Source organism: Haliotis asinina, chromosome 5 (genome assembly GCF_037392515.1).
Source record: "Haliotis asinina isolate JCU_RB_2024 chromosome 5, JCU_Hal_asi_v2, whole genome shotgun sequence".
Taxonomy (NCBI): Eukaryota; Metazoa; Mollusca; class Gastropoda; order Lepetellida; family Haliotidae; genus Haliotis; species Haliotis asinina.
The window spans coordinates 69,598,963-69,864,580 of NC_090284.1; the positions used below are offsets into that span (position 1 = coordinate 69,598,963).

The following is a 265,618-nucleotide window of genomic DNA, read 5'->3' on the forward strand; positions in this document are numbered from 1 at the left end:
AGAACCAGTGAGCAAACAAAACCCCACAGAAAGGGGATCATTATATCTGACAACACATCATATTCCAAAACTCGTCAGCCTATTCTAGAAAGACGTATTTGAAGCCTGGTCCGAATTACAAGGTCAAAAATAAATATGGAAATGGCCATCTCAGCAGACAGTTCATATGAAGAGAAACGATAGAGAGAAATCCAGTTGTATAGGACCACTACCTATGATCAAATGTAAAATCTATGGTTTCTAAAATGATGACAATACATATCATGTATGACAATACATGTATGACAATACATGAAAATATATTCAAAACAGAGTCGTTCGATACTGATATTGAACAAGATTTACCTTTGAACCCTCCTAATTTGGAAATGCTGCTCAAAGCTAAGAGAGGATTTAACATATTTTACCTAAGAAAGGAATCGATTTAACATATTTTACAAGAGGTTTCTTCACAAGAAGGTTTTAAAGCAAAACCTGATTTATCAAAATAGGAAAAAGAAATGGAACACACATATTACACCTAAGCTACAGAAAACACAATACCATATTCTCCAAAGGATCCTCACAACAAATAATGATTTATACAAATACAATCTAATAGAATCAACACTGTGTACACTGTGTAGGAAGATCTACTGGAATGGATTGGAAAGGAAACAGACACCCTTTTGAAATCAAATGCAGAAACAATTATTCTCGGATTCAAAGAGAGAAGAAATGGTGACTGGATTTCATGTTCATATTAACTGAAGAAGACATATATTCTAGAAAGGTAGCAAACATTGTACCTTCTCTCGCTGGTCATAAACCAAAACGGAATTACAATTAGCAATTTCATAAATTTAATGCACACTCTCATTGCAAATGCGACACTTTTGTTATAATTTGGTCGTATTTCCACAATCTATTTACATAGAAAATGTCTTTATAATTTGACTTGCTATATAATACAACAAATATGCTCCATTGCTAAACGCGCATGAAATGCTGACCCAGATCAAAAAGTGTTTAGTGACAGTATGGCCCGCGACCTGTTACGGCTGACTCAATACACGGTCCAATCTGGGAGTTGGTATAAAGAGGTGGCCCAATCTGGGAGGTATAACATTAACTATTTAAGGAGAGCCAATGAAGCTCGACAAGCAATGACGAGATTAACTACGTTCACACTATCCATGCTTGTAAAATCATTTACTCCCGCTTCTGAAGAAGCAATGAGGATATTAAGTACTTCCCATGCTTATATAAACATTGAGTGGTGCTATTTCTTGTGGAGTAGTAATGATGAGATTAGCTATTTTCCGTGCTTTAACAAACATGTACTCCAGCCGGTTGATGAGATGAGATGCATTGTAAGGTTGTTTCAACAGATGGAAACTGTAGTGTAATAAACAGAACCGATGATGGTGTTCAGTCAGTATCCAAAATGGAGGTTAGAGGAGAGAACGTTCCAGGTAGAAAACAAGGACAAGACACCATACTTGATGGATTTAAGTATAAAAAGAAGAGTACTAATGAGGATGGCAGCGTAAATTGGCGGTGCTGAACACCTGATTGTTCAGCAACTATCACCACTTCTTCAGATGGTGTGGTTGGTACGAGAGCTCAGCAGCACAGTCATCAGGCCGACTTTGGAAAGGCTGCTGCTCATATCATCACCCAGAAGATGAGGAAGAGGGCCAGAGATGAGCTGACTCCAGTGCCGAAAATCTATGAAGAGGAACGCAAGAGTCTCTTATCAGGAACATCGGAGACAAGTCCTTTAGAAATACCATCGAACCTACAACTACTTGACAGCTTGTATAGAGAGAGGGTTAAGACGATGGTAAGATACTGCCAGTGATGTGATATTGGAGAGTGAGTGGACCAACACAGAGACCGGAGAAAAGTGTCTTCTAGTTGATGACAAGCTTTATTCAGGAAGTTACAGGACTTGGGACTGGTTGTGGTGTATCGTAAGTCATATGAATTGAAACGTTGGTTCGTATGTTCATTGGATTGGCCTTCCTACCTGTAAAACACGTTTTGATAGGATACGATGAGATCAGCAGTATGAAGCCTGAAACTCAAGGATGTGAGAAATTCTTGGAGTATTTCCGAAGTACATGGATTGATGGATTTGGAACCATTTCCAGAGTGAACAGCCCAGGACAAACAACAGCAGCGAAGGTTACAATAGTCAAGACAACTTGGAAGGAGAGCCCAAAGCCACATTTGAACATTTTTTTAGTTGATCTTGCTTCTTAGGAATTAACAGTCTAATAAGGAGGCTTATCTTTTGCAGTTGTCAGGTGGACATCAGCCTTCATAACGCAGAAGAGTAGAATCAGCTTATGCCTTTTTGTACCGGTTGGGACTAGAGTTCATGATGTGCAAGAGGAGCATTGCCGCATATGTCTCAGCTTGTGGTGCCGTTGTTGACCATGTTACTTCTTGATGTTGACAATAATTACAACGATCATGACATGTTCACTTATGTGACTGATGTGATTGATGACTCATGTTCACATGTAACATGAATTTCTAACCGTTCATGCTATTGTTTGTTCTCAGTAGTTTACTATGCTGTAATGGAGTCACGGTCCACAGCGTGAAGCCTTATACGGAGGTGGTTCATATTGTGCTTCGTTACCTGTGTGCTATTTGTTATATTTTGCTGTATTATTACATTACTGGCTCATTAGCTTATGTTGTTTTCGTAGCATTATTATATTTCTCACGTCATTACCCGTGTGTCGTTTGTTATTTTTACTGTATTATGTTTTTTCTGGCCTCATTATTTCTGTGCTGCATTATCTGTTTAACATTTGCGGTTATTACTATGTTTTTATATTTCTGACCTCATTACCTTTGTGTCATTTGTTATTTGAATTCTATTTATATTTTTGATCTCATTGCTTGTGTGTCGTTTGTTATTTTTACTGTATTATGTTTTTTCTGGCCTCATTATTTCTGTGCTGCATTATCTGTTTAACATTTGCGGTTATTACTATGTTTTTATATTTCTGACCTCATTACCTTTGTGTCATTTGTTATTTGAATTCTATTTATATTTTTGATCTCATTGCTTGTGTGTCGTTTGTTATTTTTACTGTATTATGTTTTTTCTGGCCTCATTATTTCTGTGCTGCATTATCTGTTTAACATTTGCGGTTATTACTATGTTTTTATATTTCTGACCTCATTACCTTTGTGTCATTTGTTATTTGAATTCTATTTATATTTTTGATCTCATTGCTTGTGTGTCGTTTGTTATTTTTACTGTATTATGTTTTTTCTGGCCTCATTATTTCTGTGCTGCATTATCTGTTTAACATTTGCGGTTATTACTATGTTTTTATATTTCTGACCTCATTACCTTTGTGTCATTTGTTATTTGAATTCTATTTATATTTTTGATCTCATTGCTTGTGTGTCATGTGTTATTTTTCCTGTATTATATTTCTCGCTTCATTCCTTGAATGCCTCATTGCTTGTGTGTTTCAGCGTGAAAAACACGGAACATGCACCATTAACGTTTGAGGACGTGTATATATCTCAAAAATGAAACTGCTCTGGCTCTTCTTTACTTTAATTAGTCATCATTCCAGCCTTTCAGTACTCGTGACTCGACTGTAGGTGCAAAAACAATTCCATGTAGAGACTGAGCCTAACTTTGACGATGTACTTTCCTTCAAGATCTGCTGAGAACTGCTTTTGTTGTTGCTACCGTCAGCAATTCTCCAGTTATCTGACAGCGGTCTGATATTAATCACGCCTGGACCAGACAAACCAGTGAATGTCACTATAAGCATCGATTTACCAAAAACGCCTCCTGATCATGGCAGTACGCTCTGACAACTACTCTAACCCGATTGTCACATGCTACCGACTACTACTCGTGAAGGGAATACATATTTCGTAGGAGAATATTACTTAAAACAACAATCTATAATTACGATGCCACTAGATCATCAACTGACACAAAAGAATGGGAATGTCATATATAACGTTCCCGTCTGTAAACATGTCATGGATTTGGAATTCTTCGATAGACACTTCTTAGAAGTTAACAATGGTAAAGGAAGCGCAGTGCATGAATATAGAGGTGTCGCTGAGGATACCTGAGAACAGTCCTGCTCCACAAGGTTGTAGGGATTATATTATTCTTACATTAAAGAGGTTGACGTACATATAATATGTCTAGTTAGTCATGAAATATCTTGTTTCTGTCAGACCTGTAGTGTTTGAGAGAACAGCTGGCATTTCAAAGGGTTTTTGTGTCGTTTGCAACTAAAATGAATGTTCAAAGCATGATATTAACAATACCAAACAAGTGATGTATTCATACTACAGTGAGTTCCACTAGGACAAAGTCTACAAATATACAAGCATAATATATTACACAAAGAATTCAGTCGACTGAAACGTATTGGGAAGACACTAATAATATGATCGATATATTTGCGTGAAAAACTGAAAATGATGCTAAACAACGAGCAAAGCAATATGTGGAAATGGCCTAACAAAATTAGGAATGCTTGAAACTTGGGCGCTTTTGAAAGAAATGTAGCAAATCGTTACACGTCAATTACTATACTCAAAATCTGTCTGTATTATCATAAACAAAAATGTAAACTGAACGTTAGAAAGGAAATCCTGTTGCCTCCCAGGACCAATGCGGCAAAATGTGGCATAATGAGTGCAATTGGCAGTGGCAACCGATATAAAACCAGGATTTCTTCAAGTATGACCTTAGTTGATTTCCGTGTCCATGACGTCACTGTGAACCTTGGTAACGCTCTCTCTCTCATCCCCGCTTCTTCCTCCCCACTCTCTCTCTCATCCCCACTTCTACCTCCCCTCTCACTCTCACATCCACACTTCTTCCTCCTCTGTCTCTCACTCTCTCATCCCCACTTCGTCCTCCTCTCTCTGTCATCACCACTTCTTCCCCTCTCTCTCATCCCCACTTCTTCCTCCTCTCTCACTCTCATCCCCGATTCTTCCTCCTCTCTCACTCCCATCCTCACTTCTTCCTCCTCTCTCACTCTCTCATCCTCACTTCTTCCTCCTCTGTCTCATCCCCACTTCTTCCTCCTCTGTCTCATCCCCACTTCTTCCCCGTCTCATCCCCACTTCTTCCTCCTCTCTCTCATCCCCACTTCTTCCTCCTCTCTCTCACTCTCTCATCCCCACTTCTCCCTCGTCTCTCTGTCATCTCCAATTCTTCCTCCTCTGTCTCATTCCCACTTCTTCCTCCTCTGTCGATCTCTCATCCCCACTTCTTCCTCCCCTCTGTCTCATCCCCACTTCTTCCTCTCTCTCCCTCATCCCCACTTCTTCTTCCCCTCTCTCTTTCATCCCCCACTTCTTCCTCCTCTCTCTCTCATCCCCACTTCCTCCCCTCTCTCATCCCCACCTCCTCCTCCCCTCTCTCTCTCATCCCCAATTCTTCCTCCTCTCTCTCTCTGTCATCCCCACTTCTTCCTACCCTCTCTCTCACTCTCATCCCCAATTCTTCCTCTTCTCTCTCACTCTCTCATCCTCACTTCTCCCTCCTCTCTCTCATCCCCACTTCTTCCCCTCTCTCATCCTCCCTTCTTCCTCCTAAATCTAAACGAGTCGAAACTCAACAACCTCAACTGACCAAAACAACAAAAGAAACAAAGGCGTATGTGAGATTTATGATACATATCTTACAAGGAGAAATCATTTGACTGGTGTTGCATTTGCCGCAATTCATTATGAATAAGTCAAGGGATCCAGATAAAAAAATACATGAATCAAAAAGTGCATAAAGGAGGCAGGAGTCAGGGGACATGCCATCAACAGCGAGTCTGACCACCCTGGGCATCCACACGCCGACGTACTTCTTCTCATTGACGTCGTCTGTCGGCGGATCACGTCAGCAGGAATCACCTTCCACAAGTCTGAAAGAATCTGTTCTTGTCGGTTCCCTGGAGGTGGTACACGTTCTCTTAGCTGACGATCAAGATGATCCCAGAGATGTTCAATGGGGTTCATTTACGGAGACCGCGTTGGTCAAGGCAATACACTGACGTTGACTCCTCTTGGCTGTTATCGAATATAGGACATCACATTCTTGGCATTCAGTTTCTCGCATATGATTTCCTTCTTTTTCCTTCCAAAGAACGGATGAACTTCTTGAACGGACTTTGGCGCCAGTCGGAAACCTCTACGCCGAACAACTCAGACAGAACCGACTTTTATCCATAAAGAAAACACTCTTCCAGTCACGTCGCTGGGACCGACGCACACTTCGTGCCCGTTGCAGCTGACGGTGCAACGTGTCAGTGTAGGTGTTAACACCGTTATCAAGCACCGAGACGTCGCAGTCATTGCAATAAAGAAGTTGTCTATCCAAAGTTGCCTTCATCTTTACAACTTCTAAATGCCTCTCAAAGAAGAAGATATCTTAGAACTGCGACTTCATCATAGAAACAATATGGGATCCGAATTGTAAGAGTATGTAAGGCCGCCCCGCATAAGGGACACAGGGAACACTGGAACACCTTTCCAGGATTACTATATGACTAATCTCATGTGGCACTGTGGTATTGCCATATTTAGACAGAATTCTCGAAGGATCTACGAAGTACTACATAGCTATGTTTTTCGGCCATATTTTGAACCAGACAGTTGTAGAATCTTCTGGGGTGTTTTAGAGACCGCACCGCTGTTACAATTCTGTGTGTAGCGTTCAACACCAAACATTGCTTGTTAGAGGGTTCATGTGGTTTTGGTATTGAGCCTCTCCAAATATATGTCTAGGTCATTAACAGTAGGGGTTAAATTACAGGGAAAGACCTTGGACTATGCTTCCTGCTAATACGACACCCTTTATAGAAGAAACTGACAGGGATCCAGTTTGCTTTGTATTTCTTTGATGAGGAAATCAAAAGGTGTAGCTACTGATAATGAATGGAGGGGTTTTCCCCACCTAGATAGCATTGATTTGTTGGTCCATAGTTGGCCCATGATAACCGGTTTGGTTATTAAACTGACCATGTCCCACTTGGATACGCACATCGGGTCCCCAGTAGCTCATCACGTTGGCCCCTTGTTGGGGAAATGAATGGAAATTCAATGGCCCACGCTAGGTCCAAGATAATGATTTTATTGGCCTTATGTTGGTACCACCGTGTTTCAACATTTATCTCTTTCTTGACAATTGTACTAAACCGTGGCCCATTCTTGGCGAAACGAAGTGACTGTGTTGGACGTATGTTAGTGCAACCCTATTTCAACATTTAGCTCTTTCCTGACCTCTGCAATGAGAAACATATATAAACAACAAAACAAGCGAACTATTTAATTGAAAATTGAAAAAAAATGCTTCTTTTAAGTCTTACGTCTGTCATTCAACCCCCTTGCCGATCCTTGGCATACCTGTCCTTCATGACAAGCTCTGTTTACGCGGACAGTTTTTTCACCAGAAGAGGCTACTCAGAGACTGAAGCCGAGTTATTTACTGGAATATGAATGTACGTACGCACATGTACACTGTTGGGTCATGTCAGTGGATAATACCAGCCACAGCTCGTTTCACCTATAATGTGTGTTTCAGCCCCAGTGGTGTGAGTGTGTAGAGGCAACAGTCACTTAACCTGCTGCCATCGCTGTCGGCTGACACAAGTAAAGAGAAAATCACTGCTGAATTGAAAGGCCAAGGGGTTACTGCCGTCAAGCAGTTTACAAAAGCACAGAACAAAATGACACTATCAGTAAAACAAACTTATATCTGTTCACGTTAACACTTTCAGTTCCACCTAATGATGTTTTTAGGAGAAACATGTACACACGACAGAAACACATACAGTGTGAATGTCCCCAAAATGGGGTGTACAAAGTGCCCCCCCCCCCTCTCCCAGCCACCACCACCACTCCCACCCTCCTACCCACCCCAGTCCTATACAAAATCAATGAACCTCGTCATAGTTTTTAAACATTATCATTTTGATACTGTTATATCTTTATGATTACCAGATGACAGCTCAGTTTTCACATTACAAAAGATTATCATATTAATAGCTTCTTAATGTACACATGGAAAAAGTATCGCAGTCCCTTCGATTTCTCAACCCCAAAGACCCATTCATATTGGAGAACATTGTATGATTTTTTTACCTTTCTGGCGGCCAATACATTGATTTTTGTACCCGCCATAAGGCAAATATCAAATTTCAGTATTTCCTGCACCTCGATAACTTGGAAAATCAATTGATTCCGTTGATGATAAGCAAATATAGTGCCTCCTTAACTGACAAAAGCTCAGTGATTGACAACCCGGCAGGTCATCGAGATCAATTGTAAAAGATCATGGGTTGTTGTTCATAGTAGGTCGACATCGGTCGATTGGCCCCCAAACATCTTTAAACTATTGCTGTTGGGGACTGTCTGCTTTCAAGTCGACCACATAGGGGGTGAGTCCTGGACTAAAGGAGAATGGACCAGTTCCCACATGATGCATATGGACGCATAAGAGTTGACAACCACGAGGAAGGGTGGCACAACAGGCTCCATGCATTTTCAACATGTCACTCCAACATATCTGACTTTGTGGAGCTGATCAAGCAGGAGTAGTCCAGGGAACCAAGAAGGAGACGTCGCTATGGAGCAGTCGACCAGGGCTTGCTGCGAGCCAAGACCAGGCTACTCACTGGCATCACCACTGTCCTGGAGTACACGCAGTCAGTATCACACATACTTGGTGTTTGGGGACAGTGAACAGCTGGATGAAGCCGAACAATGTGACCTTGATATGACACTGACACTGTGATATCATGATAAATAATACAGATGTGTATATATCATTTAGCATTGTAAATAGATATCTCAGTATGAATCTTTGAGCTTTGGTGTTTCTTATGATGTTTCTTATTGGATCCATCAGCCACAAAATCTCCACCCTCACCAAGAACCAAGCCAGCATTGACGTCACATTCTCTAGTGGCACGACCTTTAAAAATCTTCACAGAGCCAACGGTAGAGGATCCAGCACTGCTAACCCTAACCCAGATTCCGTGTAGTTGTAGACAAGCGTATATATCTGGGAAACGCGTGATGAAGAAGCAAACATACGCCCCGAAACGTTATGTTATCCATAATAAAGAACCTGACACCCATGAATCTGGCTTTTCTTTGTCTATGTGTATGCTTAAATATTTTTTTATAGATTTCCAGACTGTGGTTGTTTGTGCAAGTGCAAGGGATTAAAATACCCAATGTGTACCCAATGAGGAGTAGTAAGTCCATGTCATTCCGAAAATATTTTCTCTGCTACTGAAGTAGAATGTTTGCCATTTTGAGTTTGGGTAAATTGTTAACAATTTCCAACTGAGACATGAAACATCATCTGAACTTCTTCGTCGGACGTCCTTTTCATTTTTGAGTATTTTACTGCCTCTTCAGTAGATTAATAATGTAGTATGACCAAAAATTATTGAGAATTTTAGGAATATGTTTATTTGGATTTGGATTGACCTTGGCCAGCTATTAACTCCCTCAATCCCTTTTCATTAGGTAGTGAAGAGTTCTCCCCCTTTGTTTACTTCCTAGCAGATGACATTGTCAGTGATCCTCAGTAAGGATGATTTAGAGAAGAGGAAGTTGATTTTAGGGTATTATAACAAGGGCGTCAGATCAGCTCAAGCGATTTCAAGTAGAACATGCATCCCTTTGTCCACTGTTTATCGTGGTTTGAAAAATATTGCAAATGGATATGGCATTAAGCACCAGAGAGGTGCATGTAGGCCCAGAAAATTGAGGCGGCTTGGAATTCTAGTTTCTATAAACAAACGAAGGACTATAGAAAACCTAAGGCTGGACATGATTGATAGAGGAACTGTGGCTGTTTATAAGGAGACAATTAGAACCGAGTTGCATGCAATGGGTTGGCAGAAAAGTCGAGGAGATCCATCACTGATCAAGAAACCTGAACAAAAGGAGCGAGGGTTGCAGTGCTTACTGCATAGAAACTTTAACTGGGACAATGTGATTTTCTCAGGTGAAAGTTTTCTGTGGTTGTTTCCTAGAACGCTGAAATTCTGGACCAAACAAACTGATAAAACCTTTGTATCAACGCCCAAAGTACAGTCGTGGTGGGTGGCATACAAGTGCCGACAACGACCCAGAAGATTCTGACGATGAGCCCGAAACGACACCAGCTCCTACTGTCAGCCAAATGAGAGCCTATATGGACTCTATGATAAATTATTTCGAGTGTGTTGGAGATGACAAAAACTTGGAGACAATGCTCAGCATGCGTGCGTCTTTCAAGCCACTCTCCAAACAGACTGTTATTGGAGATTTCTTTCAACACAAGTGAGTGATTGGTATGTGTAATGCTATAAATAATCTATTCAGACATTGCATTGATTGATTGTTTTGTTAATATTCAAGTTGTTATGTCTACAAACTGTAATAAAGTAATTTGATACATGTATACATTCGTATGTTCTTGTCTCAGTATGTCAAAGGGAAGTAACTCTCCTGAAGTGGTGTTTGCTTCAGTTGTCCGTACGTTTCACTATCCGAACGTTTTTGATGAAAAACAGAAGTGTTCGGATTAACGCGGCCTGACTGTAGCTGTGTTAGGGCTACGCCCCACTGTGTATTGGAAGGGAATATGAGCAGTGAGCGGTACACAGATATTCCCGAGGGACATTTACTTCCATCTGTTCACGTCTTCTATGGATATTTTTTGGACTTTTCAGCAGGACAACGACCTCAAAGTATTCACAGGCCTGGTTACGGATCCGAAATATGACATTAGCTATAGCCTGACCTAAATCCAATAGAAGATGTTTCGGGGCTTATGAAGGAAAAGTGTTGGGACACCATGGACCACGAGTTTCTAACTTCTTTGATGAGTAGTATGCCCGCCACATTCCCGGCTGTATTACCGCCCATAGTGACTTGGCAAAATACTGATTGTTCACCCGCCATTGCAGTTGTATCTGGAGATATGTTCTGTCCCCGTGCTATACACTACAATTCCATCTCGTGCAATCCGATAAGCAACATTCCCACAGAAAGGTCAATAACTCGATAATAATTGTCAGCATACTTTTGAATTTGCAGCTACCCTTTCACTAATTATATAATGGTAGAGTCTGAGGGAATGTCTTTGTTCGGAATGTTTTTCTTAGGCACCAATACTGAATCCAAACCTCTGGTTTCTTGGGGGTTGGCATTATAAAACGTCCTTGTAACAAATACACACGTAGAGCAAGCTGTGAAGCGTCTCACCAATCCGCTAAGAGCGCCCGTGTTCCGCGATGTCCTGAAGTGCCAGCTTTTGTATTGTTAGTTTGCTCGTTGAATAATCCCACTCTCAGCAACTTTCCCTCTTTGACGGTGGTCTCTAAATGACCTGACATCGATCTATACAAAGTGCAAGCATCTGACAAGTCAGCGAATCTGACCACTCCATTCCGTTTGGTGCCATTTACGATAATCATGGCTTCCCCAAAACCATTTCTAATCCGGATATTCCGGATTAAAGTGACAGCAATTAAAGTACTGTCAGAAGAAGACAAAGTTTTTCACATTCACATCTACAATTTGTATTGTTAATATGTGAAAGTGTGACATTATATGTTAAGCAAAGTTCGGGCTAACTACAGTTTCGGCGTTCCAAAGCGACTTACCTAGAACAGGACATGGTTTTATGCAAATTAGTGCACGATGATATTGTTTTGGAAAGGACGCTTTTAAATACCTTGACGTGAAAGATAATAACTTTGGTACTGAAATTATTAAGGCGCCAGCTAGTTTGATGGGCTAGACGAGGTTTCGAAAAAGTTCTTTAAGCTTACAATTCTGACTCGTACAAAAGTAGAAACTTGGTATTAAATCTTTTAAATCATGATACCACCATTTTACATCAGGTCCTGGGGTAGAATAGGCCTTCAGCAACCCATGCTTGCCATAAAAGGCGACTCAGCTTGTCGTAAGAGGCGACTAACGGAATCGGGTGGTCACTGGTCAGGCTCGCTGACTTGGTTGACACATGTCATCGGTTCCCAATTGCGCAGATCGATGCTCATGTTGTTGATCACTGGATTGTCTGGTCCAGACTCGATTATTTACAGACCGCCGCCATATAGCTGTAATATTGCTGAGTGTGGCGTAAAACTAAACTCACTCACTCACTCCCATTTTACATCAGGACAGGTGTCGCAGACGGTGGTTTCCGTAGGCCCGAGGAATGACGATGTCAACTAAGATCAGGGGACTTGTGGAAATAAACGCCATGTCATAACAATTTACAAAAACTATCCAGTTCTGCCGATATTCAGGTGGTCGTGCCACTTACATATTTTGAGAGGCTATGAGTATTTACACCGAAATAGACGAATTTGGAACTAAGACAGTGTCCTACCCTTTAATAATTTTAACAGGCGCACGCACGTTGATGTGACATGCATGTGACATTGATTAACCAACTTTCAACATCTAACGTAATGCTTTCCTTAAAATAACCATTTAAAGACTAACTTGTCGTCTCTATATCAAGAGAAATATCCTCAAAAAGATACTCTTTGATACTGTCTTAGGTGACCAATATAGCTGATTATAACGTTGGCGGGACCCTCGGCAAGGACGCCATTTGACTGAACTGAAACCCCCAGGAGATATGGCTACGTGTCTTTCGCTGTTTCAAACCAGGAAAGGGATGTTAGTAGTGAACTTACTCCCACACACTGGGATATTCGTTCTTCAAGTCGGAAAAAGTTTTTGAAACGAAATTTTACATACGCAAAATAACTGTAACAATTTCACAACAGATATATGAACTACGTTTATTAGTGGGATAACCCAAGTCTAAATAACACGAGGCATCAAAATACAGTACTTCTCATATTTCAGTCACCTTACTGATTTGAAAACTGTTGCACTTACATCTTTTGGTAATCTTGTCCTGTCTACTTTAAGGAATTAGTCGATTTTTTCTATTTATATTTACCTTATCGTCAATAATGATTGCACACTATACAATACTCAAGGGCAATGCGTGGTGCCTGTTCAGCTTCAAGGTTAGTCGGGGCCAGATCGGTATTATGTAATGAAGTGTAATAGCAATACTCCACGCTCAATGACTGTTGAACACACGAGGCCTTGAAGCACTGGATAATGTGGTAACATACTGTGTCATGAAACACAAAGGTAATCAATTACATAACGCATGTGAATGTGAGGGTAGATTCAATGTGTAAGGGAGCTTTAACTGAAATAAACACGATCTCATGATGATGTTTAACACATATTATAATTCAACGGATGCTAGCTACAGTGGAGAAACAGGTGAAAACCCTACATTCACTAGCAAAGAACAAATCGTCGGATAAAGATGGAACATCCCACCTGAAATCCTCAAACAGTGAGGCAAGAGAAAGCCCCACTAGCTAAAATAAACTACGAGAGACTGTGTCTGACACTTTGCAATATAACGAACCAGCATGTACAAAAACAGTCAACTTGCGTCAGCAAATAGACACCGACTCCCATGACTACCCACAGAGTACACCCACAACATACTCCAACAGACCGACGTACAGCTCCCGTCTGAAGACAAACGCACAACCCCAATGTACGGGCACCATGGAAACATCTGCGAATGAAGAAATGAAATCAAACAAAGGTGTATATGAGGAGACAACGTCAAAGATAACAGTACATGTAGGATGAGACAAATGTGCCGTTACCCGTGACCTAACTCGTGAATTCTGTGCTGCCCAGCCACCCCCCACCCCCAAAAGTGCGAACTGCCAGGTTTTATGTTGGTGGTATTCATAGAAATAATTCCTTCGAGTCAATAAAACGCTTCCTGGAAAAACCAACGCTGTTGTTACCATCGTTAGGTTCTATATCAACCCATGGCTGTCACGGGAACAGTTTTGGCAAAACAAGAGCAAATCCCTAAAACACTTTGATGTCACACGCCACCCAACCCTTATCTCTTATGTCATGGAATGTCAGGGGGATAATGTCCAGTGTGCCTTACCTATACCAGTGTCAACAGGGCTACAAAGTGGATATATGCGCTATTGCTGACCACCAGCTTAGAGAATTCAACATGTGCTTCATGGATCTTGTTCACGAGGATTATTTCTGTATTGCCGGAAACCTGCAACAGGCTCCAAACTCCTCAAAGGGGACTTCCTGCAGTGGAACTGCTCTCCTGTGCAAAAATGACCTCCAAAACAACATTATGAAGCTAGATATCGACTGTGAAAGGATAACTGGTATTCAACTTCTGTGTAACCAACACCAGTCTCTATATGTCCTCTCTGTGTATCTCCCACCATCAAATCGTTCGGATGAACTCTTCGACTACTATGTTGATTATTTAACAGACATATGCCTTGGATACTTGCAGAATGGTAGTGTCATTGTCATGGGTGACCTAAACGCTTCCCTCAGTGGCCCAAGATTCCAGGCGTCGATTACAAGAAGAAATAGGAAGATAGAGAAGTTCACCAATGACCTAAGGCTAGTCCCTGTTTATGCCCAAGCCTATTGCATTGGACCAACTACCACATTTCAAGCTTATGCTGGAGGACCTTCATCAATAGTGGACTATATCCTCCTCCCCGATGACATAGCAACCGTTTCAAAGTCAGCATGTGTTCTTGACGGTAATCCTCTAAACGTTTCTGACCACCATCCAGTCATGTGCAGTGTCTCACTGAGTGCAAATCAAAACGTCAACGAGGATGACCCAGTTTCTGGGATGACTCCAAATTCTGCTGGGACAATGCTGTACAAGACAACAGTATAACCAATTACACATTTGCAGTCTCCCACCTGTTGTGGGAAATCAAGGTTCCTGAGGTTGGATGTCACGAGTCGGACATTGAATCCTTCTACATGCAGATTATTGATGCCCTTCTGACAGCAAGTAAGATGAATCTTCAGGTACGTAAATTCAGGAAATACATCAAGCCGTATTGGAAGGGAGCAGTGAAGGAAAGCCACAAACACATGCTAGACAAAAGATCGGATTGGATCATTGATGGACAACCAAGAGGCGCAGAACACCAATCCTACGGAGCATACAAAGAAGCCAAAGATGAGTTTAGGTACAAAGTCCGAGAGGCATCCTCGCAATATGAAGCAGATTATTTCAACCAAATCGACAGTACTGAGGAGATTGACCAGAAAATGTTTTGGTCACTCATTCGTCGTAACAACAAGAAGCAACAGATTGTATCCCTTGAAGAGGGGGGATGGGTGGAGGGGGGGACAGGAAAATACGGGATGATAAAGAGATTTGTGAAGCCATGTCACACCATATGCAACAAATCTTTGCCGACAATATTGACTCCCATTTTTATGCAGAATTTCGGCAGGATATCGAAAAACGTGTCAACGAGATTCGGCTCAGTCTGAAGCATTCCAGAAAATCTATCAGCTTCAATTTTACAAATCAAAAGGAGATAGACACTCTGTGCACGAACCTAAAAAACAACAAAGCACGTGGTCTTGACAATATCTTCTACGAGCACCTCAAACATGCTGGGAAGTATTTATACAGCATGTTCTCCAGCCTCTTCAATATCATACTGGACACCGGATACATCCCTTTACAATGGAAGAAAGGCGTGATTGTGCCAATATATAAAGGAGGAAAGAAACCCCGTACCTCTCCAGATTCATATCGCGGCGTAACTCTACTGCCAGTTATCTACAAAGTTTTTGAAATGGTCATCAGCAAAAGAATACCCCAAATCACTGACAGTAAAATGTTCCCAGCCAATCAACAGTGCGGCTTTATGAAAGCATTGTGCTCTTGTGACACATCCTTCATCGTGCAAGAAACTATAAACCACTACATGGAGAGATCAGACTCATTATATGTTGTCTTCTTAGATAGCTCAAAAGCTTTTGACACAGTTTGGCACGCTGGTCTTATGTACAAACTACACAATATAGAAGTTTCTGACAGATTGTGGACAATATTTGACAACATTTATAGTTCAATGGAAAGTTGTGTTTTGGTTAATAACAAAGTATCTTCATGGTTTCCACTGTCCAGAGGTGTTCGACAAGGCAGTGTACTCTCTGCGAAACTCTACATATTAGACATAAATCAACTCCTCGAGCAACTGTCCCCCAGTAACAAAGGTGCAATAGTCCTTGACCTACAGATCTCATCCCCAACTGAAGCAGACGATATAACTATCATGAGTCCGGTTTCAACGTGTGTGCAGCACATGCTATCAATATGTGAGAGTTATAGCAAACTGATAAGGTTCTCAAATAAGAAGAGGACTTGTAGGAAGTTCGACTCTATGGCAAAGTAATCACGGCCACTTCAGTGATCAAACACGTTGGGATCATCTTGGAATCGTCTACCACTACATGGGAGAGGACACTTGATGCAGTTTCCAAACTGAGGTCCTCCTCTACTGCACTCGTTAGCTCAGGTCTCCACGCTAAAGCACTGAATCCCCTAACTAGCTCTAAACTGATTCAGTCTGTTTGCATCCCGAAAGCCCTCTTTGACTGTGAGCTCAGGTCGAATATGTCCTCACGTGAACTTACTGCTCTTGAAAGAGCTCAACGTTTTGCTCTAAAACTAGCACAAGGCCTCCCTCGTCGCACGAGAACGGACATAGCTAATTCCCTACTTGGTTGGCTCCCAATAGAAGCCAGCATAAATACAAGAAAACTGTTTTTCCTGGGTCATCTTTGTCATTGTACAAACCACCTACTTCCAAAGAAGCTGTTTTTGACAAGACTGTCTCTTCACCGTTACAACTGTGCTGCATCCAGCTCAGGCTTTATCCACGATATATACAGATTACTGTCAAAGTATGTTATATCCGGTTCATTTATGGCCCAAAAGTCATGGAAAAGGGAAGTAAAGGACACAGTTAGGCTATATGAACTAGAAGCGTGGAAGCAACGGTTGGCAGCAGACCCAGACACACGTCACGTCCTGGACATTCACCCAGTCATCACCCCTCTCATGGCCTGGAAGGTTGCAAAGGTGTATCCGTCTTTGAAGCCTGCTGCCAGATTCGTGGTGAACCTTTGTGCTGCATGGAGACAGGGAGCTGCTTGTGGACAATGTGCAATTCGCGGCCAGACGTATGATGACCTCCTCATTCACCACATATGTCACTGCACCAGTTTAGAGGACTTCCGAGACGATTTATGGTGTAAAATCATATGTGTCTCACCAGTAGAGTGTAGTGCCAAACTACACGCCAAAGCAGACTATGACCTGACCACCAGTCTACTGTCATGTAAGCCTCCCATAGAGTTGAACTCTGAGATGTCCATGGACTACTCCTGAGTGATAGTCCGAGGACTGTATGATTTGAACTTACATCTACAGAGACATGCATCTTAATTTCGCGGATGTCGCATTGTCGCATTGACACATTTTTACTGTAATCATTATTTAATATGCTGACACTAATTTACTGTACCCTCTCCAAGAGGAATAAAAGTACATATATATATATATGAAAGGTACAAACTTTCGTATCTCAGAGGATTTCTCGGGGAGGGTGAGATGGCTTAGTTCACAATTTTTCCCTTTCATGGACAAAGGGTGTACTGCCTTCTTGACTTATGACAAACCTGTTATCAACGACAGTGTCTGTAGTTTTGATTAAATTAAGCACGACCTAAAGCTTGCGGAATCCCATTCCATTCCTCTACTAGAGCTACACGGAGTCCTGTGAGATCCACTGGTACTGAGTGACGTGTGTAAACACGTAGACCGAGATCATCCCAGGCATGCTCAATTGGTCTGGTGAGGATGCTGGTCTCCTCATCCGCTCTACACCCTTTTGCCCAATGAATCCCGTGAGAATCCTGGCGTGATGAGGCCTAGCGATGTCGTCTAACATCAACGAGCGTTGTCCATAACAGCCATGCATAGCTTGAAGGAGTGGCGCTGCTAAAGGGCCCAGAATCTCGTCCTGATAACGCTGTCGACCACGTGCAGTGGAGTAAGTCCAGTAGGAGATATCCCTGCTCAAACCACGACCGACCCTCACTAAATCGCTTCTGCATGGCCACAGCTGCACCTGTAATTCGCTCTCCACTGCGACGTTAAGTCGTGTGGCGACTATCATGGAAGGATAAATTGAATTTGTTTTCATATATGAAGCATATACGAGACCACTGGCGTTCATTTCAGAGGCCATAATGTCTGCTCCATCTGAAAAGCGACTGCCTGTGACGTGGTGTTAGTGGTGGATGAACTGCAGGTCGCCAGCAGCAGAGTCCAACTACCCTTAAACGTCGATGAACGGTGCTAAAGTATATGTTCGCATTGTTAACATGAAAGTGTTCTGTCTGAATATTTGCTACCGGAATTCTGTTACATAAACGCAGTGTTAATCATGTACATATCATCTGGAACTGTTGTGACTCTGGAGCGACCTGGACCCATTGGCTTCAAACTGACCCACAGGCAACCAAAGTATGCGGACAACACACTGCCGATAAATATGACCAAATTCCAAAAAGCCCATAGCCTGACTCCTTCCAGCAAACTGTCAAAAACGTCTCATTTTAAGCTGCGATATCAAAGAGGAATGCCAATGCATGTCTATTTTCCTCCACTTTCCATGGATAGGGCGACTTTCACGTGCAAACCATTGACATTAAGTAGTCCCCCATACTACTAGAAGGGGGCTTTCCATATTGACAATTTGAATACAATTTGTGCCATTTGCCCAAGTAAATCTGAATGTGTGACATGTGAAAGAACATCACTTCGACGACCTAACGTGTTTTCCATACTATTAAAGTCTGCTTATAAAACATTCAGTTGTATAAATTTCAACCAACAACAAAGATTTTAGTTTTCAGAAATAGCTTGATCCTTCATTAATGACCCCGAGTATGTGTATCATACCTAAGGACTATACAGTAATATATAGTAATCTGTATAGAAAAAAGCATAATGCGTACAGCATTATGTTATTTATAGCAAACAGCATGGACGGATACAAAAAGCAAGGGGCGGTTGGGTAGCCTAGTGGTTAATTCGTTCCCCCATCACGCCGAAAACCCGGGTTCGACTCCCCACATGGTTTCAAAGTGCAAAGCCCATCTCTGAGGCCGTGATATTGCTAGAATAATACTTTGCAGGGCAAACTTAAACTTACTCACTGCAAAATGCCATTCTCGTTCAGGTGCTTGGCTTTACCTGTAACATTATTCCCTCATTTTGAAGAGTGAAGGTCGGTAAGAAGATGATCCGAAAAGATAAGGAAGACTTCTTTATTCATTTGGACAAGTTTTATTGTCGTGTGATGTTCATCATGTATACAAATCGAAGTTTGGAAATGTGTTCAACGCCTAATCAGTCGTAACCTGCAATTACAAAAACACTCATGAAACTTCAAATATCCCTTTTCGCGAACATCATCGCAAATTTTCCATGATCCATTGTTACAATTTTAATAATTCTTTAGCTTATGAATAAAATTTGCTTTGTGAAATGATGAGACTGAATATTTTCACATTTCACATTTTGAACGCATCTCAACAATTTTTCAAGTAACTTCATTCAAAGCAGGCAGCACATACACTACAGCTATTTACATGGAATGGTATTTGTCAGTAGTTTTATAACTATTACTATGTCCGATCAAGAACACTTGTGTTTCTACCCGCAATACGTTATTACATAAATTTCACAGCACAATTCATGTTCAAGGTTTACATGATATGGCATTTCATCAGATCAAAGTTTCTCTTATTTTCATTCGTCTTGTTGATGTGTCTTGTGCGAAGATCTCTTTCTGGGAACCACTTCCAGGTAGGACTCGCTGGCCATTCCTAAGTTGTCCCACCAGGTCTTGTACCTGCGTATGACTATGTTGTTTGTCGTCAGCAATATTCAAGCTGTACGGCGACCTGTAAATAATCGAGTCTGTTACCAGACAATCCATTGATCAACATGATGAGCAGCGATCTACGCTACTGAGATCAATGGCTTGTGTCAACAGCGAGGCTGACCACCCTATCTCATTAGTTTCTTACGACAAGCACGGATTACTGTGGACCAGGGCCCTTATTCTCGATACGTTCGCAGCCCTAAGAATTCTTAACTTTGATCATATCCCATGTGTTAAGAATGGTCTGAAGAAGTTCGTAGGGCTACGAACGTTTCAAGAATAGCTAGCCAGTTCTAAACCGGACCTTAATTCACGGGTGTATCACACTATTTACGTTCTTTGCCTCCAGTTTGTAAAGCTGGGAAGCAACGTTCAAACTTGATAATTTCAATCAGATGCTCCATGACTAACAAAAGTAAACACTTTCATTATACGTTGTTTAGGCAGTCACGTGGTTTGTTGTCTTGAATATTAATATGAACGTTAACTATAACTGTAGTAATAGTAAAACATATATTCAGTGAATAGTATTGTAGAAGCAGAAAACTGGTATTCACCTCCCATACATATGGTAAGAGGCGATCAACAGGATCTGGCGATCGGACTCAATGATCCTTGTAGTTACTCGTATATCTCAATCGCGTAGATTGGTGTTCATGACGTCAATCACCGGGGTGACTGGTCCAGGCCACCTTTTTATGTACAGTCGTATAGTTATGCCTGTGTAATACCAAATCAACAGAAACACAATGTTATTACCTCTTCATTTTGTTGTTTTCCTTGTATATGGCTAGAGGGGTTGATAAGGATAATGTCCAATTCTGATTCATATAACAACTAATACATTTCATAAGTATCAATTTACTGGCCCTAGACACGATAGTGTCATTATGCCCTGTCCTTGGTCTGCAGTGGACCTCTTGTGAAAAAATGATTAGTAAGACGACAGGCACTCTGACAAGCCTGGGAATATAGCTCCTTCAGTGAGTAACCGGTGCTGGCACAGAAAAGTACCCTTCATCAACCACTGAGACATATCAATGACGTCATGGAGGTTCTTGGACGATTGGGCGACAAATGGATTGTGGGATTAAGCAACCATGCTTTATTTCCCGAGTGTGTTCAGAGATAAAGCTGAACGTCTGGTTTAAGTTGTATGTTTATGTCACGAAAAAGAAATTTGATAAGCATTAATTACATCTATTTTATGATTGAACCACCTGCTTTCATTTTTACATGTGTGCCTGAGACTTCGATTATTCTATTCCGACAACTGAAACTTGGCGGATCTGATTAAATTATGCTACGCAGTTGCTCGAATAATGTAATAAGCCATGGAAGGATCCCTCTGCCGTATTCGCTCAACCATATCTGTTATCCATCTGAAATAATTTCGTTAGTAAAGTGGAATAATATATTAAGTTATAAAATGCCCACCAAAAGAAAGTTTATGTCATTGTTAGATAGAGGCAGAGATTAATCAAATCAGAAAGTATTATTTCACGACGATGTACTTAGTACAAGTAATGTATATAGTTGCGTTTTGTACATTACGTTCGCAACGTTTTAGAGACTTCTTTAAATGTAGTCACGCTTTCATTATTTCAATAACACTGTTCTCATTGTTTTAATCAAGTCCAATTTGCAACTGTTGTCTTTTGCTGGTCCTGAAGATTGTGATAACGTTTTCTTAGATATGTTATTAGCAATGTCCTCTAAATGAACGAACAACAGCCATTGGCGTCATCAATTGTCAGTACCCCGCTATCAGTGACAGTAAATGCCAAATGCGTAATTGAATGAATGTTATCAACTTGGTTGTGGCTACCTTTGTAGACTGTGAAAAAATGCCATCCATTTGTTTCCCACAGGCATCTGTACGTTTTTGTGGGCCGAGTATCTGGCGAGCAGACGACAAAGCTGACAGGGACGTGACTTCTTCAAGATGAGCTGCAGTTATGTAAACAAAGTTTGATAGACATCCCTGAACTATGAACATGTTCCGTGTGATAAAGCCTGTCAAACCAACTTGCAATAATCGAATTGATTCCTACATAGGGAATATGAGAGATAGTCGATCGGGAGCAAAGCTTCCATTCCCGCCCACACTTCCGGTTGGGGAGTCTTCTTCGAGTATCTATCACTGGGACCGTCGTCTTGCTTTTCGGCCGACGGCAGCGAAGGGGTAATTTCTTAGGCAGAGCTATCTATTTTCGGTCACAGCTTACAGGGAAAATAGGAAAGTAATCCAGATTAAGACTAAAATAGCAACCGGTGTTTCTAAAAACAGAGCGTCAAATGGGTATTTCAGCAGTGCACACTATGTGCCATTTATACTTAATGTTTTGCGTTTCTTTGACCGGGAGACAGACAGATACAGTGACATGCGTTTATCTGTTTTCATTGAATCATGTATGAAATGTTTTGGTGCATTTTAAATCTTAACTGGCAGGTCAGAAACTAAAACCCGATTACGTCAATATCACGATAGGTTCTCAAGAAACTATCATCACCTGACATCTCGTGTAGGACTCTGACTGACGAGTAACAGGATGTCGCGTTATTTGTGTGGAATGTATAGAAATATGCTATTCTGTCCGTCCTACAAGACGAAGCTGGACAGTTTTGAAGGAAAGTCTCCAAAAACATTAATTTTTGTGTTTTAATACCAACCAAACAGCATATTCACCGATTTTCAAGAATAATGTGAAACCCTGTATTGTTCCATTGTTTTAACGAATAGTGCAAAGAGTGAATGAGTAAAAGGTATATATGGCCCCATCAATATTACGCCGAGAAAAGGCAAGGAAGTTTAAAGTAAAATCAGTCATAATATTGAAGCAAGAAGAACAAAAAAGAAGTCAAAATATACATAACACGGGTTATAGCCCTCGCCAAAGCTGGGCCCAGTGATTCAAATATTCGATTTATTATCCTCTTATCTACAACACTGAGTGCCAGGGTCGATGTTTAAAGGGTAATTATTCCAATTTATCCTCTTTCCTCATTACTTAATTAAACATTTATGTTCAGTTACCGTTTACTTTACCATTTATTTCTCTGTCAACTCACATGTCCCTGAAGAGTCGTATACGTTTCTTGAAGACAACAAACGAAGCCTCTTTAATGGCAAGAGGCGAAATGAACACCGTTGTCTGTAATGATAAACGTCGTGTGGAAGGCAAGACGTTCTTCTGTGATAAGACGTTAACTGACCTACGTACGGACATTAAGGTGGCCGTTATATATAGCGCCTCTAACACTCCGTTCCAAAGAGGCTCCGAATATGGAACCAGAAATACTCTTCCCCTAATACGATTTCATTGCAGCTTATTGTCTTCCAACAAACCTTTGTCCACAAATTAATAAATGGCTTCAGGCGAATGTGTGTGCGTGACTGAACCCGGCTGAAAATGTCATCACGTCGTTTTCTTACCGATTACCCGGGAAAATCAGAGAGTCGCGGTGTGTCCCTCAATTATCTGAAGTATGTCGTGGAAACATGCCGGAAACAATACTCCGTGGTCGGGACCAACCGCGGAACCTTTTTACGTGAAATTTTCTGACATTCACGTTGAGGACATTTGTTTACATGCATCTCATGAAGTTACAAAATTTGTAACATGGTTTTCTTGGACAAGGCGATGTTAACGGACCTGACATTCGGTGCATGTAGCCCTTGAGGCTGCATTCACTTCCCACAGTGGTTACTTGTCACATCTTCCTACGTAGCAGATATGAAAGGTAACCTCTGTGGGAAGAGAATGTTGAGGCTGTAGCCATAACCAGAAAGAACGCAGTTTTCCAAGCAGAATGAATAGCGATGCTTTGTCCATAGGTTAGAAGGGATGGTGTAAAAGGCGCCGATAAAACCACTGACGGACCGTCGTAACTCGCATGCAGAATTACAATACACTTAGGGCTACGATTGCGTTGTGTAAACAAGACCTGTTTCTATCATAAAAAGTAGCGACACCTTCATGTATTATGACGTCAACGTCAGAAATTCAATCTGTCTCAATTACTGGCCGACACGGACTATAATAAGGAAAAAAAACACAACAGGGAGACTGATCACCAAGAGACAGTGAAGATACCAGATGTCCCCAAAGGGGTTAAGCTGTTTTACCAATTGAACCTGCGAATGACGCAGTTTACAGGATTTGCAATAAAACTAAGTTTTTTGTTCAGGAATATCAAGATTGGTTGATGTAAATTGAAACAGTCAACAAACTACAAAAGATTTCCGCAAGAGCATTAAAGTGCTATGGTAACTAAACAGGTTTGCCTTAGTTAATATTATCATAACCTCACTCAATACCGTTTTCAAGACTCAAATCGTATTTTAACGTATTCTGGAGCGAAACATTTGCGACTACAAGACGTCCACAGGAAGGACAAGCTTGCTGAAGGTGACTCAAGATATGATATTATGCAGATTTATGATGTCGACATCCTCCAAAAACACGGCGTCACGCGCAGTTCCCCTTTTACAAGCGCAGACCTGTCCCAGGCTAGGTTAAATCCCGAGCGACTGGAAACTGGTTTCAAGCTTTGGGTTCAAAGTCAGTCATTAAGCTTTTGCTCAGAATTCAAGATCAGCATGATGTTATGGCATGAAAATATGGGTTTTGTTAGGGAATTAGATAGAAATTATAGAAGCAGTTTCTCACATTCAGTCAGGATATATGACAGCAACATCGTTACCGCTTTGACACCAGACGTTAGCAGCAACATCGCTCACACTTTCACACCAGACGTAGCACCAATGTATGTATGTATGTATGTATGTATGTATGTATGTATGTATGTATGTATGTATGTATGTGTGTGTGTGTGTGTGTGTGTGTGTCTGTGTCTGTGTGTGTGTGTGTGTGTATCTGTCTGTGTGTGTGTAGCAAAATCTGTACACATGAATCCACGAGTAGTGTTTCAAAGGCATAATTATAGTCCTCAGTGGAACATACTTTTTTGACAACCCTCTCCATAACCATAAGACATGGCTGTTAAAAAACCTGTTGCACTAAGGCCTTGAATGCAGCAACCTTGAGGCAATAAGCAAATAGATCCTATTTTAGGATATATATCTTTTTAGCGTGTGTAGTGTAGAGGCTGTTTACATGCAAGACGGGAGTTTTATAATTAGCTGAAACATCCAAACTATAAAAGCCCCCTAAATTTCATTTCAACATGAATCTCTAACGGTTGAGTTCGGGAGTAAATACTGCTTGAATCAAATGGTTCCCTGTGCGCTTCGTTTGACCTCTGATGTGGTGTTGCATACTGAGAAGGACTTTGGACAACCTTGCGTTTTTATCGGACTTATTCCAATTTTGTTTCGCACGCAATACGTGAGACATATGTTTTGTGTCGAAAAACGATGTCCTAATATATCATCCCGGCGCTGGTTGTTAGAAGCATGTTGATAATTACGGGACATGTATGGGTCAGTATCTATTAAGCAGTGAAATAAATATATTTTGGGTATTTAGTTTCTCTGTGGACTACCGCCTGCTACATTTGACCAGCGTTTACTCGCAGACCTTGTTTTATCCACTACCTAGGATAACAACGACCACCATTATATAGCGTCTGTTGGTCTGATGGGGCCAAGGGTCTACTGTTCCCCAGCCAGATGGTCTGTCCATCACTCTCTCACTTTGTCCAGTGCACAACGGTACTAGCTGTAAATATCGCAGATTCCACTAAAAACCTGTATGGATAGCCTGCGGATGGAAACTAATTTCCGGATTTGTTTTGTGGTTAATATTTCCGATAACCAAATTTATTCATTATTAAAGACCTCTTGACCAGGAATACATTGAAGGATGCTATTATGTGTGTACATATATGGACAGTTCTACAGATTGACAACCTGTCAGTAAGATAGTAATGCCTTCATGTTGGATTTATCGCACAATTATCGATGATCATATATGCTGGATTTTTTTTCGATGTCATATATTTCGTGTTTTTAGAGAATTTATATCTGCAACAATTCGTTTCACAGCGTCAAAGTAAGGACTAGGATGACAGGAATACCATTTATATAAGTCGACGTTTCATATCTTATACACGAGGGTCCTTTTCACAAGTACACGAGCCTTAGGTTGACACTGAAGAAGTGGCTTGTTTGAAGAGTATATCTGAAGAAAATAAGGAAGCTTCATTTAATAACACATTCGTTGGTTTCACATTGATTTTTCGACTCGCTGTGCGCAGGCGCATAACGGGTAAAAATACCCGCTCGCAAACTTATGCTGTGATCGTGTGTTGACCAATAGTGTAAATACACTCAAAATAAAATAATTAAATAATTATGTACGTGTTCATAGCTGACATACATCCATTTGCCTAATCTGTTTTCAATTATTGCTGTCCTAGTTTGGTTGCAGCTGCATCAGAAATGTGTTTTTGTTGGTTGTGAGAAGGGGATGTGCGGGAAGGATGGTGGTAGCGAGAACTAGTTGACATAAATTAAGCTATTTATTTCACTATTCCCGGTCTTTGCATGCGCACAGCGAGTCGACAATATTCATGTGAAAAAAACGAATGCCATGGGACAGGATATCCAGAAGTAACTTCCATCACTTTTTGACACAGCAATAATCGTAATTCAAACACAGTGGCGGCTACTTGGGTCTTCTTATGGCAGAGCTATTAGTACTCATTGGTGAATACAAAATTGCTATTTAAAACGTAAGCTTTAGACCTTATGTGATATTCTAGACCTCAATCCCATTTTTGATATTCCAGAATGGCTTCAGATACCAGATCTTCCAATATGCCTTCCTTCATCGTGATGTCTTCAATATGACGGTAAAACTGTTCCGAGATATTTACGAACAGAGAAATATTTACGGAAGCCCCCATGCGACCGTTGAACAAATATATCCTCTGTACTGGAATACATCTTTTACTGAAGATCAGTTGTTCCGTTGCCAACCACTGAAACATTGCCTGAAGATCACTTGTTCCGCTGCCAACCTCTGAAACATTGAATGAAGATCAGTTGCTCCACTGCCAACCACCGAAACATTGTCTAAAGATCAGTTGCTCCACTGCCAACCACTGAAACATTGAATGAAGATCAGTTGCTCCACTGCCAACCACTGAAACATTGACTGAAGATCAGTTACTCCGTTGCCAAGCACTGAAACATCATTGTTACACAACAACATCAAAATGTCATCTGAATATTCATTGACACACAAATATCCTTGGGGAAAAATGATAAATGATAAATGATAAGCATTCCTTATAATTCACGAGATATAGAAATCAGATTATACACTACCCATACAATCCCATTGATACCTAAAACGAAAACTCTCTGAAGAAATATGAGAACGCATCGGTCATCCCAGGTGAGTGAACCCTGAATTGTTGACCTCTCATCGCAATGAATGATGAATATACCCTTGAACTATAAGATGTCAGATTCAAAAACTAACAGGGTTGCTTTACAGCCCCATTGGCCTTTTTTTACCACAAAGCTACACATCAGACAGGTTTAGATGGTACGCAGGCGCTCAGATGTACTAAGTACCGTATTGTCCCCGTACTAAGAGTTACTAGTTTCTGTTACGCAAATCTCCTCACCGCTTTACAGTGCCACCGAGTGTCTCTCCATGTGGGGTTATTTCCACGTTCAAGAATATTTGGTTTCCCGACTGTTGCTATACTCCGCGGATGGCATGCAGTACCAATTAAGTATATCTCTCATCGGCGAGGTACGTATGTGTCAAAAACTGTACTCGTGGTTTAATGAAAAGTGTCCGAAGAGCGGAAGATCGGCGTCTCACCTGTCCAAGTTATACCATGGGACCGGAAACATGGTATCTCATGTTGTGAGGTCCAGTGCTCAAACAAGGACAGGTCGGTCCGGATAGGAGGCACTATACTGTGTATGAGTTTCGTATTTCGTATTCATTATATATCTCGGACATGGGAGGCTCATGTATTAACACTGATCACTGCCATTGACCCCACTGGTTTATACTCTCGGGTAAAAACGACTCTGCATGAAATTCGCCATAGCATCCAGAGCCTCATTCTCTTCCCACAGGGGTTACTCCTTCATATCTTCCTGAATACTGTCATATTTGTATGTTTATGTAAGTTCTCAGGTTTGAAATGCTTTGGACATTTACAACGAGAAATACGGTACTGGTGAAGCCTCAACTATCCGAGGCTAATCTCATTATCTGGCGTTCAGTTTATGGTTTCAGAACCTACCCTTGGGGTATCGACGCTGCCACCCCATAGACATGCATGACTGCGTCGATGTTATAAAGAATTCCGCATGTCCTCGGACGTGTGGTAAAGTAGACATTAATGTGAGTCTGAGGTGAACGAATTATTTAATCTATAAACTTGCTCAGTATGGATTCCTTGGAGATTTTTCCAGAATTATTTTGTTACAATGTGGAAATTGTCGAGTAATGTAACGGATATTATGATATATTTTTTATTTGTGTTATGGAGTAGCATCTCGTTCTCGATATTTGTATTTAAATACCTACGTGAATGCACGTGTGTGTACGTTAGTGTATGGGGATATGTGTATCTGTGTCTGTGAGTGTGTGTGTTAAGGTCAGTCTCTTTGTCTTTCGGTCTGTTTCTGTCTGCTTTCACATAAGCAAATGATTACTGTAACAAACCCACCATTCGAGGACACCGTTTCCAACTGATACCCTACTCACAAACAGTATGACAATAAAGATGATGGTGATGATGATGATGGTGATGATGGTGATGATGATGGTGATGCCGGTTTATGCCGATCGCCTGGGTAACCATCGCCAAATTTCAGAGTCTTCCAGTATGGCGCGTTTTGGGATTGAACCACCACCCTTGTCCACAGACTGCAGAGACGGTGCCTTACGTAAGTATGAACCTTGGGATATCCCTTGAAACAAAGAGTTGTAGGACTTAATCAGTATGTGCGTTGTGTTTACACACAGTGACACAAAGGCTGAGATTGTCAGCATGTTCCCTGTCCACACTGTGGCGGTATAAGCCCCCATCATAGCACGTGTCATTAAGGCGCCACGTACGGACACACGACCTGTGAGTGGTCTTATTCCATAATGGACAAATCTAAGCCCTGAGACTTATTCACAAACGGTCACAGATTTTAACCCTATGAATTTCGGAAGCTGGAAACCAATGAGAAACATCAGAAGCATTCAGTTGTCAAACATGAAGTATTTCATGCCAGGAATATTCTGTTGACCTCGCCGGTTGGTTTTATGCGTAGCTCTCTATAGTAAGTCGCTACTGGTGGTGTTAATGCTAAAGCCACTGAAGTTAAACACGTACTCTTAATTGGTACACGGTGCATGAATGGGTTAAAGAGACGCAAAGCTGATGCCTTAAGCGTGCGTAGTGACCTCCCTTTGTCAAACGTTATGAAACTGTCCATCATTTTAATTGCTAACCGCTGTCGTCAGTTCGTGTTTGCCACGTTGAAATAACCTACACTAAAATTAATTGGTTCGCTTGAGGCTGTTTGTAGAATAATTGGTCCTGACAGCTAGACAGAGTATTCGTGTGAAGCAATCAGGCGGCATAACGATTAATAGTTATATAGGGAGTGTGGCGACTCTCCCGCAGTCATATTTCCAACAGTCTTCACCTGTTCATTTCTCTTAAAGAACCACCAACGGTTGCATAGAAGTACTGTTTCTTTACATGGTCATAATAAGTAGATAAACATACTGTGTTGGATAATCAGAGGTATGTAACCAGATTATAATAGCTCTAAATTTTGAGCTAAGTTTGACAACGAATACTTCTGATTTTTCTCATACAATTCTAGCTTCCGAAATTCAGAGGGTTTATTCTGATCCTAACACAAATAAATTGGTATATTCCTGTAGGCAATTATTTTTTATTCACAAACATATAAAGAATCGTTCAAATAAAACAGAGATGATTAAAATACTAGTATGTCACAGATACAATGGATGGCAATAGATATCCTTGAAGTCCACATTTCTGCTGAGCTAATAATTAAAGGTACAAGGAATTTCATGACTGTTTCTTTGGCATTGTGCAGCTATACATCACCATTCAGTCAGTTGAATGGGAACAGCGTGTCAATTTGTCAGCCCCAAGAGCAACGATACAGATCTCCTCAAAGAACCACCATCTTTAATGCCAAATTATCTGTCAACATGCAGGTGAATCCAATTTGGTTTGTTCAAGTATACGAGCACCTGCGCCAATTGATAATTGACTTAATGAACAGCTGTTTCTCAGTCCACCCTTGTTACTAACAACAATAGGTAACTCAGATATATGGAGCTATTCACGGGTAGAACTGCATGATCAGGAACACTTTCAAGAATCTTATGATGAATCAAGTATTGTCGGATACAGATATTTGATGTAAGTCCAATCAGTCGACGGGCCGGTGGGGTAGTTGTGGTTAAAGTTGTCACGCCGAAGACCCAATTTCTATTCCTCACATAGGTACAATGTGTGAAGTCTATTCCTGGTGTCTGGCGCCGTCATGTTGCTGGAATATTGCTGAAAGGGGCGTAAAATTAGACTCACCAGAAGAGTAAGAAATGTCCACTAACCAGAAGAGTAAGACGTGTCCACTGATCCGAAAAGTAAGAAGGGTTCACCGGCCAGGATGGTAAGACGTGCCCACTGACAAGAGAAGTAATTAAGACGTGTCCACTGACAAGAGAAGTAATTAAGACGTGTCCACTGACAAGAGAAGTAATTAAGGCTTGTCCACTGACCAGAGGAGTAATTAAGACGTGTCCACTGACAAGAGGAGTAATTAAGACGTGTCCACTGACAAGAGAAGTAATTAAGGCTTGTCCACTGACCAGAGGAGTAATTAAGACGTGTCCACTGACAAGAGGAATAATTAAGACGTGTCCACTGACAAGAGAGGTAATTAAGGCTTGTCCACTGACCAGAGGAGTAATTAGGACGTGTCCACTGACAAGAGGAGTAATTAAGACGTGTCCACTGACCAGAAGATTAAGAAGTCTCGACTGGTCAGAAGTGTAAGAAGTGTTAGACGCTGTCTGACAATGCCTGACATGACAATCGATCTGCGCTGATTGCTATTAATATTAACATTGTAATACGTTGTACCTTTGCAACTTTGTTCCAATGTGTTGAACTGCTAGAAGACCGATGGAAAGACACATGTTGGTGTCACTGTGATGGGAATACCAGAAATGTGTACACACGAACACATTCGTTTGAAAAGGAACTCCGATCCAATATACTCTGCGTGAACACAACCCTGCATGACAATCTGTTTAAACTAATATTAACAAAGAAAATATATGCTCATTGTACAATGACAGTAGGACAGCATGGCAACAGCAATACTACGCCAATACAACAACAATACTGCAACATTTGGACCGCGGGAAAACAGCAATACTGCACCAATACAACAACACTGCAGCAACTACTACATCAGTACCACAGCAATATAGCGGCGCAGAACACTGCAACAGTTCAACAGCAATACGACATCTATACAACGACGTATACTACAATATACTACAGTAATGTCACATATAGACTTTTATACAACCTTACGCCGTCTATGTAACCATTCTGGTGTAGATGATTTCGTAATGTTTGTACGTAGGATGGAGGACCAACACTGGCGGGAAATGAAAGCACTTCAGGGTGTCCGGCGAGCGGAATATTGCCGGGCCGTTGCATCAGGTCCAGACAGCGGTCGATAGTCGATTACTGCGTACATAACGTTTTTATTTTTGTTTAAGATATGAGGTGTATTCGAAAGTGGGAGCAGTTGACTCGAACGAGCCACGTCCGGTGACGTCGTGGATGTCACTAGCTGTCTGTCCCCCAGATTGACTGGCACTGATAATGGGGATTTGATCATTATCAAAGTATGACACACTATCTGAAAGGTTCTCAACGTGTGATTTGTCTAATATACTGTCATGTAGGTTCGTGTTGAGTATAAAAGATATATCGGCATCCCCTTGTCAACCAGAGGCACGTGAGGCCCCCAACAGCCAATATAAGTCAATATAGTGTAACCATTATCTTGTTGGCAGGTATTTAAATGAATGGTTGTAACACATATGTGTACGTGAAACCATATAAATAACAGGCAGATTTGTATCGTTGTATCGATGCCGGAGTGCTGCTGTACGGATGGCCTCGAGCAGGATGTGACGCTCGGAGGCTGAACCTGAGCTCCATTCGCATAAGCGTGCGGGGGACATCGCTCACCTCTCATTTTTAGCTGCAAACTCTTCTCATCCTTCTTTCTGGCATCGAGCACGTATTACGCTGATACACATCCATATCCGCCCCAACCCTTGTCAGCACCACCACCAAAACCCTCGTCATCACCAGCACCCCACCCCTGTCATCACCACTACCCCCACCCCTATGGATCGGGTAGTCGGGCTTGGGGTCTTGGTTTCAATCCGTTTCATGGATCGGTGTTCTCGGTGCTCACTGGAACCTCCAGTCCATTATTTCCACACGTTATTCCGCCTGGAAGACATCGAGAGACAGGTCGGCGATAAACAACAAACAAACAAATCAGTGTGTCTGTTTGTCGAGCATTGAGTGGGTGTAACATGCAATCGACGACACGTCGCCATACAGCTACCTTTGAGGGACTGTTTTATCCTAGTGTATAATAATAAGACACGTCAAGCCCTTATACAACACTTTTTGGTACCCCAAATAGTCAGTGTTAACAAGAGATGTTGGTATAGAATATATATTCAGAGAATACTAATGCGTTACCTTTAACGCACATTCCTTATATCCAGGCAAATGAATGCAGACAGTTTCACGGTACCGGGAGTCTGGTGTCTGTGGGTTACTTAGGCGGTGGCAGAAATCATGTTTTTGATGTCGTGTTAAAGATTATTGCATAAATACAGCAACTGGTGTAGGGCCATGAGTGCGTAGGTAGGTGCGTCCGTACCTCTTTCGGTCCCGCCCAGCACCAGGGTTCATTTCGGTCTCTAGGGTTTAGAATATTCGTTCGTTACGCCGAAAACCAAGGTTCGATTCCCCACATGGGTACAATGTGTGAAATCCACTTCTGGTTCCCTCCGCCTTGATATAGCTGGATTATTGCTGAAAGTGGCGCAAAACCATACTTACTCACTGTAGTGCTAGCAGTGGTAGAGATTTAATGGCAATATTTTGAATGGTAAATAAGAGATTCATCAGCCGAACGTGCTATATCGAGTTAATGCAGAATACCAGTATTAGGGTGTAATGCCAGCCAGAGTCTGTGTGTGTTCAAACTGGGTATGTGTTTGACTTTAGCTGAATAACAACAAGAATATATTTCTGAAAACCGTGTTATTGTTCTTTCAATAGCGGTGTTTCAAACTGATTTATTTCGTAATCATGCCGATGTGATAGATAAACTGCGACGTCAATGAACAGATAGTAGACGCTGAAGCCCAGGTGTGGAGACATACCGTTATTGCCATAGCAACCACCGTGCCGGGACGACATATGCTGCGATGAAGGATTGTGGACAACATTAAAACTCTTGATGACATAATGTAAACGTTATATAGTGGCGGGACGTGCAGGACCAGCAGCCCGTTGATTGTTATAGCCAGAGAACATATACAGATATCGCTCTTTGCATTTGCTGTGCCTCTTGGCCAGTGATTGCCCTGGTGTGTTGCGTGTGTGGATTAGATTGGTTTTCAGATAAAGCCCCATGAAAGCAAAGTGACATTTACAAGGTGAATTAGACACAACTGATGGAATTGATTTACAGTTGTAATCATGCTCAGCTACTTCAAAGACCGAACGTCCTTGACATTTTTATGGTTTCAAACATTCAGTTTGACCGCTTTTGTGTCAATATTTTTTGGAAAATCTTTGACGAGGTATGTTTGTGATTTTTGTTGCGATGTAGATTGTAGAATACTAGTCTACTGTAGACGGTAACACACACGTTGGAATCGAACTCCGACCTTTGGTGAGACACGTGAACGCTTTAATCATTGAAATACGGGTTGTTACTGAATACGTCCCAAATGTCGTGAAATTGTACGATGTTGAGAATCGAACCCGGCCCCTCGGCGTGACAAGCGAGCGCTTTAACCACTAAACGTGACAAGCGAACGCTTTAACCACTAAACTACGCCACTCCCCGAAGTGTGACAGGACACATAGTAAGCCGAAAGGTAGTAACTCGAACTCCCCTTTTTCAAAACTTCTACCCTGGAACAAGAGCTAGGCTTCCTGCAGTATGCTCACTGGAACAGACAAGCTATGGGTGGCTTTGACACGAAAACGATACTGACTTAAACACGGGGCAGTTTGCCCACCCACCCAACTTTCATATGACTAATATGACCTGAACGTCGGTGGACGCATTGAACCATGTAATGACAGCCCTTCAGTGGAGACCTGCGACATTTACATACTCTTCTATGTGGAACTATCGTAGATGGGAATGGTGATGTGTAATTGGATTAAACAAGGCGTTCACAATTATTGCTTGGTTCTCCATGAACAGTTGGCATCTTCAGTTTGTTCAAAAATGAAAGCAAACGTCCAGAGCCTGTGTAAAATTTGGGGGCAAGGTTTAGTGGAAACCTGCCATGCTCCATTTGTGCACCTATACATTACACACACACACACACACACACACACACACGTGTGTGTGTGTAGGCATGCAGGACATTTGAAGAAAACACTCTGGGTGTTTTTCGTTGTCTGTGTAAAAAGTGAAATGTATACTAAATTAAACTTGATTTTCCCTCGGCGAAATGTAAAACAAATTAACAGGAACGCCAACCTAATATTACGTCAAGTATCCCATATGCTTGTCGGACACACTTTGCCGTCGTGATGTTTCCACACAAATACATGGCATTAAAGTGTGCATGGTCCCTTCAGGAAATCCTCAAAGGTGTTGGTGTTCGGTGATAAACAACAAACTATCTCACCCTTCTCCCTAGAGCACCCACATACACCGCAGCACAACCTTGCAAATCTACTCACAAGTAAAGGTCACCCTGCCTTGGGGCTCTTCCTTGATTCACAAACAACATGGTTCACTTCATGGTGCTAATCTCACGCTGATGCTGCTTTTATTCACAGTTGGCGACAAAACTCCATGGCTGAGTGTCATGTGATACATATGGACTCTTATTTCCAAAACCATTATTTTCCAAAACAGACTTGATGTTGTTATGTTTTGATTTCCAAGTTGAAGGTAAATAGTTCATCGAGAATCAGTCCATAAGAGAACTTGTTGTCACAATAGCAAACAAAGAAATGTGGTGTAATTAACAAATGTATTTCATTAATTAAGTTCGTAAATCAGCACAAAGGTTTCAGTACAGCACTGCGTGTCAGAATAAATTCAGGGGACAAGTAATGCAGTAGGAGTGATTATTGCCACAAAGACAAGGATGTTGATTTCGCCACGAAGCAACGGTAATCAAGCTGGAAAGAAAGGGCTTAGCAGAGAGCAGTGCGAAAGAGCCAGTGGCCCGCTGGTCCGTGGCTAGTAAAAATCAAGTCGGGACAGTATAGTTCTAGTCAGTCTCTAGAGAATTTTGTAAATACATGTAGATCACTCTCTCCAACTTGTTAAAATGGTGATACAAGTTAAATCATACAAGACTGTGGCCTGATAAAAATGTTCATCATAGTACTTTATCAGCAGCTTAAGTGATGAACCGATGAACCCCGTGTCTACATTCATGTTGGGACTGGTGAAATATGTTGTGGGCAAGTACCTTTCAAACATAGCTAGCCTGACTGGCTGGCAACATTTGGAAAGTATTCTGCACACTGGCAGAGAGATTAAAAGGGAATGATCACAGACAATTCCGGTCTTATTGTTGCTTGAGATCTAATCTGAGATGAGCAGCAAGAGTGAACTCCACTTACATACCTCAATCAGGCAGATGATTCGGAAAAAGGTCCTTGTAACCCTTTCCCGATTATTCTGTGAAACTATAGTAACTATGAATACAGCACACAGCTGCCTCTAGCTGAAACTTCAGATACAATGCATAACATGTGAAAGATTGCTGCACAACGCCCTGCATTGTCCCATAAAAATGTTTTTTCCCAATAACCATGTACAAAATACATTTATATAAGAATAACAAAATATGGTCACTAATGGAAAAACTGTGATGTTGTATTATCCACCCGCCCGTTGCTAATATAGAAATGTATTCATAAGCGCCATGAGTAGGAGAAATGTAAGATCCCGTACGCGAAAGTGAATTATATGTCCGGAGCACTGCTTCTTTGATAGATGTGGATTAGCTCCTAATAGTATTAGCAGTTTCACAAAATTGCCTAGCTCCGGAGACATATGTGCTATAAACATTGACAAACAATTCGAGATTCTCGAGAAGGGTTCTCGGTAATATCTGCCGTCTCTGAAGAAACCCAAGTTCAGTCATGTCACAATATTTGATCTTTCAACAGTGTACACAACCATCACTCAGAAAAAACCAATGCAGAAACGTCACTCCTTGGTCGGTGGAGTGTTAAACCTAAATTAGTGACCATAAATATATTTACATATCTATCGCTATTTGAACAGAATTTTGCCAAATTTATAAGAAAGAAGAAATTGTGTCTCCAAATTGTCATATAATCCATTCATGTCAAGCAATATTCCAGAATTCAGCATTAGTTTTTGCATGTCACAATCTGGGGTGTCAAACCGAGCTACTCTAGGTCAAAAGTACGTGTTTGATCAACGTTAAAGCATTCGTGGCGCCAGTAAAGTTTTCAAAATATTTCTGAAAAGATATAATGAAGACATTTAAACATTGTACGCTTCAATGACAAAAGTAATTTCCGATAAAATGATTCCCTACTTGGACATATTCCACATGAAAAACTTTCCGTGGGTGAGTGGCAGAAAGTCACCGCTGAGGGCGAAGTAGATTACATTTTCGTGTACCACTATTAAACAGTTTTTCATACACGTGATCGCAGAATCGCACCACAGACTGTTTTTGAAAGAGACGCAAAAGCCATCAGCATCTCATCACAGCTCCGAGTGTCTTCACCATTGCCTCATACCATCTCCTTCACAGCACGCGAGACAATGTGCCTCTCGTAGCAAAAAGAACTCCGTAAGTGGACCGTCGCGGTGAGGAGTTTGAGGCGGAAAAACATCAAAGGGAGATAATTCCAAAAGAGTTGTCACATCGAGTTGTATCCCTTTACCGTCCAAGTCCAGTCGGGAAGCTAACGAACAATGGCAAGCATCGTATTTCCGTTAATAAGCGCACGGGCGCTTATTTTTGCAACAGACGTCCAGACACGGCGCTTACTATAGTCTGTTTGCCGTGAAAACGTACCGATGAATTTCATTTAAAACAAAAAAGTAAATCAAATAAACTGAAATTAAGATAGCTTTTATAAGTTTGTAAGTTGATTCAATTTTTATTCAGTTCTTTAACAAACGACAATAGTTTCAAGTCGCTATTACCGGTTTGGATTACAAGGGGGTAATGGCAGTAATAGGAACAGTTAAACAAATGCTTGTGCTGTGCATGATGACCAACTAAACTTAGATCAACTCTATTTGTTCTCGGTGTTTCATTTACCGGTTTGTTTAAAGTGAAATTCATAATACGTTTTCACTGCAAACCGACTGCAGAGGCCCGGCGCTCTTTCCGCTTACTGTGTATAATTACCGTAATTATTAGTGTTCTACCTTAGGCGCCCATTAGAGGAAATCCGGTATGTTGTGTTTAAAATGTCCGCATGAACAGAAATCTCAGTAAACGAACGTGTAAGCAGGGTGGGTGTTGATTCCGCCTGAAAGAGACCAAATGAATAGTGTGAAAAATATCACTTGAACTGGCAGTGTATATTAACTTTGATCAGACAATTTGTTCAACACTGTTCACGCCTGCGAACTATTTATTGTTGATAAATCAAGTAACACGTTGTCATTCATACACTGGTGTGAAGCAGGGCCTTTTATTACCATTACACCTCAATCCCAGATGTAAAGCCTTTCACATAATACAAAACGGTTACCAACCGATCGTGAATGTTTTTAGACATTTTATCAGTTTTCTCCGAGACTGTGTAGTGACCTACATTTAGCTGAGTCAAGATTTTGCCTGAAATCTGAAGCTGTAATTTAAAACATTCTTTCGGTAAGGATATTAGATTAATATCATGTACTTGCTTGCAATTACATTTGTTGTGATCAGTAATACTGATGAGAGGATTTGTGTCTTAATGAATGGACGTAATCGGCCCTTTGAACTATGTTTATCCCCCGCCACTAGTTGAAGAAGGGTATAGTATTAGGCTCCGTCCACCCGTCCCGTACGTATGGATGAATTGGAATATCTTAAGAACCGTTGACTAGATTCTTTTCATATTTGGTACGTAGGCTCATCAAAGTACCGGAAAGGCCCGAGTCACGTTTGATGACCGTGACCTTCATTTCAAGGTCACAGGCTAACTAAACGTTTCACCTGTGTCAGCGAGATGTCTCCAGTTTCGGTCACTGGATTGTCTTCGTATTCATCACCAAGCCTTATCCAGGGAAGGCGCATGGCCCAGTCAGTTTTAGTGACCTTCAATTAATTTTCAAGGTCATCTTAACACTTTGAAGATTTCAGCATTTAATTGCATGCTACCAAGGCTTGTCAGCGAGATATCTCCATAACCATTCTCTGGACCTTCTTCATATTCCACACTTAATTTCATCTAGGAAGGTGCAAGTTGCACACAGTTTTGGTGACCTTCACGTAATTTTCAAGGTCACGGCGACAGCTTGATGATTTCAGCATGTTAACCAGCATGTTAAAGATTGTCAGTAAGATACCTCAAGAACAGTTCACTTGATTATCTTCATAGGCTTTCAAGACTTCCCTTGAATGTTTTTCAATAAACTGTTTCTTTCATATTATTTTTCCGTATGCCATACACTAAGACATTTATGTTAAGGTCAAAGTGAGTTTTGAAAATTCAGTTTGTAATAACATACATATGTTTTGTCATAGATATTCTATTCTGCTTTTCTAATCATTCTTTATGCGTGCACGTATTTCAATTTTATGTTTTCATTAATACGAGATTGCGTCCCAGTAGGCAGTGCGTTTCGCGACTGTGACTAAAATGTATCTAAACAGAGCTGTCTCTAGGCCGTGCCTATTCCCTCTATATGCCTGATGTTCTAATACTGTGACATTGTCCCTGTGTAAACCGGGCAACACTAATGGTCTGGTGTTTCAGTGACTTCATTTAGTGTTCTTGTCATACAGTCAGTCATATAATATCTCTCAAACCTAGTCGCCATTGAATTAGTGTCATTTATTTGCAAATTTTGACAACATCGAAACACATACCACTTCTAAATGAAAAGGTGAAGAGCGACTGAAAATGGCTAGTTGGGTCTGAGACATATTCGTAACTACTCGTGCCATTCCGGCAAGGTCAGAAGGCCTTGTAGGTCACGGAATTGGCGAGTATTTACAAATGTTACCGACCTTCTGATATTCTTGCAAGACACAGAATGGGGTCGAAACCATCCAGATGATTATACGATCGCCAGACATATATTCATGTCAAATCTTAATAATAAGATTTTGAATATTTCTTATGACTAAGGACAAGCTTGTCTAAGAAGCGTGTTTGTCGCGACTATTTACGATCGTAGCTAGGGAAGGCTGGTATTTTTCACAGATCAAAATTGATATAGGATGGGGACGTCTTCAAACGAGAACTTAGTATTTAGCACGGTATCGTTTTAAATAGAAACGGGGGAAAAGAAGCATACTGTTAATTGAAAACTCATTATGAATCTGCGTATCAATCGATTCAGTCCATGTTGCAGGGCATCTTTTGGAAATGCTTATATCTTTAGGCTCATACGGGCAATCGACGTTTTAGTCAAAAGATTGAATGAGTGAGTTCAGTTTTACGCTTCACTAGGCAACATTTCAGCTATATGGCGGCTATCTGTAAATAATCGTGCCTAGACCAGACAATCCAGTGATCAACAGCATGAGCATCGATGTGTGCAGTTAAGAACCGATGACGTGTGTCAACCAAGTCAGGAGCCCTATTTAGTGAAAGGAGTATCTGGTCAAGCAAGTCGCGAATCAGAATTCATGCCTATATATGATCAAATGCCATAAGCTAGTGCACAGTCAGCTCCTGCTAACGAAGCATTACGAGATACATTGATGGATTTTGTTATCTGTAGCCGAGGTTAATTTTAAATAAGAAGTATAGACAATGTCAGGCGAAAGTAAAATCGCTCTTATTGCATTTTTTCTTTCGAGCTCGCCAAGGCCATGATGCTTTATGTTGAAATGCCATGTGGCGACTTGTCCGAGCTCACAGCCACTGTGTCCACACCAGTTCAGCTTCGGTATCGGCAAGCTGAGAATGTCCATTGTCGACTAGTCAACAGTTGTGATGTGGAGAGTTTGTTTGTTTGTTTGTTTGTTTGTTTGTTTGTTTGTAGGGAAGAGTCTTTGCATGTGGTAGGTGTCGTCTAATCTTAACAGGCAGGGTTGCGTATCTATCTGCCGTCAGTATGCGGGAACTAACAGGACCGAGTGGTCATGTCGGCTCACGGACTAGGTAGGTTGTGGCCTCCCGTTTGCAGGGATCGATGCTCGTGATGTCATACCGGACTGTCATGTCGGCTCACGGACTAGGTAGGTTGTGGCCTCCCGTTTGCAGGGATCGATGCTCGTGATGTCATACCGGACTGTCATGTCGGCTCACGGACTAGGTAGGTTGTGGCCTCCCGTTTGCAGGGATCGATGCTCGTGATGTCATGCCGGACTGTCATGTCGGATCCGGACGGGACAAGACTACGTTAAATTTTACCCTTACGTTATGAATGTTGGGTCGGATATTTTGAGGAATCCGTTTGTAGTCTATGAACATGAACACGTTTATGACCAAACTGATATAATTAGAAAATGAAGAAAAGTACAAGACATATATATGGTACTAGTATTATCTTGTGTCATAGAAATACTACATACAAAAGAGGACACTTATCTTCCGTTAGTTTTGCCTGTTCGTCTTGCGTTAGAAGAAGATCTCTTTCAGAATACTGGCCTTCAAAAGCCATGTTTGTCGTAAGAGGCGACTAACGGATCCTGTGGTCAGACTCGCTGACTTGACTGATGCTTATGCTGTTGATCACTCCACTGTCTGGTCCAGGCTCGATTATTTACAGACCACCGCCATATAATTGGAAAATTGCTGGGTGCGGTGTAAAACAAAACTCACTCACTCCTCCCCTCATGTATCAATGCTGATAACTATATAATCTCTTACGCAACGACGGGTCACCAAAATGTATCACAGTCATTTGGAGGATATGGTACAATTACGCATTTCTTTGTTTTCAAAGAAAATAAGTGCTATAAATCTGATTGTTTTGTCACTGGCCATTTGTTATAGAGAGGTCGTGCTGGCATTGAAAAATGTCAACCTGTTATTTTTCTTTTGGTCGTTTTTTTTATTTCACAATTTCCTTAAACTTCAAGAAAGTCCTGTACTTCAAGAAATTTAACACACGACTGTTAGGATCATATTTCTTGTAATGAGACCCTTAAGGCGTTTATTGACGCCATCAAACCAAGGTCATTGGTACAATTACCGAAAAGTAATGATTTCTAGCAAACTATATATGAATTATTCATAGATGTCGATAGAAGACGCACAGGTGGACTTAATGTAAACATTTTTTTCTCATTTTCGTCCCACACGAGGATTTTTCCATCCGTCAAGCCACCTGAGGATACGTTAACAAGGTGTAGTGTTACGGGGGACTGGTATCCGCGAGGTGGAGACAACCGACTGGAGACACGTTGCCACAAATCAAGATTATACTGACACTCACAAGAAGGCGCGCTGCCACCTTTTCCACATATGTTTGTAAACCGTGGTTATCAGATATTGATGAATGCGGTTAATGGACAAAATAAATACTATGAACACATGGGAACTGTCAAAATCAAGGTAAAACTATCGATAGATGTTTATTGTTGAGTTATAAATGGTGGGGTAGCAAAGCCGCACAGAAACATCATGTTGCTTTCTTTGATGCTTTTTTCATCTGAAGTTGATCATCCATAACGTTTTGTGATCTGTGTTGTGTATTATCCCTTAAGTGTATGTAATATGCCATTATCCCAGAATATTTAGGTAATAGTGTGTTTTGCCCTAATGTCTGTTCAATGGTGTGCTATTTCCTAATGTTTAATCAATAGTGTATTGGGATTGTAGTCAAAATGGCCGAAGGACAAAAGGGGCGGTAAAAAATCAGAAGGATCGAGGCTAAAAGTCAAATGGGCCAAAATGAAACCAGGAAGGCCGAAAAATAAAAATTTATAATAAATTACATAGTAAAATAGTGTTTGGTTTGTTGTTGTGATTTTTAGTGGAATTTGAACATGAGACTCAAATGTGTTCATTGTGAAGTGTCTTGACTTAGTGTCATGACTAATCCGTATTGGATGTTTGTTTTTGTTGACCACACACCAGAGGCAGGCAAAATTGTTTCAATCCAAGTAAGAGCTCAGCTGAGTAATAGTTCCTTTTGGTTGATTCCTAATTAGAAGTAGTTAAATTGTTAATTGAACTTCCTTAATTGGCAATTGGAGATGTTAACGTATCGAATTGATTCTTTATTAGACCAATCACCCTTGTTGTTATAGGTGAAGAGGAATGCCGCACAAGACCTGTTTAAGTCTGCCAGGTCAATAGCTGAGGATGTCACCAGCGATATGGTGGACCCAGGCGATAAATAATATGTCATAATTAACAATTTTTTAAAATTTTAGGTTTGTATCGCCGGATGATTTGTGCGGACATGTGATCAACACCTGGGGCTGTACAAGCTAGCCTCCATATAAAGAAGTTAGTGTCCTGCCACTCCACACCCTGCTCCTCCATAATGGCAAGCTCACACGATGTGTGAATATCTTTGCTGCTTGGCGGCTTTACAAAGAGGGACAGCTTACCTCAACTGCGCTTCTTCACGCAGTGTTCCAGACTGTATACCCTAAGTGTGTTTGAATGAACTATAGTGTGAATTATGAACGAATGAACAATGTGTAAATCATGAACTTGTGTACTTTATGAACGGATAAAGTAATGTAAATTATGAACGAATAAACTGTGTAGATCAGGAACGAATTAAGTCGTGTAAATTATCATTATTCATTTTTGTTAATTATGGAGGCTTTTGTTAATTAAGTAGATGTATTGCCATTACGTGAAAAAAGTGGCTATATGCTTGCCTATTACCATGCCGTTACCATTTTATTCACGTTATGATGACATTAGATTTCAACGTTATATCTCTCAGTAAATAATGTAAAACCTTTATAACCTTTCCTTCTGTCCGGGCCATATTACTAGGAATACGACCCTTTTGACTTTTTCTCACGGCCCATTTCACTGTCACTTCGGGTTGACTTTTTTCCATCGTCACTTTTGGCTTGGCACATCTTGACCTTTTCGTGCTTCGGTCCATTTGACCTAGAATTACCTAGAATTCTCAAATTTGTCCATCCTTAAGAAGATCTTGTTTACTACTAGCATAAGTGACCTTGAAGGCCTTTCTAAAGTACTGAATAATATATTTAACGCATTTAAAATGAAATATTATTGCTATCTTACATCTAACTATCACGTAAGCAGCTGTGTTGTAAGTTATGTAACTGTATATACGTTTATCTCATGTACTGTCTTTGGCGGTTTCTAAAGAATAAAGAGTTCTGAGTTCTGAATTCTGACAAGTTAAGGTGTATTATCTCCTAATGTTTAGGTAATGGTGTATTGTTTCCTACTGATTAGGTACTAATATATTATCCTCCAAGGTTTATGGAATAATGCATTATCACTTAAAGTTTATGCAATAGTGTATCACCCCGAATATTTAGGAAACGGTATATTACTCACCAATGTTTAGACAATAGTGTATCATTATCCCATGTTTAGGTATTAGTGTGTTTTCTCCTGATGGTTGGGAAATAGTGTATCATCCAGTTTTCTTTAGGTAATAGTTTATCATCCCCTCATGTTTAGGAAATAGTGTCATTATCATCATCATCATCACCACCACTACCACCACACTTATGTTTCGGAATAGTGTATCATCGAAATACGATTTTACGTTTTTGATGTTCCAGTAACCTCCAGATATGAGTGAGTGAGTTTAGTTTTACGCCGCACTCGGCAATATTTCAGCTATATGGGTCCCTGGGTAGAATATGCCTTCAGCAACCCATGCTTGCCTCAAAAGGCGACTATGCTTGTCGTAAGAGGCGACTAACGGGATCGGGTGGTCAGGTTCGCTGACTAGGTTGACACATGTTATCGGTTCCCAGTTGCACAGATCAATGCTCATGTTGTTGATCACTGGATTGCCTGGTCCAGACTCGATTATACAGACCGCCGCCATATAGCTGGAATATTGCTGAGTGCGGCGTAAAACTAAACTCACTCACTCACTCCAGCTATATGGCGGCGGTCTGTTAATAATCCAGTCTGGACCAGACAATCCAGTGATCATCAACATGAGCATCGATCTGCGCAATTGGGAACCGATGACATGTGTCAACCAAGTCAGCGAGCCTGACCACCCGATCCCGTTAGTCGCCTTTTACCACAAGTATAGTTGCCTTTCATGGAAAGCATGGGTTGCTGAAGGCCTATTCTACCCAGGGACCTTCACGGGTCTCCAGATATGAGAGTAATATATATGGATATAAGGAGATACTTGGTAAAAGGTTCAAAACGACATCTTATTGGAAAGAGACTGAACACATTCTAACAAGATGGTTCAATCAAAATCTATTTAATATTTATACCTTGTTGTATAATTTAAAAAACACAAAAATGAAAGGCTTTTAGCGTTATTATTGTGTTATTCAGAAACATTGTTTAAAATGTAAATGTTGCCTTTTCCCACAAATTGCCCTCTGTATAAATTCCTAAAAACGATTCCTGCAAGTGTTCTGGAAAGTTCAGAAGAGACTGCGGAGTGGGCGTGTCTGACTGAATTACCCTTGACCTTTCCGAGGGTCAATCGCTTTGCGCAGGCGTCATTTACGTAAAAGAAAAACTTCCGGCACTGTGCTCGTGGTGAACCATGCTGTCTGTTGGTTTGACACTCACTATCAGAGACACCTTGAACAAGCTGACAGTCACGTACGGGCAGGTAAGTGCGTTTATATCCGCTTTGTGGTCACAGCCAATCGGGAAGTCGATTTTGAGAGACTTGTTGCCGATAAAGCTTCAGTAGCTGGTCCGAGGTGGGCTTCCCATGACAGTTGTGAAGGACTCACACTAGTCACAGTGAATAATCTGTTTTTCGTTTCACGGTTGTTGAATGACACTTGAACATTGATTTAAATCTCTGGTCTTGTGTGAATATATTCTGACAAGTTCCCCTCTCATGATTTGATGTAAATATCATCACTATACCTAATCAGACAAAACACCAGTGATGAATGTTAAGCGGACCGATCGGTAATCGATTGTACAAACTGGGATCAGATTAGGTGATGTTTGTGGTAGGGATGTAAATATTTAGAAGTTTTATCATGTATCATGAATGAAACCCCCAGTGTGCAATGCTCTCAATGTCAGTGCTTCCTAAATAGTTTGAGTTCAGGTGCTCTTTCTATAAGAAAACTGAATCCTGTATGCAGTTGTTGTCCTACTGTCAAATCTTAAGCTATACCAGAGGATGGTGGGAATTGGAACTCCTTCGTCCTCAGCCCACGCCAGATACAATGGAGTCATGTGACAAATCTCTTTGATAGTGTAGAATCTATAAGTGTATAATGTGTCTCCAGACATTCACACTGACATTTGTTGTGCCCAAGTTGATAATATAGCCACGATCAATGTTTGTTATTCATATTTGTGGTTATTATGCATAGTTACCAGCCAGTTTATAGTTTTAATAATCCAAACATAGTAAGATGTAAATAATAAGAATATTATCTTATTCCCAGAGTGATAAGTTTCTCAGATTAACTGTAATTTAAAAAAAAATGGAAATCATAATCTTTTCTGCTAAGAAAACAGATTCAGTAATGATGTGTATATTTGGTTTTGTTTCAGTACTTGGTTTGTCTTTATTATCAGCATTATATTCTAATTAAAGATGCATATGAACTTCCTTAAATATGAAGTCACAGATTCTGTGTTCCTTAACTGAATGTTGTTTAACACACTGGAGTACACTGACACTGTCAACTGAGTCAGTGAGTCTGATCATCCAATCCTTTTATTTATCTTTGTTCCCTTAAACATTCCAAACATGATCTCAGTTAATGATCACATGTGGAACTTTCAGACCTCTATGCAGATATGTGTGGTACTTTCAATCAAGATGAGTGTGGAAAATAGTTAATTTATTTGGTTATTTCTTTAGTATAAGTAAAATGTTTCAGACAATATATGAATTCAGCTTACAAAACGAGGCAGAAATTACCAAGTACATTTCTGTGGATTCTAGTAGAATTCAGAAGCTGTTATCAGTGAAGACATTTCTATTATGACATATTACTTCTGTAATCTTTCTATTAATTTTGTCAGTGTCATTAAACAGTCTATTGTAGTGTTCAATATAGTACTTTTAAAATACTTTAAAGAATGAAAGAGACAAATCAGTTGCATTTCACTATTCCTATGACCATGTTAGAAAGAAAATCGCTTTATTCATTTGAAGTACTCATCTCTATTTGCATGCATATTTGTGCCTAAAACAATGGTCTTCAATTCTATTTTGTAGAAAAAAACAATGATGTATGAAGAATAATGTGATAGTTCAACAGAGAATACCTACACAAATAGGGTATAGCACAGGAGCAATAATTTAGCAATGCCAAGTGTTCTACTAAGATTCATGTTGCTCCAGGGGAAACCATGTGCTAAGCTTGTTAAGAATGATTGTCTTAAATATTGTCTGTGGGCTATATGTTTTAAATTCCTCGTTTTGTTGGAATGGAATTGTCAATCTATTGCCAGTTTGTTGTGAGAGCCAGGTAGGCATGTTGCCATCATGTGTCCAGGAGTTACAACAGTATTTACATCTTGGTGCTGGTGCCAAATGCATATTTATGTCACAAGCTTGGTAACTTTTATTGGATGAATGAGACATGTATTTCCAAAATGAGATCATACACGGCTAATCCTTTTTGATAGGGTTGTATTGTGAAGTGTTTGTTTGGTGTACCGTGAGATGTTTGTTTGGTGTTTGTCGCGGTGCACACTGTTTACTTGAGGCCATCCACACATTTACTTCTTGTTGTCACGACATGAGTTTTGTCCTGTCTTGAAGTTGCACATTTGTTTAGTCTTTCAATATTCGGCTAGGAATTTTCACAGGGATTTGTGATTTGTATACCGTTTGGGCGAAAAAATAGTATACATTCTTATTTCTTTTGAACAAATTGATCTTCCCGCTATGTTTGGAAGAGTTTGGTCTTTGAAAACTGCTTTGTGACAATTTGTTTATGTGATAATAATACTGATGTGTTGATATATCAGTACTGTTTTCATATCAGAGTTGGGTAGTTGGTAGGTACAATAGGTACAGTGTTTGCTCACTCCTCTGACGTCCGGGATGTGGTACTCCACATGAATATAATATGCGAAGCCTCCTGCCAGGATATTGCTAGAATATTGCAAAAGGTATCATAAAATCCAGATCACTTGCTCACTCCTTTCAGAGTAATCATTACTTTATGTACTGAAATGAGATGTAATTTCTATTTTTAATGAAACAGCTTTCATTTAGCATGTTTATTTCAATACACTTACTGCAGATTAACGGTGATTAGTGATTAAGCTGTAAGGCTTCCTACGTGAAACAGCTGTGGATGTAGCCTAATGCAAACAGAATAGGTAACAGGCTACTTTGAATTGGCGAAATACCAGTATATGTCTTGAAGACTTTGTAGTGAAACTTATGGAAATTGATGTTTTGTGTGTTATTAACAGTAACTTCATTTCAGAAGTAAAGAACAAAATCTGTAGTCATAGATGGAAACTGGTGGTATAATTGCCTTCTTTATAGCAATATTGAGGAAGGTCGTTTCAGAGTTAAGCCCATTCTGGTGTCCCTTGCTGTGATATTGTTTGGATATTGCTAAAAGTAGCGTAAAACTGAACTCACTCACTTCAGATTTGATCACATCATGCACCCCATTCCCCACACACCAAGGTTAATAACTGCTGTGTTGATGTCAGGATAGTGTAAGTTTGGCATGCTCAGACATGAAATATGTCTTGAAGTTGTAAGTTTTCGAGACATATCTTACAATCTTTGTTGTCTTGTTAATTATATATTTAGTTGGATCCATATGATATGGGTTGTGATGTAATCATCAATAATTTAAGGCTAACATATGTTTTGGGGGGAATTACACTTTCTCAGTCAGGTACAGATTCTAGTATTTTATTTTAAATCTAGAATATTTACTTTTCTCAAGAAAGTGTCATCCCAAAAATAGCAACTGCTTTGTTTGACCATTTTCTATACAGCATTGTGTATTCTGAATCTAAATCTTGGTAGGAAACAACCAAATGTTTTCAAGTGTCACTACAAAATGTATTCTGTTAAAAAATAATTTTCCACATAAAGTGTCTATAGTTTCTGTCTTTGTTTTCTTATTTGGTCATTCACCCTTTCCTTTTTTCTATTTCAAATTAACATTGCCTTCTACCACAGTGTTTACTCTGTTGTGTGTTTGTCTTATGCCACACAAAACTTTCCCAGCTGAAGGCTGTCTGTTAACAACTGAGTCTGGAGCAGACAGTCAGGAACTGACATCATGAGCCTCAATCTAAGAAATAGGGATGCTTAACTTGCCGCATGCCTGCGTCATGGTTGTAAAATATGGATGGAGCCACAAGATGCTGTTGTCTACCTTTAATTATGAGAGATACTACAATAGCTGTGATTGTTCTTACAAAGTTTCATCTCAAGTAGCAATTTGAAGAAACACAGTGTTTTGTGAAAGTCAGAGGTATAAAGACCATCTGCCTTGACTGCAGAAATTGACTGGCCTATAGTAGACTTCACAAGTTTTAGAGGTCATTGTAAGTAGACGACCTGATGCATGATGCCACATCATGCCCTGTGGGGAAATGAAATGGAATTGCATAAAAGTCTATAAAATGGGAGTTTACTTTGTACTTTGTATTCTTTGGGACTGCAGTATGAAATATCTTGTAATGCACTCATCATTCCATTCATGTTTTACCACTACAGTTTGTACACTGTATCAAGTGAGACTATGTGTTCTGCACTTCAAGACACTTTTAAACAACATTTAATGCCATTTATGCATGTATGTGAAAAGATTGCATATTGAGCAAATAAGCTTTCGACTCTTCAGCTATTTTTTTTATTCATGGTGGAAAAGTGATTTGAAAGAGTATTCTTTTGTGACCTTTTGTTATGAAAAACACATCTCACAAAGTTTCAATCAAATTTGTATTTCATGTTTCTTTGTCATGCCTTCTACCATCCACGTCATCTAAGGTGACCTTGGACTACGCATTGAATAACATAACATCACGCATTACGAAATTGGATCATACCTTTCCCCTATATGAGCATAGTATTGAATATTTATTTATACCCTGGCAGATCAAATGAAGTTTAATCTCAGTGGCTCATAAAATGATCCATGACCATTGATATCTGTCAATATTTGCTTTTTTCAACCAAAGTAGGTTAAAGGACTATTTACCAGGCAACAAGGAATATATTTGACAGGTACTGTGTGGTATGCCAGCTTGCTGCCATAAGCCTGTCCACAAACACAAACAGGTTTAAATAGGGTCTCCAGAATGTCATCTGACATCAAGTATGCATCTACGGATTGTATTAAAAGGCTCGGTAAATTGTCCATAGGTTTTAGCCAATTTGTGTTCACAGATAGACCTTGCTCCGTGAAAACAAATCCAGAAGGTCATCTGTCGCTGTGGTAAACCTATAACTGAGGGCTGAAACAAATCCATTATCTGTTCAGCAGATTGAATTTCCACCAATTCCTTTTATGCAAGTTTCAATACATGTTTGTAGCTATTTTTTCTTTATTCCCTCAAATTCCTCCAGCTCCAGAGTTACCTCCAAGGGAAAAGGAGGTCCACACCAGCATGGCGTGTGCATGGCATTAAACACAAAAACAAACACGCTGATGTCTCTGTATCTTCACATGGTAAGATATGTCCAAAGCTGGTTTCAGCAGAATATTGTATGAGCTTTGTAAGGTCAGCCAATCTAATCCATTACGTAACACTAAATTCCAATGCTATTCTATAGCGGAGACCCTTATTCAGTAGTCTGTGGCTGCCTCAAAAGCAGACATTGTCTGTAACACACTCTTTAGTTCATAGACTGAGTCCTGTAGAGCTTTTCTGTCTGTTTTTCTATCTAATGAAAGTACGATTTCATATGTTTATAGTAATACATACTGGCACTGAAAATCAAAGGACAGAAATCATGGTGTCGGGTATGAGGCTCAGTTATTTTTAGCAGTGACAAGCAGTCAGTACATGTGTTTTTATTTAGATCAGCTAGTCCCATGAACAGAAATGACTTGTACACCTGCCTACGTAGATTACAGAAACTATGTGAGTGAGTTCAGTTTTACGCCGCTTTTAACAATATTCCAGCAATATCACCTCAGGGGATGCCAGAAAGGGGCTCCACACATTGTGCCCATGAGGGGAAATGAACCCAGGTTTTCAACGTGACTGCTGAACGCTGTAACAATTGGGCTAAACCACCCCCCAAAAGATATATCAAACAATTAAAATTGTGGGAATATTGGAAAGATATACTTTGTGGCAGTGACATTGGTGTTTCATCAAAAATGTTTTTAATAACATGAAGGTTGTGACTGTTCAGTTCATGTTAAATCAGTTATCAGTTCTAATTTCTTCAGATAAAAGAGAGAGAATGAAACAATATGCTGCCAAAGTGTTATGTCTTTTAGCCATCATTGTGTGAAGCAGTGTGACATGATGAAGGACAGTAATGTGTTGAAATGGATGGAACGGTTACTGTGTTTCAGTGAGAGGTTAAGGAAGGGGACGAACCCTGAATCGCTGACAGGGTGATTTCACATTAATGCCTCAACATAAAATAGCCACTGAATCTATTTCACAATGAAAAATAGTTTGAAAGCTTTGATTGATCTGTAGTCATTAGAATTAAGGTGCCAAGGGATTTGTGACAAGATTTGATTTGGAATTGTTGAACTGCCCCATTATTGTGAGGACCATTCTTAGGAATGTGTGAAATATCTGTAAGTTGAAGTATAAAATGTGCTTGATGTGCAAAGTTTCAGGACAACACTGATGAGTATTAGTGTCAGCAGCCCTTCACAGCTGACACCTCTCATGTGACACTTCCATACTGAAACTTTATTAAAACATTACATAATCCTCTTCATGACAGATATGTCAACAGCATTTTTCGTTGTACATTTAAATACAAACCTTTGAACTTGATGTCCTACAAACTTCTTTTACCATTGTGTGTGAGATCTATAGGTTATAGTTAAAGACAGTTTAAAAATTCTTGCCCGATCATCTGAAATGGTCTGCTTTCATGTCAGATGGTCAGATTTCAAAAAGTGGCCTGTCCGGTGGTCTGGTAGATATTTTTTACCCCTGACGGTAAGTATTTCATAATATCAGACAGGTTCTTTTGTCATGGCTTTGAGGTGTTTAAGGTTTTATGTTAATCACATTAAACTATTTAGGATTAGAAAGTTCATGTTATGATGACCAATCACAAGATGTGTACTTTCAGTTTACCTAAACCTGCATTGCCTGTTAATGCTATATAGTTCATTGCACTGCCTACAAACAGTAAAGTATTGATTTTGTTTTGTTTTTTATTGCTGTCTGGCTAGAAAGTTTGGGAGTTTTAAACACTGGAATGTGAGAGATGCTTCAACAGGGAATGCTAAAATGAAGGTATTGTTTAAATTTTAGGTAAATAATATGTTACAGTCTTTTAGTCAATATCTGCTGGGTATGTTACAATCAGTGGGTGCTAAATATTTCCCCACTGCTCCCTACTAAGGTGAGTGTGTGTGCATGCATGCATGCATCACATACTTGCTGTCTACTCAAGAACATAATTATGTACTCATTTGCAAGGTGCAAGTTTTGGTATTTAAGGTATTTGTGATCCAATCAAAACTCTCATTCCTTGTCCAAAACCCCATTTGATGGTTACCAATTGCAAACTGGCATTCAGTGATTGCATTAATTAAAATGGTGCTGGTTAGACAGCAAATTCAGAAAAGCAAATTCAGTTTCATTTGTGCAGCATATTACTGCTTTTACATGAATGAGTTGCCTCCCTTCATTTTGCGGAGTCCTTGACTTTGTCAGTAATCTGCGCTTGTTGACATCGTCTCATGTTGGAATATTGTTTGATGCAAGCTAAATACAGATATAAATGGTAAATTTATATTACATGACATTTAGATTAAATACTGAAGTCCATGTCAAGGGGTGATAGAAGCTGTTCATGCCTGTGCAGTCAGTGACAAACAGTGGCTTGAGTTATGTCTAACTGTCATAGACATTCTAAACTATTGTCTCTTGTAGGTTTTCTTGGAGACAATTTCTTCAGGTGTTCATTTCTTTATTTTGTTTACTGTCTCAATCTGTAGCATAGATATTGCATCACAAGCATTCAGTCAAACACACTGAAATTTCCAGTATATGCAAAAAGCCAGGTTAGTTCATGATTTTGATGCTACAATGGGTCTGTATTTCATTTGTGCTGGGAAATTCCCTGGGGCTTCCCATCATAGTGGGAGTAGTCTGTCAGTGTATGTCATTTCAACCGAACAGTCTCAGGAAAAACATAAATGTCAAATGAGTTGCTCATATGCATAAAAACGCCTTTGTGATCATGTGACTAGCCTCGTGTCCTGAAGAAAAGCAGTAGATCATGTAAATGTCACATTCAGAGAATGATCACCTCATCACTATTATTTTGTTGTTAAAATACTGTGTAATTAATCCTGTTGGGAAAAGAAAAATATGTTACAGAAAAATATTCTGCCATTAATGTATTATTTTTTGTTCAAACCTCAATTTGTGAACCATAACCTTCCTGGTATCTCCCCAACCCAAACATTAACAGCATCATTGGGAACACTGCCACCATCCTAACACTCTATTCAAGACTTGATTATTTACAGACTGACACCATATAGCTGGGATATTGCTAGCTTCGCTGTAAAACTAACTCGCTCATTTACGCAACCACACCTACAGACAAATTACCTCCACCCAGCACTAAAACAACACCTACCTCCGCCCAGCACTAAAACAACAAGCACCTCCACCCAGCACTAAAACAACAACTACCTCCGCCCAGCACTAAAACAACAAGCACCACAACCCAGCACTAAAACAACAAGCACCACAACCCAGCACTAAAACAACAAGCACCACAACCCAGCACTAAAACAACAAGCACCACAACCCGGCACTGAAACAACAACTACCTCCACCCGGAACTAAAACAACTATTACCTCCACCCAGCACTAAAACAACAACTACCTCCGCCCAGTACTAAAACAACAAGCACCACAACCCAGCACTAAAACAACAAGCACCACAACCCAGCACTAAAACAACAAGCACCACAACCCAGCACTAAAATAACAAGCACCACAACCCAGCACTGAAACAACAAGTACCAGAACCCGGAACTAAAACAACAAGCACCACAACCCGGCACTGAAACCACAAGCACCACAACCCAGCACTAAAACAACAAGCACCACAACCCAGCACTAAAACAACAAGCACCACAACCCAGCACTAAAACAACAAGCAGCTCAACCCAGCACTAAAACAACAACTACTTCCACCCAGCGATACTGTTTTCTACAAGTTCAAACATGAACTTTGGTATTAGTTCACTTGATTTTAGCTGTAGCATATGCCTGCAGCCAAGCACTTAGGACAGGGACCACTTTCTCAGCTCCTTCACGTAATATGATGAAAACTTGGCCTGCAACCGAGCACTTTACACTGCCCCTGTAGGCAATGATCATCTTTAGACTCAGCAAAGCTTAAGGTACTTTAAGTATGACCAAAATTCTGCTGTTCTGCACATTCTTTGAAGCTGGGATGAAGAATCTTTTAAAATGAACAAGGACTAAGGGAGGAAATACATGTGTCTGCTTCAGAAGCTTCACCTCCTTGCAGAAGGATCTAGTTAGAACTGATCTTCAGTAACTTGTTCGAGATGATGCTTGTCATAAAAAGCAACTAACAGGATGGAATGGTCAGGCGTTCTGTCTTGGTTGATACATTGGTTCCCAATTTGAGTAGATCAATGCTGATGCCGTTGATCACTGGTTTGTCTGGTCCAGACTTCATTATTTACATACTACCATATAGTTGGAATACTGAGATTTGCAAAAAATTTAACTTACTCACTCACTCACTCACTCACTCACCTTAGTGTGATTGTAGGAAAATCTATCTTAGTGATGACTCTGAAGTTGTTTGTTAAACTGGTGTGAATATATTTCAAAGGCACCCTGAACATCATTAAAGCTTACATCAAGAAGTGACCTTATTAAAAGGGGGCTTTGTGCAAGCCGAGAAGAAATCGTATTATACTTGAGCTTGGAACCAGTATACAGGATGCAGACTTGTCCACTTCAGTTCATTAGAAGACTTTTTAGTGCTGGAAAATAATCAGAAACGGATATCTGCTTGATTCTATAGTTGGAATCTGAAACCAACAGATAATGAATGGTCAGTAACACTTAGGAGGACCAGTGCCACTGTCACACCAAGGTTCTTTGTGTCCAGACATTGATAATATCTCCCACCTGCGTCACTTTGTGGTCACAAAGATCAGGCAGCCACGCCCTGATCCAACTGCAACCTTCTCTTAGGTCAACTAACTCATTCTAGACTTGAATGCGCGTGCCATGGCTGCAGGGTTAATTACTCATGTCGCATGTTGTGGTGCCTGTTAATTATGATGCCTGAAGCACATGCACTTCTTGTCCTCATGGAGTCCTGATGCTCATTCTTTGCTGTTAAAGTTGGATGGAATCAAATTAATCAAGATACGGCTTCTCCCACTTTGTGTATCAACTTCAGTTTACAAATGTGGGTGTCTTATTGTGTAAATTGCTAATATGTATCCTATTTTATCGTAATACTTAAAGTCCTTTTACCTGAAGGATTCTAACATAAGGCCTGACCGGTTTTATTTGTTGTTTTATGGATTTTTGTCCTCAGAAACCTAAAGGCAGGAGGGAAAAATAAAATGCAAACAAAATCACCAATCAAAGTGATATTCCTTCAGAATGATTTACTTTGGGCAATTTATTAAGTGTATATGGGGGAAAAAACAATCCCCAAAACATTTCTTGTACATTTACAGTTTTAGCCAATAAAAACATTAGAATTTTATATCTTGAATGGGGAAAATAAAGTGTGTTCTTTTTTAATTCTTTAGAAAAATATTTCTATAGATCCGTTAAGCAAGAAATAAAACTGGTTTGGCTTATGTTAGACTTTCTGAAATCATATGCTCACTAGTGTATTGTTTACAGCATCAGGACAGCCTTTTTCAAATTTCTTTTTAATATAAGGGTTGGAATGTCAGCTCAAAAAGAACAACATCATAGCAAAATAGTGTTGGTGATATTTGACAGTTGTTATCAGTGCATTTTTCCAAGGGAGTGCTCAAACAGATAAAGAAATAATGAGCATGTAACAGCTTTCACCACTCATATGTTGTTCATACTTATTTGAGGAAACCCATGTAATAATTCATGTATAACGCTCTTTTTGGGGGAGGAACAGTTTTGTCACTTGTTTCATAATATCAGGGCAATACCCATTCCTGTACAGTAATCAGTATCTATGATGTACAGTAATTCTCACATCTATGATGTACAATAATTCCCATCTATGATGTAAAGTAATTCCCATCTGTGGTGCACAAGAATTCCCATCTATGATGTACAATAATTCTCGTCTATGATGTACAATAATTCCCATCTATGATTGTTACGTTTAAGAATTTGCCGTGACAAACGATGTAAGAAACCCCCTGTGAATCAGCAAAACAGAACAAAGACAAGTCTGAAACATTCAGATACTGTATTATTAAGCAAGAGAGCAATCTATACGAAGTCACAAGTCAATTTCACAATACTGATTTCAAATACAACACAAGTGAGACAAAATCTAAGGCAGTGGGTCACAAAAATATAATACAGCACACTCACCAAATTCTTAGTGCAAGAAAGGAACAGTTATGCAGAATGTAACACTGCAAGCGGTCTGACAGCGGCTAATGTTGATTCAAGCGCTGACGGATTTGTTGATGATGTGAGCTCCAGTGAATGTCCCTGTCTCAACACGGCAACTAGCCTATATATATATACTCAGTCATTTCCCGACAGTTCGGGCACATATGACCATCGCCAACACTGGAGAAATCTCTAGCAGTCTCCTGGAAGTAACAAATAGAAAACCAAGGGCAGATAATTTCTGGACAGCCTGCTACCAAAATCTTAAAAACGCTGACCATTATTATGTGAAATGGGATCTATCATAATTATTATTCAAAACACTAAACATTGTGACCCAAAAATAATTATTACTTAATTAATAACAAAATATACAGAAAATACACACTCGTAACATGAAGTACAATAATCCCCATCTATGTTGTACCACAATCCCATTCTGTCAGTGACACTGAACTTCCAAAAGCTGCAAGAACCCAACTCACTGACTGTGATTGCCCCAGGGGGGTCTAGTATTTCCTCAAAGCTCCGGAGGTAAACGCCCATCTTGAAGTCCAAGTCTCTTGCTGGTACATTCTTCAAACAGCATGATACGTCACTCATTCCACAAGGACCAGCCACGAGAAAGTATTGATAGATAAAAAGCAAAATTGATTCACTGCTTACATCATTAGATTATCAAGCACCACTAGCTATCACATGAGAGGATAGAGAATGGCTATCAAAGTGATCAATCTCAATATGCATTTAAATCAGTATAAATTCATATGCGCTAAAGAAATTGGCTACTGCCATGAGCTCGATTATAATCTAATTGGCCAACATAAGGAATCGTTTCACTCTAAGACTTCTAAGGCATGGCCATATTTCTCTTCTAATATTATTGCAGTGTATGTATATGCATCATGTCCCATCATGAATTGTTTCCTCTGAACATTGCTGTCTGGAAGCATTTTTAGAAAGGGCTATGCAGTTGGATTGCTTTTAGCATTGTCTTCTGCGAACTCTGACTTTCATGAATTTATTCTCCAAATCTGCGTCCATTATGTGGTTGGTGGTGGGACAGTGATGAATAGGTGGAACCAAGATGCTGTATAATGGTGATGAACAAGCAGAGGAGTGGCACACAAATCAGCCTACAGTCACTATAGCCTGCAAATCCCTGCTGTCCTAATGTGACTTCAGTGGATTATACACATCACTGATGTAGATAGGTAGGCCTTGGCATATGAAGGCTAGAGGAAATGCAAACTCCATGACTTAAGGCTGGAAATCTGAAAACATAAAAGTTATCTATTGACACTTATTTTCATTTTATAGATGTTTGCTGCAATATTGTCTAACCAAATAAGTTGTTTGTTCATAGATTCATCAGTGTCACTTCAGTGGATAATTTGTAGGTCTTGCAGTTCAACATGGCAGAAGTAGATGAAGAGCAATGCATGTCAACACCTACATTCATCTTAAAATGTAAATCTTTATGAATCTGTAAAACTGTTTTTTCTGATTCAGTATTGGGCAGTTTTCTTGTTTTTAGACATGTAATGACGATAGCTGAAGGAAAACTGTAGCAAAACATGATTAAACCAGAAGTGTGAGTGTTAACTGCCCCAGGACCTGTCTATTGGGTAATTACCATATAAGTCACTGTTCGTGACCCTTTGTCCTCAGTAAATCTGTGTTATGTGTCATAGGGAAATAAGCACTAACTCAGGGTTCTGATAGTATCAAATAATAGTTATTTGTGGTATGTTGATGATGGAACAGCTGTCGTTGGGAAGTTAGGAATATATGTTTGGAGGTCAAAGCCTTTGGTACAAGGATGCTGTGTAGGGTTGTCAGTGCTCATACTGAGTATGGGGTGGTCCAGTGGTTTATGCCATTGCTATTTAATGCAAGTACTTGCTACCTGTTTTAAAAATTGGTAGCAAATCCCATTGCAGGTAGCAGCATTCTTTCATATTAAATCCTCTCTCCAAGTCCCATTACTGTCTTTAGCCATATATATATATATATAGAGAGAGAGAGAATGACAAATGTCCATTATCAACCATCGAAAACAGAAATGTAAAACGTATGCCATGCACACTGAGTTGACAGGTTCTCTGTCGCAGTTTTGGAGAGCAAAGAAATCTCCAGTGAGCATTTTAGGGGGGAGTGAAATACCAGTATGGGTATTAGGCAGCAAAATAAGTTTTTGAATAGCAAATCTGCTACCTCAAAGTGTTAATTTTGAACCCGGTAAACATGGATATTCCTTTGACTTGTCTCTCTTTGGGTAAACATGGATGTTCCCTTGACTTGTCTCTCTTTGGGTAAACATGGATGTTTCCATAAATTGTCTGGATTTGGATATACATGGATGTTTCCATAAATTGTCTTTCTTTGGGTAAACATGGATGTTTCCATAAATTGTCTTTATTTGGGTAAACATGGATGTTTCCTTGACTTGTCTCTCTTTGGGTAAAATGGATGTTTCCATAAATTGTCTTTCTTTGGATATACATGGATGCTTCTATAAATTGTCTTTCTTTGGGTAAACATGGATGTTTCCTTGACTTGTCTCTCTTTGGGTAAACATGGATGTTCCCTTGACTTGTCTCTCTTTGGGTAAACATGGATGTTTCCATAAATTGTTTGGATTTGGGTAAACATGGATGTTCCCTTGACTTGTCTCTCTTTGGGTAAACATGGATGTTTCCATGAATTGTCTGGATTTGGGTAAACATGGATGTTTCCTTGACTTGTCTCTCTTCAGGTAAACATGGATGTTTCCATAAATTGTCTGGATTTGGGTAAACATGGATGTTTCCTTGACTTGTCTCTCTTTGGGTAAACATGGATGTTTCCATAAATTGTCTTTCTTTGGGTAAACATGGATGTTTCCATAAATTGTCTTTTTTTTGGTAAACATGGATGTTTCCTTGACTTGTCTCTCTTTGGGTAAACATGGATGTTCCCTTGACTTGTCTCTCTTTTGGATATACATGGATATTTCCATAAATTGTCTGGATTTGGGTAAACATGGATGTTCCCTTGACTTGTCTCTCTTTGGGTAAACATGGATGTTTCCATGAATTGTCTGGATTTGGGTAAACATGGATGTTTCCTTGACTTGTCTCTCTTCAGGTAAACATGGATGTTTCCATAAATTGTCTTTCTTTGGGTAAACATGGATGTTTCCTTGACTTGTCTCTCTTTGGGTAAACATGGATGTTTCCATAAATTGTCTTTCTTTGGGTAAACATGGATGTTTCCATAAATTGTCTTTCTTTGGGTAAACATGGATGTTTCCCTGAATTGTCTTTCTTTGGGTAAACATGGATGTTCCCCTGAATTGTCTTTCTTTGGGTAAACATGGATGTTTCCATAAATTGTCTTTCTTTGGGTAAACATGGATGTTTCCATAAATTGTCTTTCTTTGGGTAAACATGGATGTTTCCATAAATTGTCTTTCTTTGGGTAAACATGGATGTTCCCCTGAATTGTCTCTCTTCAGGTAAACATGGATGTTCCCCTGAATTGTCTCTCTACAGGGAAACATGCAGCATGCAGTTGTAGTCATTCATGGACATGGTAGAATCAAAGTCCTATGATAATAACAACTAATTAATTTTCACTCATGTTCCATGTAAAGGTAGTGTACAATGAAGAAAAGAACTCATATGAGGACTGGAATCAATGAAGCCAACAGTTTTAGGGGGAAAAGAAATTATGAATGTCATACATTTGCATTCACTGGCATGTATTATTCAGAAGAGTGTGATGTTGTTAGTAGACTTGAAACTTTGCTGATTTTTTGTTTTCAAGTATACTTCAATATGTGAGTTAAATGTAGATCACGTCAGCATTCAGTACACACTTGTGCTGGGAAAAACCACCAATTGTTTTGGCAGAGATTAGGATGATGTAACAATGAATATATGTATGGTTGTATTGCAAAAACACTCAGAAACTTCTTTTCTTGGTGGATAAATTAGTAATTGTTTCAGAAAGTAATTCTGTTTACCTTCATTTTTCTAAAAATCCAAAAAGAAGGAGACAGCTTGAAAAAGCGGCTTCTGGTCCTTTTGTTGTCTTGAGAGTTTAGAATTTCCTTGTCAAATGCACTAACTTGTGACTCATGGAAAGAAAAGGCCGCTGTCCTTGTCAGCTAATCCAGCCATGCCCTCACTTTCGCAACAAAGTGCAGTCACTCACCGACCTCTTATGACTCACTAACACAGTCATGCCACCCTCTCACTCACCCATCTCTCATGACTCACCAACACAGTCATGCCACCCTCTCACTCACCCACCCCACCCCCTGAATCATTCCACCCAACTCCCTCTCTCACCAAACCACTTATACAGTCATTCCACCCAATGCACTCACCCAGCTCACTCACTAACCCACTATCTTACCCACTGACCTCCCCATTCACTCACTCACCCAACCACACACAGTCATTCCACCCAACTCGCTCATCCACCCACTCATTCTTCCTTCTTTTTCTCAACATGTCTTCACTTATTACATTCCAGCTCATATAAAGCCCATTCTTGGAAACCACTCAGTCAGTGTATGATACACAATTAAATGAACATGTCGTTATGAATTACTGCCAACTACTTCCTTCGAGCTGTCATTTGTTTTCCTAACTGCGTATAACATTGGTAAATTGCTCATTAAGTGTTTGGGTAATGTTTAGAATTATTCTTGTGGCGTGACTAGCCTCTTCCAGCCTGATGTTCATAGCCCTGAAAGGGCCATCTGTTAGGCCACTCTTCAATGAAGAAATGTGTCACTGTGGTCAGTAAATAGGTGGCTGGCTCACAGTGCCTAGAGTAGTCCTTTAATGGCTGCACAGTAGTACTGATTACCTGTTCCACTGTTGTGGTATTGATGGCCTGTCTCGTGATTGTGAGAAACAAGACACACGGGTAGTGTGTGTGCTTTCCTTTCATTGATGTGTTGACTGGCCTGTAAGTTGTAAATTGGTAATCATTTTTGGTAAAGATGAGAAAAACAAAGCATTGAAAATAGTTAGGTGTGTTTGTCCTGCTGCTGGCAATAGCCTAGTTTGGTTATGGTATGTATTGAGGGTGATAGGCAGTGAATGTGGTTTTATGGTGCTTTTAGCAATAATCTGGCAAGATGACACTGGGGACACAAGGGAATTGAATCCAAACTAGTCGTGACAAATGAAATGCTGTGTTATACTACCCCACCTCCTGGATAGACAAAGGGACATGAAAGGGTGAGTGAGAGGATCAAATATGGAGAACAGAGGATTAACCATACTTTGGTTGTCCAGAATGTTCTTTGGGATATGAACATGTTGACTTTGATTAAAGAAATTGTAGTTTTATCGAGAGTTCCAAATAACCCATGTCATGATTAAGTCATATGACCAGATATTGGCTTCTCTACAAGTAATTTTTCCTTAAAACATCAGATGACCTCCATCTAACAATTTCAGAGAAACATTACTTTGCCAATATGACAAGAGTCTTCTGAATCTGTCAATCCTCCACAAATGACTATTAAGCTACAAGACATTATTCCTTTCAACTCAAGTCCGCTTTTCTTCTGGAATGAGTGAGACAAATGGAATTGATACCAAACTGCATTATAACACTTGTCAGTTGGGGATGATTTGTTTAACATCTTTCGGGCATGAATAAAAGATAAACCTGCCCTTCTGACAGGATGGCCATCAGTAATCAGTAATATTCTTATCATAGCTGATATTTCTTTCAAAAGAGAATGTTTTCTATCAGCATGTCCAAAGTGTAATGAAATATCACTTTGTTCCTATATGTAATGGAAGGAGTAGGTCTAGATGAGTTGCACAGGTGGAAATCAACCTGGTCTTTGGCATGATGCCAACACTTTCATCATTTTTTCTAACACATAAGGTCTCCCATGTAATCGTTCAACCAAACAGGTAAATGTTTGAAGATAAAGGATCTTTATAGTTCTGTGGATTTTTTTTCTTAAGAATCTGAATTATAAACTGAATAGATGTGAAATAAAAATATCATAAATGTATGTCTTGTTTGCTTGGAAAAGAGTGCTTTTGATAAGATGGTTTGATGTATCATTAGATAAAATTAACATTTTTTTCAAAAATCAACGTTGACAAAGACAAATTTGAATTTCTTTTCATCACATCATCACAAATTGCTCGCAGCATTTGTAGGGTATATATTCAGGTTGGCTTTTGATATGTTGTGTAACCAGATGTCTCGATCACTGATAACTGTCATGAATTATTCTGTGATCTCTGTATAATTGGAGAAAGTTATTTATGTTCCTGTTCGGTTAATATCCTCACTTGATGGCTATTAGGTCAAGTGAATATGGCAACCAAATATAATCTGGGACTTGCGGGGTTTGGTATCAATTACAGGACAAATACTGCCAGTATCACAAGCCCACTGGGTGTCAGTACAGAGAGATATTGACCCCTTCATCAATGGTCATCACAGGTTGGCTTGGCAGCAGATTTAACGACTCATTTTGAGAATAAAAAACGAAGTGCAGTATTGAATTATACTATTGACAGATGTGATAAAGAATACAATAGAGAGCCAGTAAACTTTTTCTCTGTAGCTGTGTTTTATTGAACTGTGCATAACAGAATAGAACTCTAGTAATATGACTTCCTGAATGTATGTAAGTTGGTCACGAATCCGTCTTTGTCATATAACAGGTGCAGTTGATACATGGATGTCTGTTCATCTTCCACTTTTCTGTCTGTACACTATCAATATGGGATACAGAACCATATGAACACAGCATGAAATATGAAATTAAACATGAGCAATCTTATTAGAGGAATTTGTTTGGATTTTGCTATCTCGTTAAATATGTCTGAAGATTTTATGCTGTCTAACAGATTTGAGAAACAAATTTAGTCACATTTGCATTCGGGCCAGGGAAACTAATGACTATAACTTCAGTCTACATTTCACTAAGTGAGGATTTGGCAGGATTAGAATTCCTATCTAGTATTGAATGGTAGACAGAACGAGGCCAGGATAGTTTGATATCTGTGGTTATTTAGATGCCAATCACTGTATGTAATCATGTGCATCTTGGCAGTTAGACTGTGAATTTGATAGTCTGATGGAAGTGATAACAAGATACAGCCATGCCCTGTCAGATCTTCTTATGACGTCTGCTTCTATAGGGTCTTAGGTTAGTGATAAAATGGCTAAAGTGACACCGGGTCCCCAATGAGGCTTGTGTGAGGAACATCCACCAATGTGGCTGTAATGTCATCCTACTGATGCTTCAGCTATGAGATCAGCAATCTCTGGAGCATAATCTCCTAGGAATTCTCCCGCCACAACCACCAGATTGTTGTCTGATGCCTACAGTCATGGTCAACCACCGCTCAAGTCACAAATATCAAGTGTATTAAAGAATGTTGGCCGCTCTCCTCTCATGATGAAATAATGGCAGTTATGGGCCGCTGTTAAAGGGGTCACTGGTACACATGATACAGTCCTAATCTCATACTAAAAGAGTCCCTGACTAGAGAGGCTTTTCCTGGTTACCATGGTTACTTAGGATGTTTTATGGCTAGCTGTCAAGAGGTCATCATGTTTTCATGTGAGTTACAATACAGCATTTTGATTTTGCATTCTTGAAGTCTTTGGAACTATAGGTACTATGTGTACTTCAGAATTACATGCTTATATTGCTTGATGGTGTAGCTTAGTGGCTAAAACATCTGTTTGTCACGCCAAAGATCTGGGTTCGACTCCCCACATGGATACAATGTGTGAAGCCCAGCACAGATGTTCCCCGACGTGATATTGCTGGAATAGTGCTTAAAACAGCGTGAACTAACCTCACTTACATGCCTATAATATCACTCTGTCACGCATTTGTTTCGTTATCTAAGGATACCACATCAAAGTTTATGTTTTCAGTGGTTTAAGTGCCACCATGTGGTCACACTGAAGGTTGACCACATGGTGTCCCACACCGTGATATTGCTGAAATATTGCTGAAAGTGGCATAAAACTAAACTCACTCACTCACTTGCTGTAACTGCTTGAGAACAAATGCATAAACAGTGAGTGAGTGAGTTTGGTTTTACTCCGCTTTTAGCAATATATCACGGTGGGGACACCAGAAAATGGGCCTCACACATTGTACCCATGTGGGGAATCGAACCCAGGTCTTCGGCGTGACGAGCGAACGCTTTAACAACTAGATTACCCCACCACCCCCTTAAACCATGGTAGGGTGACATGATTACCTCAATCAAAAAGTCAGAGTGCTCTCGGTGCATTCAGTCTCAGCTCCATGGGGAATTGCTCTTCAGAATCTCAGCCCCAACAGTCACATTACCTTACCTTTTGTACTAGCAGGCTCTCATTCAGTGCTTTTGAATAAGCGCGTATTTAGAGTAAAGTCACTTGCTTGAGGAGACATCTTGTGTGGTACTGTGCTTCATTATGGGGCAAGATGCGGAGGATTGAAGATGAGTGAAGCTGCAGTTGTTGTATGTTATTTTTTATTTCTGGGAATGATGGGTTAGGCCAGTTGTTAAAGTGTTCTTGGATATGCCAAAGACCTGGGTTTGATTTTCCATATTTGTTCAGTGTGTGAAGTCCTGGTATCCCCTGCTGTGATATTGCTGAAATTGATGTTGAACTATACTCACTCACTCACTCACTCACTCACTCACTCACTCACTCACTCACTCACTCACTCACTCACTCACTCACTCACTCACTCACTCACTCACTCACTCACTCACTCACTGTGATAGTGAACAGGACCACATGTCACCATAGGAACATGTCAGCTGGGCATGTGCATAATGTATTAGTTGAGAGAAGACAAAGCCTTCTGAGGTAATTTCAGACAGAGACTACTTGAAGAGACAAACAAGTTTGTGACTATAAAATGATCCATTAGCTGTCAAAGTGGAATGGATTCTATTAGTAGATGGCCTATCAGCATTATCTGCCAAGGTTTTTGTGTGAAAATTTACAGCCTTTTAATGTGGATGAACAGGATAGACTATTTTTGTAAGAGCAAAGATCCGTCTGTCATCCTGGTGAAAACTGTCGGGGTATCAGATTGTGGAAACATCTGCTGTTTTGCTAACCATTGTTATTTTGTTTTTTAACGGGACATAATTGTGAAATAGAAATAAAAACTGCACTCTGAATACATCCTGACTGGAATGAACAATCAGACCAATGGTGGAATATCTTGACTGGATTATATTTATGGGGAAGCCCCTGGAACTTTCACTTTTAATGACAGTTTAATGGATTCATTATCAGTGTTGGTCTTGGTCAATTCAGTGTGAACAGTAAATTACAGAATAAGGAGAATTTTATGAGGGTCATTTGCTAATGACTGTCCAGGCTTCCATCCCCTCATCTATGTGGCCTGGTTGGAATGTCATCGAAGACTGGGTCCCCTCCCACTACTACTCACTCACTCACTCACTCACTAATGCGTTGTAGTGTTAGGTGCTCTGATACATTGTGATAAGTTGCCTCCCTTGGACATGACAAAATCCAACGTAGCATCATACCAGTAAAATGGTAAGCATCTGAATGTCACATTCCTCAAATATCAAGCCAACGTGCCTTGACATAAATAGAATACTGTTAAACCCATCACACTCCTTTGTTTCATCACTTCCTCACTCACCACACACTCATCAATCTCTTCTGCCACTAACCACACATTCATCAATCTCTCAATTCACTTCTCTCAGTCACACACTCATCAATTTCTTGTCACACACCACACACTCACCACACTCATCACTCACTCACTCACTCATTCTTACACACTCATCAATCTCGTCACACACCACACACTCATCAGTCTCTCCTGTCACTCACTGACTCATCAATCTCTTGTCACACACCACACACTCATCAATCTCTTCTGTCAATAACCACACACTCATCAATCTCTCCTGTCACTCACTCACTCACACATCAATCTCTTCTGTCACTCACACACTCATCAATCTCTTCTGTCACTCACACACACACACACTCATCAATCTCTTCTGTCACTAACCACACACTCATCAATCTCTCCTGCCATTCACTCACTCACTCACACATCAATCTCTTCTGTCACCACACACTCATCAATCTCTTCTGTCACTCACTCACTCACTCAATTTGAAGCCCCATCCTTTCCAAATGAAGACTTGATGTACTATTGCTGCAAAGTAAAGACCTACTGTTTATCAGTCCCTGACTGTGTCCGTCTATTGTTCAGGTACATGAGTTATATTTCCAAGATCAATAATGAGTGAAATACTTCATGTGGTCATTGGTAGCGGCTCATTTGTCTATCTCTGTCATCGCACCTTGTAATTAGTTCTAGTATCTAGTTTCATCTATAGATTTATTCAAATTGGTCTTAATTTGATGAACAGTGGAACTGAAGATTCTTTCTCCTTGCAACTAATTACTTTGGTTTGAATTGTCACTCTATCTGACAAAATGTCAGCTCACCTGAATGTGAGGTGGCCCATTGACTCTAGCAGTCAGATAGGTAGTTTAATAGATAACGTGTACACATACAGACAGATCTTGAATCTTCCCTAGATTCTAATGGAACTCACATTCTGCAGCTTCTTGGGAACCAGTGGAATTATGTAGTTGTTGTTTGTATGGCTGAAACGATTCAGTTCAATTCATCGAAAATCGAATCTGACTCCTAGTTTCGATTTTCACTAACCATTATCACAATTTCAATTTGATATTTGAGTGCTGTTCTGTCCTTAAAAATCATATTTTTGGTTTTTATTGACAAGGTTACATGATTTACATTCTTGATTTCCTAGTCAAATCTTGGAAAAGTTTTCAGTGTGATGTGTGTTTTGTTAAATAAACTCTGAGAGTTCAGTTTAATGGATAGTTTTACTTGTATGAGGGATTGAATTGAAAATGATCGAATGGAGGACAGTATAAACAATCAAATCAAACTGAGGTCAGAATGAATCGTCGCTGCCCTAGTAGTTGTGCCCATGATCCTCCAGTGGTGTCATTAAATATTCTAAGACAATGCCAATCCAGTTTTAAGCATGGTACACAAAGTAACCACAAATTGAAAATATCATGTTGGCAAATAGTAAACCCAATTTAAGTTAATCAATGCTTAATTTCAAGCCATCTAATCCGTTTTCATCATGGTGTGAACAAAGAATTTTTTAATAAGATTTTCATATGTGGATTAGCAAATGTTACAAAATGTAGGTGATATGCCCGATTGATGAATCATTTTATGATGATTTCCAAATGCAGCATCCGCTTCAGGTGAGAGACATCATTAGTGATGCACCAGGTGGTCAGTGCTAGTGATGATTTTGGGTGATAAACAGGTGAGAACAGACTGACAGTTTGGCTTTGAAAAGGTTGTAAATTTGAATCTCTCTTGAAAAGTCCAGAAAGTCAATAAAATGCCCATAAAGGGCCTGTATCTAAAAATCTTCAAAGTTTAATTGACTATGTTGTTGTTATATTTAGTGATTGACTAATCCATATCTAGATCCATACACAATATTGAAACACAAATGTCCTTCCCTCTAGTGAATATTCTTTTTCGACGCGCTTAGCAGTATTCCAGCTGTGTGGCGGCAGTCTGTTAATAATTGAGTCTGGACCAGACAACACAGTGATCAACAACATAAACTCGATCTGCACAGCTTGGAACAATGACATGTCAATTCAGCGAGCATAACCTCCAAAAACCTGTTAGTTGTACAAGCATGGGTTTAACATCATTGTCATTATTTCTGTGTAATGACTTGCCTTGCATTATAAAATCAAAGATTTTCAACATAGTTCCTCTTTCATGTCAGCTGTCAGCCAATCCAAATGCAGACAATATGCTCCCAATGAAATATATTCTGCATGTGCGCTAGGTGGGGCCATACATCACTCTTTTCACTCCTTTCCAGCTTCACTAAAACACTTTTTAACAGTATGGTTGGATGTAGAAACAAATGAATTCTTACTCTTATGTAAAAGGTAGAGTGTCCCAGTAAATATTAGAACTGGATTGCTGTGGGATAGCATAGTGGTTAAAGCATGTTCTTGTCAAGCTGAAGTACTGGATTCGATGTCCCAAATTGTACAATGTCACTGCCATGCTATTGCTCTAATATTACCAAAAGTTGAGTAAAACTCACTCACTGAGGCACTTTTGTCTTGTTTTTTTTAAATTGATGTTTTCAAGTTCTTCTTTCAGAGGGATTTTGTATATGTCACTACAATTACATTCAATGAAGTCTTTGTCTCCTTTTTATCCCCCGCAATGCGTGTTGCAGGTGGTATTTAAATGTACTCCGTCAATGCATTCATCCATCAGTCGTTCCATCCGTGTCTCCATGTATATTTGTGTTTTCCAGGGATGAAGTTCACAACCATTTACTATTTCACCACCAAAACTGGGCATTTAGGTAAATCTGGTGGTGGTCTGGTGATAGTTTTGGAATTCTGAATGCAAGATCTTTTGCATTTCCATTGCAATCAGTTTTTTGCTTTGAATTTTGTGGGTGTGCTCTTTTGCAGATCAGAACTTCAAAACTATTGACTATTTTTTTCACCAAACTTGGCACACATAGATCTGGTGGTGTACTGGTACTTTTGTAGTATGGATTTTTTAATAAGATTTATTTCTTCATTTCCATGGCAACAAGTTTGACTTTGAATTTGGTGGTAGTGCTCTTTTCTTGAGCAGAACTGTAAAACCTTATGTCTTCTTCAGGCATAAGGCATAGATTGGTCTGGTGGTGTACTTGGGCCATTCGGTGGTTTGGGAATTCTGAATAAAGTATTTTTTTGTGTTTCCATGTCAACAAGTTCGACTTTGAAGTTGGTGGGTGTGCTCTTTTCCTGAGAAGAACTTTACAACTGTTCACTATTTCTAAACCAAACTTGGCACATAGATAGGTCTTGTGCCTTTTGGTAGTTTTTGGTTTTTGAATAAAATATATTTCTACATTTCCATGGCAACAAGCTTGACTTCGGAGGGATTGAAAATATTAGTGCCATCATTTTGTTGGCATGATTTAGATTTAAAAGACACAGTTAAACTCTTACCTGCAAGCCCTTATGGCACAGTTGATTTTCTTGATTTGTTAATGTTCAGCTTAATGGACCATGAATTTAAGGCACTCCTGAAATCAAAGTGGCACACTAAAACTGTCATGACAGTGCCCATGAGGCACACTTGAAAACAACTTCATTTCAATCATAGCTTTGACTGTATTAGGTGGTAGTGCTCATTTCTGGAGCAGAACTGTAAAACTTCCACTTTGCCGAAACATTTGACATCATCATAAATAGAAAACATGTTCATGAAGAGTATTTTGCCACTGCGGGTGATATTGATGACTTGGTCTTCTTGTTGGTCCTGTTTTCAGTGTTATGCCATTACACTACATATCAGAAGTTAATTGACTCCCCATTCGGCCATATTGCTGTGAATATTATTATTACTGTCACGATAGTTTTATTAAAGTCACATGGAAGAATCAGGCTCTACTAATTCATTTAAATACTATCTTTTCATGAAAAAGGAACTTTTTAATTCTCGTTCATTAATTCTTTTGGCAGTTGCACACTTTGGGTGGAATTATTGGACTGTGTGCAGCTTTAGATAAGTGCCTGGTTGAATAATCTGCCGTAGAATGTGTAATTATTACCTTGAAAAAGAATTAAGCTGAATAATAGATTTTTTTGTGCCAATAGCGAAGGTGATTTTATTGAAAATCAGGAGAGGAATACCATGTAACCATTCAAATAAGCGGCTCAGTAAATATTAGCATTGAGTTTTATTTAGAAGATTGATGGTGTTGCAATACGTGGCAAGTAGGACTTCTGGGAAAAAACAAATGTTTCACTGGAAATTGACAAGCCGTGTATCAAGTTTAATGATTAGAGATTGATTGTTGTGTTGTTTTGGGGAGGGAAAATAATGATTCTGTATTTGAACTGTCCATGTATGACTAATTGCAGGATCTGGCATTACATGCAGTTGTGTCAAAAGCAGTAGCTCACCTGTACAGGGGAAACGTGTAGCATGTGTCAGTGAATATCTGCCTGAAACCGCAGGGTTACAGACAACCAGGCCTTGAGGGTAGCTAAGCAAAATTGGTACATCCTGGCAACTGGAATGAAGGAAAGTGTAGCATTGTGTCTGTCTCCCTCAAAACAACAGGGTTAATAAAGGTAGTGTACCACTATTATAAATTATAGTAGTTGTATGGATTGTTACTGAGTATGGAAGTATGGACTGTAGTATGGAAGCATGGACTGTAGTATGGACTGTAGTAGGGAAGTGTGGACTGTAGTAGGGAAGTGTGGTCTGTAGTATGGAAGTGTGGACTGTAGTATTGAAGCATGGACTGTAGTAGGGAAGCATGGACTGTAGTATGGAAGTGTGGACTGTAGTATGGAAGCTTGGACTGTAGTAGGGAAGTATGGACTGTAGTATGGAAGTATGGACTGTAGTATGGAAGTGTGGACTGTAGTATGGAAGTGTGGACTGTAGTATGAAAGTATGGACTGTAGTATGGAAGTGTGGACTGTAGTATGGAAGTATGGACTGTAGTATGGAAGTGTGGACTGTAGTATGGAAGTGTGGACTGTAGTATGAAAGTATGGACTGTAGTATGGAAGTGTGGACTGTAGTAGTATGGAAGTGTGGACTGTAGTGTGGAAGTGTGGACTGTAGTATGGAAGTGTGGACTGTAGTATGAAAGTATGGACTGTAGTATGGAAGTGTGGACTGTAGTAGGGAAGTGTGGACTATAGTAGGGAAGTGTGGACTGTAGTAGGGAAGTATGGACTGTAGTATGGAAGTGTGGACTGTAGTATGGAAGTGTGGACTGTAGTATGGAAGCATGGACTGCAGTAGGGAAGTGGGGACTGTAGTATGGAAGTGTGGACTGTAGTGAGGAAGCATGGACTGTAGTATAGAAGTGTGGACTGTAGTATTGAAGTATGGACTGTAGTATGGAAGTATGGACTGTAGTATGGAAGTGTGGACTGTAGTACTGAAGCGTGGACTGTAGTATGGAAGTGTGGACTGTAGTATGGAAGTATGGACTGTAGTATGGATGTGTAGACTGTAATATAGAAGTGTGGACTGTAGTATGAACGTGTAGATTGTAGTATTGAAGCATGGACTGTAGTATGGAAGTGTGGAAGCATGGACTGTAGTAAGGAAGCATGGACTGTAGTATGGAAGTATGGACTGTAGTATGGACATGTGGACTGTAGTATGAACGTGTGGATTGTAGTATTGAAGCATGGACTGAAGTATGGAAGTGTGGACTGTAGTATTGAAGTATGGACTGTAGTATGGAAGTATGGACTAGTATGGAAGCATGGACTGTAGTATTGAAGCATGGACTGTAGTATGGAAGTATGGACTGTAGTGTGGAAGTATGGAAGCATGGACTGTAGTATGGAAGTGTGGACTGTAGTGTGGAAGTGTTGACTGTAGTGTGGAAGTGTGGACTGTAGTATGGAAGCATGGACTGTAGTATGGACTGTAGTAGGGAAGTGTGGACTGTAGTATGAAAGTATGGACTGTAGTATGGAAGTGTGGACTGTAGTATGGAAGTGTGGACTGTAGTGTGGGCTGTAGTATGGAAGTGTGGACTGTGGTATGGAAGTGTGGACTGTAGTATGGAAGTGTGGACTGTAGTATGGAAGTATGGACTGTAGTATGGAAGTATGGACTGTAGTGTGGACTGTAGTATGGAAGTGTGGACTGTAGTATGGAAGTGTGGCCTGTAGTATGGAAGTATGGACTGTAGTGTGGACTGTAGTATGGAAGTGTGGACTGTAGTAGGGAAGTGTGGACTGTAGTAGGAAAGTATGGACTGTAGTAGGGAAGTGTGGACTGTAGTAGGGAAGTATGGACTGTAGTATGGAAGTGTGGACTGTAGTATGGAAGTGTGGACTGTAGTATGGAAGCATGGACTGCAGTAGGGAAGTGGGGACTGTAGTATGGAAGCATGGACTGCAGTAGGGAAGCGTGGACTGTAGTATGGAAGTGTGGACTGTAGTGAGGAAGCATGGACTGTAGTATGGAAGCATGGACTGTAGTATAGAAGTGTGGACTGTAGTATTGAAGTATGGACTGTAGTATGGAAGTGTGGACTGTAGTATGGAAGCATGGACTGTAGTAGGGAAGCGTGGACTGTAGTAGGGAAGTGTGGACTGTAGTATGGAAGCATGGACTGTAGTATAGAAGTGTGGACTGTAGTATTGAAGTATGGACTGTAGTATGGAAGTATGGACTGTAGTATGGAAGTGTGGACTGTAGTACTGAAGCGTGGACTGTAGTATGGAAGTGTGGACTGTAGTATGGAAGTATGGACTGTAGTATGGACATGTAGACTGTAATATAGAAGTGTGGACTGTAGTATGAACGTGTAGATTGTAGTATTGAAGCATGGACTGTAGTATGGAAGTGTGGATTGTAGTATTGAAGTATAGACTGTAGTATGGAAGTATGGAAGCATGGACTGTAGTAAGGAAGCATGGACTGTAGTATGGAAGTATGGACTGTAGTATGGACATGTGGACTGTAGTATGAACGTGTGGATTGTAGTATTGAAGCATGGACTGAAGTATGGAAGTGTGGACTGTAGTATTGAAGTATGGACTGTAGTATGGAAGTATGGACTAGTATGGAAGCATGGACTGTAGTATTGAAGCATGGACTTTAGTATGGAAGTATGGACTGTAGTGTGGAAGTATGGAAGCATGGACTGTAGTATTGAAGCATGGACTGTAGTATGGAAGTGTGGACTGTAGTATGGAAGTGTGGACTGTAGTGTGGAAGTGTGGACTGTAGTGTGGAAGTGTGGACTGTAGTATGGAAGCATGGACTGTAGTATGGAAGTGTGGACTGTAGTGTGGAAGTGTGGACTGTAGTATGGAAGCATGGACTGTAGTGTGGAAGTGTGGACTGTAGTGTGGAAGTGTGGACTGTAGTGTGGAAGCATGGACTGTAGTGTGGAAGTGTGGACTGTAGTATGGAAGCATGGACTGTAGTATGGAAGTGTGGACTGTAGTGTGGAAGTGTGGACTGTAGTGTGGAAGTGTGGACTGTAGTATGGAAGTATGGACTGTAGAATGGAAGTGTGGACTGTAGTATGGAAGTATGGACTGTGCTGCGGAAGTCTATATTTTCAAACAAGTGATCATTCCATCTCCTGGAAGTTTTGGATGTTGTGAAACCTAATGCAGTCATTCATATTTTTCATTGTTGGAGAGATTTGTTAAGCATGACAGAGAATTACTGAAACGTCAGTGAAAGCAACCAGGTGGTAGTATAGAGGTTAAGGGGCTTGCTCATCACGCTTATGTCCATGTTTTACTAAATAATTTGTGACAAACATGAATTTAACCTTGATATCTAATACCAGTCTTCAAAGAAATCATAGTTGTCTGACAAATTAGTTTCCATTCTATTTTACCCTAAACACATTCACTTCCTTTCAAGTCTGATGTGAATACTACAGTTAAATACTGTTATATATGTCTATTATTTGGAAGAAAAAATACTCCTTGTATTCTATGGTTTATATTATCATGTAAAGTTCATTTTAGTGGGTACACAATGCATACAGTTCAGCAAATATTCTGAAAATGGAAGAAATCTTTACAGAATATATGTTTCAAGATCATGTTCCCATCATCTACCGATGACGGACATGTAGAGGACATGTAGACCATCTGCCCTGATGGTGATGTGTCCCACGAGAGGCAGCTCATATTACATCAAACACTGGCAGAACACACAGCGTGGTGAACTGGTGCCAGTGTCATTCCACTTGACAGTGGTCGTCCCACTGTGGACATAGCACTGCTAATGGACTATAAGTAAAATTTCTATGAAGATCCAATCACTTGCAAACCCTGAAGACCTACATCTCGTTGATTGATTATCATACATGAACAGAAGACATTTCCTTGTATAGATACAACATAGACGTTTTAAAAAAACATCAGTAAATTTGTAATTTACAATTGAAAATATTTGGAGATATATCACAGTCTTTTATTTGTATAGTAATCGTTCTTGAAAGAGGATTGGTGTTTGATGTCAAATTTGCATGTACACAATTTTCACTTTTAACCCCCCAAAAGCAATAGCTTGAAACAAACACTAACATCTGTGTGATAAAATTAATGGTTTGCTGTGATTTATCAACCTTTTTGAAAGAAGAAGAATGATTGCTCATGCACATGTTTACGGTTACTGTGTTGTGCCTGTGCATCACATGTTGCGTTGTGTTTAGGGGTGGTGATCAAGAGAAATGGTGGTCTGTCTTTTTGTTAACGTTTCCTATGCAAAGAATTTCAGGTACCCCTACTTTTTTTTAAGAGTAGACATTATATGGTCTGTTTGGATTAGAATGATTTAATTATGGAGCAGCAGAATTTATTTCATGTATTATTAAACAATGCAATTTGCAAATTTGTTTATCCTGATTGACAAGAGTTTGCTGAGGGAACAGGGACAATAGACTGCAAGGCACCTCCAGTGGATACAGCAACTCTGCCCTGTACAGGTCTTGTTCTGCAGTAAAAGATGGCATGGTAATATTAGATTGTACTTGATACAGGCTCAGATGGGCAGGATCATTAGAAGGTGGACTAAATTACCCAGTCTACTTGGATGGGGGAACTTCAGCTGAGAACAACTAATTGTACAGGCAAATCAATGAAATCCGAGGACCTCCTGAATCAGATACCACTCTTTTTTGAGGAATACTTTTTTGCAGTTGTTTAATCATGTAAATGGTAAAATCTGAATGTGACATTTTCCCTTGTGGAAAATTAAATATAGTCAGTGTTACATGTTTCACAGCATCTGTGTTTACTGTTATGGGTATCACATTTGAATCACAGATTCAAGGCCAAAGCTATGAAGGCTTATGTAAAGGTAATCTGACTTCCAGCATGTTTGGTACATACTTTGTGCTTTGCTTCATTTCCAGCAATATTTTGTGGCTTATAACATAACAAACTAAACCTGATTTGGTGTCTGTTGTGAAGTGTCATTCCAGGTAGGTCAAGTAGGGTGAGTTGGGAATTGTTTGGGACTACCTGCAGTGACACTTTGTGCCTCGGTGCTGAAGACTTCCGGAAGCAAGCTACTCCTGTGAAAGGATGATCAGCACCATCAGTGGACTAATGGTGTCACATAGACAGGAAGGTGGACCCGATGAGCAGTTACCTTCAATATTTAGTGTCATTGTTCAACCTGATTTGTGCTGTTTGGAGGAGGGCATTTGATTAAGCAAGATAAAAGCCAGGAAGTTTGCAGGAGTACACCAGGGACCCATTCTGTTTGCAATTGGATACACTGTTACCAATTCCTGCTTGTTTCAATGAATCACTTCCGCTTGCAGCAATTTGTTGAACTGAAATCAATTACTGGTGGAAGTCCCTATTGATTACGACAAAGATGGGATTTCCAGCATGTCTCAGTTCATGTGATTTGGAGTTCTTTTGCAAGAAATGGCATCATAAATAGTCCGAATGAGATGTTATTAAATATTTTGACTACTCAGGTTGTGATGTTTATCAGTATGAGCTGTGTTCCTGTTAAACACACCTGACTGTATTACACGCAGGGGATCCATTCGATCCAGACGGTTTGATGATTGCGTTTGATAGCAGCCATCTGGACCGTGTGGACCCGGATATAGGAGAACTTTAACACTTGTAGGAAACCATAACAGCAGAGGATTGGTGATGAAACAGCTTCATGGATTTCCATTGGCCAATCATATATGCTGCCGAATATCACTTGATATGTTACACTTGATAAGGAAAGCAATCCGCTTGTTTTCTCTGAAGCTTCTGTTTGTATCCTCATTTATTTTCAACACATAAATATGTGTTTTGGTCTGTTTGTCATCCATCACTACAACCACTGTTTATTATCATTTCATGTCCAGAGTATTATGCAACATCTGTTCAGTTATTGTTTTGCCCTTATCTCGGGACCAAGGTTAAACTTTGGCTCTTAAAAGTCGGCTGAAATGTCACCCTAGCAGACCTGTTCGTGCTGCTTACCTTTTAAGAATACATTGTTTTTTTAAGGAAAACCAAGTTCCATGGATAGTCAACTTCTACTATTGCAATGAGTGAGATGTTTTGGTGTAGGTACTAACACCATTATCAAGCAAGTGATGACATTGTGACAGTCAACTTCTAAATTATAAATAATCTATTGATTCTTCATTGTAATCCATTACTTTATATGCATCATTGTGTCATTTTATATTTCAGAAGTGTCTTATTCTAAAGAAGGAATATTTTTTAACGTATTCAAGCTTAACTTTTTATTTGATTCTAAAGCAGAACCCTTACTATGATTAAATATTTAGTCTTAATCGTTGCAGATGTCACTCTTTCTGGAAGTATATTCTATTTGTTATGGGTCCTTTCAAAATTGAATTTTTATCATTTCCATGGAACAAGTCCTGAAATTTATCTTGAAACATTAAAAAATGTCATGAAACCTATCCTTTTGTCTATGATTTCAGGCAAAGTAATATTTTCAATATTGTCGTGTTGGAATTGGTTTGTAATTTTATCAGGTAGTGTGATACCAAATTTTATCAGGTAGTGTGATACCAGCCATTCAATTATGAGCAATTATCTGTTTCTACTACAGTTTGTAGTTCCTAAGAATTAACATGACAAACTGGCAGGTAGTTTTTTTCTGTTATGAAGGTTTTGTGAAATTCTTTTTTTCATCATATAATATTCCCTACATGTAGTGTGTGCTCATGAAGCATTCATGCATTTAATGAGTAGTGGAACATTTGATATCAGTGGTTTGTTTCAGTATGAAACATTAGAACAATTGATTATTGATTTGTGAGATTAATCCATGCTTTTCTGCATGATAACTGAGGGATCGCTTGAGTGGGTGGACTTTATAAGCCTCAGCTTGAACATTAAATATGTTAACTTATCCCTCAGTTACTGATGGATTAAAGTCACAGTGTTTTATTATTCATGATTATGATGTATAGATACAGTCAAGAGAACAAAGAGCTAGGTGATGCCAGTCCCGATTGTGCTTTGATATTTATCCTGATACTATATGAAGTCCAATCCCAGCCTTTGAGCACAGCCAAATAATTGAGTTCTGAGAACAAAACAACACAACAGCATGATGAAGTGACCATTACAAACCAGGCCCACACCCACAATGCTGGTGTTTGTTAACCTGAGCAACAGTCTGTTGCAGCTCAACTTGCACGCTTGTATGTAGTGTAATCAGGCTTAACAAGGAGAGTGCATTATCAATATCATGTATATATAGCCCAGATAACAGAAACCCATTGGATTAATGAAACGTTGTAAAGGCCAGCAGTTTTCTACCCAAATAGACATATGTTTTATTCAGATTGAAACCATCATGTCTTCTTGTACAGTGTGACGTGTTTGTGTTCAAGGTAGAATGAGGATGATTCCCGTCATTAGAGGTGATACGATGATCAAAAATGTTAGAAAATCAATCGAAAGAAGGATTAAGAATAATTATTGATTGATTAACTGGAGTTGTGTTGTTTTAGTATAACGCACTTGAATGAAGTGAACTAACCATTAAATTTGATGAATATTCCCAAACATGCCCTCAACAGTGTAAAGCTATGCTTGTTTGAAAATTTAAACCCCTTTAAATTGTTTGATTACCATTCCAGTATCTTTCTGTGGATTTCATTGCATGACACTAATAGTTATAAAAACCCTTAATTAAAAAAAACTGGGTAAAAAACTTAAGATTGGTGATGACATTATGAATTATATATTTCGATTATTACTTATAATCGATAGCGGATTTGGTTTCCGATTCCCAATACTAACTGTCATGAAAGAGTCACTGTGAATAAGATCTCGGTTTTTTGAAAGCCGCCGCCCCACCACCACCACCACCACCCAAAAAAAAAATAAAAAAAAACCATGTCAGTTTATTATTCCTAATTATAACTTTGCTACAGCAGAGTTCACGAAGGTGTTTAGGACAGAGTAATAGGACATTGGGTCGTGTAAGTTTTAGATTTCTGTCTGACCCACTGGAAATTCACAGGACCCACAGAATAAGGTTAAACAAACATTTCAGATTTAACATTTGTTATAACTGGCATTGAAATTATTAACATTATATGATAACAAACATAAGATTTATAAACAGCAAACAAGTGTTGCATGCTGCAAATAACAAGTTCACACAAAGTCATTGTGAAATATTCAGTCAGAGACTGGGGGTGGCGGGTTGGTGATTTCTATCTGACCACTGGTGAATCTGCCAGATTTGTCAGAGGGTCAGATGCTACTCGTGAACTCTGTACAGAAGTACTCGAATGATTAAATTTTTTTTTAACACAAGTGTCACATAAGATGATGAATGACCATCATGATCCAGCTGTCAAATATTTCTAAGGAAAGGTGAGCTACAGAGCTTTGTTGGTCTATTTTTTTCATGTGTATACCTTTGCCACAGGGGTATAGAACAATTATAGCATGTCCGTTTATGTTAATTATTAGATTATGGATGGACCACCTTTTAAGCCAGGCTCTGGTAAATGCATATTCTTTTTATACCTTAGTTTTAGAGGTGTATTGTAGGAATGGAACTGGTTGTATATCGAATTAGATTTCTAGTTCCACTGAAGTAGAGTTTATTGTGCGTCTGTTGCCATGCAGGGGTTACTAACTCAGAAGCGTTGGCGTGAGTAGATAGGCATATCAGGATGCTGCATTGTTCAACTAGTACCTGAGCAAGTCCAGATCATTGAAATCGAATTGCCAAACTTGCATTTGACTTTCCAATGTCTCCGCTGAAAGAAGGCAAAATTAGATAATGAAAAACAGGTCTTGTTTCTAGAGATGCATTGTTCAATACATTGTTGAGTCTGAAAACAAATCAGATGAACCATCAATCATTAATAGAAATCACTTGGGTTTCTTTCCTGAATAAGCTAAATGCACCTTCAATGTGAACCTCAGTCACACCATTAATTCCTGTCTCCTTCTGTATCATGGCCCTGTCCCATTTGTCCAGTGTGTTCTTCCTGTCCACTGGTGTCATGTCCATTGTGCTCTTCCTGTCCACTGGTGTCATGTCCAGTGTGTTCTTCCTGTGCATTGGTGTCATGTCCAGTGTGCTCTTCCTGTCCACTGGTGTCATGTCCAATGTGTTCTTCCTATCCACTGGTGTCATGTCCAGCGTGCTCTTTCTGTCCACTGGTGTCATGTCCAATGTGTTCTTCCTATCCACTGGTGTCATGTTCCATGTGCTCTTTCTGTCCACTGGTGTCATGTCCAATGTGTTCTTCCTATCCACTGGTGTCATGTCCAGCGTGCTCTTTCTGTCCACTGGTTTCATGTTCAATGTGTTCATCCTGTCCACTAGTAATGTGTCCTATGTGTTCTTCGTGTCCACTAGTAATGTGTCCTATGTGTTCTTCCTGTCCACTGGTGATGTGTCCTATATGTTCTTCCTGTCCATTAGTAATGTGTCCTATGTGTTCTTCCTGTCCACTGGTAATGTGTCCTATGTGTTCTTCCTGTCCACTGGTAATGTGTCTTTATGTTTCTACCCGATAAACTAGCTTGATCTGTTCACTCTGGGTTATTTTGAATGTCCATGTGTTGAAGTTACCACACAGACTAGTTTCCAAACAACAGACTCACCTGTAACTTTATATGTTGCTTCACGTGGTCTGGTGTTTTGTTTGGTTGTTGATGACTGCTACACTCAGCAATATTACAGTTTTTTGCTTCAGTTACTAAATAATCAATTCAGGACCAGATAGTCAAGTGATCAACACCATGAATATTGCTTTACACAATTGACATTTAATGACATGTGAAAACCAAGTCAGCAAGTCTGACCACCCAATCCCTTAAGTTGCCTCTTACAAAAAGCCTGGCTTGCTGAAGACCAATTCTAACCCAGGTCTTCATTGTTTGAAATGTTTAGGGTCATGTTAACAAAGAAGGTGTGTATCATTTTTATGTTGTAGAGAAAGTGAGATCTGCAGTGAACAGAATCTAGTTGAAACTCTCAGGATGGAGTTGCCGTCTGTATAATGTTTATGAAGGACCTAGTGATCAGAAGATGGACATCTTGTGGACATGGCTGAGGAGATTAACAAAGCTAAAGACGTGCTAAGACATGGAACACTGTTGATCTGAACACACTAACCGAACATAGGACATAAACACTGTTATCAGTGCAAGCTGATTCCTGCTCCATATTCTAGCCACCAATTTCCCTTTCCATATGATGTGTCTCCAAACAATTCTTTTGATATGATTACACAATGCCATTTAGAAAGTGGTCAAATGCAACATATGTCATATTTGGGACTTCACTTTCCTAGTAAAGTACAAATTCTAGTTCTTTTTTTGGTTGAGTCCCATCTGGGATTTGAACCCACACCCTCAGAGTCAGGCACCTAATCGCTAGCACACAAAGTCAGACACCTAGCCCACTCTGCCACCGCAGGAATCGCGTTGGGACTCAACCGAAAAAAGTACTAGAATTTGTACTTTACTAAGAAAGTGAAAGCCCAAATGTGACATATGTTGAATTCTTTTGATAGATATTTGTGTAATCTAAGACTTGACCTAATCAGAAGCCTGCTACTTAATTAGTTCATTTTTATGTAGAGAAGACAGACATATTGTGTATGTGACGCTGCTGCACTAGGAGCGGGTTTTTTATGATACATAGCATGTTTCACAAGGACCTGTATCCATGGTGGGTAGTCATTGTGGTAATCTCTTTAGAAGTTGACTAATGGTGTGTCTCCGGATGAAACAATGAAACTTATTTACACTGATATGTGACCTTCAGTACAAAACACAAACCAGTATCTTGGTACCTGATGATACAAGGTTTGTTGTACCTTCTTGTCACAAAATATACACCATCTTTTTATTAATGCCCTCCACCCATTAGACTATATATATAGTAAGATAAGTTTGATAGTAAGAAACAAACCCATATAAACTGATAAAAGGACCCAGGGAGACCAGAGATTCAGACTTAAACCTGAGTAAATCTAGACTTGCTTTATTTGGGGCTGTAGCATTGCTGAGAGGGCTTGTCAGTAGGGAAAATAATGCGGTTCAGGGACTGTCAGACAGACTATCCTACCCTTCAACTTTACATATATCGTTGATATTGTTTAACTTTGACTCAACAGCTAATCGCAAGGCTTAAGGGTGGGTTCTTCAAGCTGAGCATGGCAAGAAGGGGGCTGGAAAGACCGACACCGACAGCAGAGATGACTGTTGATATAACAGGCCAAGCTCATTATACAAAACAGCCCTTCAGTGTAATTTTGCTACTGGTTTTGTTATAAAGGAATAAGGAGTGTGGACCAATAGGGTGCATTTTCCTACTTAACTGAAATACACAATGTGCACCACCAATATGATAGCATGTCATTGACATTTAAAATCTTTCTTTAGAATGAAAGAAACAACCTCAGTGCATGGCCTTTGTGTAGTGTGTAAAACAAGTCTTGTTTTAATGTATAGGTGAATGTATAGAATCTTTAATATTTGCAGATCATTGATTGCCAAAGACTCATCATTTCATGGTGTTTTGGGATTCTTTTGGTTAGAAACTTTTGGTAATAAACTTTTGGTGAGAAACTTTTGGTAAGAAAATGTCTATGTCTACAGTATTCACCAGCTTCATCCAAGCTGTATTTTCTGTGAAATGTGCAGTATGGACTAGAAATTATAGACTGTACAGTTGTACAGTAGAGAACCGTAGTACTCATTACTTGCAAGTTGGTTATCAGAGTGTATTGGGGTGCGTAATACCCGGAATGTAATTATCAGTTGTGTTTGACATATCTCTACTGTGTTCTTTAAGTTTAATTAAACATATATCGTTAGTGCAGTATAAAATAGATCATTTGTTCCGTGTAAAATAGATCATTTGTTCTGTATAGAATAGATCATTTGTTCTGTATAAAAAAGATCATTTGTTCTGTGTAAAATAAATCATGAATTAAGAATCAATCAGATCATGATTTGAGTATTGAATAGATCATGAGAACAGTATAGAATTGATCATAAGTGCAGTGTGAGTGAGTGTGTAAGTTTAGTTTTACGCTGCACTCAGCAATATTCTAGCTGTATGGCAGCGGTCTGTAAATAATCGAGTCTTGACCAGACAATCCAGTGATCAACAACATGAGCATCGATCTGTGCAATTGGGAACTGATGACATGTGTCAACCAAATCAGCGAGCCTGACCACCCGATTTCGTTAGTCGCCTTTTACGACAAGCATTGTCACCTTTTATGGCAAGCATGGGTTGCCGAAGGCCTATTCTACCCCGGGACCTTCACGGGTCAAGTGCAGTATGAAAAAGGTGATGCGTTCAGTATAGAATAGATCATGACTTCAGTATAAAATAGATAGTGAGTTCTGTATGACAAGGGCTCATTTCACAATGCACTGGTAGACATACAGCTACAACTGATGTAAGTCAGTGTTTAAGTATAAGATTTATCATTATTGTGGAGCTTCTAACATAAGGTGCTTATTCAAGTTAGGTGTATATTCAATAAGTTAGGTTTTGTTTTAGGCAGGTGTTGTTTCAAATTGGTATTCATGCCAACATTTGTGGTATCTTATTGTATGTCTACTCACAGAAGTATTTAAATTCAGTTCTGAGTTGTGTCTATTTTCACAACAGTAAGGTTTCTTCAGATGGTTTCCTGTTATGAAGCAACCCATGTTGCTCTTCTGTCAAACCATGTTATTTTGAACCTATATATTTTTACTATAAAAGGATGTATATTTCTGGGGTTTGTTTTAAGGTTCTGCTATTTGTTTGGATATATTCCTAAAGTTAACTGTCACATGTCAGCCAAATTTGAAACACTATAGGAATGGTTATATAAGCAATAGTGGTTCATGAGTATTTACAAAAAAATACTCATATCAAAAAGACTTTTATGAAATATGCATGTGTTTCCACTGTGTTCATTTGCATAACTATGTCTGTTTACTTATATAACTACAGTCCGTTTGATTCCATTTGAGACCAATGAATTGCTCACTTACACAAAATCTAATAATTGCAACAACACCAAATTTGCACAGCCACATGAAATCGACAGACCAATTCTGATGATGTGTCTCCTAATTTGGGACACCCGAATAGGAAAGTTGTTTAACAAACGATCATCATTTTCTTGTCACCTTTCGCTATTTTGTGTGAGGGGGGCCTCTTGGTCCACGTGTGAAATTGACATGTGTGATTTGCTCGGCAAACTAGACATTCGTGATTGCAGTACCTGAAACAATGAGATTATCACATGACGCTAAGTCAATGATTTGCAAAGTATTTAACTTTTTTAAAAACGAAGGTGAAAGGAGTAGGCCTCAGTATGCTTTGGCTGAGTATCGTTGCACTTGCTGTTGGGATGACGGAAGGGAAGTTAAAAACTATCTTGAAAAACTGTACCGATTCAGCCTGCACAGACACAACTGAGGGGAGCGTCTCAAAAGCCACACGATGTGAGAAAGTCAATTCATTTCAACAACAGCTGGTTAGAAACGCCATTAAGTCTCTATATAAACAAAATACCTTTGTCTCTCTGCATATTCTGGAAAAGCATATGGAGACAAATTATTCTTTGATCATTTCAAAATATCAGTTATGGAAGTTGCTTCACAAATTTGGTTTCCGTTAGAAAAAAGTAGGCTCTGTGCGAGAGGTCTGACATTGTTTGAGAAACAATCTAAACATCTAAGAAACCAGTACTTAGGCACAATTCGTAAGAAACGTATCAAGGGTTACGAGCCTGTATATTTGGAGAAAACATGGGTAAATGCTTCCCATACCACAGGGACACGATGGTTCACTAGTTCCTCTTCAGAGTCCTGTGCCAGAAAATTACCACTTGGCAAGGGAGAGCGACTGATTGTGCTCCATGCTGTTTGCAAGAGTCTGGGATTCCTACCTGGCTGCTCCCTAGGCTTCAAGGCAAAATCTAAAGACAACCGAGACTATCATACCGAAATGAACGGGATGGTTTTCTTAGAATTGGTACAAAAACAATTGGTACCAGCACTGCCCCCCCAAAAGTCTGATTGTCATGGATAACGCTCCATGTCATGGCGTTCAAGTACCTAATAAAAAGGCTCCAACATCTAACAGTGAGAAGGGTGGGACATGATAGAATGGTTGCAAAACAAAGCTATATCGTATCCAGAAGAAGCAACCAAACCTGTTCTGTAGGACATCATAAAGTCAAATAAAATCACACCTGTCTTTAAGGTCGATGAGTACCCTACAGAACATGGTCATTCAGTTTTGCGATTGCCACCCTATCATTGCGATTTAAACCCAGTAGAACTCATTTGGGGTATCATGAAATCGGATGTTGGCAGGCAAAATGTAACATTCAAACTTCGGGATGTACAGACAACTGTTCAACAGTCGAAAGACACCATCACGCAGGAAACATGGCAAAAGTGCGTTGAGAAAGTTTAGATTTAAATAGAAAGACATTATTGGGAACAAAGTGGACTGGACCATGCCAGCATCAAGCCAGTCGTCATCAGGGTAGACTCTGACGACAGCGACAGTGACACACTGACTCCCATTGAACATCTCAAGTGGTAACCAGATAACGGCTTTTCACAACACCCGCTTGTTGATTACCTGGCTGTTCTACCAGCAAGTGCCCCCCCCCTCGTACAAAATAGCGAAAGGTGACAAGAAAATTATGATCGTTTGTTAAAGAACTTTTTAATTTGGGTGTCCCAAAATATGAGACACATCATCAGAGTTGGTCTGTCGATTTCATGTGGCTGGGCAATATTTGGTGGTGTTGAAATTATTAGAATTTGTGTTAGTGAGCAATTCATCGGTCTCAAATGGAATCAAATGGACTGTAAGGATAGTGGTGTCCATGAACAAATTTACAATTTTGATACTGGTCTTCTACACTTGGCACCTCCATCTTTGCATGGTACCCCAAGGATGCCTCCCTCCTGATTGCGTAAGCTTGTGTTTTAAATGACTTAAGCATGTCATTGACAAGAAGAAGCATTTGCATAGGTAATTAAATTCATCATTGATTTTTCTGTCAGGATTATTGAGTTAGTTTGTATCTCACAGCAAAAGAAAGGTCAAAACAAAGTCATGCATTGTAGTATGGCTAGTGAATGTTAAATATAGCTCTGTAAGTGGCTCTTTTACCAGCGTCGAGACAAATTGGCCCCAAATTATTCAAGTAATTCCAATATTCATCAGTTATTGTTTCAATTCTGTCACAGTTTTGTGACATCCAGAATTGAAAAAAAGTTGCAGCCGGAATCAATTTAATTCCTGATGGGGAAAACTTGTAGAATTTGAAAGATACCATTTCTTTAATTGAAAGTAAAGAAATGAAATAACAACTTTGAAATTTCATCAGAGGCTAAAGACAGTTTGATTTGTTCAGAGTTTCATACTATTGATTTGTCTACTGGATGGTTAAGTCTAAAGAAGAAAGATATTCATTAAGAAACAAAAACTAGTGAAATGAATTAATCAAATTCAAACAGCTGGTAATCTTTTTTATAAACTATCAACTATGAGACTGTCTGTAGTTTGATTAAAAGAAAAAGGAAATTCACTTTTCAAATGTTGAGACTAACATTTTTAGTGAATATTGTCAATGAAAGAAGGAAGCTTTTGAAATCAGGATCATGTTATATATGTTAATTGTCATAAATACATTATAGAGGCTAGATCATCTGTCATTTGGTAAAATTAAAACCTTGACACTTTGATCATCCCAACTTTAATCTAAAGAGCATTTAAGTTTTAGAGGTTGGGAGAAAAGGTATTATTATTTTGCTTCGTTTTGATTGATCACCTGCGAATTACAAAAGTGGAACTCGTGAAAGGAAGAAATACATTTAATGACATTAATTTGCTATATCTATCTCCCAAGGTCTCATGTTCCAGAATCTGCCTGAATTTATATTCATGACATCTCCATATAACCAAACGTGTTTTTTTTCTTCTTGACAAAAAGTGTGCACGGAAACCCAGATGGTGGATTGGGGACCAGTTAATTTATATACCTTGTTAGCTGTTTTGTCCAGGCTTCATTATGATATGACACGGGCTCTCGGGGCAATTACGTAAATCTGTTGTGGAAACAGAGACAGCATATTCGTATCAGCGTCGGCAATGGGCATCAGGTGAAGGAGAACTTGCCCTCAGTTCAAGATTTGCTCCGTGTTTTCTACAACCTCCTTCTGGTTTTTCTTCTCTCCGGTGCTTGAACCTGGACTCTTAAAGGTACTCCTCATCCTCCCGCCACCTGCCCCCGTCAATGGATGTACTTGTTTCTGAGCATCATACACAGAAACTGTTGATTCCATTCGTGTTCGACACCGCCAGTTGTTCAATGTGTGAAGAGGGCATATTATAATATCTGTTTCCACTTATATGTATATGTAGTGCTGTAACAATACATCGAACTATTGCTGAATTGCTATTTTTGGGTCTCCAGTAGCAATTAATTAGATGGTAGAAACGTAAAACTATCGATGCATCAATATTATCTGTGACTGTCGAGAGTTTAGTAATTGACTTCCCAGCTGAAATGGCACCATGGTTGACCATGGTCAACCACGGCTTACCACAGTAAACCATGGTATTACCATGGTTTACCGTGCTAAACCGTGGTCACCAACATTTCTAGACCATGGTAGACCATGGTCTACCATGGTCATCATGGCAGACCATGGTCATTATAGACCATGGTCACCAGTAACCATGGTAGACCATGGTCTTTTCCATTTTACCATGGTAGACCATGGTCATCACAACTCATGATCACCAGAAACCATGGTAGACCATGGTCATTGTCCTTTTGCCATGGCAGACCATGGTCATCCTAGACAAAACCATGGTAAAACATGGTGTTTTCGTTCAAAGCAGTGGTTGACCATGGTCATTTCATGAAAGTCCATGGTAGACCATGGTCATCACAGAAAAATTTTACATTTTAAACTGTGATAAATAAAAAATTTAAAAGGGGAAACCTGATGGTTTCATGACTCTGTGTTTCATTTATGAATAACAAATCTTGTAGGTCCTTGTTCTTACATTTGTGTGCATTAAACAACTAAATCTTAACACCTCAGTGAGTGTTAAAATGTAGTGTGATATAATAAAAAAAATAGAACACGATGTCATAAAAATAATCATAAGCGGAACTATTCACTGATTTTACTAATATTTGCTGCAGAGATACACAAACAAACAACTGACGTCTTATACTCTGGAAAAGCAAAACAAAAATAACCCTGTGTTCATCTGAAAATATAATAGGCATGGTTTATTTCTCCCAATCCCTTTGTTAAAGTTGTCCATTAAACTGTGTAAATCTCGTCTCTCTCTAATACTAGTTTTTGTGTGTGGGTGCCTTTTTCTTCTTGTTTTAAAATAAACACAACAAACATTGTACGACAGAAAAGCTAAACAATGTCTCAGCAATATAGACAGTTCAAAGAAAAACTCACCTTTTGTTAATAGCTACGCAACTAGTTGATACTGTAGAGGTTTTCTAATTGCCCTGAATAGTGATATTTAATCCATAAAGTACAGGCCCTGACGCAAATATATCCAAGAATACCCATGTAAGTCTAGAAAATATGGATTGTAGATTCCCTTAACTTCAGGCTGCAAATGAAGAAAGTCCGTTAAAAACCGTTATGACTTAAAAAATTGTGTAGCACAAGGTGTCAAAGTTCACGGTGCCTGTAAGGAAAGATTCAGTTTGTTCTCAGATTGTAGATTCCCTTAGCTTCTGCAAATGAAGAAAGTCTCAGCGCTCTATTTCATTATATTATTATAGTATTATACTATAGTATTTTCAATATGAACTTTTTTAAGTAAAATATGTTCATTTCAGAGACTAGTTGTTAGTCTATCCATAAAGTAAAACTTTGAAGTACGCTGTCAAATTCGTCTCTTTTCATTGAATTTCTCCCGTGATTTTCTCGATCGCAAGTGAGCAGATACTTATAAGTACGTCTTTCGCATTGTTTATGGTGAAGCAAAAACATAAAACAGTAAAAACAACAAACAATGCACTTGGTACTATAAACAGAAAGAAATGTTGAAAAGAATTTTGATATCGATGTTTTTTTACAGCTTTCCAAACACGTACGTCGATCTACCCGTTGAAAAAAAAATCAGTGCTCTCCACTTTTGAACACATTTCACTGTCACATTCTGTTCACCACGTGCAAATACGACCATTAAGAAATTAGGTCAATTTTGACTAATGAAATTAAATTTATGGGCGGGGATATGTACATAAACTGTCCTTCCACAGATCGATCAAATCGGTCAAGGGACGTGTGCACACAGAACATCAAGTTTTCGCAATTCCCACCGTTGAAAATAATACGACATAAATATTTATTCAAATTTCGAAGTTTATGCCGAAATACTGTAATTCTAGCCATTATTACATCGTAAGATTAGAAATTATCCACTGTTGTGAAGTAACACGAACGCGCGGTACATGGCTCCGATTTTCGCGCCAAACACGGCCACGCCCTTCGTTCTTCCGTAATCTATTGCGACTTCATGTGCGCTAACCGTACAGCTTATTTATTACATATGCAGTTTCGATTATATTCCTGGTCGTAGTAGATATATGTGTATATATCTATGAAAACGTGTTGGCTTTAATTTTTTTCTTAAAAAATACGTTTCCACTTCCAACTCGCACCATTCCGGGACAAGCCGAATGGGGACGATCTCTTCGCGGCACGATGCCATTGCTGCTAGTGCTATGTGTCACGTAGACCTGTGTGAGCGCGCAAAGCGAGCGAGAGGCGCCAAACACAACTTTTGCCAACAGACAACGATCTAAGCGAAGAATAACCTAACGTATTAGCGATTCACGGATTTGGAGGATAATCCAATGTTGGATATGTGAAGAAGGAATAGACTAGATTTATGCCGATGGATACGTCTCAGGTTGATTTCCAATGGAGATGAGCACGAGCGGTAAGTAAACAACAGCAATATTGAAATCGTTTTGAGTGCCCCGATGTTTAAATTGTTTTGAGTACCTTAAGGTTCGCATACGAACATAGGTAAAGGGGTAAGCAACACTCTTTGATTAGAATGACGTAAGACAATGTAACAATAACATATATAGCAATGTATGAAGTGTTTATGTCGTACATTCTCAGTGAATATCTCTCAAACGGAAGGAATAATGTGTGATGAACGTTAATTTGAGGTTTTATGTAATATGTTCCGTTCATTTATGTTAAGACACGATCAGTATCTAACGGTACTTTAAAAACCGTTATGACTTAAAAAATTGTGTAGCACAAGGTGTCAAAGTTCACGGTGCCTGTAAGGTCAGCCTGAAAGATTCCGTTTGTTCTCAGATTACACACACAATAAAATACACTCAAATGATCATAAAAGGGAGGTAATTGCTATAGGCACGTTTATGGACATTCCATTTTCTTTCTATCGTATATATTTGTATTCAGCTTTGTGATAACTGCTGTTTGTAAACCAATACTGAATGTGTCAGTACATTTTGCCATTCATTTAACGTGGAAATAGGTTCAAATACTTTGAGATACGTTTTTATCAATATTATGATAGTGCTGATTATTATAAGTATTATGAAATCTTATGCATCATTTCAGAATATTGTATTTGGTTATGAATGTAGACAAGTGATTTGGAAGCCAGTTTTGTGTTTTGACTTCTATTGCATGTTTTGCTACTGATATACACTCTTCACATTAAAAGAAAGTGATTCAAAGTCATTAATGTATAGAAATGTTTTTAAATAACATGATTTAGTATAATACTCAGGTGAAAAAATATCCGAAGTATGGGAAAATACTTAACATTTTTTCAGCAGTTATAAATATACAATTAAACAACACAATTTCAATATTTGCTTAAGAACCTTTGAAATGGGGAAACACTGTTATTAAATGTTGTTTGTGTGTTTTTCAGATTTCCACTGGACAGTTCTGAAGAAATGGTACTAATGTTGAAACACTGAAGATTAAGTTATGTTCCAGAGCCATTTGCTCTTCAAACTGAAGACTTAGATTCGATTCCTCTCCTGGGTACAGTGTGTGTAGCCCCTTTCTGGTGTCTGTCGCCGTGCTATTGCTGGAGCATTGCTAAAAGTGGAGCAAAACTAAACTCAGTCAGTCACTCACTCACGCACTATCCCTGAAGCAATGTGGGTATCTTCTGTGATGTCCCCACAGCTCTTCGTGAAGGTTCTTCCAACATGTGTGTATAATCCTGTCTCGTCTGAGAGAAATTGTGATGCCCCCTGTACAACTTCCAGGTAGATGATTTGGGGCACGCCTGTAAATTCTGTGTTGGTCGTGACTCTCATTGTGTCTACTTTTAAATCAAATAGTCTAATGGGATTTCTGAAATTGTATATTACTGCATGAAATGTTGTCCCGAAAGAGTTCATTTTCCTGGATACAGACTGAAGGACATCCCATTTCTGTTTTAAAATAATAAATAATAATGTCTTCTGAAAAAAGATGAACATGTCCACATACCATTTTTCCTCAGCAGTGTAACTGGATTTATAATTCTAGCTGCACAGGATATCCCACAATCCCTGTGAGCTTTCCAACAGCTATCGTCAAATTGTCTTTCATTTAAATCTGAGGCAATGTTCGTAATAAACTTTGTCTTCGTAATGTAAACAGTTTGTTTTCAGTGCATGGGTCTTTTTTATGTTAATTCTTTAATATTTGATATTCTAATTGATTTCTATGCCATGGTGTTTGTGCTATATCAATTTTCTATGTAGGTTGTGGTGTGATATGGTTGGTTTTCAACATGGTCTCAATAGCCAAAGGTTATTCTGATGGTAAACTGTTGTGCAATCTAACGAACATGCTGTACTTACTATGGTCTCATTTTTTTCAGTAGTAATAAATGGTACACCGTGGTCTCCTTTTACCATGGCAAACCATGGTACACCATGGTCTCTTTCTGCAATGGTAGACCATGGTTTTACTTAACCATGGTAAACTGTGGTGCCATTTACTACCACCATGATGTTTTGTTACCATGGTAGACCATGGTTAACCATGGTCTTTTTTTGCCATGGATGACCATGGTCCACCATGGTCTTATTTTATTCTGGTTTACCATGGTAGACCATGGTATGCCATGGTTTTTCTTTTACCATGGTTTACCATAATACACCATAGTCACTTTTTACCATGGTAGACCACGGTTTTATTTCACCATGGTAAACTGTGGTGCCATTTACCGCCACCATGGTCTTGCTACCATGGTAGACCATGGCTTACCATGGTCTAATCCTGCCATGGTTGACCATGGTAGACCATGGTCTTATTTTACCATGGTAAACTGTGGTGCCATTTACCGCCACCATGGTCTTGCTACCATGGTAGACCATGGCTTACCATGGTCTAATTCTGCCATGGTTGACCATGGTAGACCATGGTCTTATTTTACCATGGTAAACTGTGGTGCCATTTACCGGATGTGGTAAGCCGTGCTAGACCATGGAAACCATGGTCTGTGAACCATGGTCTACCATGGTATACCATGGTATACCATGGTTTTTTCATGCTTATTTCAGCTGGGTTCTGATGATAAATGTTTTGTGCAAAATACAGGAGGTAGCAGATCCATTTAGCATCATTTAGAGTAACCTGCCCGTATTTGAAATTGTGAATACCAGTAAGTTTATGTTTGAATTATTTACTTCATGTGGGTTTCAAGTTTCCCATCAGACTTAAACTACTTCAACTAATTTTTATTTCATATACACTTAACATTCGTTTGGGAAATGACCTCAATTCAGATGAAACAATTCAAGGAAAAAAATAACAATTGCAAAGGTTCATGCTTCAAACCAATACCAGACTGATAACCTGTCAGCCCAAGTGTAAAGCTTGTTAAACTCTAGAAGAACTAAATGTTTGTCCAAAAGTGGTGTGATCAGTTCCCTTGGCTGGAACAAAACCCTGAAACCAAACCTTGCTTGTTCAGATCAGTCCTGTAATAGACTGGTGCCTTTTGATGATCAAGAATTATTATATTATTAAGAATTATTATTATTTCAAGAGATGACAGGTTAGATTTACAGAGAAAATTGTGGTAGTGCTCGTTTCTGGAGCAGAGCTCAAGATCTGTTGGCTGTATTTAGTAACTTGCTTCTCAGACAAGTCTAGTGGTAACTGATGCATTTTTATGATATGGGGTTTTTATGGGTTTTCTGTATTTTCATCTGACAAGTGGGAGCTTAGGCTGGAAATAAGGGAAGTGCTCATGTAGGGAGTAGAATAAGAGTTGTTTTTCTAATCAGTCTAGTGGTTAACCGGTTCCTGTGATGATTTAAGACATTCTTTTTACTTTTTATAGCTTCCTGATCACAGCTTGTTTCAATACTGAAAATTCAGAGTAGTACTGTAAAACTGAACTGTTGAATACAATTTGATAAATCTCACTATACTGATCAGGCAAGATGTGAACAGGTGCGTTTTGATATTGTGTGTACAGTTTTTAACCTTGGTGTTCTGGTCGAGTAGTAGTTAAAGCATTTAATTTTCATGTCCAAGACCTAGCTTATATTCCCTGTCTCCTGAAATGATGTCGCTAGAATATTGGTAAAAGCAATGTACAACTATATTCCCAACACACAGGTTTTATCAAGTCTGTGTAAGAGAACAACTATGCCCAACCATGCGACTTAGCAAGGTTGTGTGTGGTTGGTTCTGTACAACAAAGGTATTGCAAGGTTGCATGTGATTGTGATGGCTGGATGCAGTCTGATAGGATAAAACCTGCTTGAAGGTAATTACTGCGCATAACCAGGAGAAGCAGAATTCAGGTGATGAGAGTAGTTCCAATCTCTCTTTATTGATGGATCCTTGGATGTCTCTGTGTGATGCCTTCCTGAATATGTGTGAATAGTAAACAGATTTTACCTGTGATGGCTATAACTTGGTCTAGTTTATAAGGCTCTGCAGAAAAAATCCTCTTTGTTGATGAAGGATCTCTTGTAGAAAAATATGAATATGTAAGCAAGAAAGTTCAAGTCATGTGTTCAGAATCAAATCCTAAAGAATTCATTTAGTAACATTAGAGACTGACGATTTGTAATAGTTCGGGAAAGGATTTTTTTTCCAAACAGGATAATTTTCTTTTACACCACAGTGGTTTTAAGAATATCTCACGTCATGTGTACAAATGTTTTTGCAATATATGAATTGCAGCTATTGAAATTAGGGGCGATTGGGTAGTCTAGTGGTTAAGCGGGTCGCTCCTCAAGCTGAAGACATGTGTTCGAATCCGTTCATAGGTACATAGTGTGATGCCCATTTTTGGTGTCCACCACCATGATAGTGCTGGAATATTGCTAAAAGCAGTGTAAAACCATACTCACTCACTCTGGAGATTTAAAACACCAGAAACAGACTTCACATATTGTACTCTGTTCATCAGCATGAAGAGAGAACACCTTTACCACTAGGCTACCCCTCCACCCCACACTAATAATAAGTAGGGACATCCAGGTCCACTGTGCTTCAGTTGTTAACAATTATTTGACTTCATTCGGGTTCAATTATGCAAGCACAGTGGGGCCAGTCCATTGATCCCCTTGTCAGACTTTTACTTTAATCGACCTGTTTACTCAAAATACCTCATTAATTCAATGTAAACTCTCAAACAGTCTCTAGCTGTGGTTACTTTAGTACAAACTCATAAACAAAGCTATGGAAAAACATTTCCAGTGTAATTGTCTGATATGGTTTTCTCATATATGAGTTACCAGGGATGAGCTTAGCTGAGATCTCTGGGTTTTGATTACAGCCATAGTTGTCCTTATCTACATAACAGTCACGTCATGAAGAAAGACATTCAACATTAGATATCTCCTGACACAGAATGGGGTGGGAGGTTGCAAGATCAGTGTTCATCCATCCATCCATCCATCCATCCATCCATCCATCCATCCATCCATCCATCCAAAAGACTGTCTACTTTTCAAATGGATGTATTTTCTAATACAAACCTAATTATGTCACAGAAAGGAATGTTTCTGGAGGATGTACAAAGGCTTGGCAATGAATATGATGAATGTTTATGTGGAATAATTGTGTAGGTTCATCAACATAAGACCTGTGAAGGGCCGGGGTAGAAAAGACTTTCAGCTTGCCATAACAGGCGACTATGCTTCTTGTAAGAGGCAACTAACGGGATCTGATGGTCAGACTCGCTGAGTTGGTTGACGCATGTCATCTGTTGTGAATTGCACAGATCGATTTTCATGCTGTTGATCACTGGATTTTCTGGTCCAGACTCGATTATTTACAGATTGCTGTCGTATAGCTGGAATATTACTGAGTGTTGTGTATAACTAAACTTACTCTGTCATTAATCAACATAATCATCTGCTTTGTCCTGTAAAACACAACTAAACCTGAGGTTACAGACAAGGCAAAGTTATTTACTTGTCTTTACAGAAAATTAGCTAGAAAATGCCTCAGTGAGCGAGCAACTCAGGGTGCATTTAGCAGCAGTATCACCGCTGGGTCATCAGATCAGGAACCCAGACAAACAATCTGACAGGAGAACACACTGACTACTGGGCTACCGCACAACCCGAAACATTAGAGTGAAACAATATGATATCTTCTGCTAACATGTAATTTAATATATTTTTTCCATATGACTTTGAAGTTTGATGCGAATGAGGGTTTTTTTTTTGTGTGATATATTTGTTGCGTCATCATATCAGGAACCCAGACAAACAATCTGACAGGAGAACACACTGACTACTGAACTACCTCACAACCCGAAACATTAGAGAGAAACAATATGATATCTTCTGCTAACATGTAATTTAATATATTTTTTCCATCTGACTTTGAAGTTTTGATGTGAATGAGGGGTTTTTTTTGTGATATATTTGTTGCGACTTATGAAAGGCCAATGCATTTGTATCATTTGAACAACCCATTAGTATATTGGTTTTGTCATGATCTGTTCACTTTCTACACTTGAAGGTAATCTTGATTCATGTAAATGATTGTCATATAGATTAAAAGAACATGTATCTTTCATATTGCTGACTTTCAAATGGATATGGTAGCTTTAATAAGGAATTTCATAGAGAATTTAATTCCGCTGACTTTGCTGACAACAAAGGATTATCTTAAAACTGGATATAAACAAACAAGAAGGTTTTAATCAATGATAGATAGTGTTTTTTGATTAAGTATACAGCATTATTATTTTTGTACAGAAATACTGCAAAGGAGAGGTATGGAACAACTACCAAGCAACAGACTTTTTATCAATGTCCAACATGAAAGACTTATCCAATATGTTAGTTCAGTAATGAAATCCATGATCTAACCCAGAGCAAGAAGTATGTAATATTGGTAGTTGATGGGAAGACAGCACATGACAGTCTTACATCCCCTTGGGGTGGGGAGACAGCAATATGGCAAGGTCAGTCTTCATTACAGACATCGCTACCACTGTAGGCGTCCTGCTTGGCTCATCTACCTCACATCTTGTTTGAACTGGCGGACAGAAAGAATCATGTTAAATGTAGTTTTCTTAGCCAGTTATTTGCTGAGCTGTGGAGTGGGATTTACACAAAGGATTAAGACAGTGAGATGTTGGTACTTACAGGAAGAGCCTGTGTTCATAATGCTATTTTCTTCCTGATTAATTGAGTTAGGGGACGGATGTTCCTTGGTGTGCAATTCAAATTTTCAACCTGTCTTGTGAATCCTTTCAGTGGGCTTGCATTGATTATTCTGAATTTATATTGCTTAAGAAGAGAGAATGTATGTCTAACATTTCTCACATAAAGGAAAGGTCATGTTTCATGAGCCAAAGGGTGAGTTTTGTATAGACCATGAGTAAAGTGTCAGTGCTAGATGACTGGTAGCATGAAGATACACTATGCAAAAAGCCATTGAAATGTAATACACTGTATATATTTTGTGTGAGAATGTTCAGTTGGGATACCTGGGGATGAAACAGGTTATGGCCGATTCTCCATTATATAGGCACACAGCGCTGTACATGGACTGTTAGTTGGTATGCATGTATGAACCCTGTAATTGGTAATGGATTTAGAGAACCATCAGCACACTGCATGTTAGAATTGGCAACTGGCCCTAGTGCTGGAGGTAAGAGGGGATCAACGAATTAGTTGTCAGTAGTAATAGCATCATTCATCGACGTACTGATGACAAGCTTGGCAGGATGTGAAACAACTGTTTCAAATATCGATTACTATTTTGATGCTGCAGCTATATGTCTGATTTGGACATTTACCATCTATTTGGCCAGATATCCGGAAATATTCATCTTGACAAGAAACACTAGCCACTCTTTTAGTAGCTTGTGATGTCAAACGCTAATACCATTAGATGATATCCATTCATCTGAAAGATTAAATCTGAATAGGAACAAGTTCATGAAGTAACAACAATAATAACTGGTATATTTATAAAGCACCGGTGTCCACCCATGAATACATACTCATGGCGCTGAGAAACTAATATAAAAGGAGAGTGAAGAGTCATTGGAATGCTTTAATTAAAAAAAAAAGAGTCTGAAGATTTTTCTTGAATAAATCGGTTGTTTCAGAGAGTTTTATATGGAGTGGCAAACTGTTCCATAGAGGTGATGCAACATGTCGAAAACTTTTCCTTCCATAAGAAAGTATTTGTTTAAAGGATCTCTGAATATATACTATTAAAAAAGGTATGGAATGTTCAATAAAAGGGTGTCAGTCTATTTGTTCAACAGGGACATCTGGCTGAGATATGCAAAATAGTTGTCGAACACATAATTTGTTAGATGATAAACAAATGGCAGAACATGTGCCTCCAAGGTGTAGTACTGCTCAGCGACAGTTCGATGAATACCAAGAAAAGTGCACTGCCAATCATTGTGACACCACCCTCAGCATTACGAATCCACCAACAAAAAATAATCTTATTGTCTTACATTAACTGCTCTTTCTGTCACTGTCATTATGTCTTACCTGTATTCAGTAAACTGAATAATTCTGAAAACCTAATGTTTGCCTAATGACAATTGGTCCTGCCATGGCGCCGTTGACACCACCGGTCTTGCAGTAATTGGGTGGTCCATAATCGTGGGATAGCACATCAAGGTCAGGCATGCAGGTTCTTTCTGTGTGGCCCATTACAAACAGTCTGTTGACAACTGGTCCCGCCATGGCGCCGTTGACACCACCGGTCTTGCAGTAATTGGGTGGTCCATAATTGTGGGATAGCACATCAAGGTCAGGCATGCAGGTTCTTTCTGTGTGGCCCATTACAAACAGTCTGTTGACAACTGGTCCCGCCATGGCGCCGTTGACACCACCGGTCTTGCAGTAATTGGGTGGTCCATAATTGTGGGATAGCACATCAAGGTCAGGCATGCAGGTTCTTTCTGTGTGGCCCATTACAAACAGTCTGTCCATTCACTCTCTGTAAAGCTTGTCTCTAATTTGATAGGCACTTTGACCTGGTGGTTTCATAACAGTCCTTCTGAAGACACCGTCTTGTCTCCAGTGCCTTAGCCGGAAAGATCTGTGTCATCATCTTTATATGTCTGGTCATATTATGGTTGTAATGTGCCAAATTAATGACTGTGACACTTTAAGAATTCATGCCATAATGCTCTTTCTTTTCACAACTTCCAACACTCATAGCTGTTCCTCAGTGCCAGATTCCTCTCCTCGAAAAAGCATTTTATTGAGTTATACCAAGAGCAGAGCAGTTTTCAGTTTGTCTCTCTGAAATATACAGCAGCGCAATGACATTTTTCACTCTAAATGTCAAATTTTATCCTGACCGTGTTTATTTGATCATGAAAAGGAAAACAGCATGGTTGCCTGAAGTTATTGTGCTTGCATGGCATTTTGTATCCCATTTGATGGGAATAACCATTTTCTTAATATTTATACAATCATACCAAATAAATCCAAATGGGATATTCCTACTATTTTTGATGGTATACGATGAATATACCGATAATTAAATGCAGTTAAACATCAATGGTATTGAATGCAGGGATAGGAACAAACATTTTAGTTAACTAATCTGGTCACTGGTCACTTTTTACAGCAGACTTAAGGTTTCAAATGTCTACTCATCCCAATGATACTTTATGTATTTGTCAGTTTGAAAGGCAGCATTCCGGATAAGGACTGTATTGGTGTATATGCGGCTAAAAAATTGCAAGATATGGTAGGAAATAATTTAGAAAACATATGAGATCCGCACCACAGCAATGTCATATGGCCTTATAATCATTTAAAGGTGTATTTATATAGAACATAACAATCTGATTTCAAGCTGTCTCCCATATTTGAATTTAGGTGATGGCGACTAATTGGGGCTTCCCTTCATGTGTTTTGGGAATCCCAGTTGCTAAGGAAACAATGTACCACAGTGAATCATCTCGTTCAAATTTGATTGGTCAAAATTGTGTGCCGGTGTGAACATGACAGTGTGAACAGCTTTCTGTCTCTCCTTTTCTCTCACTTTTACTCACTCACTCTCTCTAAACAAATGTTCATGCATGTATGAATTAAAAATGAATACCTGACTACAGCTGTATTGGTCAGGTTCTGGGAAATGTGGTTGAAAGAGTTTGGAAATGAGAGTAGACTTAGAGTCCTGTCCATCTCAGGTTGGGATTAGAATTTGTAGTGTTTGGAATATGGTCATGTAATAGTTGGTCTCTTTACCTGTTGATTGCCATTTTTTCATGGACATTCAGATGATCATGGCAATTTGTGTCTACTTCTGGTCAGAGCAGACGACACCACAATTACCTAATGGACACGGATCTAATGTATCCTGCCTTCTGATGGCATGTGTGATTTGATCAGAAATAGATCCAATGACATATTTAGTGCCAAATTAGAAGGATTGCTTCTGTATGCAGTGATTGTAATTACAGAACAAATGCTAAATCTGCGTGTCTTCAAGTAGCCATCAGTCATCTAACACTACTGGAATACAATGAAGATTCTTTGTCATCTGTCACACAATTTTAGCAACAGTTAAATTCCTGCTGCTTCTGCAGTTGTCTAACATCACCTTACGCTGTCGTTGAAAATCATGTCAAAGGAAGTGTTTTTCTCAAAGAAATGTTTTCTGAAGGCAATAATGCCATTGAACGCATGTTTGGAATTCATAGTGACAGAACGCCTGCTATAGAAATGAAGTAGGTAGCTGTGTTGTGAACATGAGGCAGACTCTCCTCCGACGTGCGTGCTGTACTTGTTGCGAGGTAACGTTGCTGGCAGATATGTGGGGGTGGGATATCAATAGAGAACTGCATCCACTACCATCGCATGCTCACCACAAACCAAGACAAACCACTCCCAATCATTAGACCCTTCGTGTAATTGAGGGATTTAAAGCTTCGTGTCATTTTCAAGGGCTGCAGGGCTATAACAAGTCATCATTGTGGCGCGCCATAATCAATGATGATGCTGGGACTTGGGAGAGCAGTTTTGTTGTTGCTTCGTTACAACAATGATGCTTAATCACAACTGTAAGTTACTTTTCGTCTATATAATGATTACTAAAGACTAATGTCCTGACAGCTAATTTCAAGACTGTTAGTTTTCATTGAATGTTGTTTAGCTCAGGATTAATGTGAATGGACCCTTGTCCGGCAATTACTGGCTGGTATTTGACAGTACTAATTTAGCATACTGCAAGGTGTGGCCTGATTAATGACGCATTGCTGAAAGAGTTGTGTCAACACTTCTCACTGCAAAGTGAGACTCATACGAATGATTGTACTCTGTTGTTAGCATGTAACATTCAAAAGCATGTGATAGTGCTTGGATAATAGAATTGCAGTTGTTAAGTATAAAAATAAAGGTAAAATATAGCTTTTTGTATCATGGTAGGTTTAAACAGGAAGTTTTGTGATTTCACACAGTATGTATTATAATACCTGTTGGTGTATTATGTAAGATAAGTAATACTTGTGTGTGGTATATCTACGGTCAATGAAGCTGTCATGATCAATTTGGTATTGTGATGAAAAGGGCCATATTTCTCCATCTCTTGTACATGATAGTATCGAGTCAGAACCATCAGATACAAATCACTTGGCATCTATACTTAAGGCATCTTATAAATAAGTTGCAGTGTGTGTAGGAGGGCTGATCCTGAAACAGAACAGTCACTTGATCACTCTCTACTGATGTAGTTACGCTGTCAGTCTTCCCCCTCACAGGGCAGCAGTTGCTTATCCTGGATAGCAAACAGCGTCACGTGGAATATGAACATTATCCAATATATACCATGGTCACTGCCACTATCACATGTTTTTGAACTGTGATGTATCGAAGTCTTTAACATCATTTGAAATCTTAGTTACATTGTTGTACATCCTAAAGAAGTATAAATATGTATATTGCATTCTGATACACATTGGAAATGAACAACCAGCCATTACTTGAGAACAGAAAAGATAGTTTTACCCCAAAATCACTATAACAGTGTTTTATTTGATTATCTCATCTCAAAATGACTTGACTCTCTGTTGCCATTTTGACACATATTAGGAAAAGTTTAAAATATTTTTTTTTTTTTTTTTTTTTTTTTGGGGGGGGGTTTTGTTTTTAATTATTTTTTTTTTTTTTTGGGGGGGGGGGGGGAGGTAAAATTAAAGAATGTTTGCTACAGTAGGTACATATTCTCTGCCAGGGTATGTGTAGTTTTCATTCTTACGCATCACATCCTCTATCTGGAGGTATAAATGAGTATTATTTATGGCACATGTCCCCTTGCCAGAATATATCAACTTTTTGCTATGTGGTGCATGTTCTCTGCCAGGATGTAAAAATGTGTATTTCGTGGAGTAGAGGATGTGTCTGTTTCCCCTATATAAAACATTTTTAAGACCAGGAAATAAAACTACAGATATCAATTTCATTATGTTAGATATATTTTTACTATTTTATAGCTCAGATGAAGGAATAACCTAAGTAGTGTATGTAAACCAGCCAGTTTTAATAGACCATGTACTGTACACAATGTCATGACATTTCATGTAAGGTCAGGGATCAGTCACTGTGTAATACGTCGTTTGTAATATTTGGTCAAGCTGATTTTGCCCATTACAGTTAAGCAAAAAGGAGTAACCGATGATGGGAAATGTTGGTTAAAAAACAGTCCTCTGTCAAAATATGCCTCCAAGCTATTGTGAACAGTTCTGGAGAAAGTAATGAATGATGAAGGTACTGGGGTGATTGTTTATATTGGGATGAAGCAAACATTTTGATATTGCTGCCTCATTAATTCATCTGGTTCCACCAGATGCAGTTAGTAAGATTAATGATGAAATGGTGCCCTGTAATGTATCCTATATATATCCCGTGTCATCACCATGATACACCAATGCTTATGCAGATCATTGTAACAGTATCAATCATGTGATGGTTTGGTCGTGACCTTAATATTGGCAGAAGAGTGTCATAGAGCTTGAATACAGCTCAGATTTCCTTCCATCTCTGACTTTTGTGACACGTTCTCCTCTGCCACATTGCTGCTGCTGATGTTCAGGACTATCAGATTTTGTGCAATTACTTTACTGCTATGAACACTTTACAGTATTATCCTGCACTGATACATTTAACTGTTAAGTTCTGAAGTAATCAAATGTGTAGAAGCTGTTAGCCTGACAACAGATAGTACACCTGACAGAATCAACACAGGGGATGCCCGTCTGTGCTATTCCCACACCAGGAGAAATGAATTTCTTTGAATGAGATTATTTCAACAGCCGTTACCTGTTTTCAGCCACTCCCATGCAGAAGGGATTATCCTGTATACTTGCACTCACATTAGTGTAGGTTTAGTGATAGCAGCACAACATTTATAAAAGCATTCTTCCTTTAATGGGAGAAAAACAGTGGGCAAATAATCTGCTTCAGTGTTTAACGGACAGAGGATTGGTGAGGAGACTGGCTGTGACTCTGACTCAAACCCCTCCTGACATTGATTTGTGCTTCTGCAAGTCAAGGTGTTTCATCACAGCATCATGTGTCTGTTAGCTTTATCATTACTTACAGCAGCAAGTATAGACTCTGCATGTAAATACACATCCACCAAGGAAAAAAATTACAAGCAATGTTTTGGTGTATGTTCAAACTCAGCACATGTGCAGCATTCTAAAGTGTGATACAGAAGTCTTTGAATGTCATTTAGAAGTGAAAATACATAAGAATGAAGATTTTTATGGATATCAACTTCTTTATGAGAGAACACAACGTTTCGGAGTTAATGCTTACTCCTTCATCAGGTGATTGAGAAAGGGATACAGAGGTGTATTTATATGTACAGGTAAAACAATAACAAAGTAACAAGTGGAATGAGTTAACGAAAGCTAGTATAAACAAGCACTGATAGGAAGCCGATAGTTAAGATAACAATGATGGAAGCCAATGGTAATGCATTACAGTTGATTGGATATGTTTACATAACATGATTGGGGATAAGGGTGGAAGCCAATGGTGATACATTACGCATGATAGGATGATGTACATAACACACGATAGGGGGTGAGCATGTTTACATGAGGATTGGTGATGTACAAACACAAGTATGTACTCGGGTAGATAGGCTATACATGGATTACATAGATAGAATGTACACAGGTAGATGAGATTAATTTATCAATAAGTCCCAGGCACTTGGTAGGTACACTCCTTGGTCGCGGTTGATGGCTGGTTTCTGTCTCCGGATCTCGATGGCCTCTTACAGTTTCCTTTGGCGCCAGTTGTTGTTGTTGGTAGATAGTATCCTAGTGTCCTCCCATCGAATTGAGTGTTCAGGGTTCTTGAGTATGTGTTCAGAGATGGCCGATTTCTGGTCGAGTTTCCTGACTGAGGTCTGATGTTCCTTCATTCTGGTGTTGATTGGTCTCAGCGTTTCTCCAATGTATAGGTCGCCACAGTTGCAAGGGATCTGGTAGATGCATCCTCTCGGGTTAGGGTGTTCACAGCTGGGTCCTTTACCGTTGGCTTTTAGGTAGGTCTTGATGGTCTTGCCACTGGAGAAGGTGACATCGATGCTGGCTTTGGTCTTGATGAGGCGTGATATTTGATGACTGATGGGGCCAAGGTAGGGTATGGTTACTCTGATGGGTGATGGAGAAGGTTTGGGGCGGGGTTCTCGGTCCTTAAGGGTCTTGTTGATGGTGGCTGTGACGAGCTGGGGAGGGTAACCGTTGAGTGTGGTGAATGTCTTTCTGAGGTGGTCCAGTTCATTGTTTAGGGCATCGGGGTGGCAGAGGGCTTTGGCACGTCTGGTAAGGGTGGCGATGATAGCTTGCTTGATCTGAGGGTGGTGGCAGGAGTTGTAGTGGATGTACTGGTCGGTGTGCGTCGGCTTGCGGTAAACTGAGGTTCTAAGTCCATCGTCTGTGGTGTGGAGGGATACATCAAGGAAGGGCAGGTGTTGGTTGGTCTCAGTCTCCATGGTGAACTTGATTCTTGGATGTTGGTCGTTGAGGTGGTTGAGGAGCTCATTGGGGTCGTTGTCATAGGCGATGGTGGTGAAGGTGTCGTCGACTTTGCGGTACCAACAGAGGGGCTGGAACGGAGCTGTGGAGAGGGCTGCTTCCTCGAAGGAGGTCATGAAGATTTCTGTAATGAGAGGAGAAAGAGGTGAGCCCATGGGGAGACCGTGGATCTGCTTGTATATCTTACCATTGAATGTGAAGTAGGAGGTGTCAAAGCAGCTGCGGGCGAGGTTGATGATGCTGTCTATGGTGAGCTGGGTGTCCAAGTCATCTATCCGGTTGGCTAACTTGCTGCGAAGGATGTCCAGGGCTTCTTCTAGTGGGATGTTGGTGAAGAGGTCCACGACGTCGTAGCTGACCATGGTGCCTGTGGGGTTGGATTCTTTCAGCTGGTTGACAAAGGATGAAGAGTCGCTGATGTAGGACTTGCCATCTTTGCCAAGTGGAGGGAGGAGACGTGTGAGGAACTGGGCGGTGTTGTAGAAAACTGAACCTCTTGAGCAGACTAGGATCCGGGCTTTGGGCGGGTTCTTGTGGATCTTGATGGTGGCTCTTCCGTATGGGGCTTGGGAGTTGATAGGGTTCAGCTGGTTGAAGATGATGTCGTTGATTTCTCTCTTCTCATGGAGGTCCTTCAGGGTTTTCTTGTGTTGTCTTTCTCAATCACCTGATGAAGGAGTAAGCATTAACTCCGAAACGTTGTGTTCTCTCATAAAGAAGTTGATATCCATAAAAATCTTCATTCTTATGTGATACAGAAGCTGGTCATCCATATATCTCATCCCTACTTACTGCGCTTTAACACCTGTTAACGACAGGTGTTTGATGTGAATAGGATCACGTTTTGTTACTTTCCAGAGAAAGTGAAGGCTAGATATGGCCTTGTTGCAAGCACATGTATTACAATCTGTTCCATTCAGTATTTAATTAGATCAGTGGGTTGATGTAATGTATATAATTTTCTAGATAACAGAGGTTTAAGAAGTTTTTCATTGATATGTAACAGTAGATTGAAAGAGTTTTTCTGTTAGATTTTTTGTTGCAAGGTGAAAAAAGGTATACCAATGATGACAGACCCGTGCTATTCGTCCAAGACCATCTTTAATACTGGCCTCTTTCTTACTGATGGAACAATGTACACGATACAGTAACGTACTCGTGACACACAGTCTGGGCATCTACTTTTAAGCCATCTTGTCTCTGTACATGGGAAGGTGAAGACTAACATCTTGTCTCTGTACATTTGAAGGTGAAGACTAACATCTTGTCTCTGTACAAGGGCATATGGGGACTGCCATATTTTGACTGTACTCATCCTATTTGTAGGATATAAACTGACCTGTCATGTTGTCCATTTATCTCAAAACTAACCTTTATTTCACAGCTTGTGTGGCACTGGTGACATCACAATATAGAAAGGCACAACCTACAGTATCATGTTGTCCCTTTTGACAGTTCATGAGTACTTGTTCTGCTGGGTAAGGCAATGTGGTAGCCTAGTGGTTAAAGTGTTTGCTTGTCAAGTCAAGGATCCAGGTTTGATTCCCCACATAGATACATCTCTCTCTCTGTCTCTTTCTCTTTATCTCTCTCTCTCTCACCACTTTGACATTGCTTGGATATTGTTAAAAGTTTCATAAAACAGTGCTCGCTCACACACTCAGTCATTTACCATACTGTCTATATCTCAGCAGAACTAACCCACATTTCACAGCATGTGTGGTACTGATGATATCTATCCGTAGTAACGATTTAGACTGGTAAATAGTGTTCTCAATGACAAACAGTACTGGCTGTCACTGACTGCTGTGGTCTGCAGTCTTTTCCTCAACTAGTGATGCTGTGATAGGGGTTTAACAATGCCTTCAACATTTTTATATGATTTCATCACAAAAACGTTTCAAAGCACATGATCAAGGCACGCTTAATGTGCTTAAGTGTTCAGCTATGCATACTAATGCATTTTTGTAATTCAAGAGACAAATGAAATACCTTGAGGCAAGCTCTGTCTTAAGTGCTTGATACCTTCCATGCATAGAACGAACAAGGTGTCCCTGTTTCTCAGCTACAACACTGTAACACCACACACATTTCCTTCAGTGAGTTCCTGTCATGGGCACCTGTTTCACTGATTGATAATACGAACATTGAATATACTGCAATGCTAATTCTTTTGTCTATTCAGATTATAATTCAATACATATACATATACATACTTACTGGATAAGCTGGATATGTAGTTTCCACACGCTGAATACAATTCAGTGTTTTTTGCAGGAGACACTAATTTACGATAGCATCAGCTGTCCATAGGACGTTCTTCTTAAGCGTCACTGAAAAATTTCTTTTGACATGGTAGTTGACTATCATTGAATGTATTGGAAAAAGGTCTGAAGTGAAGTCACCATGGAGATGTTTATTTTCCATGCAGAAAAATGTCTGGTCCTCGGAAAACACATTTTCTTGCAGAATCCGTGCAGAATTTGCCACTTTTCTGCCACGGAATTTGCTTATTTTAAAAATTGAGTGAAAACTGACTGACAGTCAAAATGAAAAGTAGAGTTAATGTCAAAAGTTGGATTGGTTATACATAAAACGAACTGACATATGTATAGAGTATAGACTAACAGCTAGTCTCTGAACTGAACATATCTTACTGACAAAAATGTTCATGGTGAAAAAAAATGTAATAAAATGGAGCCCTGAGACTTTCTTCATTTTCAGCTAAGGAAATCTAGACTTGCCACATTTTCTAGACTTGCATGGGCTTTCCTGGAACAAACAAACAAACAACTGTGCATTTGTTCATGACAGGTGCCACTGATGGGTCAATATATGCATGTTGAAGCCATGAGGGTAGCCTAGTGGTTGAAATGTTGGCTCGTCACACCAAAGACTCGGGTTTGATTCTCTGCGTGGGTACAATGAGTGAAGTCCATTTCTTGTGTCGTGATGTTGCCGAAACATTGCTAAAGGTGATGTTAACCAAACTCACTCACTGACCTGGTATATGCCCATGTTTTCAATAACGTCTGTCATCATGATCATTTGGCAGTGATTCGAGATCACATACAAATGGTAGACGTGTAATTGTACAATAGATTCTGCAGCCAGTAGGTGTTTCTTATGATTTGGGGAATGTTTTTCCAGTTGTACTTTTATCATAAAACTGAGTTGCTATGACAATATATGTTGGTAAAAAAACCTATGAAACTGGTTTGGGAAACAATTTCAAGGATGTATTGCAAGCCGAAATTGGTATGTGCTTTTAGTCTGAGTTGCTGCTGATAAATTGTATAGTATATAAGTGCTGTCATTTAGTAGCAAATTATAATCCTCAAATATTGTGGAGCTAAAAAAGTTGAGACCAAAAAACATGTGGCAAACAAAAAATATTGATGCAGGTACAGAATAGCATGTGACATGTGTAAAATGTTTTTTGTTCATCAGAATCAGATTTTTCCCTTTGATGTAACAATTGCCGCACGAAAAAAACATGCTTACAGAAATACCCAACATTTTTGTGTGTAATCTTTTTATATAACACAGGAAACTTGGGGTTTTTTTTATTGAAATTCTGAATGTCAGTTTTACTACTTTTGACACTTGGTAATGGATGCTTGAGAACTCTTGTCATCTCTAGTTTTATGTTAGTGTTAAGTCTTTGTTTAATGACTACCTCCAGTGGTGGGAGATCCTCTGCACAGGACCTTCATGACCCTACTTTGATTGTCATCAGAACTTTGATAGCAGCAGCTTCATGACATGGGTGTTAAAATGTTTATACTGTATGTATCTTTTGTTGTCATTGTAGCTATAAGTGTAAGGGGGCGGTGGGGTAGCCTAGTGGTCAATGTGTTTGCTCACCGTGCCTAAGGCGGGGTTTGATTTCCCTCATGGCTACAATCTGGTGTCATGATGTTGCTGAATTGTAGCTGAAAGAGTCATAAAGATTCACTATAGCTTGAAGTGTTCTGTGATGAAATGAAGGTTTCTATTTCAAATAAGTATATCATATGTACCTTTATGTTTGTAGACATTTATCAAAGTACATAGCAAAGTCTTTGTATAATCAAATTGCTCTTGACAGTAGTGGCACTAACTGGAAGTCTAATGGAAGGTAATTGATAGCAGTTAAAGTAAAATATTCCTTTTCATAATCATAAACTTGACTTAGCTGATGAACAATATGGCGACAAGATGTGAGGTCTGTGTTATCAGGAACATTAATGGTGGAGGTTGATTTGCTAAGGTTGGTTGAGGTAATTCACATACTTAATAAGATGGACCAACATTGCGTGCTAAGTTTGTTCCCAGTAGTCGGTATATTTAGCAAGATGGACCAACATTGCTTGCTACATTTGTTCCCAGTAGTCGGTATATTTAGCAAGATGGACCAACACTGCTTGCTAAGTTTGTTCCCAGTAGTCAGTATATTTAGCAAGATGGACCAACACTGCTTGCTATGTTTGTTCTCAGTTCTTCAGAAACCAAATTTGTCTGCCATATTTAGTCCACTTGCTCTAAAGTACTTACTCGGTTTCATACCTCCTTTATTGGTTGTAAAACAGCCTACCTGATATCACAGGATGTAATATGAACCTGCTTATAATGTGACCCCTATCTCCACCCCGTCCTTCCTGTAGAAATATTCAAAGCATCAGCAAAGTATAGGGAGTTGTAAATGTTCCAGTATCATTTGTCTATGATGTTTTGTTGCAAGAATAACTCCAGCACATGGCAACATCTTGCTGACGCATTGCAACCTCAGATGAAGTATGGTGAATAGAGGCTTTTTCCTATAATCAAATCAACGACTATCTGTTTTAATTTACAAACTTTTGCTTTGTTTGCATATCAGCAATTTTGCTGAACATGTCAGGTTTGGATTGGTGTTTGGCTTGTCTGAGTCACCTGCAACATTCAAGTTATTGAATTGTTCTAGTGAGAGGGTACATCATTGTCACGTTTAGTGTGTCATTACCTGGCCTCTCAACTTTCGACATGGCAAATACAGAGTCAATTATCTCCAGGAACAACCTTGTGTCGTAGGAGAAGTGCTGGGACAAGTGTTCTCCAACAACAGACAGAATGCTTCTTTTCTTTTAGAGGATGGACAGTAGAGTGTGAAAATTGATGAGCTGATGTGTACATTCCATTAGAAAGAACAGCTGATTGGAAGCCAGCAAAAATGGGCTTCTCACTACAGCACATTTACGTATTTCATAATCAACTTTCTCTTCAGACAGACTTCTCATGTACTGATCTTAATGGACAAAGTGTGTAATGCTCTCTAAAAGGGTAAAATTAAAGGTGTTTGTGTTTGCAAAAGGGCTTTTTCAGAATAATTATCCACGCCTTTTCTAACAAATGTCAACTCAAATTCAAATGCGTTTAGCCGATGCTGACGGGACAGCATTTATACAATTGATTTTGTGAAGCCACCCAATCAAGCTAATTTCATTGGATGGACCTGGAAAGCGGACTGAAACAACTGGTTGGTATGACTTATGAAGCATGCAACTAGTTCCTGTTTATAGGCTAGATCACATGAAGGGAAAGTGTGACAGAACAAGGGGACAGTCCACAGCTGTCTCTCCCTGCACAACCACTGTGGTCTTATGCTAGCTGTAGTGCTCAGGCAGTTTATGCTATTGAGTTTCAGGACATCTGGACTACTGAGCCTCTCTCAGGTAAGTAAACTGAGTTCAGGAGCGACCACTGCAAACTTCTCCAAAGTTTTAATTGTATAAGCAATATTTTGTTGTCTTGACATCAACATGTTCTGTTGCCTTGTTGAACTTGCTCTGACTTTGTGTCTGCCAGTATGGCTACCGGATGTTTTGTGGTCATTGTGGAGTGTTTATGTAATTGATCAACATTGTTCCTGACTGACTTTAAGTTGTCAACTGGGATTTAACATTCTGGTTAGGATAGTTCTGTTGTTGAACAAAATATGTTGTTAAGGAAATGTATTGCCATATTGGAACAATTTTTGTGGTAACTGGTGCTAATGTTTATGTGGATATATTTTATGTATGTTTATATAGGTAAAACTTGATGTGTAGTCTGGTACCTCTCATTATGTGTAGGTAATATGATTTTTTTCAAAACAAAGAAGTGTTTTGAAAGATTGGTTCCCACATCATGTATGATAGACTGATGACATTTGGTTTGTGGCAGGAAATATTTGTTTTAAAGGGACTCAGAGCATAATTTGAAGAATTTGTGCCTGTCATAATGTTTCCTGTGATTGAAGTGTATTGCCATACGGAATTAAGAGTTGTATTAACTTGTATGTGTATGTATATTTTGAAAATTAGTGTGGTAATCTGACAGCTGTTTGTGAAGAAATTATTTGTTTTCAAGGGAGGGGAAAATTGTATCGTTTGATTCTGTTCTTGTCTTCTGCAACTTTCAAATGAAATGTTTCACTTCAGCACACTGGTTTGTTTGTGTGTGTATGTTGAGAGAGATTGTTTGTGGTTTTGTTACTGCTGCTAAAAACTCCTATGGGAAAGTATTATCTTTCTGTTCTGAGTTTGCCTTTTTTTTCCAACATGACTATTTGATGAGCATACGGCAAAGGTGAATTGTAAATGGTCGGTTTCAGATACAATGTACCATCTTTGCTTACTTAGTTTAATTGTTATTGATTAATTGGAAAAGATACAATTCATTAGCCCTACTGTTTGAAATACCAAGTGAATTGTGGTGACAACCATGTCCGTTAATGCGTTCATCTGTTTGTCCGTCTGCTATCAATAACCAATGCCTAACCAATCTTTCTTCTTCAGACTTTCTGTACTGGTAATTCTTAAGATGAAGTTGTGCATTTTAGACATTTAAGATTTACTTTTTCAGTTTTCAAGATCAGACTTGCTGTAAAGATCAAGTCAAGTGGTGACAAGGAACCTCTTGATGAATTGGGATTGATATTTTTATATTTTTGGTTTGTTTTCATGATTGCATGGTTGTCCTTATTGTAAATATTTTTGAGCATAGGTCAAAACCCATGCAAATTGTTAGTCTGAGACAAGAGATAAACACGGCCACTTGTCTGTTGTTTTGAGGTTCACAGGTCCTGTCTACCAATAGCCATGGCCACTTGCCTGTTATTCTAAGGCTAGTGATACACATACATGTCCATTATTCCAAGACATTGATGGCCTCATGTGTTTTAGTTGGAGACTAATTGTAGAAACAGCTACTTCACCGTTAGTTTAGGACTGTCATTTGTTTTCTCACCAAATCTATGTTTTGCGTACTGAGTAGTCAAAAATGAGCTGCAGAGTAACTGGTTGTGACTAGGTAGGAGACTTTCCCTGTGTTCAGCTGTGGCACTATTTGTTTGGGAGATAGTCTTTGTTGATTTCTCTCGGTCTTGTAGCATCTGGTTACTTCACACAAATCGCTTGTCCATAATAAGCTGCAGACACAAGAAGTTGTAATTTGTGACCAAATGTGTCTATTTCAGTTACTGCATGTCATCATATCGATGCTGATGATGTCAGTCAGTTTGTTGTCCAGCCCAGACTACATCTTTTACACAGATTCTCATCATGTAGCCAGAATGTTCACTGGGACAGCTGAGCACAGCTTTATAAATGAAACCCCAAATAAAACCAATAAGTTTTCACATCACCCTGAAGGGAGGTTCCCGTATACGCACTCATCACCCAGTACACCTTGTATATATGTATATCATCTCATCAGTAATATCGATTGTATTCAGTTATGAAACCTCAAATTTTTACTTTTATCTTTACTTTATACTGTTAGAATATGTATTGACTCAACATCCCCCATGAATGATAATGTACTCATAATATTTGATTACCAACAGGAAATATTCATTTCTTCTCCAAGGGATTGTACTTGCAAACCAGATGCCTCATTTCAAATAGCTTCTTATGGAATACTGTATTGTTTTCAGGCTACATGATCACATTGCTCTTGTTCTGCCTTTCTTGCTGTTCCTATAAAAATATGTATAAATTCTCCAAGATCTGTTTTTGCAAGAGAGTTTTCCAGTATATTCCACATCAAAGCACGTTATCTGATTCTCTGAAGGCTAGTACATTCTTCACAACAAAGTAATATAAATGGAGGGTTTTTAGCCTGAGAGATGGTGGTTGTATAATATGCAGAGTTGGCCACTGTAGATGAGAGAAGGCAGAATGGATGGGTGTGCAGCATGAAGCCTGGCAGGGCTCTTTGTGTGTTAGAGAAGATTACAGGGCTATGTGACACAGGGATTAGCACCTGTCTACTACATGAACCCTGGATGTCAATACACTTAGACATCCGCCACGGTAAGTGAGAGACTAAACACTGTATAATAAGCAGCACAAACACGCACAGGGCTAAAAGCTGGTCCGGCTGCCATTACGAGGAGGCGACCAAATTTAGAGACCATTGCTAAGTATTGTGGAGAACCATGGTGGTCAGAGATGTACTGTCAGTGAGGGGACGGGGTAGTTAGAGACTTGTGCTAAGTATTGAGGAGAACCATGGTGGTCAGAGATGTACCGTCAGTGTGGGGACGGGGTAGTTAGAGACTGGTGGTGAGTATTGTGGAGAACCATGGTGGTCAGAGATGTACCGTCAGTGTGGGGACGGGGTAGTTAGAGACTGGTGGTGAGTATTGTGGAGAACCATGGTGGTCAGAGATGTACTGTCAGTGAGGGGACGGGGTAGTTAGAGACTGGTGGTGAGTATTGTGGAGAACCATGGTGGTCAGAGATGTACTGTCAGTGAGGGGACGGGGTAGTTAGAGACTTGTGCTAAGTATTGAGGAGAACCATGGTGGTCAGAGATGTACCGTCAGTGTGGGGACGGGGTAGTTAGAGACTGGTGGTGAGTATTGTGGAGAACCATGGTGGTCAGAGATGTACCGTCAGTGTGGGGACGGGGTAGTTAGAGACTGGTGGTGAGTATTGAGGAGAACCATGGTGGTCAGAGATGTACTGTCAGTGAGGGGACGGGGTAGTTAGAGACTGGTGCTGAGTATTGAGGATGACCAAGGTGGTCAGAGACTTGTGCTAAGTATTGAGGAGAACCAAGGTGGTCAGAGATGTACTGTCAGTGAGGGGACGGGGTAGTTAGAGACTTGTGCTGAGTATTGAGGATGACCAAGGTGGTCAGAGACTGGTGCAGAGTATTGAGGACTACCAAGGTGGTCAGAGATGTACCGTCAGTGTGGGGACGGGGTAGTTAGAGACTGGTGCTAAGTATTGAGGAGAACCATGGTGGTCAGAGATGTACCGTCAGTGAGGGGACGGGGTAGTTAGAGACTGGTGCTGAGTATTGAGGAGAACCATGGTGGTCAGAGATGTACTGTCAGTGAGGGGACGGGGTAGTTAGAGACTGGTGCTGAGTATTGAGGATGACCAAGGTGGTCAGAGATGTACTGTCAGTGTGGGGACGGGGTAGTTAGAGACTGGTGCTAAGTATTGAGGAGAACCATGGTGGTCAGAGATGTACTGTCAGTGAGGGGACGGGGTAGTTAGAGACTGGTGCTGAGTATTGAGGATGACCAAGGTGGTCAGAGATGTACCGTCAGTGTGGGGACGGGGTAGTTAGAGACTGGTGGTGAGTATTGTGGAGAACCATGGTGGTCAGAGATGTACTGTCAGTGAGGGGACGGGGTAGTTAGAGACTGGTGCTAAGTATTGAGGAGAACCATGGTGGTCAGAGATGTACTGTCAGTGAGGGGACGGAGTAGTTAGAGACTTGTGCTAAGTATTGAGGAGAACCATGGTGGTCAGAGATGTACTGTCAGTGAGGGGACGGGGTAGTTAGAGACTGGTGCTGAGTATTGAGGATGACCATGGTGGTCAGAGATGTACCGTCAGTGTGGGGACGGGGTAGTTAGAGACTGGTGCTGAGTATTGAGGATGACCAAGGTGGTCAGAGATGTACTGTCAGTGTGGGGACGGGGTAGTTAGAGACTGGTGCTAAGTATTGAGGAGAACCATGGTGGTCAGAGATGTACTGTCAGTGAGGGGACGGAGTAGTTAGAGACTTGTGCTAAGTATTGAGGAGAACCATGGTGGTCAGAGATGTACTGTCAGTGAGGGGACGGGGTAGTTAGAGACTGGTGCTGAGTATTGAGGACTACCAAGGTGGTCAGAGATGTACCGTCAGTGTGGGGACGGGGTAGTTAGAGACTGGTGGTGAGTATTGTGGAGAACCATGGTGGTCAGAGATGTACTGTCAGTGAGGGGACGGGGTAGTTAGAGACTGGTGCTGAGTATTGAGGATGACCAAGGTGGTCAGAGATGTACTGTCAGTGTGGGGACGGGGTAGTTAGAGACTTGTGCTAAGTATTGAGGAGAACCATGGTGGTCAGAGATGTACTGTCAGTGAGGGGACGGAGTAGTTAGAGACTTGTGCTAAGTATTGAGGAGAACCATGGTGGTCAGAGATGTACTGTCAGTGAGGGGACGGGGTAGTTAGAGACTGGTGCTGAGTATTGAGGATGACCAAGGTGGTCAGAGACTTGTGCTAAGTATTAAGGAGAACCAAGGTGGTCAGAGATGTACTGTCAGTGAGGGGACGGGGTAGTTAGAGACTTGTGCTGAGTATTGAGGATGACCAAGGTGGTCAGAGACTTGTGCTAAGTATTGAGGAGAACCATGGTGGTCAGAGATGTACTGTCAGTGTGGGGACGGGGTAGTTAGAGACTGGTGCTGAGTATTGAGGATGACCAAGGTGGTCAGAGACTTGTGCTAAGTATTGAGGAGAACCAAGGTGGTCAGAGATGTACTGTCAGTGAGGGGACGGGGTAGTTAGAGACTTGTGCTGAGTATTGAGGATGACCAAGGTGGTCAGAGACTGGTGCAGAGTATTGAGGACTACCAAGGTGGTCAGAGATGTACCGTCAGTGTGGGGACGGGGTAGTTAGAGACTGGTGCTAAGTATTGAGGAGAACCATGGTGGTCAGAGATGTACCGTCAGTGTGGGGACGGGGTAGTTAGAGACTGGTGCTGAGTATTGAGGACTACCAAGGTGGTCAGAGATGTACCGTCAGTGTGGGGACGGGGTAGTTAGAGACTGGTGCTAAGTATTGAGGAGAACCATGGTGGTCAGAGATGTACCGTCAGTGTGGGGACGGGGTAGTTAGAGACTGGTGCTGAGTATTGAGGAGAACCATGGTGGTCAGAGATGTACTGTCAGTGAGGGGACGGAGTAGTTAGAGACTTGTGCTAAGTATTGAGGAGAACCATGGTGGTCAGAGATGTACTGTCAGTGAGGGGACGGGGTAGTTAGAGACTGGTGCTGAGTATTGAGGATGACCAAGGTGGTCAGAGACTTGTGCTAAGTATTAAGGAGAACCAAGGTGGTCAGAGATGTACTGTCAGTGAGGGGACGGGGTAGTTAGAGACTTGTGCTGAGTATTGAGGATGACCAAGGTGGTCAGAGACTTGTGCTAAGTATTGAGGAGAACCATGGTGGTCAGAGATGTACTGTCAGTGTGGGGACGGGGTAGTTAGAGACTGGTGCTGAGTATTGAGGATGACCAAGGTGGTCAGAGACTTGTGCTAAGTATTGAGGAGAACCAAGGTGGTCAGAGATGTACTGTCAGTGAGGGGACGGGGTAGTTAGAGACTTGTGCTGAGTATTGAGGATGACCAAGGTGGTCAGAGACTGGTGCAGAGTATTGAGGACTACCAAGGTGGTCAGAGATGTACCGTCAGTGTGGGGACGGGGTAGTTAGAGACTGGTGCTAAGTATTGAGGAGAACCATGGTGGTCAGAGATGTACCGTCAGTGTGGGGACGGGGTAGTTAGAGACTGGTGCTGAGTATTGAGGACTACCAAGGTGGTCAGAGATGTACCGTCAGTGTGGGGACGGGGTAGTTAGAGACTGGTGCTAAGTATTGAGGAGAACCATGGTGGTCAGAGATGTACTGTCAGTGAGGGGACGGAGTAGTTAGAGACTTGTGCTAAGTATTGAGGAGAACCATGGTGGTCAGAGATGTACTGTCAGTGAGGGGACGGGGTAGTTAGAGACTGGTGCTGAGTATTGAGGACTACCAAGGTGGTCAGAGATGTACCGTCAGTGTGGGGACGGGGTAGTTAGAGACTGGTGGTGAGTATTGTGGAGAACCATGGTGGTCAGAGATGTACTGTCAGTGAGGGGACGGGGTAGTTAGAGACTGGTGCTGAGTATTGAGGATGACCAAGGTGGTCAGAGATGTACTGTCAGTGTGGGGACGGGGTAGTTAGAGACTTGTGCTAAGTATTGAGGAGAACCATGGTGGTCAGAGATGTACTGTCAGTGAGGGGACGGAGTAGTTAGAGACTTGTGCTAAGTATTGAGGAGAACCATGGTGGTCAGAGATGTACTGTCAGTGAGGGGACGGGGTAGTTAGAGACTGGTGCTGAGTATTGAGGATGACCAAGGTGGTCAGAGACTTGTGCTAAGTATTAAGGAGAACCAAGGTGGTCAGAGATGTACTGTCAGTGAGGGGACGGGGTAGTTAGAGACTTGTGCTGAGTATTGAGGATGACCAAGGTGGTCAGAGACTTGTGCTAAGTATTGAGGAGAACCATGGTGGTCAGAGATGTACTGTCAGTGTGGGGACGGGGTAGTTAGAGACTGGTGCTGAGTATTGAGGATGACCAAGGTGGTCAGAGACTTGTGCTAAGTATTGAGGAGAACCAAGGTGGTCAGAGATGTACTGTCAGTGAGGGGACGGGGTAGTTAGAGACTTGTGCTGAGTATTGAGGATGACCAAGGTGGTCAGAGACTGGTGCAGAGTATTGAGGACTACCAAGGTGGTCAGAGATGTACCGTCAGTGTGGGGACGGGGTAGTTAGAGACTGGTGCTAAGTATTGAGGAGAACCATGGTGGTCAGAGATGTACCGTCAGTGTGGGGACGGGGTAGTTAGAGACTGGTGCTGAGTATTGAGGACTACCAAGGTGGTCAGAGATGTACCGTCAGTGTGGGGACGGGGTAGTTAGAGACTGGTGCTAAGTATTGAGGAGAACCATGGTGGTCAGAGATGTACCGTCAGTGTGGGGACGGGGTAGTTAGAGACTGGTGCTGAGTATTGAGGAGAACCATGGTGGTCAGAGATGTACTGTCAGTGAGGGGACGGAGTAGTTAGAGACTTGTGCTAAGTATTGAGGAGAACCATGGTGGTCAGAGATGTACTGTCAGTGAGGGGACGGGGTAGTTAGAGACTGGTGCTGAGTATTGAGGATGACCAAGGTGGTCAGAGACTTGTGCTAAGTATTAAGGAGAACCAAGGTGGTCAGAGATGTACTGTCAGTGAGGGGACGGGGTAGTTAGAGACTTGTGCTGAGTATTGAGGATGACCAAGGTGGTCAGAGACTTGTGCTAAGTATTGAGGAGAACCATGGTGGTCAGAGATGTACTGTCAGTGTGGGGACGGGGTAGTTAGAGACTGGTGCTGAGTATTGAGGATGACCAAGGTGGTCAGAGACTTGTGCTAAGTATTGAGGAGAACCAAGGTGGTCAGAGATGTACTGTCAGTGAGGGGACGGGGTAGTTAGAGACTTGTGCTGAGTATTGAGGATGACCAAGGTGGTCAGAGACTGGTGCAGAGTATTGAGGACTACCAAGGTGGTCAGAGATGTACCGTCAGTGTGGGGACGGGGTAGTTAGAGACTGGTGCTAAGTATTGAGGAGAACCATGGTGGTCAGAGATGTACCGTCAGTGTGGGGACGGGGTAGTTAGAGACTGGTGCTGAGTATTGAGGACTACCAAGGTGGTCAGAGATGTACCGTCAGTGTGGGGACGGGGTAGTTAGAGACTGGTGCTAAGTATTGAGGAGAACCATGGTGGTCAGAGATGTACTGTCAGTGAGGGGACGGGGTAGTTAGAGACTTGTGCTAAGTATTGAGGAGAACCATGGTGGTCAGAGATGTACTGTCAGTGAGGGGACGGGGTAGTTAGAGACTGGTGCTAAGTATTGAGGATGACCAAGGTGGTCAGAGACTGGTGCAGAGTATTGAGGACTACCAAGGTGGTCAGAGATGTACCGTCAGTGAGGGGACGGGGTAGTTAGAGACTGGTGGTGAGTATTGAGGATGACCAAGGTGGTCAGAGACTGGTGGTGAGTATTGAGGACTATCAAGGTGGTCAGAGATGTACCGTCAGTGAGGGGACGGGGTAGTTAGAGACTGGTGCTGAGTATTGAGGACTACCAAGGTGGTCAGAGATGTACCGTCAGTGTGGGGACGGGGTAGTTAGAGACTGGTGCTAAGTATTGAGGAGAACCATGGTGGTCAGAGATGTACTGTCAGTGAGGGGATGGGGTAGTTAGAGACTTGAGCTAAGTATTGAGGAGAACCATGGTGGTCAGAGATGTACTGTCAGTGAGGGGACGGGGCAGTTAGAGACTTGTGCTAAGTATTGTGGAGAACCATGGTGGTCAGAGATGTACTGTCATTGAGGGGACGGGGTAGTTAGAGACTTGTGCTAAGTATTGAGGAGAACCATGGTGGTCAGAGATGTACTGTCAGTGAGGGGACGGGGTAGTTAGAGACTGGTGCTAAGTATTGAGGAAAACCATGGTGGTCAGAGATGTACTGTCAGTGAGGGGACGGGGTAGTTAGAGACTGGTGCAGAGTATTGAGGACTACCAAGGTGGTCAGAGATGTACTGTCAGTGAGGGGACGGGGTAGTTAGAGACTGGTGCAGAGTATTGAGGACTACCAAGGTGGTCAGAGATGTACTGTCAGTGAGGGGACGGGGTAGTTAGAGACTTGTGCTAAGTATTGAGGAGAACCATGGTGGTCAGAGATGTACTGTCAGTGAGGGGACGGGGTAGTTAGAGACTGGTGCTAAGTATTGAGGATGACCAAGGTGGTCAGAGATGTACTGTCAGTGAGGGGACGGGGTAGTTAGAGACTGGTGCTGAGTATTGAGGATGACCAAGGTGGTCAGAGACTGGTGCTATGTATTGAGGAGGACCAAGGTGGTCAGAGATGTACTGTCAAGGAGAGGCCATTTTAGTTACAGACAGGTGCTAAGTAAACTTGATTACTGTAATTGTTTACTGGCCGGTGCATCAAAGACCCAGATAGCCAGGCTGCAGAGAGTTCAAAACGTTGACGCCCACATCGTGACTTGATTTGGAAAATATATACTGTACACTCTCCACTCAAGTTCTGGATCCAGTTTAAACTCTTATGCCTTGTTTTCCACTGTCTCACTGGAACAGCACCTTTATATCTATCCAATCTTCTAACAGTGTACATGCCCTCCGGATTTCTCCACTCACAAAATAAGAACTTGCTTGTTGTTCCCAAAGTAAAGACAGTGATGTACAGAATATAGGTCCTATGTCCGGTCAGGATCAATAGCCTGGAACAGTCTCCCACAGAGCCTCAGAGACTGTTGTGACCTTCATATCTTCAAATCCAACTTAAAAACACACCTGTTCGAGATAGCCTTTGAACTATAGCTCTTTCCTGTAATCTCATCTCTATTTGTGCGCTCTGAGCATGCTTAAGCATGCGGATATGCACGTTACAAATATAGTATTATTGTTATTATCAAGTATGATAGAGGAGGACCATGGTGGTGGGAGATTTAGTGTCAGTGAGAGGCCATGGTACTAAGACACTGGAAAGGAGTCATGTGTCATTTTAGTTACGTGAGGATGGCACACTCTGGTTGATGAGGTTGGGTCACATGATCTTTTGTTGAGGTCATTGCAGCTGTACAACCTACAGTGACAGCTGGAGAAATCTACATCCAGCATGGGCCACTTCATCACTGGGAATCTGCACGTCATTCACGCCCTTCCCCATCGCAGGCAATAGGGGCAGTGCTTAGACACAGGACAAGAAACTTGAGGAAGCAGTGTAATGAATTTATCACATTTACAACATTTTGTTATGATTCAGCTGTCATGTAATGTCATCCATAAAGATATCATCCATACCAATGATAATCTCACAGCAATATTTCTGATACGAAATCTCACCAGTCTCAATCCCGCTGACAAGGATACAAGCGAAATACATAACCATCTGAGCTGTATTCAATTCCAAGCCATCATTCACGTAGTAATTGTCAGGAGGGGCTAATGCCTGGGAGTCTAGATGTTTCTCAGGGACCATATATAGCCACCAATAGAATCTGCATTCTATCAGTCCCTTTATCATGGAGCATTTATAGATGTCCTCGCAAATTAAGTTGACGCAAATTGTTTTTTTCAGTCTCCCTATTGGCTTCTCTGACCTTTGGCCACACAAGATGCTTTGTCTTCCGGAGATGATCTAACATGGAGACATGAATCTCCTTCCTTCAACTGTGTGGCTAGTGGGCTATTAGATATAATAGTCTATAGTTTTTGATGGCTAAGTTGAGGCCACCAATGCAATTAGTTTCTATTGAGGACAGGGTGATGCATAGTCTCCAGTAGACAGCTGAAGTGGCCAGGCTGTTGATATGTCGCCAGGTAGGGTGCCTTGGAAAGGATAAGTAATGATTACAGTTGAGATTGTCATCATTATAAAGTGAAGTAAAGCTATTTTGCTTCATTGTATATGTTGATAGTGTATCAGTACCACTTTCTGAATTTTGATACCCAGTTACTAATTCACTGCTTCAGAAACACCTACCTTGATCACAATTTCCACAGGTATGATGGAACTTGAGAAACAATTTTAAACATCAGCCTAATTCTTACTTACCATTAAACTGATCATTTGGCACATCTTTAATCCGTTGAAACACTGTACGGCATTGTATCTGTCTCTGTCCAACTGATACTGGTCATTTGTGTGACCCGGGTGGCATCTGCGAGAAAAGGTGCTAACAAACCAACAATATTTTAATCTTAGCTCAGCCAAAATGATTCTTGGATTACTAACAGATTAGATTGCCTGATAGATAATCGCTCAGATTATCTACCCCTATCTGGCCAAGGTCAGGGTCACCTCTTGAGCTTCCACTGTCATTAATTATTGGCAGGGAAAAGATCTGAGGGATTTAGGACTGAATCAGTGACTAGGACCAGCTGTTGGTTACAAGATTGGTGTGAAGTTTTTTTATGTAAAATGTTTTTCATGTCATGTTTATTAACTCTTCATGACCCTTCACAGATTCACAGATTCCCTCTGACCGTTTCAGCCAATAATGACAGCTCCCTTATGTAATATAACATCCGTAACTAGGGTCCCTGAAAGTACAGCTAGTTGTGAGTGGAGATGAATGTCATCTTCCATAGACTTTCATGTACTTCTGTCCAAGCCAGGCACTTTTTCCATATCTCTTTAAGTTGTCTTGTGTCAGTGGGTGTTTCAACCAATAAGAGTGATGGTGTATTAGTCACAGTAGCAAGAATATTGTTTCGCCTATCTGTGACACACTGCAGTAAATCTTTATTGACTATCAATCATCATTATTATCTGCACCCTTTCATATGAAGGAGTTCCCCACTTAGAGTCTGTTTTGGTCCAATGTAATTATTTGCATCATACTTCCTCTGCTGTTTGTCAACTTTGTAATGTCAGATGTGGTTAGGATCTTGTGAAGATAATAATGTCTCTCCATTCCTGGTTCACTGAACCCTTTTGTAAACATGCAGACATAGTTCAACGCTGCAGGGATAAAGACAATGGATTCTTCAGATGTGTAGAGCTATAGCTTAAGTAACTTACAATTTTATTTTGTTCACTTGCTGTGATGTGTTTGCTTGAGAGGACATTTTTACTTTTTTTTTCCTGACAAACTGGTGGACCAAGTTTCTTACTCCATGCTCCATCATTGGTCTTGTTCAATCAGCATCTCCTTCCACTAAACCAGACAATCAAGTGACTGATACGCATGATGAAATGATACTGTGTAACTTCGTTCGTTATGTGTCATTATCCCACGTTCCAGCGTAGACATCATTGGTCTTGTTTAATCTGTGGCTGCCTTGCTACAAGTGGTTATGTAAAGTAACCAGATTTGGGGAGGGAGAACACAACTTGTGTGTCTGGACATTTACTAGACTAACTAGCTAGGCCAGTCTTCACCTGCTCCAGTAGGCTGTCTGATTTGTGACAATCTACTTAACAGGCTCCCTGATGTATGTAATACTCCTGACAGTGCAGTAAAACAACAGTGCTTATGCTATTCTAGGACGTGACTGAGATTACTGAAGTTACTAATCCAGTTATTATTATATCCATAATATCCCAGTCAGTTTGAAATGTAAACTGCACCAGTATTGTTTAGATTGAAAATATTGAGTATTATTGCCCCAAGTGACATTTGTTTATTATTTTTCAATATTGCTCTGGGTAATAAAATGGAATGGAGTTTGTTTCTGAGCAGGAATATATCACCTGTTGGTTGTCCATGTAGAAACTAGTTGAAAACATCTGGCTGAACTACCAGCCTTCATCACCAGATCTCAGCAAGGAACATGAGTGAATCAGGGTAGTGGTGGATTCTGTTGTTTCCAGGGCAACTGAGTTGCCTTAAAGCTCTCATAAATTGACATTATTTCTCCCATATTATACTTATCACATTCCGAGGAGATCAAACATATCTGTGATCAAGTTCACCTCATGGTTAATTAAATTATAAGAGCAGTTTATGGTAACATCGTGGACAGAGTACCCACACGCTGCGTTCTTATGTCCTTTGGGGTTATAGGAAGAAGAACTGCTCTCCTTCAGTATTAATGAAAGAAAGATTCAGACGAAAATATGATAGGGTAGCAGTCTTGACAATGATTTGATATTTGAAGAAAACAAGCTTAAAATAGACCCTTGAAAAGTCCTTTGTTGTATGCATCAAAGAATTAGACATGCCACAAGAGGGCAAAAAGGATGACTTTAATTGATTAAAAGTCTGGAAATAACTTCTCCATTGAGCCAACCCTCCTCAGCTTTTGACTAAACATGTGTTTTTAGTATCCGTTTGAGACAAGTATGAAGACAGCAGGCAAGAAGCTGTTCTGTCACGTCCCATGTTTCTTCTCAGGGAACCACCGACTGGCTGACTGGCTGCTTAATGAGCAGTATTTCAAGACAACAAAGATGGTTTGACTATATGATCAGCCTGTTACATATTCATTGAGTGTTTGAAGATGAGCAATGAGCTTCAAAGTTCTAGTTACATGAATAAAAAAATTGTTTTGCTTGGAGACAACATATTTTTTAATGTGTTTTTAAAAAAAACAACCTGGAAACAGGATAATGATTGGAATATATAGATAGATTGTAGTCCTTTTACAATTCACATGCATATTCGAGGAATTGAACGGTATCCTTTCATGAATTCAAATTGTTATTTATGGTCATCAGAATCTAATATTTACGAATGTGTTTTTACTCAGAACTAATTTCTTATTCATCTGATTGAATTGATTCTAAATGGGAGCTAAGCTAAGCCATACGTAACCCATGTTATTTTGTTAATATTAAAATGGCTTCTATTGAATTCAAACTCTGGATCATGTATTTTTGGCATACCTCTTGTGTAACCCAGGGCCTAGAGTTTCAAAGGTCTTAGCGCAAAGAGTCAATGTATGGCACTTTCGACTATCTTTGCACTAAGAGAGCCTTGAAAATCAAGGCCCTGATCCCAGTATCCACAGGCAGGTTGTTGTAATCTGCCACTTTTGATGTCCTTTTAATGACCAATAACACCCTTCCTTAGTGTATGAATATAATCTGGCCTTCATTCCATTAAATACATCCAGTTGCAGTCATTACTTCTCTGTTATTAAACGCTACTTCAAAACATGTGTTAACAAAATTGAAGGAAGAAGATGCCTATTTAGTTGGCAAACATCCAGCATTTCTTTCATGTGTACCATCCTTGATGATGAAATGTTTACTTTGTTTTTCCCAGGTGATCAGTGCATTGTAGTTCCAACATTGCTTTAGACACAACTGAGGTAAAATTGATAGAAGAAGACATTTACATAATTGAGAATGGGTTTAATAGATGTATTTACAGAGGAATATATTGTGTACCTGGAGGTTATTTCCCCCATCTCCAGTAGCAGACATCAGCCGCGTGTGCGTCATAAGAAACAGTCATGTTGACTTCCATCAATATAGATTGACTGGATTTAGGGACGCAGAGATTGTGTGTCAATATGATGTGGGTGGAACTACACATACTCAGAACGTGGGATACAATCACATGCCACATCAACTCACAAAACTACTTCCAGTCCGTTTTTTATGAGTTTTCATGTTATTTTATGTGCAATGAGTTTTAATGTCATCATATGTGTGGCGGCAAGGCTTCAGAGTTTTAGAGGTCAATGGCATCAAATTTATGGTCAGAATGACACATAAAATTGATCATAAAAGTAATAAATGCCTTTCCATATTCATAAGAAATCTCTGAGGACCTACTAGTTCATCATACGAATGTATTGTGAGCATGTGTTTATGTATCAGTGTCAGATAGTGGTATCAAGTGTCCCTTGATAACATCTTGTGATGAACTCATGCAAAGGTATATATTCTTCTGAAAAATATACAGGAACATGTGCATGTATGGAAACTCATATGAGTGAGTAAGTTTAGTTTTACACCACATTTATCAATATTCCAACAATATCACAGCGTGGAACACCAGAAATGTGCTTCACACATAGTACGTAGCGGTGTGGGGAATCAAAACCCTTCGTCTTCAGCGTGACAAGAGAATGCTTAAGCCACTTGGCTAGTAACCCCTACCACCCCAATAAATCATATAAAAATAGAATTTGCTTTTCTTTTTTTCAGGTTTTTGTTTTTTTATGTATTTGTCCCATACTTTTTTATGTTTCAATAATCCTGATTGGTTGATTTAGGAGTGTTAGTCCATGCTGGTGGGATAAGGTGCTACCTGCCTGTTAACTAAGTCTGACCATATAATCATTTTAGTAGCCTGTTTTTCATGAGGAGTTATATACAGTACAGTGATATGTTGGTGGTTGACTCTGTGATCACATGTCAGTGTAGTGGAATGGTGAATTTAATTTCTGTGGGAGATACAGAATGACAGAAAATATGGATATCTCTTACAATTACTTTATCTTTCTAATAATTGCTGAATGCAAAGATATCTCCTTTTCCATAGGCAGTGCATTGTGTTTGTCCAGTGCATCAAGTGTTTTTTTGAGATAAAACAGTTCTAACACTGGATTTAGCTGAGATTATAAACCAAGAGCCCTAACAAAAAGCAAACTGTAGTTAAAAGCGTGATATTGTTCAAAATATTTTCATAATTCTTAATTGCTGTGGAATTAGGAATTGCTTTCATATCAAATTATCTTTGTCGTGTCATTAGCTGCTGCTTTTGGTCTTCATATCGGCCAGTAAGCAGATGTAGAAAAGATTTCCAGTATGCAAGATTGGCAGTGGATTTAGTCAGCATTGCTTGAATCTCTTTTCAGATATTGCTGTTTAAATGTGTGCAAATATTCGTGTTCTTAGTTTATGTGTTTTGATTTCTTCCACATCCCAATTGCAAACAATTTCCTGTAACAGTCAGATAAATAAAAAGTTACTATCTGATACCATCTCAAATTAATCTGAATTAACTTTCTTCACTCTTCACGAGGAATTATTACAAAATCAGGAAATTGATCACACAATAAACATAGTTGGTGCTTGGCATGTTCCTCACAAGACATTTTGTCATGTGACAAGCCTCAGTCATCTTGTTGAGCATAGAAACAGGCCGCTTGATGCCTCACCATTAAACAAACAGTATGTTGGAAGGGGAAAGTGTGTACATATTCTAGTGGGAGGTCATCCTTACTTGACCTAAACTTGCATGCGCAACTGGTGTGTAACTGCTGGCTTGAGAATGCAGCCAATGGCAAATAGAGACACACATTTTAGTGTTGAGATGTGTAAGATTGCTCCTCAGAAAGACCTCGCTTGAGGCCTCATTCAGTGTTGTATCAGTGCATTGTAGGAATCCAGTCTCTGTTACATCAGGCTTGCTAAAATTTAAACTGTAATTATACAATTAACTCAGTGTCTAGAATGTGAGGCAAAAAAATGTAATGTTAGCAAAGGTGTTATTGAGGATACATTAATACTCAGATTCACAAACATGAGACTCGGAACTGTGTCTCCTTAGTAATGTTGAGAAAATGTTTAGAAAAAAACAATGAGGCTGCTCTACGTTTCTGCCATTATATGAACTTGTGTTGTCTGTCTCTTAGTTTGTGAACCACATTTTTTAACCAACTGCAAAGCTGTCTCTGCAATGCTAAAGTCCAAAGTGAAGCAAGTCTACATTTCCTCAGGTTCTGAATGTCTGGCCTCCCAGGGCTCCTTTTCAATTTATATGGGCTAGTTTGTTACTATCAAAATTATATATATTCAGAGACTGAATATAATTCTAGAACTTCCAGATATCCATGGCAACAATAACTGTATTATGCAGTACTGTCATGAAGAGGACCGGTTTCCTTATGATCAAATTTGTAAAAATTAATATCTTTAAAATGTTTTCGATCGAAACACATGTTCATGGTCATCATAAAACATTTTTTTCAATTGATATAACTGTTAAATTTGTCACATGCTTTGATGGAGATGTTTTTCTATGCCCCCAAATTGAGAGATGTCACTCCCCTAGAGTAACCTCACCTTAGAATATAGTAAACCTCTGTAACATAATTTACAGGATACTACACCAACATAAAACATTCATTTACCCATTGAGATTGAAATGGACAGGGCCAGGGTATCCTCGTTCAAAAACACCCCTTTGTCACACGAGTACAGTGTTTAAAGCCTTCTCTTGTGTCCAGCCATAATTTTGAAGTATTGTAATTAAACATTCTGACTCACTGAAATGGAAAACATTAACATTGGAATGTTCATATTATACCATACAGATAAAGACCTACATGTAAAAATAAGAACATTTCCATTCCTGTAATAAGGTGACTGTAATTGGCAAGGAAGTATTGATATATACGTTGCTGTCAGGATTTGTTGCTTTTTTATGCGAAAGAAATTGATGTAAGACATTTAACCTTGGTTTCTATCTTGGCTTGCAGATAAGTATGAGTAGGCATCATGATTTCTGTCTGACATTTTTAAAGCAAGTCATTTTCACATTTACAAGCAGCTTGTAAACAAGATCATGGCTTAATGCCATGTTCTGAAACACTGATCATGTTATTCTTAAAAAGTGTATTGATATCTTCCCGTCAACATGAAAGGCCTGTATTGTATATTGGTTCAAACATAATATTATTGTTTTGCAAATGGACAGACCAGTCATGTGAAGTCAAGCTTTCCCAACCGGGAATTCACAAGTGTTGGAGGGACCGCCCACAAAGCATGCTACAGCTGTGTCTAGATTCTGTTAGTAGCCCCTGCATGACATCTGCTCTCTGAACTGAAAGGGAAACAAGAGTAATCTTGCGTAAATTTGTATGATGGCTATTTCAATTTACCATGGCAGGGCTTATGGTCCATTTTCATCCTAGCCTCCCTCTGCCCACTCTCATCTTACCCCCAAGCATTGATTGAACAAAAAATATTTATCCAGTCCATGTGCTCCTCAAATATTTCATGCAAATGTAGGTGTTTGTTTGACAGTTATTACACAGGGCCATAAAGTAGAAGCCTCTGAAAGTGCATCGCCTTGCTACAGATATGCTAAGACCAGGGCCTTGGCACGACCTGTGAGTATGTACACTTGTCAATTGAGTTTCTTTCTTTTATCATTGCTAGAGGAGTTAATGTAGCACATGTTTCTTGCGGACAGACACACAGAGCTGTTGCTGCAAGACTTTGGCCTTGTTCTGGTGGGAGACTGTGTTTGACATTTCACACCTGAATTGCAGTCCCTAGTAAACACACCTGCACAGTCTTAATATAAGAGATTTGACAGTATATGTTTTTGCAGTGTTGTGATGTAATGTGAAATATGATCCTTCATGAACAAATCCATATGGGAGTGAATGTTTTTTCTTCAAATATGACTTGTAACAGATAGTGTCCCAGGGTTTTGCTTGCCTGGAGAACTGAAGTCAGCTTACATAACCCAGGTGACACTATTGAAGGCTTTCCAAGAAAGCCTTTTACATCAGGAGCACTTCATTTGTGAACAATTTTATTACAGTGTCAGATTATCAACGAATGTTTTAGAAGCTGTGTACAGCCGTGCAAGCCATTTTTTTACTTATTTGTTTAAAGGCAATTTACCTTTATTTCAATTTATTTCAAGTAAGAGCTCAACATTATAGCTGTGGGGTTGGGACATTTTGCTTATTGAGATATGTAAATGAAAAAGTGAAAGTGTTGCTTATATTTACATGATAATTTGAGATAGTACATTTGTACATGCTCTGTCACTCTAGGGCGGCTCAGTGCTAGAAGGCTGACAACTCCATAGACTCAATGACATGAGCTCATTGAAGATGTCCAATGTTTGTGTTTGGGAAAAAGCTGTGGAAACTTACTTGATTTGTGACTGGTAGATAATGAGTTTGTAATTCAAATCTGCTTGTATTGGAATAATTGGACAAAATATATTGTATCTGTCTACAGATACACTTCACTTACATGGCATTAAGGCTAACAGGTAACTCTAGATGTCGGACAAAGCCTACATGATGAATGCAGGGCTGTCACTTTAGTTGTTATCTTTTACCAGTTTTCATGATTGAAAGGCGAGTGTGTAATGTATCATCAATGTAATGAACACTTATGGTCATCAACTATGGAAATCTGAAATAGAAGCCACATACGTGACTGATTCCTCACTTTCTTCAAGACCTAGACATGTCTTACCGTATTCACTGTATGAAGCACCCTGTTGCATCAAGTCCCTGCTGACTGCAGTTTAGAAATATGAACAACTTCATAAGTGCTATGTAAGTCTTTGAAAGTCAGTCGGTACTGTCATTAATATTTATTTCAGGTTATATTTTACAGAAGACAACAGCAAAGAAGGGAATATCATTTTGCTGAAGCTGTTATATAATATTTCTGATTACAATTGAGTTCACTTACTAATTTTCCTTATAGTGTTTATAAGGCTGTCTAACTCAAAATTCTAAGCACCAATTGCATTTATTACAGTAAATACAGTAAATGGAAGTGCCAGCATGTCCAGATTATATGTTGATATGGCTTATATTCATAAGGTTGGTCGGAGTATGGTCTACCTAGTGCGCACCCAAGGTATAGCACGGCATGGAAATGTGTTATTGATGGAATCAGAAACAACATAAAGTGTATGCCGAGGGTTGCTCAATAATTTTAATCTGTACTAAATTTTTTACAAGAATTTTAAGGACCCAATGATTAAGTCGGTTATGAACCCTTACAGTACACTTCTCCTTTTTATTACTTATAAGACTTTGATATGGACTGTTTGCATGCTTAGTGCCCTTGTATATTGTTGTTGAGAATCCACAGGAGACCTAGTTTGATATGTCAGGATAGGACACTTGTAAAATTATTGTTGAGAAACTACAGGAGTCCCAATATGTTAGACAGGCTAGGACACTCCAAAATCGTTGTTGAGAATCCATTGATACACTGTTTTATTAGTCAGAATACAACATTTGAAAATCATTCTTGAGAATCCATTGGAGCTGTAGTTTTGTTAAAACAGAATAGGTTGTTTAAACTGTGATAAGACCATGTCTTTATTGCTGTTTTATGCATTGTTTATTTTCATGGTTTTGTGAGAGGTAAGGTCAGTGTGGTCTCGCTCTCTCTGTGTCATCGTATCCCATCGACAGATGTTCATGATACCAGTCATTGGATTGTCTGGTCCAGTTTGTATTACTTACAATTAGCTGCCATGTAACCAGAATATTGCTGAGTGTCAAAGTAAACAAGGCACAAAATAAGATAACGTTACGTAAGATGGAGTTCTACAAAACAATGTTTACCCATTATGGATTCTTGAATAACGTAACCATGACTTTGCAGGAAACAACTCTGGTTTACAGTGACTTTGTAGACCATCAGGAAATACATTGGTCAGTCTGACTGCAGCTGAAAACTTCTGCCATGAGCAAGGTCCAATACAAACCAGTCATTTAAACTTGTCACTAATTTGTTTACAGCAACACCTTGTTTGCCAGGTCAAAGAATGTGGAAAAGACAACTCAAAGCATCATGTATGTAATGCAGTAATTATAATATTGTGTAATATAAGTATCATTGCATCAAAGCTGAGGGCTCTGAATCCAAACAAGGATTTCAATCCTTACCAATATTTTATATATCCGAGTAACTAAAGAAATCATGAGTTATGAGTGAGTGTGTGAGTTTTAAGTTATATGCCGCACTCTACAATATTCCAGGGATATGGTGGTGGTGAATATATAAGACAAGTATATGGATGGCAAATTTTCATTCATTGTATAATGCAATGTTTCTTGGCCACTTCTTGCCCCTTCGGGGACTTTACAATCACGCGAAGAAGGGACAAGAACTGGCCCAGAAATGTGTTATGGAATAAATAGGAAGTTGCCATTCTTATACTTGTCTTTAGAGAATAACAGGATCAAAATGAAATGGAAATATTTGTGTTTGTAAATGAGCAACTGAGCTGTTACTAGGTTAGGTATTAATGCAGTTTGTGAGTAAAAGCTTGTGCACAGGCCCGTGGTCTTTTGATGAGTAGAGATTACGAAACAGCCTCTGTAAGTAAATAGCAGTATGTTGTTCTCAAACAAGCCAGAAACTCTACAGCTGATGATTTTCCTCATAACCCATGAATACCCTATACTTGTTGTTCAACCCATCTGTGAAGACATGAATAACTAATAGTCAGTGAGGCCTCTGTTAAATGAGCTGTAGCCAGACTTACTGGTACAACATTTTATAAGATATGGCTTCTCTAGTTCTTTGTAATGATTTTCATAGCATTCAGCACACTTTGTGAATTAGGGATTAGGCTATGAACACGAACAAGCCCCTCTGTACTTAAGAATGTGTGTATTGGCAAGATCTAATTGATCTAGGTAAACAATACTTCCACGCTCTGCTCGTTCAGTATGTTAACATTGGTTACAGTGAACACCTATACATTAGGGGCCGAAGGGGAACGTTCTGTAGTCTGTCACGCTGACCTGCTCTAAACTAGGAGGATATACTGTCTTCTGTCATGAGCCTCAACTGAATACTTGCCTTCACTGAACCATAATGTGATCCACGTGAGATACATCCATTATATGATCCAAGTCACTCTCACACTTCACCATTTACAGAACCAGCGAGTTACGTTTCGGACACTTGCGGTAGGTTTGTTCTTATCCTTGCACTTGGACTGGGTTCCTTGGCAGTGATTTGTTCACCTGTCTGCAATTCTTTTTTTATTTCTTATTTCACACTGTCTAATCCACAAGTTAAGGTACTAATGACCTATAAGGAGACATGCTTGTAGCATGTGCAGAGAAATAGCTGTTGACATGGTTCAGGGATGTCCTGGGCAGTGATTGTTATCTCAGTCAGGATAGAGCCATGGGGTCACTTCAGTAGATAGGGACTCGAATTACAGTAGTATGCTCGATACAGGATACACATACAGGATACACGTCCAAGTCAGGATGGCAGGTCGCTAGATTTTGACGATGTGTCAGCTTACCTGAAGAAAAGCTTTTATGCAAGGTACACATCAGGACATCCCCCTGTTATTGATGACTCTGTTTTTGTGTCCCACAGCTTGTGATACTGTTTTACATTACTTGTGTGTCAACTTTACAGCGTAACGAAGGATAATCAACAGAAGTTTTTGAAACTCCTATTCTGTATTCTGGGAAAAGGGTAAGACATTGTCATGGAGAATCTTGACCTTAATGTCACAGACTGATTCATTGTATGCAGGTAACTATCCTAGTATAATCAGAGAATGTGTTTAGTATGTGACACATACTGTACATATATGTACTTCATTCAGAATGCTGTCAACAAGGGCTGTGTGTACACACGTTACCTTGGCCTAGTGCAACACAGATTTCACAGGTGCACAGACACAAAGTTCTTCCTGGTTGCAAAATGTCGATATTTCGTGTCGTGGCTTTGTACACTGATGTGTAGATAACATCCAAAACGGTTTTGCTCAGTTTGTCTAAGTGTCCAAATGTATACTATCAGGGAAGGTCAAGAGTCTGCACTGAATGGCACTGTGTATTGCCTGTTGTTGTCAATGGCCAGTCTTTCACTGAGAGAAATAAAAACTGTAATAAATATCAGGTGAAGCAATTAAAGAGGCCACATGTTTTCAGTGTGGAATGTACCTGGCTGTTTAGTTTAAGATTTACTGGCCGGTTTTAGTAATCCAAAAGGTAATAAAATGATGGCTCAATGCAAGTAAATTGTTAAATAAGATGAACTGCAATTTGTCACTCACTCGCTCACCACACCAATCAATCAATCAATCAGTCAATCAATCAGTCACATTTCCTTATACTAAATCGATATCTCAAGAAGAGGAAGTATATATCTCTTCTTCCTTCTGTATAGTGAAATTCAACATCTAACTGAAACACACTATTTTATGACTACTAATAAAGTCTTTAAGAAATAGCTTTGTCATTAAACAGAAGTTGATTGGCAATGTTACTGTACTGATATATGCATATATTTATATATATGTAATGTAACAAATTGGTGTAACAAATGTGCTGATGTGCAGCTGAAAACGGGATATATGTTTGAAATAGACTGGAATCCAGACAAGGATTTCAGTCCTCCCCAATGTTATATATATCCAAGTAATTGCAGAAATCATGAGTTTTACACTGCAGTCATCAATATTTCAGTTATATGGCAGCTCATAAGTTACGATAATATATGAGTTATATGAAATTTGAGTTATTAGTGCTCAACCAAAGCTAGTGTCATATCAAGAATGTTAGTGGAAGCATTTCTCTGCCATAAGCTGACAGTGATACAACCTGGCACCAATTCTAAACCAGATAGGGGTGGTGAGATAGAGTTATCGTTAAAGTGTTCGTTCATCACCTGGGTTTGATTCCCCACATGAGTTTAATGTGCAGATCTATGATTTCTGGTTTTCCCTGCCATGAAAATTTGCTGGAATATTGCTAAAAGCAGCTTGGAACCATATTCACTCACGAAACCAGATAGCCCCTGTTGTATGAGTGCAGTGGAGCATTCACTGAGAAATCACTACATGCTGACAGACCACATTACTCCTATATGCTGGTGGCGAGCATATTAAAGTTAATTAGATCCAGTTAGCCAGCTCAGTTTATGCTTCAGATGCCAGAAGGGATGAATTTGGTTATTTGTGTCTGTGTACAAGGAGATCCAGATTTCATTTGCATGATTCTGTGTCTCCAGAAATATGTATCTAGTGTTTGGATCTTACAGAACACAGGCATCAGTTACTTATGGAGTACTAATCACATCAGTTATCCCTGATCACATCTTTTTTTGTTGAGTTATTATTAACATAAGTTATTCCTTGGTTATTAATCACCTCAGTTATCCCTGGGTCATTGATCACATCTTTTATTATTGGGTTATTAATCACCTCAGTTATCCCTGGGTCATTGATCACATCTTTTATTGTTGGGTTATAAATAACATCAGTTATTCATGAGGTATTAATCACATCAGTTATACTTGGTTTTTAATAACGTCAGTTATTTGTGGATTATTAATCACATCAGTTATCCCTGGGTCATTGATGACATCTTTTATTTTACCCGTGAAAGTCCAGGGTAGAATAGGCCTTCAGCAACCCATGCTTGCCATAAAATTCAACTGTGCTTGTCATAAGGGGTGACTAACGCAATCGGGTGTTCAGGCTCCCTGACTTGGTTGACATGTCGTCAGTTCCCAATTGTCCAGATCAATGCTTATGCTGTTGATCACTGAGATCCAGACTCAATTATTTACAGACCACCACCATATAGCTGGAATATTGCAGAGAGTGGCGTAAAACTAAACTCACTCACTCACTCTATCACACATCTTTTATTGTTGGGTTATTAATCACATCGGTTATCCCTGGGTTATTGAACACATCTTTTGTTGTTGGGTAATAAATAACATGAGTTATTCCTGGGTTATTTATCACATCAGTTTTTAGTGGGTTTATTATCACATCAGCTATCCATGAACCTAAGGTCTAAAGCAAATGTCGGTCAGATTGTCCAGTTACATATCCTGTTCATTTTTGAATGAGAGCAGTTTTAGGTTTGCAAAAGCAATAGAAAAAAAGATGCCTGAATGTGGAAATATAAATGTATAAACATGTGCAGGACATTGCACTTCAAAAACACATTCATGATTGATTAAATGAAAAATGGTTCATATAATGTCCATTAAAGTGAAAATTCACACAAATTATATTTTTTAAAGAGGACTACTTTTTGCCATGTTTACGAAGTCTATCACAGATACTGGAATTTAAAAAGTGAGATTAATCACTGTAATACAAGTTTTTTGGGAAAACTGAAATTACGTTTTCATTGGTAGACACTCCCTTTATACGTTCTATTTTGATCTTGTGCTTTATACAAAATAACAAAGTAAAGCCTATGAATCTCTTTAAGCTCTCCGTGTGATGAAGCTAAAGGACATAGTCCTTTCATATTGCACATTGAAGATACATGCATGCCACTCTCTGTCACACACAAGAAGATATTAATGTTGATAGTGTTACTTTCATGTTTATATGAATCCCATGCACACTGCATTATGTCAAAAGAAAGCCATTTTGAATTCTTCCTCTCTTTGATGTCCATATTGAAGTGACAGTGACCAACGTTGCTGTAGATGTAGATGGTGGTGTCCCTCTCTGAGACGCAGTTGGATCATGATGGCACTGTTTGTGAGGATGCTCTGTTTAACGCCTCACAATTATATTACCTGTTAGGAAGGAATTCTTTGCAAAGGTGGGCTTTGTTCATTTACACAAGTTTATTGATTCCTGTATTGATCACTTGTGATGGTTTTTAGGACAATTGAGGTGTGTTGTTAGTAGGCTTGTTATCGTACTTCTCAATCCATATGGTCACATGCTGTAACAATGCACTGATAGTGGAACAATGGAACTAGAACAATGGGGTTCCAGTGATTAGTCAGGTAGATGGTGCATCCCAGGAAACATAATATCACTAAAGACTACACAGATCTTTAACACAAGGTCTTGATGTGTTGAGGCCACCGTGAACGTTTTAGTGGATTTTGTTGCACATATATTGAGAAGGCTTATATATTTTACTGGTATAAATTTAGAATAAGTCTGGTTATGAATATAGAACTAGTGATCAATATGATCAATAATTGGTAACTATTGATTATCAATAGATATTTGAGAAGTAAGTTTGAATACAGTAGTATAGGGAATGATAGTTCTGGCTCACTTTCAAGAAATGTCTCTACAAAGCCTTATTTACTAAATAAGGCTTTGGTTGGGCCATTAGCTCTTGCTACTATTACCCCTACTACAAAAAAGTTGGCGGTAATTACTGTGCCTTGGTAGGAGGTAATACTGTGCCGTACGGTACGATCAATAATTCTTCTCTTACAAACCCCCTACCCGGCCCATCCCTCAAGTAGTATAAGTTGGGTTCGTCGGCTTTCATATCCACTTTATCTATGTTGTAAGTTTTGACTGACCATATAGGATCGGTGGCTCGCTTACGGCTATCGCCCTCGTGTTCCCCCGGCTGGTATAGATACCTCACTAGGGCCCTATCTGGTATCTGTTTCTCCTTCCCACGCAATGGAGCGGCCGACTCTGCAACTATTGATTTTAGTTTGATAGCGTCTGCCGGTTTCTTACCGGTGAGACGGGTGACTTCATGGTTGATTGCCGACACCACCTTGGGTAACCTCGTGACCCATTCAGTCGATCGTTTTCCAGGGGTGGTCATCTCCCTAGCATACTGATAGCCGAACAAGCGCTCAGCCAAAGTCCTATTAAATCTCTCAACTATGGCTTGGCTGCGATGGGCTCCGGCCGTGCCACGCCTGACCTTTGTATCGTGTTTGGCTAGCAGTTGTGACACGGCACCCATGAACTCCCGTCCGGGGTCAACTTGCAGCTCTGTTGGCCACGTCAGCGGACTGCGTTTGTATATGCGTTCGAATCCTCTGGCTACCTGGGCCGAATCTTTCGTGGTCAAGGGTTCGGCTTCCTTGTAACGACTGGCTACGTCCACTACGGTTAAGGCATATTTGTACCTCTTGTCGTGGGGTAGGAACAGTAGGTCTGCCTGGTGAACGCTATTAGGTATGTTAATACCGAACCTCCTTCTTGGCACGTAGCGTGGTGCCGGTAAATAGATCTGCCACAGGGCTTGTTTTTCAAGCCACGCTTTGGCTTCCTCCGGGGGTACTCGCGCTAGTTTAGCTAGCTTATCTACTGCGCTAGCTCCTTTCCAGTACCCACGCGGGCTGTAGTAAATAGCCTCAAATTTTTTCATGTCCATACGCGTATGTGTTTATACCATCAATAGCTATCCAACGTTTCGTGTCCATAGGCGATAGGGACGTCTTGTTTATAGTCAGTCCGTATATCTTATGCCCATCACTTCTAAGTGTGTTCATTTTATGTCTAAAGGTACGGGTCTTGAACAGGGCTTCCTTGAATCTGGCGTGTTTGATGTGTTGTTTCACCACATACTTCTTAACCCCCTTAGCCTTCCAGATCTCACTATTGTCGGCTTTCAGTATGGAGTACATCTTAGGTCTCAAACCTATGTACTCGGCTATGGGCGTGCCAGCACACTCGTCCTTCATCTTACCTAGGACCTTTTTATTTACCGTGCTGTGTAGGGTATGGGTCTTAGGGTAGTCGCTGGTGTCGTATAAATCGAGGTGTTTTTTCATGTCCTCGTACACGTCCTCGGTTCGAATCTCCATCAGCAGGGAATCCGTGTCAGTGTACAGCACTTCACACCTGTCGCCGTACTGTTTCTTGAGCTCGTTGTAGTAAAAGTCGTACATCAGGTGTTTGGATAAATCGAGGATGCTCATCCCCACGTAAACAGGCCGGTTGAATTTTATGTGGCTTTTCTTCATGTGTATGGCAACCAGGTTGTCTGTAAATATTTTATTACGGTTGAATGCCGGACTGGCTATCAATTTCCTGAGCTTGTCTTCCTCACTAGATCTAACCAGCTTCACGGTTACGCGTTTCCTCAGGTTTTCCATAGTCTTACCAAACACCGAGTTATTCATGAGCTTGTAGAGATTTTTCTCAAAATCACTGGTGGCTTTTTTTCGTAGGTCTGTGTTCATTCTGATGTAGGGCTCCATCCATGGGCTCTGGTCGAACATGAGCACCCTGTGTATTTTGGTCAGCCTCATACCCAACGACAGGTACAGCTGTAGGTTGCGATAGTGAACGATGTACTTGGTCTTATTCATTAAGTTAGGCACGAGTTTTTCAACGTCTGTCACACGACCACCTGACAAGTTATGTTGGTACTCAGACATCCAGTCTGTGTTAACCCTCATACGTTCGGGGGCCAGGGGGTAGCTGTTGTGCGATGTGTGTAATTCCTTGGGATACTCTAAGTCAACTTCGAGGATATACCCTTTGTTCGAATCTGGTGCGACCCCCATAACATCAACGTGGGGTACCCATTCGAATCCCCCTGTAGGTAGATACTGGCTCATGGCCCAGCCGTACAGGTTGTTTGCGTCGAGGTATAGAATGTGATTGGTTGGTTTGTTAGGATCGTAACCTTTCACGTATTGATTATTTGCTTTCGCGTATCGTTTGGATGCCATGGAAATCCCACCTCGCAAGCCTTTCTCAATGAATAGGTGCATGTCGTAATCTGTGAGCAATTCCAAATTAACTCCGGTCTTTTTAAGCAAGGCGTCCCACGACAGACCTGGGCTGGTGTAATACCATGCGGGGTCGAGTTTATACTGCTTGAAACATGTCCGCCTAAACGTTTCAAACACGTCGGCTAACAGCAGTACATCTGTCCTCAAGTACAGGTCGTGATAATCACCCAGGTTCTTACAACCCAGTTTATTCCATACGTTAGTCGCGTGCGAGTAATCATCTCGTGAGACGGACGCCTCATTCAGCTTGCTATAAAAGCAGTCAATAGGGGGTAGTCTGGTCTCGGTGAACTTAGCCCAACTATCCATGTACTCATAGGGGTACACACCCTTCCTCATAAGCAGGGGTCTAGTCTCGGCGTCTGTGTATCGATTGGTGATAGGGAAGGTATTGTTGGCCTTGACCAGACTGTCGAGTGACGACAGGAGGAACTGAAACGAGTCAATGAACCTAAGTCCGTTTAAGCTGAAGGAGATGTATCTCTCCATGTTGTTGGGGATGCACGTTATATTACCATCGATTTTCGCGATGGCCTGCATGATCAAGTGTGAGTCGTACCCTCTCAAGTTGTGAAAGACAACGGGGATGTTTATTGTCCTAGGGTTGATTTTAAGCTTGAGGTTGCACGCGCTGTGAGCGGCGCCTCTATACTTACCAGTTATGTGGCAGTGATCTCTCACCGAATCACCGTTAAGTGGTGAGTCGCACACGTGACAGTTAGTGCTACTAGCGTGAGCTAGCCTATCGACTCGGGTCATACGCATGGGAGCGATTCTATACAATGCATTCCTAATAATTTTTTCTTCCTCCTGCAAACACTTTAGAAACCTTTCAGCCGCGTCAGGCCCCCTATACACTACCGGAGCTTTCGTTTCCCCGTCACAACGGACGACAATGTATCCAAACGAACAGGCTTTATGCTCTTGTGTCTTGTGGGTGAAGCTACCACTGGGAGCCTCGCCGGCGGCACCACTGGTGGGTGTGGGGGAATCCCCCACAACTAAGGCTTCGAAGTCGGCGTATATAATATAAGATACAGACATTTGGTTCTTGTGGTTACTGAATTTTAGGATATTTTCACCTTCCTTAGGCATGTCGACTCGTATGGCCGTCTGCCCCACACCTTGACAATCATCCCGGTGGGATTCTAATAAATCAGCTCGACTGAAACCGTGTAGGCATTGTACACAAAAGTGTTTTTCCCCAACGTGTTTCGACTGGTCGTGCAACAACCGGCTGAGATGTTTTATCCACGTGTAGTGATACTTTTCACCTCGCTGGATCATGAATATATTGATAACTTGGCGATCCTTCACCGGGCTGACCCTGTGTACTATTGTTGTGTTACCTTCGTGCCCAAAGACATTTATAGCCAGATTATTCTGTTTTTCTACTTTAGTGATCTGGGATATTGGGGTGGGTTCATCTATACCATCCCAATTAAGCCCATCGTCTTGGGGATAGCTAGAAAGCCTATCTGAATTCTTGCCAGCTGGAAATAAGGCTGACCTGATAGCTAACCTCAGGCAATCGTTTCCTCTATTCTTAACGTTTACTATGGCATGTTTGTTCCTATAGTAGGGAGGCAAGGCTAGGTATGACCCGCCTCTGAACGGCACGTAGTTAGCTATGTCTAGATAGACATTATCGATTTTATCTACAGCCCACCCGGACCCTAAGTGTGTGTAGCGTTCTAGGTATTCTCGTATCTGCTGAAAACTTGTATCGATTGATGCGTCAATGGTCTCTGCATGTGTGACGACCTCTTGTTTACCTCGGAAGTAAGGCTGAACATACTCAGTGGTACTCCCAACCTGCTTATCGAGCGACATTTTCACTGTGATCTGAAACTTGATACTTCCTAGGTTATTTAGTTCCTGGTTGACCTTATCAGCTATCAGAGGCTTGATATCTGTAATGTCTATGTTTCTATCAACGCGCATGCGCCAACCTCTCAAATAATTGCCTACGGCGTGCTCAGTGCGCACGAACTGTAGGTCAATAGCTCTATTCTGTCGTAATAATTCTAAAAGCTGTGGTTTTCTCATACGGGAATACCCGCCTAAACCCAAATCGTGTGCCTCGGCTTTCAGTTGTTTTACAGTGGGACGTGCTACGGGGGCATGTGATAACAATGCGGTTAACCCGGCTCTCCCCAGGTTTGAATAACCCGTGTATCCAAGCTGTTTTGCTTGAGCTTTTAATTGTTTTACTGTAGGAGGGGCTTCTAAACCTAGTAATCTCAACAATGCTGACTTCCGCATTCGAGAATACCCGATGACACCTCTCTGTTTTGCGACCCGCTTGAGCTCGCTTACAGTAGACATCGTGTTTACACCTAAGAGAACCAATGTCTAATTGGTTCACAGTAAGGGGAGGTAACCCTTAAGTGGCTATCTTGAGCAGTCGCCTACGTTCTTTTATGTAGCCTTTTTTATTCTCGTAGATGAGTTGATGTCTGACTACGTTCGCTCCGTGAGCTTTACATAGACAGTAGTGCCCTTTAACCCCGATACCACACACAGAACACGTGTAGTTAGGACTTCCCATATGGAAACAACAGAACCCCTGATTCCTGCATTTCCTACCACAGGCCTCGGTCTTCCCCATAAGTATATATTCGCATCGGTATGGAGCGGGTCTCATGTTTACTTATATAGGTATTTTAATTTAATTGCTTCGCAACCAACGCAGTAGCTGCTATACCCAACACTATGAAGCCCAGTTCACGATTCATTTGTCCCTTGGATGGTGTGTAGTACTGAGCGAGTGTGGGTTTATTGAGCGGTTCCAATTGTTTACCAGTTAGTAGATAGTATTCTTTCATTGCTTCATCGGCATCGTAGAATGTTTTAATGGCATGGTTTTCACGCTTGAGTTGTTCGTTAATAAAATCGATCCTCTGGAGGCGTTTTTTAGCGTACTCAGCCTGTGCTCTTTGTAATTTCTCAGTAGCGAGATCGTGCCGCTTCCTTTCTTCCTGTATTTCAGCCGCGTGATCATCTCGTAGTTTCGAGAAGAGGAAATTACTCCCGGAAAATGCCAGGGCATTCACTAACGCCCCACCGACCATCATAGCTATCGTGGCCATCCCTATATTTATTTCATTATATTATCAGGTATTATTCCTTGTTTTACTAGGATGTCTTTTGTAGCCATCGCCATACCAAGGTTCATTATAAGCATACCCATATCCTGCAGGTTGAAATCTAGCTTGATAGTTGGTTGTTTAAGCACCATTTTAGTCAACCGAGCGTACCCTACGGCTAGACTGGCTACCACTGTGGCGTGGTATGCGTCGTTGACGAACGTTTTCCCCTCAGACATTATGTATATGATATAAAATATTAAAATTATAACATGATATGCGGGTCAATAGTGGGGCCTGCCGGCGGCGTGGGGGTACCCCCCACACCCCCAGAGTTTCCCTCAGTTCCCTCACGTGTATATAACCATGTTATAACCACGGCAGCAGTTACACCTACAGCCAACAACAGTCGGGGGTTGGTCACTTTATGTTGGTTACACCACCGTTTTTTACCGGCAGCTACTCTCTTAGGATTCTTCTGCCTGGTTACTGTTGAAGTGGTCTCCACCGTCACCTCGGGACTCACTGGTTCCTGTGAACTCACTGTTGGGGGCACCCCCACTGGGGTTTCCTGTGCAGCATCCATCTATACTATTATTATTATTCTTTCTCTCAAATTGACAATGTTTTGCCGTGATAATCGCCGCCGTCACTGGAGCCAACAACATACCATATTTGTGGTACAACCCGCAGCTGATAGAGCTCACGGCGTGTTCGATAAAAGGGTCTTTCTCGAGGTCCTCCCACAGGTAAAGTCGGCGCTCTGGTGGAATGGGAAGGAAGTGTGATACAATACCGGTGTATATCTGGGTCATAGCCGATCCTATTGTCTTTGTCATTTCTGCTCCGAGCCGGGACTCGTATCTAGCGTACAGCTTATCGATTTCTTCGGCTGACATTTTGTGAATTTTATCCGGGGTGTAGTCTCCAAAGTAATGTTTGGCTTTGCCGCCAACAGCCAACGCCACCAGTTTCTCTCGCTTGGGGGAATCCCCCCCAGTGGGGCCTGCCGGCGGCGTTGGGGAGACCCCCAACTGTTCGAGCAATTCCTCACACTCCATCTTATAATATAACAAGTAAGATTTAGTTTTAACTATATAATACCCGATGCAGACAAAACACAGTGAAATGAAGGTTAAGTTGCACACGACAAACACTTCAAATATCATAGCTATGCTTAGCTTTGCTTAGCTTTGCTTAGCTTTGCTTAGCTTTAGCATACTATATATGCTACTGGTTGGTCGGTCTTTAGCACGAGCTTAGCGTGTTTAGTTTCAGCGAGCTGTTTCTTCACCCGTTCCCGTTCTAATTTACTCATCACATCGTTCTCTCTCAAACACTCCTCGAACGAATCCCTGTCCTTGCAGTGAAATAAGGCCACCCATCGCGTCTGCTCCCTGAGGTCTTTCAACACCGAGTTGAACTTCTGCGTTAGCACCCAGACGCTGTGATTTGCATGCCGGCCGGAGAAGGCCAGGTACGATAGCATGTCTCTCTTTTTTGTTATCTCGCGATTAGCGCTGCAGTCGTCCAGTATGAACAGCGTCGGTTCCCCTTTAAATTTCTCGTGAAGAGCTTTCAACCAGTCCTGCAGGCGTGTTCCAGGGTCGATTTTGTGTACGTCCGGGTCCGTCATCACCCAAGGTCGCGCGTACGTTTTATTCATGCTCAGAGTAGGGCACATGATAACGATGTTATCGAACACATCCTTGTAGTAACCCTCCAACATATCCAACACGAAAACGGTCTTCCCACAGCCAGTCTGCCCGCACACTATGGCGCAGTGTGGGTCAGTGGGCAGTTGTGGGTACCCCTGGGGGTCTCCCCCACTAGTAGATGGCTTGCACGAATCTCCCATTGTCTATATTAAGTTGCGCGTCCATAATAACGTACAGATATAATTTCAACTTACCAGCGGTTTGAGCCTTCTTAGTAATCTGGATGGTTATCCCTTCGCTACCGTTATCTATACGGCGCCCGCTACCGTGCAGTTTATCATCATCCGTGGATCGCATGTCCAACCATAGTGCGTACTTGGTGGTCAGGTATTCACCGATCTGCACGGAGCCGAGGTCCAGGTCCTTTGTTATATAATCCCCCACTGGTAGCTTTTTTATCTCATCCCACTGCTGGTGTGGTCTCATACCATGACTGAACAGCTGGTTGGGCACGCCCTCGATGGTAACTTCCACCTTTTCAATCTCGGGGTTGAAAAACTTCTCGCTGTCCCTCCGGAATGGATCGTAATCCTCCACGGGGACGACCAGGATACCTTTCATCGATCGCGCCGGCACGTTCAGGTTGATATTCCACACAGTGTCGCTCTTATCTCGCACGACTGATCTATGCCTCAGTACGCGATCGTACAGGATAGCCATCTTCCCAGAGTACTGGCTTCGAACCTGCCTGGCCAGCTCCGGGCTAGTGACCATGTCGAACTCCAGAGAGATGTTGTCTATGGTATAACTGGCCTCATCACCGTTCGGCGTACGCACTACTTTGCTATAGTCGTTAAACGTGAGCTCGTATTCGAGCCTATCACCCAGCGCGGCCTGGTAAAACGGCGCGTGTCCCGTGAGCAACTCGAAGTCGAGCGGCACGCAGAATCGATTCCCGTATGCTAGAGCGATGGCCTTTTCACCGTCCGATAGCTTGTCTTGCTGGTCTTGCGTGAAGACATACCCTATGCGCGCCCGGGTTGATTTGCTGATTCCCTGGTACACATCATTGACTCGTTCTCTCTCGCTTTTCCAGAGATCCTTGTAGCAGTGAAACACGTCGCTGTCGTCGATACTCAACACCTCGTTACCGCTGATCTTGACGGTCGTTTTCTTGATGATAGCTCGCCCCACGTTCCGCACTAGCTCGCGTTTGTCGTTGTCGGAGGTCAACGTGATATTGAACGCCAGTCGAACAGTGCCTGGTACAATGAGGTCATTCTCACCAAGGTTTGGAAATCTAACCAGCAGAGTTTGATTCTGGTCTATCTTGCTGGGATTGTTGGTGATGGTCACCGACTGGCGCACGGCTCTGGCTCCTAATGGCTCTCTCAATCTTCTGAAAGGATCTAATTTTCTGCCGTACATTGTTATATAAAAGAAATATATTTTTAATACTAATGGATGAAGACATAGATATGACGGAGATGCCGGGCGCTAGTGCCCAGGCATTCGATGATGAGCAGGAGACCTCATTTACTAGTTCACCATTGAACCAAGAACTCTTGGAAACAACGGTAAATGATTATTACGAAAGTTTAAGAAGAGATAAAAACTACGTTGAACCACAGGGTCGATACCATAAGAATTTTTTTATTGATACAAAGGGTGTTCTACGCCTTAAGTCTGACCCAGGGGTTGACCTCTTTAACAAGAGCAATAAAAAACCACTGGCCTTGTCAACTCTAGCCAGCCGCCATGGTGTCGAATTTATCCGTAAAAATCTAAACATGAATGATTACGGTGGTGCAATACCTAAGGCCGTTAAAGAAGATCTGCAAGCTACCAGATCCCACCTCACCATTAGAGATGAAATGACACCACAGCGTGCTACAGAAGCCTCGGACAGCATAGAAAAACTGTTGAGCACCTACTGGGACAAACCGTTACCGGGGTTTGACTTTCCGGTAAGGGAACTGCACGGCTTAGACGAAGCCGTGAAACGCGTGCGTGGAGAACTCGTGAACAACATGGGGAAACTGAACGAAATCGACGAGCACATCGCTAGGGAAAAAACCAAACTCAACGAAACTGAAAACGATGATATGAAGCGTCGCATCAATGAACGACTACACGATTTAGAAGACGAGAGACGTACACGATTGGAAGCCGCTTCCTCGAATCGTGAACAGCTTCGATCCCAGATCAGTCGTATTCGGGAAACAATCGATAGAATACTGAATGAGGATACAACTTTAGCCAACAGGATTCGGATATTGTTCCGGGAGCAAGGGATCACCATCGCCAGCATTCTAACTGCATTGGGTTTCATCATATCAACCCTGGTGGTGTCACTGACAGGGGGAACCCCCACACCTGCCGGCGGGGGAACTCCCACAGGCGGTGGTGTTAAAGACTGGATAAAAAAACTCGGGGAAGGCCTAGCTAAACTGGCTGGTAAAGCCGCCGAAGCCCTTCCCGGCATCCTGGGTAGCATCGTCTCGTGGTTGTTGAGCGCTCTGTCTAAAACTGCCATGTGGCTCAGTCAAAACCTGTGGGCAGCCATCGTCGCCGTGGCGGGTCTGGTGTACGTAGCGGCTAAGAAATCTTTAACCAAATAAGTCCCAAAGTTACCCCACCAACCACTAGGGCTGTTTTATTATCAATATGCTGCTGATAGGGGGGTACACCCTCATGTGCATGAGGGTGTGTGGGGGACACATGAACTTTAGGCTCCGGGGGCGGCGCCACTATACCTTTTTCACGTGGTGGGATGTGTGGGATATAGGGGGTGTTAATATCGGGGTTGATACCCAACTTTTGATCCTTCGTGGCTATGACTATTTTGTTGTTATAACCCACCACTTTTTTTACTCTCAGTTGCATATCACTCGGAGCCATGTACAACCCCACGCCGAACACGTAGTTGACTTTCGATCTGGCGTATTCTAACACGTTTTGGTAACGGTTGATGGCCCGCGGGAGATCAACTGGAGAATTGATAGCATCCTCAACGTTGGCAACGAACTGTTTCTGAGCGTCGAAAGCAGTTCCCTTACCAATGATGTTGGAACGAGTCATCGACTGAGCACCCAACAGCGCCCACACGTACGTTCGAATCGAGTCGTTCAACCTGACTACCCCGGCACGAGTGAATCCTTTCGACGTGTCCAGCATGAACATTTTCCACCCGTCTGCGGTTGACTGCTCCACTTTCTGGACTGTGAAAGCAACACCACCTTTAAAGTTCATACGATCATCCCTCCATTCATTACTCGACAAAGCAAAGTCCTGGCGTAGTATATCTCGTTTCAGTAAATCATCACTGACTTCTTTCACTGATCGCGCGCCATCATAAGGAATACCCAACCCGTGGTTCGGCCCCTGCAAACGCCAATCCGTCTTCGGGTTTATTTCGAATTCATTGCAAATACGTTCGTAGGCCCGTCTATCGTACGGGTTGTTTGTTGCGCCCCACGCTTTGTCCTGTGGGAGGGGGGCGCTGATCTCTTTAAGGATACGTCTGACCTGGTAGTACACGTGGAACTTGAACACAGACTGACTCAGCGGTCCACGCCGAGTGTCGGTCAATGTCACACCACACCCCGTTGTAGCGCACCACACGGCAAAGTTGAATTGATTCTGCCAGAACTGCATAGGGTTGTTGAACCAAGCGTGGACTGCCTCAATGTTAGTCACCGAAAGCTTATACTTATCGAACACATCTAAAAGCTGGGCATTGAAATACAACTCAGGAGCAACCACGATCTTCATGGGGGAGAAATCTACATCCAGTTTAGGGTAAAACACACCAGGGGAATACATTTTAAAACTATTATATAATGAGCATATATACGCTAACATGTACATAACACTTCCAGGAATAACGAGCGGTGAGGCCGTTCAGCTGACGCACGCGATCGATAACACGTCAGGTCAACTCGAAGTCGCACTCTGCGATATCACCTACCTACCGCAATGGACTAACATTAATATCAGCAACAATAAGCTGTTCGTCAGTGGAACTCGCAGTCAGATAACTGACGGCTACTACAGCGTGTGCTCTCTAAACGACGAGGTCTTCAAACCCCTGGGAGCCGAACTCAAGATGAACGACTCAAACGGTACAGTGGTGTTAATCAACAACGGAAGAAACCCTTTGAGGCTCGGCCGACCATTAGCAAGGATGCTCGGTATGTCTCCTGACGAGATAAAACCAACAACAACCGTCACAGGCACGAAGTTACCCGACCTAGTACCGTACCGAGAGCTGTACATTCATCTCGATCAGGTGAGCACAACGTACAACATTCAAGGAGGTCACCCTTCCACTTTACTGAGAGCAGTGCCGGTGAAAACTGAGAAATACAACGACGGTAGAACCGAGTCGTTTTCACCACGGCAGTATAAGAAATTAACCCAGGGCAACATACCTGAGCTGACAATATCGGTGTTAGATATAAATCATAATCCTGTAAATATAGGATACCTCAGCTTAACGCTTCATGTAAAATGACCAGCGCACAAGGGCCCGGAGTGAAAAAATGCGTCAATATCGGGATCTCCGACCTTGGAGACACGCGCGGTTTCGACGCTCCCGGAGTAGATGGTAAATCGTACGCCTTGCAACTGAAAAACAACATTTACAAACGCGTTGAAATCCCCTCCGGTGGAACCCTAAGTGATATGATAGATACCACAAGAGCAACAGTCAACACTAAGTACGCCCTTGTCAACACCGGTGATAATAATTGGGTAATATACCCATCGTTCGGAGGTAAACTGTTCGACTTAGACGATGTTGAGAGCACTACCGTCGCCCGAAACAAGCCATATATGCTCGTCTTCACCGAAGATGACAAGTGGGTGTTGTTACCCGATAACAACTGGTTTCTCAATATTAAACTCGTCTCCCCCTACGTGTTCACTGATAACAAAGACAACCACCTAAACAAAGTCGTGAACAATGGAACCCTGCTCGTGGCTTACGTCCCAACTCAGAGACGTAGCATAGTCGTCAGCCCAGTCAACACTATAGCAGCCCACATGCTATCGAGTAAACCAGCCATACAAAACGTGAAATTGCAGTTGGTGTCTGAATTCGAAGGTGTGGTCACTATACTAGAGGATCTACCGGCAAACTCAACACTGATCATCAAAGTCTACCTAGGGGAACCATCGGGGAATGATGTCGAGATCGTGAAGGGGATCAAACTCGGGTGGGTGAAACGACACCAGTATCAAGTTTGCAACGTTTACGTGCGGGTGGGTGTCGACTCCAAGACCAGTCTGCAGGGGGTCAACGTGATCGTGGAAAACAAGATATCACTAATCAATATCTTCCTGCCTGACAACATACACTTCATGGGTATGAAGTTAACCCCTGAATTATTATCAGAAAACCAGTTGGAAATTATATCGTAATAGTATAATAATGACCAGTCATCATCCCAACACTACACTTAACGACCTGGGAGATACGGAGGGATTCGATCAGCCTGGTGAGGAAGATGAATTATACATCCTGCACTTCAAAGACAACGTGTACAGACGGGTGCCATTACCAGATTTAAAAGAGCCCAAATGGCTGATCAACTTAACACTCGCCTCACCTTATATCACATTAAACGAACATGGGACTGTCACTAAGATTAGGAACAACGGCATCTGGGCCGGGGATTTCATTCCGGATAGTGTAGCCATAGGAACTACTAATACCGAAAAAAATAGGTTAAGGAGTGAAGTAAAAAATAAATTAACATTTAGCAATTATCCTGCTAACTTAAGGCCTGATATATACACCCCTTTCACACTCATCATAGAAGTCTTATTTACGTTTTTACAACATGAAAACATCTCAAGAGTACACCAAATTTTACCCGGGGTGTCAATACACTGGTTTGACGAACACACAAGAAAATATTGTCGTATTGTTATACAACAGGATACCGGGGGGGTCCTATAAACCGCTTAATAAACCTCAGTGGGGTTTTTATTACAACAGGAAATTCTATTAGCCTCTCACCTATTACCCTGACTAGTAATCTAGACCTTATAGACTTCAAATTAATTGATAGAATATTAACTGAACCCCAATTAAAATATCTTTCAAAATATATATTATAGAATGGGTCTGTACCCAGTCGTAGAGGAAGTAGCGAAGACGCTGGAAACCGTAGATGGGTTCCGCTTGAGGCAGTTATGTGATGTGAAACGTCAACTAGAACAAGACCGTGACACGCGGAAAGCACTATGTAAAAAGTACAATAGAGCTTTCAATATCGTAGACGGGGCTGACACTACCCTTATGGCAACCAGCATGGGACTAGGGGCGGCAGGCGTTGGGTTGTTAGCTACCATCGTGGCTGCACCTATAGTGCTAGGTATTGAAATAACGGCTGGGGTGACAGGGTTGGTAGGGTTGGCGCTTAAGTTAGTATCACGCAGACTTAATCGTAAGGCATTGAAACACGACGAGATCAGGGTTCTGGCCGAAGCAAAGCTGAACACAGTGAGTGAGCGAATTTCCACGGCACTCTCTGACAGTAAGATCTCAGAAGAGGAGTTTCGTTCAATCCTCTCTGAACTCAAAAAATATAACGGAATGAAACAAGATATTCGATCCAAGTCTCGTAAGTCTGCTATCAGCGAGGACGAGAAAAAAGTACATAGAACAGCGGATACAAAAAGCCCAGCAAGCCTTTATTATGAACACCAAAGAGATCGTAGGCGGTTCACGTTAAACTGTTTCATCGATATAAACATAACATAGGGGAACACGAGGGCGATAGCCGTAAGCGGGCCACCGATCCTATATGGTCAGTCAAAACTTACAACATAGATAAAGTGGATATGAACTACTTGAGGGATGGGCTGGGTAGGGGTTTTGTAAGAGAAGAATTATTGATCGTACCGTACGGCACAGTGTTACCTCCTACCAAGGCACAGTAATTACCGCCAACTTTTTTGTAGTAGGGGTAATAGTAGCAAGAGCTAAGGGGCCCACCAACGTCTTATTTAGTAAATAAGGCGTTGTAGAGACATTTCTTGAAAGTGAGCCAGAACTATCATTCCCTATACTACTAATACATTTGTTAAAATGTAGAAAGAAATCAGGATACACAACACAGGTGATTGGTAATACATTTGTGCATGGATTACCAACAAAACCACATTCTGAACATAATTTTGAAGTGTCCCATAAGTAGAGACTTATGTATGTTTATTTGTGTGTAAGTTGTAACTCTTATTTCATCACAATCATTTATGAAAGATATTTGACACAAATTTTTCATCATACTTATTACATTCACTTTCCATGAAATTATTGGCAGCAATTAATTCAACATATACGGTACTTTTTCTATTCAAGGCGATTCATGGCTTGCTTGGAAATTTGACAAGTGTGGATTGTAAAGCGCATTCGTAGTAGAGGTGATATGAAAACGTTGCAGTTTCTTGGTCTTTTTTGATAATTTCATAGTGAGGTAACATGTTTATGTAGCTCTTTCCATGATTAATGTGGGCTTTACTGCGTTTTTCTGCACAGTGGCCTGTTGAGACAAGTGAGATTGTTCAAAATTGCCACTGGTGACCCAGCAGTAAATGGGTACCCAGTAGGATAGGTGGGATAACTTACTTTCCTATCACGTGACAGGCAGCTAGAGCTTACAAGGATGAGAGTGTCAATAATGTTGTATGCACTTACAGCATGCTCAAGTGGCATGGAGTTAAACACGATATAAGTGGCCACATTATTTATCTGTAGGCTTAGGATACGACATGATGAATCCAGAATGAATCCAAGAGTTGTATGTACTGTGTGGTTTGAACATAAGACTATGCACAGCATCTGATGAAGATGAGCCTCAATGTTAAATAGACAGTATAGTGTGAAGCGTCATTAGAGACAACTCACGCACGCACGCACGCACGCACGCACGCACGCACTCACTCACTCACTCACTCACTCACTCACTGAGGCGACTGCCACAAGGTGAGCTACAGTACATGTAAATAAGTGTAGCTCTGCATCAGTATGTCTGGAATTGTCATTTGGTGCCTCCATCAGTAATATTAATTCAGTAACATGTATCATGTTGTTTCTTCACATATCATTTATGTAAAATGGGTTTTTTTATATATATTTGTATGACTTTTACGAAGTTTTTGAAGAGTTCATAAGCAGGCGGACAAAACAAGAGCAGGTGACTAAGTTCAAATCGCCGTATCTGTGGTTAGTTAACATGTTTGTGTCACAGGAGTCCAACTTGCCTCTGGCATCAGACGCCCATTATGTCAGTGCATGACAATTTGTATCATTTCAAAGAGAGTTCTTTGCTTGTTGGCGATCTGGCAATTCTCTTTGTATGATATCGATTTTGTGAATGACTTTTATCAAAGTGTTCATGTGCCTTGAATATAGATTGTTCCCCATGGGTTCAATGATTATTAGTTTATCTCTACTCTTTTGCCTTTATTTGCTCTCTCGATTGGCTACTGTGTAAGTGATGCCTTTGATGTCTCATAAATTATTAGTGTGTCCATCATCCTTGACTGTAGGTGGCAGGCACTGTCTATATCCATCTCCGGAGTTGAACCTGTGTTCAATAAACGACTATCTCGAGTATTGATAGTCTCCTGGTGTACATTGAAACTGCTCAGTCTTAGAGATGTGTTGTGGTGTCCATTTATTTTTACAAGTTGTATGGTAGTTCAACCCATCCACCCACTGCCGCTTACATTACATGGGTTACACAGCTGACTTTATGTGCTGCCGAATATGTGCCTCATTCTGAAATTGTGGGTTTCCCAAATGAGATACAACCCATCAAAGTATGAGAATACGTACTTTACTGAGAAAGTACAATCCCAAATATAGCGTATGTCACATATGGCCACTTTCTTAATGACACTGAGTCAGATAAATCCCTATTTAATACTGTAGAACTTACCCAATGAAAGTAGTTAAGAATCAACCGAACGTCAGGCTTGATATTCTTTTCAGGTTTGAAATTTGCAAGTTCTCATAATCTGTATGGTATATTGGAAAACTGCAACATGTTTACGAGTGTTGTTCCAGAGATGCTCAGTCAAGAATAAATATATGTATAGTGTCACCATATTATATATATATAATGACAACAATAACCCTTTTTATGTGTGACCCAAGCAGTCAGTATGCTATATGACAATTTTTATGAAATCATTCATGCAGAACGATTGTGGTAAAGTGTTCTAGTACGTACATGAAAAATGCATAGATCCTCTTTTCAGTTGGTAAGACGACATGTCTCACTGATCATGGGGCGTACATTGAACCGTGATCTCTTGTGTCAGGGGAACATCATGGTCAATTAAACCACTGATTTCCTTTTAAAGTTGAAGGTTGTGGATATTTCTGGCAGAAGTTAGGGAGACCGATGTGATGGATGGTAGGTGTTAGTAAGTCTTCCTGATCTACACAGATATGACAGCAGATGATATCTCCTTCACATTGAGCAGACTGTTAGCCAGACAACTCTGGTAGTGGGTTTCAAGTTGTGAACATTCTGATATTGTCCTTGCCCATGAGAGTTTTTGTCTGTCACAATTTTGTTACGACAGTGTTCAAAGATGCATATACTGTATCACACTGCGGTCCCACTAATGTTAATCACTATTAACTGCAGTGAATATGTATACATTCATGGTAGACTTGGGCTACCATTTGTCCAAGGTGATTTTGTTTCTTAAAATGTTGTAATGAATAGATGCTTATATTTCCCCAACCGTGTGTTTCCACTTCATAGGTCCAGGTTTTTCTGGTGACACCTGGTGGTTTACAGAAGTCCTTGACTAGTCACACTAGTTTGGTGACACCTGGTGGTCTGGCTATACTAGGTCTAGTCACTGTTTTGTCTGATGACACGTGGTGCTTTATAAATGTCCTCTGGCTGTAGTAACTCAGTGCACATATAATCACATTGCGACATCTGCTGCTCAGATTTGACTGGCATTGAGACCATTGTTGGTCCTACATTCAGATCTACATAAAAGATTGGTATCTGAAACCAATAAAGAGTTGAAAATTATGTATGAATGTCATTGTGCCTTTCACATTACTCCAGTGGAAAGTGAGACCTCAAATTCTGTCACTTGGAGCAACCCCAATGGTTTCTAGTATCACTGTATTCATGTTTGTTTTAGTTTTTAGGCCATCGCCCATGTACAGTTGTACTGCCATTGAGAGGCAGGACAGATACACGGGAAGCAAATACTGTTGGATGTGAACTTTGTTTACATTTGGTAGCTCCCTTTGTATATTCAACACACCTTTTACGTAAACAGTAATAGATCTAATTTAAACAATATATCCTTATATATTCTTTTATCAAGGTGTGAATTAAGTTTATCTTGAATCTATATGTTTGCACATTTTGTACCTATTCACATACTGACTGGAGTGTCAATTTATGTCATCTAAACAAGAAAACAGGGACGGCTCCAAATGTTCCGGCCTTTGAGTATTATCTCTAAATTCAACATTATTCTAGGTGCTTATTGACATTTTTTTCATATATTAGTATTTAAACTCTACTGAGTGAACTGGTAAAACATTTCTGCCAACATGTGCTGTTTCAAGGCAATATCTGATTGATATGATGTTGCAAGTCAGTCACAAATCACATGAGCTTACAGAAACACAATCTAAGATACATGGAACAAGACATAGCACTTCTTTGCGTTATTGACTACTTTGTGCATATGGTACCTCGATTTACTCAATAGACAAAGGTGTGTAAAGACACTTAGAGACAAGAAAAGAAGACATTGTGTAATTATGCTCTGTGTTGCATTGTAGTGCAGAATATTTATATGTAAGCATTTCAAAATCAATTGGGTAAAGGTGGTTTATTGTCGGTTTTATCGAAGTGCACAGCATATCGGAACATACATGTATTTACAGGCATCGACTGCTTACATACACAGATGTTTACTAAATAATATTCAATGGTTACCAATCACACAATTTGCTTCCCCTAGGTGTCTTCGACAGGAAGCACGAATATAACAGGCTTGTAAGCTCCATATGAGTTCATGGGATAACACTAAAACATAATCAAATTGATGCTGAGAGCTGTGCTTAGGCAGTAGGTTGAACAGATTTTATAATAAGATGTTCCATCTGATCCTGCTGTAATAGCAGTTCGCTCCTAATGGCTGACTGAGCATCATAAATAATAACATGAAGTTTGAGATATGGTGCCACTTTCCTGATTCACCTCGGCGGAATTAAAAGCACGAACATTTATCAAATGATATAAAACATATCCGAATTCTTGCAGTGGGTGAGTGCAGTTTTATGCTGCACTCAGCTAAATTCCAGCTATGTATATGGCAGCGGTCTCTAAATAATCATGTCTGGATCATAAAATCCAGTGATCAACAGCATGAGCATCGATCAGCACAATTGACATATGCCAAGCGTGCGTTGCTGAAGGCTTATTCTACCCAGGACCTTCATGCATCCCATAAATGTATCATAGCTATCTCAGTCTCTGTCTACAGTGATAGTGATAGAATGTTAAAAAGGGTATAAAACCATACTCCTTTCAAGTCACAATCTTTTCTAAGTTAATAAACAGCCAGTACAATGGTGTGTTTAAAATTCTGTTTGAGCTGCTGAAATCTTATCAAAGAGATTTTGCAAAACCTTTATTGCCCATTAAGCATGCTGGATGTTTTAACACATGCTAGTGCCTGCCAACGTATATTTTAAAAACTGAATATTTCTATCTTGTTTTGACTTCAACAGCTGCGATATGTAAATTTAGATAATATTCTATGCTTTCTATGCTATTTAAGTAGAGGAAGAATCAATTCACTTACTTTTAGCAGATTATCAGAAATTTGAACATATTTTGCAGTAAAGAATAAAATGAGCTACCAAAATATTCCTTCCAAATGGCAATAACATTTCTCAGGAGAAATTGTGTTTTTATATATAAAATATAGCATTCAACATTGGATAAATGTGTTGTTGAATCATTTGAATATGGAAATTCACCAAATGATATGTCATACGGATGTATGTCCAACCACTGAGAATTAGAGTAAAGCTTTACATATACACTGAGATGAAATTGATTTCAATTTGCATACTGTATTTCTGCATATCCTCTATCTTGCAAGCATGTGCCGCTTCTTTACTGGGTGCTTATGCTGGGATTAATCTCAACTGATCATTGCTTAAAGTGTCAGGTGTTAGGACAACAAGGACACCAGGGAACACTGCTTCAGAAACCTGGTGAGTAGCAGTAATTGATGCGACCAGTACCACTTGTTCTCATGCAGTAATCATGAAACTAGAATATATTGAAACATTCTGATAATATTTTTTATATGCATATATTGACAGTCATATTAAAAACGTGTTAAATGTTTCTTTTTGATATAATTCCAGTAATCTTAGAACAGTGTGTAACACTTTTTTTTAAAACCAATGATATGATGGTATTACAGATACCATTTTTTGTTGCAGTACAGTGTAATGACACAGGTCATTGCTAGCCCTAATATTCACTAGAAATATATACATTGTACTTTGAATCGGAGTTACAGATGGTATGTGCCTGCAAAATGATGGAATTTTGTAGTTAGTCAGTTTACACATTAACTATGTTGATTGGTCCATCACAGTTAGTCTGTTGCGTTGTTTTTGAGCTTTTTGAATTCCTAACAGTATTTCGTAAGTCTGTGTATTGACTGTATTTATTTTGACTTTAATTATTATTCAAATCCTCATCACGATATAGATGCAATATTGCTGATGTGGCGCTAAGTTATATAACTCAATCACTTGCTTGTAAGTCTGTGAAATAAATGTACACATTTTCAGTCAATTTGTAGTTAGCTCTTGCACATCCTTCTCAAAGAGATATAAAATGTGAAGATATTTTATCAATCTATTATATTTTTCCTTTGTAGAAATGAAAGAATTTACATGTTAACAGAAGAAGTTTTACAAACCAATAAAACATTCTACTTGTTATTTTCAGTTCTCGTCAATCCTAAGTCTTACTAATATTTACATTTAAATTGGTTGAATTTGTTAGCAGTTGTTGGTGAATGATAGCTAAACATTTCCAGAAGAACTTACCCTTATGTGTAGATTCTGAAACTGTTTGTGTTAGATGAGATTTTAATTCTGTCTTCTGACAGATTAATTGAATATTTCAGCATCTGTAATTGTATCAGTGGAATAAAATGTTTTTTAAAGAAAATTTAAATATTTGAATAATGAATATTGCTGGGCAGTTTCTTTGCTCTAAATTGTTACTCTTCACCACTGGGCAATATTTGGCTCTTGGCAAATCAATTATATTTTATATTAATAAACATGGGTTTATTACAAAGCAAATCATTGATAGTTAGATGGCTCTAGAGAGCATATAGGTTGTGTGAGTTATAGCTTAAGTAGAGAGAAGAGATTTATTTTGTATAAAAAAATGAAAAAGATCACCAATGACTGGTTGAACTGCTTTCTGGGGAAGTAATAATGTCTGAACACCAACAATCAGGGCCAAATGTAAGTGTGATCGTCATCCCATGCTTGGAGTTGATAGCAGTGGCATAAAACTGAATGATTATAATGGAATCACTACTTCAGTTTGCTGTTTCACTTTCGCTTATTTGAACAAAACAAATGGTAATGATTCCTTCATTCATTGTGACTTTTGCAGCATCGGGGTTTGTACTTGAAATGTGGCTTTAGCAGCAATAGGTATTTTTCAAATGTGGCTTTCCCAGGCAGATGCCTTTCAGTTAAACAAAACTACTGTCATTATCCCACATGTCAACATATTGTCATTTGTCACTCTCACCTGGACGTCTCCCAAACAATTGAAAAATGCACATACAGTTTAATGAAGCAGTTTGGGGGAAAATAGTATGTGCATTGATGGTTGATTAACAGTAAACTGATTTTATGCGAACGAAATACATTTATGCATGTGTTCTTTGTAATAAGTGAATGGGTATGACATTCAAATGGATGTGAGTTTGCAGTTAAGTATCATATTGATTTAATGTGATGGCATGTTTAGCACAACTGCCTTTGATGGCAGACACTTAGTGATTGTGTACAGTCACACCTGGGGGCTCTGTGTTGCACAACAAGCTATTCACAGGGGCATATCTCCTCAGCTTTTACTTTGATCTCACATCCCAAACACAGGGCTGCTATTGCCCTGATAACTGCACATGTCTAACAGAATGAATGGAAAAGTGTCCGGAAGTGCCATTGGAAAAGTACAATTACAAATGGTTTTAGCACAGATGTAGTTTAAGACTATAATTAAGTCATTTTACATTGCGTTCAACCCATTATGTTTAATGCACCTTCATGAATTCTGTTGCATTTGCTTCAGTCTGATTTGTCAGTGTGAGTCAGTAAGGATTGGGAAACATGTTTTCTGACAGTTTGGTTATTTATTGGTGATAGTTTCTGGTCACTGGAATAATGGCTATTGAAATCTTCCAATAACCATGACAACTGGGGGTGAACCAAAATAGATAGATGGTGCCATGATGGTGTGTCGTTACGGCAATGGAAGTTAGATTGTTTCATATCATCATTATAATGTACCATTTCGTAATAAATAACAAACATTGTCATCTTGAGTAATATTCATGTATGTATGTGCAACGTACTGCAGTGTTGCCTCCTTTAATGAGTCAGTGTGCATTCAGTTTGTATTCTTAGCTCCCTGAGGATTACTGAAGCATGTCTGGCTGCGAGGCATGAGAAGGTTATCAGTCATGTTATACCTCATCCTACCAGGTCCCCATTCACAGCTTGCTGAGCAATTGTGTGTCATGATTGTATTTCAGCTTTTGATGGTTAAACCAGACCACATAATTGCTCAAAATGTTGCAGTCAAGATGATGAATGTGTTTCATAGATAAATGTGTCTGGATGGATGGGTTTCACAGGATAGTGTCTGGAGTCATGTACAAATAGAAATGAAAATGTGAAAGGTCAAACAGTTACTACATGTAATTTCAAGTATTACTTACAAACATGACATTGTCCTTTCACCTAGATGCCTTCATTTGCATATTTATTAGATGGTTGTACCATATTTTTGTTTGCATCATTAATATAAACCTAAAGTGTGCTTATCACTATATATTAGGTCATGTCTTGTTTTCCCAGAATAACCACATTTGAGGTTTTTGTTTTGGAGGGACAGGTTTTACTTTTCGTTAGTGAGACCGCTTCCCAGGTTTTACTTTTCCAAACTTTATATGGACGTCAACATTCAAATGATACATGAGTGTTTGACATCAATTGAAAAATATCAATCAAGTACAATACAAATATTTTCCCACACAAGATTGGAACCGTAAGTCTCAGACTCGTAGGCAGACACTCTACCACAGGGCCACCGGGCGGACGAAGGTGGCGGGGTTAAATTATCTACTTTCAATTAGTGTCATTATTATTGATTTTATGTGCGCTTCAGTTATTATTATGTAGCTTCATTAAAGGATCATCTGCATTGTAATTACCCATCGTTGATGGTATATATGTTAGAGAAAACACATCTCCTCAGTTTTGGCAGACACTGTAAAACCATCGGGGTCGGGAAATCCCTCCCCCGGTTTTACATTGTCTACCAAAACCTTGGAGGCATGTTTTCTCCAATACCTATCAACTACAGGAGAGACTAAAATATTGACAGTGACGGTAATTGTCTTGTGCATGTGTATAATATGTATAATATGTAGGAAGTGGATAAGTCCACAAGATGTACAACCTGATATTCCTAATTCTACACTACGTTCCCATTCATGTAATCAGTGACCTCTGAAAGGTCATATTTTACCCTTACAGTAATTTGACTCTTTGTTGTTTGATAATTGCTAATGGAGCATTGTGTGGGTAATGACTTAGATGTCAAATATGGACTCGTTCATTTGATAGATATAATGAATATTGCTTTTGTGTAAACAATCATATTTCACTGGCAAGCATAGATTTCCTGAATTTCATTCAAAATACTTTAACTACCTTTTTCATAGTGTTGGCTCTCAAGGTTTTCCATTTTTTAGACTGGTTAGACCACTCTGATTAATTCTTGAAATAGTGTAATCCTGTGCTACACGATTAAAGTGACTATTTCAATGATCATACATCAGATCCTTTTTGTCTAGCCTCTACATTCATCCTGGAATACAATGTTTTACAACCTGTTCTCATGTCCTTCTCAAACATTACCACAGTGGCCACTAACATGTAATATTTATTGTTGCAGATAAAGACCAGGTGACGCAATGATTGGTCCCGACCTCACCGCAAGTGCCCTGTCCCGTGTCTTCCATTCCTTGCTGCTGATTGGCTGCCTGCTCCTCTTTGCTCCGTCACATGCCTCCTCCTCCTCATCATCATCGTCCTTACATAGGCATGACTACTGCATCATTGGTGGTGGTCCAGGGGGCCTTCAGCTTGGCTACTTCATGGAACAAAAGGGCAGAGATTATGTTATTTTTGAAAAAGCAAATGTTTCTGGTGAGTTTATTCAATAAAACTACTGTATTATTCAGTTGTTTTACTCGATATTTTTTAAAAAGATCGCTCTTGATTACTACTACCTGTTGCTTTTTGTCAAGGACCATAAACCTTACAAAGGTTTGCATAATGCACCTTGGATATCTGTCATGGTGGTGAAAATAAGAGAAGTACTGAATTTCTGTGTAGTTGTGTTGCCTATGTACTAATGCATTCCTGGCAATGCATGTTCACCACTTTGGTAATACGATGACCTGCCATTTACGAAACTGACCAACAAAATGCTAGACTGAAGACTTTAGTCCCCAAAAACTGGCCATTATAGCAGTATATACATATATAACATTACACCGACTTGTAAATAACATGCAGCCATTTCTGTTGGTGTAGAAACTCACAGATTAAGAATGCATCCATCTACAGGTACACGAGTAAGATCCTTATTACCGTCTGCTTCACAAACAAACTTTATATGTTGCATCTCATCTACAACTGCTGTGATTGGTTGATCACATTGGTATAATTGTGTTCATTATTATCCCCCGGCAGTACATGCTGGGGGATATAGTCGATGCCTCGTCTGTCTGTCCGTCCGTCCGTAATCATCTTGTTTCCGGAGCATAACTCAGAAACTGTTCAATATTTTTAGACCAAACTTGATAGATATAGTAATCTCAACCTATGGTTGTGCCTTTTGCTATTTACAGATTTTTGGCATTTCTATTTTCTCTGTTTTTCCATGGAACATTTTGGTGTTAGTCTTATGGTGGGGTGAGCTTCGTTTCTGGAGCAGAACTCAAAAACTGTTCAATTTTTTTCTGCAAAACTTGGTAGATATATCAATCAGAATCTAAAGTGGTGCCTTTTGCTATGTACAGGTTTTTGTGATTTATTATTTTCTCGGTTTCCATGGAAACGTTTCGGACATAGTCTCAAAAGTGAGAGGTGTGTTTCGTTTCCGGAGCAGAACTCAAAAGCCGTTCAATATTTTTCTGCAAAACTTGGCAGATATATCAGTTAGAAGCTGAAGTGGTGCCTTTTGCTATGTACAGGTTTTTGTGATTTATTATTTTCTCGGTTTCCATGGAAATGTTTCGGACATAGTCTGAAAAGTGAGAGGTGTGTTTCATTTCCGGAGCAGAACTCAAAAACTTCTTAATATCTGTTAGTAAAACTTTCTAGATATGTGTGGCAGACCCCAAAGTGGTGCCTTTTGGTTTTTAAAGGTTTTTGTGATGCATTTTTTTTTTTATTTCGATGGAAACGTTTCGGACTTAGTCTCAAAATGGAGGGGTGGGCTTCGTTCCCAAAGCACAACTAGATAACCATTTCATATCTTTCAACAGATCTTGGCAGACATGAGACAGATCTTGAAATTGTGACTTTGCTGGTTACAGATATATGGCATTTATAATTTTCATGAATTCCATGGAAACAATTCAAACTTAGTCTGAAAAAACAATGAGTAACTCTCAGATTATTTGTCCTTTCAAACATGTAGGGGCCGGGGGATATGTCATCTTCTGATGACTCTTGTTTAACATGGGCATCACTTCATCAACATGGCCTCTGTCAGTGTCGCCCTATACATTTTTCATTTGCACTGTTTCAGGAGACTTTTTTACAGTGTATCCACGCCACAGAAAATTGATCAGTATAAACAAACGCTATACCGGCCAGACAAACAAGGAATTCAACATGCGTCATGACTGGAACTCGCTGCTGAGTCATGATGAAAGTCTGCTGTTGAAACATTACTCTAAGGTAAGCCAGCATTGGCTTCCAGTAGTATGTAGCCCTATTGGCACACTGTCATCACAAGGGAGTCCTGCTGTAGTGCCTCTGTTGTGACACTGTAGTCCTACTGTAGTCACTCTGTCTGTGCACTATAGTCACATGCACACTGTCTGCACTCTAATCACACCATAGTCCCACTGTCTGCACACTATAGTCACTCTGTCATCACACTAGTCACACTCCACTGTCTGAACACTGTCATCAAACTATAGTCAACTAGCTGTCTTCATACTGTAGTTACACTGTCTTCATGCAGTAGTCACCCTATTGTAACACTGTAATCACACTGTAATCACTGCATACTGTCGTCACACTGTCTGCACTCTTTTGTCCCTCTGTGGTCACATGGTCTTCACACTGTAGTCACACACTAGTCACTCTGTCATCACACTACACTCACATTGTCTGCACACCACAGTCACACTGTAGTAGAGCTGTGATGATAGTCTTTATGATTGGGTGGACAATAAATATAATGATACTTTTTTTGTATGGTGATACGTATCATTGATCTTAAAGTTGTTAATTGTCACTAGAAATTGAAGGTTATGTCAAAATATACACAGGTACTTTATATAAAAACATGCATTTTTGAAGAAAAAAACTAAAGATAACTTATTGTGATGTACATCCAGTCGAAGCCAAGATATGACAATGCGTTTCATATCGTGAATTTTCTGTATCGTCACACCTCTACACTTTAGTCACACCTTTGTCATTGTCCAAGTGCATTCCTACTAAAGTCTGTTGGTTTGGAAAAGGAGTTGGCTACATGATGAAACTTACTGTTGAAATTTGTCATCCACACTGACATACCTCCATATATCCAAGATAATTTTGTCTGTGTTTTTGAAAATCATGATTGAAACAGTGCCTTAAGCAGGTTTACAGTATTTTAATGACTTATCATGATTGTTAACATTTGCATGTGATGTGAAATGAATTAATAATAACCAGTTGATTGATGTAACACAGTAGTATTGTGAAACAAACCATGAATTGTGTTCCCTAGGACATGTTCCCCCATGCGGATGTGCTGCTGCACTACCTGCGAGACTACGAGAAGAAGCTTGGGATAAACGTGCAGCACAACACAGAGATTATGGCTATAAATACTGTCAAGGACGACACCATGCCAGATGGGCAGTACTTCTCTCTTGATGACCAGAACAAGAACAATTACCAGTGCAGGTAAACAATGCTCACTCACTCCTGCCTCCCCAAATACTGACCTGAAAATATTTGATAATAAGCAGCATGAACAGAGAGAAATACTTTGAATATTTTGGCCAAAAGTTACAATTTTAATTCTTGAATTAGGTTCTTAATGCTTTGTCATTTTTCTGAAGAATTATTTAAACTGTTGTAAAATCATGGAATGAAAACTGTTGATACCAGTGGCAGGAAGCAAACCTGTTCTGACCAGTGACAGCCAGTTGGTCAGTGCAATAGCAGCACAATTATATTGATTACAGTATATGGTAATCTGATTGCATAGATTTATGCTCATGCTGTTGATCACTGGATTAATTGGTTACGACTAGATTATTTACAGACCAACACTATGGCTGAAATAGTGCTGAGTGCAACATGGCACCAAGTTAGCAGTATGATGGCATTACTGATGGAACTTGCAATGTTTTTGAATGGGGATTTCCATGCTTGCAACATACTTATTTCTCTTTGAATTTAGCACTAATTAAATGTTTATAAAGTCTTCAATGATGTTGAGATCTTGTATTGTGATTGGTACAGTCCCAGGCTGTTATAGACCATAATTTTGTTGATAATCCTACAAGGCTAGATATGTCTTACAAAGCATCTGACACTTACTTGGGACTTGGAGTCAAATACTTGATTTGACTAAATGTGTCTCTGTCCTGTTTCAGGTCTGTGATAGTTGCCACTGGTCTGTGGAAGCCCAACATCCCGAACTTCCTGGGGATTGAATACTGACTTGACTTGACTTGACTTGACTAAATGTCATCTCTGTGTCCTGTTTCAGGTCTGTGATAGTTGCCACCGGTCTGTGGAAGCCCAACATCCTGAACGTCCGGGGAATTGAATACTGACTTGACTTGACTTGACTTGACTAAATGTGTCTCTCTGTCCTGTTTTAGGTCTGTGATAGTTGCCACCGGTCTGTGGAAGCCCAACATCCTGAACATCCCAGGGATTGAATACTGACTTGACTTGACTTGACATGACTAAATGTGTCTCTGTGTCCTGTTTCAGGTCTGTGATAGTTGCCACTGGTCTGTGGAAGCCCAACATCCTGAACGTCCGGGGGATTGAATACTGACTTGACTTGACTTGACTTGACTAAATGTGTCTCTGTGTCCTGTTTCAGGTCTGTGATAGTTGCCACCGGTCTGTGGAAGCCCAACATCCCGAACGTCCCAGGGATTGAATATGCCGACGGTTATGAAGATGTATCCATCAATCCTGATGACTTTGAAGGAAAGACAGTGCTGATACTCGGTAAGAAGGAGATACGCTGACTGTAGTCACTACAGAAATATATGCTATATTCACTTGGTACCACTGTACATCCAGCTCTCTTACTGCTCACTTTATGGTATAAAGTGTATATTTACCTAGAGTTTGAAGGTATCTAGATGTGATACTCATATAGGAGAGAATATGTACACATCAACTTTTGTATTATGAGAAACAGAGCCTTTCAGAGTGTATGCATAATCTGTCATAAATTGAATTGCTCCCAATCATTGTACTCCTCATAAAAAAGAAGTTGACCTCAGTCAAATATTAACATTAATCAAGAAATCTGTCATGGCTCACTGAAATTGTACCATTTGTTTACAGACCCTGTTAAAGTTGGTATATTTAAGAATCGTTTCTATTTATTTGCATTCATGGAAGTTTAAATTTAGAATGTGTGTTTATAGTTTAAACCTCGTATCCATTTAAAACATGAAGTATGCAAAAATGATTTTGTGATGTACTACTCCATAAACACTAGACATGATGAATTTGAGTGAATAAGAGTGTCAACAGTAACAACAACTGGAACTGGTAACATTGTTTGGGTACTGTGTATAGAAGTCTTGTCCCACAGCAATCTATCTGCCTGGCGTAAGTGACAAATTGAAACTAGCCGGCCAGACAAGGTCCAGATATCCAAGGTCCAGGAGAATAGTCCTATTGTGTTATCAGAATGTGACCTTTAGGAACAACCTTGTTGAATGGTCAGAGTGGATAGACTAAGGGCTATGGATATTATGTTTATGTTCCCCATTTTTCTATGTTAAAGTGATATCTGTCCAAATTACACTCAACAAGTTCTGGTCTTTACAAATATCCGTGTAATTACTGTTCTCAGGTCGAGGTAATGCAGCATTTGAAACAGGTGATGCCATCTATGGATCTACGAACCTTATACATATGGTTGGAAGGTCACGTGTCCGGTTGTCATGGGCAACACACTATGTTGGTGACCTCAGGTGAGCAACAAGTTGAGACTGTTGTCATGACTCTTGTATTCTATAAACCTAGCTGGGATCCCTGGCTGGAGTTGGCCTAACCTATTCTGAACATCAGATGATGGATACTTGGTGATGGAGGAGGTCAGGTGTAATGAGTTGCTGTAGGCCTAATGTACGCTGATCATCAGATGATGGATACTTGGTGATGTAGGAGGTCAGGTGTAATGAGTTGCTGTTGTTCATGATGTCAGTCACTAGTCTGGTCGGTTCATGTTTGGTTGTTCACATGCAAGCATCACATACTCCCCATCAAAAGTTTAGACACACTAGTGTACATGTAGCCTCTTGTTTCAGTCAGCTGTTCAAAACTAGATTTTGCAAAATGGTCAGTAGTGTTTAAGGTACTGTTTTCACATGTACTGATATAGTGTGAAACAAATTTGTAGCAAGACAAAAGAGTATTGTCATGAGTTCGATAAGTGATGAAACTTGGTGAAAAGTGACGAATTCTTAATAAAACTTTACACCAGCTGTTCATGCACAACATTTACATATGCTACGTGTTGATACGTGATCCTCCTGCAGTTCATCTGTATAAGGTTTACAGTTGGTTCCCTCAAGTTAGTGGAGAAATCAATCTTCAAAGTAGCCATACATAAACATATAACATACAGTGAGTTCTTTAAATGTGTCTATACTTTAGATGGATAGTTTATGTCTGCAGTACTACAGAGATTAGCAAACCAACAAAATACAAAAACATGTTGATAGACATGTGGATGTCGATGGCAAAGAACCATGACACAATTTGTGCTAAAAGTGATTGGGTTTATTGTTTTTTTCCCTTTTTTATGTTCTCAGTGTTGTAATACATCATCTCAGGCATAATTTAATTACACTCACTCACTCATCCATCACTCACGACATTTTGTAATCAGTCAAATTTATAATCAATTATCTTTCTGACATTTGCTTTTTGTGGATGATACTTTCTTATAGATATGCATCTGTACATTATATAGCCACATGTGTCAAAGTGAATGTCCTGCTTTCTGTTCAGGGCTGTCAACAATGGCCTGTTGGACACGTACCAGCTCAAGTCACTCGATGGGGTTCTGGAGGCATCTCTCAGTGAGGTGAAGTTTGTCAAGACCAAGGACAATAAATATGTTGTGGCTCTCAATACGGATGATGAACAAGATATGGAGTTGTCTTATCTTGATAACTTCGCCATGAGGGAGCCTTACGACAAGATCATTCGCTGCCTGGGATTTGATTTTGATGATTCTTTTTTCACCAAGTAAGAGGATTGTTCATCACAAGTATACCTTTAATTTTCAAAATGCAGTCCATCCATTATTCTGTTATAAGTGTCATGCACAGATTCAGATTTAGACTTATATATAATGTCCATTTATATAGCACTAAACTCTTCTGGGGCATACTCATAGCGCATACATGAGTCAAGGTAAATGAAAAACTTGGTGGCGGCACAAGGTTAAAACGACTGGGCTGTTTTGAGAGGTCTGTCAGTGAGTTCCATTTTGTTGCTGCTTCAACACTGAAGGATTTCTTCCAGATTAACCTTTCATTGTCATAAAATGTCATTAAAAAGATCAAAAGGTCCGATTTGGTAACATGGTTAATTTTGTGTTTGAAACTGTGGCTATTTAAGCTTTTATTCACAGTATCATTCACTCTGTGATCCAGACTTGAATACATAGCTGGCACTTGATCTGAATAATTCCTTCATCTGCAGTGCAATTTGGACATGTGGGCAATCTCCAAGTGACGATCTTTGTAACAGACACAGTTTATTATTTGTGACAAGATTTTGTTATTTTTCGGTTGTAAATACCAGTCACATTGAAAGATTGTCAGTAAAACAAATATGAAGAAACTTGATTATCGTCATCTTTCGGAACTTATTTCTGTTAACAAGTCCTAAAGACTGGTATCTCACTGGATTATCTTGCATCTCACAGGAATATCTGGTATCTTACTGGAATATCTGGTATCTCACTGGAATATCTGGTATCTCACTGGAATGTCTGGTATCTCACTGGAATATGAACTAATCTGATTTTATTATTCATTTTTCTTCATTTTCGTGTGAAGCTACATCACTGATGCGCAGTAAGTGGTATCAGAAAGAAATTGGTAATGATTATACCATAAGGAGAGAATTGCAGGGAGTCATTTAGTATCTATCATGGTAGTACTGTATGACTTTGTACCAGAGTCTCTTTGAACACCTTTGAGTCCAATAAGTGGTTCTCCGTTCAGCTTACTGAAGCTCATTTATATCATGTCAAGATGTGAGATGACTGCAGCTTGTAGAAGAAGGTTACATTTCATACTATGACATTTAGTAATATACCTCATCACTCACATGAAACAATCTGACTGCTGCTGCACAGATCCAGAGATGTCAGATGGGCCCAGCTGGGAAGAAATTCTCTTAAATATTGTTAGAGTTGTCTCCCTTTAATCATATTTATCACTTCATGTAAGGACTACAGTGTAGATATATTTTTCAGCTAAGATGCTGTTGTTAAAGTTAAAATACTCTTATTTTGGTTTTTTTTGTTTAAGCTGTTGAATTAAATTACTGTTTTATCATTTGAGATGTAGCTTTTTCAACTGATATACAATTTTATCACTTTACAGTTTTATTACTTCACATTAAGTTTTATCTGTAGGGTTTGTTTGTGTTCATGTTCACAGAGTACAGAGCATGTCTCTTTATCTTATAGCTCTACAAAAATAAGTCGAGGTAAGGGAAGGTCCAAGAAGTACCCGTTGATCAAGCACAACTATGAGTCTGTGGATAATCCTGGCATGTTCTTTGCTGGCACCAACACCCACTCTCTGGACCACAGGAAGTCAGCAGGGGGATTCATCCATGGTTTCCGCTACACAGGTACGTACACTGGGAGACCTACAACCTACCCTGTGTCGGCACGGGAAGGTTATTGATGGGGCTTCACAATCGTATATGTTTGAATCTGAAACTAGAGAATCCAATACAAATAATATTGAAATACATTTGTTTCATAAAAGCCTAGACTACTTTGACTGACTTTGACTTGACGATCTACTTTTGAACATGGACATGTCATTCCAGAAAATGTTAGAAATGCCAATTGTTGTGTCCTTGCCTAGTGTTTACTATTCAGGGGATGAATCAAGTGATTGAGTGAGTAAGGTTTTACATCGCTTTTCTCACACGCTTGTATGCTCATCAGTATGGAAGTGGAATTATCCCCAACAACGTGTCCGTTAATATTTCATCACCAAACTTTGCACATAGATAGATCTGGTGGTCTACGGGTGCATTTTGGTAGTTTTGGATTTCTGATTGAAATATTTTGTTGCATTTCCATGGCAACAAGTTTGACAGACTGAAATTAATGGTAGTGCTCTTTTCCAAGAGCAGAACTTTGAAAACATGCAATATTTCTTCACTTAACTTGGTACATAGATAGATCAGATGGTCTAGACATTGTGCTTTACCTGATTACAGCACGTGCTCTCCACATGCTGCTAGAGTGGCGTTATGAGGGAGTACAATGGCCGTCGAAGAAGCTCCCCATCACAGACCTGATGAGCTACCTCCTGAAGAGAATGAATGAAGCATCTGGCATCTACCAGATGTTCAGTGTACTAGGAGACATCATTCTTCTCAATGAGTAAGATCCCTGCTTAAATTAGTTTACCCAGCGTTTCTACATCGATCAGTCCATACGAACAAAACATATTGAATAAAAAATGACATTACTTTCAAAGCATTTACAGAATTCTTGCAAAGTCTTGTTTTCATGTTGTTATAGTTACTTTATTGTGCCATAACAGACTAAGACTTTGCAGTTGGAAAAAACCATGTAACCTCTGTCAGCAGCATTCTGACACTGCTTAATTAATCATCATAACACATAAAATTGCACAACATGCAATATCAGAAGTCATTCAAAGCAGCACAAAACCTGGCCAGTCCAGTATAAGCCAGTCATGAAATACTTGATTGTTAGTTGCCATAGGTATTGGTTGTATTTATGCCAGGGATCATAAATCTGTTTGGGAAGCAGATCAAATACTTGCAAGGATTTTATTTGGTAATCGGAAAAATGCAAAGTTTTTGCCTGCACTTGAAGTGATCTTCATTTCTTCAAATCCAGTAAATTGTGACACGTACACAAATGTATACTGATGACCCTCCTCCTGTTTTCAGGGATGGCTCCATGTTTGAATACTTTGAGGAATTCCCCATCAACTTACTCCATCAGTTTCCCTCTGTGACTGGACACTCTGCTAACAGAGTTATTGCCCTTGTCATGCAATATGGGGCCAACTTTTCAGGCCCAGGAAATGATATATTCCGTGCGGACCGGGCAACTGGAGAGCCTTCCGAAGCGCACCGCTCTAACTTCCTCCATCCGGTGTTGTACTACTATGACCAGCTTCCTACAGGTACATCTCCCACACAAACCCCCTCCTCCTCTGCCTGTATATCTGCGTTGTTGTTCTAATACCATTTTGCTATGGACCCATGAAGATCTGGAGTAGAATAGATCTTTAGCAACCAATGCTTGCCACCAAGACCACTTTGCATGTCGTAAGAGGTGACTAACAGGATTGGCTGGTCAGGCTTGCAGACTCAGTTGACACATGTCCTCGTTTCCCAGTTGCACAGATAAATGCTCTTGTTGTTGATCACTAGATAGTCTGGTTCAGACTCGATTATTTACCGACAGCTGGAATGTTGCTGTGTGTGGTGTAAAACTAAAGTCAGTCACTCATTCGCTCATACATATTGACCATTGTGGTACCGTATTCACTCACTCATTCCATTCAGTCAAATAAGATATTATCTGTGATGTAATGACAACCTATATTATGGTGCAACTCTTTTTCACATATTTTCAAAAGTATGGTTTTGTGTGTGTTTTTTTTCCCCCTGGCATGTAATGTGGGGGGGATGTAGTTGAGGCCTTGTCTGTCTGTCCGTCCTTCCATAATCATTTTGTTACCGGTGCATAACTCTAAAATTGTTCAATATTTTTAGACCAAAATTGGTAGACGTAATAAACTGAACCTAAGGTTGCGTCTATTTATTTTTATTTTTGTTTTCCATGGAAACGTTTTGGTCTTAGTCTAAAGGGCAGGGTGGGCTTCTGTTTCTGGAGCATAACTCAAAAAGCGTTCTAAACATGGTAAATATATCAGTCAGAACCTAAAGTGGGTTTCCAGTGAAACGATTCTGACTTAGTCTCAAAAGAGAAGGATCGGCTCGGTTTCTGAAACACAAATTGAAAACTTCTTAATATCTTTCTGCAAAACTTAGCAGATATGTGAGTGGCCAAAGTGGCGCCTTTTGCTATTTCCAGATTTCGATTTGTCCCAGTTTGCATGGAAATGATTCGGACTTAGTCTCAAGAGGGAGGGTGGGCCTGGTTTCCATAGCACATCTCAAAAACCATTTGATATCTTTCAACTGATTTTGGCATATATATGAGACACATCTTGAAGTGGTGCCTTTTGCTGTTTACAGGTTTTGGCATTAATATTTTTCATGATTTCTGTGGAAACGATTCATCCTAAGTCTAAAAATACATCAAAAATACATCAAGTCAGATGATATGCTCTCTCAAATATTTTGGGGGCCAGTGGATATGTCATCTCCTGTTGACTCTTGTTTCAGATAGTGATTCTGGAATTTGAGATCTTCATGCAGATCACAGTAAGAATGTGATTTTCTTACTCATGGTCTCTAAGGTATTCGTGTTTTTGTTTATATTTCAGAGAAAGAAATGAGATGGCGTGGCAAGCAAGAAATACTACCACGACCCAAGTTGATCCATCATATTGTGGAAGACTTCCTCACGCTATGGGATGCCCCCCTCAGTCACGTGCTCCCACTCAGACGATACCTCGATCAGATCCTTGGTACTGATACCCGACACTTCTTCACAGAAACCTGTTTCAAGATGGCCATGACCCATGCAAGTGTTCCCTTGACCTGTCAGAAACATTTCCTAGAAGGTCAAGGCCTGACAGGAACAAGTGCTCTACGTCGTAAAGCATTTGAGATCGGACTGATGGCATAACCATGAGAGAAATATATGTCTGTTTCCCTGTGATATGCAAAATCTGCCCTAATATTCTTGTTAAACTTTTTCTTTTTCCCAAATCAAATGTATTTTTTATGTGTAGATCTGAGATGTTTTTGCCAGAAGGTATGGTATACTGAGATCAGTTGCTGAGCACATACATGTGCAATAAACTTGTCGCAAAATAATACATCTTCTTGCCAAATAATGTACAAATATGCCAGACGACAAACCCATTGCCTTCTATATGTAAGTAAACAGAATCCTGCTACAGTGTCTCCCATGCATCTAAGATAGACATGCCGGTATCAGTCTTTGTTTTTAGTTATTATCGGACCCCGTTGACCACCATGATGGCCAAAGGTCATCTCATTGTGTAGGGATTATAAATCTGTAACTGATCTGGTAGTCAAGTGTACAGTAGATATCAGGGATGTCATGACTTTGATCAAGGGTGCATCATAATAAGTAATCATGGGACTCTTCATTGGGCATGAACAATATTGAAAAGGCTTGTGACTTCTTCAGTATATGGTCTTCAGTTTGGACATAGGTAGGTTTCATTTTGATTAGTACCTGAATCCTATTTCAGCTAAAACTGGATTGTCAACAACTGTTAATAGTTGCCCAGAACAGAATTAGGTCTTAAGTACCACATACATTAGTACAATGAAGATACATAATGAGTTTATAATGATCAAGTTGTTTATTTTAATGAAGGCAAGGCCCATTTTGCCAACAAAGTCATCCCGTTATTAGATGGCCCTTAAACGAAATGATACAGACTTAGAGAATAATTGATGCAGGAATGTAATTCAAATCAATACAGATATGTGTGTGATGCATATTGCATCATATGAGAATGTTATCAATGCATCATTGAATCATGACATCCCTGTTTGATATGCTGAGTTATGTGTTCAGAGTTATTGAAAGGGTCATAAGTCTACAGCATTTTACTTTATCATTTATTCATAACCTTGTTTATTCAGTAAGTTGTGCCATATTTGGATGCTGTTTTAATTGCTGTTGATGAAGACACTTTCTCAGTGAACAGTGCTTTATAAAAATATAGGTTTTGAATGTTTATGCTGATATTTTAACTAGATGCTGATGTTTTAGATTTGTAATTGAATTGAAGGACAACTTTCATGGGTGAGTTGCCGTATGAAATGAGTTTTTAGGCTGAGTGAATTAAGTTACACCTTCCTCTCTGCCTACACTTTTTACCCACATGCTCGCCACTGTTTCTGCAGATTCTGTATTCCTTGCCATGTGTTTAGTAAGCAAAGTCAAGGTCAGATGTAAATTTCCTTTAGAAAGATGCAAGGTAAATTTTGAGGCTTAATAGTGACACTATGTCAGTTGGCAAAGTAGCATAACCTTTTGTTCTTTGAATTTCATCCAAGGTCAAGGGATCAAGGTCAGATAATTAAAACATGGCATGAGATAATCAGTTAATTTTTCATTTTGGGCACCAGTGTAGCATTGTGCAATACACATGATTGAAATATCCAGGTACACTACCTGTGAGAAATAAAGTTCTACCTGTAGAATTCATATGAAGCTCACAGCCTGACAATGTCAGGTATGGGGCAGATGATACATGTAATGTTTATAGTCAGTCCTGTCAGTGTTGTTCTTTAGGTGATTGAAAGAAATTTGCATTACTGAATTAGTGAAAGTGCAGTTATTTATAGAAATGGGGAAATGACATGATTATGGTGCTAATTATAGAGCATATCCTAAATTGGTGCGTGGATATTTGTCAAATATTGGGTAATTGTGTATGTTGCGGTGTTTCAAGACTTAATGAAAATGATTTACATTTGTGATGTTACTTCACAATTTTAGAGGTATTTTATGTATGATTTTACTGGACCTTTATCAAAGCACTTCTTGTCTTTATCAAAGCCCTGCTTGTATGTAACAAATTCACAGTCTTGTACACAGATGAGTAATTACCCATAGCACCGGTAACTTCCTTCTCCTTGCTTAAAGCACCACATGCACCCATCTCCTTACTTTTAGGAGCTCCCTATACTAATCTTCACAGTGCAACCCGACACTCATTTCCTAGCATCAGCGCCCCAGCAACACCCGTCTCCTTACTTTTAGGAGCTCCCTATACTAATCTTCACAGTGCAACCCTACAGTCATTTATACCATCAGCGCCCCAGCAACACCCATCTCCTAACCCCTTGAGCACTGTAAACACCCTTTTGTTTTTTACTTTAGAGCACCAACAACAACCCATATGGTGGCAATACTTGTCTCATGATTATGTGCTCCGTAGATGCTTGTCTCCTTACTCAAAGTATGCAGTACCAGTCTCCTTACTTCAAGCACCTTCAGTATCCTATCCATACTCTAAGCACTATCAATATCCTCTCCTTACACTAATCTCCACCAATACCAGTCTCCTTACTACATGTAAGCACTATCAATATCCTCTCCTTACTCTAAGCACTATCAGTATCCTTTCCTTACACTTAGCACTATCAGTCTACTCTCCTTATTCTAAGCACCATGAAACTTATCTCCTGCATCCTGGTTTTGTTGCTCCCTGTTTCAGAATCCATATCCCAACCCCTCCCCTCTACAGTATTACACCCCTTTTTGCTCACAGTAGTGGCAAGATTTCTGTTGTTTTGTCAAGTCTTATCTTAGTTTGCTGGGATCTTGCTTTTATAGTTGTGTTTGTCTTTTGAAGCAGAGTTTATATTTTGCTTATATGTGTCCTAATTATCTGTTAACTAACATCTGTTCCTGCTCACCTCCATGTTATCTTGTTTGTGGGCAGAATAATATGAAATTTGTTATGTATGGTACTAACAAATGACATACTCAGACACTGACACGATCAATATTTGTTGCCTTACTTACTGAAACCGCTGCATGGGCCAAGGAGCATGGACTCTCCCATCGTTTGTCCTAATACCTTCAACTGTGCACACCTTGAAATAGGCCCGTCATGCTAGTGCTGTCAACAGGTTCTGTTGACTCTCAGGTATAATATCATTTAGGAAAACAATAGAGAATATTTTCATGTAACAATTCCTATTCATTTGGCCCCTTTCTCCCAGGATCCTGCTCCTCAGAGTGATTGTGGCACTACAAGTGTCTGTCATGTTCTTTAAAGTATCCTTAGGAGTCAGTCATTTCATGTTCAGGGGAGGGAGAATCTTAAAAGTACTTGGATTCTTCACAGAATAAATCATTCATTGAAATGTTGGATGGTCTGGAAAGTAATGTGTTGTCAGTAAAAGTGAATCGTTTGGCACTCATCATTTGGGAAATTTACACATGGGTGATAAAAACTCCCGTACCTCCTGCAGCAGTGGTACAAAGAGGGAATCAATGGATAATCCTACAATCACTCTGTGGAACAAGCCCTGCATAGTTCCTAGCTGTTGATTCAGGGTATGGCAAGCTTGGGTGTGGAATGACATGTCTTATTCCATTGACACATCTCTCTTCATGTAGAAAACAGCTGCAATGCCATGAAGCTTCTCACCCCGTTGGTTATTTCAGGAGATGACTGTTGTGTTATATATATTCCATATCCTGAAAATGCTTCCTGTCCCCTTCTCAGTGTCATGTGTTTGTGTTTTGGTTGTGGCATGCTAACCTAAAGGAAGTATATTAATCCCATATCATTAGTGTTGTTATACAGTTGGATTCCAGTTATTACTAACAATGTTTTAATGACTGTTCACTGTTGTGGGACCTGTCTGGATCTACCTTGTACTGGTCACCTACCTAAAGAAAGCAATATTACTGAGCAGAACAACATTGTCCTGTATAGAACTACATCTGTATCCTTGTGGGCCAGACAGTTGTCTGTGAGAGGCTCAGTCACATTGTGAAATCATTACATTCATAGATTCTTGTTGTCTCTTCATACATGAAGAAGTTTGTTTTAAATGCCAAGAGCATTTTTGCAGCACAGGAAGTCATACATTGATGATTTGATAAATACATTGTATCTCAAAGGAAAGGTCTTTCTGGTTATATTTTTCGATAACAGTATATTTTTTATTTTCAAAATCAATTGATAACTGCTAAGTGATTAATTATTACAGAATTTTCTTTGTGAAAATATGACACTTGGTAGTTCAAAGCATATATCAAAGCTCTGCTCTTACAGTGAAATTAAATTCTGAAGTCCGGCATGACATGAATAGATAGAGTGAGCAGGGCGTTAGGTGTGGTGATGTCTCCCTGTACCTACTACATTGACTGGGATGGAACACACAAACAAACTGCTCTGATATCTTTTTACAGGAGTCATTTGTTTGAGAGGTATTCAAGAGGTAGGATGCAGTCAGTGGATGTTATTATGACTGAATATTGCACATGTTAAGTAAACACTTCATGGTGGTCATCTCTTTTGGGTTCCCATAGGTTATTGTGAATGTCAAGTTTGAGGAATTGAAAGTACCATGAGCATTGTCTGTACATCCTTCAAAGATGTCAGATCTCACTGACTGGGTCAGCTTGTCTTTTGCCAGGTCATGCTGACCTATTGTTGCATCTTCTTGAAGTACCAGTATGTGTGATGGTCTGAGATTGGTAGGTTAGAATGACCTCTCCTTCTGAAGGTGTTGGGGAACCTATCTGTAAATACTACTACCAATAAAGTATTTTTCTAAACAGATAATGTTTGGTTGTTTTGTTTCAGTGGTCTGTTTGAACAGAAGCATGATGATAACAAGTTTGGTGAAATGTATGTAGGTGAACCGGTGAAGTTCAAAGAGTGAGAATATCTTAGACTTAACATTAATATCAACATGGCTCACTTATACAATATCACATATGCCTGTACATGGAGCATTCATGATTTGACCTTTGAACTGACCCCAAATGAAAAAGAGTGTCTTGATTAGCTGTCCGAAAATGAAAGACACCTATGATGATGGTGTAGTCTATGAAATGGATTAGCGTTGAAATGATATGTGAAACATGATCATATCATTTTGTTATGGCTGGTAGTGTAGTTAACTTTGTGAACATTATTTTGTATGAATGAAATTGGAGGAATGATCAAATACAGAATCCAAATAGAACAGTATAGACGTAGCGGCCATAAAATGTTTGATTATGTGGCAGAACAAGTTGATGGAAGAGTCATGTTAACTTACATTGTAATGAAAGTTTGACCCACTATGTAAGGGTGCTTGCATTCGGTACAGGCAGAGAAATGATGTCGCAAAAAAACGCCCATATTGCAGAACAGACTTGATAGAAAAGCGAGTAACGTTTCATCACAAAACTGTTGAGGAAACATCAGACACTTGTTCCAGTTTATAACAACTTGGCAAGGAAAAAGTATCTGTAACTTAATATTACTAAGTGTATTTATGGAGTGCTGTAATCCATGCATCAGCATCCTCTAAGCCCTCAACTTCAGGGTTCATATAATAATTATGATAATTCACATATATAGCGCATAGTATCGATCTGACTTGTTGCTCACTGGACAATCAGAATCTGATTATTATTACCCCTGGTAACAAAAACTGCCTCTTAGGCGATAGAAAGTTACAGTCACGTGCACATGACTTTATCTCAGCGGGTACCCATTTTCTATTGGGTGAGCAGAGGCAATTTTTAACAAACTCACTTGCCTAAGGTGAAACCACTTGTGCTTCTTTGTTGGGCAGGACATAAGTCCTAGAAACTGTGTGCTCCAGGGTGTGTAACTGCATATGGATCAACAATGTACAGACTTACCTCTAAATAACCTGAAGTGAAGCCCACTGACACTGATGCAGTTTCCATTTAGAAAAGTACCTGCAGTGTGCATCAACGATATCCAGTGGGATACTTTTGGTGTGCAATGAGATCACATTATGTGCTTCTTCAGAGGAGACCCGAGTAATACCACCCCCGATCCAGAATATCCACAGAAACCTGAGAAACCAATGATTAAGGGTTCGAATCGCTGTTTCAACATATACTACTCAAAAAAGAAACGCATAGCTGAAAATTGTTATCAGTTTATGCACTTAAGGTTCAGTAATACTGGGCAGTCATGAGGAAAACCTGAATGAACATTAAAGACCCAATGCGGCAAGAAACTGTACGTCACTAATGACAAGTGTTCCAAGGTCAAGGTCGCAGAGCAGTCAGTATCTGGTGTGGCCACCATTTGCATCAATGGTTGCTTGGCATCGGCGTCCCATAGACTGGACCAGATTCCGGATGAAGTGCCTGAGAATGAGTTCTCTTCCCTCAAGGCCACAAACAGAGCAGGTAACGTCTGTGGCTGAGGGTCACACTGTCGCACACGACGATCTCACAAATGTTCAATAGGGTTAAGATCCGGTGATCGTGAGGGCCAGTCAAGAACCTGAACGTTGTTCTGGACAAGGAAATCCCACGTTATTCTTGCTGTATGTGGCCGAGCGTTATCATGCAGAAAGATGACGTTCTGGCGGTTCATGAAAGGAAGGACATGAGACCCGATGATTTCATCAGGGTAACGTCGATCTGTCACCTGAATGAGATCTGTCCTGCCACTGTATAAGATTCTAGCCCAGACCATGACACTCCCACCGCCAAATCTGTCCACTTCCTGTACACAATTTGCAGCTTAGCGTTCGTTTCGACGTCGATATACACGTGCTCTTCCGTCTGGACGTCGCAGCATGTAACTTGACTCATCACTGAAGATAACAGTTCTCCACTTTTGCAATGGCCTTGAGAGATGTTGGCGACACCACTGTCTGCTGTGTTGCCAGTGTTGACGTGTAAGGACAGGTCCTCACAAAGGTCTTCTGGAACGAATACCCGCCTCACGTTAGCGATTCCTCACAGTCTGCTGACAAATTGTTCCGAGTCGATGTTGTGGAAGATGCTTTAGTGAACCTGTTCGGCAAATGTCGAAGGCGAATAAACCTGTCCTGAGCGTGCGTGGTCACACGTGGTCAACGTGACCTGGGGCGATCACGTGTTGACCTATGTCTTGCTATGGTACCCTGTGACACATTCAGTTGCCTTGCAATCGCAGGCTGTGACTCCCCAGCCTGCAAATGACCAATCGCATTGCTGCGCTGAGCCACAGTTAGTCTAGGCATGACTTTCATACCCAATTTAAGGTTACATGGAAAAATACTACCTATTCGTTTCATTTTTTGAGTAGTTTATTTGTGATGGTCTAAAACCTGCACCACTTCGGTCTTGCCTCTAAAATTAAACTTAACGACCTGATATAGCTGGAGCACGTCTGTGAAAGGTGCTGAACACAACTCACTCACTCACCGATCCCTTTGCCCAACAATTAATCTTTCCCAGGGGCTTAGCTACCATTATCATTACTGTTGTTAAAATGTCAATACTGCCTAAATATGAAGCTTTGCAACCAGTCGTTCTTGCAAGAAGCAAGAGGCTTGCTATGCACATGGTTTCCAAGGAATAATAATTGTTATTATTTACCATTTTCAGAGCTTCCACTATTGCAGTTGGTGAAACACTGATTGGAAATCATGAAGGGGAAAGAAGTGATATTCTGATATGTTGATTCCGGTTCTAGGTTTCTTGAAACGTGTTGTCCCCATTTGTGCATTTTATTTTCCTGACGACCACTGAGAGAGGATGTTTCACTTATATAACATTTGTACACATGTACAGGGTGTAGGGGTAGGTTATGGGGTTTGCAGTTTCGTACTTAGAACTGTTTAAAAATTATACTTAAAAATTGTGGGAGGGGGTGTGATTTTGTAGTTGACATGCTACTTACTTTCTAAAAAAAGATAGGGTGTCTTATTCACGTGATACCCTGGGTTCATCGCAGTGATATTGCAGGAATATTGCTAAACGTGGAATAAACTACACACTTCTCACAAATGATCACAAATTTAAACCAGCCGATCTGCGTGATTTTACTGTCCCTTCAAGAACCTGGCGCTCCAGTCAACAACAGCTCCTTGAGATGCCTGGGTTCCGAAAGTAAAGCTTTGGCTCCAGATCCTTCTCAGTTTCAGCCGCTACTTTACGGAACTCTCTACCTGAATCACGGAGGTTTATTCCGTCTCTAGAATCTAGTCTTTAAAACCACCATTTCAAGGATTATACCAATATAAAAAAAACCTAAAACTCATGTGAAGAAATCAAATGCCTCTGCTGCAATCCGCTTTGAACATATCTTCATGGCGTGGATATAGCGCAATATAAGTGCCATTATTATTTATTGCAGCTAAACGTTATGGGGGGCCCTTCACATCCGTCGAGAGAGAAGTTATCTTACAGGGCACCTGCACTGTCTATTGTCGCGTATACCAGAACCCTTTAAAACGAACTAGATGATAAAACCAAACATTTTCAGCTTTACCTTATACGAATAGATATATTTGTGATATCCATTCAAAGCTTCATAAATACTTGACATATACATTTATTACTGAACATACGTACTCACACATACACATTCGCTGACGTAAACATTTATACGTTTATTTACAGGTGATGGATATCTCATTGTATATTAAACATATACCTGACTGTTGTCCCCGGCCGCAACGCGGAACTGGGAACAATGTATTCAACGGCGTCTGTACGTCCGTCCGTTCGTACGTACGTACGTACGTACATACGTTCCGATTCTTGTTCCGATATTTCATGAACTATAGTACCTAATATCTTCAAATTTCGTGACAGCCTACTTTGGGGGTTTACGCAGACACCAGTCAATTTGAGCTTATTTTCAAGGTCACCACGACACTTTGGCTACTTTTCAGATTCTTGTTAACGCATTTCGTCCCGATTCTTGTTAACGCGATATTTCATGAACTATTGTACCTAATATCTTCAAATTTTGGTGACAGCCTACATTGGGGAATTACGCAGACGCCAGTCACTTTTGGTGACCCTGACCTTATTTTCAAGGTCACCACGATTCAGATTCTTGTCAACGCAATATCTCATGAACTATTGAACCTAATATCTTGAAATTTGGTGACAGTCTCCATTGGGGGATTACGCAGATGCCAGTCAGTTTTGGTGACCTTGATATTATTTTCACTATGGCACTTTGAACACTCTTTAACATATCTCATGAACTCTTATATTTGATGTCTTCAAATTTGGTGACAGTCTACATTTGGTGAGCCTACATTAGGGGATTGTTCAAACAACATGACCACAACACTTAGTCCACTTTTCGAACTTATGTCCACACAATATTCCATACAACATTGCAAGCAATGTCCTCAGTTATGTTGACAACCTACACTGGGTGATAATCATGATACCAGTCATTTCACGCATCGTGTGTGTGAGAAAAAGTAAAGAGTAAGGATGTGTCATAAATATTTCATTCTTCATAAGTGGCGGGGGACATTGCCACCCTTTTCATAGTCCATGCAGCCTAATGGTTATAGCGTTCGCTCGTTTCGCCGAAGGCCCAGGTTCGATTCCCCACATAGATACATTTCTGGTGTCCCTGTCCTGATAATGCTGGAATGTTGCTACAAGCGGCGTAGAACCAAACTCACTCACTCAGTCAAATGTCTCACACTCAACCAAATGTCTGCATTGTCCGTGTGTTCTACTTCTCTCCATCACCTACATGTACAACCACTTAATCAAATTTATCTATTAATGTACGTGTCGGAACAACAAGCGTTGTTGGAGATACCGAGAGTGAAAATCCTCGTCACTCCACCTTCCCCGTCCCCTCCCCCTCCCCCGTGTCCACCCTCAGATACACTTCCTCGTCTCCCCACCCTTACCCGTTTCCCCATCCTTCACGTCTCCCCACCCTCAGACACATTTCCCCGTCTCCCCACCCTTTCCCGTTTCCCACCCTCCCCGTCTCCCCACCCTCCTCCGTGTCCACCTTCAAACACAATTCCCCGTCTCCCCACCCCAGACACACTTCACCGTCTCCCCACCTTCCCACCCTAAGACACATTTCCCCATCGCAACACTCTCAGACACATTTCCCCGACTCCCCACCCCAGACACATGTCCCCATCTCCCCACCCTCCCCCGCCTCCCCACCCTCTGACACACTTCCCTGTCTCCCAACCCTCAGACACCCTTCCTCGTCTCCTGCACATAGACGCGCACAGCTGCACACAGGCTTTATGCAGTTATATCTATTCGACTTGGTTCGTATAATGACTATTGACAATGCCTCATTATAATGTCACCTTGCCCTACGACTGTTATGTTATGTACTCGCCATCAGGGGATTGTCAGGTCACAGTAACACGTCTTCACCACATGAAGGCAAACAACAATCCCTTGCACGCCTGGTCTACATGCGCTCTCGTCCTTGTCTGTTTCCGTCCTGAAGGATGTAGACTATGATCTGCACATGATTTCACATGCATGTGTATGTGTATAATTGTCCAAACTTATTGTTCACTATACAACCAGTTTATGCAACGCACCTTTATGGGATGCTAAACGATACCAACTAAATTTTGCATCCTTTATTTCACACACACGCACGCACACACACACATACGAACGCACGCACGCACACACGCACAGAGAGTTACTGCAGTTACTTAGCAACTTACATGTAGGTGTAAGAGTGTGTGACTGCGTGGTTCGAACTGATACCGCTTCCCCGCGGACACACCACACCGACCGCACTGTAACACGGATACCCCACTCAGCAGCAGGATACTAGCTCCGAGCCAATCAGAAGTTGTTGTCTCCCTTTAATACCGGGTACCAGGCAGGGTGACAACAAGCAGCATTTATAAAATTAAGGTATTTTGGTTTACCGCGCCCGGGATCGACCCATCAAGGGGGTGCTTTATCCACTAGACCATGGAAGCCGTCTGCTGACCAGTAACACTGACTATGATGGTCTACTGGCCTGATTCACCTCACATATGTTGTCCTCCCTACTACAGTAAGCGGAAGGTCCATCATTCGTTCTGTAGTATATACTCCTAAAAAAAGTATGGGATAGTGAACTTTCAATTTGGATAGGAAGTGTAAACGTTAACAAAGATAGATAATTTAAGTTTTGATTGGTGTTCGGGCAACTAGGCCCATTTACACCTTGCCCATCACAACGGTTTGCTAATTTCCTAAACGCTTATGAAGTATTAAAACTGCCACAAGCTTTAATATAAGCAAGAAAAACATTCTGAACACATTCTGTGAACACAACAGTCCAGTCAAGGAGATATCAATATTGAGTGATGTAAGTGATTCAGTCATCGCCTTACGTTGAGTGACATACTTTTGGCAGTGCAATAAATAATGGGCAATGTTACCTAGCTGATGACACACAGTGCAATTTGGAGAAATATCTTTATCAATAACGTTTAGATAGGCACCAAGACCACAGTGCCCAAGACAAAGTCTGGCTCATATCACCTCTTCTCTACGGTTGCCTCTGGATAATTTTGACTTCGTTAGAAAAGGCTCAATGCCATAGAGATGGCGTCCTTATAAGGATGAGGACCATCTCTGTTGCCATTTCGTCTGAACACAGAACATACTTATGGTCCATAATTCAGCAGGAGAGGGCTAAATGGACTCATCCTGTTCCGATCCATCAAAATCTAATGCAGCTTTTGCCAATCTGTCAGCTTTTTCATTGCCAAAAATCCCAACATGAGCCGGTATCCATGAAAATTCAACGTCTAAAAGATCTTTACTTAATTCATTAAAGAGATCAAGAATAATATTAATCAAATCTTGCCTTGCTGAGGATTAAAAAATGAACCCAACGCAAAGCTTCAAAGATGGCCGCAAGTTCAACAGAAAATACTGACAAGTGATCAGCTAATCGGAGAGAAATCTCTCTTTGATTAGTAGCTATGAAGATACCTGCACCAACATTACCGGACACTGGGCACATCGATCCATCAGTGTAAATCGGCATTCCATTAGTCCACTGTAGACTTCGGTTATGTTCCTCAGCAAGAGCTCTTTCACAAGGAGCTGGCTCAGATTTAGATGCTTGTTCCAGGACATCAAGATAAACGGATGGATGTTCAAGCAACCAAGGTGCCTTCTCAGGGAGCACACTGACCACCTGTGGCAACATCGCGTTCTTCCTGATGAAAAGCAGTTCTCTGACAACGCATGCCATAAGGTCCCATACCGTCTTTCCAAGGATCGAGAAAATACTCAACACAATCTCCCAATACAGCTGACGTCGGGTGTTTCAACCCAAAAGATTTCAACTTCAGCATGTATCTAACTTCTAAGAGTTCGCATCTGAGATCTAAAGGCATTTCACCCGATTAAACATGTAGAGCCTCAACAGAGGTAGTTCTAAATGTTCCAAGACAGATTTCGGAGGGCGTTTGACTGAAAAACGCCTAGTCTTGCCTTTTGTGTAACACACGCAGATCCATAAGCTTGGCAGCAGAAATCAATGAGGGTACGATATAACAGCAAACAACACTTGCTGCCTGAACTTCATTTGGCACTGGAAAATCTTCTCAGAATGTGCAAGACTTTAGTGCACTTCTAAATCAAATAATCTATATGAAGTTTCCAGGTAAGCCTCCCATCAAGCCAGAGTCCCCAAAACTTCACCTTATCCACAAACTCCAAAGGAGAAACGCACAAAACCAATTTTGAATTTTGAGGAATCTTCTTCCTAGTAAAAATTATTGCAGACGGTTTAGAAGCTGAAATCTAAAAACCCACTGTATACACGAAGCTTGTACAACATCGAGAGATTGTTGAAGGCCATTGAAAACAACGCTCCGTCATCAGCAAACTGTGAAGTTTCGACCAGGACATTAATATTCTCAAACAGGTCATTAATCATGACATTAAATAATGTTGGACTGATTACTGCGAACTTGTATACTTCTATCCCTCAAACAATCCCTTATCCAATCAAGCATGCGTCCACAAACTCCAAGCTTACACAGTTTTATTACCAAACAGTCCCTCCATAACATGTCATAGGAAATTCCTTTAAATCAGACGTTAAAGCAGACTTTTCAACCCTTTTCTTGGCTCTTTTCCTATCATCATGAGCCGATTGACATGCATCTGTCCACCAACAAACTGGCGGTTTAAGAGGACGTTTACATGTGAGAAACAAAGCAGCTATAAAACTGTTCAATATCAATCGAATTTATAGCTGGGGTGATAGTGTCGGAGCACAAATCGGTATATGCAGACCAGTCAGCTTTAGAGAAAGTCCACCACTGAGCTGTTTTCTTTTAATTCAGTTATTGGGTCAAGTTGGAGGCGGGTAAACACAGGATAGTGAACACTGCCAAACGAATCCTGAAAATACACTTCCCGATCACAGTGTGGAGCTAGTTGTGGACTGACAATGGTCAAATCCAGGGCAGAACATGAAGCAGCTCCCCACAACGGATTATGGCTATTACAATCACCACATAAGACTTTAAGATTATCAGGCACATTCAAACGAGAACCATAATCATCGCTTGAAACAACAGCATGAATGTAGATAGTAAAAATCGAGACCGATCTCGTATTTTTCAAATGGATAGTGACTGCATTTGCTTAAATTTCGGACTGTGGCAATCTAATTTCACTAAAGGACAACGAATCCTTTATGAGTATAGCACAACGTCCTCTAGACCCAAACGGACGGTTTTTACGTAAACAGACATACCCTTCCCAACGGAATCGATGCGTGGGATTCAAAAACGTCTCTTGAAAACATATAACACCTGGCTTGGGATCAAGACTGTTAACAAAAACTTTAAAGCCTGCACCATTCGCATTAACAGATGTAACATTCCACTGAAGTATCAAGAGAGCCATAAAATGAATTATGACTTCCACTGTTGATCCTTAAGCATGCTCGTCAGATCATCAGATGACCACTTTAGACCCATTAGAGAAAGTGTAGCTGATGCTATCGTCTGTCAGATTTGAATGCACGATTGGATCCAAGGTTGGCAACTATGCATATAACAAAACTGAGAAAACCAACTGGAGAGATATTGTTGAATAGAGACGTACAAGAGGTTTCATGCATAAGGTCAGTAAGAGAATCAGTCTGACATTCAACCCCTTGGGTGTCAGTCTGTGTACTTGCAGTCACCATGACAGGACGAGATGCCACAACAGGAATGGGAACAACTGGAGACTGTGATTGAGCAGCCGGCGGTGTGGCATGAACGTGTGGGTCCTTCACAACATGAGAATCTCCACGCACCTGTCGGACAGCCTGAGAATAGGAAAGTTTCCCCTCAACTCTAACTTTCTGGATTTGAACCGCTTCTTGATACTTAATACAACCTCTGTAGGCAGCAGAGTGAGCTTCACCACATTTAAGGGAACTTTCAGTGCATACTTGTGCTTCACTCCACATTTAGCACAAATATGATGAGTGCTCCTACACATAGCAGAGGCATGTCCAGAGGACTGACATTTGAAACACCTCAGTGCAGAGGGAACATATAATCTGATAGGAAATCGCCAAGGGCCCGCTGGGTCATCAGTTGACAAAGAGTTGTAGAAACGCCATCATCAACATCTGCTTTAATGATGGCAGTGATCGACTTCACCTAAACTGGCTCATCATAAGTAAAAGAAAGATCAGGCCATGCAGGAGTAGCAGCAGGTGGTTGCTTCACAACACAAGCTTTCCTAGAAGTACCATCTGGAATGCGACCGATTCGTTTCCTCCCAAAGGACACCACCTTGAAGTCACCTTCACAGTCCATGCTAACTTCAGCCATTGCCGAGGAAAACCCCAACAACTGACTGATTAATCCACGAAAAGGAATACAAGTAAAGTTTCAATACACAACAAGCGTGGAGAAAATGTAAACAACAAAAAAGGAAAACCATAAACAACCAAGTATGCTAGTATACTGTTCACTTCCACACGTCCACACTCAACGGCAGTCAAGACCGAACTCCCAACGTTAACAAACGTTTCAAGGACAGAACCATCATTTGCCTCTATTACCACCCCTAAACACAACACTTGATATGCACGAGCAAACGCAGTAGCCCCATACTCGTGCATGGGGTCCAATTCTTAATTATGACGTTTTTTCGAGAAGGTCGAGAAACCACTTAGCACATTCATTTTGACACTCATTTTGCATCACACATTTGTTAGTGTTTGTTTCTAGCCGTTTGTTTCTAAATGGAAATCGTATACATACAAATACACCAATCATCTTTCAAAAGCGACTACATTCCAAATATCTATGGTTGTAAGGAAGTGCAAATGGTGATGCACTCTCAAAACATTCAATACTATCATATCAACATTGACTGACTACGATAAATCTCCTAAATATTTTTGATCGTAAATGAAAAAAGATGAAGATCACCAACTTTTTAAAGAGTATATAAGAATATATCTGCCTCGTGAATCTATTTTTCCTGCCTCAAGGTATCTGTCAGGACTACCAAGGTCCATTAAACAAATATGTGTAATTCTTATGTGTGTGTAAGAACGGAACGGGGTTAAACAGAATAGCTGACGGCAACAGAGGACAGAAAGTGTTATCTGACGACCATCATGTTACAGAAGGAGGCTGCCCTAAAGCATGTAAATTATGCAGTTTCCAAGTCTCCACCAGAACAAATCAAGTAACGGTTTCCATATTCTGGTGCAAGGCGTGTTCAGTGAGGAGTGTTTAGGTCTACGCCTCGTTTGGCAGTATTCCAGCAGTATCACGGCGGGGGACACCACAAATGGGCTTCACACATTGTACCCATGTAGGGAATCGAACCAGGGTCTTCGGCGTCACGATCGAACATTTTAAACACTAGGCTAGTCCAACACGGACTATGAAAAGAGTAACAGTTAAAACGGTGAGCAATGATGTCAGCAATGAATGAGTTACGAGTGCAAGGCTTGTCTAGAGACTGATCTCGATCATTCTTATGTACTTATGTAGGTTGTATCCATCCATCCATCCATCCATCCATCCATCTACTAGTTCATAGAATACACGTTGATTTATTGGATTTAATGGATTTATTTACTGCGTATGTGAACGTACATAAGTATCTAGGTATCTTTGCAAGTGGACGAGCCTGCGGGTTTACATACCTGCATGCATACATAAACACACATCTATCATGCACACGCGAGCGCACAGACTACACAAGCATTCATATGTGTCTGTATCCCCTGTAGAATCGTATACAACGCTCCATGAATTTGAACACGCGAGGCACGACAGCTCATCCTTGTCATATATAAACGGCAATAAAAGGCCTCTACTTTAGCAACCCAAGACATACAATTCAACCGAGTCGTTGGATTTGAACTCCAACATAACAGCCGCCGTCTGCTGTCAGTAAACACATTATGGACACAAGAGACAAACGGTAGAATTTGTATACGTATTGTGTACACTTCACAGGAAACTAAAACGTCTTTTGACGTAAGCATATTATATTCCCAGTTGGCGTGACATGTACACCGACTAATATCCAGCCACAGAAAATACACGTTTGGTCCAAACAAGCCACCAAGGAGAAACACGCTGAATACCATCAACACACCTGAGCTTGGCTTATCAATACCATGCTGTGATTGAGCTGATTATAACATCTTGAAAGTCAGTGAATTACCCTTGTAATTCCATTCCATATTGAATGCTATGGATATTGAAATCTGTGTTTGGCTATATGCCTGCTGTCGGGAGATATTAAAGTTGTTCCCTGGTCACAAGGGGACATGTCGTTTTCTGATTGGCTGAGGGTTTAGGGACTAGTGAACAATGAATTCATCTTTCCGAGCACCTCGTTGTTAATTTTGACTTGTTTGAAGCACGGGTACAAATCTTTTTGCCGCCATTACTAGATTTTGCAGAGAAGAACCACAGGTTTAGAGTTATCTCCCGTCCATCGCTTTGCAATCGCAAACCGTCGGCAATTTCCGTACATCATACATGATTCACTGTTAGTAGAGATAAAGAATTACTAACAAGAAGTATTAAATGAGTTTGGCATTCCCAGCGGGGAACGTAGAAAATGTTCCTCGCTTGTAACGGGGGTGCTTTGATAATAATACTTTGATAACATTTATGTGGGACTTAACAAAATATAGCTGTTCTTAGTACATAATTTAACATAGGTACTCCAATGAGATACAATATTCTGACTTCGTTAAGACCTTTTATACACGCACCAGGTAGGGCAGCAAACAATCTTTTAACGGGTATTACTCAGCAGGGGATCATTGTCCTTCCGCTCGCCGAGCCATCAGTCGATCTACAAGGCTACAGAATGTGGTTGGTATCAGTGAGCGGCCAGATGTAAATGACACTTCTGATTAAATGTTAGTTTCCAATAGTTGTCAGTGTCAACACAGGCATGGGGGCGGTGGGGTAGCCTAGTGGTTAAAGCGTTTGCTCGTCACGCCGAAGACACGGATTCGATTCCCCACATGGGTACAATGTGTGAAGCCCATTTCTGGTTACCCCCAGCCATGATATTGCTGGAATATTGCTCAAGAGCATCGTAAAACCTAAAGTGACTCACTGAACACAGTTGGGTAGTAGTATGTCTAGCAAAAATGAAAATTTACGGTTAAACCAACGAAACGCACTCTTATCATGATTATTTTATCGACACTTTACACCACCTGACCGATTCTACAGACAATATATATTCAACAGACTATGCACAGTACTGCAATGCAACAACCATATAATCCAGTTGGATGATATACCAAAAATATTATTTATTTAAAGTGGTCGAAAATTACAAATTGGATGATTCTAACAGAGATATATAGCATCTAAAAATTATGGAGAGATGGACAGACGTGATGACGCAACACAGCTCTGCAAAGACTTAAAGTGCTATCACATTTGTCTGCTGAACGTCAACATAGCATCACGTCCAAACCTAGCAGTGTTTGGTGTCTTGTTCAGTACGACTGTGAACAGATCGAACATCACATCCGGAATCCAAGCACAAGAATAACAGATCCCACTGGGCGTGCATCTGTGCACAACGATCCGCAGCTTTCTACACTGCCCATTGTCTAACGTGCACGTGTTCACAGCATCCGAGTGTCGGGGAGTGCAATGAGTCATGACGGTTTAAATGTTAACAGAATTGCGCAACATGGCAGCGACTCGTGAAACAACCACAGTTAAGATACGTATCAAAGAACACACAAAATAAAGTAAACAACAAAAAACATACACTGTTATTTTATGAAATGAATCCAAGCATTAGAGAATTAGGCCTTAAATGTATGGGAGATTGTAACATTAATCGTTATATTTGTACTTGCATACATGGACATAGTCTCTTACATTCATGTGTAAACAGTTTCATTTTGCAATTATTTATTTAAATTTACCCCCAAACGTTTCCCCCAATAGCCTGCTTGAACGTCAACGCCATTTATATTTAAACACTTTGAAATCTCTGTTTGGTTACACAAATATTCCGACTAGGAGTATAGACATACATCTTCAAACACAACATACACAATACTGTGACAAAGATAAAAAGGCTGGCAAGATGGCAATATGGCAAGATGGCAAAATGGCAAGAAATGGGAAAACGACTCCAAGTCTGGCAAGATATGATAAGACTCATCTTACCGTCAAACTGTGACAATACATTGATATGCATACAACAATTCATATAGTGTCTAAACCCATCAGTGTGTAAGCCGCATACACGATGACATGAAGGTATTGTAGTGATCAATATAGAGCTTCACCACGATGACCTTTCAGCACCGAAGCGTTAGCGGAATAATAAAACAAAGCTTCATACACGATGGTCTGTAGGTATTGAATTCGGAAGTGATCAATATAGTGCTTCATCGCGATGACCTTTCAGCACTGAAGAGTTAGCGGAATAATAAAAAAGCTTCATGCACGATGGTCTGTAGGTATTGAAGTCGGAAGTGATCAATATAGAAGCTTCGTGACGAAGACAGGTACCTCAATATAGAGCTTCATCGCGATGACCTTACAGCGGTGAAACGTTAAGTAAATAACAAAGAAGCTTTACACACCATGGTCTGTAGGTATTGAAGTCGGAAGTGATCAGGTTAGAAGCTTCATAACGAAGACAGGTACCGCCATTTGTTCCAGACAACACATTGATGCGGGGCCTCTACATGCAACAGAAGGAACCACAACCCGGCATTGCTCTAACCAAAATCTTATCATAACAAAGACAGTACTTTTAAGCTGTGACGATTTCAACCTCGCTGACAGATAGAGAAGGGGGGTTTAGATGCAAAGATTTCTCCTCCTGAACCTGCTCCGCGATCTTTTCGAACAAGTTACACCTGTCAGCATCAATAAACTTCTTTAGCCTTAGAAATGCGTTCAGGTAGCCATTACTGGCTGTGGTGATGTTGTCGAGTCTGGCGACAATTAGGCGACCCTGCTGCTGTCGGACCATGATGTTGTAGGTCTCCGTGAACTCGAACATCTTAGAGGGATTTTCCACGTAGCTGCGAGACAGGACAATGACAGCCGCACAGCTTCTCTTGAGCGTCTTGATGACTTCGTCAGTGATCACGGTTCCTGGGTCCATGTCTCGCAGTGGGAAGTACAGTCTGAGGTTGTGATTCTGTTCCAATTCGTTAAGCAATTTCTTAGACCAGACTCGGTCAGATTCGCACTCCCCATCCACTGACACAAACAAATCGTACTCTAAAACATCTTCTCTGGATCGTTTTAGCTTCTTGGCACCTGTGTGGAGAAGATGCATCAGCTCGAAGCGAAACAGCACAGTCAAAATCAACAATAGAATAAATATGACAGCAAATGTCCCTAACAAGGCGCTGAATATCTTAGGAAAGGGACTGCCGCCTCGACAGTTGAGTAATTCCTTGTCTGCTCGCACAAGTTGTATTGTGTGGTCGGTTGGGGTGGAGCAAGTGATGTCGGTGACGTTATAGTTCCCAGGCTGGTTACTGAGCCAAAGAGACATCCATGTGGAGGAACAGCTGCACACAAATTTGTTTCTTTTGATTTCCAGTTTAGAATAAGGAATGTTCTGGATCTTTTTCGGTAAAGACTCCAAGAGATTGTCAGATAATCCCAGAAATTCAACGCTATTTTGCAACATGTCAATTGCTGTAGGGGTTATCATTTTAATATTATTTCTGGATAAGTCCAGATATTTTGTTCTCTGCAAATAACTAACTGCTTCCAATGAGGTTATGGAGTTTTCACCAAAGAGCAGTTTTAAATTTCCGTCCGGAAGTGTAGCCGGCAAATGTGTTAAGTTTCTATCCCGACAGTCAACCAACATTTGCTTTTTCTCCGGCTGATCTTGACATAAACACTCTCGCGGACATTTGTCAGTTACGTTGCATACAAATGCATCCAGTGGCACATCTAACACTGCCATTCCTTTGAGATGATCTGGGCTGTCGCATAGCACATCGAAGTATCCCCTCCATATCACAACAGGTAAATTTGACGCCAGGTGGAGAAATTCATGAAAATTGCAATCACAGATCCACTTGTTATGTCTAAAGTCAAATCCCCAAGCCATGAATATGCCAATCATTTTCAAATCATGAATTCCAAATATCTTCAATTCCACTGACACCCATGTCGTGTACACATTATGAGAAAAGTCTACCATGCCAGGTCCATAGTTCTTGGATACGTCTATGAACCAGTTTTCTTTATTTGAGAAATGGCTTATGTTATTGTAACTGAGGTCGAAATAACAGAATTGGTGCGTGATCCTCATTGGCCAGGCTTCCGAGGCTGTCAGCTCGTTATGGCTTAGGTGCACTCTCATAAGGCCACTTAAATCTTCAGTGAACACTCCTGGCTCAATAGTATGTATTTTATTGTGAGCAAGGTTGATGTATCTCAGCCTTGTTAAACCATGGAACACGCCAGTCTCAACACTTGTTAATTCGTTGTAGTAAAGTTCCAGAGCTATCAAATTTTTCAGGCAGCTAAGATTGGGAACAGTTGCGATATGGCCGTGTACAGCACGTATACTTGCAATATTGGGGTAATCACACAGGTCTCTAGGGAGACGTGTGAGGCACGAGATTGAGACGAACAGTCGAAAAGGTGATGTTTTGTTGGTTCCAGGTGGTAGAGCAATGGTGGCGTTGTCAGGCTGACTGCAGTCGTATTTCACGATGAGGTTGGGCAACCTGTCCTCTCTCATGGTAGCACAACATTTCATGTTATCTGGGGAACATTGTAGCACGTCCTCCAAGGTGATAGTGGTGCCGACACATTCACTGGTGAGGACAGTGGCGACTGCTACAACCAAACGTAAAAATACAAAACACAGCATTATGTGGTCCTTCCGAAACTGTCCACTTGTGGACGGTAACACGTTTGTGTGTCTTTCAAATCTCTCGCTAGAATATGGACACAAGCTGGTGTTTCTTTCAAAACTGCCGTCTGCTTCAAGAAACTAACCTTTGTGAAGACAACTGCTGGGGCGCAGACATCATCAACGTGCCTTCAAAACTCCTGCCTTCTGCTAAACGTTACAGATCACTCAAACGTTCTTTCCACAAGAGTGTCATAGCGCTTAGTGCATGTGCGACAGGCATGGTTGTTGACAGTGCTGTTACAGTGCCCTATATTCCAACAGTCTCTGACATGAACATGTGCAGATCGTTCCCACAACAAATGTCTCCCATGCGCGATCACGACAAATGCAACACCGATTAGACCCGAGTTAATCCTACTCAGGAAAGAACCAAGTGCGAGAGCTGCCTCGTTTGGTCTGGTGGCGTAGAATTAACATTCGACTCACCTCCCAAAACAAACACTCTGAATCGCCCACTTCGTGTTATTTAGATTTCCACTCTGCAAGTCGATGTAAGAGCGTTTCAGTGGTATACCGAACATGGATTGGCTGTTCGCTGTATTATACAAGTTCAAAGGTCACAAGTCGCACCTCACTAGCTGCGCCCTTCAGCAGACGACATTATTTTTACATCGCGGCGGAGGGTAAGTTTTCAGCGCTCAGGTTCGTGATTACATGTCGATAATGTCATTGTATCAATGAATTCCAACAACAGGTTCATATTTCGCAACTCGTAGGATGTGAGGTCAGTGGGTTTTACATTACAGAAGTAATTTACATTTTAATAAGATCATACAAAAGCCAGTCATTTGCTGTGGAGAAAGGGTTGACGGCGATTATGAAATTTGTCTAGAGACGTGTTTTGCAACCCCACCCCGACCAACATTGAATACAAACGTTTCCTCAATAAAACACCGAGGACTGAGTCTCCAATGCCTATAACCTGGTACAAAATGAGTTTTGCCTTGTGTGAGTTTGCGAAAAATCAATGGCATGTATTGCAAACATATCCTGTTCCAGTATTAGCAAGATAAGTTATGGGCGTCAACTTCAGCATTCTTTTGAAATTATGATGTATACATCTTCTCACAGTTGGAGATTGCCACATAAAGAGAGATATCCCACCCACGTCCCTTAAATGTCCCATCTGTAATCTGTCAATGTCCCATCCATACCACATCTATATCCCATCTGCAGTACATCCATATCACACCACACCTAAGTCCCATCTACATTTATATCACACCCACACCACATCTATATCAAACACACACATCATCCCATCCAGACCATATTTATATCTCATACACACCACATCTATGTTCCATCCAAAACACATTTTTGTCCCATCCACACCACATCTATATCTCACCCACACGACATTTACATGTGATGTATACATGCCTGTGAAGTATGAACGGTGTGTTTGATGTCTGGGGAAAATGTGATGTGCAACTACCATTTGGTAACGGTGAGAGACTGATCCTTCTGCGTGCAGGCTGTAAAAGCGTAGGATTTCTTCCTGTATATGCTTCGGTATTTCGAGCCAAATCGAAAGATAACCAAGATTATCATAACGAACAAACAAGTTTTTCTGGAACAGATGGAAGAACACCTACTTCTGGTTCTAATTTTATGGACAATGCTTCCTATGACAATGCCCCAGGCCAAAACAGAAGCGTACCAACATCAAGTTGCAGAAAAGACACCATGATATTTTACGTGTTATTCATTTGGTGTATGAGTACACCAAGTATGACATTGTGATGGCCATCAAGACTAAGCATGTGCACAAGATGCGCGTTGCCCTTTTATCACATGGACGAAACCCAGAGACAACCACCTTACCATTGAGACCGTAACATCACAGAACGTGTATGGAGCATTGTAAAGGACGATGTTGGCGGGAGCAATGCAACTTACAAATTATCCGATGTAGAGAAGCGGAACAGAAATAAGTTTAGACAAGACCGAAATCGAAGCGTGATGTTGGGAAAAATATTGGTCAAATTGATATTTCAGCTGACAGTGACAGAGAAAATATTTTACACAAGAAGTTTTGAGTTTGTCCCTGTGTTCCGCGATACCCAGTTGCAGTTCTGTTTATTATGCATACTCCCTTGTTACAACAATTTTCAATTACATGATAGTTTGTTAAGCACGTTTCCCTTTCTCCTTGACAATGGCGGATATATAGGGACGAGTTGGACTGGAGAAATTACTAACTTTCATGCCACTGAAGAAGATTTGATGCTTGCCAATCCACATATATTTTTTTTTCATCGGTCCTGTTTTGCGGCAAAGTGACTGTTTCACACGTTGCTATAGAGAAAGCACTGTGTGTTGACCATTCTAAACCCGACTCAGCCCGGCTGTTCTCGGTAGTGAGGTGAATCTACCATATGCCTTCATTGCCATAATCGGAGTTGTTGCACATCACTGCCTGTGAATTACAAAGTCAGTATATTTGGTACTGTAATACGTTTGTTTTGAACTTAATTAACTTGTGAATTTGTTGATTCCAGTCGAGTTCCGAATCATGTTTAAACTCTTGTATGCCCCGTTTTCCGCTGTCTCCCTGCAACTGCGCCTTCTTATCTCTCCAATTTTCTAACCATGTACACATCTCTCTGCTCACAGGATAACAACTTCCTTGTTGTTCCCAAAGTAAAGGCAGTTGCAGTATGGAAATGGGCCATTTGTCCATGCAGGATCAATGGCTTGGAAGGGCCTCGATGTATTAAAGCAGAATGGAATATGACTAAGCGTCTCAGAGACTGTTGTGACTTTCATACCTTTAAATCCAATCTAAAAACACATATGGTCAAGATAGTGCTAAAATGTAGCTATTTGCCGTAATTGCATTTCTATTTTGTGCGCTTTGAGCGTGCTTTAGCATTGGTATATGTGCCTTACAAATATGCTATTATTAGTAAATTTATAATGCAATTGTTAACAATGTCACATTGCTGTGTTGTTGGGTTTTTTTTGTTTGTTTGTTTGTTGGGATTTTTTTGTTTTTGGGTTTTTTTTGTGTTTTCACGATCTTTTACTGACTGATTAAGGTTTTGTTTTGACTTGGCTATAAACATGTGACAATATAAACCAGTTTGTTCAACGCAGATAGAATTTCGCGGTTTGTCCCCATCCCGGTTAACGTTTTTGTTTTGACTTGGCAATAAACATTTAACAATCTAAACCAGTTCGTTCAACGCAGATAGAATTTCGCGGTTTTGTCCCCAGCAGGCCATATTGTATGCCTTTTCGCCTCACATTGCGGTTAACACATGAGAATCACGCGATCGAATTAAGTCGGCGCTAAAAACGGCGAAGTTGTTCCAGGTTTATTGTCGGCGGTTATTATATCGACTTCAGAATCAGAGCGTTGGGAACTGGGGCAACACACACTGAAGATAACTTCCTGGTTGACAACTCAAGTGTACAATCGTGTTGTTAGGCTGATGTATATTGCAGCTGAAGCTTGTCACATACTAGTATGTCATATCGCCCCGGGCAGCGTGAACATGGAGGGGAATCCCCTGTGTTCACAAGGAGCCAATGTTCTCTGAGCGCTAGAGGCTTGACATGTGAAGGTGACGTACTAAGAAAATTATGTTCTTACACTATCACGCTATATTCACCCCACTTCCTGCATGTACTGTCACCTGAACGGTACTATGAACGGTGTGGTGATGTCTGCAGAATGTGGTGTATACAGGCCTGTGAAGTATGAACACTGTGGGTGATGTCTGGAGAATGTGGTGTATACAGGAGCGTGAAGTATGAACGGTGTGGTGATGTCTAGAGAATGGGGTGTATACAGGGCTGTGAAGTATGAACGCTGTGGGTGATGTCTGGAGAATGTGGTGTATACAGGACTGTGAAGTATGAACGCTGTGGGTGATGTCTGGAGAATGTGGTGTATACAGGACTGTGAAGTATGAACGCTGTGGGTGATGTCTGGGGAATGTGGTGTATACAGGACTGTGAAGTATGAACGGTGTGGTGATGTCTAGAGAATGGGGTGTATACAGGACTGTGAAGTATGAACGCTGTGGGTGATGTCTGGAGAATGTGGTGTATACAGGACTGTGAAGTATGAACACTGTGGGTGATGTCTGGAGAATGTGGTGTATACAGGAGCGTGAAGCATGAACGCTGTGGGTGATGTCTGGAGAATGTGGTGTATACAGGCCTGTGAAGTATGAACGCTGTGGGTGATGTCTGGAGAATGTGGTGTATACAGGCCTGTGAAGTATGAACGCTGTGGGTGATGTCTGGAGAATGTGGTGTATACAGGACTGTGAAGTATGAACGCTGTGGGTGATGTCTGGAGAATGTGGTATATACAGGACTGTGAAGTATGAACGCTGTGGGTGATGTCTGGAGAATGTGGTGTATACAGGACTGTGAAGTATGAACGCTGTGGGTGATGTCTGGAGAATGTGGTGTATACAGGACTGTGAAGTATGAACACTGTGGGTGATGTCTGGGGAATGTGGTGTATACAGGCCTGTGAAGTATGAACGCTGTGGGTGATGTCTGGAGAATGTGGTGTATACAGGCCTGTGAAGTATGAACGCTGTGGGTGATGTCTGGAGAATGTGGTGTATACAGGCCTGTGAAGTATGAACGCTGTGGGTGATGTCTGGAGAATGTGGTGTATACGGGAGAGTAAAGTGTGAACACTGTGGGTGATGTCTGGAGAATGTGGTGTATACGGGACTGTGAAGTATGAACGCTGTGGGTGATGTCTGGAGAATGTGGTGTATACAGGGCTGTGAAGTATGAACGGTTGGTGCGATGTCTGGAGAATGTGGTGTTTACAGGACTGTGAAGTATGAACGCTGTGGGTGATGTCTGGAGAATGTGGTGTATACAGGAGCGTGAAGTATGAACGGTTGGTGCGATGTCTGGAGAATGTGGTGTTTACAGGACTGTGAAGTATGAACGCTGTGGGTGATGTCTGGAGAATGTGGTGTATACAGGACTGTGAAATATGAACGCTGTGGGTGATGTCTGGAGAATGTGGTGTATACAGGACAGTGAAGTATGAACGCTGTGGGTGATGTCTGGAGAATGTGGTGTATACAGGACTGTGAAGTATGAACGCTGTGGGTGATGTCTGGAGAATGTGGTGTATACAGGCCTGTGAAGTATGAACGCTGTGGGTGATGTCTGGAGAATGTGGTGTATACAGGCCTGTGAAGTATGAACGCTGTGGGTGATGTCTGGAGAATGTGGTGTATACAGGCCTGTGAAATATGAACGCTGTGGGTGATGTCTGGAGAATGTGGTGTATAGAGGAGAGTGAAGTGTGAACGACACTGCAAAGGAGAAACCGGGATACTTTTGCGATGTGTTTCTCAGGGAACTTGGAAAAAAACGCCGAGCCAAACAAACCTGAGATTATGCGGACAGACAGATATTTTATTAGAGTCTCACCTCTCACCACAGTACGAAATAGAACATACATCAACAGCATATTTATAAGAGCCACCCACTTAGGGTTTTGAGAAACTAGTAACAAGTTAAATAGTAAGCTACATACATCAGTAAACTACAGATTAATTAACTTTTATATAAAACACATTTTCTGCGATTTAAAATAAGTCTGCAGGTTTTGGCGGCGGCAAATACAATTTCAGGACTGGACATAATAAAGCTAATTATTTCATAGTCATTAAAATTCACAAATCTTTACATTTCTCAATACTTACAGATAAAAGCTCTTGTCTTAAATCTCTGTATAATGGGCAATAAAACAACACATGACATTCATCTTCGACTACGTTACCACTGTTAAAACATACTCTTTCAGCTAAAGGTACATTTGTGTAACGCCCCGTTTCAACTCGTAATGGAGCCACCCCGGTTCTGAATTGAGCCAACGCCGATCGGTATGTGAAGCGGACAGAACTCTGCAGATACCACTCTGTACCGTACACGCCCTTGAAATTGCGATAGAGACGCAGTTTATTATGCGGGGATACCTCACTGTGCTGGCACCTATTGTTCTAGTTTCAGTCGACCATGACAGACAGGGATTTCTTTTCAAAACATTATTATAATCTTCTTCGCTTGTTTTTAAAAAACATTGGAGGAAGCTTCATGAGTAAAGAGACCTATTTTCAAAACATTGTCATAATCTTCTTCGCATTTTAAATGTATTTAATTAGAAATAAAAAAAAGAAACCATTGGAGTAAGATTAATACATGCTATTATAAACTCACACGCAAAAGAAACGCAAGTCTGACATGTAGCATCACTGTATTTCTTTTTCAACAGTTAAGTATACAAATACGAGTGGAGTCAGATATACAGAAATTTGAGCAAACACAGTTCATTGGTATCCATACTCAATAAGGTCTTTACAATTTGTGTCAGCAATTGCATGTTCCGATTTCGATCATTTGAATTACGTCATTCAATACCTGATGTGCCCACCATTAGCATTGACCACTGCCACACATCTCCTGTACATAGAGTTGATCAGACGATTTGTGAAGGCCCTTGGGATCATACTGCACACTTCCAGTACAGCTGTACGCAGGTCATCAGCAGTTGCAGGCGCTGGTTGCACTTGGTGGAGACGCCTCTGAATCTCATCCCACAAGTGCTCGATGGGGTTAAGGTCAGGGCTAAGGGCCGGTCATTGCATGACGTTTATGTTGTGCTGTTGAAGAAAGGCCATGGTAAGTCTTGCAACATGCGGACGAGCATTATCTTGCTGGAAAATGTGATTCCGATGTCGGGCAAAAAATGGAGCAACATGAGGTCTGATGACTTGGTCAATGTAACGCTGAGCTGTGATGCCGCGTCCTCGACCTTGACCCACATTCTGGAAGCACATTGGTCCAAGCCTAGCATTAAGTCCAATTCCGGCCCAAATCATGACACTAGGACCACCCCATGCATCCCTTTCCAACACGTTTCGGTCAGCAAAACGCTCTCGTTGACGCCTCCAAACCCTGACCCGTCCATCTGCATGTGACACAAAAAGCGACTCTCATCAGAGAAGATGACACGTCTCCACTCACGCTGACGCCAATTTTGATGACCCTGTGCCCATTGAAGTCGTGCTTGTCTATGGTGTGGTCGGAGTATTGGACGACGTGCTGGTCGGCGACATCGTAGGTTGGTGGCGCGCAGCCGTCGGATAACGGTGTCACGGCTGATGCGTCGATTATGTGTCCCGACAGTATCCCGAGCAGTTTGGCTTGCTGTTAAAAAAGGATCACGCTGGTGTTGCCGTGTCATGAGACGATCTTGCCTAGGGGTCGTGACCCTTGGTCGGCCGCTTCGTTGACGGTCATTGGTTGACTGTGTTGTGTTATAGCGATGCTGGAGACATTATGTTATGTTGACGTTAAAGTGCCGAGCAATGTGTTGGACAGACTCTCCAGCGCGTAAACGTCCGATAGCCTGATTCCTCTCATGCTGGTTTAGTCGCGGCATTGTTGAAGGATATGCCAAAGTTCTTGGCGGTTTTTATACCCACTACGGGTAGTGAAAAATCGTGCATATTCAATTCCACGTGGGAAGTGTGCATCATGTCCACATCTTCATTTGAGTGGTGCATTTTGGCGATTCGTTTTCGTCTTGTTGTGATCACATTGATCTTATAAAATGATACAGAAAATGTTCCAAGCATCGCCAAGCATCACTATGTACCGAAGGTATTATGAAATTAGGGGTCCAAATTTGGTTCTTCAGTTCAGATAGAAACTTGCGTTTCTTTTGCGTGTGAGTATATTTAAGAAGCAAACCGAAGCCGAGTTGTCATGCACATATTCGCACAAGTTAGAATTCACTTCACTGCGTCACTTCGAGGAGGAAGTTACAACAGCTGCAAGGCAACTGGCGAGAGCCTCCTCAGGAAATGACGTTACATGAACATTGATTCCCGACTCCGAACCCTGATGGATAATATTGTAAACATTATCGGGAACTTCGCCCACACAGACCACGTGTCCGAACTTCCTAAACTGTCTAAAACTCAATGACAGTGAATGTCATACCACGGATGATGACGAGGTGTAAATAACTTTATTTATATCTTTGTATGCATCAGTGAAATGTTTATTTATGTCTCATCTGTGTACATAAAATCGGATTATATTATCTAAAACATATAAGTACATCTAATCTCATTACTTGCCATTTTCATATGGGGTTCTTCCCACTGTGAGGGCACCTTTTGTTTGTAATTACTGAAGGAGTCAGGCATGTTAAACATGTAAACAATGGGATTAGGGGGGTCGTATAGGTATATCTCTGTGGCAGAAATGATACAGACAACAGACAACACTTTGCATGCTATTTATAGACATTTGTGACATTCTTCATGACAACCGTGACAATCCAATATAATAGTTCAGTATAATATTTGGTGTCATGTACATAACCAGCAATACAAAATTAAAGTATTACAGACTTACAGTATAATTAATATAATGTTGATGACATGTAGTCAGCAAACTCCATTGGAGTTTTTGTACCATTTTCAAGTAGAGCCTTCTGACGTTGGATTTCATCGTAGATGTGTCGGTATTTCTTCTTCTTGGGGGCCTGCTTACCACCATGCACCATCTGAAGTATTGTCGTCTCGGTGTAGCTCTGCTCTTTTCTGATGATGTCAATGAACCGATAGATGTTGGGATGTTTCTGGCCAAGTTTGCTAAGTCTTGCATGCCAACCTTCAAGATGATTTGTGGTCCTGGAACCAACAGTATGGAGGTGATTCCACATCTGTCTACCAGGACCCTCAATCCACTGCAGTGTCACATAGTCAGCAAACTGGTTCACACTTGGGTCATTGAGATAGTTCATATTGTTCACAGCACTGAGCCACACATCATCAATGTCCTTTGGTCTCACTAGTGGCAAAGCAGAAGCAATTCTCACGAAGTTAGCTACCTCTGGGTCAGTCACAAATCTCATCTGTAGACCATATTTCTGGACATTCCTAGAGATGGCTTGTCCGAAATGAAACAAACAACCTTTCAGTTGGCACTGAAACACGACTTTGATGGCATTCTGGGCTGCTGGCTCAAAGTCTGTGATGGCGAATGCTGGCTGAAGGTGGATATTCTGGTCGGCCGATTTTTGTTTGATGATACTGAAGAACCTATGGTAGGTGGGTTGTTTCTTGTCTGGAAGAAGTACGTAAATAAGTGGAAACACCTTGTTGTTGACCATGGCGTGAATTGTGTAGAGCTGGTGGTGAATACTGTACACAACATGCACATTGCATATAATGATTTACTTAATGGCAGAATATACAGAATAGTACATTACGTATTTAATCATGCCATACGTCACTATCATGTGCCAACAAATTTAGTCAACACATTCAAATTAATTTAATGTTGACTTCGAAGTTGAACTTCGAAATTAAACACAAACAGTAATTTCAACTTACGCATCATCTCCTCTTGGTATATTGTTGAAACAAGCTTGCTCTCGTAGCGAACCTTCATGTTTGATAGGAGTTACTGAATATCTTTGTCGTCTCCGGGATGATTGTAAATATTGTTAACTCGCGAGTTTGGGGAATCAGCTCGCTTAGCAAGCTAGGAGGTATAACTATACCAACCCACACACAACACGAGAACCTGAGTGAATAAACAAGGAGTTTATTACGCCACAGTCACAGGATGATTTGTGACTGTGGTCGTCCCTGTTTTATACCCTTTCCCAGTTGTCATAGCTAATCGGGTTTACTGATAATATTGCTGATAAGTTGTTGTATCTAAATCCTATTGCCTAATTCGAGTACCGATAACGTACCTACTGCCAAGTTAAGTTACTCTATCTGTCAGAATTACATAAAGATTTTCATAACGTATTTGACCACAACGGCGTTGACAAGCGAAAGACATGTTGCATCTGCTGACACATACAAGATATTGGTCTTGGACATTCGATATCAGTGTGACCACGAGTGAAGTACACGATAAATTGGATTAGCCTACCTCTATCTGTTGACACTTACAAGATACTGGTCTTGGACCTTCGTTATCAGTGTGACCCTTGGCAGACTGAAGATGTGGCACGTGTAGCATTTCGATATTTCAATAAAATATTCTGTCATAGAATCTTTATAAAATATTGTGCATTTCCACCATGTTAATAACATCCCCCCGTTCGTTTTAAAATTTCGCCCCGAAATTTTGCATGAAGAAATGACACTATACAGATTTACACAACCAGAGATGGGTAGATAGAGATAGCAGGTAGTGTCCCTGCACGTTTAACAGAGCCGACTGGCAGTATGTACCCATGATGATCTATCAATATATACGCACAAAATGGCCTCTTTCAAATTGGATGCAAACAGGAGGCAATTCTGAATGGCAATAAAAAGGAGGAAGGTAAGGTGACAGCCTTACCTAAAGAAACGTCAGTGATGGTAAGCCCTGGCATGTCGACATATAATTTAGGACGAAACCAACCTACTATCTGGAGATTGGTGATGTTCACCGGAGCCTCTATGTTGTATTGCGTGATACATTTGGTCAGTTTGGCAATGGGTATGAAAATACATTTGGGACCATTTGTTATTTCCAATACGATAGTACAAGACTGTTGAAACCTTTGCCGGAACATCTTGAGAGTGAAGCACAATAGTAGGAAAACAAGGACAATTGACTGAATAGTGAGGACCGTGATCATGACATGGTCCAGGGTAAATTCGATTGACTCCAATGCCGCAAAAGGGTTAAAAGGGGTGGTCGTGGGAACGTTATATCTAAATTGAGGGAGCTGAACATCTGCCTTGACCCTGCTGGTTTGGAGAAGTATGAGAAGAGTGGAGATTGCACGTAATCGCTGGAACGTATATACAAAAGCAAGAGTAGATGCGGATGCCAAAGTTAAGGCAATAAGTGCCAGTATGGAGTCAAGACTGGGCCACGAAGTAACAGAGATTGTTGACCCATCAAGGATAGGTTCAGCTAAATTGGTAAAGGCAATTTTTCTGTTCTTAGCTCTTTGTACTAATCGGGATAAACTCAGATGGTCCTTCTTATCTTGACTTAAAACAGAAGTCAAAGAATGATTAAATATGTGAAATGGGGGTACGTCAATAGTTATAGGTTCCAGGAATGTAGTATCACCACTAATAGATGCATATTGGGTATCATTGAAAAAGGCCTGAATGAGGGCTAGATTCACTATATGTTGAAATGTTATTAACATGGTGGAAATGCACAATATTTCATAAAGATTCTATGACAGAATATTTTATTGAAATATCGAAATGCTACACGTGCCACATCTTCAGTCTGCCAAGGGTCACACTGCCTTTATTGAACGTGTCCAGGAGACCACTGCTGGCCTCCAGATCCCTGAGACACTCCTGGTACAGGTCATCATCAATGGCCTTCAGACTTCCTTGAAGGGATTGGTCATCCCACATGGCCCAAAATCACTCGATACATTGGCCAATCAAGTGCGACTGGCTGAGACAACTCTTCAAGCAACCCACAATGCAACCCCAACAATATCGACTGTGACGTCTCCAGTGGGTGACAACGATCAACTGGCAACCATTGCTGCTGTATTGACAACACAACAGCAGCAGCTTGACAAGTTGACTACTCAAATGGCCAGTGTCCCCCATAGGCACAGAGATGTCTCTGTCAGCAGAGATGTCAACCGGAACCCACCTCACCATCCTCATGTCAACATCCGACGTTCTGCACAGCCTCTTCAGCGGCAGCAACAGCAACAGCAGCAACAGCAGCCGAACTGCTACAGGCCATCAGGTAATTGCCAGGGGTGTGGCTCCAACTGTAAATCTAGATTTTCATGTCCGTCATTAAATCAGCGATGTAGTTTTTGCCATGCGTTACACCACTTTGCTAGGGTATGTCGCTTAAGGTTAAGCCGGCAATAGGGATTCGCGCCTTTTTTTAGGTCCTGGCCTACGAGCAGGCACAAAATGAGATCTACGAGGAAAATGAATTCACTTAAATCATCTCCTAATCAGCATGCCAGAACCTTTAAATCTTTTAGTATGTTCAGGCCAACAGAGATAAATAATACATTACATGTAAAGGTTGGTGATGTTTCCTGTCATGCCTTGGTTGACACAGGTGCCACCCTGTCTGTTCTGTCCCTCCCCATCTTGAAACGGTCAGGTATTCCCATGGCCCAGATGCAAGTCAGTGAACTCTCGAAGGTTAGTGGTGTTGGGGGAGAGCATATTGAGGTGCTTGGGTCGGTTAGTATTTCCCTTGCCATTGGTGGTACGACAATCGACCACCACTTCTTAGTTCTCAAGTCAGTACAACATTCAATCATCCTAGGGAAGGATTTCCTTAATCAAAATGATGCCATCATAGATTACACTACACATACCCTTGCCCTCCATCATGGTTTAGTCATGGTTCCTCTCCAAAGCAATGGCTCAGGTCTGGTACGTACTTGTTCACCTGTCACCATACCTCCTAACATGCAAGTCACCATTCCTGTTAGGTTGAACCACAAAAGTTCCTCATGTGCCCTTCTATTCGAACCCGTCCCTCAATTGACCACCTACAAACTGGCAGGTGCTAAGTGTCTTGTACAGTCTAAGAAAGGTAGGGCATGTTTTACCCTTTTGAACCCAACCAGTGAACCCATCGTACTGTCCTCCCGCATGGTCATAGCAGTTTCCCACCCTGTCGACGTGGCCTTCATACAACCCTTAGAGGACAGATCCAGGCCTACATCTCAAGGTAAGCCTTCAAACCTAAACTTTGATCTCAGCAAGGCAGAGCTAAATGACACTCAAACATCAGTCTTATCTCAACTTCTTAAAGCTAACAGGGATGTGTTTGCTGCTGACAAAACTGAACTTGGAGTTACTAACCTATATTCACATAGGATAGACACAGTGCCTGGCTCTAAGTCTGTTCGTTTACCTTTCTATCGGAAGAGCCCTGAAGGCAAGGCTGAAACTAATCGCCAGACCAAGGAACTTCTCGACCCAGGGTTCATTGAACCCTCAACATCTCCCTGGCAGAGTCCCGTGGTCTTGGTCAAAAAGAAATCGGGTGAGTTCCGTTTTGCCATAGATTACAGATCGCTGAACAAGATTACTGTTCCAGCTTCCTATCCTTTGCCTCGCCTGGAAGATGCATTTGATGCTATTGGTGATTCTCATGCTCAAATATATTCCACACTAGATTTGGCATCAGGGTTCTGGCAGATTCCTATGGATTCTGAAACTGCTCACAAAGCATCCTTTGTCACGCAGAGTGGTCTCTATACATGGCGTGTCATGCCCTTTGGGTTACGCAATGCTCCCTGCACATTTCAAATGGTCATGGCTAGAGCCCTACAAGGTTTGACATGGAAACATGTCCTGGTATATGTGGATGACATTTTGATTTACAGCAAGACTTTTGAAGAGCATCTTTCCCATTTACAAGCAGTTTTTGATCGATTGAGATCAGCTAATTTAAAACTAAAGCCAGATAAATGCAACTTTGCATGCTCTGAAGTTCTCTATCTTGGTCACATCCTCTCCAAAAAGGGTATACGAACTGACCCATCCAAAACAGAAGCTATTCGTACTTTTCCCCCACCTAAAAACATTCATCACCTTCGCAGCTTTCTTGGATTGTGCAATTATTATAGAACATTTATCCAGGGTTATTCCAAACTAGCTACCCCACTAAATGCCCTTTTGCAGAAAGATACCCCCTTTCACTAGTCTGACACGTGTCAAACTGCATTTGAACAACTGAAACAAACTCTTGTTCAAGCCCCTGTTTTAGCCTACCCTGACATGAAAAAGCCATTTATCCTCACCACAGATGCCTCAGGATCAGCAATCGGCTATGTTTTAGGCCAGTTAGATGACCAGGGTAGGGAACAAGCAATTTCATATGGAGGAATGTCTCTAAATTCATATGAAAGGAAATGGACTGTCATTGAACAGGAGTGCCTGGCAGTGGTAGAGGCAGTCAAGAGCAACCGCATATATCTCACCAGTAAACCCTTCAAAATCATAACAGACCATAGGGCCCTTGTTTGGTTGCAGAGCATCAAACACACTACCAGACGTCTCCATAGATGGGCTCTTGAACTGCAAAAGTACACCTATGAAATCGTTCACAGGCCTGGGAAAGTGAACGCCAATGCTGATGCACTGTCTAGGAGAACCTACCCTCCTATACAGACCCTTGGTGTCAATGACGACCATGACACACCAACTGAATCTCTTGAAATTCAATTTTTCTATGACACCCCTTCTCCATCTATCTCTGCTGTAGATACCATTATTGAGACAAGTGGGACTCCCTCTTCTCCGGATATGGAGAATATCAGAGAAATGCAACGACAGTGTCCTGATTTCAAAGGCATTGTCAGTTTCCTCGAAGATGGTACTTTACAAAAGAGGACAGCCAAAGGAAAAGGATCCAAAACACTGCTCATGAGTATGACATGTTAAATGGTGTACTTTACCACTTCCACCAGCCTCGTACTCGCAAGACTAAAGGAGCTGATAAACTCATTCGTCAGTTAGCCCTTCCCCAGAGTCTCCGCAGGGATGCTCTTCTATCTTATCATGATTCACAGGCAGGTGGTGGTCACCTTGGTGCTGACAGAGTGTATGGGGCTCTCAGACTAAAGTACTATTGGCCTAGGATGTATCAGAATCCTCATGATTATGTCAAGTCTTGTCATAAATGTCAAGTGTCCAAGGTTTCACGTCACCCCAACAGAGCACCTCTCCACCCCCTGCCCATCACTGAGACATTTGAGCGCTATCACATTGACTTCATTGGACCATTGACAGAGACACCTTATGGCTACAAACACATCCTTCTTGTGGTAGATTCCTACAGTCGTTGGTCAGAGGCATTCCCTCTCAAGTCCCAGGAAGCCACAGAAGTGGCACGGGTTTTATATCAGGAGATATTCTGTCGTTATGGTGCTCAAAGATCCATTGTGTCAGACCAAGGTCGCAATTTCACATCTAAACTGGTTAGTGCTATATGTGAAATCTTCCAGGTTACACGACATGTCACAAGTAGTTACCATCCAATGACGAATTCAGCCTGTGAACGGACAAACAGCACCATCCTGCAATCCCTTCGCACATATTGTGACACTGATCACTCAAACTGGCCTGGTTTAATTCCAGGGATAATGATGGCATTCCGCATGACACCAAGGATACAATCTACAGGATTCTCTCCATTTCATTTGCTTTTCGGCAAAGAAATGCATGTTCCCTTTGATATAGCAATTTTACCAAAGACGTCATTGGGTAAAAATGCAGTGGAACACGTTTCGCAGGTGTTGGATAACCTGAAAGTTGCTAAGACAATTGCTTCAGAAAATATGAAGATAGTCCAGGAGAAAATGAAACAACGGTACGACTCAAAGGCCAAAGAGAGTACTTATGATGAAGGGGACCTCGTCTGGATCACCAACCCCGTCACTGTGAAGAAACGGTCACCCAAACTCGAACCAAAGTACAAAGGCCCATACCTCATTAGCAGAAAGTGTTCTAATGACACTTATCAACTACGCAACAGAGACACATTGAAGGAGCTACCATCACGTACTCATGCCAACCGGTTGAAGCCATTTTATGAAACAAACTATGTCCTCAATCGACCTGGTACACAGGTTACGGTAGACACTGATTCACAGGATGTACTCGAAGGTGACAGTGCAACTTCTCATTTAGAAAGCAGATCTACCGTCAGCACTTCTGCTGTCTCTCAGGAAACAAATGGTAACTTGGATATTCAGGCAACAAAGGTAGGTACCGATTCCCAGAACAACCTGCAGGATGTCTTAACCAGGTCACACTCAAAAGGACACTCGGAAACAACAGCAACCAATCAGCCAGTCTCTCAGACCACAGATGCGGATGGTGACAAACAGTCATCCAAGGTAAGTGACCAGTACTACCCTGTTGAAAAGCTATTTCATGCAACGCATGCAACAAGGTAAACGTTACTATTTAGTCAAGTGGGTTAGTATAGTTACACCTCCTAGCTGCTAAGCGAGCTGATTCCCCAAACTCGCGAGTTAACAATATCACGATATGTTGTGACCAAGTTGTCAGATGTGTTGATTGTTGCCGGACAGCCCTTTCTACAGCACCGCCAGTGCACTTTGGTGTCTCTTCTGCTCTTTGTTCTAAACCCATCACCATTATGAACAAGACTCTGTCCGCCTTGGGCGTTAACAGCAAACCGAACATTGACTTGAACGTTTGCCATTTTGCAATGAACATTGTGACCGCTGAAGCATTTACATACATGACACCACTGGCATCTAGCAATCAAAATACTCAGTTTCAAACAATATCTTTAATCAACAACATTAATCAAAAGTGTTCATCTGTTTGGTACCCCCTCTTTCTGGTATTGATTAAACGGTGTTCATAGTTTATGCTGACCAATAATTTGTCACGCCTCGACAGTTTTGACAAATCACTACCCTTCAAAATCTTTCTTGTTGTGAATATAAATGGACTGTCCAAATCTGTTCTGCAGTAGATAATTTCGAAAAAAGGCCTTTCAAAAAAAAATCCAAACGTTTCTTCTTGGGACGCCATATTAAACATATTTCTTGACATATAATTATAATATATGCTTGAAGAGGGACGTCTCTACACACAACTGTTTATAGACAAATGATACTCGGTAGACCACCGGCTACATGAAAAGTCCGAGCTCTGCACAGCGGCAGGACATGATTATGTTAATTTACTGTATACATTTCCGATTGAATTTCAATAAGACTGAATTAAATCCTCAACAATACTGTTTGGAAGCCATACTTTTTGGTCTCGACATCTAAATTTATGCCTTGTCTGCTAGATACATGATTGAAAGACTTACTGAAGCCAACATAGGAAATATGTGTGCAGGATTGTGTGAGCTTATAATACCTATTTGTAATCTATACTTACCAATCGAAAGGAAATGTACATGTAAGTACATCTTTATAAATATTACAGTTTTATCTGTGTACACAAATAGAAAAACATAGATCACCTATCTGAAACATGTACCTGCCAATAGTAAGGAAACACACATACATCGCATATGCTTGTATTTGACTGTATTATCTATTTATATGGCTGGGTGAACTTAAATTATCTATCTGTAAAACCAATACTTTAGAAAGGGAAATAGAGTGCATCGCATATGCTAGTATTTGACTGTATTATCTATGTAACATGACTGGATGAACTTAAATACCTAACTGTAAACTATACCTTCCAACAGAAAGGGAAAATGTGTACATCTGGATGCGCACGACTAGTATAACCTATGCACATGATCTGTGGAACTTAGAATCTGTAACCCAGATTCTCAAACTAGAAGGAAAACATGTACATCTTTTAAAGTATGACAGTATTATCTATGTACACTGCGGGATGACCTAGAATACCTATATGTAAACACCTTCCAATTAAAAAGAAGCACATGTACATCTTTATACTATTATTGTAGTACCTATATGGACGATTGGCATACCTTCAAATGTCTATCTGTAACCTATACCTTCCAGGTGAAAGGAAACATATGTACATCTTTTTATTTATCACTGTGTTAATACAGGATATTATATTATTATAATATTAAATGCCTTTGAAGAATCATATCACTGTATTGTCTATGTACACGACTGAGAGAAGTTAGAATGTTTACCTGTTAACATATCTTCCAGGTAAAAGGATACACATGCACATATTTACGTATTTGACTATTTTCTTAATCTGCACAATGAACTTAGAATGCCTATCAGTTGAAACTAAACTTATATCCACGCTAATCGCATGATTGACGGATATAGGAATTCCTATCTGTAAATCCACCCTTTTTCAGTTGAAGGGGCAAAAATGTACAAAAGTCATGCATTTATCATCCAAAACTGTTCCATAGTAGATATCGTATGTGTGAGATCAGACGCTATCTCCTAGGAGATATCGGTTTGACAGTAGATTTTGCACAAAGCTCTGACAATGCTATGACGTCATGAACTTGATGATGTCACAGTGCTATGACATCGCTGCACTGCAAATTATATTTTTCATTGAAAACTAATGAAGAATGACTTTGAATGATGCAGAGAATCTCACCCTCGTGTCTACTGATATGAGTAATATTAACACTCGTTGGTAAAGGTAAAACTATCCTCGTCAAGCCGCGGATATTTGTTACTTTCAACTTGTGTTGACATATTTGATATCATAAGACGTTTGGGTGAGATTCTCTATATGTATGTATATGTATATCTATCTGTGTACATAAGTGAGTGAATGAGTGAATGCATCGGAGTAAAATTGTATTTATTGAATTCGTAAAACATACTTACGAAACGCCGTGACTCTTCACAATAAAGAAGTTGTCATCCATAAAAAACTCTTGTCTTTATGCATTGTGGTATACATGTGTACAAATACTTGAGTTATTAACACAAATAGTTTGTACATACACGTCTGGTAGGTTTAGTACACAATTTTACTCTCTCTCTCTCTTTCTCTCTATCTATCTCTCTCCCTCTCTCTCTCATCTAAAGGATGACTGTATGCAACGTATGCAAGTTCAGGTTACAGAATGGCTTATGAATACAAGAAATAAATTGTTTTCTTGCTTTGATAAGTTCACAGAAAATGCACCGTAAACTTTAGTTTCCATCGATGACAGGGATGACAGTGCAAGTCAAAGTGTTTTTCTTTGTCTAATCTAAACCTTCACCCATATGAATGTTCATCATGAAACAATTATCTATCAAAATATATGAGCATTATTATGGTCTCGTGGTAAAAATAAACCCAAAAAAGAAAAGCCAAAACACGCAAAACCTTGTTACTTTTACGCTTTGTACTTCTTGTCTTGTATATAGTTGTTCAGTGAAGCATGTACTGTGATGTACAGTACATGAATGTTCTTGGTTATGCAGGGTTTAGCTTCTGTGCAGAAAGGCCCTTAAAGAGACAGACTGCCGAAATGCAAGTCCAAATACGCTAAAATATGCAGCGATATCACTCAAAGATATTTCTTTTATTGTAAAAGATACTGACCAATATATAGGAAAAATAAAAGTGTATAACTATTATGTCGTGACTGTAGATTCTACAGATTCTGACTGATAGCAACATGAGTATGATTACTTGTCATGAAATGTATGTACATACAGACTGGTGTTTTTCACTTAGATATTCTAGTCTACTCTGCGAAAAAGGCCAGGTTTTGCAACTGACATTCCACATTTTCAGCAGTACAGCTGGGCCAACATGTTTTAAGATAATGGAAGAGAATAATGTGTATTGGTTATTGTGCTATCAAATATTTTGTATATTAAACGTAACTCCTGAGAAGTAACGTATTTATAAATTTGGGAATTTCCAAGTAAGGGGAACAACTCTAAATTTGTACATGCGCAGCAGTAACTTCCGATGTCAACATGGTCGTGCTTTTGAAACTTTCAGAATCCCTCACGTAAATAATGCGAAGTAAATGCCTCAGATATTCGTCAAGAATCTGGAGAGTTTGAACTAGTAAGAGGTGAGTATCAGTTTGATAATATTTCTGCACTGAAATGAGCGCATTGTGATTCCGGGTGCAATTTTACACCCCAACTACTTATCAGTCGATTGACAACATACGTTTGACATCGACCTGTTGGGATATACCAGCAATGGTTACGTTTTCTAATTTTGTTCAAACTGAAGGATGTTGTAATCATGACAGTGGTGGTCATTAAGGGTCCATGATTTTACAGTTTGACTTATGTTAAAGTAATAGTATGTTTATTCACATTCCCTCTCGTCCACGAAGCATGTTCAGACAAGTTCTTTTCGTTTGATTAAAACCTTAGGCGGTTGATGAATACAACTGGTTATTTTATGGCAACAAACTTTCCATCTTTTGAAACGTGTTTCTCTTGTATCATTCTATGCTGCCTCTTTCTGTGCAAAATGGCCCCCTTCTGCTGCTTTCCCTTTCAAAGTTGGTCAGTTGACCAGTCGACGAGTTTTTCCATCTGCAGGTGTCTAGAGTTGTGTCCCTTTGTTCTTTTCACTCATTCGCGTTAAAGATGCACTGATGCGGAGCAATTTCCATGAACTGGTTTAAACCTTTGTTATTGTTTTTCTCCAGTGAGTACCCGGACGATATCCCAGAATTCGTGACTGGTTCGTGATCTCTGCTGCGCACTGCAGCGCAGTCCGTATGCGCAATTGAGAGTCTAATTATAGATAGATCAACTAGGGTGAAGTCATTTTTACTTCATTACAAATGTATTGTGAAAACAAATGAAACACTTTGAATTCTAATCATCTGCCAGTGGTAGAAATGATCAAAAACTGTTAGGATGGAAAAATAACGAAACCACAGTACGTCTCTATATTTGGTCTCATAACCTTAATTAGTTTATTGATTATGATTTTGAAAATTAGTAAAAGAACACACAGACTGTTTATACTTATAGTAAAATTTCTAACATGACTGTAACATTTAAACATTGTATAGACTGCCAATGTGGATCCTATTTCACACACATACTCGATCTAGTGTGTGTTTTCTGTCATATGGATTCTGCTGAATGCTACAACAAATAAATTAAAACAAAGTACAAATAATGAATGTACAACAGACTAATCTTATCACAACAATATCAGGCTACTACCTTGTTCTGGAATGTATCCATCAATATCCACAAAAAAGAGCAATATTCTATTCATCTGCAGCTGGTAAATAATCCTGCTCTGTGTCGTGTGTCTTACAACAGTCTAATTTGCGAAAAAGTGGTGAAAACCTGATAAACCTCTCATTGGTCACCCAAGATAGCACACCGGGCAACTAATTGTATGATGTCCGCCATTCTAAGTAATTTAGTTAACCAATGATGAGCAATCAATCAACGCAATGTGGTTAATTCTTTGAAGGGAGGATGTTGTTTTTACACTCGCACTTTACAACAGGGTGTAGTCAGTATAGATTAGTACATCTACACACACTGCCTTTTGACAAATCCGCTGTAGAAGATAAAAGTAATTAATCAATCAGTGTGTTATCGGTTAATCCTTTGATCGATGTTTGTTTTTTGTAACTCAGTTGATAAACCCTCTCGCGTCACTTACATGCACATATTACATAACATACAATACATTTGCCATTAGAGACCTTAATTTATAATGTTGAGTATTTACTACAGACAGGAGAAATGCCAAACGCGAACCTTTGTTGAGTAACCTGAGTGGTGTTACCGCTAATTATACCTGTTATAAATTCATTAACTGGCCATCAAGAGAATGATGACAAATAACACATGTAGGTTTCCACCATCAAACGCGAGTTAAAGCAAGGAAGATATAATCTCTGTATCGCATGCTGTCTGAAAACACTTATGGGCCGAAACTGTTTTAAGGATACCAACTGAATTTCGTTACATAAGAAATACATACAGGTATTTGCTGTGTACTTGGGTAAATAGGTGTAATCATTTTTTTTTACGTAAGAACATTTTCAGATTTCTCTACCATGGCCACGTCATTGTTATTAATTTACGAATTCAAATAAATCAAATGTGTGTTTTTATTATCAGAGATAATAAACCAGGGTAGCTACCATAGCTACGAAACTTTATGTATGATATTTGCTGTCACAGCTGGGCCAACACTCAAAATTATCTAAATATAAAGCTTTTCAATCTTTCAGACTGAAACAAATGGCTTGCTACATGCCTGTAGACATCATATTTTCGCATAACGTGATTAAATATCAAGGTACAAAACGCGGAAATAGGATCAAATTGGATCAGTCACTATACCATCCAAGCATCTGAAAAAAACTACACTGCTCGGATATTTTGTTACGATCAGACAAGAAATACCATGGCTATTTTTAAATAATGGCATATGATGGGCATCTGGCCTCCTGACTGTTTAGGTGAAGAAATTCTGCTAATGTGGACCGGAGCTCAGTCCCTTTGTACGTCATGGTCGAGGGAGCGGGCGCTGACCAATTTGCAGTTTGGTTTCATAATTAGACCGTTTGCGAGAAACATCATTCGCTCCACTAAAACAGTATATGGTATTAGGGATTGTGTGGTCAGATCACATTCTTTATTCAGATGAATCAGAATCTCTTGCTCCAACTTTTCATATTTCACTGATTTCAAATACAACACCTGTGCAGATCTGTCTGTATCTGCATCTTTGAGAAGGAAATATGACATATCAAGTTAACTCAACTGAAAACTTTTTTCTCATTTCAACATTAATAGTACTCATGTCTCCTCCCTTGTCGTAGGAGAAGAGCAGATTAGCACAGGATGTATTCGACAAAACATTCAACAGTCCTGTATGAAGTGATGAACCAGGTTATCATATGGAAGGCTAACTAAAAACAATGTTAATTCCTAATGCAGTATATTAACCATCTCAAAACATACAGTTTGTCATACAATGTCATTTTTACTTTATGATTTAAGCCACCATGTGGCTGGAATATTGCTGAGTGCGGCGTAAAACACAACTCCCTCACTTTATGATTTAAAACAAATACAATTTCAAGTGCCACAAATCATCATACTAAACTATGTGCACAGCTATCTATCTATTTTATGACTTCACAGATGTGTGCAGCATTACATTACGTCAAAAGTTCAGTGACACAATTTCCTACTGATCACTCAATTGACAGGTCTTCTAGTTCCAAGTAAGTCCTGATGTTAAAGCTCATATGACAAGAAATATATGTTAAGGTTTATGTGACTTTCTGCACCTGGAGTCTTGTGCCCTCTGCTTTACTACCAGTAACACCGATAGTTGGTCAGAGACTTTCTATATTTGCTTCATAATCCACTCCATTTATCATTACCAGACATGAACTTACTTGGACCAAAGCACTGATAGTGTTGTAATGGACACAATGCTGTCTATAATTTGCATTGATATCCATATACCGAAAATATCTGTTTGCTTTGACCTGTTGAGAATGCTATTCATTGTATGATAAAATTATGTTTTATGTACCAAAACATAAAATTATTGCAAAACGTTTTAAATCAGTTAGAGGTGGATTGTGGTAAATGGAATAACAATAGTCAGGCTTAGACAACACCAAAATTAGTGTCTTCAGTAATGTAGAAAATAGGCAGAGTTTTTTAACTTGACTCACAAACATAGGGTTTCCAGGGACTCCTAATTATTGTTTTTGAAGGTCATTTTGAAGTAGCAATGTAGAGAATTTTGTCGTAATTCCTTTAGAGTCTAGAATGAATCATTGATTGGGTCCACTTATGTTCTCTGCATCCATTCTGCATATTGGATGCACATTTGCGCATCATGTTTAAACACTGAACATGCTGAATAGGGTACTTCCATGGACAGATTTTCTAAAACTTCTCATTCCTATATTTATATCGTGGTGTAAAGTTTCAAGTAAGATATGGAAAATACCACACTAGGTAAGCATCCATTCAAGGAAAGAGAGTACTGTTTGTATTTATGCTGAGAATTATTTCATTATCTTGTCTTCAGAACCGTCTTCAGATGTTTTCACACCCAAATGCAGTCATGCTCACATGATGATCTGTTTACTTATTAATTACAACTTGCAAGTTGGCAGTGTCCCAACACCCCTCATCTGGAGGCAGTCAGTTCCGCACTCAATCTGTACACACAAGGGTAGCAACTTTCTCCCTTGTTTTGTCGATCACCAGGGCAAGCGGTCAGTATGTCTCATACTCAGAGATTAACCATTGTTAACTGAGTATTGACTGATTATCGATTACTTCATGTATTGTCTCTTAAAACTAAAATTTTGTTTCATCACAATGGATTGTGTAAGACATTTGTCTACAAATGGTGTTATTTTCATACTGATAATTGTTTGAAACTATCCCCATCAACAATATTGTGGATTATTGATCGTTTAGGTATTTATATGAACAAATTTAGGCTCATTCTTTTCACAGAAAATAGTTGACTACCACACGTGGCGTGACAGATTTCAGATTCCTCTTTGCTCTGTATGTTAACCTATATGCATATATGTAAGTTGACTAACAGCTAGTCTCTGAAATGAAATGAAAATATACTTCTCAAATATACTTAATGAAATATGATGGAAAGGAGCCAAGAATTTTTCTTTGTTTTCATAAACTGCAGGAATTGAGACTTATGTTAATATTTTAGAATGGCATGGGTTTCTTGAATATATTTATTTCTGTCTGTATGATAGACTAGTTTATATGGTATATTTTTATCCTCTTCCCCCCCCCCCCCTCAAAATGGAGGTACGTTCTTCGTTTCCGGAGTAGAACTCAAAATCCGTTCTCTATTTTTCAGCAAAACTTGGCAGATATATCAGTCAGAACCTAAAGTGGACGCCTTTTGCTATTTCCAGGTTTTGGTGATTTATCATTTTCTCAGTTTCCATGGATCGTTTTTGACTTATTCTCAAACGTAAGAGGTTTGTTTCGTTTCCGGAGTAGAACTCCAAAACTTCTCAATATCTGTTGGTAAAACTTGGCAGATATGTGTGGCAGACCCCAAAGTGGTGCCTTTCGGGCATCGTTTCCGGAGCAGAACTCAAAAACTATTCAATTTTTTTCTGCAATACTTGGTAGATATATCAATCAGAACCTATAGTGGTGCCTTTTGGTTTTTGTGATGTATTATTTTCTTGGTTTCCATGGAAACGTTTCGGACTTAGTCTCAGAATGGAGGTATGGGCTTCGTTCCCAGAGCACAATGCGAAAACATTTTCATATCTTTCAACAGATCTTGGCAGATATATGAGACAGATCTTGAAATTGTGACTTTGCTGATTACAGATATATGGCATATATAATTTTCATGAATTCCATGGAAACAATTCAAACTTAGTCTTAAAAAAACAATGAGTAACTGTGAGATGATTTGTCCTTTCAATTTCAAACATGTAGGGGCCAAGGGGATATGTCATCTTCTGATGACTCTTGTTTGTATATATTCATGTATGGTATTTTTTGCTGTATGCATTTGAACAGTCTGAAGTAACTTGAAGTTAAAAAGTAAATTATTGTCATGCAGAGAAGTTTTTCTGTTGTTTTCAGTGTTTGAAGCACTAGCAAAATAACTGCTAGTTAACCACTGATAAATACATGCTTGACAATGATGGTACAGGTCACATACATTGACATTCTGTTATGCTAGTACACAGACATTAATAGTTTCATTTCCTGTTTTTCATTGTTGAAAGAAAATAAACAAAATATTTTACTGACACTATATTTTAATGCTCAATGAATGTTAAATTTGGCTATTATAGTATGTAAATTGTTTAGTGCCTGTAATCCATATATTTGTGGGTGTATAATTTGTAATAGTTGGAAGCAGAATGATCTAAGGTGACAATGATCTAAAGTGACACACAATCAGGGAGATCACACATTGTGTCGTACCTATCATAACGTCATTATCAACAGGAACATAGATTCATGATTACATTGACATTTATGATTATGTATAGGGCACTGGAGATATACTCAGGAACGAATCCAACTGAGAACCAGCAAATGACCCCAAGCATGGGGTACTAGGGAGCTGTTCAGTCGTGGGATCTCATGAGAGACAAGTAAATGACCTCAAACATGGGGTTCAAGGGCCTGTTTAGTCAATGGATCTCATGAGAAACAAGCAAATGACCCCATGCATGCATAGAATACTAGAGACCAGTTCAGTCAAGGGGTCCCATGAAATGCAAGCAAATAACCCCAAACATAGGATACTAGGGACCTGCTCAGTAAAGTTGTCCCATTAAAGGCAAGCAAATGATCCCAATCTTAGGGTACTTGGGACCTGTTCAGTCAAGTCAATACTTCAAGCATTCAAAGAGAACAGTTCAGTCAAGGGATCTCATACGGAACAAGTAAATGAATTCAGACTTAGATAGCTGTCCAGCATGTTCAGTCCAGTGATTTGGTAGGAAAGCAAACAAGTGAACATTTGAAAGCCTAGGATAACAGAGACGTGTTGTGTCCAGGGATTCTCTGGGGAACAAGTAAATGACTGTATGCATTGTGTACTGTTGACTTGGTTAGCTTTGGAAACAGTTACAGGGACAATGATTATAATAGTTGTTAAGCACTTTGTTACAACAAACAAACAAAATTCAATATTTATTCTCTGTGTAGCCAGTATTAACCAGTATTTTCTGATCTATCAGATATTTCTTCGTACAATGTATTTGCTTGACTTTTATGCCATAATGAGTTATGAATCAAGATTGCTATGAAAAACTGCTGATGTTGCACAAATGCGATTATTAACTCTTAGCAATCAGGGATAGGGGATAAATATCTTTGTGGGATAATGTTATCGTTGGTTATTAGGTTTCTTTGTCCAGGAAGACCAGACTTGAGACAGTGATTAAAGTTCATTACAGCTGTGAAACTAAAGATCACCATGGCTAAAAACAACCATTCAGCCCGAGTCTAATGGGTTCCTCCTGTAGAGTTTGTGGCTACTATGAGTATGATAAGAATGTTGGGGCACAATGACGGCTTCAGCTCAGTGTACAAGACGTTATGGAGCTATAAATCTGCTGGCAACAATCACAGTAGGGTGTGTTGAATCTGTGTACGGATAATTATTCATGGTTATTTGACATACAAGACTGCATACTTCTCATATAACTTTGATGTTATTTGAACTCGAAATATTTAGTTAAAATTTGTAATCTAAGCCGGTGACAAAAGTTCATTGGGATTTGATTGACAAATTTGTCAGCTGACATTATGAACTCATTACCGTGGTTATGTTTATAGTGGTTCATACAGTTGAAATTGTTAATAAATGTTAAAGCCCCTAGTTTGTGAAGCTGCATGTGATCAGCTTGTGATATACCCACATATTAGAGGTATTAATTTGCTCAGCTGGTCAAACTATGCTTTCCATCAAAGGCTTAGTCTCATTTATAACACTATATGTGATATATATAAATATACGGTTACAATCTTACATCGAAGATTATAGTCCAGTAACACTGGCAAAAGGGGTAGAACAAATTGCAATAAAAACAATTTCTGCTGGAACATGTCACTAAGTTGTGTACTTTCAACATATGAAAAGTATAGAAAAGTATCATGAACGATTTTGTTCGAAAAAGTTATTTTTTGTAATGCCAAAACGCGCACATTTGATACGAAAAATCAGATGGCCGGTGTTATTCGCAGTGTTGCCGTAGATTGCGTCACGTAAACAAGATGGCGAACGAACGTACCGTCGCTGGCAGTCCAGCGCAATCTGGGTAATTATTTTCAAACATGTACAAGTTAACTGACATGACTGATGTCTGATATATTCATAGGTTGCATATATTAACCGCCAAGGCGGAGAACTATTGAAGTAGTTGATACTGGACGATAGTTCACTTAGAGCTGTTGACCCCATTCAACGTTGCCAGTCGAAATGTCGAAACACACAAAAACAAGCAGTGAGACATAACTGGCATGGTATTACTTTTCTAATCGATAGAAAAGTAAAAACAATAACAACAACAACACCCGAACACTATAATATTTATCAAGACAACCGAAATAATCTCAAATGTTACCATAAACTGAATCTGTTTGGATTTTCAAACTATGGAAACCAATTAGGACCATTACTTTTTTCAAAATCACCTGTTTTTAGACCGGTTTCATGCAGTTTAGGGGGGTGGGTAGTGCATGAGCAGAAATGCTCTAGAGTACTGAGGGCTCTTTTACATTTTTCCAAAACAATATACAAGCTTCACTTGTGAGTCCTGGCCAGTAATGCAAAACACTTTTTGCAGATGTTTACGATGACCTAAATGTGTGTGTCCTCTGTGGAGACCTGCTTGGAAATGGAAAACCTACATCAAAACTCAGTGAAAAAGGAAGCACAAGCATCAACAGAGCAAGTGCTCTGCGCGAAGAAAGCACACAAACAAGAGAAGGACAATATATACACCAGGAGTGCAGACGCAAACACATCAATAAATTCAGTATTGCTGCCTCTAATAAAAGAAACTTTACGGAAAATGAGGATCAAGACCAAGAAAATCAAACACGATCTTTAAGGTCGCAAGAAAAAGAGTTCAGCTTCCAAACAGATTGCTTGTTTTGTGGAGAGACTGTAAAAACAGATTGGAAGACTCACAGATCTAATGTGATTCCGGTTAGGACCGAAAAGCAGTTCCAGGAAACTATAAAAAATATTTGCTTGAAAAGAGGTGATGAATGGTCTACAAAAGTTCTTGCAAGAATTGAGTATGCTGGCGATTGTTTTGCAGTGGATGCGGTTTACCACAACTCATGCAGTGTGAATTTCAGGACAAACAGAAAGTTGCCTCAAGCTGTAGATAGTTATTCCCCAACACCTCGAAAGAAGCCACGCCAGGGAAGACCGGAGGATCCTGTGAAACTTGCTGCATTCTTGCAAGTTGCTGACTACATTGAAGCAAATGATGATGAACAGGTTACAGTAACAAATCTAGTTTCAAAACTGGCTTCTTATTTGAACTCTAATGAAGAACCCTACAGTGTAAAATACATGAAACGAAAACTGTGTGAACATTTTGGTTATAAAATAATCATTGCTGAAGCAGATGGAAAACCAGATGTTGTAACCTTCCGACACAATGCTTCATCTATTCTGTATGATTTCTACAAGACCCCCCAAAAGTCAGATCCAGATGGAGAGAAGATGCGCCTGATTAGAGCAACTGCTGACCTCCTGAAATGTGACATAAAAGCCATAAGCGGAAACCATCCAACTTATCCTAGCATTGATGATATCAAGTCAACTGAAATTCAACTTGAATACCTGCCACAATCCCTTCGACTTCTGTTGACTCACCTATTTAATGGAAAAGGCTCTGAAGTTAAAGTTGCTTCCATTGGGCAAGCTGTCATACAAGCAACTCGGCCGAGATCATTGGTACCACCACTTCAAATTGGACTTGGTGTCCAAATGCATCACCACTTTGCATCACGATTCTTGATAGACTCGCTTCATCAACATGGGTTCTGCTCATCATATACAGAGGTTAAGCGGTTTGAAGCCAATGCAGCAGCAACAGGAAGTCCTGAAGTCTCACACCCCGAACTTGGGTCATCCCTGCAATTCGTTGCCGATAACATCGACCACAACGTGCGCACTTTAGATGGTAATAACACATTCCATGGAATGGGCATAATTTCAACAGCCACACCAGGGAGAAACACCATCAAGCCAATCACAAGAGGCAATCCAAGCATAAAAGACATTGTAGCAGTTGGCCGAATTGGAATGCATTTCTACAAATCCGACTGGAATGGACTGGCATGTACAGTTTATGAAGAACTTTCATCTTGTAATCGTGAAGAGTCTTCTGACCCAACATCAGCATTGGACATTCTCTGGAAGATTATGTGGCCACTTAAGTCTCCGAGACCCTCCTGGTCAGGTTATATGCAGTCAGTTCACAGAGGAGATCACGCTGGGATATCAACTGTCACCTTCTTGCCTATGATTGATATGAATCCTGGTGACATGTCATGTATATATTCCACACTGAAGTATGTTGGGGCTCAAGCAAGACAACAAAATGTAACACCTATTATCACCTTTGATCAGCCACTTTGGTGGAAGGCAACTACCATTGTATCAAGTGCAACTGCAGATAAAGATCTCCAAGCATTTGTTCTAAGACTTGGATCCTTTCATACAGAAATGTCCTTCCTGGGTTGTATTGGTCACCTTATGTTGGGTTCTGGACTTTGTGAGGTCTTGGAGACAGTGTATGCTCCTAATGCAGTTCCACACATGATGACAGGTAAAGCTGTTTCCCGAGCCATCAGAGGCCACTTTCTTGTGGACACAGCTCTCAATGCACTCCTCTTAGGCCAGGCGTTTGAATATCCTTGGATTTGCAAGTGTGATGATCATATTGATTCAGAACGTACTCCTCAGAATAGATGGTGCAGCACAAAGGACGTGACCAACAACGATCTCAAACATGCAGTATATCTATTTGAACACCTTCTAGGAGGGCAATTATCAACTGAGGACATTTGTCAAGACATTGTCCTAAAGAGAGTAAAGTCTAGACTGGATGAGTACAAGACACAGTTAAAAGATAGAAGAACATCAAAGTTATGGCTGCACTACACAGAGATGATAGACATTTTGCGAAGGTTCATAAAGGCTGAAAGAACTGGTAATTGGGATCTCCATCTTGAATCTCTCAGGGAAATGATTCCTTACTTTGCAGCTTCTGGACATTCTCTTTATGCCAAGTCGAGTCGTTTGTATCTCCAAAAGATGTTGGCTTTGGAAAATACTCATGAAGAGGTCTACAGAGATTTCAAGAGAGGACTCCATGTTGTTCGTCGTAGCGACCGTTTGTGGGCTGGCTTGCCAACAGACCTAGTAATAGAGCAGATGCTCATGCGTAGCATCAAAACTAATGGAGGTTTGACTCGGGGTAAAGGCATTGGAGAAATTCAACGTCTTACATGGGTCTTGTCCATGCCAGCATGTGCTAGTATGAACGTTGCCATGCAGACATTCACTGGAATCTCGTACAGCACTAATGAGCAACACAAGGATGCTACCCAGGCTCGAATGGACAAGGACAACAAGGACATTCTGACAGTGTTATCGTTCTTAGAAGAGAGGAATCCTTTCAGTGATGACACTAGTCTCCGCAATATTGCAACCGGAGAAATAGCTGACAAACCTGTAAATGTTGAGAATGCCAAATATGTTGGACAGAAGATACTTGACAAAATGACTGGAGTGTCCGTTCAAGATTATGTCTTCAAAAAGAAAGACCAAGTTTGTACACTTCACTCTAAGGCATCTGTACAGTTTGAGGGTGATAAAGTACACGTTGATCCTAAACTTCTGTTCCAAAGAATTGTAACCAGTGCAAGGAACATGGGCGAAAATCTGGCATCAGTGCTGGAGTTTGAACTGTGCAACATTCCTCCTGCACTCTTTGAACCATCAGGTCTTCCTCTACCAGCCAACAAAGCTGCACTTGCTGACTCGTTGTGGACTTTATTACAAAATCCTGATTGGCAACCTCCAATACACACGGTCCAGCGAGAATATGTTCTTGATGGTGGAGCTCTACTTCAACGTGTAGTTTGGCCTCGAGGATGCACTTACGACACCATCCTTCAGCTCTACATGGAATATGTCCGTAACAGGTATGGAACGGCGACCATTGTGTTTGATGGATATGAAGCTGGACCAACAATAAAGGATATAGCTCACCTTAGACGGGGGGATGCTGGAGTAGAAGTTAAGTGTGAAAAGAACCTGTTACTCAATTCTAAAAAGGAAGACTTCCTGGCCAACCAATCTAACAAACAGAGGTTCATCAATCTCCTTGGTACAGCCTTACAGGAACAGGGATGTAGAGTGAAACACGCACGTAGTGATGCAGACCTAGAAATTGTCATGACAGCTGTGGAACTTGCAAAGGAACACACGACTGTTGTAATTGGTGAGGACACAGACCTGCTGGTACTTCTATGCTACCACGCTAGTTTATCAGAAGAGTCATCAGAAATCTACTATATGACAGAGGCAAAGAGTAACAGTAAAAAGAAAAGGAAAGTCTGGCAAATAAAGGAAACAAAGCGGAAGGTAGGAGAAGTCATCTGCAGTAACATCTTGTTCATCCACGCTTTTACAGGATGCGACACTACAAGTAGAGTGTTTGGAATTGGAAAATCGTCGGCGGTAAAAGAACTGGTCTCTGACATGTCCTTTCGTCAACAGGCATCTGCATTCAGTGTGGCTACAGAGAGAGAAGATATAATAAAAGCTGGTGAAAGAGTTTTCGTGAAATTGTTCAATGATGACACAGACATAGGTCTGGACAAATTGCGCCATGTCCGCTTTTGTGAAAAAGTGGCAGCATATTCAACATTCGTCGAGCCGAAACAATTGCCTCCAACTGCAGCTGCAGCAAAATATCATTCAATGCGTGTCTACTATCAAGTTCAGGAGTGGATGGGACAGAGGTCGTCGGACATGTTGCCTGAGAACTGGGGATGGGAACTACGAAATGGTCGTCTATATCCCATTCTCACAGATCTGCCACCAGCCCCCGATCACCTGCTTAGAATTATCAGATGTAACTGTAAGACTGACTGCGGCTCAGCACGGTGCAGCTGTAAGAAACATGGTCTGGAATGCTCTCCAGGATGTGGTGAATGTACGGGAGTCAGCTGCAGCAACTCAATGCGTGTTGAAGATGACATCTAATATAATATTAGAGTCGCACGATGCATCACTATTGGCTTCATATCATCATGTGAGGTTTGTTTAAAAACATTTAATTCCGTTCACTAACTACATCCTGTCTTATCAAAGTTTATGTGACGTGACTGTACCTTCTGCATTTTCTGACAATGTTATTATACTGATTTACGTTCGGGTAATATTGTAAATACGGTAAATACTTACACACGTTTAGTTCATACTGTCTGGTGTTCAACATACACATAAAATGAAATGATGATTAGAAATCCCTCGGTAACAGACACATGGATCAACCTGCTGTTATATGTATAAGTTTTATATTACAAGTGTGTGTGTGTGTGTGTGTGTGTGTGTGTGTGTGTGTGTGTGTGTGTCTGTGTGTGTCTGTGTGTGTCTGTGTGTGTCTGTGTGTCTGTGTCTGTCTGTCTGTCTGTCTGTGTGTGTGTGTGTGTGTGTGTGTGTGTGTGTGTGTGTGTGTGTGTGTGTATCACAAATAGGCTGTGCACTTAAATTTAATTTCAGTGACAAATGCCCTTTTTCGTGATAAATCTCTGTATAGTGTGCTCATTCAATCGTCTTGTGACGAACAAACATGCACGTGCGTTTTGGCAGGAAAAATGCAATTTTCGTTCATTATACAGTCCTATACTTTTTGTATCTTAAAATACACATTATATGGATTACAAAACAGAAGAGTCAGCTTTTATTGCAATTTGTTCTAGGTTGAGCTGTATATGAGCTAGGATGACTGGACTATTAGTTTCACCACTAACTTGAGGGAACAACTGCAACTTAATGCAGATGAATTGAGAGACACATGCATCAAATTGCTGAAAAGCATGTGTAAATATCATGCACTTTAGTGTAAAGCTTTTCCAATTTTCACTGATTTTTTATCATTTATTTAACTCGCAATGATATTTTCAATGTTATGATTTTGTTCTGCAATACATCAGTTCATGTGTAAATAGTACCTTAAACAGTATGGAATATTTTGCAAAATTTACTTTAGAATATTTTGCAAGGAGTAAGTGGCTATATGTTGTATTTACACTCATGAGTCTTAACTTTCGATGGGAAGTACACATATGTTAAATAAACTTGTGACCATGTTAGCCATGAAATACTGAATTATTTTATTGCTGCAACTTTAACCATTTTTCTCCCACTAGAACAAACTCATGAATTTGAGAAACTCAACACAAACAAAAATCTTGGTGTATTCATTGATGAATGATAACAGTCTTTTCTTTTTCAAGTTATAGTCTGTTTGCAGTGAAGACGTACCAGTGAATTTCACCTTAAGCAAAAAAGTAAACCAAATACAGTGATATTAAGATTGCGAATCCTCATAATTTTCTTATGCCATCAGCATTTTATAAAAAGTTGATTAACAAATGATCATAGAATAAAATCATTATTGTTGGTGTGTATTACAAGGGGGTAAGCGCAGTACCTGGAACAGTGAAACATGCACAAGCATTACATGATAAGCGTTAACTCAGACAACCCTACGGATTCTCAGTATTTCATTTAATGTGCATAGCCTCTTGTAATACATACAAATAAAGCGATTTGAAACTGTGATCATTTGTTAAACAACTTTTATCTTAAGTTGAATAAAATTCTCAGATTTAAGTGTTCAATGGGCAAAGTGCAATTATGAAGATTTGTGTTAAGACTAACAGCTAGTCTCTGAGATGAACAAATTTAACAGAAAATTAAAATGTTTAAATAAACATTATGATGACAATATGAAGGAGCCCAGAACGGTGGTAATCTAGACACATTCTATGCTTGCATTGGCTGCATTGCATATATTTGTTTCAGGGTTTGTTTTGCAGACTATTTTCTATTTTGCATATGTGGTCATAATGATAACCAGCTGAATGTTATCTTGCATGTATTGTATTTTGTATTTTTAAATAAAATTGTTCAACTTTAAATCATGTCAGAACATGACGAAAACTTTTGTAAGAATATTTTGAGTGGAAGTGAGATCATGATAACCAGTGTGGTCTAATTGTAATTTTGTTGATACTGATTGTGAATTCTTTTTGTTAACATGTGATCATTATCAGGATTATGATCCAGTGTTATGGATATAAAGGCGACTACCTGTTAGCGTGTTCCGATTCCTCACAAAGCCTGTACATGTTCTTTCTGAATGATCTGTCCACAGGAAATATGATATCTAGAAACTTATTCATTAATGCAATCTACATAATTATTCTTAGCAGTCTGGCAAGAATGTTCTGAAAGTCTTAATGGTATGCCTGTTAATCATAGACTGTTATGAATTATATTATTCTACTGACTTGGATTTTCTACTTCTATGCCACTAGAGTCTAAAGGACCAATATATCCTGGTGATCGTGTGGACAATAGCTACAGACAATCAGCTACTCCACAGTTCGTAGTGTAGGGGCTTGACACAAGAGCACTTGATGTGTTTATGACTGCTGATCATTGTGCTGGAGTGTTAGGGATTGGGCGTTAACCTGTTCATGACTTACTGACAATACATGGCAGTATGTGCCCAAAGCAAACATTGGCAGCTGAGAGTGAATATTTACATCACTGTATGTACTGTGCACGTGAGATGAGGGGAGGCGGTGTTGAGAGTCCTGTCTACATGATCCTACTTACCCGTTTATATGACTATATGACAGTATGACAATGTATGCGGCTGCTTGTAGGGCTAGGAAGGGTAATAAGAAACATCTTTTACAGTTTCAGGGTGATGCCCCAGGTCTTTTCTCATTTCCACTTCTTCTTCTCCTCCCCCCTCTCTTCCTCTCTCTCTCTGTTAGTCACCAGCATGAAGATAGAAGAAGTCTGTTTCACCCTCATTTTATTCCTGTGCATGTCATCACCATACCCATACTGATGGGATCACCAAAATGTCTAGTCACTTCAGAATTGGCCATAATATTGATAAATCAATCACACTTAAAGCTGTGTTAAATCCAGACTCACTTATATGTTTAGACATGGTAGCCAGAACATTGCATCACCATGGTGCTGCTTGTTTGGCAGTTGGTCTGTCTGTGTTTGTGTGCATTAGTGTGTCCAGTAGAAGGTTATACGTCTAAGCCTGGTCAGAGGTGTTGTTCCCTTAGGTTGGGGAGGCAATTCACCTGTCTACTAACATTGATTGATACTACTCGGCAGATTACATACTCCAACATGTCGAAGTACTTCTAGAAATATTTGTATAGTCTTTGACAATGACAAAATCTGTCAAATTGACCATACTGACAGCCTATCTCATTAACTTAAAGTTGGTCTACTTTGAAGTGTGTGTAACATCCGATAAATACGCTAAGCCGCTTGTCTGACCACTTTTGACAGGCAATAAATACCTGTTGGTCCACCTCTCTGGATAATTTGGCTATCAGCAATATCGGTTCTCGCAGTTATTGTCACCCCAAGTATGCTGAAATGAGTACAAGTGACCTTTGAGATGGATGTGTGATGTTCATAGCATGGAACATCAGCCCTGTCATGTCATCTGATCCCACCCGGGGCTGAACCAACCCTGACAGAACCCACAGTGTTGATCCTGTGTTCAGTGGGGCACAACCTCTTCTGAGTAACAGGATTACTACTGGCCACACAGTCTGATGGGTCTATTAATCCTGGTGCTACTTGAGTTACCCTAGCTTATCTCACACCATACATAGTTTACTCTGCGGCCTGCTAGGAGTGACACAGACACTGACTCCTTTATTTCTGACCAGTTATCAAGTGTACTGTGCCTGTGTAGTACTTGATGTACATGTATGCTTGACTCCACGTACCATCAGTATTAGGAAACTCTTGCTGGAAGGTGCACTTATTTCAAGTTCTTCACTTCATGATTTCACATCATGATAATTCATGTAAAGATTTGTCAGTGAAACTTTGTGAAATTTACCACAATCTTTCAAGAGGATGCATTCAGAACACTTTGAGTCATTTCAGAAGTATTCAAGAGTGAGACTCCATAACACCAGGATGAGGGAATTTTCAACATGTTCCAAAAAGAAGTAAATATGTGTCCAAATGACAGATTGGAACCTGATAAAGAATGGTATCTTGGGATCCTGCCATAGAGATATATCTACAACAGAATGGAATGAATGTGTTCTAGAAACTCCCATGGGATGTTGTATTTGTTGTATGTCTGCTGCTGAGGTTGTACTGCTGCGTGATGTCCATCTGGTCCAGAAGTCACCGGGACCTGGCGAAGCTGGCCAAAGACCTTCAAGAAAGGAACAATCGAGTCAAAGCTAATGCTGCAACAAGAGGAAAAGGTGCAGCTCGGAGACAGGCAAGCTCTTCAGAAATTGCAGTACTCAGAGAAAAATCCCTTGCAGCTGGTGCTTCTCAGGGGGGAAAATCTAGAGATAGGACCAAATCTGTAAGATTTATTTTGTCTGATCATGGCTGTCTAGATGAAACACTAACAGAAACAGACTTGAGTGAAAATGGCAATCATAATACTAGGAAGAAATATGAACAAATAAATGTGGACAAAGATTTGATAAATTACGAGAAAAGGCAAGCAAACACACACGTGTCGCAACAGATACTGAATGAAGAGAGCAAGATTAAGTCTACAGCCCATGGAAAAGAGCCATCAGAAGAACTGTCAGAAGAAAAAGAAGATGAAAATACCACTTCAAACCCAACAACAGAGCATGGTAACTCAAATGAACCACTATCAGCAGACCCAAGTATTAATGGATCTAAGATGGAGGAAAAGGGTGTTTCAAGACAAATTCTCTTTTTACTCCAGAAAGATTTCATCAATTCTTCCAAGGGTGACCGCAAACAATGTTTGAGTCTGACCGAACTTGAGGGACTTCTGTCCCTGCTGTTAATGGCAAGGTCAGAGGATGCTGGGGACAAGCATGAGAACATGATCAGGATGGTGGAGACCCTTATCTTGAAGCAGAAGTCACTCCATCAAAAACAGGGGCACGAGCAGCATAAAAGAGATGATGTAAACCATATTAATGTTAAAAAAGATAAACTGCCACAAAGGGGATTGATTCCAAGCAAGATTCCAAGGAAACACATAAAGAAAATGTCTCCATGTGTTTTTCCAGAAACAAACACAGATAATGCACAGAAGTATGATGTAGCTATTTCAAATATAGAAAAACGTAATGATGTAGATCAGGAGCACAAGAATGATGAAGGTGAACAGTACCATCCTCAAAACTGTAACACTACAGGGAGCTCAGAGGATGAAGTAACAGCAGATGGACAGCATACAAGGAATGTTTCTGATGGAATCCACAATGCAAATGGAATCATGTGGAGTAATGATGTTGGCACCCTGGATGTGTTGGAGGAGAGGAGTAAGGATGAACAAAATGAAATGAAAGAAAGTCGTTCAGTAAAAGAACTGTTTCCTGTTATGGAAAAGACTGATAGTGTAATTGTCAGATGCGGAAGCTTCATTGGAGAAAGTATATCTACAAGCAAAAAATTATCTGATGTGACACAAGGCAGTGGAGCAAACAAAGTATCAGTGCCTGGTGAATGTTCAGCTGATGACAGTAAAGTCAGTGGAGACAGATGTATCCAGTCAGTGCTTCCAGCAGATGATGTGGCAAGTGACAGCAGTGGGGAAGAAAACCAATGTGACTCAGGACAGGAACAAGACTTGAGGCAAATTTCAAGACATAAGAAAGAAGAGATACAACATCTGCGAGACATTTGGAAAGAAAATGGTCATGAATCGAAGATTTCAGGACAGGAACTGGAGTTCAGGCAGATCTCAAGACAGGAACAAGAGACTTGGGGGAATAGTGAGAATGACTTCAATGGGGAAGAAAATGGTCATTCAGTGGAACATGGGCAGATCCCAAAATGTAAAGAACACTTGAAGGAACACAACAGGCGCATCAGTGGGGAAGATGGAAGTCATAAGACACAGATCATAAACTGTCAACAAGTGATGAAAGGAGTTTGTCAGAGCAACAGTGATTTGGAAGAAAATGTCCGTGACTCATCAATCTCAGAACAGGAACAACTGATGCAGATCTCAAGATATAAGAAAGAATGGAAAAAACAGAGTTATGACAGTGAGGAAGATTACTCACAGATCTCAAAATATAAAGAGGTAACTACAGAGGATTGTTACAGTGACAGCAGTATGGAAAAGCATGGTTATGACTTAAATACCACAGAACAGATGTTGAAGGAAGAAAGACAGCCTGAGAGATGGAAACTGCTCAACAGTGAGGATGTTTCTAAAATGTCATTATCCTGTTACGGAAGTAAGTCTTCACTTGCTGGTGATCCACTAGATTATGGTGAGCATATGTTACAGAGTCCTAATGTGTTGTCAGTTACTCCAGTGCCTAAAAAGACTTCACAGATTGATGATTCAGGGACAACAGTCTCTTCCATGTTATCAGTGGATAGTAGTTTCAAGGCATCTCTGGCAGACAAGGTTCAACATGCACCTACTAAAACCTGTCTCAGAAACAAACCTGCTATTGGAACTCACACAAATCATGCTGAAATGAGACATATTTCAAGGGGTACAAATGACACCTTGTCAAGCACTGATAGCTCTCACTCATCGTTCAGTAGGAGAGCAAACTCAAGACAGTGCCAGATACATACAGACACAACCAGTCAGTCATCAACACCAAGAGGGAGCAGGTTTATGAGAGCATCACTGAGCAGGAACGATGATGAAATCAAGCATGGTAATAAGGATGGGTATTATGGTCCTGAAGAATCCTCTTCCTCAGAAAAACACTTTCACAGTAATTGCTCTGACATTGAAACTGAAGCATTGATAAATAGCAGACTCTGTCTTGAGAATATGTCGAGGAGCAAGGAGATGTACTGTAATGGTGAAGTTCTGATGGAGGGTACAGAAAGTAGAAGCTCCCAAAGTGAGGAGACCTATCATTGTACCTGTCATGGATGTCTTAGCTCCAAGAGAAAACAGCAACATTTTATCAAGCTTAATGGAAAGATACCAAGCTCTAAACCTAGTGGCATAAGATGTGGAAAGTCAACTATGGATCAGAAACAATATCCAGAAGTCTCCACACCAGGATGTACAAGACCTATGGAGTTGAAAAACTGCTTTTGTCCTGGAGATACGCAAACCATATGGGAAGATGGCCAGTCATTACAACCAGGAAAGGAGGATCAAGAGAGCAAACACAAGATAGATCATTTGTCAAGGCCTACAGTGTACAAAGATCCAAATATTTTGTCAACAACTTATCCTTGCTGTAACTATATGGCCAAGAAGAAATCTTCAAAATGTTTCAGATTCAATGAAGAATCTGACCAAAGTGTAGATGATGCCAGAGATTGTGGAAGTAAATGTGACCACAGTTGGAAGTGGTCTTCTTTCTCAAATAACCTTTCAGCAAGGGTATCAAAACATCACAAATCTGGCCACAGTAACATAAATTCTAGGTCTGTTAGTGCAAATGGCCACAGACTTAGTGGTCAAATGTGGAGACAGGGCACATCTACACAAGTTTGTAGGGTAAAGTCTGGTAGAGATAAGTCTTCATGGTCAGAGTTGAGTTCTTGTCATTGTACCAGGTGTCTAGTGGAAGGTTCAGATTCTTCACAGGTTTCAGAGGTTGAACAAAACTCAAACAGTCAAGGGTTGTCAAGACTATCTAATCACTCACCTAATGAATGTTCAAAATATGATTCTTTCCATGTACGTGAAACGATGTATCCAAACACTTCTCCTCAGCATGACATTTCAGAGACATTAAGTTCTGATCTGGATCATGTAAATTCTGACACATATTTACAAAAATACCCTAGACATATAGTAAAGCCATCTGTGCATAGAAGGGATAAACAACTTTCAGGTGCAAAGCCCTACAAACAAAAAGGCCATAGAGTTAACAGGTCTTCTGAGCCTACTGGCTGTAGAAGTAATGGCCATCTGTACAGAGCAAACTCCTACAAACAAACAGGCCTCAGAGTTAAGAGGTCAGATGAGCCCTCTGTACCCAGAAGTGATAAACACCTCTACAATATGAATTATGACCCTGGGCAGTGTGAGACAGCTCTTGAAAACAAATATGAGACTGATAGCAAGTCTGGCATGGAAAATGTACCAGCAAACAATGAAACAGGAAGTGGTGATCAGCTGGTTGATGTTCAGACTCTACAGGACATCCTGGTTGACTTTCAGCAGCTGTTTGTTTGTTTGTTCAGAGACTACCAGCATCTGGAACAGGGAAAGGTAGACAATCTGTGTGAGGAAGAGTCTGAAGTGTCATCTGAGCTGGTGGAGACCTCAACTGGAGCAGAGAGGATGGAGAGTCCAGAGTCCTCTTTAGAGCAGCTGGACTCAGAGTTTGACAAAGTGCTAGCGGACATGAAACCGTATGTCCTCAAACTACCACACAAAGCAGGTGAGAGCTCATTATTTTTGCTGAACATCAACAATGAAAGTCTTCAACTTCTGGTGTAAGGGTAACCATTTTCATGTTTTTCTAAATGTGTCTCCTCTTTAAAATATTGTATATCTGCAAAAGCAGGAAATATACTATATAGGCCTACAAAGTTAGTTGAAACCATAATGAAGAAATATACCCATTTTGTCAGAACTGCTTCTTGCCGGTTCCCTAGTTGAGTTCCATAGTGCAGCTGTATGCATAATATGAAGTTGGCATCCGTAATACTGAGGACCCTTGTATTGTTTCAGTCCACAAGACTCAACTTTGTCAACGTGTTCAGTTGTTCATATTTATCCCAAGAACATGTGCTGTTACTGTTTTGATTACCAAAATATTGAGATAAATCAGGTTCAAATGGAAGATATATAACCCCTTTTAACATATTGCCCATGTAGGTCCGGGGTAGAACTTGTCTTTAACCCGTGCTTGTCATTGGAGGCCACTAACTGGGTTGCGTGGTCAGGCTCACTCACTTGTTTGACACACGTCATTGTATCCCAATTGCATACAACTATGCTCATGATGTTGATCACTGGATCTCAAGTAATTACAGACTGACACCATATAACTGTAGTATTGCTGAGTGTGTCGTTAAACAACAAACCAACCAACCAATGTTCTTAATATATCAATGTTAACAATCTAAAGCCTAACAATTCCTGGCTCATAGTCTTATAACTGCGTTACTTGTACCTCAAGAAAACAAATGTATCTATTTGACATCATGCCATGATAACTGGATACATGTAGACAAATGATAAGGATCTAAAGCCATTTACAGCTTGAAGTGTTAATGAATCTCTCACTAAGCAATGCTGACCTATTATTTTCAGCATGTTTGATGTATAGCATGTTGATGGCCAGATCCCAGGTTCATGATTGTGTGCTTGGTTTCTCATCTGTCAGCTATTGTCCATGTACTGTCTCACTTCATTAGCCACAGGGACCCAGAATTGTTAACCAGGGACTTCGTAACACAGATTTATGTCATACAATAAGCCTTTAATATGAAAAAATAGCCCTCAGCCAAATTGTTTCAAAGAGGGTCAGCACAGTCTCATTGTCCTTCGTGCTGCGTCCAACAAACAGGACAAAAGCCTTGTCTTGTCACGTAATGACTTGTCTAAGCTGTTGAGGTAAAGTTATACACTTTTATGCTTTTAAGTAAACTGCCTGTTTTTGATTGTAGGACCATATTGGGAAAGTGTGAGAAACATGTTATCATGCTTATCAAACCCTGAAAATACGAAAGAAGTAGTACATGTTTGATATTGTTTCATTTCTGTGCATGGCAACAGTTAGGGTAACTCTTATTTATGGTTTTAATTTTCCCTTTTTTATCAAGGATGTCATAAAATCACATGCATTAAGGCATAACTATGAACAAACATTCATTGTGTTTGTATTAACGTACCTTTAGAAATAAATAACATAGGTGACACTATTAGAAAGTTGTCTTTTCATGTGGATACAGAATGCTGTCTTCCCCCAGTGTTAGACTGTGTGCAATCTACTGCAATTCTAAATTCAGAAAATGGCTAATAATTCTGAAATTGGCCCACTGTAGTAGTTCTCTATTCCAAATCCTGTCCCAGTGTTAGACAGTATGCAACCTATCCCAAGTGTTAGACTGTGTGTAATCTATCCTCAGTGTTAGACAGAAAGTGTGCAATCTATTCCCAGTATTAGTCAGACTGTGTGCAATCAGATCCCCAGTGTTAGAGAGTGTGTGCAACCTATCCCCAGTGTAAGACAGACTGTGTGCAGTCTATTTCTAGTGTTATAAGACTATCTGCAACCTATTCCCAGTTTTAGACTGACTGCAATCTTTTCAAAGTGTAATACAGACTGTGTGTAATCTATTCCCAGTGTTAGACACACTGTGTGCAATCTGTGCCCAGGGTTGGGCAGGCTGTGTGCAATCTGTCCCCAGTGTTAAACTGTGTGCAACTCTCCCCAGTGTTAAACTGTGTGCAACTGTCCCCAGCAGGGATTGGGAAAGACACTGGCCATGGGCCATTTTTTTGCACATTAGAATAAAATATGCCCATTAAAATTTTGAAGTTTACTATTGATATAAGGGCAGTGGTCCATTCTAAGTTCAGATAATGGCAAATAATTCTTAAAATGGCCAATCCCTGCCTCAATGTTAGACAGTGCGCAGTCTATCCCCATTGTTAGACAGACTGAGTACAGTCCACTAGTCATATCATGGCTTACTTTTGTCATGGTAGACAGACTGAGTACAGTCTATCCCAGATTACTAGGGTATCAAGGTCACCGTAGGGGTGATTTGTTATGGTTGAGCCAGGGGATTACCTACCTTTATACTGCCAAGATCAAGAGACTGGTTATCATGCTGGCATCATGTTGATTGACAGATCGCCAGAGGTGTGCCGTGTGGATCAAGAAGCTGTGTGAGCCACCAGCAGCAGGTGTGACAGGAAGGTGAGCTGTGATGTCCAACACTTAATTCTACAGAACATTCTTCCATTGCTCCTCCTCCTGATTGGCTCAATGTGCAACTTTTGCTAAAGAATTGGTGATTATTTATTAAGCATATTTTCGTTATGATTTGCATTTTGTATTTCTTATTCTTAGAAAATATGCCTGGCGGATCCATAAAAATTGGTCTGACCTAATGGCAATTAGTTGTTTCTTGTCATCTCTCAATCCGTCAGTTCCAAAATGCTGTTTGTTCCAGGAAGAACCGGAATATGTATGGCCAGCTCATGCTGCACATGCTCAGAAGAGGTGTGCTCGAGGGACCGTTTGACAAACGACCTTCTGATGGGTCACTTCCTACTCTACCTCCATATATGGTAAGAAGTTTGTTTTACTCTGATAAGTAACCATATTTGCATGGGGGACAAAATTCAGAACCGCAGTATACCAGATTGTGTTTGTTTATATTATGAGGGTTCATTCTATCATTTTGATAAATATGTGCATCATGCTTGTGGACAGTTTAAAGATATGTCAAAAAAATGTTATGCTCTGAACTGTAGGTTTCCTTTTTAAAACTTTCAGTCCATCTATTTCGATGAGCCAATGACAGGCACAGATGGACAAGCAGGGGAGGTAACTCATATTTTCTGTTTAAGGATAGACATTTGGGTGTTGTGGAAAATTGTCATTAAAGTAATCGTTATCTGCTTTTGTGCGAGATACTTGAGGTGTCACCTTCAGACATGATTTCAGTTCCTAGATTGCCATACAGTTAACAAGATTAAACCTGATAATAACATGCCAGAACTGACAGTCTCTATTTGGGCCAATGAAGTAATGTATAAATGTGTAGCTGCAAGTAGTGATTATCACTTCTATAAACGTCATTATCTTCTGAAATAAATGTAATATCTTGATGGTGTACCATGAATAACATAACAAGAAATATACTACAAGGATGAAGTTGACATACACCTAATTGTTCCTGAATTCTTTGGTCAATCTGTAATGCTATCCCTCCATTCTGTAATGTATATTAACTTTTTCTGAGTGGTATATACTCTGCAGTATAACATGATCTGGTTTTGCATGACATAACTCTGTCATACAGAATCATCATGTTTCTTATGATGTCCTACAGTTGAGTATCTCCATTTTTACCAGGTTGACAAGGTCCCAGAGTGGGTGAACGGAGAGCTGCTGGAATCTGTGGGGTCCTCCTTGGCGCGCCGGTCGTTAGGCAACCCTGCAGCAACCTCCACCTGGCTGTCGGGAAGTTCGAATGTGGCACGTGACGTTCGAGAGAGGTTCAATGCTGTTTTCTACTCCCCACATCGTGTGCTAAGGCAGGCGTGTTCTGGTATCAGCATGGCATGGTGCATGCATGAGATGGACTGCTCAGTCTTACCTACTAAAATCTTCTCATACCAAAATATACACTTATGTATACATAAATATACTTATGTATACATAGATATACATTTATGTATAAAGACTAAAGATCTAATTCAGCTTTTGATCAGCTATATTATTAAGTAATACAATCTGACAAGCTAATCTAAGAGCAGAAAGGGGAATCAGATGGCCATATTGCCAGCTGTACAAGGATGGCTACCGTGTAGACAGATCCCAGTTTACTTGTCCGTGTGTGTAATAGATGCACAGTAGCAATGATAAATGCAGGTAATAATGCAACTAGAACTAAACAAGGTGAAATGTTTCTCGGGAATCGATGTGTCACTTTTATTTGTGCGCATAACAATTTTTTACTGCCATTTAAAAAAAAATAATTTTGACTTGGCCTGGTCCCAGTCTGTAAGAATGAACGACTCATTAGCACATGCTAGACTTCCCTAGCTGTGTCTCGGAGAGAAAAATATAAAAATGTCTTCCTCCCACATCACTTTTTACCTGTAAAAGTTTTTTAAAAAGTCCTACTACCCTCATCACTTTTTATAAATATTTGCCTGAGAAACATTTATTTTTTTTACGCAACCTAACTACTGAGTCAAGTGCCCCAAACCCACACATTAATCACAGAGAGGTGTTATCATGGGTAAATACTCTAACTGATCCCAGTTATCATTTGTAAAGTAATTCAATGTTGATCTCCATTCATAAAACTTACCTTCTTGAGTCGGGATTGAATAACACTATGCTAAAAATAGTTGTCCTATCCAAACTATACCACGGTGACTAAAACAAGCATGTATATTACCACTAGTATCTTTGTTGTGTCATATCTAATGCAACTACAAAAGTCTTGTAGTTTAAGAACTTAATTCCAGCTGAAAGTTCATTTACTCAGGTTTCTGATTCAGTTGCTTTCAGACATGGGTATTCTGACGGGTTGTTGATCCCTCAAGAGTGAGAGAAATTCTGTGCTATATAAGAAATAATAGAGCTAGCTACTCAGCTGTTGATATTCATTTTGACAGAAAACTGTGGAAGGGAATGAATCTATGGTATAGTAGAAGATCCAGTGCTCTCAGTAATCAAGGATTATCTCATGCCCTCATACTCACTAACACCTGCCATACACTTTCAATCTGAAATTCTTCTCTTGCCAGTAAATGGAGTATATATTCTGGTTAAGTAATTCATAGGATATATTTTTAAGATTCCAGGTACTGGAAGAATGAGCTGACTCATCAAAAACAGTTTTTTAAGTTTGACATGAGAATCAATGCATGATGTAAAAACTTGATGAGTTTACATGTATTTAGATCAGTTGACCTGTAACCTCAATGTGAACTGTTGTCATAAGCATCAATTTAGCATGGATGACTGCAACAACAAATTTTCTTTCACCCCCATAGTTTTGAGAATTATTCTTAAGAATTTCTTTATGTCATCATGGCCTACATTCTCTTCCCACAGAGGTTACTTGTCATATCTTCCTACCTACCCTCTGTTCTAATACGACCCTTTCATGGTGCAAGTATTCCAGACTCGTGATTGGAGGCAATCAGATTTAGTAGTGCAATCAGCGACCTTGTTTCAAAAGTGATCGTTCGCAAGATCTCGGTAATTTCCGGATGCATCATGAACACTAGAACCTCTTCCCGAGCACGATACTCAAATGTTTCTTCAAGACACAACTCAGTCATGTTGTATTTGTTTCTCCACATTGCTTGCATTTGTCAAGTTGAATCTAGATCAATGTAATACATGTTCTGATTGGGCAGAAAAAAAGGGAGATAAATCTGCTGCCATTTTTTTGCCGCTAGGGGATTTTATGAGAACCGCGAAATATGGCCGTATTAGAACAGAGGTTCATAGGAAGATAACCTCTGTGGGAAGAGAATGCATGGCCTATTACCTTGATTTATTTTGGTTTACCTGACTACATGTCATGTGAGTGTATGTCATGGTTTGTTGTCCAATATCTGTGTCAGTTGTCTGTGAACATACAACAGCAGTAATCACCAGTGAAACTGACACTTCACATGCTTGTTCCCTCAGCATTAACACCTGAATGTATACAACAGATTTGCCATGGCTGTCAGTAATTGGACATATATTGTTATATAGTATTTATTAATGTCCATGGTATTTATGCACAAAATGTATGGTATGTGGACAGCAACTTGCTCTGTTTGTTAACATACTGACTGATGAGTACTTATCCAGGTCAGCTACAGGGCTGTGGCACCATGTTATGTGAACAGACCTCTGTACTGCTAGAATTATTGGTTATAGTGTCTTTTTTGTTTTGCATGTATTACAATATTCAATCACTTTGTGTGTTGATAGTGAAGTTGGTGTGTTTTTCCCCTTCCAGACCATACTCAAGTCTAGGGGTGAGTCTGGACAAGGATCCCAGTCTGTCCCCACCAAGGCGCAGGACAGAGACGGCGGCAGTCGGATCCCTGCTGGTAAATACACAGAATCTAGTCTGTGGGGGTACAGGTAGTCCAGTTGTACAGTGTAACCTTATCACAATCAGGTTTGATACTAGGTGCCAGGAGATCAAACCAAGGATCTTCTTGTGTCCTGTTCACAGGATAGTCTTGCAGTAGCTCCAATACTGTCAGTTGCATCATGCATCATGAAACTGATAATAGTCGCCCAGCCTAAGGTGACTGCCACAGCTTCTTAATAGGTTTGTGAAAACAAACTGACCATGCACGATATGAAACTTGGTGAAGAGTTTTCTCTAAATCTAGAGTTTAGTTACACTGTTTATTGTGAACTTTGTGGTATACATATCTGTCTTTGTTTCTGCTCATGTCCTTGGAACCTGCCAGATGAGTTGTTTCATCTGCACTAAAGATTAAATCAGTATTATTTACTGGTTTATTTTTATATGTAGGTAATTTTTCACTTCTTTGCCAAAAGTAACCATTATCATTCCTGGTGCCATGACTACATGCACATGTACATTACCTTATGATACATATGATAAGTGTCAGCTACTTGTGACTTTCATATTCTGTGGTTTAGTTGCTACCTGTGTGTTTCAGACCAGCAACATGGACTGGAGTAAGCCCTACAGCTCCACCACATCTCTGGCCAGCTCTCTTGCTAAAGGTAAACACTGCCTCCTTGACCTGTCAGTCACAGGGGGTTGTATATTTCAGTTATACGTCCCTGTGCTCTTATCTCCCTCACAATTTCAATGAAATAAGCAATCGTTATTATGCATATTGATATTGTGTGTCATTGTTTTGATCTTGACACATATTTCCCAATCCTTACCTTTCTATTGATTCCTCTTATCTTTTCAAGAGAATATTTGAAGTGTGCTTATATCAATAGTCCTGTTAGTTAGAACTCTCTCAGCTAGGTCCTGGTGACCTGTATTTGCCAATATATTACCCTTATGTGAAATTTTGATGGTGCTTGTAATCAAATGATTGTTATTTATTTGAATTATGTTTTGCAGGTACAACCTTCCATGATGACAGCAGCATAGGAAGAGGAGGGACAAGGGAGGTAAGTCATTTTCCTTTATCTCTGAATCATCTCAAGAGGGCAGGAGACATGGGATAACAAGCACAGACTAAATCAGTTGTTGCATTCCTAGTGGGGATAAGTGCCCAGTAGCCTCACCTGATAGTCAGGGGTGACCATGTGGATCTGGTGGTCAGACTCGGTAACTTGGTGGGTGGCATTGGATCCTAACTGCGTGGATTGAAAGTCACTGGATTGTTTGGTCCAGTCCAGAAAGTCTGTACGCCACCATCATAGTGCTGGTGCTGGTTTGAACAACACAGATGCCAAGTACTGTAAATCATGAAATTAATGCGAACATTTTATTAATGCAAAAAATGCATCTGTGCATGTGTCGCATTATTAAAATGACGCATTTCAGTCTGGGGGTGTACTTTTGAATAAACGGAAATCTCTTCCTTTCATTGACACTACTTAATACCTATTGACATTATTCATCGGCAAATTTTGTCACTAAGCAGAAGTGTTGACACTACACCAGACAACACAGGCCACTTCCTCATTACGGGTATCGCAAGTCAGTTATCACTGGTTACAATAATCACTGTCAATTGTTCAAAGTCATTGAGGCACATCAGCCAGACCGGACATTCTCCAGCCACGCAGGATCGTTTAGCGATCTTTGCTCACCTTTGCAATCGCGGCCTCCATCCATTTGGCATGTAGAGGCTTCATCACACTTATTCGTAAATCCACAAGTCCTTTTTGGAACCTGTGAAGTTGTCTGACACTTTGTTGGCATACCAATTAATAAATTGGTTCTTCATGGCCACCTTGAATTCACCATCAATTGTTGTCATAAGACAAGTAGTAGCAAGCAATCACGTGATCAAACATGGCTGCGTAATCAAAACATCGTCAGCTCCATTCCATTCAATGCTTAACAAGTTCAATTCAGGTAACTAGTGTGTTGTAATAAGAAATGAAAAGAGTGAGTGAGTTTGGTTTTACGCCGCTTTTAGCAATATTCCAACGATATCACGGCGGGGGACACCAGAAAATGGGCCTCACACATTGTACCCATGTGGGGAATCGAACCCGGGTCTTCGGCGTGACGAGCGAACGCTTTAACCACTTGGCTACCCCACCGCCCCAGAAATGAAAAGAAAATGAACAACAAAGAATCAGGGTGTCGCATTTTCTGATCAACACAGCTTCCTGAGCTCGCATTAATTTCATGATGCATTTTAGACAAGACCTTTGCACTTGCATTAAATTCATGACGCATTAATTTCATGATTTACAGTAGTTGTACAATATGTGCAGTGTTCTCAGTCGGTGGGTTTCAGTAAGGTCTCCATACTGCTTATCAAAATGATCATACGTCAAATATTTTAGTATTATGTGATTACTTGATAATCATTCTGAATAAGAACATGTATGTATATATTCCAAAACTGAAATGATTTACATTATCCCATCCTGTTTCTTCTGTTCAGATTGAGCTGAGAACCAAGATGGTGGAGGCCAAGTACCATGAGGAGAAGCTGAAGCTTCAGCAGAGGCATGATGCAGCTGTACAGAAGGTGAGGACCAGGGGTTACTTAGCTTTCTCATATCTGACAAGAAGGTTAGTTTTGGGGGAACTTACTTTTCTCAAGTAATGTACCTTCAGTGGAGGTAAGGTTTGGGGGAAGGTTCCTTTCCCAAGTAGTGTATATGTACAGAAAGTGAGTGTTGGGGGAAACTTACCTTTCGCAAGTAGCGTACAGAAAGAGAGGGTTGGGGGAACTTACCTTTCGCAAGTAGCGTACAGAAAGAGAGGGTTGGGGGAACTTACCTTTCTCAAGTAGTGTATCTGTACTAAAAGTGATGGTTGGGGGAACTTACCTTTCTCAAGTAGTGTATCTATACAGAAAGCGAGGTTTGGGGGAACTTACCTTTCACAAGTAGTGTAAATCTGTACAGAAAGTGAGGATTGGGGGAACTTACCTTTCTCAAGTAGTGTAAATCTGTACAGAAAGAGAGGGTTGGGGAGAACTTACCTTCCGTAAGTAGCGTACAGAAAGAGAGGTTTGGGGGTACGTACAGAAAGAGAGGTTTGGGGGTACTTACCTTTCTCAAGAAGTGTATTTGTACAGAAGGTGAAAACTTGTCAAGTTCAGCTTAATAAAATGTTGTATGTATACAGAAAGAGAGGTTTCATTTGCTTGTTCTCTGTGTATGTTAGATCTTGGACAGGAAGAATGCAGAGATTGAAGATGTGAAAAGCCATTACCGAGGCAAAGCCAAGGACATGGAGGACACCATAACGAAGCTGGAGAGGAAGAGTAAGATGTCCTATAACTTATGTGGAGCTTTTCAGCCACAAGTTTTGTATCAGTAAAGGAAGTTTGCAAATTAACCTTTAGGAGGCTGTGAAATGTTGTCCAAGACAGATATGTCACTGGTTTTTTTTTCAATCTGTATAGTTATTACCATGTGTTACAGTTCAGTCTCTGGTGAAGGAGATGTCAATGATGCGGGACATGAAAGACAGGCAGCTGGCAGATCTCAAGAAACTGGTGGATGATACCAGTGACTCTCGCAAAAATGAGTATGACAAAAAGGTATGACTTTGTCAGAGTATCCATGTCAGTCTTGTCAGAGTTCTTGATTTCTGTCCAAACATTTCTCACTTTGATTCGTATGAAACACTTCATACATCACCGCTGATTGTTTGCTATTTTCTTGAACCTGTTCCCGGCTATGTCCATGTGTTGCAGCTCCATGACACCACCGCCCATTTTGAGCAGGAGAAGTTTGAGATGCAGAAGCAGCACACAAAGAACATCCAGGAGATCCTAGACGACACCAACGCCCGACTCCAGCGCATGGAGAAGGAGTACACACAACAGATGTCTTCCAATGTGAGTATACCCTACTGCTGAATAAAACACTCAATTTGGGTTTGGTTGTTGTTAAACAACACACTCAGCAATATTCCCACTGTATGGCAGCATTTGGTAATTTTAAATACTCCAGTCTGGACCAGACCATCCAGTGATGAACAACAAGAGCATCAAATCTACAGCTGTGATACAATGATATGTGAACCAAGTCAGCAAGCCTGACCACCTGATGAAGTTTATCAACTCCTACAACAAGCACGCTTCTGGTGTACCCCACTATGATATTGCTGGAATATTGCTACAAGTGACATAAAACCAAACACAGTCTGTAAGTCGGTCTCATGACAAGCATGGGTTGCTGAAGATCAATTCTAACCTGGATCTTCACAGGTACCAAACACTCAACACCTAGCAGAAGTATACCTTATTGTGATAACTAGATCTATATTTCTCAAAAGTTACATTGTTTCAACAAGAAAAGTAAAAGTGCATGTCCATGTACCTAGAAAGTAACAGTTGGAGATTAGCCTGGTGACATGGTTCATTGATAAGGTCGAGTGAAGTCTTGGCTTCAAAGGAATCATTCTAACCCCATAATGCTTGTCTTTCAGTGATAATGTGAAAAGATCTGTGTCAACAGCCAAGCCTCTGAATCAACCATTTTAATACAGTAGTATTGCATTGATGAGATTGTTTATTGGTTCCAGACCAGCGTGATCAGGGAACTGGAGTCCAGAGTACAGCAGCTGACATCGGAGGTGGAGCAGCAGTTGAAGACGAGGTCGGGCCTGGAGGAAGAGAAGACAACTCTGCAAAGCACATGTGACCAGCTTACTGCCCAGCTCGGGGATGTGAGAGACAGGTAGGTGAACAGTAGAAGTACCAACTGCGATACTTTCCCCCACAGAATGATACATGCTGTGAAATACCATGATCATAGTCATATGTATTTATATTACCTCTCACATTAGTGTCGTTTTCTGATTGGCTGAACCAGTCAGTTTACCCCGCTTACAAGTGAATAACATTTTCTTGTGGTCTGATTCCTGTGCTTCAAAGTGTTGAAAATTAACACTGAGGTGTTCCGTAAGACAAATACCTTGTTAACCGGTCCCTCAGGGCCCATTGGTTGATGCATCCTGCATATTTGTTCCCCCAGGACTGAATGGCGAGGGGAACAAAAACGCAGGGTACATCAACCCATGTCCCCCTCGTGACCAGTGAACCACTTATAATATTCAAGTTTGGAAGATTCAAAGAAAATGTCTTCCAGTTATTAACAATTTTGAAAAAAATGATGTTTTTTAAGAATATTATTTTAACCAGTTTGGAGTCCAAGACAAGTCCCTGCTATGTACCATGATCCTTTAAGAAGTTCAGATGTATACAAAAACGGCTTTCAGCAGTTTAAAAAGGTACACATTGCTTGAGCATGTGACATAGAATTCTGATGTTTTTGAAGCTGTCTGTGGGAGAATTCTCATCATAACCCACAGTAAGTGCAGCTCCCAAGCCTGGTAAGATACTGAGATAGCTTTGTTTATAACCTTGTTTTCACTTCATCTATCCAGCTACAACCAGTTGGACCGGGAACACCAGCATGTGCAGGAGAGTCACCAACAAGAGATGCGCACGTTGAAGCACAAGACAGAGGCATCTCTGGAGTTCCTCAAACAGGAGCACACATTGGCAGCAGCCAAGGTCAGCCATATCGGAGTAGATGCTGTCTGTAGCAAACCTATTGTAGTTATGTAGGGGTGTAGTAACGTAACACACAACATGGCTAGGGTTTTCTAGTTTTTGGGTTTGCAGGATTTGTTGTTGTTTAGTCAGTGTGTGTTGTGGCTTTTTAACTGCTCCCACAAGTGGTTGACAATTGTAGTAGGCAGTATATTAACCCGGGCAATGATTTGAGTTTGTTTGATTGACTGCAAACTTGTGGTCATTCCAACTGTTGTACATGTCTAATGAGTACCAGCCTCCATTACCCACTCTCTGCTGATATCCACCTACATGTTTCAGCTGCAGCATGTCAGGAAATCACTATGATTAAGACTTAACTGTGAAGACATCAGGAGTGTGAGTGGGTTTAGTTTTATGCCACTTTTAGCAATATTGCAGCAATTTCACGGTTGTTGACACCAGACTGAAGACATGATGTGACCATGATTATGGTGAGACTCTGTTGTTTAACACTACACTCAGCAATATTCCAACTATACAACAGTGATTTGTACATTATTTAGACTGGACCACACAAGTATGGGTTGTTGGTGACCAATTCTAAACAAGATCTTCACAGTTTTGGTGTGACAATGATTATTGTGTGACTGTGAAGACATAGTGTCATGGTGATAATGATTTGAATGTAAAGACATAACTGATTATGGTGTATCTATGAAGACATTGATTTGACAGTGATTCAGCTAAGTTATTGTGACTATGAGAAGGTGGTGTGACTGTGACATGATGTGACTGTAACAAGGTGATGTGACTGTGATGATGTCATGTGTCTGTGATGATGTGATGTGATTGTGACAAGATGCTGTGACTGTGACAAGGTTATTTGACTTTGACAAGGCGGTGTGACTGTTACAAGATGATGTGACTGTGACAAGGTGGTGTGACTGTGACAAGGTGGTGTGACTGTGACAAGGTGGTGTGACTGTGACAAGGTGATGTGACTGTGACAATGTGATGTGACTGTGACAAGGTGTTGTGACTGTGACAAGGTGGTGTGACTGTGACAAGGTGATGTGACTGTGACAAGGTGGTGTGACTGTGACAATGTGATGTGACTGTGACAAGGTGGTGTGACTGTGACTAGGTGGTGTGACTGTGACAAGGTGGTGTGACTGTGACAAGGCGGTGTGACTGTTACAAGATGATGTGACTGTGACAAGGTGGTGTAACTGTGACAAGGTGGTGTGACTGTGACAAGGTGGTGTGACTGTGACAAGGTGGTGTGACTGTGACAAGGTGGTGTGACTGTGACAATGTGATGTGACTGTGACAAGGTGGTGTGACTGTGACAATGTGATGTGACTGTGACAAGGTGGCATGACTGTGACAAGGTGGTGTGACTGTGACAAGGTGATGTGACTGTGACAAGGTGGTGTGACTGACAAGGTGGTGTGACTGTGACAAGGTGGTGTAACTGTGAGAAGGTGGTGTGACTGTGACAAGGTGATGTGACTGTGACAATGTGATGTGACTGTGACAATGTGATGTGACTGTGACAAGGTGGTGTGACTGTGACAATGTGATGTGACTGTGACAAGGTGGCATGACTGTGACAAGGTGGTGTGACTGTGACAAGGTGATGTGACTGTGACAAGGTGGTGTGACTGACAAGGTGGTGTGACTGTGACAAGGTGATGTGACTGTGACAAGGTGGTGTGACTGTGACAATGTGATGTGACTGTGACAATGTGATGTGTCTGTTGATGTGATGTAACTGTGACAAGGTGATGTGACTGTGACAAGGTGGTGTGACTGACAAGGTGGTGTGACTGTGACAAGGTGATGTGACTGTGACAAGATGCTGTGACTGTGACAAGGTGGTGTGACTGTGACAAGGTGGTGTGACTGTGACAAGGTGGTGTGACTGTGAAAAGGTGGTGTGACTGTGACAAGGTGGCATGACTGTGACAAGATGGTGTGACTGACAAGGTGATGTGATTGTCACAAGATGATGTGACTGCGATGATGTCACGTGACTGTGATGATGTGATGTGACTACAGGCTGCAGATGCTGTGAGGGACATGGAGCTTCAGCTAGAGTCCATGAGGAGATCCATGAAGGAGTCAGATGAACAGCGCCAGAAACAGATCCGAGTAAGATACCTGCACCCTTTCTCACTACTGATAACCACATTATGCATTGATGATAGGAAATAGTGTATCAATAATGAAGTATATCTTCAAATTTATGTATGCTGAATTATGATGTATTGTTGAATATTAGGTTACTTGTTGGTTGCCCCTTAACAACTATGTGAGAAGGAGAAACTATGTGGTAGATAAGGTGATGTCAGAGTAAGGTTAGAAACCACATGCAGTATACACTACACATTATTATATGAACATTGAGATACATCATTCTGCTTTAGTATTCACGTGACATATAGTGAGAAGCAGTTTTGTGTATCATGGAAAAATGAAAACATCTTGATCAAATGTGGAACAGTTGTAATGGTTTCGTTTTTAGGGCATTGTAAGTGAAAGTGTTCAACAAGTGCATTAAGTGCACACAGGTGAAGATGTGTGGGTTGTCTGTCCACTAGATTCCTAGTCTACAGGTAGTAAAGTTAGACACAGTGCTTACACTCACACTCCAGCAGGTGCCTGGTACTGTGTAACCATTTGCTTCATTATCTCGCATCTGCTAGCATTATGTGGAACTGGTATTGTTTCACTGACGTGTGCTTTACAATCATTCATGCAGGACATATAATGAAACTGACATGAAGTGGTTGTGTGTCAACAAGCAGTGTATGGCTCCATGTGTGATTTTACACAGGATTTACAAGGACCATTAATATTCTTTCCAGTGAAATGTTATTCTTCTCAGTTTGTTCTCAGTGTTCATTAAGCACCAATATTGTGTTATACAACAGAGCCCTGATTAAAAACCTCACCTACATTTAGACACCCACGGACATGGACAGAAAAATTGTTTCACTATTGTGAAATACATGTATCATATGTTATTGATTCTAAATTGGTTAGTTCCAACCTTTTTCTCATTCCCATTGCTAGAACATTGCTACATTCCTGGTACATCACACACTACATAAATGTCAGTGTACACTGCGGCTATATTTCAGGAGTTAGATCAAGTTCGACAACAGGAGAAACTGAACTTTGAAAACCAGCTTGATAAACAGGTACTGACCCTGAGGTCACAGTGTGAGCACCCTACACAAAAACCCTGTGTGGAGGATTGTATGCATGATATTGCACTGTGTAGTTATGCATGATATTGCCCTCTAGCCAGGACTATATGCATGTTATTGCAGAGCACTTCATATGTATGACTATTAATTCCTTGCTTGGTGTTGTCTTTACAGCAGTTGTCAGAGGTAACCATTGCTCTTTTCATTGTAGATATAGATAATAGATGCTTTTAGGCATGTTAGAGTTAATTATTGAAATGATCCCTGTTAGTGAAAGAGGTCAGCAAGGCCATGATGAATGCAGTGGTTCGTCGGTTTGAATAACTGGTCGGATGTTACCTTGGGCACACTGAACCCCCAGCTGTTGTCCAAGAGACTCTCATTGTCCAATGCTAATATGTCTGGCATTACTGACAGGTTGTCATGTTGTTGCTGAAACAATGCAGACTGGCCTCAGACAATATACCTCAGACTTGGTGTCTGTATGTCACCATGTATTTACATCCAGGTTTGTGAATACCTTTAGATGATAGGTCCCACCCTCATTCACTCCAGTAGACTTGCTTACACTCCTTACCCTACCTCATATTGATATGCTGCTTACAATCCCTAACTTTCCTCGTTGATGGGCAGACAGTTCCTCCCCCTCATAAATTGGCTTACAGTCCCTTAAACTGGCTTACAGTCTCCACCCTCACACATGCACAGTTGAACCCCAGCAGGTCTGTAGTCACTCACTCACCCACTAACTCCATACATGTTGTTTGTTCACTCCCACTTATATAACCATTTCAGATATTTCTGTTTGGTTCATTGTTTTGTATTATTTCATTTTCAATTTTATTTTTACACTGTTATGGACTATTAACAGAGGTATTTTGTTTCTTTCATGAAATTGGCAAATTTGTCTTAAAGCATGTATAACATATATATATACTAGTAAATGACTTGACTGCAGTGCAAACATATTTTCCATAAACAAGTTTTGTTGCATAAGTGACAGTGTGAAATGTGATATATGTTGAAGTAATGAAAGGCATTGTGTTTAGTTTATTGTATGAGGTTTGCTGAAACAATGTAAGATTAGCATGTGATAAGGGCCGAAAGAGATTGTGTATGTGCAGTGAGAGACCACTAGCAGTGTATATATGAAGTGTGTCCTTGTTCAGATCCGCAGCATGAAGCAGGAACTAGAACAGATGGAGCAAGAGTCCCAGAAGAAGATCCGTGCCTCTGAGCACCTGCTACAGTGAGTTCACCTTTTACCTTTTCGATATGATGAGACATGTTGGTAGTGATGTCATGATTTTCAGTTAAAGTGCTGCCATGTTGTAATCAAGGAATATAGTTATCAGTGTTCAAAATAATTACTGGCAAGAGGCCCAGCGCCGGGTGTTATTGTATCGGGCCGGCAGTTTCAAACATGTGCAGGCCATTATGGCCTTCAGTAAATTATCTGCCAATTATTTTTCAACTGGAATGTTTCCTCTTTTTTCTTTAATATACATTCAGGAATGATCCACGATCCGTCATGTTACGATAACCTACAGTTTCCCTCCCTCGTATTTCAGTGCTTTGGTGCAGGAATGTCTACACCAGTCTAATAAATAAAAACTCCTCTGTGTACCTTAGGCTTCACTTTATTTTGTAGAAACAGTTTGAAACTGTACAGTGTAGTCTACTTTGTCTTTATTTGGTTTGACGTGAACAAAATTGGCCTGCAAATTTCATTACGGGCCTGTGGATTTTAAAGCCTGCAGTTAGCAGCAGGCCCTGATGGTCAACTGGCAAACTGAATTATTGCAAACACTGATAGTTATTAGATTGGATTCAAACAAATGAGCTGAAATTGCTCTGGCTTTATGTTATATTTGAGTTTATAGATCCTACCAATTATTAAAAAAAATGAAATTGGAAAATAAATAACACTTCAGATAAAAAAAAACTGTTGACCCTCTCTCTTTTACAGTAATATGAGATGAAAAGAACTGGGACATTATCACTGCTCACTGTAACATGTTCAAAAATGTTTATTCTATCTGAAACAAATCAATTTTCTTTCGTTGATGTTATGATCATTTTACTTTTCAGTTGCTAGTAACTACATTCATGAAGATTTAGTGCTTTCTTTGCTGATTTTCTTTGTAAACAACATAATAAAAAATGAAAGCGTGGAAACAGATTCATTCAAGACACCATAGAAGGATTTATTTTTCAGCCCTCAGAGTTTACAATCATGTGATGTTTATCAGGTTAGATTCTTTATATATGGCATGGAGATAGTGAAAAGATGGATGTGATTACAGAGAGAAGGACCTTGAGATCCAGAGACTCCGAGAACATAACAAGAATCAGGCCCTGTCAGCAGAACGTGCTCTGGAGGAGTTCAAGGCTGAGGTGGAGAAGAATCAGAATCGGGTTTACGAGGAGATGAAGCAGCAAGTATGTGAGCTGTGTCAGTTAGTAGTGAAACAACATGGCTAAGTTAGACCCGATCTACAGTAAGTCATGCTTGCCATACAAGATGATTAATGGGATTCAGTGGGCAGGCTTGCTGACTTGGTTGACACATGTCATCAGTCATCATATGACAAATGAGAAGGTCGATGGTCATGATTCATGATGCAGATCATTGGATTGTCTGGTCCAGACTCAAATTATTTACAGATTGTCACTGTCTAGTTGGAATGTTGCTGAGTGTGGCATTGAAGAATGATCCAACCAACCAAGAGCCGTAAATAGCATTTCTGACGTACATGTATAGACACATTGTGCAAATCTGATTCACTGTTGTGTCAGAGTGCTCAAAATTACTGTTTTATATTCAGTAACTTATTGAGAGGCTTAGTGAGGAAGTTACAGAGAGACTTCCCCAGTGACTTGACTTCCCCGCTATCACCAGCTCCACACAAGATTACCTCTGTCTGACCAGTGGTGTATGTATGTGTTGTCTGATGGTGGTCATGTTGGTTGCAGATGGCCCAGGTGGAGTCGGATCTCAACAAGTCCAAACATTCCCGAGAGAAGCAGAACAAGGAACTCAGTAAGCAGCTCGAACAAGAGAGGGGAAAATTCACAAGGGAGGTAAGTCAAGGTCAAGGAAACTTGACTCATCATGGTACAGATTATTGGTCAACAGATGTATTGAACATAAACAAATGTAGAATGAAAAAGTGAAATCAAATTGTTATAAGAATATGTTTGCTTACTCAAAAATGAAGTATAAGGGGGGTTTGTATACATTATTAAATGACTTCTGTTCAGTTGATAACAGTAATAAAGTGACATGTTTGGGATTCAAGTCCTGGACATGACACAACCCAAAAAAAGTATTTGAAGTTCTACTACTAAGGATAAGTATATGTCAGTACACCATATGTTACATGGGACGGCATTGTACATGGCATTATACTAACCTCAAGAAAATATGTTTGCAGATAGCAGAAATGAAGCTATCATTTGAACACGAGAGGTCGCAAATGTTGCATGACCTTCACCTTCAGAAGGAGTATATTTTGTCTGAACATGAGAAGGCTGTGGAGACACTGAAGGAAGGTCACAGAGTGGAGTTGAGGTCACTGGAGGCTCGTTACAAGGAGAGGAGTGACAAAGACACAAAGGTATTGGCTGGGCATTGCGTGTTAAGACAGGACACTTCGTATGTTGTTTCACTTCACTGTGTCTCATTGTATGGTTGGACATGTCCTTCCTGTGGTTTTATGTGTATGTACTTGTTGCAGAGCATGACAGAGTTTGAAGACCAAGTGCGAGAGCTGCGAGAGGAACTTGTACAGTCAAACCAGCTCCGGAAGCAGCAGTTGGTGGAGCTGGGACTGCTCCGAGAGGAGGAGAAGCAGAAAATGCTGAGAGACCATGAAGCTGAGGTGAGAAGGGTCAGGGTTATGTACATGTTTATGGGGCATAGTTGGGTGCTTGTTTGTGAGGCTTGGTTAGGGGAATGTGTGTGGGGCAATGTTAGGTACTTGTTTGTGGGGCGGGGTTAAGTGCTTGTTTGTGGGGCAGGGTTAGGTACTTGTTTGTGGGCCAGGGTTAGATGCTTGTTTGTGGAGAAGGGTTAGGTACTTGTTTGTGGGACAGGGTAAGCTGCTTGTTTGTGTAGCAGGGTTATGTAGGGATAGGTACTTGTTTGTTAGTGCGTGTTTGTAGGGCAGGGGCAGGTACTTTTTTTTTAGTGTGTGTTTGTGGCCAGGGTTAGGTACTTGTTTGTTAGTGAGTGTTAGCGGGCCAGGGTTAGGTACTTGTTTGTGGGCCAGGGTTAGGTTTGCTGCTTGAGGGAGGTGCTGGCATGTGAAGGCGTGTGCATGCATGTTTCATCCATTTCTCACCATGGTGTTTCAGATGAGTCGGATGCGGAGTGACATGGAACAGCAGCGGCTGGAGCTTCAGAAACTCCACAGCTCGGAGATGGAGACCATGCTTGAGAAGGTGCTTTGTGCTCCCTCTCACTGTATGACATTATCATTTGTTCAATGGTCATGAGGGGACCATGGGATTAGGTATCCTCAATGTTTGTTTATGTACCCAGAGCCCGAAGGGTGAGGGGAACATAACAAAAATCAAGGGTACCTCGATTTTGTTCATGTTCATGTGGACAACACATCTTGAAGATATACCCATGTAAACTTAGGATAACAATAAAGGCGTGCAATACGGATGACGTGGTCGTATTCTGTATTGCACCCCAGATTCTGTATTGAACCCCTGCTAGTTCCTTCTTCTCCAAAGCTCATTAAAAAATATTATTGCAAGGTAAGAGGGTAAATATAGAACATCATAGTAGTGCATTTGTTGTTCTTTGAACTTGTTTCTCTGCTCCCATGACACCATCTCATTCAATTCAAAGCATCCAAATTCACTAGTATGACTTTCTATACGTGTATTTCAGCAAGACAGTCTACACTTTCTAGTCTGATGTTCTAGTGTTAACAACTCAGGTTTTATTGATCCACAGACAAATCATCGTCTGAAGGACATTGAGAAGGAGTATTCTGACAGAGGACAGAAGTCAACAGAGGTAATGTTTCTCCTTCTTTATATTAGATAATGTAGATGTTATCCTGTACCTACAGTAAAATACATTGACAGTATGGACAGTTAGATTGTGACATGGTTTCCATTGCTGTGCCATTTGAAAATATTATTAAATTTGATGCATATTTTGTTAATTTAGTTTGACCTTTGAGCTTTGATGATGTAAATTCTCTCAAAATGCATCATTTTATCAGATACGTCTGGAGCATGTATCTGACACTCCATGATTTATATGATTAAAGATAAACTCGAATATTTAATTATTTAGTTGAAAATATATTAATATTTATTTAATTGAAAACGAGCACTATATGCATCCTGAAACAACTGATCAATGTTCAGTTTTGTTACTAGAGTATACTTTCCAGCAGACCTTGCTTGAATGAAAGAAAAAGGTGGCTCAAATTTTAACAATTACAGCATCATATTACACAAGTCAAGATTATCAGCACTGATTGATACATAGGAACAAGACATATCTTGTGAAATAAACTCAGGATTATATAAAGGTTCGTTTATTCCAGGTGGTGGCTGATCTGCAAGCAGCAACAAACCAACTCCGAGAAGAAATAAAAAGGTATTCAAACCCAGCTGAATGTATATGATACAGGTTCTTCAGAAATGCCATCTGTTAGGTTTATCCCAGTCATGTGATATGGGTTATAATACAAAATCTCTGTTTAGGCTATAAAAATTTCATCAGGTCAAACAATATCATGACCCAGATCACACTGGTTTTCATAACATCTTGTGTATTCACTGAACCAAGATGTTTCTTTTTGTAAGCAGTGAGAATGTCTAGATGAAACTGTTTGTTTCAGGATAAGACAGCAGTGCGACCAGAGGATGACAGAGTTAGCTTCCCAGCATGAGGAGGACAAGAAGGCCATGAAGAAACAGTACACCACCAACCTGACTGTGAGTGGAAGCCAAGCAATCATTATGTGGGCTAGTACTGCCAGCTTTACATGCATGGCATCCTCGATATCTCAAGGGTATACACTCTGATAAATCTACTCAGTCTGATAATTTTATTACCTCCCATTGCTGGCACCGCATTCTCACAGTAGCCAATCAACTTAGCTGCCGTTACAACAGAACTTGCCAGTGTCAACAAAAATAACGGTCACAGCTGTGAAGGTTTGTTTGAAATGTGACCGAGACTTGGGGGAAATCATACAGACAAATTGTCATGTCTGCAACTTTAAAAATATACACATGAGCATTAATTATAGTATTCCCAGAAATTATTGAGAATCATGTTGCGTCATGTAACTCATTACGTTTATTAACTTCTGGCGTTTTACTTACATAAACATGTTAAAACATCATCCTTTTACAGTCTCAGTCTTGTTTTAGTACTTTGTTAGACCTCCTCGTTCAGCAATACATGCCTGAATATGCCTAGGCACACTACCCATTAAAGTTTGTAGGTAATCGTGTGACAGGGTATCCCAATATTGGACCACCTCGGCCTTCATATCTTCAATATTTCTCAGTCCCTTTTGGTTTATTCTGTCCTTCATGACTCCCCACACATTCTCAATTGGGTTTAGGTCTGGGCTGTAACTGGGCCAGTCTAAAACTTGAACATTTTCGCCCGACAACCACTGTTTTGTGTAGCGTGCAGTGTGTTTTGGGTCATTATCATGCTGGAAAATCCAATCATCTGCATACAGTGTTTGTGCTGTCGGAAGAAGGTGACCATTTAGAATGTCAACGTATCTTTCTTTTGTCAAGTTTCCCGTGAAAACACACAATGGCGTCACTCCGCGAGCCGATATGCCACCCCACATGTTTTGGTCGCTGGTAGATAGGTTTGACAGTATCTTTGGTCCAAATTTTCACACAATTAGGGAAAAGCCAAACAGAACTTTCATCCGAAAAGAAAACATTATCCCAATCTTGATTTTCATGAGCCCGACACCAGTTTAAACGTTTTTCCTTTTGTGCATCTTTCATCAACGGCGAGGGAATTCCACGTTTTTTCACCCAATTAAGTCTCTGTAATTCCTGCCTAACTGTTTCATTGCATACCTGAGGACTTCCTCTGCTAATCATTTCATTTCTGATGTTCTCAACACTTTTCAATTTGCCCCTACTCACAATCTGCCCAAGTCTTCGGCGATCCACAACACTGAATTTCCTAGGCCGACCTGCCCCTGCTTTGTGCTCTATCCCGGTTCCTGTTTGAATATTCTTCAAAGTTCTGTATACTGTAGACAGAGGAATACCATGTCTACAAGCTAACACTTTAGCATCAGCCTCACCCCTTTCAAAATCATCTAGAATGAGCTTTCTTTTCTCTCTTGCTGTAAATTCTGCCATGTCAACACAGGAAGCCGTCTGCTCAGACAAGGGAGATAACTCTTGACGTAATGAGCTGCCTTCTAAGCCTTCAAGAGTTGTCTCCCTTATTTAGTATGCTTAGTGCATAGTGAAAGCCCTTTTTCCAATCTTAGCATCATTAGGAAAAAAACAAAGATTTTCTCAATAATTTCTGGGAACACTGTAAACACCACCAAAAATAACTCGTTTGAGTGGCATTTCCTGCTTGACAAAGGTACAAGAATCTGAATCGAAAGGTCGCAATCACGCAATAAAGAAGTTGTTATCCATAACAATTTGTCCTATCTGACCACCATAACGTAGCATAAAGAGATCAAAACAGAGAAGTCAACTAGTGATATCTTAATACACATACAGTTAGCATGAAATTCATGTGCTGACTCAAATGCATGCTTTACATGCTAAAGTTCTGTCATGGTACAAGCAACTGAGGGGTATAAAAACGTGAAATGAAGTATTCTCATTGCTTTCTTATCAACGCATCAATAAGTGAAGAGTGATGAAATTGAACTTTTTGGACATGCCAAGGCATCGGCTTTATGAAAATACCAGATGGCAGATTATTGATACACATGAAGCTGGTTTGTCCTGTTGCAGCACTGGGTCCAAATTAACTATCAATCACACTGTAAGTCGCCTTGTAAGGAAACATGTGGCCACTGGTTACATCAAGGATCGTCCATGACCAGGAAGGCCGAGAAAGACCACTGGTGACCATACCCTAGTTCACCTAGAGAGATGCAGGCCCATGACCAATGCCAAAGATCTCAGAGAACAGTGGAGACTCTGTGCACACCATCCAATCAGAAGTCCCTTATATACTCACTGATAGACACAAGGCTCAACGTTTAGCATAGTGTAATCAATGGCAAAACCTCAATCTGAGGACATGGCGCAGGGTCCATTGGTCCGATGAAAGCCGTTTTCTTCTTCATGTTAATGATGGCCGTTGGCGAGTTTGGAGAAGGAGTAATGACGCTTATCAACAGCAGATGATCCATGCAGCTGAACCCTTTGACGGTGGCTCTGTAATGGTGGGATCTATCTCTTATGACAGTAAGCCGAATCTAATCACCATTCAAGGGACACTCAATAGTCAGAGATACCAACAGGAAGTAGTGGAAGCTGCTGTTGTCCCCCATTTTGATAACCACACCCTCGCCAGTCGGCCAGTATTTATGGACGGTAATGCTAGGCCCCATCGTTCAAGAGCTGTTATCGCATACTTGCAGAACAATGCAGTTTACAGATTACCTTGGCCTGCGAGAAGTCCTTATCTCAACCCATTTGAGCATTTATTGAACCATCTGTGGCGTAAAGTTCAAGTGAGGGATCCACCTGTTCAAAATCTACAGGAATTAGCCCGAGCTCTTCATGAGGAATGGCAGAGGATTCCAATGATGTGCAGTCGACATTTGATTTCCAGCATGAGGAGGAGGGTTGCAGCAGTTATCCGTGCGAGAGGAGGATACACCATATACTGATGTCACCATTACTGATGGCTCAGAATTGAACGGTGAACGTTTTTTTGAGAACTATGTTGTGTACGTTGGACCACAGACGTCTGTGTGACCATAGTTTTGGACATGATTATTGATAACGTTTTTAGTGCCCCCATATGACTGTCAATAAATTACAGCTTAAAGTAGCAGCAGTGTTGGTAGTTGATTGATTGGCACTTTAGATGGTTCAGTTAACGAACTTATAACCATGTGTTTGGTTTTCCATATCATGAATGACCAGTGTGTTGTGTTAAACACAGTCTTATAGCATGAAAATGGGTGGTGCTTAATTAATGCTCATGTGTATATATACAAGAACTCCTTATACCTCTTTCAGAGTTCCTCGGCATGATTTATGTTGCCAAGTTGAATTGGTTAGATAATTTGAAAAACAAAAATGAGTTATGACTGGTATGCTCAACTTCCCTGCGCAGACACCTGATTGGATGAAAAGCCAGCCAACTGAGGTCATATAATTATGGGCGATGCATAGATGCATCCAGGATATAGTGGAGATTTATCACAGCATATACCCTGGAGATATCGAGGATGCATGTATGAGTTTGGCTTTTCTATTTGGCTTTTGAAATGTTTGTAGTTGTTTTGGCAACAGTTAAATGATAGTCAGAGTTTTGAAGATTTCAATAATAAGAATAATTTGTGTTTGCAGGCTTTGCAAAAAGAATTGGATTCCCAACGAAATAAGAGTCGAAATATGGAGAGACAGTTGCAGAGGGTGGAGGCAGACCAAGAAGAAAAGGTGAGGGAAAACAAGGAGTTGGGGTGAAGAGTTAGAATGGCCAGGGATTTGGAGAGATGGGGTAGAAAAGCAAGGTTAGAAGGTGATGGGTATAGAGGAAGGTAGTCTGGGCAAGTGCTTGGGGGAGTGTTACACCAAGTGAGGAGGAGGGATGTGTGGAGAGGGATCAGTGGTCACAGCCTCATTCCACAAAGTGATCATAGTGCTATGACTGTTAAAAAGTCTATATTAAAGTATGGGAGTTACGATTATCTTAGGGTTATGATCACTTTGAGAAACAGGGCCCAAGTTGGTATGTAGATGACAGAACTATGGGATGAGCATAGTTCCTACAATTGTTCTGTCATTCATTGATGCCATGCTAACAAGTAAGATTAATAAGTACTTACATGATTTGAGAGTGTTTCTTGCTTCATGGCAGATAACCCGTCTGAAGCTGAGCCATGAGGAGAAGCTGAGGGGTCTGATGCCAGCAGCTGTCAGAGAGGTGAGATAAATAAACATAACAGACATGTACAAGCTGTCTGGATGACCCCTAGGGGAAAATATATATAATCCTAACCCCATGCCTTTCAGTGAGATTACCAAATGTCATTAGTGGCTGCTTTAGAGGAACCGTTGTCTGGAGGACTTGGCTCAGAAGGAGGACTTTGTTGCCAGACATAGCTGGTCACTATACCTTTCAAATGTTTTTCAGGGCCCAGATGTTTTCAGCCATTTACTTATGTATGAATTGGTAAAATCAACATTGCATGTTATGAAAGTGTTTCCTATGTCAGTTATTATAATATAAATATATTCCATGTTTGCTCCAGGAGTTGGAAGACACTATCAGATCGCTCCGGTCTCAAGTCAACTCCCTACAGCAGAGAGCGGCAGTATTGCAGGATGAACTTGACCTCAAAATCAAAAATCCCCTGGGATCTTTCGGGACTTTGACCAGCTCCCCCATTATCAAGTCCTCGGTTTGACACACCAGACAGCTATGCTGTAGTGAACAGTTTCCTGGACCAGCTGAAAGTGCATGATATAGATAAAATGGGTTTGAGGGAATCACAGACTTCTTCCAGAACTGTTCCAGATCTGATGTATCCTGTGCATTGTGCTTGTTTAGAGAAAGGAGTATATGAAGACCTGCTGTTTTAAAGCTCCTCTGGACATTTGGGCATCAATGTGCAACACGATCTGCGTTTATCCTACTGTTCTTGTTACTTTGCTCTGAGGATTCGATGACTGAAACTCTCTAGGTTCCTGCTTGGAGGGAGGTCGCCTGACCTATATGCTGTATCTGTGATATTCCTGTCTTACAACCGTCACCAGATGGTGCTCATCTTATTTATATGTCTTGTAGTTATCTAGATTAGTAGTACGTTCAGCCGACCCTTTCTGCAGACACTGTCAAACAGAACCATGTGAAACTGAAAAATGTCGGTTTTTCAGTAATCAGTTACAAGATGTTCATCCTAGCTCACAACATTCATACATTTGGCTTCAGTAGCCTATATTATACATGATGTTCACTCTCTGAAATTTTATTTCTGGATTAAAAAGCTCAGTTTCTGCTAAGTCTAAAAAACCTTTACCCTGCTGAATTATTTTCAGCACAAGACGTTGTTAAGAGGATGGGTGATTTCAAACAGTGGGTGTGCAATTAAATAAGGGACTACTGAAAAAATATTTGCCTCCCACTACACATTCCAAAGAAGATCGTTACCTGGATTATTTATGGCAACCATATGTCAGTCTGTATTATATTGTAGAAGTTATCACTAAAACACCCTTGCAGTCAGGGTACATTTATAGGAGGTATTTTTGCTCACAAGTAAACTCAATATTTACACTTGAAAGGGTTTTCATTCAGATGTTGTAAGGATGATGAAAGGAAGTCATTTGCTCAAACAACCCTGCACATTTCAACATGTTGGACCCCAATAGTAGGATGACAAGTAGGTGATATATCTCTTCTACATTCGGTATCAGTTACGATGTAGTTTGTTGTGAAACTGAATAATGTCTTGAATTGTACAAAGCGTGGACATTTTATCCATAGTATGTTCCTCTTTTCAGTTATTTATATATTGTTTTTTGACCATACGACTACAGATACTGTGAGTTCTGTTTTCGTCAGAGATGCTGATTGTTAAATGCCTTTCTTTCATGTAGAACTGTGTCTTCCAGATAAGGGAAGAGCTTCCAGTGTACTTTCGGGGTATTTGCCCTTCTAGTCTGCAGGATGTGAAGGTAGATGAAGGTAGAACATATCCCCATGTGTTTTTCCTCATTACCATGAGGTCAGAAAATAAGTCCTGGGACGGTGATGCTTTCTTGACAGTTTATATGTTCCACAACTCAAACACACGTATCAGTTCTCAAGGTTTAACATACCATGGCAGTTACTGGTACTGTTTCAGGATTTTCGGCATCTGAGGAAGTAACGAAAGTGGCTGAGTGAAAGTTGGATTACATTTGCTTTGCTGTTGTAGTATATCATTCAAGAACATTTCCTTGAGTATCAAAAGTCCAATTCCTAGTATTGTAAAGTCAGTCTTCTAGGATTGTGAAGTCCATCTCCTACGATTGCAATGTCCATCTCCTAGGACTGTGAAGTCCATCTGCTAGGATTACAAAGTCAGTCTTCTAGGATTGTGAAGTCCCATCTCCTACGATTGCAATGTCCATCTCCTAGGACTGTGAAGTCCATCTGCTAGGACTGTGAAGTCCATCTGCTAGGATTACAAAGTCAGTCTTCTAGGATTGTGAAGTCCATCTACGATTGCAACGTCCATCTCCTAGGACTGTGAAGTCCATCTGCTAGGATTACAAAGTCAGTCTTCTAGGACTGTGAAGTCCATCTCCTACGATTGCAATGTCCATCTCCTAGGACTGTGAAGTCCATCTGCTAGGATTACAAAGTCAGTCTTCTAGGATTGTGAAGTCCCATCTCCTACGATTGCAATGTCCATCTCCTAGGACTGTGAAGTCCATCTGCTAGGATTACAAAGTCAGTCTTCTAGGATTGTGAAGTCCATCTACGATTGCAACGTCCATCTCCTAGGACTGTGAAGTCCATCTGCTAGGATTACAAAGTCAGTCTTCTAGGATTGTGAAGTCCATCTCCTAGAATTGCAAGTCCATCTCCTACGATTGCAATGTCCATCTCCTACGATTGCGAAGTCCATCTCCTACGATTGCGAAGTCCATCTCCTAGGATTGTGAAGTCCATCTCCTAGGATTGCGAAGTCCATCTGCTAGGATTACAAAGTCAGTCTTCTAGGATTGTGAAGTCCCATCTCCTACGATTGCAACGTCCATCTCCTAGGACTGTGAAGTCCATCTCCTAGGACTGTGAAGTCCATCTGCTAGGATTACAAAGTCAGTCTTCTAGGATTGCGAAGTCCATCTCCTAGAATTGCAAGTCCATCTCCGTGCTCATGATTTTTTTTTTTTCTTAGTGATGTTACATGAATTAAATCTCATGTGTTTTTAATCATATTTCGATCTGGAATTTTTAATTTTGTATATGAGAACGGTTTTATGAGAGTTCTGTACTTCCAAGTCTGTGTGAAACTGAAAGATACAGCAGATTTCATACATCCCTACCACATTCATAATATTTTGGTTATCAATTTGAAACTTGATGATGGTTTTTTCCATGGCAAACTTCAGAATGGATGAGAAAGGTGTTTTTCTTAGCACTTCGAAATTCAAAATCCTTTATCACATATAGATGGCCATGAGGCCAACAGTGCAACATGTGTAAACAGTAAGGTAAGAACATACATATCACTTTGCTCTTTGTTGCGATGTGAAATGCTTGAATGGAGAAAGGTGTTTTGTCTTATTGTGCAAGGGCTTCAATTTTAAGTGTGATGTTAACCTTAAGGAGATGAAAGTTTTTCTTCATGTTTAAGGTAAACAATTGGAAGAAGAATGATTACGTATATCTTCTTCATCTTTGTATTACATTACAGGATGAAGATTATCCTTGTATCTCTTTCACTCATGATGCAGAGTGGTTGTTTCATTCTTGGTAATTTCATTTTTTATGTGAAATGTTGGAATGGAAAAGATTAACATTTTCGATGTTAAACTTTGAGAAGGAGAAGGATAGTATTCTTCTTCTGTTTTCAGTTTCGATACAATAGTTTACAATGGAGCAGAAGGGATGTATTTCACAGTTTCTGTGTAAAACTAAGGATGAAATGTAACTGAGAACTCATCTGAAACCTACTTTCAGTTTGATACTGTCAGATGAGATTGACTGACTATGATCTTCACTGCTTGTCAAACTGACAAAAGCTATTGGATGAATATCTGTTTCGTTGCACAGGTAAACTGCCTTACTTTCTGTAATTCTGAGTTGATAAATGATGCATCAATATTGAAAATTTTCTTTTTCAAGAAGTTTTAGTTTTGTCAAAAAACAGCCAAAAGTTTGCAGTAGACTTGACTGAAGGGTTGTCTTTAAATAGCTCATTCCTCTTACCCAGTCATGTTTTGTTTCTGTACAAGGGCATGGAGTCATCTCACAGATGACGTCCTTACGTTGTCAGCTTACTGAGGGGGTTAACCGCTTTGGTCATGTGGACAAGGAATCCGCCATCTGCTCAGAATGTCCATGATCCAAATCCCAGCATGAGACTCAGAAATTTTGTGGTGGCTACATTTAATTTATGTCCTGTGTATATATCATGTATCACAATTTCTTATTTGTAAGTAGGAATAGATGATTCTGTATCTACCTCCTTGTTAGTAAGGCACTGAAAGATGCTGTCCAGTTTCAAACAGTGTAGCCCGCCATATGACTGGAATATTGCTGAATGCAGCGTAAAACTAAACTCACTCACTCACTCAAACAGTGTAGCAACATTTATCATGATCATTTGCATGTTACGGTCTCCAGACTGATAATCAAATTGCCATTAAACTTTTCATATCCTTTAGATCAATGCAGTTTTACTCCACTTAGATTTCTGATAGCAAAATTTCTTGTCTTAAAACCGTGTCAGTATTTGACAGCTTTCCCTGCTTGTCAAGTGTCATTTCAGTGTATATACCATCAGTGTACGTCTGGTCGTGACTCAGCATTTTGTTACACTACAAGAGGTGGATCCATTGTTATCCATCAACATTGTACGAACATGTCACAAGCAGCTTATGCATCACAATTTGATACAACACACTCAAAAATGATCTTCTCATCCTTGGCTGCAAATGTTTGGTCTGCGGTAAGAGTGTGAAAGTTTTGTTTTACAGTGGCTGTGGCTGTTTGAGTGAAATGCAGATTGTATTTACCAGAATTTACCAGATTGATATTGATGATGTTATCATTACATTTATCAAGAAGATATCTTGCTCAAACGATTCCCTTATAATGCAGCCAACTGCTGTTTAATAACTGCTCAACTCCAGAGGCTGGTTCAGGCAATTCTGAGGAACGTTTTGAACTCTAGGAAGTATAAGTGAATCTTGTCATCTGTGAAGACAAAAGTAGGAAATGTTTTCTCTGTTTGCGAATACTTGGTGTTATCACTAACCGTCAGTGCTCCATTAAATTTTCATCACTTTGTTACTATTTATTCCTAATGGAACGTAGTGGCCTTGAGGGGAGAAGACAAACTGATGTGTGTGCAGAATTAGTGTTCAAGTTAAAATTCCAAAAGAAAACAGCCAGAATCTAATACTTTGACCAGTCATACTGCAAATGTCTTATACAAGAAGAGAAGTTGACTTGTTGACAGATGACGTGAAGCAGGTAAACACCAATGACTTAGAGAACCAGATATAGTTTATACTGGCACATCTGACATTTAGGTAAGTATTTAATTGACAGGTTACATCTGTAGTGAAAGGTGAACAAAGTCTTGTATAAAATATCTAAATAGACATTATATTGTATATACATGTGTAACATTGCAATAAAATTGTATACCGTTTTGTTATGTTTTACGTATGTTCTGAATTGTGTTAGCCAGATCAGAAATTCACAGTCACAGTCGCAGTCATGTCACTGTCTCTCTCTGACAGTGGATCTAATTCAGTCGCCACAAGTTAAGCAATACTTTCTGTATGACTGCAGATACAAATCCATGTTGTAGGGGATCAACGTCAGCCCATTATGGACTCACAGACATCAGTACTACTGGGTCAACATGGTCTAGTACCATGTTGTAGGGGACTAGCATCTGCCCATCCATCACTCCCAGGCATCAGCACTACTGGGTCAACATGGTCTAGTACCATGTTGTAGGGGACTAGCATCTGCCCATCCATCACTCCCAGACATCAGCACTACTGGGTCCCAGGCATCAGCACTACTGGGTCAACATGGTCTAGTGCTATGTTGTAGGAGACTAGCATCTGCCCATCCATCACTCCCAGGCATCAGCACTACTGGGTCAACATGGTCTAGTACCATGTTGTAGGGGACTAGCATCTGCCCATCCATCACTCCCAGACATCAGCACTACTGGGTCAACATGGTCTAGTACCATGTTGTAGGAGACTCGCATCTGCCCATCCATCACTCCCAGACATCAGCACTACTGGGTCCCAGGCATCAGCACTACTGGGTCAACATGGTCTAGTACCATGTTGTAGGGGACTAGCATCTGCCCATCCATCACTCCCAGACATCAGCACTACTGGGTCCCAGGCATCAGCACTACTGGGTCAACATGGTCTAGTACCATGTTGTAGGGGACTAGCATCTGCCCATCCATCACTCCCAGACATCAGCACTACTGGGTCAACATGGTCAAGTACCATGTTGTAGGGGACTAGCATCTGCCCATCCATCACTCCCAGGCATCAGCACTACTGGGTCAACATGGTCTAGTACCATGTTGTAGGGGACTAGCATCTGCCCATCCATCACTCCCAGACATCAGCACTACTGGGTCAACATGGTCTAGTACCATGTTGTAGGGGACTAGCATCTGCCCATCCATCACTCCCAGACATCAGCACTACTGGGTCAACATGGTCTAGTACCATGTTGTAGGAGACTAGCATCTGCCCATCCATCACTCCCAGACATCAGCACTACTGGGTCAACATGGTCTAGTACCATGTTGTAGGAGACTAGCATCTGCCCATCCATCACTCCCAGACATCAGCACTACTGGATCAACATGGTCTAGTACCATGTTGTAGGAGACTAGCATCTGCCCATCCATCACTCCCAGACATCAGCACTACTGGGTCAACATGGTCTAGTACCATGTTGTAGGAGACTAGCATCTGCCCATCCATCACTCCCAGGCATCAGCACTACTGGGTCAACATTGTCTAGTACAATGTTGTAGGAGACTAGCATCTGCCCATCCATCACTCCCAGACATCAGCACTACTGGGTCAACATGGTCTAGTACCATGTTGTAGGAGACTAGCATCTGCCCATCCATCACTCCCAGACATCAGCACTACTGGGTCAACATGGTCTAGTACCATGTTGTAGGGGACTAGCATCTGCCCATCCATCACTCCCAGGCATCAGCACTACTGGGTCAACATGGTCTAGTACCATGTTGTAGGGGACTAGCATCTGCCCATCCATCACTCCCAGACATCAGCACTACTGGATCAACATGGTCTAGTACCATGTTGTAGGAGACTAGCATCTGCCCATCCATCACTCCCAGGCATCAGCACTACTGGGTCAACATGGTCTAGTACAATGTTGTAGGAGACTAGCATCTGCATATCCATCACTCCCAGGCATCAGCACTACTGGGTCAACATGGTCTGGTACCATGTTGTAGGAGACTAGCATCTGCCCATCCATCACTCCCAGACATCAGCACTACTGGGTCAACATGGTCTAGTACCATGTTGTAGGGGACTAGCATCTGCCCATCCATCACTCCCAGGCATCAGCACTACTGGGTCAACATGGTCTAGTACCATGTTGTAGGGGACTAGCATCTGCCCATCCATCACTCCCAGACATCAGCACTACTGAATCAACATGGTCTAGTACCATGTTGTAGGAGACTAGCATCTGCCCATCCATCACTCCCAGGCATCAGCACTACTGGGTCAACATGGTCTAGTACAATGTTGTAGGAGACTAGCATCTGCCCATCAATCACTCCCAGACATCAGCACTACTGGGTCAACATGGTCTAGTACCATGTTGTAGGAGACTAGTATCTGCCCATCCATCACTCCCAGGCATCAGCACTACTGGGTCAACATGGTCTAGTACCATGTTGTAGGAGACTCGCATCTGCCCATCCATCACTCCCAGGCATCAGCACTACTGGGTCAACATGGTCTAGTACCATGTTGTAGGAGACTAGCATCTGCCCATCCATCACTCCCAGGCATCAGCACTACTGGGTCAACATGGTCTAGTACCATGTTGTAGGAGACTAGCATCTGCCCATCCATCACTCCCAGACATCAGCACTACTGGATCAACATGGTCTAGTACCATGTTGTAGGAGACTAGCATCTGCCCATCCATCACTCCCACGCATCAGCACTACTGGGTCAACATGGTCTAGTACCATGTTGTAGGGGACTAGCATCTGCCCATCCATCACTCCCAGACATCAGCACTACTGGGTCAACATGGTC

The 265,618-nt window shown here is 40.4% G+C and overlaps 6 protein-coding genes across 17 annotated transcripts; 3 read left to right on the forward strand and 3 right to left on the reverse strand.

Annotated features, from left to right (window-relative positions):
• The first annotated feature begins 44,984 nt into the window (after positions 1-44,984).
• Positions 44,985-174,970, forward strand: LOC137285158 (FAD-dependent oxidoreductase domain-containing protein 2-like). 10 transcript variants are annotated; one of them, XM_067817394.1, is made up of 12 exons: positions 45,046-45,090; positions 68,618-68,668; positions 158,706-158,959; positions 160,572-160,723; positions 161,769-161,947; positions 163,107-163,237; positions 164,100-164,220; positions 165,263-165,502; positions 166,959-167,125; positions 167,729-167,894; positions 168,434-168,672; positions 170,005-174,970. In XM_067817394.1, exons 3-12 carry the CDS (start codon positions 158,725-158,727, stop codon positions 170,307-170,309), a joined length of 1,935 nt encoding a protein of 644 aa, XP_067673495.1. In that variant the 5' UTR covers positions 45,046-45,090; positions 68,618-68,668; positions 158,706-158,724; the 3' UTR covers positions 170,310-174,970. The 10 variants fall into 10 exon arrangements, with proteins under 10 accessions (XP_067673489.1, XP_067673495.1, XP_067673490.1 ...); XM_067817388.1 differs by lacking the exon at positions 68,618-68,668 and having other exon boundaries at positions 44,985-45,090; XM_067817389.1 differs by lacking the exons at positions 45,046-45,090; positions 68,618-68,668 and adding an exon at positions 99,785-99,909.
• On the reverse strand, positions 102,607-105,971 carry LOC137284630 (uncharacterized). The gene is made up of 2 exons (XM_067816522.1): positions 105,889-105,971; positions 102,607-104,020 (listed from the first exon to the last, which is right to left on the reverse strand). Exons 1-2 carry the CDS (start codon positions 105,926-105,928, stop codon positions 103,131-103,133), a joined length of 930 nt encoding a protein of 309 aa, XP_067672623.1. The 5' UTR covers positions 105,929-105,971; the 3' UTR covers positions 102,607-103,130.
• Positions 174,971-187,928: 12,958 nt separating the features above from the next.
• On the reverse strand, positions 187,929-192,068 carry LOC137285157 (slit homolog 3 protein-like). Its single transcript, XM_067817386.1, has one exon. The coding sequence runs from the start codon at positions 191,514-191,516 to the stop codon at positions 189,420-189,422; it is 2,097 nt and encodes a 698-aa protein (XP_067673487.1). The 5' UTR covers positions 191,517-192,068; the 3' UTR covers positions 187,929-189,419.
• A 43-nt stretch (positions 192,069-192,111) lies between these two features.
• Positions 192,112-258,611, forward strand: LOC137285156 (centrosomal protein of 112 kDa-like). 3 transcript variants are annotated; one of them, XM_067817385.1, is made up of 29 exons: positions 192,112-192,184; positions 231,995-232,194; positions 234,621-234,687; positions 234,944-235,061; positions 235,270-235,320; positions 235,852-235,994; positions 238,472-238,565; positions 239,154-239,220; positions 239,576-239,625; positions 241,083-241,169; positions 241,814-241,913; positions 242,074-242,192; positions 242,349-242,492; positions 243,182-243,336; positions 244,046-244,175; positions 246,219-246,311; positions 247,304-247,363; positions 248,542-248,621; positions 249,679-249,814; positions 250,349-250,456; positions 250,810-250,992; positions 251,113-251,256; positions 251,732-251,818; positions 252,345-252,407; positions 252,949-253,001; positions 253,246-253,342; positions 256,946-257,035; positions 257,457-257,522; positions 257,851-258,372. In XM_067817385.1, exons 2-29 carry the CDS (start codon positions 232,095-232,097, stop codon positions 258,004-258,006), a joined length of 2,841 nt encoding a protein of 946 aa, XP_067673486.1. In that variant the 5' UTR covers positions 192,112-192,184; positions 231,995-232,094; the 3' UTR covers positions 258,007-258,372. The 3 variants fall into 3 exon arrangements, with proteins under 3 accessions (XP_067673486.1, XP_067673484.1, XP_067673485.1); XM_067817383.1 differs by lacking the exon at positions 192,112-192,184 and adding an exon at positions 210,946-211,076 and having other exon boundaries at positions 257,851-258,611; XM_067817384.1 differs by lacking the exons at positions 192,112-192,184; positions 235,270-235,320 and having other exon boundaries at positions 232,013-232,194.
• On the reverse strand, positions 199,990-200,742 carry LOC137284008 (uncharacterized). The gene has a single exon (XM_067815669.1). The coding sequence runs from the start codon at positions 200,740-200,742 to the stop codon at positions 199,990-199,992; it is 753 nt and encodes a 250-aa protein (XP_067671770.1).
• Positions 227,982-230,485, forward strand: LOC137284009 (uncharacterized). Its single transcript, XM_067815670.1, has 2 exons — positions 227,982-230,237; positions 230,381-230,485. The coding sequence occupies exons 1-2, from the start codon at positions 227,982-227,984 to the stop codon at positions 230,483-230,485; spliced, it is 2,361 nt and encodes a 786-aa protein (XP_067671771.1).
• Positions 258,612-265,618: the final 7,007 nt, after the last annotated feature.

What these genes read in the sequence shown, in the direction of transcription:
- LOC137284630 (XM_067816522.1), bottom strand. Translation starts at nt 105,928, where the DNA reads ATGGAAGGTATCAAGCACTTAAGACAGAGCTTGCCTCAAG. An exon ending in AAGACAGAGCTTGCCTCAAG is followed by an intron (nt 104,021 to 105,888) that starts GTATTTCATTTG and finishes CTCTCATTACAG; the next exon opens with AAATCTTCATGACCTCCTTC.
- LOC137285158 (XM_067817388.1), top strand. Translation starts at nt 158,725, where the DNA reads ATGATTGGTCCCGACCTCACCGCAAGTGCCCTGTCCCGTGTCTTCCAT. An exon ending in TGTTGAAACATTACTCTAAG is followed by an intron (nt 160,724 to 161,768) that starts GTAAGCCAGCAT and finishes TGTGTTCCCTAG; the next exon opens with GACATGTTCCCCCATGCGGA. An exon ending in AAAGACAGTGCTGATACTCG is followed by an intron (nt 163,238 to 164,099) that starts GTAAGAAGGAGA and finishes TACTGTTCTCAG; the next exon opens with GTCGAGGTAATGCAGCATTT.
- LOC137285157 (XM_067817386.1), bottom strand. Translation starts at nt 191,516, where the DNA reads ATGCTGTGTTTTGTATTTTTACGTTTGGTTGTAGCAGTCGCCACTGTC.
- LOC137284008 (XM_067815669.1), bottom strand. Translation starts at nt 200,742, where the DNA reads ATGGTCAACAACAAGGTGTTTCCACTTATTTACGTACTTCTTCCAGAC.
- LOC137284009 (XM_067815670.1), top strand. Translation starts at nt 227,982, where the DNA reads ATGTCCATCTGGTCCAGAAGTCACCGGGACCTGGCGAAGCTGGCCAAA. An exon ending in AGGCATCTCTGGCAGACAAG is followed by an intron (nt 230,238 to 230,380) that starts GTTCAACATGCA and finishes ATCGTTCAGTAG; the next exon opens with GAGAGCAAACTCAAGACAGT.
- LOC137285156 (XM_067817385.1), top strand. Translation starts at nt 232,095, where the DNA reads ATGGAGAGTCCAGAGTCCTCTTTAGAGCAGCTGGACTCAGAGTTTGAC. An exon ending in GCCTCTGAGCACCTGCTACA is followed by an intron (nt 248,622 to 249,678) that starts GTGAGTTCACCT and finishes ATGTGATTACAG; the next exon opens with AGAGAAGGACCTTGAGATCC. An exon ending in GGGGAAAATTCACAAGGGAG is followed by an intron (nt 250,457 to 250,809) that starts GTAAGTCAAGGT and finishes ATATGTTTGCAG; the next exon opens with ATAGCAGAAATGAAGCTATC.